Source organism: Myotis nattereri, assembly GCF_964212035.1.
Source record: "Myotis nattereri genome assembly, chromosome: 6".
Classification (NCBI taxonomy): domain Eukaryota; kingdom Metazoa; phylum Chordata; class Mammalia; order Chiroptera; family Vespertilionidae; genus Myotis; species Myotis nattereri.
This window is the reverse complement of record NC_138081.1, coordinates 62,080,543-62,335,705: the sequence shown is the minus strand read 5'-3', so window position 1 is coordinate 62,335,705 and position 255,163 is coordinate 62,080,543. Positions and strand designations below refer to the sequence as shown.

The following is a 255,163-nucleotide window of genomic DNA, read 5'->3' as shown; positions in this document are numbered from 1 at the left end:
GAGTGGGTCCTAGCCATCTAGGTACCATGAGAGAGAGACACAGGAAGGAGGCAGAGGGTGGGAATCAATGGTTGGCCAGGAAAGGCGGGTCAGGGAGCGTTCCCCTGGGAGGAAACAGCCCACCCAGGAGCTCACAAGGGGTGTCTGTGTGGCAGTGCAGACAGTCACCTCTTAGGGGAGGGTCACCTCTTAGGTCCTGGAGTTTCTGCAGCTTAAAGAGCAGACGGGGCTGTTTTGATCATTCCGGCCACACTCCTCAGCCAGACCCACACTGTTTTTCTTTTTGTTGCTTGTGATTTGGGTGTTATATCTAAGAATCCATTGCCAAATCCAAGGTCATGAAGATTTTCTCCTGTTTTTTCCTAAGAGTTTCATCGTTTTAGTTCTCACATTTACAGCGTTGCCATTGGTGGGCTCTGAGAGCCAAAAACTACTTTTGTTACTTTTTGCTTGTCCTCCCCCAAGAGTTACAATTAATTTCCCTTTTCAAAACCCGATTTAAAAAAGAACATTCTGTTTTCCAGGACCCTGGCTTCCTGTGAGAAATTCCATACCAGCATTTAAAATTAGGCCACAGTCGCCAACATGTAAATTTCTTTTCATGGCTAATTTATTTTTTTTTAAGTAACAGTTTGTGTTTTTAGCAGAGAAATAAGAGAAAAAAGAAGTAATTTATCAGCAAACAGCAGTTTTATTTTGGGGAAGAGATGTTACAGAGAACCGATGTATTTCTGTAATATTAATCTATTTTAAAATTTTTTAAATGTCAAAAATACAGTTTACATCCACTGCCACAAATTTGGTGAACATTTTTCATTATACACTAAGCAGAAAATTTGGAATTAAGTGTTCAGCAATGTGCAGACAAATGAAGAAATCCCCTCCCCCAGGCCATCCTTTGACATAACTAGGACAATCCAATATAATAACCCTCTAAAAGGATTAATTCTGCCTAAAACCAGCTCCTGAAAAAAACCACATGGCACTTTCTGAAGCATTCTTGATAACGTGCACATCTTTTTTACATTTGCAATCCATGAGCCTGGTGCTGACTCTGCTTGGGACCTCCTATGGCCGAGAAGGCTGAACGACAGAGTTCACAATCAGAATTGTAGAAAAACCTCAGTAATTATGAACAAAATAAAAGAGCAATAAGGTCCCATGCTGCTCCTATTAAATTAAAAAAATATTTAAAACACACTCTTTGTTGGTGATGGTGCAGTGAAACTGGTGTCCACACATACATTGCTGATGACAATGTAAAACCGCTATCAGGCAAATCCATTCAAAATATATATATAAATGATTCAGTGATTTGAATTACCCCAAAGAAAGACAATGTTTTTATGACCGTTTAATACGAAATTAACATAAGAACATTGATAAGCTGAAAGCCTCCTAAATAGCTGGTAGGGGTGATTGGTGGTTAGGTAAAATACATTGCACCGACTGAATGGATATAAGGGCACAGTGGACACATTGAGATGCGCAAATAAGAGAATGTTAAGAGGTACCAGTAGCTCTGTCAGGCCAGGGGGAGGGCAGAGTTGTAAGCACAATTGTTCCTTCTGTTATGGAAGTGTCATTAATGTTGCCATAATTTTTTTTGTTGTGTGATAAAAAAGTTAAATAAATTGCAGGGAAGGTACATTATCTTTGTAAGGGGATTAAAAAAATCAAGTATATATGGCATCTCAATTTTTTTAACTTTTTATTTATGCTTGGCTTGGCTAGATTAGTCTGTGATTCCTTCCACATGGTATTTAGTTGCACTTACCCATTAGGCCAGGAGGGAAAAGTCTCAGGGTATGAAGCCGTTCGGTGGAAACACCGAAGGAGAGAGACAGTAAGAGCAGATTTCCATCCCAAGCAAGGTAGCGGAGAAAGGAAGCCAAGTTTGGCAGCAGGGCACAACATCTGGGGCACTGTCCACATTTTATTCTCTGTAAGTGAGGTGTACCCCACAGAATACAGCCCCTTGGCGTTTTGCAACACCAAATACCTACTGTAGTAGACACAGTCTTGCCTACCCAGGGACCATTCTTCAATTCTTCCTTGTAGAGTTCCCGGTAATGAGCAATACAACCCACTCAAGCTAGTTCGTTGAAGCCAGAAAGGAATTTATTGGGGAGCTCACAGAATCCCCAGGAGGGATCGAATATCAGGCTTGAAGGCTATATAACCTAGAACAACACCCAAATTATACCACCAAACTGCTTCCGTGGAGACCTGTGGCCACTGTCCCACATCCACACGGATGCTATCTATGCAGGATGTTACCACTCAGCCGTTTCTGAAAACTAGACTGTCTTTCTTCAATGACCGACCCCCCCACCTTCCCTGGAAAATGGGTTCTGCCTGGCACCTCATTCCTCGATTCTGTATTCAAGTCTCATCAGGTGTGTCTGATTGGGGCGTCCAGATAACATACCTGCTGACTGGGAGGGAGTTCTGCTCCTATTTTGTTTTTGTTTAATATATTTTTATTGATTCCAGAGAGGAAGGGCGAGGGAGAGAGAGATAGAAACATCCATGATGAAAGAGAATCATTGATCAGCTGCCTCGCCCCCTACTGGGGATCAAGCCTGAAACCTAGGCATGTGCCCTGACCTGGAATGGAACCATGACCTTCTAATTCCTAGGTTAATGCTCACCCACGGAGCCACACCAGTCAGGCTGCTCCTATTTTGGATAGGCAGGGTTCATAATGAGGACTGTTTCTCAAACATAAGGAGCCACAAATATGACTAATGTCCATAAAGCTTCACCCAATGTTGTCCTGCTGCCCATGTTACTCTTTGTGACCACGAGCTTTGGGGAAGGTTGGCCCCATTCCCTGCTGTGGTGGTTAAGCCAGTTGGGGAAATTCCATTTTCCTCGATGGTAACTTGCCAAAAAACACATGTGACCCAGTTCTGTCCAATGAGGCATGAAGAGACAGCTGTTGAGGGACTTCTGAGGAAGGTTTCTTAGCTCTTAAAAACAGGCACTAGGATACAATAATCCTTTTGTTCTGCCTCTGGAGAGTGGTGCGTGGGGATTTGAAGCTTGGAGCTGAGGCAGCCATCCATGACTGACATTTAAAACGGCAGAGCCATATGATGAAATTAATCAGGTTCTTGATAATATTCCTAGCCACTGACTTAACCAACCATCCCAGGATTAGTTGTTACGTAATATAATAATTTTCCGTCATGTTTCAGCCAGTTGAGTAGCAGTTTTCCTTGCAGCCCAGAGCATCCTAAGCTACCAGCTCTGCACCCAGTGTTACAAGGATGGTTGAGATAAACACGAACATAAGAGACACTGTCATCTCCCTGGGCTGGAGGAGCCTGAGAGTGTCTCAGTGAAAATAAAATGGATGGGTGAACTGTGGCCACGTTAGGGAAGTCCCTTCTGAACAGCGTTCCCCATCAGAAGTGGACCCAGCCTCCATTCCCTCTCTGCAACAGCACCCTGCTCTTTAGTGGGACTGTATTTCCTCCATCACATTCAGGGACTGGAGACACCCCGCCTCACACTGAGAAGGCTGAAGGAGTTCCTGGAGGTTCTTTCTGGCAGAAGCAGTCTCTCTCTCTCTCTCTCTCTCTCTCTCTCTCTCTCTCTCTCTCTCTCTCCCTCTCCCTCTCTCTCTCTCTCTCTCTCTCTCTCTCTCTCTCTCTCTCTCTCTCTCTCTCTCACACACACACACACACACACACACACACACACACACACACACACACATATCCGGGGCAGGCTCAGGACCTTAACTCAATCAAACTCTTTCTCTCAAGACTTTACATCTCCGACCAAGTGACTCATGAACAGAGCATAGCAGCGGCTGTTCATTCTTTCCAGAAACCCCCGCCCCCCTCTACCTGGCTGGGCTGCTGAGCGCTTCCTGCTGCCTGGCTGCCCAAAGCTGCCCTGGAGGAATATCTGTTCTGTTCTCAAACCACCATGTTCCCAGGAAACAGATTTCAAAACCTCCCCCAGTACCCAGCCAGAGACATTCCAGTGTGAAAGTTTACATACTTGAAGAAACTCTAAATTAGAACCTTATGGAAAGTCAGTTCTGCAGTTCCACCTCCTCTAAGGATCGCTTCAGTGCATTTATACGGAAATGTTCTTTATACAAGAAGTCCATCCCATTTCTTCTTCTGGCCTCCCACCCGAAGTTGGCAAGCCAATTATGAAATAAAAAGGCTAATGTAAAACAAGCTGCTGAAATTAAACACATCCAGAAGTTTACAGCTCAGTCAACTGTTCATGAAACATTTATATTTATATATTTTAACGAATATTGGTATCCCAGATCTTTACTTGTTGGGTACTTGAGGACAATTATTTGAAATATTTTAAAAAGCATTTTATTTCCTGGAACTGTAATAGTGACTATTATGTGACATCCAAGGGCAAGAGAAATAATTATGAAGCATGGGGAGGAAAAACAAAACCATTTAAATCTCTTCATTTAGAATTTTTTTTACTTAGATAAAAATTTTAAAATTGTGCTGAAATATACATATACCATAAAAGTTAACATCCTAACTATTTTTAAGTGTATAGTTCAGAGGAATATTTTTAAAAGAGACCATTTAATGTCTTGGGTTTGTCAAATATATTCTCATACAACTTTCTAATAAAATCAGAACTCTTTAGCATGCTCTCTGAGGAAGAGTTAGTGACAAAGCTCATTACTGAGACGGCATTACAGTGATGACCTCTCTTCTATTTTTAAACATTGAAACACTTGAAAATGATCCAAGAAAAAAAGAAAAACACATTTATGATACAAGCCACTTAATTTTCCATTTTTAACCTCTAGCTAATTAAAAATACTAGGTTACATTCAATGGGTCTTCCTATATTCAAAAGGAATTATCTGTCAACTATTATATTTTAAAAACCTTTATTATGGAACATTTCCAACGCATACAAAGTGAACAGGAGAGAAGAATGAACCCCCATGTACCCAACCCCCAAGTTTCACAATTATGAATATTCTACCATTCTTGTTTCTTCTGTATCTCTCCCCAACACACACAATTATTACAATTTTTACTGTTAGTTCTTTTGGGTAATTTATACACATTAAAATATACAAATGTCAACTGTACAAATTAGACAAATAAGTCCTCCTAAGTAACCTAACTCCTATATAGAACATTTCCATCTCCCCAGAAAGTTTCCTCATAATTCTTCCTAGTTATCCCTCATTCAGAGACACCCACTGTTTTGATTTTTGATTATTTGTGCCTGTTCTATAAATTTACATAAATGGAACCATACTCTGGAATCCCTGCCTTCTTTCACTCCACATAATGTTTATGATGTTTATCCGTGCTGTTGAGTAACTCCTTCTTTATTACTGCTGAGTAGTATCCCATTGTGGTACTACTGGTTCTTACAATGGAAGAGCCATGGTTAAACGGGTCTTACTGTCTGATTGATAGACATTGAGTTTCTTTCCAGATTTTGGCTGCTGTGAAAAAAAAAAAGCTGCTGTGAATATTCTTGTATAAGCATTTTTTAAATGGATATATGCTTTCATTTTTCTTGGGTAAATACCTAGGAATGGGACTAGTAAGTCAAAGTGTAGCTCTATGTTAACTGTATGACACTGTCAAGCCATTTTCCAAAGTGCTCGTACCATTTGTAGTCCAACATACGCCTAATATTATACAATAACATTTGAGAATTCTAGTTACCCCACATCCTTACTAACATTTAGATTTAGCAACCTTTTAAATTTTAGTCATTCTGATGGCTATGTTGTGATATCTCATTGTGGTTTTAATTTTCATTGCCCTGAGGATGAAGGAGGTTGAGTTCTTTTTCATATGCTATTTTTTAGGTGTGTGTTTTCATTTGTGAAATGTATGCTTAAGTATTTTGCATTTTAAAATAAATTTGGTTGTTCATTTTTTATTATGAAGTTGTAGGAGTTCTTTTACATATTCTGACACAAGATCTTTGTCAGATACATGTTTGGTGAATATTTTCTAGTCTGTGCTTTGTCTACTCATTTACTAATAATGTCTTTTGACAAACAGAATGTTTGATGAAGACTAATTTAATAATTATTCATATGGTTATTACTTTCTGTGACTGTCTGAGCATTTTTTGCCAAATCCAAGGATGTAAAGATACTATCCTGTGTTTTCTTGTACATGCTCTGTGGTTTTAGCTCTTATGTTGATCTTTATAGTCAAGGTTCATTTTTCAAATGTGCACCTCCAGTTGTGCCAGCCCCATTTTGAAAAGTCTTGCCCTTTCCCATTGAATTACTGTGGGGTCTTGTGAAAAACCAATAGGCTGTACCTGTAGGGCTCTATTTCTGGGTTCCATTGTGTTTCATTGACTGTATGACTAGCTTTATGCCAATACCACGCTGTTTTTATTACTGTGGCTTTATAGGGTACGTCTTTTACAGTGGCTGCGTTAGGTTCCCAAAGCTGCTGTAGCAAATTACTGCAAACTGAATGGCTTAAAAGCAACAAATCTCTTCTCTTAGAGTCGTGGAGGTCAGAAGTCTGAGGTGAGCCCTAAGGGCTGGTTCCTCTTTCAGCTTCTAGAGGCTGTGGGCACTCATTGCTAGGTCATTGAAATCTCTGCTTCTGATATCATATCTACTCTCATCCTACAGCCCCTCTTATACGGACTCTCATATTCACCCTACCACAGGAGTATTTTGTTAAGAATTTTTGTGTCTTGCCCTGGCCAGTGTTTCTCAAAGGTTAGAGCGTTGGCCCGCGCATCGAAAGGTCTTGGGCTTGATTCCTGGTCAAGGGCACGTACGTCGGTTGCAGGCTCCATCCCCATCCCCGTCCCCATTGGTTGCGGGAGGCAAACAATTGATGTTTTTTTCTTACTCTCCCTCCACTCTCTCTCTCAAAAAAAAAAAAAATCAATGGAAAAAATATCCTCAGGTGAGGATTAAGAACAACAAAATATTTTTCATGTCTTATATTCATGACATATATTGATCTTTTCTTTTCTGTTAATGCCTTCATCAGATTTTGGTATCAGGGTTAATGCTGGCCTCATAAAAGAAGATTTGAAATATTTCTTTATCCTCTGTTTTATAGAGGATTTTGTATAGAGTTGGTCCTAATATCCAGAACCTATGTATCGGTTAACTTATTTGGCCAAAGAGACTTCGCAGATGAATTAAGGATCTTGAGATGGAAGAATATCCTGGGTTACTCTAGCAGAATTTCTGCTGCCCCTAAGCTGCACACAGATTGGGAAGTTATCTAAAGCAAAACGCTGCTGTAAATAGCGAATCTCACCAGGGTAGATTCTTATCTAGTTCCTCTCCACCTTTGGTTATTCTTCAGCGCTTTCTAACAGCCATTTTTTCTCCAGATTTAATTTTTATTTGTTAACCAAAATACTCTGTCACTGTTGGCTTTTACTTCAAAATATTTAAAAAGCTGTGATACGTTTACACAACAGAATACTACTCAGCTGTTAAAAAGAAGGAGGTCTGACCTTTTGCAACAGCATGGATGGACTTGGAGAGCATTATGCTAAGTGAAATAAGCCAGTCAGAAAAAGACAAGTACCATATGACTTCACTCATATGTGGAATCTAATGAACAAAACAAACTTGAGGCAGACTCGTGGATTCATAGAACAGACTAACAGCTGTCAGAGGGGAGGGGTTTGGGAGCTGGGTGAGAAGGGCAAAGGGATTAAGCAAAGAGTAAAAAGAAAGACTCATGGACACAAACAGTTTGGTGATTGCCAGAGAGAAGGGGGTGCAGAAGGAGGTAGGAGAAGGTAAAGGGGGGGGGTCAATGGTGACGGAAGGAGACTTGGCTTGGGGTGATAAACACACAATACAATGATACAGATGCTGTATTGTAGAATTGTATACCCAAACCCGGCATAATTTAATTAACCAATGTCACTCCAATCCATTCAATAAAAAATAAAATATGTTCAAAATATTGGAAATGATATATTAAGAAGCTCAAAATTACCCAGATGCTCATATCTGGAGCCTAGCTGTGCACAGGACAAAGTAAAGCATAATTTGGGCCTCAGTACCAGAAAGTGCACAGACTCTGTGCCTCTTCACCGGCTGCCGTCCCTGACGTAGCTGCGGACAGTTCTGTCCACTGGCGAGCCGTGCAGGACGGAGCAGCCTGCGGCAGGTGGCTCGGGCTTATAACCCGGAGGGTGAGCGGCGAGTGGCCCACATCTAACCCCGGGCACAGCCACCTGCCGCCAGGCTTGCGGCCTTCACTACCAGACACACGGACAGGAAGGATTTATGTGGCGGCTGGACAGTAGGATGATCCACGGGCGGACGCTGTATACTGTCCAGAAACAGAGCCACGGTGGGCAGGGCGGGGAGAAAAGTGCTTTTAAGGACATACAATTTCAAGCATGAGCCCAGTGGTAAGCAAGTTTACATTTGACAAAAGAGGGAGGGTGAGTGACAGGAGAAGAGGGGAGAGAAAGTCTATTACCCTCAGGTCCAAATTTCCTAAAATAACGTCTGTCGTGATTCCCCTTTATAAGTGAAGATTGAGACTTAGAGAGGTGACTGGCTTCAGTGACTCCAGCAGGTTTCACATACCGCCTGGGCGATGTTGTGCTTGTTAGAAGTGAGAGGCCAAGTTGCTAAACCCGCTGCCTCTGATGGACGACAATGTGGTCACTAAAGATGTGCAAGTGGCCGGAACTGGTTTGGCTCAGTGGATAGAGCGTCGGCCTGCGGACTGAAAGGTCTCGGGTTCAATTCCGGTCAAGGTCATGTACCTGGGCTGCGGGCACATCCCCAGTGGGAGATGTGCAGGAGGCAGCTGATCGATGTTTCTCTCTCATCGATGTTTCTAGCTCTCTATCTCTCTCCCTTCCTCTCTGTAAAAAATCAATAAAATATATTTAAAAAAAAAAAAAAGATGTGCAAGAGACACAGAGAAGGCGCCATTGTTTTAAAATCTCTAACTGCTCTCCCCACACTCAGAACCTATCTATCAATCAATCCTGCAGTCAGTTACCTAGAGGGGTGGTCGGCAAACCGCGGCTCGCGAGCCACATGCGGCTCTTTGGCCCATTCAGTATGGCTCTTCCACAAAATACTGACTTCTGCGCATGGACCACAAAGTTTCAATCGCACTGTATGTGCGCGCCCGCACGTGGTATTTTGTGGAAGAGCCACACTGAAGGGGCCAAAGAGCCGCATATGGCTCGTGAGCCGTGGTTTGCCGACCACGGACCTAAAGTTATAAGTGGGTCAAAAAGCCACTCTTAAAAAAATAAAACCTATTCCTGGGAGGCTTATATATCCGTCATGCACATCATCGTATTCATTATTTCACTTACATGCTTCCCTCCTCACGGCTATCTGAGGGAAATGTGTCCTATTTTTTTTCCCCTTTGAAAGGAAGGAGAGGCAGCTGTGGGCCAGAGGCACTGGGCCGAGACCCTGGGGAAGCACAGCGGGTTTTAGGCACCAGAGAATATCATGGTTTCTGACGGCAGGAAGAGGGAAGAGGCCCTTGTCGGGAATATATTAAAGACTCGTTTGCGCCTCTGGACTTCGCTAGGGTCTCTGTGCCGGCAAACCTGACCACTCTGGCCCCATGAAAATGCTGCCTGTGATGCTGCCGCCCCGGAGATGAGCTCGTCTCCCTTGGACCTGCCTTCTCACAGAGCTGGCCTCGCTGGGTTGACTCATGAAAAGAATTCATTTTGCAATATATACAGATATCGCATCGTTACATGGTACACCTGAAACTCACATGGCAGGTACATCCCATTTAAAAATTAACTACACAAAAAGCATGGGCATTGTGCTTCCTGGCAGCCGAACCACAGGCCCAGCCAGGCTTTTCCTGTGGGTTCAAACCCACGCGGCCCCTCCCAGCAGGAGCCAGACCCATCGTTCAGTGGGCAGAACCACTGAGAGGCGGGGGCCGTACCTGGCGTGCAGACAGTAAGGAACTGGGTTTTGTTTTAAATACACTATGAAATGTGTAGCCGATCGTGTTGTCTTCTTTGCTTTGGTCCCCGGGACACTCAGATCCAAACGCCCAAGTTCAAGACTTTCTGACGTACATTTCTACACACTAACTTTATCCTTGACCTCATCTTAAGAGTCCACCTTTTATTTTTGCCCTTTTGCTTTTCGTTTGTTTTGTTTGATATGCTGTGTAGATTTGTATAAAGCCAACACAAATCCTTTTGGGAATAGGGGAGAAGTAATAAGCAAGGCCTCTTTGGATTCTCTTTTTTTTTTCCTGGGGAAATTCAGGTTTTTATTTATTATTTTCAAATCTTTATTGTTGAAAGTATTACATATATCCCATCCCCCCCCCCCACTACCCCTTCTAGCCACCCTCCCCCCCGCCCCCCATGCCCCTCATCCCAGGCCCTTCATCACCCTATTGTCTGTGTCCATGGGTAATGCATATATGCATACAAGTTCTTTGGTTGCTCTCTTCCCACCCACCTACCTTCCCCCACCTTCCCTCTGAGATTCTGAAGTCTGTTCCATGATTCTACGTCTCTGGGTCTATGTTGTTCATCAGTTTATTTTATTTATTAGATTCTACATGCGAGTGAGATCATGTGATACTTGCCCTTCTCTGTCTGGCTTATTTCGCTTAGCATACTCTCTCCAGGTCCCTTTATGCTGTCTCAAAGGGTAAGAGACCCTTCTTTTTTTACTGCTGCATAGTATTCCTTGGTGTAGATGTACCACAGTTTTTAATCCACTCATCTGCTGATGGGCACTTAGGCTGTTTCCAGATCTTAGCTATGGTGAATTGTGCTGCTATGAACAGAGTGGTGCATATGTCATTTCTGATTGGTGTTTCTGGTCTCTTGGGATATATTCCTAGAAGTGGGATTACTGGGTCAAATGGGAGTTCCATTTTTAATTTTTTTATTATTATTGTTTTTTACTTTTAATTTCTTTATTGATTAAGGTATTACATATGTGTCCTTATTCCCCCCTTATCCCCCCCCCCCCCCCGCACACTCATGCCCTCACTCCCCTGGTGTCTGTGTCCATTGGTTAGGCTTATATGCATGCATACAAGTCCTTTGGTTGATCTCTCTCCCTTATCCACACCCTCCCCTACCTTCCCTCTGAGGTTTGATGTTCTGATCGATGATTCTCTGTCTCTGGATCTGTGTTTTGTTTATCAGTCTATGTTGTTCACTGTATTCCATAAATGAGTGAGATCATGTGGTATTTATCTTTCTCTGTCTGGCTTATTTCGCTTAGCATAATGCTCTCCAGGTCCCTTTACACTGTCTTAAAGGGTAAGAGACCCTTATTTTTTACTGCTGCATAGTATTCCTTGGTGTAGATATACCAGTTTTTTAATCCTCTCATCTGCTGATGGGCACTTAGGCTGTTTCCAAATCTTAGCTATGGTGAATTGTGCTGCTATGAACATAGTGGTGCATATGTCATTTCTGATTGGTGTTTCTGGTTTCTTGGGATATATAATGGAGTACCATTTTTAATTTTTTGAGGAAACTCCATACTGTTTTCCATAATGGCTGCACCAGTCTGCATTCCCACCAGCAGTGTACTAGGGTTCCCTTTTCTCCACATCCTCACCAGCACTTGTCATTTGTTGATTTGTTGATGGTAGCTATTCTGGCAGGTGTGAGGTGATAACTCATTGTCATTTTAATTTGCATCTCTCGGATCATCAGTGACTTTGAGCATATTTTCATATGTCACTTGGCCATCTGCATGTCCACTTTGGAGAAGTGTCTATTTAGGTCCTTTGCCCATTTTTAAATTGGATTGTTTGTTCTCCTATTGTTAAGTTGTTTGAGTTCCTTATATATTTTGGATATTAAACCTTTACCAGATATATCATTGTCAAATATATTCTCCAATACAGTGGGCTCCCTTTTCATTTTGTTGATGGTTTATTTTGCTGTGCAGAAGCTTTTTATTTTAATGTTATCTTTTATTTATTTTTATTTTTTTGTTTTCATTTATTTTATTTTATTTTATTTTTTTACTGAACTGATTTTTTTATTTTTTTCAATTAAATCTTTATTGTTCAGATTATTACATTTGTTCCTCTTTTTTCCCCCCATAACTCCCCTCCTCCCAGTTCCCGCCCCACCCTCCGCCCTCACTCCCCACCCACTGTCCTCATCCATAGGTGCATGATTTTTGTCCAGTCTCTTCCCACATCTCCCACACCCCTTTCCCTCCCAAGAATAGTCAGTACATTCCCTTTCTATGCCCCTGATTCTATTATAATCACCAGATTATTTGTTCACTTGATTCTTTTTTTTTTTTTTTTTTTGAGTCTTTTTTTTTTTTTTTAATTATTAGTTAAGGTATTACAAATGTGTCCTCATCCCCCCCATTAACCCCCTTCCTTCCCCCCCACACACACAAACTCATGCTCCCATCCACCCGTTGTCCATGTCCATTGGTTTGGCTTATATACATGTATACAAGTCCTTCGGTTGATCTCTTCCCCTTACCCCTGCCCTCCCCTACTTTCCTTCTGGGGATTGATAGCCTGATCGCTGTTTCTCAGTCTTTGGGTCTGTCCCTTTTCATCAGTCTATGTTGTTCTCTATAATCCACAAATGAGTGAGATCATGTGGTATTTATCTTTCTCTGACTGGCTTATTTCACTTAGCATAATGCTCTCCAGTTCCATCCATGCTGTTGCAAAAGGCAAGAGTTCCTTTTTTTTTACCGCAGCATAGTATTCCATTGTGTATATGTACCACAGTTTTCTAATCCACTCATCTGCTGATGGGCACTTAGGCTGTTTCCAAATCTTAGCTATGGTGAATTGTGCTGCTATGAACATAGGGGTGCATATATCCTTTCTAATTGGCGTTTCTGGTTTCTTGGGATATATTCCTAGGAGTGGGATCACAGGGTCAAATGGGAGTTCCATTTTTAGTCTTCTGAGGTAGCTCCATACTGTTCTCCACAGTGGCTGCACCAGTCTGCATTCCCACCAGCAGTGCAGAAGGGTTCCTTTTTCTCCACATCCTCTCCAACACTTGTTGTTTGTTGATTTGTTGATGATAGCCATTCTGACAGGTGTGAGATGATAACGCATTGTCGTTTTGATTTGCATCTCTCGTATAATTAGTGACTTTGAGCAGGTTTTCATATGTCTTTCTGCCTTCTGTATGTCCTCTTTCGAAAAGTGTCTATCTAGGTCCGTTGCCCATTTTTTTATTGGATTGTTTATCTTCCTTTTGTTAAGTTTCATGAGATCCCTGTAAATGTTGGAAATTAAACCCTTATCGGTGGTATCATTGGCAAATATGTTCTCCCATGTAGTGGGTCTTCTTGTTGTTTTGTTGATGGTTTCCTTTGCTGTGCAAAAGCTTTTTATTTTGATGTAGTCCCATTTGTTTATTTTCTCTTTAGTTTCCATTGCCCTAGGAGCATTATCAGAGAAGAAATTTCTTCGGCATATGTTTGCAATTTCGCTGCCTGTGGATTCCTCTAGTATTTTTATGGTTTCCCGTCTTACGTTTAAGTCTTTTATCCATTTTGAGTTTATTTTTGTGTATGGTGTGAGTTGGTGATCTAGTTTCATCCTTTTGCATGTATCTGTCCAATTTTCCCAACACCATTTATTGAAAAGACTGTCTTGACTCCATTGTATGCTCTTGCCTCCTTTGTCGAATATTAATTGGCCATAGTGGTTTGGGTCGATTTCTGGGGTCTCTATTCTGTTCCATTGATCTATATGTCTGTTCTTGTGCCAGTACCAAGCTGTTTTAAGAACAGTGGCTTTGTAATACAGTTTGATATCTGGTATTGAGATCCCACCTACTTTGTTCTTTCTCAGGATTGCTGCAGCTATTCGGGGACTTTTTTTATTCCAGATGAATTTTTGGAACGTTCGTTCTAGATTTGTGAAATATGCTGTTGGTAATTTAATGGGGATTGCATTGAATCTATAAATTGCTTTGGGTAGTATGGACATTTTGATGATGTTGATTCTACCAATCCATGAACACGGTATATTCTTCCATCTGTTTATGTCTTCCTCTATCTCTTTTTTCAGTGTCCTATAGTTTTCAGAATATAAGTCTTTTACCTCCTTAGTTAAGTTTATTCCTAGGTATTTTAATTTTTTTGGTGCAATGGTAAATGGGATTGCTTCTGTAGTTTCACTTTCTGTAAGTTCACTATTGGTGTAAAGAAATGCCATGGATTTCTTAGCATTAATTTTGTATCCTGCTACATTGCCAAATTCATTTATTAAGTCTAATAATTTTTTGATGGAGTCTTTAGGGTTCTGTATGTACAGTATCATGTCATCTGCAAATAAGGACAGTTTTACTTCTTCTTTTCCAATCTGGATGCCTTTTATTTCTTCTTCGTGTCTGATCGCAATGGCTAGTACTTCCAGTACTATGTTGAACAGGAGTGGTGAGAGGGGGCATCCCTGTCTTGTTCCTGTTTTTAGGGGGAATGGTTTTAGTTTTTGCCCATTGATTATGATGTTAGCTGTGGGTTTGTCATATATGGCTTTTATTATGTTGAGGTATGATCCCTCAATTCCTATCTTGCTGAGGGTTTTTATCAAGAAAGGGTGTTGGATTTTGTCAAATGCTTTTTCCGCATCAATTGATATGACTATGTGGTTTTTTTCTCTCAATTTGTTTATGTGATGTATCACGTTTATTGATTTGCGGATATTGTACCATCCTTGCATCCCTGGGATAAATCCTACCTGGTCATGGTGTATGATCTTTTTGATGTACTGCTGGATCCGATTTGCTAGGATTTTGTTGAGGATTTTGGCATCTATGTTCATGAGGGATATTGGCCTATAATTCTCTTTCATTGTATTGTCTTTATCTGGTTTTGGGATTAGGGTGATGTTGGCTTCATAGAATGAGCTGGGAAGTGTTCCTTCCTCTTGGATCTTTCGACATAGTCTGAGGAGGATAGGTTTTAGGTCTTCCTTGAATGTTTGGTAAAACTCCCCTGTGAAGCCATCTGGCCCCGGGCTTTTGTTTGCTGGAAGCTTTTTGATTACTGCTTCGATTTCCTCCATAGTTATTGGCCTATTGAGATTTTTAGATTCTTCCTGGTTAAGGTTTGGAAGGTTGTATTTATCTAGGAATATGTCCATTTCCTCCAGGTTGTCTAGTGTGTTGGAGTAGAGTTGTTCATAGTATTTTCTAACAATCCTTTGTATTTCTATGGGGTCTGTTGTTATATCTCCTCTTTCATTTCTGATTTTGTTTATTTGGGTCCTCTCTCTTTGTTTCTTGGTGAGCCTGGTAGAGGTGTATCAATCTGGTTTATCCTTTCAAAGAACCAGCTCTTGGTTTTGTTGATCTTTTGTATTGTTTTTTTGTTCTCTATGTCGTTTATCTCCGCTCTGATCTTTGTTATTTCCTTCCTTCTGCTTACAGTGGGCTTTTTTTGTTGCTCTCTTTCTAATTCTTCGAGTTGTAGAGTTAGGTCATTTATTCTCATTGTTTCTTGTTTCTTGCAGTAGGCTTGTAGAGCTATGAGCTTCCCTCTCAAGACTGCTTTTGCTGTGTCCCATAGGTTTTGGATTGTTGTGTTTTCATTGTCATTTGTTGCCATGATGTTTTTTATTTCTTCTTTGATCTCACTGGTGACCCAGTCGTTGTTTAATAGCATGCTATTTAGTCTCCATGTGTTTGATTTTTTTGGATTGTTTTTGTTGTAGTTGATTTCCAGTTTTATGCCTTTGTGGTCTGAGAAGATACTTGATATGATTTCAATTTTCTTGAATTTGAAGAGACTTTGTCTGTGACCCAATATATGGTCTATCTTTGAAGATGACAAATGTGCACCTGAGGAGAATGTATATTCTGTGGCTTTGGGGTGAAATGTTCTGAAGATGTCAATTAATTCCATCTGATCTAGTGAGTCATTTAGGATTGATGTTTCTTTGCTGAGTTTCTGTTTAGAGGATTTGTCCAGTGGCGATAAAGGGGTGTTTAGGTCCCCTACTATGATTGTATTGCTGTCAATCTCTCCCTTGATCTTCTCCAGAAGATTTCTTACGTATTTGGGTGCTCCTATATTGGGTGCATATATATTTACCAGAGTTATTTCTTCTTGTTGGACTGCTCCCTTTAGTATTATGAAGTGGCCTTCTTGATCTCTTTTTATGTCCTTCACTTTGAGATCTAATTTGTCAGATATAAGTATTGCTACCCCGGCTTTTTTTTCACTTCCATTGGCCTGAAAAACCTTTTTCCATCCCTTCACCATCAGTCTGTGTGCGTCTTTTTTTCTGAGGTGGGTTTCCTGTAGACAGCAAATATATGGGTCATGTTTTCTTATCCACTCATTTACCCTATGCCTTTTGACTGGGGAATTTAATCCATTTACATTTAAAGTTATTATTGATAGAAACTTGTTAGTCGCCATTTTTGTTCTTTACCGCTGCGTTCCTTCTTTGTTTCCTGTTTTTTTCTATTTACAGCAGACCCTTTAGCATTTCTTGCATTGCTGGTTTGGTTGTAATAAACTCCCGTAGACCGTTTTTGTCTGTGAAGCTCCTGATTTGACCCTCAATTTTGATTGATAGCCTCGCTGGGTATAGTATTCTTGGATTCAGACCCTTCCTTTGCATGACTTTGTATATTTCATTCCATTCCCTTCTTGCCTGATGTGTTTCTGTTGAGAAATCGGTCGCTAGTCTGATGGGGGATCCTTTGTAGGTAACTTTCTGTCTCTCTCTGGCTGCTTTTAAGATTCTTGCTTTGTCGTTGGTGTTTGCCAATTTAATTATTATGTGCCTTGGTGTTGGTCTTTTCGGGTTCATTTTGTTTGGGACTCTGTGAGCTTCTTGGATTTGTGTGAGTTTTTTCCTCCCTATATCAGGGAAATTTTCTGTTACTATTTTTTCAAACAGGTTTTCTATTCCTTGCTCAGTTTCCTCTCCTTCTGGCACCCCTATTATTCGGATGTTGTTTCGTTTATCATTGTCCCAGAGTTCTCTTAGGCTCTCCTCCTGCTTTTTAATTTTTTTTTCTAGAAGCTGTTCTGTTTGGGTATTTTTTTCTACCTTGTCTTCTAGCTCGCTGATGCGGTCCTCTGCTTCTTCTAGTCTACTGTTGATGCTTTCTATTGAGTTCTTTATGGCAGTGATGTCGTTTTTCAATTCTTCATGGTTTCTCTTCATTTCCTCTTGGTTCCTCTTCATTTCCTCTTGGTTCTTCTTCATTTCCTCTTGGTTCCTACACATATTGTTGAATTGGTCTTCCATTCTTTTCATCCACCTTATGGCCATTACTCTGAATTCTTTCTCTGACAGGTTGCTTGCCTCCATTGCCTCCATTTCGTTTACTTCCTTTTCTGATGATGCCTCTTTTTCTTTCATATTTGGGTTGGTTCTTTGTTTCACCATGATTTCTCTTCTCAAGGTGTTTGGTTATGTAGTTCTCTCTCTGCTGCGCTGATTCAAAGGCACAAAATACAACACAACAAGGCACAACGTACAAGGCAACAAACTAAATGCATTCACGATATTAATAACCCCAAATAAAGGTGACCCCCTGAGCGAAGAGAATTAGGGGATAAAGAAGAATAAAGAGAAAAAGATTAAAGAGAAAAATAAAAAGCAAAAAGGAGTGCTGAAATGAGATTGGGAAAAGGGAGAGAAGAAAAAAACAAAAAGGCAAAAAAAAAAAAGTAAGAGAATGAAATAGAGGTGGGGAAGAGGCTATTTGTATGGGGAGAGCAAGGGATTGGAAATTAGATATATAAGTAGGGTGAAATTTAGACAGTGGGTAGAAAGAAGGAATTGGTAAAATCCAAAGCAAGAATAGGGTAAGAGAAACAGGACAACAAAAGGGGAAAAGTGAGGAAGAGAGTTTTGGCTTAAGGGTAAATGTGAGATAGAGAGAAATGATGCTAAAGGAACGATGAAAATAGAGTGTAGAACACTAATCCCAAAATAAAATAAAGAAAAATTTTAAAAAATAGTAAAAAATAAAATGACACTTGAAAAAATGGTAAAAGGATAGCAATAATACTGGTTAAAAAAATGTAGTAATTAAAAAGGTAAAATCAGGTGATGAAAAAAATAAAAAATAAAAAAAAATAATAAAATATGTTCTTAATGAAATGGTGAAAAAAGAATTAAAAAATATATATATATAAAAATATTCGGAAGTGAAGGTGCTTCAAATCTTCCACTCTTCTTTTTGGCACGCCTCAGTCCTGCCAGGCATTCAGGGGAGTGTTGACCTTCCCTGCGATATACTGTCCCTCCGTGCAGTAAACCACAGACCTGACTTTAAGGCAGGTTGTATTTTTTTTACCAGACTGCCTTTATTTGTGATCGCAAAAGAGACAGTTCGTGGCTCTGCCTCTGGGTGGCAGTGTGTCTGGATTTACCTCCGAGGCTCTAAGTCCTCTCTATCAGTAGGGTTTTGTCCTCTATGGTATTTGGAACTGATTCGGGAAAGACCACTGCCCAGAGCTGGTTCCTTGCCACTGTCCGCTGTTTCCCAGGCTCCCCAAAAAGAACTTTCCCCTACAGGCTCTGCGAATGACCCCAACTGGGGAATCCCATGCACTGGGTTTAATAATCAAATGCACGGATCTAAGGGGAACTGTAACAAGAGCCTGATAGTTGTGCGAATTCGCAAGCCTCCACCTTCCTGGTCTGCGCACAGTCTCCGCGCGCAGTCTCCGCGCGCCCACTCGCCCCTGGCACCAAGCAGCCAGCAGATTGGCAAAGTCCAAGGCTGCTCCTTTACATCCAGTCCAGCTATGGGCTCATTTTTCGCGTTCCCTTCTGCCAGCAGCCCTGTGGGGCCCCTTCCCCACTCGCGGGTCACGCTGGTCCCAACGGCTGCGGACTCTGTGGGGCGCAGATTCTGCCCCGCGCGCGCGCGAGCTCGGTCCTCCCTCCAACCCGAACTGCAAACCGCACCTTTAGGGGATGTCCAACCTTTCCGTGAGAAGAAGCAGTGCTCGTCTGAGTTCACGCAGTCACGCTGCTTGAGATCCCTTGTTTCCAGGTTAGTAGCTTGTCTCTGGATGCCGGCAACAACCACGCAAGATGGCGCAGTCTCCGCTGCTTAGCTGGCGCACCAGGAGAGGCTTCAGCCGCAGTCTCCAACCGTCCTTTTTTTTTTTTCCTGGGGGGTTCTCGGTCTTTCCTAGCTGCAGACAGTCTCTCAGCTGAAAATCCTCTGCCTATTCGGGCTGAATGTTACCCGTTTCAGCTGCTCACCCTTATCTGCTCCAGGACAAGGCACAGGACACGTCCGCTTATACCTCCGCCATTTTCCGATTCCTCCTGTTCACTTGATTCTTAGATTCACTTGTTGATAGATGCATGTTTGTTGTTCATAATTTGTATCTTTACCTTTTTCTTCTTCTTCCTCTTCTTAAAGGATACCTTTCAGCATTTCATATAATACTGGTTTGGTGGTGATGAACTCCTTTAGCTTTTCCTTATCTGTGAAGCTCTTTATCTGACCTTCAGTTCTGAATGATAGCTTTGCTGGATAAAGTAATCTTGGTTGTAGGTTCTTGGTATTCATCACTTTGAATATTTCTTGCCATTCCCTTCTGGCCTGCAAAGTTTCTGTTGAGAAATCAGCTGACAGTCGTATGGGTATTCCCTTGTAGGTAACTGAGTTTCTTTCTCTTGCTGCTTTTAGGATTTTCTCTTTGTCTTTTGCTCTTGGCATTTTAATTATGATGTGTCTTCGTGTGGTCCTCTTTGGATTCCTTTTGTTTGGGGTTCTCTGTGCTTCCTGGACCTGTAAGTCCATTTCTTTCACCAGGTGGGGGAAGTTTTCTGTCATTATTTCTTCAAATAGGCTTTCAATATCTTGGTCTCTCTCATCTTCTGGCACCCCTATAATTCTGATGTTGGTACGCTTGAAGCTGTACCAGAGGCTCCTTACACTATCTTCGTATTTTCGAATTCTTTTTTCATTTTGCTTTTCTGGTTGGGTGTTTTTTGCTTCTTCGCATTTCAAATCTTTGACTTGATTCTTGCGCTCCTCTGGTATGCTGTTGGGAGTCTGTATAGTATTCTTTATTTCAGTCCGTGTATGCTTAATTTCTAGTTGGTTCTTTATCATAACATCGAGGGTCTCATTAGATTTCTTGAAGATCTCATTAAGTTTATTGGCAGCTTCTAGACAGTTCTTGAGAGACCTTAAAAGTGTGGTTCTGAACTCTATATCTTCCATTGACAATTTTGTCCTGTTTCTTTGTCTCCGCATTTTTTTTATGCTTTCTTGGTGCACCCCCTAGTGGTCTTTGTGCGCAGTCTTGTTGTAGTTAAGCCTTGATTGTTGTAGTTAATACTGGGGGGATTTGACCTCCAGGCCAATTGGCTGTGAGAGTCAGCTGTGTCTGCAGTGGGAAAACTTCTGTCCTCTGGGGAGGTTCTAATCTAGCCTTTGCCTGAGGCTATCTGGCAAATGGCTCTGTGCAGGGCTTGGGCGGGGCGGGTCGCAGGGGATCAAACAGGGCGGGCTGAGCGAGCAGTTATGGCTGCTCTCAGTTCCATCCCTAGGGGCTCTGCCTCACAGAGTCCCAGCAACTGCTGCAAACCTCAGAGAGAAAGCTGCCTTCGAGTTCCAACCGAAGCCAGACAGTCCTGCTTCTCCCATTTGAGTCTGGGTCCCTAGAGACTCACCTGGATCTCAGAGTCTGAAACTCCCTCCCGATTGCAAACAACAACCGCGCCCTCAGCCACCAGCCGCTCCGCGCGCGCACTCCGCACCTGAGTATTTCACTTCAGCACTGCGCCTCCTCTGAGTCTGGGTATGATTTTCTCTTTCCTCCTAGTTGTAGAATTTCCACTCAGCCAGCCTTCCTGTGGTTCTGGACGATGTCCGTTCCGTCTTTTAGGTGTACCCTTGAATTGGTTGTTCGAGGCAGCAATCTCGGGCGTTAACCTATGCCGCCATCTTGGTTCTCTGATGTTATCTTTTAATAGCCTGAGTGTGCCCTATTATTTGGCCAGAAGACCTGGAGCTGTTTGGTATCTTTTGTCAAATGAGCTAGAGTTGCCAGGAGCGTGACTTTTAAGTAGGAAAAGAATTTTTTAATGTGCCCAGTGGTCTCCTGCCCATCTCAATGATGAGTCTCCTTTGTTTTGCTTGTATTTTTTCATTTCTTCCTGCCCAAATTGCTCTAATAGCCTTTTCATAAATTCTGATTTAAATCTCTCTCCAAGTTTATAAATAGTGTCAACTAGCTTCTCTCTAACTGTATAAAAGTTGAAATTGGAGAAAATAAGGAAAATTGATGAAACATATTCTAGTTTGACAAATCATTAAAGCTCCTGTTTTTGGTGATTAAATTAAAAGGCAGGCTTCTTTGTTAGGTTGAGGAATGCCTATCCCCATGGGTTAAACAAGTACACAGACAACTTCCATGAATGGTTTAGGGACAACTCTCTTAATAATGTCCTCATTAAACATTTCTGACCCACCACCAATCAACATATATTTATCAAGTGTTCACGCTATCAGTCTCTACACCCAAGGGATTGCAAAGTAAGCCGCCCCAGTTCTTGCCCTCCAAGGGCCCACTGTGTGGGGTTGGGGGGTGGTGTGTGTGGCGAGGCGGACAGAAAGATGAGGAAACACATATACTGCCAGACAGAATGAGTGAGGTGCCCCGAAGAGGGATGCACATTTGCGAGGGTAGAAGAGGGTCTGGTTTGGGGGCAAGATGGGCACTGGCTTCGTGGAGGAAGGTAGTTTCGATGTGGGGAACAGTGAGAAAGCACCGGCGAGGCCCCTGGAGAGCCTCGAGTTCAGGGAGGAGGTGCTTATTCTCAATTCTGCAGGAAGGGGAGGGGCCCTGGGAATCTGGGACCGGAGACGGGTGTGTTTAATCCGACGCAGACAAACTTTAATTTTATTCAGATGCGGGGTGAGGTTTTAGGGTGGCCTGTGACAAAACTAGCAAACCACTTTCCAAAAAGGAAGTGGGATGAGAAGTGTTAAGTCCCAAGGGATACTCCTGCAAGCTGATAATGAACCCATTTCTTCTTGCACTACCGTGGCCTTGTTTTGATTTTACAAGATACATAAATAGCTTGAATCGGGGAGGGGGGTAACCAGAAGTTAAACAGCATGTTTGGGAGGGCAGTTGCTCTTAGCCAAGCAACATGACATTTTAACCTCCCGTCTTTCATTTGGATTGCCTGGATCCGCCTCCAAGAAGGGTGCTGACATTTTAATAGTATCATTACACAACAAGCTTCCTTTGATTTTACTGACTTTTCCCTCTGACTTGCAGCTTTCCTGACATGACCGAATTCCCCGTCAGGAATAGCCCTCAAATTAAATCGCCGCCTTCACTTCTCCAGCGCCTAAAGTTGAGGAAGCAAAATGTTTCTAAGATCTCCTTTTGCTTTTTATCCTCGGGTCAAATCTTCTGCTCTTGTTATATTATTGATGCAGCATTTTATGTTCCCAGACCACCTGCATGGCTTTCCTAGGAAATAATGCCCCTATTAGCACAAAGGCTCCTTCCAGTGACATTTCCTCAGCAGACGTTTTATTAGGAGAGGGAAAAATAACAGGCGGATGGGGGAGACAAGGTATAGGAACTAAGGCCAGGAAGTTTGGTACAAAGAAATCATTAAATAGGATCTAAAATGTTGTCACTTGTATAATAATGTATGTATCTAGGAGTCTCGGGGTCGAAGTCAGGCAAGGCAGAGACAGATGTGAGGAGACAAAGGATGTGGTCGGTCTGTAGGTAGGTAAGTGAACACTTGAGACTGAAAAAGAGACACGAGTTGTTTCTCTCTTTTCTTTGGTTCTTTTGGGCCAGGCCCCATCCTGCTGGGCCTCCCTGGTTGGAGGCGCAGAAGACTCTCAGGCTGTGGCTCCCTACCCCAGGGCTTCCTAAGGGTCAGCCATCACCACAGTCTGGAACAATTCCAGGAGTATTACTGACTCGGGCTGTTTCCCTCAAAGTGGAAATACTTCTGCATGGAGGGAATATGGGTCATTGCTATTGTTTAAAATATATTTTTATTGATTTCAAAGAGGAAGGGAGAGGGAGAGAGAGACAGAAACATTAATAATGAGAGAGAATCATCGATCGGCTGCCTCCTGCATGCCCCCTACTGGGGATCAAATCCACAACCCGGACATATACCCTGACCAGAAATCTAACTGTAACCGCCTAGTCCATAGGTTGACGCTCAACCACTGAGCCACACCGGCTGTGCAGTTATTGCTATTTTATTCTTTATTTGTGTGCATTTAAAATTTTTCAACCCAAAGTTTTCTCTTAAAAATAGATCCTAGCCGAAACCAGTTTGGCTCAGTGGATAGAGCGTCGGCCTGTGGACTGAAAGGTCCCAGGTTTGATTCCGGTCAAGGGCATGTACCTGGATTGCGGGCACATCCCCAGTGGGAGATGTGCAGGAGGCAGCTGATCGATGTTTCTCTCTCATCGATGTTTCTAACTCTCTCTATCTCTCTCCCTTCCTCTCTGTAAAAAATCAATAAAATAAAATTTTAAAAAAATAGATCCTAACCCTGTGTTTTTTAAAAAAGCAGTATCTTATATAGGAAGATGGTAATCCTTCTATAGCAGCAATTCTTCACATTTTATATTCAGCCTCTTGTAAGAAGCATTGGGAATTCTCATTTTCACTTACAGTCATGTGTCCCATAACAATGTTTTGGTCAATAATGGACCACATATACAATGGTGGTCCCATAAGATTATAATGAAGCTGAAAAATTCCTATCGCCTAGTGACACTGAAGCCATCATCACATCATAGTGCAGTGGGTTAACTCATGTGTTTGTGGTGATGCTGGTCTAAACAAACCTACTGCACTGCCAGTCCTATACGAGTATAGCATGTACAATTATGTACAGTATATGATACTTGACAATGAGCAACTATGTTCCTGGTTTATATATTTCCTATATTATACTTTTCATAGGTACCTTAGAGTGTGCTCTTTCTACTTATAGAAAAATGTTTACTGTAAAACAGTAGCTGTGTTCCACCAGCAGCAGCCTCATCCACCTCATGTTTACCATGTCTCTTGTGCTTAATTTAAGCCCCTGTTGTTTTGTGTGGCAACAGGCTGTATAGGCTTGTAGCCAAGGAGCAGCTATACCATGCAGCCTCAGTGTGTAGCAGGCTGTCCCATCTAGGTTTGTGTAAGCACACTCTGTGATATTCACAAAACAATGAAATTACCTATGCATTTCTCAGAACCTAATCCCATGTTAAGAGGCACAAGACTATATTTAACTTCATTAAACAATGACTCATATTTGCTCATGTGTCATCCTTTGATAAGTTCATTTCAGCTCAACAAATGTTTATTGAATGAGTATTACGGGCCTGCAATGGGCTGGGTACTAGGGTGAATGAGACCTGCCATAGCTCTATTCATGTGGGAAATTATCCTCTCTCTAAGAGTTCTCTGCAGCAAGAAAACTTTACATTGACTCAAAGCTTTTAAAAAAATACTCTCTATCATCAGCAATGCATGTAGCCAGGAGCTCATGTCCTCCTCCTGAAGTCTTCCTACAGGACGATGACTGCTAGGGCCTTCCTGGAAGGAAGAGGGCTGGGCAGGATGACCTTCAAAGGCCATGCGTTTTTCTCTTCTGTTGGTCTAGCCCTGTTCAACAGCATAATGCCAAGCCTGAGTGATGGCATCGTAACGAAAGACAACAATTAATCCAGGAAATTGACAATCAGATTTCTTCACAAACTAATCACAGTGTCTTCTACTTACTTCCGCATTTTAACCTCCTTGACCCATTATGAGTCCAAGGTCAGTGTAGTGACGGTCAGTAACTCATTTTAACTGTATAGAGAATGGGACTAACCAATAAAAGGAACTTGATAAGCACTGGCTGAGGGAGAGGATGAAGAAGAGGTGGGCACGGGTGAGAGAGGAAGGTGATGAGAGCCATTGGAAGTGCCAGGAAAGTGCTTGGAGGTAGGGAAGGGGCCTGGGGGCCTCCTAGGGGGATCCTGTCTCCACAGAAAGAGCTTCTGTTTTGCAGTGTCCACATGGAGGCTGTCTGGAAGCCCTGCTGGGACCTGTCCCTTTGTCTTCACAGAGCCAGGCCAACTCTGGAACACTCAGACTTACTTCGGGACAGTTGGAGAAGTAGGAATGTGGAAGTAAAAGGCAGAAAAATAACTCTGAGTCACTTGGGTTCTTTTGTTTGTTAGTTTGTTTGTTTTTTACCTGCACCATAGAGACTTTTGACCCTGATCTTTAACACACCCTTTTAGTACACTCTTGACCCTGACTTTTAACACACTCAACCCTGGGACAATCCCTCCTCCATCCATTAGTTTCCAGATTGAAAACGGGAGACCATCTATTGTTGGAGTGAGTCATTTAACTGCCATTTGCCTCCACATCAGATCCACACTTTGTAATCTGGCTGGGCTGTTCAGAAGTCACCTACTTAACCTATGAACTCCCTCTCCTCATGGCAAACATTTTTTCCCCCTACTTCCTCCATTCTCTCCATTTTAACCCCTTCTCTCTCAAGGGGTGACCTCATCTCCTTTTCTGTTCTTTTCTTTCTCCTTCCCTTCCCTTCCCTTCCCTTCCCTTCCCTTTCCTTACTTGTTAATCCTCACCTGAGGGTATTTCTTCCATTGCTTTTCAGAGAGAGGGGAAGGGAGAGAGAAACACCAATGTGAGAGAGACACATTGATTGGTTGCCTCCCACATGTGACCAAACTGGGGGTGAGGAGCAAACCCACAACCCAGGTACATGCCCTTGACCAGGAATCAAACCTGAGACCCTTCGGTTTGCAGTCCGATGCTCTAACCACTGAACAACAGCGGCCAGGGCTATCTCCTTTTTTACTAGGAGAGGAACCATCTTCTGTGTGTTAGTTCCCTCAGTTTCCCTTCTTTGTATTCAAAATTGGTCATTTCTTTTTTGTTACAGACAGACTCGAGGATGACTCCCAATAATTCCTGCCTCCTGGTATTCAGAGCCTTGTGGACTTCCTTTCCTTGAGTGTGGGAGGGACCTGTGACTTGTTTTGAACCAGAATATGGCAAAAGTGATGTCACTCCTGTGATCGCATGATGTAAAATTATAACTTTCATCTTGCTAGCAGTCTTCCTCTACTGACTCTCTCCCTTTCTGGCTTTGATGAAATAACCTACCATATGGAGAGTCCCACTTGGCAATAAACTTGGGGAAGCCTCCAGCTGACAGCCACCATGGAAATGAGACCCTTAGTCTGATAACATGCAAGGAACTGAATCCCGCCCACAACCACAGAGTGTGAAAGTGGATTCTTCCCCATTCAAGCCTCGGATGAGACCCCAGCCCTGGCCAATACTTTGATTGCAGCCTCGTAAGAGACCCTGAGACAGAGGACCCACTAAGCCATGCCTCGGTTCCCGGCCTACCATTCGCCCAGTCATCCAGATGAGAAAGTGGGGTCAATTACATTAGTGTCAGCATGTGTTGAGTGCCAGTCCTGTGCCATCCAGTAGGCCAGATGCCCATATCGCAGGGCAATATGAGTCAGTTTGGTGCAATAAGCACTGTGATAGAGAAATGTACCGGGTCTATTGTTCATTTTTCCAAAATGGAAATACCTAGTTTTTACGATTCTTAAACTATTACACATTCATTATAAAAATTTGATTAAGTAAATGAATTGGGTAGAAAATAAAAGTTACCCATAACCTCACATTCAAGAGAGAACTGTTTTTTAAACAAAAATAAAACAGACTCATAGAAACAGAGACTAAAGGGATGGTGGCCAGAGGGGAGGGGTAGGGTGATGGGTGAAAAAGGTGAAGGGGAATATAGCCAATAATATTGTGATAAGTTTACATGGTGACAGGTGTTTACTAGAATTAGTGGGGTGATCACATTATAAGGTATAAAAATGTCAAATTATAATATTATAAACCTGAAACTAATATAGCTAATAATACTGTGTACCAACTATAAATTTTTTTTTAAAGAAATAGCTATTTTTAACAGATTGGTGTACATTCCTCCAGAGCTTTCTATGCAGCTTTAAAGATAGCTAACATTTACTGAATTCTTTTTATGGACTAGACATCCTGCAGTGTTCTTTAAAGTGAACGAATTTTAACCTCACAGTGATCCTCTGAGGTAGGCACCACTAATATCCCCATTTTATTGTCAAGGAAACTGAGGGTTAAAGGGGTCAAATAAAACCCCATTGGTTGTAAGATATCTATCAGCCAACTTAGGCTGAGTTATGCTATAGTGTCAACGCTCAGTGGCTGACAATAATGAAGGTTTGTTTCTTGCTTATGCCAATGAACCGTGTCAACCATGTGCGTATCTGCTCCAGGTTGCCTTCTTTCCAGAACCCACGCTGAAGCCTAAGGAGCCTCTCTATCGAGGAGGCAGCCGGTCACCAGAATCTCAGGAACAGAGCCCATGGCAGGAGTCAATGATGGCTCTTAAAGCATCTGCTCAGAAGGGGCGTACCTCACTGCTGCTCGCAAGCAGGTCACATGGCCAGCCTGGCACCGCTGAACAGGAGAGAAAAACCTTCCCCAGGAAGAGACAGTAAATACCTCCAACAATAACACAATGCACTGAAAGGGCTGAGCTTAGAGTTGGATCCAGTCTGCCTTTAGGGCTCAACAGCTCAACGACGTGCATATATATTTTTTATTCTTAAAGGTGGGAACTCCCCACACACTGTTGAATCACCTCCTTGCCAATGTAATCTGTATTGGACTTCATGCTCTATCTGTTCACACAGACGTAGAGATTTCTTTTTTTAAGGTTGCAGAGTTTCCTCTGAGATCTCCACCATCCCACCTGCTGCAATCCTCCTCCTCCCTCAGGTCCCACTTGGAGGCCTCACCCCGCGGCTGACCTCATCTCTTCAGCGCTCCGGGGCGTTCGGTGCACATGGCCCTTCTGTCACGAACGTGCCTTGTCTCAGAGGCGCTGGTATACATGTCTGTCTCCTCCACTAGGTTTTGAGCAACTCGAAGCAGGAATCGCGTCTACCTAGAGATAAGGACTTTTATCTTCCTGGGCCTGGACATGCTCGACAGAGATGAGATACTGCCGGTTGACTTTGCAATGCTGTGGAATTCTCTGTGCTCTCTCTGTCACGTCGTGGCCTATGCTGGGTTCTTCTGCATTTTTTACATTTAGTGACCCCTTCAGGACTCCTGCAGAATTTGTTGTTCAAAGGAGTCCTCAAATAGTTCCGCCTTCCCACACGTTAAAATGACAGCAGCAATAACAACATTGGGAAGACAAAGCGGCAAGGAGTTATCCATACCTCCCTTCTTCCCCCTTCAAGGAAGAATACTGCAGGAGAAACACAGATATGATAATTATTCTAAATTCATACCATCATCAAGTTTTCCCCTCCGCTCTTCACAGCAGAAGTCACTCAGTGAGTGGCAACCTGTCAGAGCTGCGGGAACGAAGCCCAGTGCAGGAGCACTTGCTACCTGTCCAAGAGCGGGTCTTGCCCTGTGGACTCAAACACGCACAACACTCCCGGGTGGAAAAGCTCCCTGTCGGGGGCCCAGGATGTTGATTTTTTACGAGCGGCAGTAAAACCAGATTCCTAATCTGCACCGCAAGCGGGGGGTGAAGGGGGGGCACCCGACGTTGAGGGAGAGCCCTTCCCTGACACAAAGGCCACGGCCATCTGGAAGGACAGCCCCGCTGAGCCGATCTGCCGGGGGTCCTCCCACTGCAGTGGACTTGCCTGCAGACGGGCATCTTGCCGTCATTAACTTACTCCGGCCCAACAGGAACCGGCGTGGCCTCTTCATCTAATTCTTACTGAGCACCTGTGTACGCGGCACTGCGCAGCCCTCCGTGAGAGGCCCCAGGGACAAACACTGCATCCCGCCGGTCCCCCGGCCAGCTTTGCACTACAGGAGGGGCTTTGGGAAAGGTGTGAGCAGAGCCCAGAACACCCCGAACTAACACAACTTCGAAGAAGGCGATCTGTGTGCAGTGGACTGTCAGGTCCTTGATGGTGAGACGGTGCCCTCAGGGCCCCCACCCACCTTCCTCACCGCCTGTCCCCTGCCCAGGCCCTCGAGGGCATGACAGATGTCGGCTCTCAGTCTGCCCTCTGTGAGACCACCGGCTGGGTGCTCAGAGCGCTCCCACCGCAGGCACTGCGCTCCCTGCCCACCCCGCCCCCGTTATCACCACTCGCCACGCCGCTTCCTGTCACATATCCTGTGCCAACGCCGCGTCAAGCCCATCTCACATTTTTCAAAATGTCTTTAGCATCATTTCCTGAGTCTGAACTTCTGCTGGTGCTGCAAAACGGCATCGAAGCTGAGAACGCTCTCTCCAAGCTTCCCGCGGGGTGACTGGACCCCCAGCCCCCCCGGAGGCAGGAGCAAACGCTCTCCTCTTATCAGTGCGAGAGCTGGCCCAGCTTTCCTGTGAAACCCCGGCAGTTTGCAAACCAGAGCGGGGCTGGCTGTTTTTATCTAAGTAAAGACCTGCCCTTCCAGTAAGAGAGAGAGAGAGAGAGAGAGAGAGAGAGAGAGAGAGAGAGAGAGAGAGAGAGAGAATGTAAGAATGACACTCTCCCTGTGCAATTTAGCATCAGATTATTCTGCACAGCCATTCCCCCTCGTTGGAGGCGAGGAGGAGGCCCATGAGAGCCCCAGGAGTCTGGCTCAGGGCACAGGCGATGTGCAGCCCAGCTCCCCGTAAATGATGCTGCCTGACAAGATTTCTTCTCCCTTTAGCCTCTTTCCTAACCCTTTCAGCCCTACCGGCTGACATCACCCTGGCCGGATTTAAATAGCTAACTGTGCCATGTTCTCCTGGATACAAAGCCCCCATTGGCCACCTCCCCACCTGGCCTCTACCTACTGAAAGGCAGGAGGTAGAGCGTCCCGGCCAATGGCTGTCGGAGCCCAGCGGCTGCTGGAGTCCAGTGGGTTTTCTGTCACCAAGGGAGGGAAATTCAGAGGCCCGAGAGGTCTGAACGGTGCATGGCAGTACTCGCCTGCCCAGGCAATGGATCGCGCTGTGCTCGCGTCACTGTGTGCTGGGCATAAAGGGGAAAGACAGTACACATCCTTTGTCCCCGCCCGCACTGCAAGCAGATTATAAAATCTGACTCGATGGCTAACGGGCAGAATAATTTTAGCTCAAAGGAAAAAAAGAGAAATAAAAGATGGAGAGGAGATCTCGGCAGCCATCCCTTTTCATTGTAAGCGTCCGTTCGCTGCGTCCTTGGGGCAGTGATGTATAAATATCAAGCTGAGTTTAACTCCATTGTGCTCAGCAGTGAATACTTTCCATTATTTCAGCGGGTTCTTTAAAGTAATAAATTACGAGTTTAGCAGTCTGCGAGGCTGCTTCAATATGAATTCTGGTAAGAAAAAAAGTCTAAGAGAAAACGGAGGAAGGTAAGAGTGAGACTAATGTAACCCGCTGGAATCATATCCTAGGATTTTAATTAAGTAAATTCTAAAGCACTGGAGAGGCATCTGCACACATGGCAGGCTGAAACTTACTAGGCTGTGTTTAATGCCGAAACCAGCATTCAGAGGAAACCTGGAAAACCCTCACCGTACGTGTGCAACCAGCAGAGGAAGTGAGCCCACGGGGAGCAGGGATGGGACCTCCTATTCAGAAAAGCATTATTAAAACCCTTGCAGAAGGTATGAGGTCTGTGATAAAGTATAATGGGAATTACACATACAGCGCACACATGACTTTTATAAAGAGATTAAGCCACAATCAATTTGGAAGCTAAGAATACAACTGAAAGCTCATTCCATTTTATAAGAAATAAAACTAATCCCTGTGAAGTCACTTACTCATACAGCTGGATACTTGGGGAGGACTCGACATGGTCCAGGCAGTCCCGTGTTAGCTAGTTCAGGTCGCTTTCCAGCCCCACACCTTGTCAGGCCAGGCCTGGGCACTGTCATTGATTAGGGTCAAGCACTTCAAACAGTTATACACTCAGGAATAAACAGGTGATGGGTTAGAAAAACAGCCCACTTTGGACATCGCTGAGGCCTCTAGCTAGAACACATTCACAATCCCAGCACCATTTAAATGCAGGCTCCTAGATCTCAACGTGAAATCAGATAACCTCCTCATTCCAAATCACGAATGCGTAAGCCACGGAGTAGGTACTTTACACTTCGGTGCTTCCTAAATGAAATGTGATTTTCCTTGTGGAGGTGTAAGAATGCTGGGTAGAGTGTTAGTTACACTATTCTTTATTCTTCATTCTATATTTAAACTATTTCACAGCTTTTAAAGCGTGCATACCATCTGACCCAATGATTCTCCTTATATGGGAATTTATTCTATAGCTACGCTTACATATAAGCATTGTTTGAAACAACAAAAGATTGCAAGCAGCCTAAAAGATCTTTAAAAAGAACTGGCCTGGATACTATGCTGTATCCATACGGGGAAACTACGCTGCCCACCCAAAGACAGAGGCGGTACTCACTGCAGTGGCAGAGTGGTCGCCGCCATCCATTAAGAGACAGAAAGAAGCGAGGAGCAGAGCTGAATGCACAAAATCCTGCCATCTCTATTTAAATAAAACAACTTGATAAGTGCGTGCAGGCAGTTACCTCTAAAAGGCTATGTCCCACTCACTCTCCCATTTCCCTCCTCCCACTCCCCGCCCGCCCCCCCTCCCCCCCCAAAAAAGACAGCAGTGGCCTCCAGAGAGGGATAGAGTGGCTGGGAACAGCAATTGCTTTTACTAACCAGTATTTTTTTTCCAGATTATGTCAGCTTTAAAGAGATACCACTTGATGAGGTTTGATAAATGGATGTTATGCTCTTTTGAACTCTGATTTTTGTGCATGTATTACAAAAAATGATTTTAATGAAAATATCTTTTTGAGCTAGATTCTTCAGAAGTTTTATGGAGCCAAGTATTCACATAAGCTACCTCCTTTGATCTGTGAGCTAGTAGTAGAAGGTGGCCACTCTGGGAAGATGAGTTATTCTGATCTTTCATAAAAGTAAATGTCCCACTTGGTAGAGAATCAGCTGGGAAGGTGTGAGGTCCAGTTTGGTGGTGGGGGAGGGAGGGGACCAGGAGAAGAGAGAGCCAGGAAGACAATCTTACTTGTAGGAGTTAAAAGCATCTTACCTCTGTTATGGCCTGAGTGGATGTGCCCCCCAAAATTCATATGTTGAAACCTAAGTTTGAACGTGATGGTATCGGGCGGTAGGGCCTTTGGGAGGTGACTAAGTTTAGATGAGGTCCTGAAGGGAGGGCCCCCATGATGGGATCAGTGGTCTTATAAAAAGAGGAGACATCAGCGCTTCCTCTCTCCTACATGAGAGGGTACAGCAAGGTGACCTTCTACAAACCAGGAGAAGGGCCCTCCCCAGAGGCACCCTGATCTCGAATTTCCCAGCCACCGGAACCGTGAGAAATTAATTTTTGTCGTTTAAGCCACCCAGTCTATGGGATTCTGTTATGACAGCCCGGACTGACGAAGGCAGCCGAGGACAGAAGATGAGACAGAAAGCTCCCTCTTTTATAATCACCGTATCAACGTCCTGAAATGCCCGTTGATGGGCAGTGTCTTCAGACCCCTCTTAAAGAGAGATAAGCGTCACTCTGTGTGCTAAAGCCAATGTGATGCCCTGACTGCACCTCCGCCAGCCCAGGAGCTGGACTTCCATCACCTCGAGGGGTCTGAAGTTTATGATGTCCACTTGGTCAGAGTGCCTTGGCCCTGCTCACCAAGAAGACCCGACGAGGAACAGGCAGCAAAGGCGGGAGGACCGCGGCAGAGCCAAGGCAATGAGCTGGGGAGGCCGCAGCGTGGGTGGGACGCGTGGGTAACTCCACCAGAGAGCCGGGCGGGAGCCTAACTGGGAAGGAGGAAGAGGCTGAGCACATTGAAATGGCCCCGCCCGTGCTAACCAAGGGGTCAGCCGTGGCCGGCACTGCTGTCTCATCCTGTTTCACGTGTGTGCAGTCTGTTTCCTGGCCTAGAATGCAAACTCCCGAGGGAAGAGAATCTTTTCTCATCCTCCTCTTCATTCTCTCTTTTTAAAAATGTATCTTTATTATTGAAAGTATTACAGATGTCCCCTCCCCACCCCTACTGACCCCCTCCTTCCTGCTCCCGCCCCCTCCCCCAGCCTTCACCTCACTACTGTCTGTGTCCACAGGTTATGTATATTATGCATATAAGTTATTTGGTTAATCTTTGCCCCCTCCCCTCTTGAGATTCTTCAGTCTGTTGCTTCCATGTCTCTGGATCGATTTTGTTTGTCAGTCTATTTTATTTATTAGATTCTATCCCTAAGCACTCAGCCAACATGAAGGAAGGAAGGAAGGAAGGGGGGAGGGAGGGAGGAAGGAAGGAAGGAAGGAAGGAAGGAAGGAAGGAAGGAAGGGGGGAGGGAGGAAGGGCAGAACTATTGCCTCAGTGTCAGTGGAATTGTTAAGGTAAATATAAGGTAAGGTAAGCATAAAATTGAAATTAAGTGGAGCTAAAAATTTTTTTTTTTTGATAGCTTTGAAAAAATTTTTTTTAAATATATTTATTGATTTTTCACAGAGAGGAAGGGAGAGAGATAGAGAGAGTTAGAAACATCGATGAGAGAGAAACATCGATCAGCTGCCTCTTGCACATCCCCCACCGGGGATGTGCCCGCAACCCAGGTACATGCCCTTGACCGGAATCAAACCCGGGACCTCCTAGTCCGCAGGCCGACGCTCTATCCACTGAGCCAAACCGGTTTCGGCGGAGCTAAAAAATTTTTAATTTTAAGCTTTTTGACAGTAAATCTAGAGGCGTTACGTGCTCGGCAGGTGGGGAGAAGCAAGGCTCCCGCCCCTCAGCTGAGTCCAGGAATCACTGAGCACGAAGGACAGCCCTCGCACCTCCGGCCTCCTCACATGCATGTGGTGACGGTAAGATGACTTTCCTGCTGAACCCAGTTTCCCGCTGCCAGCTGTGCGCCCTTGAGCACTGAACTCCTTGTGCTTCATTTCCTCATCTATAAAATGGGTCTAATAATACTACCTTCCTCACAGAGTTACGGTGGAAACTGAATTTAATATTTATTATGTACATATAAATATATGTTGATATATGTTAATAATATGTATTAACATCAGGCACACAGAGACCATATAATAATATATATTAATATCAGGCACACAGAGACCACATAATAAATAGTAACTAGTATAGTTATTAACATCACTAAATCATTTAAGCTTCCCCTTTATTAAATGGTTTAGTGATATTGACAATGGGATCACCATTTTGTCAATGGCTCAAGCAGTCTCTGTGCTCTGGGCAATGAAGACCTGCCATGGTGGGTTGCAGATAATAGGCTAATTCTGTTGTTTAATAACGGTGTTTAGTTAATTCTACATTCCTGTGGCTGTTTAGTCAAGAAGCTTATCCATGAAAATATTTGAATACACTACATATATAGGGATATTGGTCAATAAAATGTGTGTACAGGAAAAAATCCCATTTCCTGGCATAATTATCACTAGAGAATGAATTTGTGAGAACAGCCTGGTGAAGGCAATACCTGAGCATGAGGCATGTTCACCTCTTGAAGACACGGAGTGCCCCCACCAAAGGCAGAGTCATTCCTGCATCAATATATTATATCCTCCCAATGAACTCATCTATCTAATGTGAATTCAATTTAGAGATGCTGCCAGACAGAATTAAATATGTTTGCCTGAGAAATTACAGAGAGGGTGTGTTTATAACAGTTCCATTTTGATTGAATCCATTTTCTAAGCATTTATCTTTTAAGAATCCTAGAGGTCTTGCTTACAGGAGGTGCCTCCCAGACAGACTTTGCATTATAGCATCCACTGCAAGAAAGGACCCCAGGATGTTTTATTTGGGGCTTTGATCGCTGTCAATAGGGACTGGTGCAAAGGAAAAGTTCATGAAAAATAACTGACCACAAACATTCCCACAAGCAACTGTTCCATCCCTTACCTGGATTAATCATTGATCTGTATATTATAGAGATAGCAAAGTTACAGCAAAGGAGACATGATTAATGAAAATATTTCAGATACTATATGGGGATAACTGACATGATGACACCAGTACTGATTAGGATTCTTATGCAGGAAATAATGATAATCTTTTATGAAACACCTGCCAATGGCCAGACTCTGCACAAGGCACTTTATATACACCATATTATTGGTTCCTCCTGTCAATGCTGATGGGTTTTTAATAGATGATGAAATTAATATTCAGAAAGATTCAGTAAGGTTAAAGTAAGTTGCCAAAGTCACATAACTGGTTAATAGTAAAGCTGGTATTTGAATTCAGGTCTGGTTGACCTCAAAATATATGCTTTTGCATCCTACTGACCAGCCAGTTTCAACAAGTAAAAGCAAGATATATGTGGTCTTTCCCCCCCATCACCACTTTCAGAGATATTTCCTTAGCATAAATTCAATCATTTAAAAAATACTTATTTTAAAAAATCATAGCCACCTTAGAGAATATTCTATATTTTTAAAGGATATGATTGGAGAAGGCACAGTGTCTTTTTTATGGAAAATGTTTCCCCTAGATGAAATTTTTATCCTCCTTTTGAGATTTAATATTCTTTGAGAGGAAAGTCAGCTCCCTTACTTTTGAATTAAATAAAAAAATCACAACAATGAACTAGAAAATAGATCTGAAAAGTAGTCAAAATACAGTTCATAATGAGATTTTTTAATGACAAAATTAAAAGAATGGAAGAATAAAATGTGAAAGTATAATATTTATAGACATGCAAGAAAAAGACTAGAGCAATGCAGTATTCAACTAATGAGGTAATAGCTGAGAATATTCTAGAATGAACAAAAAAATTCAGGCCTCTGATTGAAGAAGCACAACAAATATTGACTAGAATAAATCAAATATATCTCAGATATATATGGTGAAACTGTGGAACTTCAAAAAATAAACTTTAGAACAACTTAAAAACAACCAGGAGGGAAAAGGCACATTGTCTATAAAGGAACAATTATGTAGACTGAGAGTTAACATCTCATCTGCAAAAGTTGAGGCAAAAATAAAATAGAAAACTATCTTAAGAACTACTGACCTATAATTCTATACCCAGCTAAATTATCATTCATGAATAAGAGTGAAATAAAGACATTTTCAGACAGAAACTAAGAGAATTTTCCACTCACAGATTCTTTATGAAAGAACTACAAAAGGATGTCCTTCAGGGAATAGGAAAAATGAACCCATGAGAAAGAATTTAAGAAGCAATAAATTAGCAATGAACAATCTGAAAATAAAAGAAAACAATTACATTTATACTAGCGTAAAAGATAAACTATTTAAAAAATAAACTATAAACTATCAATAAATTTAGCAAAATTACAAAACTTCTACTCTAAAAATTACAGGACAGTATTAAAGTAAATTAAAGAATTCTTAAATAAATGAAATGACATCCCATGCTAATGGATTGAAAGACTCAATATTGTTAAGAGGGCAATACTGCCATAGTCATCTATAGATTCAATGCAATGTTTATCAAAACCCAAGCTGGCTTTTTGTTCAAAAATTGAGAAGATGATACTAAAATTCACATGTAAGTACAAGAGACCCAGAATAGCAATCTTAAACAAGAAGAAAAAAAGTTGGATGACTCACACTTCCAGATTTCAAAACTTATTACAAAGTTATAATAATGAAGACAGTGTAACACTGAATTAAAAATAGACAGATAGCCCTAGCCATCAGTGGATAGAGTGTTGGCCTGTAGACTGAAGGGTCCCGGGTTCGATTTTGGTCAAGGGCATGTGCCTGGGTTGCCAGCTCAATCCCCAGTAGGGGGAATACAGGAGGCAGCCGATCAGTGATTCTCATCATTGATGTTTCTATCTCTCTTCCCCTCTCCCTCCCTCTCTGAAATCAATAAAAATATATTTAAAAAAAGAATAGATCTATAAATCAATGGAATAGAGCCCAAAATTAAACCATATATTTATGTTCAATTAATTCCCAACAAAGGGCAACACAACAGTGTAAAAACAATCTTTCAACAAGTGTTATTGGGGTAACTGATGGCTATATGTAAAAGAATAAAGTTGAACCTCTTCTCCCCTGTATACACAAAAATTGTCTCAAAATCAATCACAGACCTAAATGTAAGAGCTAAAACTATAAAATGCTTAGAAGAAACAGGAATAAATCTTCATGACCTTGGTTAGGCAAAACCTGCTTAGATATGACACCAAAAACACAAGCAACAGAAGAAAAAATACACAAATTAGATTTTATTAAAATTAAAAACCTTTGTGCTTTGAAGAACACGATCAAGAAAGTGAAACTATAACCCACAAAATGGAAAAAAATATTTGTAAATCATATAGTAGTTGTTATTTGTATCTATAATAAAGAACTCTTACATAAAAAGACAGATAACCTAATTTAAAAGGGGAGATTTGTATCTTCAAAGAAAATATAGAAATGACTAATAAAAGTACAAAAAATGATGCTTAACATCATTATTCTCTAGGGAAATGCAAATGAAAACCATAATGAGGTACCACTTCACACACATTATTTGGAAGGCTATAAAAAATGATATAATAAAAAGTGTTGGCAAGGATATCGAGAAATTAGAACTCTCATACATTGTTGTGGGAATGTAAAATGATATCTAGCCTCTTTGGAAAACAGTCTGGAAATTCATCCTAAGGCTAACCTGAGAATTAGTGTTTGACCCAGTCATTCCACTTCTAGATATACACCCAAGATAAATGAAACTATATGTCCACATAGAAACTTGCACACAAATGTTCGTAACAGCATTATTCATAGTAGCTAAAAGGTAGAAACAACCCAAATGTCCATTAAGTGGTCAATGGTTAAATAAAAGGTGATGTTTCCACACAATGAAATATTATTCAGCCATAAAAGGAATGACGTACAATACAGACTACGACATGGATGAACCTTGAAAACATTATGTTAAATGAAAGAAAACAGTCACAAAAGAGCATATTATTATACAATCCCATTTCTATGAATGTCCAGAATATGCAAATCTATGGATTTAAAAGCAGGTTAGTGATGGCTTAAGGCCGGGAGAATTGGAGGAAAACAGGGAATGACTGTTAATGGATATGAGGTTTCTTTGGGGAATCATGAAAATGTTCTAAAGTTGACTTTGTTGATTATACAACTCTGTAAATACACTGACAATCATTGAGTTGTAAACTTTAAGTGGGTGAATTGTATAGTATGTGAATGATTTCTTAATGTTTTGAAAAGAAGCAGTGGAGAGTATAGTCAAATCAAAAACAGACATTGAATGTTTGAAGTAATAGCAGCAAAAGCACTAACAAAAGTTATGAATAAAGATGGAACTAAAATACTAGAAATAATAATATGTGAGAAGAGACAGAGAATGACAGACAAAGTACCTGAGATCCTTATTTTGTCTAAAAGGAAAGCAAGGGGTGTTGATTAATCTACAAATTGTTGAATGGTATGCTTGCTAAATTAAAAAGTAAATATGAAAAAACAGAAATATAATCACCTGACGGAAGGAAATTTATCAGTTCTATAAAAGGCAGAAAGGAGAAAAAAGAACAACATGTTGAATGGAAAGCATAAAATAAGATTAAAGAATAAATTCATCACAGAATGTAATTATAATAATGTAAATAGACTAAATTCACCAGTTAAAAGGCTGAAACTCAGATTTAATTTAAACAAATTTAGCTGTATGTGGTGTTTTTTGAATTACATTTCTAACTGTTCCTGGTATTTAGGATGAAACTGCATTTGAATATTTTTCCTTGTCTTGTCTCTGACTTTAAATGGGATGTTTTTAGGCATTTTGCCTTTAAGAATAAAATATAGGGCTTTGATAGATACACTTTTTCAGGTTAAGATATGTTCCTTCTTTTCCTAGTTTACTAAGAGAAAATATATTCAGAATGTTGAGGGAAAATCACTGCCAACTTGGACTTCTATACACAGTTAAACTATCATTCAAGAGTGAGAATGAAATAAAAAGATATGCCATTTGCAGCACTACAAAAAACTATATGGTACAGAGAAATAAATCTAACAAAAGAATAGAAAAAACTTTTATGGAGAAAACTTTAAAGCTTTATTGAAAGACATAAAAGATAACCTGAAAAAATGGAGCGACATAACATGTTCACATATGGGATAACAGTAGCTTAACAATAGTAGTTTTCCTAAATTTACACTACAAATTTAATATATTTTGTTAATCCCTGGAGGAATTTTCACTGACTTGCTAAGCAGATCATAAAATCCATTCAGAAGAGTAAGGGGCCAAGAACAGAGAAAGAATTCACCCTAACAGATATCAAGACTTTTCACAAAGTTATAGTAACTCAAATGCTCCGCAATCAGCATTTGGATAAATAGATCAATGAGACAGATTTTCTGAAAAAGCACAAACACTAACACATAAATAGAAACCTGGACAGGCGATATTACAAGTCGGGAGGGAAAGTGCCTAATAAATGGCACTGAGACTATTTGCTAATATTTTCAAAGGGAAAAATTAGATGCGTACCTCAGGGCATGCGCAAAAGTAAATTTCAAAGTGTTACTGGAAAGCTGTAAACATTTAGACAGACTACAGGAAAACATGTATGACATCCTAGAGGGCACAAACCAAAAATTACCACGGGAAAGTGATAAACTGAACTACAGAATTTTAAAAAAACTTTCCAATGACAAATGATATCAATAACAAAGTAGACAGGCACAAACTTGGAGAAAATACCTGCAACCTACATTCCCAACCAAAGAAAGTATTAAAAAATGTACAATAAATTCCTAAAAATAAGCAAGAAAAAGAGAAACAACCAAACACGAAAATGGCAAAGGATGTGAAAAAGCTATTAGCAGAAGAGGACATTTAATGGCCAACAGACACGTGAAAATGTGGTTGACATCATTAGTCAAGGAGATGCCTATTAGAAGCAAAGATATTATTTCACACTTAGAGTAAGACAAAAATATTAACTCTGACAGTATCAACACTTGGTGAGAATGCAGAAATGAAAACTTTTGTCTGCTGTTGGGGCAGTGTAAAATGATTTAACCACTAGAGAGAGCGATTTGGCAGTGCCTGGTGAAGTTAATATATAACCAAAGAGCAACAATCTCACCTTTATGTGTCTAGGAGTTCCTGAGAGATACATGTGGACCCAAAGAGATACAAAAGAATGTTCTTTTCCACACTCCCTGTAATAGCTAAAAAGTGGAAGCAAGCTGGCTGACCTTCAGGAGTCAAATGGGCAAATAAAATGTGGATTACTGACGCAATGCAACGTGGCACAGCAGTTAACAAGAGTGAACTAGATCTATATCATCTACACAGATATAAATCTAAAATACATACTGGTAAGCTAAAAAGATGCAAAGAAAATATTTATGTACTAGAGGCCCGATGCACAAAATTTGAGCAAGAGTAGGCCTTCGCAGCCCTGGCTGCCTCGGCCCTCACAGCCCCCGGCTTCATCTGGAAGGTCATCTAGACTGTCATTCTGCTGTTCAGCCATTTGGTCAATTTTCATATTACACTTTTATTATTATAGATATATATGCTATAATATATATATGCTATAATAATAGATATATATATTATAGATATATATATATGCTGAAGCGACCATTTGACCAGTAGCTACGACATGCACTGACCACCAGGGGGCAGATGCTCAATTCACAGGAATGGAAACAGGGAACAGATGGATGAATCTCAGCGTGAAGAGGGGAGGGGAGAGGGCGGGAAGAGATTAACTAAAGATTTTATATGCATACTAGAGGCCTGATGCACAGATTCGTGCACCGGTGGGGATCTCTTGGCCTGGCCTCTGCCCTCTTGCAATCTGGGACCCTTCGGGGGATGTCAGACTGCCAGTTTCAGTCCGATCCCCACAGGCCAGGCCGAGGGACCCCACCCATGCACGAATCCGTGCACCGGCCCTCTAGTATCTCTATAAACATTTTTAAAAATGAAACAACAGTACACAGTATTTACTAATCCATTAAAGATACCAAAATCTTCCTGGTTATGACTCACCTCCCATGTGTCCTAATACCACAACATCTAGAGAGTTCCTTGAACTTACATGTCATAAAACATAAGAATTTTTCGAGAATGATTAAGCCACTGAGAATTCAGAACCATTTATGTGCTTATGTGCAAAGAACCGTGGGCATGTTGGCAGGTTCTGGTATCAGTGGCAAGCTCCTTTTCAGTAAGGAATGATGATGGTGACCCTCAGCCGGGGGCCTAAGAGAATAGTCCGGCCCAGGTTGTTCTCCCTCATCCAGCCTGCTTTGTGCTGAGAAATCCCTTTCCTGCTTTAGCTGTGTACTTTCCTGTGCTTCCTTGAGTTCTTGCCAGAAGTACAGGCCGGCATGCTACGTGTTACTTGCTGACCTCTGTAGAAAATTCTGCAGCCCAGCCTGCCTCTCTGATCCATGCCCAGGGCCTGTACTTGTGTCTGTTCAGGGGGCGCTGCTTCCCTAGATGGGCTTAGCTTTCCTTCAGGTGCTGCATTTCCGGCTTAAGAGTTCTAGAACCACAATCCTTCCACACACGTACACACATGTATGCACGTGCACGCACACACACGCACATTCATATGCACATAAACACATGCAAAAACACATTTACATTCAGACATATGTGCACAAACTCACAGACACAAAGAAACACACACCTACACCACTCCCCTCCTCTGCTTAGTCACTCAAAATCCAATATTGTGTAGAGATGGTGTGGCAGATCTGATTTTATAATGGAAGACAATGGGAATAATAGAATTTGCTATTCACAAACATGTAGATCTCAAATATCAAAGGAGAACTGTAGGACGCCATTGAAACCACTGTAACATGATGGACTCACCCCTCTCACCCAAGCTCAAAGCCTGTGAATTTTCTTTTTCACTTTGGGAGCAGAGTTGATTCAAGTACCCTCTTTGGTTCTCAACCCGTTACCATTACCATAGGCAAGGCCCCTCTCTAGTTTTATTTTATTTTATTGTATTTCCCCCTTTGTGCCTGATTCCACTCTCAGTTCCCATCCCTCCCAACCTCACAGGCATCTGCTGCAATCTGTTTGACATGTGCCCCATCACTATTTATCCTATTGCTTTTCTATGAGGATGGCACAGCAAGCTGGTGTTTGTCTCTAATTGTGCCGATTCACTTTTATTAAGCAGCCATGATGATTTAGGTGGTGTGCGGGATTAGCCAAATGATGTGAACATCTGTTTAATTTGATGGTGGGTCCAGAGATGTCTGTTATATAATTATTTTTCTTTTGTACACAGAACTTGGCTTCCAAGATTGTACTCTTATGAAGAGAAAAATTTTCTTTAAATTGGGAAAAGTGCTCATTCGTCATGAATGAGTTGAGGGTGTTTTTTGGTGACTAACTCTTCCACGAAGACTCCTTCAATGTTGAGATTGCATCTGGCTGGCTGAGCCCCACGTGTGGGCTCCCTGGAACCTGGCCCATAGGTGGCAGTCTCCCTTCATCATTCCTGGGCCGCAGGACAGTCTGCCATATCCGTTTCTTTTGCTCTTTCCTTTGGGTTCCCTAATATCTTATGTTCCCTCCATTCAGCTTCCCGTCCCTCCCCACGGAGGGCACAGAGACTGGCTCACAGGGGTGGAGCAAAGGACGAAAACTTCATCTGGAATCAAAGTCAGAAGACCCAGGTGGTGCCCACTCCAGGCTCTGTAAATAGGAAGAAGGAATGTCTTTCGCTCTAAATCAGCGGTTCTCAACCTGTGGGTCGCGACCCTTTTGGGGGTCAAACGACCCTTTCACAGGGGTCGCCTAAGACCATCAGAAAACACATATATAATTACATATTGTTTTTGTGATTAATCACTATGCTTTATGTTCAATTTTTAACAATGAAAATACATCCTGCATATCAGATATTTACATTATGATTCATAACAGTAGCAAAATTACAGTTATGAAGTCGCAACGAAAATAATTTTATGGTTGGGGGTCACCACAACATGAGGAACTGTATTAAAGGGTCGCGGCATTAGGAAGGTTGAGAACCACTGCTCTAAACAGAAACGAAAGCCTTTGCAAATTGTCCTGTTTTTCTAAAGCAATCATGCTGGTGCAAATGTTTATCCTCCTGTTTTGTTTTGCCTCATACCTTCTGCCAACACCCACCCACAGATTTGGGGCTAATCTTTGGGAGTGGGCTATCATTGGACATTCTCCCCCAAATGAGCCCAGCTCTCATCCAGCCCCTCACAGAGTCTATTTGACAAGACAGAGATCAGTCACAGGCAGAGATGAGGAGTGGGAGAGAGAGAGAGACAGACTTGTAGATGGGGAGTCAGAAGGAAACGCAGAGATCAGGAAAAGGGGCACCACTTCTCACCTGCCTTCTGCCCCACCTGGCCCACACTCAAGGACAGAAGGCAGGTGGAACCCTAACCCAGCCTGGGCCCTTTTCAGAAAGCCTACCCAATGGGCTTCTAACCTGCCAGCACTGCAAGTCTGGCCCCCACTGTTTATCGAGCCAAGGGGAGTTTCTCGATGTCAAATTGCCTGAGGATTGTGCTTGTCTATGAGGCCAAATAGAGGGGCTCATTGGCATTTGTAAAAAACACCTCAACAAAAAATGTCCAATCCAGCGCTGGGTGGGTTTAAATTAGCGAGTAGAATAGCTTTTAATCTTTTAACTCCTGGGTTCTGAAAGGACGCCCCCTGAGGGACGGGCTTCCTGGTCTGTGCTGGAAGGGGGCTGTCCCTGCCTCTAAATGCTTCTCCTCCCCAGAGTAGAGACCAAGTTAGATGCCCTGTCCCTCCTATTTCCCCAGAGGTGGGGAGGACCCAAAGCTTGTTGCTCAAGCTTCGGGATAACAAAGATCCAGGAAGTCCTTAGTGTTGCAGCAAGCCTTCCTGGATCAGACCTAGCCAGAGGTCAGCCTGTTCTGAAGGGGGACACGTTCATATTCCCCCAAAGGACTAGAGCCTAAAGTAGATGGTGTGTGTGTGTGTGTGTGTGTGTGTGTGTGTGTGTGTGTCTTTGGGGTGGTGGGTAGTGGAGAGAGTGAAAAGGAAAGGATGGAGTGAAGGGGGTGGGTGTGAGGAGGGGGAATGGAGGAGCTGGGAGAGGTGAAGATGATGAGAGGAGGAGGAGGGGCAGGGGAGACCTGGCAGAAACCTGCTTCGAGTTGTAACCTGACACCTGACGGAGCAGTAGCCATGACAGGCAAGCCTCTGGCACCACAGAGAATCTTCTGTGAGACTGTCTAGGGCAGCGGTTCTCAACCTGTGGGTCGCGACCCCTTTGGTGGTTGAACGACCCTTTCAAAGGGGTCACCTAAGACCATCCTACATATCAGATATTTACATTATGATTCATAACAGTAGAAACATTACAGTTATGAAGTAGCAACGAAAATAATTTTATGGTTGGGTCACAACATGAGGAACTGTATTTAAAGAACCAGAAGGTTGAGAACCACTGGGCTAGGGTGTCTGGCCACTCTATGACTCGCACCTAGAGTCACCGGGTGTGTTTCTGAGGAACCAAAGCTGATCTCTTCTTGCAGGGCTGACTGCAGGGGAGGCAGTCCCCCAGTCCAGCTGGGTGGTACTCAGATGCTGAGAGAGAGCTGTGAGGGGGCAGCCAGTCGGGAGCACATACCCAGCAGGGAGCCGAGGTCACCTCACTTTCAACCCGAGCTAATGCTGAGATGGGAAGATGTGGTCCTTTATGAGATGGACTCTATCAGGAAGGTCCCTTGTCTCGGTGGCCATGTAAATTTATGACCCAGGAAATCATTGGCTGAAACCAATATTGTAAAGAACCAGGATTTCAGGTTAATTTCTATCTGAGTGAGGCCTTGGTTGATTACACTTCCAGGATGCTTTTTCATTCTGCATCTTCCACTGTCTACCAACATGGGGAATGGATGCAAAGATCTGATAACATAGCAGTCTTTCCTCTCTGTAGACCCTTTCCCTTAAAAAGCTCTATAAATTCTGATTTTATTTTCTCATATGAAAAAAAAAACAAACTCGCTAGAAATACCAACAAGTCCTCAAATCTATAAAATAAAGCCTTAGCAGGATATTTAAATTCTGCGGGAACATGAGCCCCGCAGCCTCTCCCCCTTCATCTTCCACCATTGACATTCATTAGACTCACCCCAGTTCTACTTGAAATACCAGGGTGTTTCCACACCTGCATCGTCTCTGCCCGTCCTTCAGCCTCAGCCTGGGCGTCCTCTCTCCCACTCCACTTGTCAAGATCCACTCATTCCTCCAGGCCTGTCTCAAATCCCAGTTCCTGAAGTCTGACCCACCTGAAGTCAGCCACCCCCTCTGTGTGCTCTCCTGGCCCTGTGACCCTCCACGACGTCATGTGCACACGCAGCCCGTGGGCCAGCCGGCTGTGCCTGTGCCTGCCTTTCTCCTCCATCACCTACAGCTTCCTGTGAGCGTCAGCCACGTCTCAGTGTATCTCCTCTAACTCCCAGCCCAACGTTGCCCAATTAGTAAATCTCAACAACAGTCGATGGAATTTACAGTCAACCACGTTAGCTGATGAAAATACACACAAATGTCAGGCCTAATCCTGTCCCATTTAATGTAAGAGGCACCACAGATTCACTGTTAGGAAAAAAATTAGTAATTTAAACCTAGAAATGAATTAGCTAACTAAGAGAAAGACGAAGGGTATTCAGCCCTTCTGGAATTCAAAGAGTTGCTTGTGAAAATAACGAGACGCCAAATTTGGCAAATCAATTGAACAACTTTAGAAGAAATCACAGTGGTCGTTGTTGCCAGAGTCACGGCGAGATGCGTGTTCTCAGGGTGCAGGCAATGCAGTCAGTGCGGCTGTCCTTAAAGCAATTTTACAGAATGTCCCAAAAACCTTAAAATCTTCTTTCACTTGATGCAGTAAGTCCAACAAGAATGACCGCAAGGTAACAAGCTGTGATGCAAATGAAGAGTTGTGTTTATTATTATGTTCATTGCAGCCAGCATGATTTATGATACTGAAAAGCTGATAATAACCTAAATATCTAATAATATGGAAATGGTTCAATAAATAATGGTGGAACTGTACAATAGTTACCACGTACTAAGATGCTTTTTAAAAATATTTATTATCACGGGAAAATGCATATGACACAATGTTCACTGAAAAAATAAGATATAAAACTGAATATGCATTAAGGTCTCAAATGTGATGTTACATACATAGGTGTATACACATACATATGTACCTATACACGTGTTATGTATAACCTGAGCTAGCTAATATGATAGCCACTAACCGCATGTGGCTATTGAGCACTTGAACTGTGTCACTAGTCCAAACTGAGTTATGCTGTGCCAAATACATAGCGGATTTTAAAGGCTTAGTATGAAAAATTAATTTTTATATTGATTACAGATGGAATAATATTTTAGACATATTGGGTTAAATTATATTATTAAAATTAATCTCACCTGTTTCTTTTTAGTAGTTTTTTTAATGTTGCTGCCAGAAATTTTAAAAGGACATATGTGACTCACATTCTATTTCTATAGAGCAGTGCTGTATTAGACAACTGCACTTAGAAAGAAGATGAAGATGCCCTGGCCGGTACGGCTTAGTGGTTAGAGCATCATCGGCCTGCACACCATAGGGTTTCGGGTTCAATTCCCTGTCAAGGGCACACACCTGGGTTTTGGGTTCTCTCCCCACCCCTGGTTGGGGCACATATGGAGGCAACCAGTCCATGTGTCTCTCTCACATTGATGTTTCTCTCTCTCTTCCCTTCTCTCTCTCCCTCCCTCCCTCCCTTTCACTCTCTCTGGAAAGCAATGGAAAAAATATCCTCTGATGAGATTAACATAACAAAAAAGACAAAGAAATTGCTCCTTGAGGTGATCCCTGGGCTTTAGAGTTAGAGGTGGTTTCCGTTTTGCTCTTCAAACTCCTCTGTGCCCTCTCTGCTGTCCCTATGAGCACCTATTCCTGGTATTTCACTGCTTTGGGGGAGCCTTCTCCAACCCCCCAGCGTGGTGGTAGACGCCTGCATGGCTTCCTGCACCGCAGCACTCAGAGTGTGAAACCACATGCTGTCTGGTCACTGGACTCATGTCAGCTGCTCAGCCGAGCCTGAGGTCCACGCGCCTCGGACCCGTGTCTGTTTTGCTCACCTCAGTGTCCCCAGCACTTCGCTCAATGCATGGTACGTAACTAAGTACTTAATTAAGACTGGCTGGATGAATGAGCGAAGTTTAAAGGAAAAAGTGTTCAAACACAGGAAAGTCCAAGTCGCTACAACTGTAAAATCAAAGTCAGTCATCACGGAAGAGAAGTATTTGCAAACTCTGGTAAATGGATGGTCAGAAGACAGTCTGGAGCTGCTGCGGCCGCAGGAGCTGGGGTCGGGAGTCCAGCTGATTGAGAGCCGCAGCGCTGGGCTGCTTTCGGCCAAGGACTAAGCTCTGCAGGGAGAGTAAGGCACACCCATTCCTGCTGGAGGTGGACTCCTGATTGGCCGTTTCAGCACAAGGACCCCTATTGGCCACCTCAGAGCTTCCTTCCCTCTCTTCTCAGAGGTCAGAGTTTCATCACTCTCTGAGGGCTCTCCCTGCTCCCTGCTGGGGCGCCCTCCCCAAAAGTTGTTCTCACCTCTTTTTCCTCTAGGGACCTAATTGCCTCCTAAATTCCCATTTCTCTCCCAGAAGGCAATCTCTGTTCCACTTTTTGATATTAGATATATTATTTTCTTACATTGTTTTTGCTGCTTAAGAATATATCTTGACTAGAATTCCATGACTGTATACATTATGCCTCATTCTTGTCATGGGCCCATAGTAGTCCATTGTATTTGACTGTTTCCACATTAATGAGCATTTAAGTATTTCGAATTCTTTGCCATGATTATTGTATCATTGTAAATTGTCTTTTCATTTATGTACAAGTATATCTGTACATAAATCCCTAGAAGTGGACTTACTGAATCAAAGGATTAAGATATGTTAAATTTGCCCTGCTGGAGTGGCTCAGTGGTTGAGGCCAACCTATGAACCAGGAGGTCAAAGTTAATTCCCAGTCAGGGCACATGCCCTGGTCTGGGCTTGATCCCCAGTGTGAGGCATGCAGGAGGCAGCCAATCAATAATTCTCTTTCACTTTGATATTTCTATCTCTCTCTCCCCCTCCCTTCTCTGTAAAATCAATTAAAAAATACATATTTTTTAAAAAGATATGTTAAATTTTATTGCTGAAATAATCTCTGCAGAGGTTAGATCAATTTATAACCCCACCAGCATGACCTCACACCCTTAGCAAAACAATGTCTTATCAATCTTTTCATCTTTGCCCATCTGACAAATTAAAAATGCATTTCTCTTATTATAAGCAAAGTCAAGAATCTTTTCATACTTTTTAGATGAGATCAGGCGCGTTCAGGGTGGTATGGCCGTAGACTTTTCATACTTTTTAGAACCATCTTATTCCTCTTCTGTAAACTATCTGTTCACATCTTTTGCTCATTATTCTATTGGGTGGGTTTGCTCTTTTAAAATTGTAAGAGTTTTATATACTTGCATGACTACATATAACTAATACAGGCTCCTACTCTACTTTCTTCAGATGGCTATCAATTTGTTCCAATATCACTTATAGTATAATTAATCTTTTATTTTTACCAGTAATTTGAAAATCACCTTTCTTATGTTCTATATATCTAAATGCTGTCGGATTTATTCCTGGACTTTCAACCCAGATCCATATGTTGACCTATTATTTATTGATCAATGAATATCGACCTATTTATTCACCAGTATCACACTGTTTACTGTTACAACTTTCTCATCCCCTGAGATAGGCAGGTTTCTGAATTGAACCACAAGATTCCTGCTCCCTAGTACACATATCCTTTATAATCCCTGGGACTTGGGGTTGATGGGATTAAGTTGTGTTATTTGGTACAGCTGACTTGAAGCAGGGGAGATTGCCCTGGGTGGACCTGACCTAGTCAGGTGAGGCCTTAAAAAGGACTGGGCTCTTCCTGGAAACATGCAAAATGTGAAAGGGAATTAATACGAGGGAGATTCCCCCACTGGCTTTGAAGACAGAGGAAGCAGTATGACCAGGAATATGGGAAGCTTCTAGGAGCTAAGAAACTCCTGGCTGACAGCCAGCAAGGAAATGGGGTCTTCAATCCTACAACCACAAGGGCCTAAATTCAGCCAATGATCTGAAATTGGAAGCAGACTCTTCCCAGTACATCCTCCACCAGGGAGTGCCGCCTCTCCAGACCCTGAGCTAACAGCCCTGTCAGGCGGTGCCTGGACCTGCCACCGAGAGAACTATGACCTAATAAACAGCTGTTGTTTTAAGCCACTAAATTTGTGGTCATTTGCTATGTAGCAACAGGAAATCAATACACCCTCTTAATCTTCCTCTTCTTTTTTTCCAGATTTTTTTTCTGGTTAATAATTATTTTTCAGATAAACTGTAGAATCAGATTATCTAATTCTAAAAGAATATTATAATAGTGTTTTTATGGTCACTGTTTTACATTCATAAATTAATCTAGGGAGAATTGATGTGTTTTGTTATTTAAAATAGATTTAAGTTGAATCTCTTGAATTTTTTCAGGAAAACAATATTATCTTCAAAGAATAATAACTTTACCCCCTTCAAAGTTTTCATGAACCTCTCATTTTTTTCTCTTGCTTAATTATGTTTATTAGTGTTTCCAATACATAATGGAATAATAATGTTAACAATACATTATGTTGCCCTGACTGGTTTGGCTCAGTGGATAGAGCATCGGCCTGCGGACTGAAGGGTCCCAGGTTAGATTCCGGTCAAGGGCATGTACCTTGGTTGCGGGCACATCCTCAGTAGGAGGTGTGCAGGAGGCAGCTGATTGATGTTTCTCTCTCATCGATGTTTCTAACTCTCTATCTCTCTCCCTTCCTCTCTGTAAAAAATCAATAAAATATATTTTAAAAAAATACATTATGTTGCCTATTTCCCAACTTTAATAAAATTGTTTCTTTTACTCTAGATTTTATAGCAATATTCAGAAGCAATGTTGGGTTATGATTTTGCTTATTTTTGGTGCCATTTTTATTGGGTTTTAATATCAATGTTACACTGGTTTTGTAAAAAGAATTTGTGCCTTTGATTCTTTTTCTTCATTTTAAGGCACTTTAAATAGCATTGAAGTTACAAATTCCTTAAAACTTTTGCAGAATCAGAGAAACTATATATGCCTGTTGCTGTTTGGGGGTTAGCACATTAATAATACTTTCTAATTGCTTTATGTTAATTGGCCTATTTAGATTTTCATTCTGTCTGATCAATTTTGGCAATTTATATTTCCTAGGAAAACATGTATTTAGCCATTTATTTGCATAGAGTTAAGAAAAGCAGCCATTTATGATTCAATTTCATTTTTCTCCAAATGTGTGGCCTCGTGGTGTCAAGATGGCTCCTGACATCACATCTTTGTTTTAAGGAGGGGGAAAAAAAAGAGGGGAAAGCATAAAATTATACTCTTAACTCCACAGTAGACTTCTGTTTTTATCTCCCTGGGAAAGGCTATGTCACATGGCCACCCCAACTGCAAGGGACACGGAGAAAGTGAATATTTAGAATTTTTTAGCCTCTGTAGTAGACTTCAGAGTAACAGGAAGAAGAGAACACAGGCGTAAGGACGTGGTAGGGTTGGAAGCGCTGCCTGTGTGCCCTGGAGAGGATGGGGTAAAGCATGTGACAGTGAGAGGGGAGTGGAGTCCCAGTCCCAGGAGCAGGATCACTGAAATAGTCTTGGAAGACCAGAACAAGAAGACTATGATCTTCCAAGTTCCTTGGGTGATGAAGAGTCAAGATCGGATTTAGCCATGGAAGTAGACATTTGTTCTTTTTGTTGTCCAGCATCTGTTCTCTTTTCTCCTGGTAACCACACCCTAACTCCCTGTTTGGAAACAAGCACTAAACTCATTCTCAATCTATGGATTTCTGGAGGAGCTGAATCTACCCCAGCCTGGGGATCAGGAACCTGGCCTGGGCCTGTGCTAATCACTCCATCGCTCCCTAGGCAAAGTGATTGATTTAGGAATGGGCAGCAACCCATTCGAGCGATTATAAAGGATGCATTTCCCCAGGTATCCCAGGACAGAGACAACTCATTTCTGCTGGCTGTGAACCTGGAAGGTATATGGTCCTGGGAGTTGCTGACAGCCATCTTATAGTCATGAGCCTATTTAAGGATGGCTTCAACATCCAACAACTTAAATTGCCCTTCGCAAAAGAAGTAACAAAAGTCATAGTGGTTACTTTTTGCGGATGGTATTGATTGGGGTAGGGGGTGTAAAAAAGCTTGATGTGATGAAAATGTTCTGCATCTTATTCTAGGTGGTAGCTACATGGGTATATACCATATGTAAAAGTTCACTGAACTGTACACTTAAGTTTTGTGTGCTTTACTGTATATATACTATTTTTAAAAATAAAAGAAAACCAATATCTATGTTGAAGAAGGCTTGCATATAGGGTACTCAGAAATGTTCCGTGAGGGCTAATTGACATATGTGCAAGCTGGGAACAAACATGCAATGAAGCTGGATACCCTGTAAGGTAATCTGGCCCTTCTGTTAAAAAGGTATTGTTCAGTTCTGTACGGAACAGTATTTTACTGAGCATCTGCAATGTGTTGTGATGCCGTGCCAGGTGCTGGGGATACTAGAATGACAAAGTTGCAGTTTATGCCTCAAAACAGGGACAGTCTATTGGAGAGACAAGTTACCGATGAATAGTTACTAGTATATGGTATGATGAGGGCGATGGTAAGGATCCCACAGGAGCACAGTGTGGGTGTCTAACCCACTGTGGTGTGTGTTAGGCTGTGACCGATCACACCAGTCACGTGTTCTCTTCTTCCTGCTGCTCTGAAGTCTTAGCAAGGGTGGGGGTAAGAGTAGCAGAATGAGATGGATTTTATTCTCTCATCATCACCATTTTCCTTTTCTCTCATTAACTCCTCAACAGGACAAGCATTTTTTTCTAGAACTCAGATGCTCAGACTTAGCTTCTTAACCCCACCATTTACTGCTATGATTCTGAAAAAGTCATTTCATCACACCAAGTCTCAATTCCTGCAAATGGGGCTTACCATGTTCACTTTACCTCCCTCCAGGCAATATCTCTAAAAAAAAGAGAGAGAGAGAAAGAGAGGTAAGAGGGTGACAGGTCTAGAGGCTGTGTCTTTTTGAATGGCTGTTGAGGTTCCTAGTGATGCTTCTACTAGAGAAATCTTAAAATGAGGGGTTTTTTCCCCCAAGCATTTCAATGATTGTGAAGGTTACATAAAATATTTTGAAAATGTTTATAGACTCTGAAGCTCTCAAGAGATGCTGAATTGTATTTTGAGACCCAGACAGATCATTGTAGAACTCTTGTTTGACACCAGTGGTTGTTTGTATAGAACACTTTTCAAGGGCTCCCACCCTAGGGAACAAAAGCACTGAAGTTTCACTGAAGTCCTCTGGTCTAATCCTCTTAAAAGTCATTGACGCCTCTTTGAATTGATCCAGAGGTAGTCAAGTACCTTCTTAAAACAGGAAGCTCTTTCAAATGTTCTTACTATTCCGGGTTCTGACAAACCCACTCAAGTGTTCCTGCTACCCGTCATCACGACCCATACAGAAGCTGGAGCCAGAGGTTTTGCCCAAGGTCACAGGGCCAGAAGTGGCCGGACAAGCATTGTTTTCTAGAACTCACCCTAACTCTTCATGGCCAGAAGTCACTAAGACTGCACAATTGTAACCGGACAATCAATGGGTCCGTGCTTCCTGTCACTACCTGAGCCAATTCAGCAGAGACAGGTTGAATCATATGAGCATTCATTCCAATACTGCCGGCAGTCAGTATGGGAGAGCAGCAGGTCATCCACAAAAATCTGCTCTGCCCCTCCCCTAAGCCAGCTGCTCATGTTGGGTAGAAGGACAAGAATTGCATGGGGAAGTAGGCAAAAGGGTCAAAGGCCTGTGGGTACACAAAGGCTGGGGGGGGTGGGGGGCGGTTGTCAAAGGACTGGCAATACGCAAAGGGCTGGGGGTCTTCAAAGGGCTGGCGACTCTGGTCTCTGTAACAAGGTTGTTAATCTTTCCAGATAATAGGCAGCTGCCTGATGGGGAGGATGGGCTGCATTTCCAGGTGAGCTCCCAGCCAGGTTAGAATGTGCCTTCTTTAATCAGAATAAAACAATCAAGGGTAACAGAGCATGATTAATATTTCTTACAATTCTAGCTGGTTCCCAATATTCTATTTCTGCCCCTATCACAATGACACTGGGGACAGGCTGTAAAGCATATGAAAAATACAGATTTTGACTATATCTCGCTGAAAGAACATGACAGTGTCTGAGTAAGGACTGGACACATAAGGAGTGGCAGGTTTGGAAGACAAATCAGGAAGATCAGCAGTTTGCTCCTAATAATCCACAGTTGGGTGTTATTGGGATTCCCTCCCCAGCCCCAGCCCCAGTCCAGCCTCCCATGCTCCAAGAATTGCTACTGCCCTGGCCAAACCCATAGGAGTGCACTCGTGAACCAAAAATGAATGCACGTAAAAATAAATAAACAAACAAATGAAGTTGAACCATTAGAAAATTAAAAACATAAAATTCACCCCTTCTCAAGGCCTTCAGAGAGGTTGAGAGAAGAACCCACCTACAAATTGTGCTAGACCAATCATAGACTGTTTCCTGGAGAATGGCATTAGGCGTGGCCAGTCAGGTGATCAGTGGCTGGCTGGAGCCAGAGCTTGAGGGTAGAGTAAGAGTTGAAGGATCCATTTTCTGACATGAGCTTTCAATCAAACAAGAACTTCCCACTCAGTTATAAGAATCTAAGATGGAGCCTGATGTGGAATGGGTGCCTAGTACCTCTTCCTTCCCCACAACAACTATGATTTTCTTAGGATGTGATTAAGAGTTAGTTTGTTTTCACAGAATTCCACCACAAGAACCCAGATGTTCTTTGAATTTATTATCCTTTGGAACTAAAAGTGCATGTAGGTGGTTTTGAGTTCACACTGATAGTCATGCTATTCTCTAACCCTTTTAGACAAGGGGTTCGAGCAGGCCAGGAGTGCATTGGAAGTGACTGATGTCACAGGCTCCCACAGGCTTCCTTCCAGGTTTTTAAATGATAGACATGCTTATTGGGTTGACACTTATTATTTTGAATCAGTGACTAATGTCTTATTCTTGTTATTTCTTTTGAAAAACTCAAACTCATTCTAAAATTGAAAGCAGTTCATAGTTTTTAAGACAATGGTGTATCAACAAGGAATTGCATTTGGCTGTGAATAACAGAAACCTGAAAAAATACGTAAGTAAATATTAAAAGCTTTATTTCTCATATTGAACAGAAATCTTGGGACGGCATCCAGGGCTTAGTGTGGTGGCTTTACAATGCTATGAGCAGCCCAGGTCTCTTCCATCTGCCATCCTTAGCATGTGGTTTTCGTCCTCGTGGTCATCAGATGGCTGTTGGAACTCTAGCCATCAGGTCCACATTGCAAGTGGAAAAGTAGAAGGGCCAAGAGCAAAATGTGCATGCCAGTTAGCTGGGTCCCATCCAACAACTTCCACGTATGTCTCATTGGCTAGATTTAGTTCCATGGTGAGCTGGCACAGGAAGCTGAAATATGGAAATATTGAGCCTGGCTCATTGCTGCCTCGGACAAAATTAGTGTTCCGTTTGTAAGGAGGAAGTGGAGACAGGTCTATGCTCTATGTCTAAAGGACTATTTCTGTAAGAAATATTCTACTGGCTTACATTATATAGGGGAAACCTATTAGAATTTCATATACATTTTCCATTAAGAAATCACATAAAATCTCTGATAGGGTATCTACAGCTGACCTACCATGGCTTCCAACTAAAGCCATACATTGAACTCTTTATTCCAGCCATTGCTACATTGCAATGAAAGTTGGTTGTGCGTATACAGCCAAGGTGAGCTGATGTGATCAAGTCTGCTTTATGTAGGGTTTGTTCAAGAACACACGATAGACCAATGCTCTGTGGAGCTGGAGCTGGAACTTCTGTCTCCTGAGGCCCAGGGTAGAGATTTTCCCACAATGCCATGGGGATGCTTGCCTCCCTCATGCCCTGCTACACCTGAATGGATGTTCATTGTCTACGCAGCAGGTAGGGTCTCCACAGAGTTTTCAGGGCAAAACTATGTATTGCCTTGTGTTGGCCAATACAGAGGGCTGTGGTTGCTTTCTACTCACTTTCATTTCTAGACTTCCAGGGTCTCTGACCCAGCCCAGCTAAATCCTTCTCCTCCACGGACCTCCCGCTACCTGCCCAGCTCACCACAATGGGATGGGCATGGTCTGACCTAGGCATTGAGAGACTTGGGGCCTCCTGCACCTCCCACCATGTTTAATTCTTTCACTTTGTTAGACAAGCCATTCAATTTCCGTGAGCCTTAGCTTTCTCACCTAAAATAGGGGCCCATACCGCCCCACCTTACAGGACTGATCTCAGTATCCAAGGAGAGAATGGGTATAAATTTTTTTAAAACTCCCCTATGTTTAGTGAAGCACATTATTATTATCAAATGGGTACAGAGAATTCCAAAATGCGTCAGAACCTAGAACTCATTTTTCAAGCAGCTCATTGTACCTAACCTATTTATTCATTTCTTTGATTTTTCCTCATAAAGTCCCAACAAAAACTGCACATTAAGAATGCTTGCAGGGAGAGCACTGAATACAAATTAACTATGCAATGTTCTTTAGTCACTTTGGCAGGGAAGTGATACACCTATTAAAATACCCCAGTCAGAGCTGGCACGTACTCTGCTGATAACCCCAGCAGGCAACGACCTTGGCACCATTACAAGGGCAATATTTTCAAATGGATGAACTATTCCTGAACAAAGTGTCCAGTGTGCTAGGAATAAACAGGCTTTTCATCAACCAAGCCTGTGTTTTTTGCTTCCAACAACCTTTTCCAAAGACAATGTCAGAGAGGGGGGAGGACCAGGAAACAGCACCTCCTAGCAACCTGTCCAGTCTTGCTCATCCCTCCTTAAGAATCCTGTGAATGGTCCTAGCCAATGTTCTCAGTGGTTAGAGCATCCGTCTTCAGATCGAAGGGTCACACCAGGAGATTGATGTCTCTCTCACATCAATGTTTTGCTCTTTCTGTCTCTCCCTCTCCTTTCCACTCTCTCTAAAAAATCAATGGAAAAAAATATCCCCAGATGAGGATCAAGAAGAAGAAGGAGGAGGAGGGGAGGAGGGGGAGGAGGAGGGGAAAGAGGAGGAGAGGAGGAAGAGGAAGAAGGAGAAGACGAAGAGGAAGAAGGAAGAATCCTGTGACTGAACAGACCTCCAAACCTCCATTCTCTCTTCTAAAAGTCTCATGATTTCTTGTCTGCACTTTTTCAAAAGCAGAACCCAATGCTGCCCATTGCTCTCCCAGTCAGGCCTCAGGGTGTTCCCGGTAAGAGAGCTGGTGGGGGGGAGGGGCAGGGGGTCATCTTTTCCCACAGTGCAAAACAGAGCCTGGAGCCTAATGAGCAAGAATCTGTGCTGAAAACTCATGTACAACATCATCAAGTGTCTGCAAGGCCAACGCTGTAAGAAGGTGGACAGGTCTCCCAGCACAGTCCAAAACAGGGTACACCAGAGACTTTGAAGAGAGATCCTTGAGACAAAATTCTTTGGGAGAGCAATAAGGGACGAGGTTTACCAGAAATGAAGCGCACATGCAAAAGTCAGCTGATGAGACTTGCTTCCCAACTAGGGGCAGTGCAGCTCAGCTGGCCCATTTAGGTAGCCATCCTTTCATTCATTCCACATATGGTTATTGAGCACTGACTGTGTGCCTAAAATTCTGTGGACACAGGACAAACATGACAAAGTCCCTGCCTTCCTTACATTCTGGTGGGATTAGGCAAATAATAAGCAAATAAATATGTAAATATATATTGTGCCAGGTGGTGATAAGAGCGAAGAGGCGGAGGGAGTATAGGTGCAGGCAAGCATGAGTTTATACCAGGGGAGGCCACAGTGTTGAGATAAACTTGACCAGAGGTCTGAAGGAAGTGAGAGAGTGAGCTACAACTATCTGGGCGAGTGTGTCCCAGGCAAGAGCATGTTTGACACAGCAAAGAAGATAGTGCTGCAGGAATGGAGCAAGCCAAGGAGAGAGTCGGGAAAGACAAAGTCAGAGAAGTAATGGGGAGCCAGCTCATGTAGGGATGAGAGCCATTTTAAGGCCTTTGGTTTCAATTCTGAGTGATCTAGGAAAATACTGTATGTCAGCAGGAGTTGGGAGCTGGGGGAATGAAGAGGGCATTGGAAAAGAAAAGCAAGATAATCTGATTTATGTGTGTAAAGATCTGGCTGTCCACTGAGAACAGAAAGTAGGCGGGAAGAATGTGAGCAGGAAGAACACTAGGAGGATAATGCAACAATCTAAGCAAGAGCGCGGTGACTTGGACCATGACTGTAGCCATAAAAGGGTAAGATGAGGATCTGGGTATTTTTAAGGTAAGACCTATAGGAATTGATAATAATGGAATGTGGGAAATAAAAGACAGAATCTATATTAGTCCATGGTTTGGGGCTTAAGAAATTGGAAGGATGGAGTTAACATCTGTCTGAGATGGGAAATATTACAGGTGAAATAGAATTAAAGGCATCAGGAGTATGGCTTGGCTATGTTAAGTCTGAGGTGTCAGTTAGACACTGAGTGGACATGTCTAGTGGGCAAGTCTTGGGTCCCGGATAGAGATGTAATCTTGGGAATTATCTACAGAAGGTATTTATTTACTTATTAAATATACTTTTATTGATTTCAGAGAGGAGAGGGAGAGAGAGTAGAAACATCAATGATGACAGAGAATCATTGATTGGCTGCCTCCTGCATGCCCCACACTGGGATTGAGCCTGCAACGTGGGCATGTGTCCTGCCCGAGAATTGAACCACGACCTCCTGATTCATAGGTCAACACTCAACCACTGAACCATGCCAGCTGGGCTGTACAGAAAGTATTTAAAGCCACGATCAAGGGTGATGTTAATAGAGAAGTGAGTGCTAATAAGAAGAGATGCAAGGACTGAGCCCTGGGGGAAGCTAACACAAAGAATTAGCAACGTATATTAAACTGAGTTTAAGAATTAAAAATAAATAAAAGAGGCCTAAAGAATATGTGAAGAAAATTTCTCAAGAAGGAACCATCAACCAACTTCACCAAACGCTGCTATTTGTTTATATGTGCTGATAACTGAGAATTCACTATCGGACTTAGCAATGTAGAGGTCACTGACAATTTACTTAAGGTAGGTTTACTTCTGTAACAAATAGTCCCCAAATCAGTGACTTAACGCAATAAAAAGCATATTTCTCATTCATGTCACAGTCCAATCAAGTGTTTGGCAGAGAGCCTTCCATGTGGTAATTTAGGTGCTCAGCCTCTTTCCGTCTTCAGTGCGTGGAAGGGACCCACACTGCACACCTGAGCCGGAAGGTGGCACATTATTCCCCTTCACATTCCTATGGCAAGAACTAGTCGCATAGCCTCATTGAGATGCAAAGAAATTTGGAAACATCATTTAGCTGTGTGCCCAGAAGAGGAAACAATTTGGTGACCATCTGGCTGATTTCTGCTATAATGACCTCAGCAAGATCAGTTTGGGGTGATGGTGGGAGCAAAAGACTGGTTGAGGGGAGTTTAAGAGAAAAAGGTGGTAGCTGAAGTGGGATTTGGAACCAAGAGATGCTTTTTTTGTTTTGTTTTGTTTTGTCTCCAGCTTGTTTGTATGATAATGGAAAATTATCCAGTAGAGAGGGGAGAAGTGTGATGTTACAAAAGAGAGGGGCAACCCTGGAGAGATATCCTAGGGTAGAGGAGAGAGAAGAGGATCTAATTTGGAGCTTCCTGTGTTTCCTAAACTTCATGGTGCATAAGACTCACTTAGAAAACCAGTTGAAACAGACGCCCAGGCCTCACCTCAGAAACTCTGATTCAGTGGGGCTGGAGTGGGGCTGCAAAATGTGCATTTTTTTAATCATCTTCCAGTTGATACTGATGCTGCCGGTCAGGATTGAGGACACACTTTATCGCTCACAGAAGCTTGGGAATTCATCCCGGACTGCAGGAAGGCAGAATGGATAGGCACGGGTGAGGGTGGGCAGTGGGTATGGTGGTGGAAACACGGAACTTGTCAGCTGATTGGTCTGTTATCTCAGTGAATTAGGAAGCAGGGTCCTCGGCTGAGCGTGAGGATGGAGGAAGAAGGCTGAGGGTTTGAGGAGGGAGGAGAAAATGAGAAGTCACTGTTTTGGAGCGTGTGAGAATAAGCGGTGTAGGAAAATGATAGGAGTTCCAGGCGACACTGCGGGCCCACCTGCCGCTGTGATAATGAACTTAAAGTAAAACCAGGCCGCCACACCCAGCTGTGCAGGTGCAGACGGAGTGCACAGGGTAGGTTCAGCCAGGGTCGAGGTTTTGCCAGGAAGGTACAATGAAGGGAGAGAGGGATCAAAGGGAGCCGTGTATTAATTGGCAGCAGGATAATGAGGGAACCCCAGAACCTAAGTGGATAAGGAGGGCAGTGAGGACTTGAGGGTGGTGCTGGTGGGGGGTGAGGAACAGTGAAAACGTGGTAGATCAATTCACCGTAGATCTCAAGGAGGTTGAAGAATCATTGGCGAGAACAGAACACTGAGCTGGAAGGAGGAATAGTGACAGGAGAGTGGGGTGTTTGGAATTGAGATTATGGAGAGAGCACGCGATTGTTGGTGATGGCAAAAAAGTCAAAGGCATGGCCATGGGTATAGGTGGCCAAGATGCAATAAAGAACAAGATCACCGGAACAGAGGAAGTCGAGGCCCTGGGTGGCTGCGAATGGAAAGGATCGTGTTTGAGGATGTTGAAATTACCAAGGGTTATTATCAAGAGCCTTGTTGGCAGCATACTAAGAGCTATTGTTTTCAAACGCTCCTTACAGAATCTGCGCTCGAAGGAGAGGAAGACATTCTGAAATATAAATTCGGGCCCCCAAGCAAAAATTTCCCCAGGAGTCTCCTTCTAGCACTAATTGCAAAATAAACAGGGAAAGCAAAGGGCTGCCTGGGAGAGGCTGAGCCGGCAGAGAGGAGCAGAGCCTAGCTGACTGGTGTTGGTCTCCTAAGAGCTCAACTTTCCTCACTCTTTCTCCGCTTAACCCTTTGAGTGCCAACCAATATCCTAGGAACTATGCTAAAATTGCCCAGGCATTTTTGCTGATTTCATAGCAGTTTAGGAAAAAGATTATGAATCGCAAGTAAATGAAGTTACATATTCAAAAACTTAAGGAAACCTTTACTACATTGACATATTTAGCAATATCATCATCACTAATAAAAGCAGACTTAGAACTGGACGCCATTTCGAAGCTTTGATAGCGCTCCTGGCACTTTTGGCGAAAGACAGGAGGAGCTCGACCGTGCTCCCTGGAACTCTAGGGGTTAATCTGAGGAATTAAGAGTGATGGTGAGGTGCTGAGAACCCCAAGGTGACTCATCACAGCCCATGAATGCTCAGGTCTCTCCACACATTTTATAGGGAATAGTAGGCTGCTAGTTTACAACGCCTTAGATTTCATATTTATCTACCGGAAGTGTTCCATTGCAGAAAGACTAACTACAGACTTCAAATTGGGAAATCTCAGGTGAGTAACAAAGCAACATCCCTGGGGAGCTATGAATTGGCGTGGGAGTCACTCGGCCAAGGGGTGGTATCTTCTTTGCCTGGGGACCCCACTCCGTGACCAGGGGGTGTCAAGAGAGAAAGCAGCCGCTTCAATACATTATTGAGGACAAGTACCCTCCCTCCTCTCAGCGCGCCCTCCCTCACCGCGTGGGAGCCACACTGAGTTCTACCAGACTGTGAGGAGGTTCCTCTCTCCCGAGTAGACTCGCCCCTGAGGCAGGAAGGGGACCAGACTCGGTGCCGTCTGCTCCATTTACCCTCCAGGCCGGAGGGCCCAAACACGAAACATGCCCTTCCCCTGTGTAAACCATTGCCACCAATCAGTGCAGGGACGGATGCAAGGATGGGGGTACTGGTCAGTACTCCGGCCACACACCTGACCTTCCACGTGGATACAGACTGCGTGTGAAGCGAGAGCCAGGGAGAAAGGAAGGGAGATTTACACCCGAAGCAGACTAGTTATCTCTGGCGAATCGGATTATGGGTGACTTTTCCATTTTCTATTCTCAGATGTAGTTTCTCCAAGCAGTATATGTTGTTAACGTATGTACTAATATATGTGGGAAAACTCCCGATAAACGTGTTTTGTTGTTAATAAAACACTGAGCTGGATGGGTTCGCCTTGACGAGGGGCACACAGCCATACAAGACCAACCCAGACAAACAGCTAGAGACTCGCCTCGCCCACAATTAGAGCTTAAGTGCGCGACAATGCCGAGTGTGAGGGTTTAGCGATTCACTGTCAGCACCTTCTGGCAGGCCTGCCCTCTCACGTACTCAGTTACAGGTCCTCAGAGCCCTGAAACCCGGGAGGATGGAGAAGACAAAGAAGTGTGGACAGTGGTGCTCTGTTCTCAGAGGCCGAGGACACTACTGCCCCTCAGTCTGTGACTCTCCCTCCGTCCGGCCCAGACTGTGTGGACTGGAGCGTCCTCCTGCGATTGGCCCGCCTGTGAGCAAAGGGCACCGTCCCCTGCCGCTGGCCACTGTAACAAAGGGGGATCCCGGGCCGCCCTGCCTGCAGCAGATTTCATTTTTCCCACCTGGTCTGGGTTGTCAAATTCCAGGGCAGTCTCCTAAATGCCACATTAGCTTTGACCAAAGGTTAGAGGTCAGGTTCAAAGGCCTGTGGTCTAGAATAAGCATGCAATGACCTCCGTTCAAGGGCAGGCCCTGGATGAAATTGTTACATGAATAAAATGCATCTTTGGACATTTTCCTAAAAGGAAAAGTGGTTCCTTCTTACCAGGGCACCTCACTTTCTAGGGTCCTGCAGGTACCTACTGCAGTGCTTGCCCCTCCCTGGGCAAGTCAGAATTCTTGTTGACAGAGGCATATTTAAGTATAAATAAGGTGCTACTATTTTAGGGGGACTCCTGACCTCCACCCTAGCCCCCAAATTCTCCTCTGCTAGAATCCTATAGGCCAGGGGTGGGGAACACCCAGCACGCGGGCTGTATAAGGCCCGCAACATCTCTTGGTCTGTCCTGCCACGGCAACTGCAGGCAGGACTCGAAATTCAATAGATCTAGGAACTTTTTTCATGGCGACAAATTCATATGAAGTGAATTATATTAAGCTCAGTATCCTAAATGCTGAGCTTTCAATAGGTCATGAAATTTTTAGTCACTAAAATGATTTTTTTTCTAATGGTTAGAATTTTAAAAATATTTCTTCTCTCTAGTGGCATCTTTTCATCATGCAAAGATAAGTGCACGATTCTATTATATATTATATATCCCTCCCTAGTCTGAGCGGCTCACGCATATGCTGAACCCAATGAGTCCACCCTCTCACTGTTGACTTCCTGGAAGAGTAAGCTACCTTAAATCCTTTATGGAACAACAAAGAGTTTTTAGAAAGAAAGGAAGAAAGGAAGGAAGAGAAGGTAAAAAAGGAAATGAGCCCAGCTGGTGTTGCTCAGTGGTTGAGTAGCGACCTATGAGCCAGGAGGTCATGGCTCGATTCCCAGTCAGGGCACATGCCCCCGTTGTGGGCTCGATCCCCAGTAAGGGGTGTGCAGTAGGCCCCTCGTCATTGATTCTCTCTCATCATTGATGTTTCTATCTCCTTCTTCCTCTTCCTTCATCTCTGAAATCAATAAAAAACATTTTTTTAAGTAAAGGAAAAAGAGGAATTCGAATGAGGGACTGATTCTTAGAACACATATCCGTATTCTTTCATGTGCTTTTTCTCTTTTGTCCTTTACAAGGAGCAAGATGATATTTAGTGCCATGATATTTTAAAAATAAGACTTGAAGCATATTATTTTCTAGGACAGCAGTTCCAGGGAAACCCTAGGGAGCCTTTGAGCCCATTTTAGGTGATCCTTGATGCCAAAACTATTTTCATAATAATATGATACAAGTTGCCTTTTTCACCCAATTGAGTTTTTCAGAGGCCAGATGATGTGTGATGACCTCACTGCATCAAAAAAGATTCTGTGGTCTGAAAAATTTAGCAAATGCTTTCTAGAATCTTAGAGAATTCACAATGTCTACTAGCATATTAAAGGCTTGAGTAGTAAAAAAATATAAGGAACCTGTTTAACTTGGTTTAATACAACATTGCAAATTTCGTTGAGCATGGGATTTTGTTTTGTTTTGATTGGTTTCTTTAACACCTATTGCTATCATGTTTGGGGAAATGGTCCTCTAGGGCAGGGGTTCTCAACCTGTGGGTCGCGACCCCTTTGGCGGTCGAACGACCCTTTCACAGGGGTCGCCTAAGACCATCCTGCATATCAGATATTTACATTACAATTCATAACAGTAGCAACATTACAGTTATGAAGTAGCAAAAAAAATAATCTTATGGTTGGGTCACAACACGAGGAACTATATTTAAAGGGCCAGAAGGTTGAGAACCACTGCTCTAGGGGTAGGATATTAAGCCAGTAATCCTCTGGCCAAGGAGTTTATTAGAGAGCTCTCATCTGGACCTGAAGTTAAGAGTCAAAGACTGGGCATTAGCATGCCAGTATTGTGTAGCAGTCAAGAACAGAGCCAGATGGTCTGAGTTCAAATCCTGACTCTGCAAATTAGTAGCTGTGACTTTAGACAAGTTACGTAACCTCTCTGTGCCTTAAGATCCTCATGCATAAAATGGGAACGATTATGCACACACGCACACACGTGTGCATTCGCGCACACCATACAATGGTGCCTTACACACAGTAAACACTATAAAAGAATTAGTTATCACATATTACTGTGCCAAGAATGCCAGCCTAGGGTCCGACCTAAAGTTACGCCACTAACCAGTAACACAACCTGAGTCAGGCCATCTCGCTCCCACAGACTTCAGTTTACCCACGTGTTGAAATAGAAAGTGAGACAAGGCGATCTCTGAAGCCCCTTCCAGCGCTGATATTCTCTGAGTCCACGTATCCCTTGCGGAAGGTGGCATAACCTGGAGCATGGAAGGAGAGAGACTATAGGAAGGCGAATGGTGGTGGGTCTAAGAAGGGTTGAGAGCAAATGAAGCTTTCTGCTTAATGGGCAGCTTTTCCTGCCGTCTTCTAAGGACCCTCCCCACCATCCCAGCCCCAGAGAAGCCTTTGGGCACCTGCCCCTGATAAGACACAGTGGTGGTCACCTCTATAAAAATCCCTCCCATGTGACTTCCCACAGTTGGGAATGAAGAGAATGCACAGTCTTAAAAAACTGAAAATGTCTGTATAAGAGAGAGCTTTGAATTGCTGGCAGCTGTGGGCCAAGGTAGCCGCACCCAGCATAATGCTTATGAGGCTAAATTGGGAACATTTGAATGCTTGGTTTTACTTGTGCTTAAAAAAGCAAGCAGCAGCTCAACTGCCAGATGTTGGAGAACGTCAACATGTAGCTCATGGGAATGGTATCAGGACGCTTCTGCAGGGGACCACAGGTCAAAGGGAGATGACGACTTGCTTCCCTAAAACTGCTTCTCCGGGGGGAGCCCCATGGCTTTCATGGTCCCCTTTCACGGAAGAAGTTAAATTTGGGGACACCAAAAGGAGCTCTCCTGATTCAGAAAAGAATGACACGAGGGCTTGTCGGCAAAAAAAGAAATTCTGAGAACTAGGTCTTCATAAGAGCTCAGTTCCCTGTAACAAAGGCCTTTGAGTAATCACTGAACTACCTTCTTTCAAACTTGGTGTATCAATTAGGAATTGCTTTTGGTTACTAGTAGCAGAGAACTGGCTACAGTGGCTTAAACACCAAGGTTTTGCCTGTGTGTTTGTCATGAGAAATGCACACATGGGTAATTACTGGCATTGCTTTAGTGGCTTAAGAATCAATTCGAATCAACAGAATCAGGGCTGAGTCTTTGTGATTCCTTTAGTCTTTTCTTCATGGCCTCAACATGGCTGCTGCAGCCCCAGCCATCACACACATCTTCATCCCAAACTACAGGCGGCGGGTAGGATGGAATGGCAAAGAAAGCTTTCCCAGAAGTCTCATCCGACAATTTACTGCTTTTATCTCCTACGAGGAAGGCATGAAAACTTAGTCTTTTCACTGGATCATGCCACCTAGAATGACACAGGGAGACAGTGGATATTGCACAGGAAACTAGCCCTTTCCGTGTGGGACATTCTAGATAGAGGATGTGTTTAGACAAGAAGGTGTTGCCTGGACTGGTCCTTCTGGGAGAGCTTGTTATATGAAAGGGCAGACATCTGGGGGAGCCTCTGTTGACCCATGAAGCTGACTCCCAAACCTCTCTCCAAGAGGGGCAAAGCTGGCTTCACCCTGGCAGTGCCCCTAGCTCCTAGCACAACTTGGTTAGGAAAGAAGGGACTTCAGAAAACAGGGAAATCTCTGAAAAGCAGCAGATTCACTTTTTGGTCAAAGGCAGTGTGCTCGGCACTGCACACACACATAAACATCTATGCTCACACAGGAGGGTCTCGTCCACCACTTGTGTTTTTTTTCTCTAATATATATTTTATTGATTTCAGAGAGGAAGGGAGAGGGAGACAGAAACATCAATGACAGAGAATCATTGATTGAAGGCCTCCTGCACACCCCCTACTGGGGATCAAGCCCACAACCAGGGCACGTGCCCCGACCGGGAATCGAACCGTGAACTCCTGGTTCATAGGTTGACGCTCAACCACTGAGCCACTGTGGCTGGGCTGGGCCACTACTTGGTGATGGAGTGAGGCAGCAAATGAAGAAAACATGGTTCTGAACCTCCAGAACATTACAGTTTAGAAGAGAGAGACGAAACATATAAACCAGACCGTCAGAGAGGCTGCTATAGGCTGAATATTTGTGATGCCCCCCAAATTCTTATGTTGAAACCTATCCCCACTGCAAAGGTGGGGTCACTGGCAGGTGATCAGGTCATGAGGGTGAAGCCCTTATGAATGGAATTAGTGACCTTGTAAAAAAAACCCAGAACAACAACAAAAACCCTCAGAGAGCGCCCTCTACCCCTCCCCCATGTGAGGACACAGGATACGAGCCAGAGAGCAGGCTCTCACTAGACACAGATGCTGCTGGCACCCTGGTCTGGGACTTGTCCGCCTCTGACACTGGGAGAATAAACTTCTGTTGTTTCTAAGCCACCCAGTCTCTGGCACATCTGTTACAGCAGCCTGGACGAACTAAGACAAAGGCTAATGGATTCCGCATCAGCACGGAGAAGGGAGTGGCCATCACCACCGGGATGGTGCCTAAGGTGTCGGAGAGGAGGGGACATTCAGGGCTGTGTCTGGGAGAGGAACTGGTCGCTGCCTAGCCACACAGTAGGGCTCCCCCAACTGGCAAGAGAAGCAACCCTTGGCCTGAACTCCCAAGGGCCACTGCGGATCCCAGAAAACAGGGGCCTCCGCCTGTGCCCGCTCTCCATCCAGCCACACAAAGGAAGTGGACTTGACAAGCCCCCAACCAGGGAAGGGCACCGCGGAGAGAAAGACCACAGCTGAGAACCAGAACACCGACTTCTGTTATAGGGGGGACTTCTTACACGGATGTGGGGGGGGGGGGGCAAAACACCGACTTCTGTTATAGGGGGGACTTCTTACACCGATGTGTGTGTGTGTGGGGGGGGCAAAACACCGACTTCTGTTATAGGGGGGACTTCTTACACGGATGTGGGGGGGGGGGGCAAAACACCGACTTCTGTTATAGGGGGGACTTCTTACACCGATGTGTGTGTGTGTGGGGGGGGCAAAACACCGACTTCTGTTATAGGGGGGACTTCTTACACGGATGTGTGTGTGTGTGGGGGGGCAAAACACCGACTTCTGTTATAGGGGGGACTTCTTACACGGGTGTGTGTGTGGGGGGGGGCAAAACACCGACTTCTGTTATAGGGGGGACTTCTTACACCGATGTGTGTGTGTGTGTGGGGGGGCAAAACACCGACTTCTGTTATAGGGGGGACTTCTTACACAGGTGTGTGTGTGGGGGGGGGCAAAACACCGACTTCTGTTATAGGGGGGACTTCTTACACGGGTGTGTGTGGGGGGGGGGGCAAAACACCGACTTCTGTTATAGGGGGGACTTCTTACACCGGTGTGTGTGTGTGTGTGTGGGCGGGGGGCAAAACACCGACTTCTGTTATAGGGGGGAAACTTCTTACACGGGTGTGTGTGTGGGGGGGGGGGCAAAACACCGACTTCTGTTATAGGGGGGAAACTTCTTACACCGATGTGTGTGTGTGTGTGGGGGGGGGGCAAAACACTGACTTCTGTTATAGGGGGAAACTTCTTACACGGGTGTGTGTGTGGGGGGGGGGGGCAAAACACCGACTTCTGTTATAGGGGGAAACTTCTTACACCGATGTGTGTGTGTGTGTGTGGGGGGGGGGCAAAACACCGACTTCTGTTATAGGGGGGACTTCTTACACGGATGTGTGTGTGTGTGGGGGGGGGGCAAAACACCGACTTCTGTTATAGGGGGGACTTCTTACACCGATGTGTGTGTGTGGGGGGGGGGGCAAAACACCGACTTCTGTTATAGGGGGGAAACTTCTTACACGGGTGTGTGGGGGGGGGGCGGGGGGAGAAGGGGGTAAGTTGAAGAAAAGGGGATATTTTGTCCTTTCTCCCTGGGCTTTTGTAGATCTGAGAGTGAAAAGGCCAGCAGAACCGCTGCATTCTGTGGGTTCTGGGAGGTTGTGGGAGGGGAGGAGCCAGGGGGAGAAGAATCAGAGTGGCTGGCTTTGTCCCGAGATCCGCATGTGTCCAGGTGCATCCCCTGCTTCCAGCAGTTTCCATGTGTTCACAGATTGTAAAATCACAGAAGTCAGGGTGAGTTCTGTGGCACGGGGCCCCGCTCTGTTCAGTTTCCAGCACTCCCCATCAGGCCACATTGCTGAAATAATGCCCCGCCCTCCCTCCCCCTGCACATCAAGGCCATGGCTCCTCTACGCTAACGGCAGTGAGAACAGCCAGTTTTATTCTTACGGGAAGTGAGAAGAATGGCAAACTGACCACTGAGCTTTCAATAGGTCATGAAACTTTTAGTCACTAAAACTATTTTTTTCTAATGGTTAGAATTTTAAAAATATTTCTTCTCTCTAGTGGCATCTTTTCATCATGCAAATTATCACAGGCATACAAGACTGATTCCATCGGTCCTCAGAGGAGACTGACAGCGTGGGAAGGAATTCACGTGGTGACCCTGGAGGCAGCTATCTGGGTTCAAGTCCTGCCTCTGCCACTTATTCACTGTGGGAAATGGGGCACATTATTTAACCAGTCTGTGCCTCGATTTTCTCATTTGTGAAATGGAGCTGATAACACGGAGGTGTTATTATGAGGTGCCTACCACAGTGCTATAACACTGGGAGGACTAAATGTATTGTCAAATATAAACTGGGTCGTGCCAGGAACTGATGCCAATTATTATTATTAAATAACTAGCTGGGACTATAATCGTGCACTTATTCACCCACGTGGCTTTTCCAGCGTTAACCCTTAAGAGTTCAGTCCTGCAGGGCCGGGAAGAGGCCTGGCATTCCGCCTGCTTCACGTTGCCTTCCACTTGGCCTTCCCAGCGTCAGCATCTCCTGCGGCGCACGGAACAGGTCTACAGGCCAGAGTGCAGTCCCTGGCTCCCTGGCGCTCTACAGCGGAGGAGGACGGAAGAGAGACTGGAGGGCAGCACAGACCTGAAGGGGACAATAGAAGGCCCCTCAGCTCAGAGTTACTCTTTTTACTTTGGGGGCAAGCCTGGCTGAGTTATTACCTTCTATACCACTGCAGTCTATCCAAGGCATCCAATTATTGGTGCGTCTGTTGAAAGCAGCCTGTTCTCGTGGGCAGAGATGAGCAGGCCTGGCCCAGTGCCTCATGACACCAAACAAGCCAGCGCTGCTCTTGGGAGCCCTGCCCAGCGGTCTGGCCTTGGAGGAGCTGCCAGCTACCCAGAGAGAGTTGGACCTTTTCCATGTAATGAGATTGACTAAAAAAGAACAAAGTTGCTCTCAACACCTGCTCACCCTCTCACAGCTATGAAGGCCAAGAGGGGAATGGGGACCTGCAGGCCACAGGCAGCGAAAGAAAAAGGAAGATACAATCAGCAGCCCTGCGTGCAGCATCTTCCCCACCAGCCCTCCGCAGGAGGCGGTCCGCGCAGCCCTCACCTGCCTCTGGGCGGAGAGCAGGGAGACAGTGCAACAGCTCAAAGGGCAGCAGGCGGAAAGGACAGAGGGATCTGGAAAAGCAGCCCCAGAATAATTCCCTTTTTGTTTAAACTAGCTTAAAATGGGCTTCTTTGACTTGTGCTCACTCTCATTTCTAATACATTTTGTGAGAAATGCAGTATGGATCCCTCGGCACAAGCAGAAGAGCCTGGGAGCCTGGTCACGTTTCAGAGGAGCTGCAAGGTGGCTTCAGGGCCCCCCACAGCACCCCACCGGCCCAGCCCACTTACTGAGGGGCCCTCCAGCCTCACCTTTTCACTTTGTTCGGCTTTAATGCCCAGCCAGCGCCAGCCTTTACAGGGCTTACGTGATAGAAATCACAGAAGGCAAAAAAGATGGGGTTATTATGAAAGGGGGATCTTACGATCAAATCTTACTCTCCCACTGACTGCTGTAATCACGCCACTAGAGGTTGTCATGATGTTTGTAAAAGGCACTTCTCCTGGTACCTGCTCAGCTCAGTCCCACAGGGATGACAAAAGATGGCAAGTTCATCCCCTGTGCCCCTGCCCAGACTCAGGGCTCACCAGACACGGAGTGACCCCCCAATGCAAGCTGACCCAATCCGAATTAGGGCCCAGTGGAAAAGTCTGGGCTCCTGGCATGAATGGGGTTATGTGATCACAGGTGTAATCACAGGTGCCATGGGCCGACTGTTTGGCCCCGCAAGCCAGAACAACAGAAGCCAGACTGCAGACAGAGAGAAATCAAAACAGGTGAATACTCAGGAGCCCACAGGAGGGAGCTGCCTGGGGGCCAGCTCTCCAGACCCCAGTTCTGGACCCAGCCTTCTTTCCTGCTCATGGTTTCTGAGAAGTTTCAACGCAGTGCCTTCCCTTCTGCTTACTTATCGGGGTCCTATTCCGGGCATCCAAAAGAGCTTCCACAGAGGCAGTGAATCACAGTTTGCTGAACGCCTTCACATGCTATTTTGTTTGGATTCTGCTTCTCATGCTACTCCAGGAAGAGGGCAGGGAGGTATCATCACGTAATTTTATGGCCGAAGAAGCCCAGACAATGACCGCTGACTGGTCAAGGTCTCCCAGGCAGTGAGGCAGCCTGACCTAGACCCAGCTTTGCCTCCACCATGCCCCTTTGATATGGGAGGTGTGCCCCCAGGAAAAGGGACTCTGCCCAAGGTATAATCAAAAGCAACGTGCTGCATTCCTCAGCACAACCAGAGAGTTCAGGAGGAAAACAGGAGCTTCAGCTTGATCAGTACTTGCCACGCCTTCATGAGCCTCTGTAGGCAGAGCTGGCCATGCCTCTGACTTTGAAAACAAACTACATACAGAAAGCAGAACCAGACATGGTCTTTCTGGTGGAGAATCCTCTCTCTTATAAAAATACTAGTGGCCTGGTGCACAGATTTGTGCACATTGAAAGGAAAATAATTAGAAGAAATATTTTAATATTGCTATTTGCCCCTTCTCTGTAATGGAAGTGTTAGAGTCGCTGCTGGTTGCCACCTGTGGGGTGATCGGTGGGGCAATCGGGCCCCGCTCCCACACGGCTTGGCCTGGCACCACACACTAACCTGCTCCACCATCCCACTAGGCTCTCGTCAGGGCCCATCGGGGCCAGCAGTGCCTCCACTGCTGCCTGCTGCCAGCACCACGTTGCCAACGCCTGCCATGTTTCGTGCCGCCCCCTGGTGGTCAGCGCACATCATAGCAAGCAGTTGAAGGGGACAATTTGCATATTAGGCTTTTATTATATAGGACTAGAGGCCCAGTGCACAAAAATTTGCGCACTGGGGGGGTGTCCCTCAGCCCTACTTGTGTGCTCTCACAGTCTGGGACTCCTTGGGAGATAACAACGTGCTGGCTTAGGCCCGCTCCCGGGTGGCAGAGGGCAGGCCCAATCCCTAGGTGCAGCCCCTGATCAGGCTCAGAGCAGGGCCGATTGGGGAGTTGGGGCGCCGACCCCTTTCATGCACAGAGCAGGGCGGATCCAGAGGTTGCGATGCCACCCCCAGTCACGCTCAGGGCAGGGCCGATTGGGGGGTTGGGGCGCTGCCCCCTGTCACACTCAAGGTCAATGGGGAGGTTGCAGCACCACCCCCTGTCGCACACAGAGCAGGGCCGATCAGGGGGTTGGGGAGCTCCCCCCTGTCACGCACAGAGTAGGGCCAATAGGGGAGTTGGGGCACCACCCCCTGTCACACACAGAGCAGGGTGGATCAGGGGGTTGGGGCACTCCCCCCTGTCACTCTCAGGGCAGGGCCGATAGGGAGGTTGCGGCTCCACCCCATCACACACAGAGCAGGGCCCATGGGGGGGTTGGGGTACCGCACCCTGTCACACACAGAGCAGGGCCGATCAGGGGGTTGGGGAACTCCCCCTTATCAGGCACAGAGCAGGGCCGATCAGGGGGTTGGGGCTCCTTCCCCTGTCACGAACAGAGCAGGGTGGATAGGGAGGTTGTGGCCCCGCCCCCCTGTCACACACAGAGCCGCAGGGTGATCAGGGGGTTTGGGCGCTGCCCCCTGTCACGCTGCTCCAGGGGCCAGGAGGCCTCGTGGCTCCGCTGACGCCAGTCCTGGGAGGCCTCGCGGTTCCACTTGACACCGGGGCAGTGAGGCCTCACTGCTCAGCTGATCCCAGTGCTAGGAGGCCTTGTGGCTCCACTGATCCCAGTGCTGGGAGGCATATTACCCTTTTACTATATCGGATAGAGGCCTGGTGTACGGGTGGGGGCCGGCTGGTTTGCCCTGAAGGGTGTCCCGGATCAGGGTGGGGGTCTCGCTTGGGTGCCTGGCCAGCCTGGATGAGGGGTTGATGGCTGTTTGCAGCTGGTCACACCCCCTTCAGGGTGGGGGTCCCCACTGGGGTGCCTGGCCAGTCTGGGTGAGGGGCTGAGGGCCGTTTTCAGGCTGGCGGGTGACTGAAGCTCCCAACCTCTCCTTTTGTTCTTTTTTTTATTATTCTTGGATTTATTTACCTTCTATGGCTGTCACTGGAGCTGAGAGTCCGCTTTAGCTCTAAGGCTCGGCTCCAGCTCTGAGACCTCAGCTGCTGAAAGCAGGTTTCTGGGCTTTGTTTACCTTCTGTATTTGAAACTTTGTTGCGACTCCAGCTCTGAGATCCCAGCTGACTAAAAGCAGGTTTCTGGGTTTTGTTTAGCTTCTATATTTGCAACATTGTTTCTTAGAGAGTAAGCTCAGAGCTAGGCTGCGGCAGGCAGGGAACGTTGGCTTCCTTCATCACTGGAGCAAGCAAGCCTTATGTTCACTTCAGTTGCCTGGCTGCCGGCCGCCATCTTGGCTGGCATATCTCACTGATTAGCCAATGGGAAGTGTAGCGAAGTTATGGTTAATTACCATGTTTCTCTATTATTAGATAGGATGTGAAGCCTGGCCCTGGCTGGGTAGCTCAGTTGGTTAGAACATCGTCCTGATACACAAAGATTTTGGGTTTAATCCCCGGTCAAGGCACATACAAGAATCAACCAACGAATGCATGAATAAGTGGAAAAACAATTTGATGCCCATCCTCAATCTCTCTAAACCCACACACACACACACACACACACACACACACACGAAACCTGTACTATTACATTATTTTAGCATTTATTGTACCCACTTCTTTCTCCCTCCTTCTGCAAACAATGGACAGACACATTAAATTTCTCCTCCCTGTCCTTGTCTAGTCCTCACTCTGACGTTTTTCTACCCAGACAGTCTTTTCTCACGGCGTGAATGTGTGCACTCAAACACACACCCACTGTTCATGGGTACCATTTTTAAAAAACAGCTTTATTGAGCTATAAATTCAGACACCATACAATTTGCCTATTTAAAAATGTACAATTTAACAGCATGGTACCAGCATTAAAACAGACATATATATCAATGGAAAAGAATGGAGAGCTGAGAAATAAATCCATGCCCATATGGTCAATTAATAGTTGACAAAGGAGGTAAAAACATATAATGGGGTAAAGATGGCCTATTCAATAACTGATGTTAGGAAATGTGGATAAATATATGCAAAAAATGAAACTAGACCATCTTCTTACACCATATACAAGAATAAACTTAAAATGGATTAAAACCAAAATGTAAAACTCAATATCATAAAAATACTAGAGGAAAACAGTAAAATCTTGAACATTTTTAAAAAATATATTTTTATTGATTTCAGAGAGGAAGGGAGAGGGAGAGAGAGAGAGAAACATCAGTGATGAGAGAGAATCATTGATTGGCTGCCTCCTACATGCCTCACACTGGGGATCGAGCCTGCAAGCCCAGGCTGGGAATTGAACTGTGACCTCCTGGTTCATAGGTTGATGCTCAACCACTGAGCCACGCCAGCCAGACTTGAACATTTCTTGTAGCAATACTTTTTTCTGATATATCTCCTCGAGCAAGGGAAACAAAAGAAAAACATTTTAAATGGGACTACATCAAACTAAAAAGTTTTTGCACAGCAAAGGAAACCATCAGCAAAATGAAAAGACACACCGCATGGGAGAATGTATTTGCCAATGATACATACATCCGATAAGGGGTTAATATCTAAAATTTGTAAAGAACTTACACAACACCAAAAAAAAAAAAACCCCAAAAAAAAAACCCCCAAACAATCCAGTTTAAAAATGGGCATAGGAACTAAATAGACATTTCTCCAAAGAGGACATACAGATGGCCATAGACATGTGAAAAGATGCTCAACATCACTAATTGTCAGAGAAAAGCAAATTAAAACCACAATGAGATATCACCTCATACCTATCAAAACGGCTATCATCAATAAATCAGCAAGCAAGTGTTGCTAGGATGTGGAGAAAAGGGAACCCCAGGCACTGTTGATGGGAATGCAGATTGGTGCAGCCACTGTGGAAAACAGTATGGGGTTTCGTCAAAACATTTAAAATGGAACTGCAATTCCATTTCTGGGAATTTATCTGAAGAAACCCAAAACACAAATTCGAAAGAAGATCTGCTCCTCTATGTTCATTGCTTCATTACTTACAATTGCCAAACTATGGAAGTCACCCAAGTGCCCATCAATAGACAAGCAGATAAAGAAGATGTGGTACATGTATACACCGGAATATTACTCGGCCCCAAAAAATGAAATCTTACCATTTGCAACAGCATGGATGGGTCTATTCTAGAAGGTATTATGCTAAGGGAAATCAGTCAGCCAGACAAAGACAAATACCATATGATTTTACTTACACGTGGAATCTAAAGAACAATAAAAACAAACAAACAAAACAGAAACAGACTCATAAATCCAGAGAACAGATTAATGGTTGCCAGAGAGGAGGAGGGTTGGGGGCCTGGGTGAAAAAGGTGAAGGAGTTAAGAAGAAATTGGTAGTTTACAAAATAGGCATGGGGATGCCAAGTATAGCAAGGGGAATATAGTCAATAATGTTGTAATAACTATGCATGGGGGCAGCTGGGTACTGGAAATTACCAGGGGGAACACCTTGTCAAGTCTATGCTTGTCTAACACTATGCTGTCCACCTGAAACTAATACAAAATAATATTGAATGTAAACTGTCATTGAAAAAAAATGTTTAAAGAATAAAAAAACAAAATGTACAATTTAGTAGTTACGGTTATATTACGCTATTTTTTTAAACTGTGGTAAAATATATATAATATAAAATTTGCCATTTTAATCATTAAGTGTACAATTCAGTGCCATTGGTTCCATTCACAGTGTTGCCCAGTCATCACCACTATTTCTCATGGATACCATTTTTTGCACACACGCACTCCCTCTCTCCTTCCCCTCTTTCCTTTTTGTTTTAATGAGAGGAAAGTCATCTCCCCGCTGGCTTTGCAGTCCTGGCTTTCCTCATGCACGCAAATCCCACTGCACTGCTTCGCTTCACATTCCTCCATTTAAACAGCCTCGGCCAACACCTGAGGGCAAGATGTTGGCTCGATCATATGTGAATTTCTGCCTGCTCTCAAGTCTCCGTCCTCTCCTGGGCAGGTTCCTGGGTGCTGAGCTCCCCTGCTCCCAGGGGACTTGCTGGAGGGCAGGGCTGGGCTGTGTATCCTCAGACCCCGAACTGGCCACAGGGGCTCACTGCGAGTCTGCAGGTGACCTTGAGGCCTGGAAGCTCTCTCCAACACTGGCGGGGACACCAGCGCCTGTTCCTCAGGGCGTCTCTCCCAGCTGAATGTTGAAGTTCAGATATGCTCTTCTCTTCATCACTTTGGCTTGCCTCCTGTTACTTCTTTCTTGTCCTAACTGGTATGAGAAAAGAACCTTCTGGAAATTGAGTCTAATTGGGTGTTCATGTGGACTCGGCATTTTGACACGGTCCCTCATAGCTGGTGGGGGAAGGCGGGTCCTGAATGGGTGTGAAGAGCTGGATCCTTATTGCTGGGTCTGGCAGCCGGCACCCCTCCTGGGGAGCCACACAGAGAGGAAGGGAAGGAGGGTGCGTGGTGGCTCTCCAGAAGGGAAAGCACAGTTCCCCAGTGGTGCTGGGGTCTCTCTCCTCAGGACTGACTCGTGAACCTGTCTGGAAGCTCCCAGTAAACCCATCTCCTCCTCCACCCTCCACCGAAAGCCATCCTCTGGGGATGTCATTCCTGTTGCTCCTCATGCGGATGGACAAGCAACAGCTGAGTCTCCTTGTGAGGATCTTTTGTGTAATTAAATATACCAGCCTGACAGCCCCCACAGAGGGGGTAATCTCCCCTGGGTGTAGTGGCTCTTCTCTAATCCTGAGTGATGGCATGCTGTTGCTGGGTGCCTATTTTTTGCCTTTCAAATACAAAGTGACTAATGGGGAATATTTCGTAACACATCTGCAAGTATGTAGTTATTCTTATACTCCCATGGCCTTTAAAATATTATCTGCCAACACTTGGACTATGTGCTAATATGCAAATTAGGCATAATAAAGGTAGAAGGGAGACATTCTTTGATCTTGAAAAACCGTATTTATAAGGTTAACAAGATTGGTATATTACAGCAGGGAATGAGGGTCAGAATGAAGACTTTTAAATGTAATAGTTGGCAACAATAATGATTCTCTGGTATTGCTCCCTGCACAAGATCAAAACTTTTCATCTGGGCTGAGGTTAATGAGATAAAAAAAAAAAATTCCCACAAAATCAAAATACACAGAATCCAACTTCAGAAACAAGGCAAACATTCTAAGTCAAATGTTTTTGATTGGCAGTGACAAAAACAGGAGCAGTGGTTTACACTTTAAAAAACAAGTTAAATTAAATACTTCAGTGAGTTATCCATACAAGCCAAGAAAGTGGGCACGTTTATTTTGGGGATAAAAGGGAGAAGACCAGGAAAACTCAATCTAATAAAGGAAAATACACACCAAAAAAATGGAAAAAAATTTACATATACACACACGTTCATCTGCACCCTTTACAGACATATGAACAACTCTATAGACAAATGGGAAAATGTTTGACCCCAGCCTGGTCAATAATTGGGATGTTATGATTTAACAACTATTCTGATGGTAGGGAACCACGTCTGTCCTAGAGTATGTGTCTATTTAGTATTAAAATAGAAGCATAATTAAGTTTGTACTGGCTAAAGAATCAAATATCAACCAAATACATTCAATACTAAAGCAAATCTGATGACTAAGTTATCAGTAATGACTCCAAGGGCACTTTAGGGTCTTGTAGCACTTGGGACATTATTACAAGCATGAAGTTATACTGTCTTTGTGGTCATGGGGCAGCGCTGAACAGCAGAGTTCCTGTTGGTGGACATGGGATTAAGCGCATTTAGATGTTCTGGAAAGGTTTCTGGAGGCCAGGCTTGGTGGACCCGCCCACCCTCCTGTCCCCCACAGCACACTCAGAAGAGGGCTGAGTACAGGCCAGTTTTGCTTCATATTAGATACACCTTGACACAGTCCTGGGCACAGGGTCCGTGCTGGATAAGTGCTGAATAAATAATGTGGTAAATGAATGAGTGAATAACAACATTAAGTTGACATTTTTCTGTTGAGAATTTCTGTTGATGCCCTAAGCTGAGATGAGTAACAAGTAATCCCATATTGCAAAGAGCGTTGCAGCTTCCAACCACACAAGAACTGATCAGAATAAGAGCTACAAATGACACAGATTTGGATGGACTGTGAGAGATTTCTAGTAAGAGGTTCTGTGCACTTATTTTCCTCTCCCTCTCCATGGGGGAGTGCTTCCCACATCCTTCAGCCACGCAGGAATGGCTCCGAGAGCACCGCTCTGAGATGGGAGTGGCCAGAGCTGCTGAGCTGCAGGGTCTTGCAGGCCTGTCTGGCTGCCACCATCGTAGGAAACAAAGAGCTCTCGGGCAAGGCCTGCATTTCCAGAGCTTGCTGGGACAACGGGTGAAAAGTTCTGTTGGCCCCATGGCCTCTATGGACGCTAGCTGGGCTTGAGTCCTCTTGACAAGACCAGCCAAGGGCCCCGGCTGCCAGGGAGAGGGGAGCCTACCTCAGCTGCCCTGCGGGGTATCCCACGGACACTGGAGCTAACGGGGAGCCAGAAGAGTCAGCCAGAGAGGCCATCATTCTAAGTCCAGGCGCTGATGCCTAAGGCGCCGGCCCTGGGCTGGGCGGGGCAGGTTCAAGGAGCCCACTCGTGTGCCTGACAAGGGAAGGAACCTGTACTTGAGCCCCTGTGTTCAGAGCACCACAAGCGCTCAGTCCCAGCGGCCTGGCCAAGGAAAGAGACATGTCTGCTCCTTCCTCCTTCCGCCCTTCCTCGGGGAGTCAGGGGCAGGTGGTGAAAGGCATGCAACAATAACAAAAGACAGCAGTGCAACCTTCCTGTGTTCGGGTCAGGCCTGAGCTGCAGGGAGTGGGAAAGCTTTGCTGCAAACAAAGACATCTGATGGAAATGATTTTAAATGTATATGGGGATGAGCTTTTAAAATACTCTAACACAAGGACTGCTTATTGATCCCTGAAAGGGACTGAATAGTTATGGGATCTGCCTGAGATGGTGACCAGTGAAGGAAGATCTGGTAGAGCAGCTTAGAAGGGCAGTGAGGATAGAAGGGGGTGCGGGGGGGATGGGGGGTGGGGGGTAGGGGGGAGGAACTAAGCTATTTCCTGGATATATCCCACCAAATCCAGCCCATTCGAGGCACTAATTATAAGCAAATCAAAGAATGCATGCATGAATGAATGAGTGAAAGAAATCATTTCTGTATAATTGGTTGGCACTATGGCCACCTCTCCAGTGTCCCCCACCCACCCCACCTATGACAAGAGTCTGGAGGATGTCCTTCCCTCAGCTGCAGGCGGAGGAGACCTCTCCACCAGCTGTGGAGTGTGGTTGGGAAAAGTCACCAGGTCAGTGAGTCAGGGAAGGCTGACCTCCTGCCACTCCTGACTTCTCCCAGGTGTGCTGCGGGTTGGTCATTCACCAGGACCTTATCAAACACTGCAACTGCTAAGTGCTACTTTGGCCCCAATAAGTAATGACTCTCAGCGGGCAAGTGAGCCAAATGCCCAGATGTGACATCACCCTCTGTCTGGTGTACTTTGGGCTGCTCAGGACACTCCCTGGACAGCTGGCTGAGAAGACAGTAAGCAGCGCAGAAACACCTCCTTCTGGGCTCTGTGTTACGGAGACCAGCCCTGGGGGAGAAGGGTGAATGGTTCCTGCTTTCACCATACCTCCCTAGACGAGCACAGCTCCCGTTCTCGTGTAGCGGTGTCGGTGAAATTCGTTGGCAAGATCCCTCAACATTCTGCTCTTTAAGTGCAGGGCTCATGGTGGCTTTCATGACCTCATCCCCATTTTTCTTCTGTATCCGAATTGCATTGCCCTGGTACTACTGACCGACCACTGGTCTGTCTCTTCTCGGGGAAGGAGTTTTCTTTTACTCACGATTCTTCCCTATGTGCTGGGCAAATGGACTATCACCAAATGCTGGCTCAGGGAATGACTGGCTCTGATGGGTGGGACCAGGTAGCAGACCCCTTTCCAGAGGGAGCCGCTAAGGGACAGATGGGTAGGGTGGTTCAGCCAAGGTGCCAGGTGAAGCAGGACAGGTATGAGGAGAGAAGGAGGATGGCCTCTTGCAACAGCTGTGAAGCCACATGACTCGGGAGACACAAGCCACCAGCTAGCTGCCTGGAGGCCAGGGCACCCTCTCAGAGCACAGCGCCCCCGATGGTTATCGCGCCACCTCCGTGTGGAGGCACTGACAGATCACCGGCTGGATTCCTAGCCTCCACGCTCTTACTCTTCACAGCAAGCCGGAGGGAAGTGGAGCAGACATTATTTTCCACATTTCACAGGTCCAGAGAGGTTGAATGATGCTGCCAAGGATGCCTAGTGACAAAAGGGGGGAGTATGATGGCCTCAGGTCATGTGACCCCCAAGTCGGTGGACTTCCCACCAAACCTGGTCAGACCCTACCAATAACTGCACACGGAGCTCTCAGGACCGCTGGGCCCCCTTTAGTTACAGCACAGTCCTTCGGAGGTTCCTTCAATTCTGCTCATCGGGCTCACGGTTGGGGGTGGAGGGGGGGAGGTGTTGGGGGGTGGGGGGGTGCGCTCTTATTCCCGGAGAGAGCCATGACACAGGAGGAGGACGCCCCATGGTAGCCCGGGAGCCTGTGTGCAGGACCGAGTGCTGAGATTTGGAAGCGGCTCTGAGCCCACACACTAGCCGCGTGGGAGAGGCCGCTGCGCCAGCACGGTCGTTTCCTCTGGGAGGGCCAGGTGAGAAGGGAGGCCAGGGTCCCTCCCTGAGCCTCAGATGTGCAGCCTGTGCTCCCACTGGCAGCATCCAATCCATTGTGTTCTCTTTGGAGGAGCATCTTGGCACAAAGAGAAAAGACTTCCAAAAATTTGGTGTTTTCCAGGGGGTCTAATTCACGACCAAATTCCCACTGGGGTCAGAGGTTAGAACAGCTTTCGAGGCTTTGTTCAGAGTGTTAAGAGAGATGCCCAAAGATGTCTTGTTAACGTTCGGTTGGCTTCGCCTTTTAATGTCAACACCAGCTAAAGGCGGAAGGTAACAAATGACACACTATCATACCTTGCCCAGTGAATTTCTAAAAGGAAATGTACGGGGAGGGCCTGAAAGGACTTTTTTTGTTTTCTAATGACAAGGCATATTTAGACAGACTAAATTTAGACAGGCACACACTCACAAAAATAAGTAAATATAAGTTCAGAGACTTCGATTTACCGAAACTCATTTTCAAAGTAAGAAACATGAAAGGCAAACCATCTACTCAAATTCAAATCGTTTCCAAGGAAAATTCCTGTAACCTTGAAGAATAATAAAGGCCCATGGGTATATTTGGAATTTCTGAATGGTAGGACTGTTTCCCGAGAGCATTTTAAACATCCCAAGTGAAAAATGAGAACAAGGCCCAAATTGTTTGGTAAAGAGCAAAGAAGTCTTTGGTCTAAGAAAAAGAGAGGGAGGCTATGGGACGCAGAAGCCCTGTCAGGGGCTGGAGTTTACATGAAATGCGGACGACGGTAGCTTTTTGCCAGACAACGTTTTCCTCAGTGCCCATGCAGAGAATGCATATCATCACCACCTACTTTAAAGCCCGTTTCATGCCATCTTGCAACTTATGAGTTTCCCCTTTGCTTTTTAGCCCTGCGCGGGGTGTCGGGGTCTGGGGCTTGCTGGGTGGGGCCTCCCAGGCATGCAGAGCCCAGCCCCGTCTCGAGTCTTTGCAGGACTCCAGGCATCGGGAGTTAACAGCCCAACTTCTGCCCAGTGGACAAACGTCGTGTGACATACGTGGACGGTGCAATAATAGCCAGCAGCATCCAACAAATCTAACAAAGTCCAAGCACTTTGTACGTGCTAAGAAGAGAATGATTACTCCCATCTGCGGGGGCTGGGGGGGACCTCATTCACATGGAGGCAAGGGGACCGGGAGGGGTGAAATGGGGTTGGAGAGGCTGGCAGAGCACAGGGGGACACAGGCCCGGAGCCTGGGTGTGCCCAGGACCTTCCCTGCCCCCCACATCCTTTGTGCCCCAAACCAAACGTGCAGTGAGAGATGGGGCAGAGAAGGGGGGCTGCGGCCGCACAAAGGGAGGTTTGAACGCCGTGATAAGGACTGAGTTGATTCTGGAGCTGAAGGGGGGCCAAACCCTGGGGAGCAGAGGAATTAGGGGCCCGTGGATGGGCTCAGAGCATCCAGCAAGCCTCCGAAATGGGGTACATTCTGTGCTCATGCACCATATGTGTGGGTGAGCATGTCCACAGCCTTTCCAGTTTCTCAAGAAGCCTCGCAGTCCTGAGGCCGCGTTCCGGGGCCACCTTCTCCCAGCCCCGCACCTGCACCCCAGACCCAGGACACAGGCCGCGCCTGGCTGCTCCCTCTCCTGGACACACATCAGCCACTAAAATAGAGACCTGGGGGTTCCAGGCGCCCATGGCCCCCTTGGGCCTCCTGGGGGACCTCCCGTGTTCTCGCATTTCCAAACTCCCCAAGGCTGTTTATTTACACCACATTTTAATGTCACATGAACCGAGAACCTCCGAAAAACTCCTGCCACAAGGTGCAGACTTCGAAATGTCCCCTTTGGGCAACATCATCTCAATTGTTTAAAGCAAAGCAGAAAACTCTACTCACGGTTTCCGACGGGCTCTTCCAGGGGCTCCCAGCCGGACCCCAGCCCCTCCTCCATCTGACTCACCACCGGGGAGCAATCAGGAGGCCGCCAGGCCTTTCCAATCAGGACTTAGTGAGAGTCGGCGTGGCCTCCCCTCCCCACCCCTCCCTCCTCACCCTCTCCTCCGTGGGCCCAGCTGCAGAGCCCTGTGCGCTATGGACGACAGCAGCCATGGAGTTTTCCAGAACAAAGCCCAGGCTCCACCTGAGATTAATTTCACCTGCTTCACTGCAACCAGTCACCACGTGGCCAAGCCCCTCAGCTGTGGGAGCCAGGGCCTCCCGGGCCTGGGCCTTCGGGGCTGGGAAAGAGGCGCCACCGAACCTGGGGGAGGCAAGGGGCGCATTTGTTGGAACCTATTCAACCCACCCCCTCCCCCACCCCTACCCCACGGAAAACTGGAGCGAGAAGGGCCACAGCTTCCGGAGTGGTTTGACTAAGTTGCAAAGTAGGGAGGCTAGAAACCCGAAACACCACTCAGAAATGAGTCTTCTTTGGATTCACAACATGCAAACGAGACCCACAAGCATTTCTATGTGCCGAGTGCTGGGTGGGAGTCAGAGACCCGAGAACGTGTGTTACTTGTGCCTCTGCGCCTCTCGCCCCTCCTGGCACCACAGTAGAGGCCTTGCTTCTCCCCCCTGCCCCTCCCATGACTGTGACCTGCAAGGTGTGGGTGTCCGCATCCCCTGTGCATGCCCCTTCTCCCACACTCGCACTCACTGTGTGGGCACGGGTCTTGCATACAGTTCATGTCATTGCCGCGTGCTGAAGAGACGTTCTCGCTCCAAAGTTTGTTGAACACTCATGGACCAGACATTGTACCAAGCCCTGAAGACAGACTTAGGTAAATGAAGCCAGCCCTAACCGGTTTGGCTCAGTGGATGGAGCGTCGACCTGCGGACTGAAGGGTCCCGGGTTCGATTCCGGTCAAGGGCATGTACCTTGGTTGCGGCACACCCCCAGTAGGGGGGGGGGGGTGCAGGAAGTAACAAATCAATAAAATACATTTTTTAAAAAAATGAAGCTCAGGCCCTGCACTCCAGAGGGCTTTATCATTATGGCAGAAATGAAAGGAGGAGCCAGCATTTGGGGAAAATAACCTAAAACTAAACAAGGGGGGACGTAGACAAACCAATAGGCTTAGAACGGGTCTGGCAAAACTGCTTTGATTGGTGGGGCAGAACTACTCATGTTACCGGGATGAGGGCAAGGACCTATTCCACTTACTTCCTCCCCTTCTGGTAGCACGAAAGGGAAAAGAAACCAACATCCTACCCCCAGCCCGCGAAGGAGAATGGACCTGGAACTGGCCCCCGACTTTCTTCCATCCCATCGCAGCCCATCACTGTGACTCCGGCAGGGGGGCCCTCACCACCGGGGTTCTGCTCAGAAATGCCGGAAGTCAGGACACCCCAGCACTCAGAACAATCAAACAGGAGGAGGGTGATGTGCAGGGAAAGTTCAGAGGTAGAACTTTCCAGACTTTTCCCCAAGTGGTATGCACACAGTTTATCTACCTATCTCTCCATCTATCCATTTATCCATTCACCCACCTACCTATTACCGTTTAGAAGTAAAAATAAAGAAAACACAGGAATGGGGATATGTGGTGGGATGACTTGGGGATGGGCTCGGGGTGGGGCGTCCTGTTTTAACATAAACTGTAACCCAAGCACCGCCGCTCTCCTCACACCCTCCCTGGGAGCGCATCCCACTTTGTTCTTAAAAATGCCCCTGGGTTTCGTGAGGAAAACAAAACAAAACACGTATTACAAAATCTGTACAATCCCATCTAATTTGAGTTTCTGAGTAACTACCATCCGCCCTACACTCACCACCCCCACCCCGACCCATGCTTTCTAATTTTAGAGCTCGGAGCAGGAACTTGACACTGGACATGTCTCCATTCACCATGAAAGGAGTGTTTCTCCACAAACAGCTGGAGGGCAAGCTTGGAAAACAGGTTTACAGATCAGCCTTGTAGAACTTTGGCACCGCAGCTCTCTGGAATTGTCCACCATCCCAGCAAGAGGCAGGAAGCATCGAGGGCGAATATGTGTTCTGGCTTCTTTCAACTAAAATGATTGAATTTTAAGAGTTTCAATTCATAAAATAGCCCCAGCTAATTTTCCAAGGAAAAGGAGCATGTTTTGTTTTTCTTCATTCTTCAAAGACTATTTAGGCCATGAAAATAATTTATACTGAGTTTCCTTAGAAGACTTAATTGGGCAATGTCTCCAGGAATAGAGAGTGGTGAAGACCAAGTTTAATAGGGATATAAAATTAGAGATCAGGTTAGCCCCTGTTAGAATCACAAAAAAATAAAATAAAATAAACTAGAAAAAAACTCTTCAGCAGGCTAACGTCCATGACTATAGTTTTATAAATTTGGGAGCTACTTCAACAGAAGAAAAAGCAAAATCTTCAGTTCTGAAGCTGACATTTTAATATCTCCATGGATGTCTCTTTGCCCAAACTGCAGGCTAGTTCCTTTTATTGCCACATACGTAATCAAATTATCAATATTTCCCTTCCGTCATTATCTTATAAGAGGAAAACATCAGCAAACGTTCTCAGTGTAGTTTAAAAAAATCACAGAGGACGCCTACCTGTTCAGTCTCCCTGTCACCTGGCTCTCACCTGCCCACCCCTCCATCACCTACCCTCCCAGGCGGGCAGCACATCTGGCCCCAGGCGTTGGTTTGACCTGCTTTTCCTTCTATTCCAGTGCTGCCACTTCCAACAAAGAGCACTTTTCTTCCCCCGACCAGCTCCTGGGCAAGGCCCAGTCTCTCCAACTCCTCCCCTCCACCTCATTCCTCAAAACAAGCAAGTTGGTGATCAGTTCCCCTTTCATTTAAAAAATTTACTGCTAATCCCTCTGCAGAAATTGATGGTGGGCGCCCAAAGTAACAAGCAAGAGGAAGCCATAAAAGCTTAGGGCATCTCCTCAGCTCTCCCAGGCAGGCCCCTGACTGGCCTGACTTTTTCCTTCTTACGTGGCCGCAAGGAGAGCCTTTCAGCTGGTGTTGGATGTTGGGCAAAGCTGTAGAGATTGGAGGCCAAGTTAAATTTGATTTGGCTTCTCTGCTGGAAAAATTGATCAGCAGAATTCTTGGCTATTGTCTAAAGAACACCTCGCCAGGATGCCAGACACAACAGCTCCTGCAGCCTGTGCCCGCAGCAGACCCGGCTAAACGATCACAGATCTGGTTCCTAGTGAGCTTGGATGCTGCCCCAGAATCCTTCTTCACAGAGTGCTTTCAGTGGCCCCCAGCAGCTCTTTGAATTTGGCATGTGAGTTGAACTTCTTTGTCATTCCTGTCCCACCCTATCCCATATCCTGGGGCAGTGGTCGGCAAACTGCGGCTCACGAGCCACATGCGGCTCTTGGGCCCCATTGAGTGTGGCTCTTCCACAAAATACCGACTTCTGCGCATGGGCCACGAAGTTTCAATCGCACTGTACGTGCGCGCCCGCACGTGGTATTCTGTGGAAGAGCCACACTCAAGGGGCCAAAGAGCCGCATGTGGCTTGCGAGCCGCAGTTTGCCGACCACGGTCCTGGGGGCTCTGAATGAGACATTCATCAGCCAGTTACAAAGGCTTTATCCACCTTGCAGTAAAGCGTGGCTTCTTTGCTGCTTGTCTTAAGGAAGGGTCATCGAGCCCTGACTGAGTAGTTCAGTTAACTGGTGCATCATCCCCATATACCAAGGTTTCAGGTTCAATCCCCGGTCAGGACACAGACAAGTGCAAACCAATGAGGGCATAAATGGGTGAAACAGCAAATCAAAGTGTCTCTCTGTCTCTCCGTGTCTCTGTCTCTCTTTCCCTCTCCCCCCTCTCTCAAATCAATCAATTAAAAAATAATAATAAATTACTTTTTTTAAAAAAAAAGGAAGGTTCATCCAACAGATAAGCATTTTGACCTTTTTGCCCCAACTCCTGAGGTTTTTAGCAAATCTTATCATTTACCCAACTACAGGCAAACCTCAGAGATTTTGCAGGTTCAGTTCCAGACCACCACAGTAAAGCAAGTATCGCAATAAGCGAGTCGTAATCTTTTTGTGTTTTGCCTTCAATTTGTAAAAAAAAAAAAAAAGGCAATATTTGTGAAATGCAGTAAAGCTAAACACAATAAAATGAGGTATGCTTGCAATTAGTACATACAAATTAGTCAGGGGCTACCTACCCGCCTGTAGGAAACTTGAGACATTTGGTCTAAATATGGAAAAGGGAGTTCACCTGGTGCCGATGGAACCGTTTATTCAAGTTAATAGGGAAGACAGGTGTGCCCACTTTCTGCTGGATCCTCATCAGAGACTCAGGAACCTGGGGAGTCAGGCTCCTGGCAGGTACGAGGGGGTGGAGGGCGTGACTGGGGTGGTGAGTTTCCTTCATGCTCATGTCCTCCACTGAGTCCGTTTACAGGGCACTTGGAAGCAGTTAAAGCAGAGTGTGCACATTCAGTTAATTTCAATGCAAGCAGTGGCTGGGTTGTAGAAACCTGGAGAGATTTACTAAGCGGCTTCCTCACATCCAGGTCTTATTAGCATCGCGGTGCTCTGACGTGGCTCCTGCAGTTTATTGTACCTTCGTACAAGGACATGTCATCTGAATGCACCGGATTGAGGCTGCCGGGGGAAGGAGGGCATTTCTCACGAGAACATGGAAGTGCAGTATAGAACACGAGCACATGTACATGGGCGTGTGGCTTGAAAAGGAAACAGAAACCGCCTTTCTCTCCCATTCCTGAACTGCCCTGGGTGCCGCCAAGTCGCAGCACTGAGCCACGGCAGGGCTCTTCGGAAGAAATGAGGTCACAACTTAAGAAAAGAGTCATAGATCAAACAATGTGAATCACGCCCGATTCCCTGGCTGCCTCTGGAGTGTAAGCCGGGGGTGTGGCTGAGTTATCAAGCATCTGGCCCCTGAGGGTGACTCAGTTTCATTGCATGGGCCCCCTAGTTGACATGATATTTCCAGAACTTTAAAGATTCTTCACGGAACAGTGCTTAAGTTGTCTGTGACGAGGCAACGCCGTGTCTCGCTTACATCATAAATCAGCTGGAATGAAGTCAAAAAGTCACCACTTTGCTAGTGGCAACCTGCATCCAGAACTGAGAGATGACTCTGATTTAAAACATTCCATAGTTCTTGAGGCTAGCTCCGACTCCTAAATACCAATAATCTCCTGACTCCACCACATCTGACTCAAGACCAATTCTAGGCCTCTGACCTGAACAAAGTGCTTTGGACTGTTGTATGTTTTTGTTCTGATAAATATCTCCATGTTCAAATGGCTAAAAGCACTTACCATGAATAAGCTTTATGCAGCAAACATGCAGCACATATGGGTTTCAGGGGAACGGTTGGCAAATGAAAAAATTAAACTCACTCTTCTCTTAAGTTAATGCCTGGCCTAACTTCTCTGAATTCTACATAGTCTATGCATTCAAAAAAAAATTTAACTCACTTTTCTTTCAATTTCCAGACAAATAATTTCTATTTAAATTCAATAGGTCCTCAGACTTAGGTTCCTAATTCCAGTGTGAAAGGAAGATCCTTTTAGGTTCACTGCCATTTGCCAGCCTGACATGGTTGACACATCCTGTGACTAAGAAGGGCCCAATCTTTCCTGTCCAGAATATTAGGCCCCTCCCCGTCGGCCCCTCTGGTTTTCGGGCATGATTCACTCCCCTTCTCTGTACAGGCCCTTCTGCTCACAGGCCCCTCCCCTGCAGCAGGTGATCTTTGAAATTACTTTTTTTTCTCTTTTTCTTGCAATTACCATTTTAATGAGTAAAAATAGAAGAAAAAAATGAACTTCCCTCCCAAGAGAAGGAGTCTTTTCAGCGTATCCTTAACAGAAACACCTCAACCTTCATTCTAAAGCATCTGAGGCACTAGGTGAGCCCAGCCGGACCCTCCATCCTCCCAGGCTGGGCTCTCTGACTTGGCTGTGCACGTCACTCTCTGTCAAATGGGCCTTGAGCCTCCAGAAAATGTGGCGCCTTTTTTAAACCCCTGTGTATAACAGGAAGAATAAGGAAAGGAGAGGATTTGTTGAAAAATGATCCAGACAGTACATTCCTGGTTCTGGCAGTAACTCCCTCTGTGGCATTAAGAAGGTCAAGTCCTGTGTCTCTGGTTTCACTTCCTCAACTCTCACGGGAGGGGTGGGCCCAGAACACCTCCACGGCCCACCCAGGTCTAGCAGGAGGAGTCTACCCTCCCTCCTTGGGCCCTGGAAAGTGGCCTCCGGGGAACTGACCCGCGTGGCTGTGGTGATGGAGTGGCCGGTCCCGCTCTGTAAATGCGTCAGGAGGGGCAGTGAGAAGGAAGAACGGAATTTCAGAAGTTGGTGGGGCAGCCAGCTAGCACTCTTCATAAAAGGGCAGATACAACAAGGAGGGAGAAAGACAAACAAAGTGTGATCTCACTTACGTGCAGGAATGTGGAAAAAGACAAACTAGAAACAGAAGATAGATTGGCGGTTGCCAGGCAAAGGGGGGGAACGGGTAGAGGAAATGGATGAAGGTGGTCAAAAGGTACAATTCCAGTTTAATAATTCCCAGGGATGCAATATACAGCATGGTGACTGTAGTTAACAGCACTGCGTTGTACCTTTGAAAGTTGCCAAGAGAGTATATTTTTAAAGTTCTCATCGGCGAACGAGAGGGTGTGAGGTGACGGATGTGCTAACTAACCTTACTATGGTCATCACTTTGCAATATTACGTATAAAAATCACTACCTTGGAACCGTTAACTTACACAATGTTATATGTCAGCTATATCTCCGTAAAGCTGGGGAAACAATAAGGATAAACATTTGTATGGCACTTCGCCATTTAGACAGGCTTTTACTTACCTTATCTCCATATTAAAAGTGGAGAAGCCCTTAGAGTACAACAGCCATTTCAGACAATAACACAGGCGCAGAAGCTACGGGAGTTGTCTACGGTCACACGGCTAGAAACAGCAGAGCAGAGCCTGCCAGCTGCCCTGAGAGCCATGCCCTCCCCACGGTGCCAGGGCCATTTCCTCAGGACTCCTTGACTGTCCAGCTATAACACCCCGGGCCTAGCCACTGGGAGGCAAGGGTGTGGCCAGGGCCCAGGAGCCCTTTGCCCTAGCAGGCCATCGGCTGGCTTGTGGGAACAGTTCTTCTTCTTTTTCTTGGATACCTTGTTACTCTGATTTACTATTATTTAATCCTACTCACCAAACTTCTCCTCCTGTTCTTGTGACTCAGTTTTGCCTCCATAAGAAAAGCTGTGGCTCTCGGGAGTGAGGGAGGCGTCCCACACAATGATATTTGCCTTCTCCACCCCTGGGCATCCTGGTGTGAGATATTTATTTATTAGGACTTAAAGGGGGCAATGAAAATAGAGCAACATTTTCTGAATTTAAGAAGTATGTCCCTCTGTTTATAAAAGCAAACCACAATAATCCTCAAGCTCCCCGGTGTCAACTTAAATTACTAGTATCTTCTCTGTTTCTTGACTATGTCCAAACGAACTATAAGCTCTGTGTGAGATTTATTAAGAACTCCTTAAACTTTATGGCCCATAGGTAAGTGTCTGGTTTTGCTAAAACTAAATTTCCAGGGCTGGATGAAATGCCGACGGAGTGTGGGTCTCCGTTTGTCTCTGCGCTTGACCTTCAGCGTGCTCTTCGCAGAGGATGCCTGCGCACCAGGTACACCGTGGGAACTGGCCTTAATAACCGCAGGGCTTTCAGGTCGTCAGACTCACACCCTGAGGGCCAGCTCCGGCGGAGGCCATCTGAGCCTCAGCCTCTTCCTCTTGAAGACAAGCTTCATGTCTTGCTGGCCAATTCTCCCGCAAGATGTTAGATTAAAAATGAGGTGGAGACACAGATGTGTGTGATAGGCACGTGATGTGGACCTTTGAGTCAGGCAGGCCTCTCCTGCCACATGTTCGGGGCAGGCCCAAGGCTCCCACCTGACCAGGGCCAGTGCCTTCCCGGACACAAGGCAGACACCGCCCTGAAGAGCACGTGCACTCGGGTCGTGGTGGCCACCACGATGGTTCAGAAGAGGCTCCTGTGTTTTGGAGGAGAGCATATCACAGACATCTCAGTGCTGCACAGACCGGTCAGGAAGTGGTGCTCTGGCGGACAAGATGTCACATCTTGGACTCAAGTCCTACTCTTGCGTTTTGATAACAAGTCGCATCAATTTCTTCAGCTAAACAATGGAGACAGTGGTGACACCTGCTCTTCTCATCCTGCGGGACTGGGACAAGGCAATGGCTCTCAGAGGGTGGTGCCCAGAACAGCAGCAGCAGCAGCACCAGGGAAATTGTTTAAAATGCGAATTCTCAGGCCCCGCCCAGACCTACAGAAATGGAAGCTCTGGGTGGTGGCCAGAACTCTGTGTTTGAATAAACCCCCAGGTGAGTCCCAAGCTCCCTGAAGACGGAGAAGCACTGCTATAGAGCAGAGAGTGTGCATGCCAACCTGGTCGCTATTTTAACACCCCCGCCCCCATTAAAACACAGACACCTTCTGCTTTCACAGGTGTCAGGATTCCCAACAAGCACCGCAGGTAGCTGGCTAGGAGAAAACCTTCCAGAGTAAGAAGTTAGGGCTGAGGACGCCCTTGCCCCACTGTGTGGTGGACAAGGAACCAGCTGGGGAAAGAGGAGGGGGGCTTGGAGTCACACAGACGGGCCATATTCCAGCTCTGCCACTTACTAGCTCCATGACCTTAGGCCAGCTACTTGAAGGACATCATAGTAATGATAATGACCTCATAGGGTTATAGGAAGGATTAAATGACACAACACATGCAAAGCAGTCAGTGCAATGCATGGTTATAGATAGTCAATAACTGATTACCCATCACTAGTAGCAGGCCGTCCAGGTTATTAAGGCTACCACCCAGGGCTGGTCCTCTCTACCACCTTGCTCACTGCTCCCCCATCCCATCCCCTCCCAGCTATTATTGTTGTTATTATTATTATTATTATTATTATTATTATTATTATCAACAGCAACCTCCTCGCCTAGTCTGCCCCAGTGCTTCCTGACCTTAAGCTTAAGACTGCCACCCTCAGATGCCCTGGAAAGGTTAACCATGAAGGAAGGAAAAGGGGGGGGGGGCGGATTTCCCAGAATGGCACAGTGGCCCCCAGAGGTGGCACTGGTGTGTGCCTCATTTAGAAGCCTAAAAGATGGCAAGGCAACTAGAGGAACAAGTCCTTCCTCTATGTCCATCGCCTTCTCTGGCTCAGAGGTGTGGCAGGTACAGCTGGAGTTGTGCAGAGTAGACAGGAGCCAACCCACAGCCTTTGTCCATTGTTAACCACTGGTGGATCTGGCCCACCCAGATTTTATCTCTCAGGTGGCTCCAGGCACCTGTCTGCCCAGGCACAGGTCTCTGCGGTGGGTCAGGAAGGCGTGGCTTGTCTCCCGGGGATGACTCAGGGCCTGCTGGCCAAGAGTCACCCTCAGCTCCCTCCCAATAATGACAGGAGGTCAGATTCTTTCTGATTTAGTAAGGGCACTCCTTGAGGCTGCCTTTTGTCACCCGTCCACAGTGAAGTCTCCTTTAATGAGCAGGGTGCCACACCCTCCGCCCCAGAGTGGGGGTGGGGTCCCTCTCCAGGTGGCATGTGAGCAGGACTGGTTTCACAATGGCCAGCCCACAGATGAGGGACCAAGGTCGGTCTGGGCAGGACGTGGCCTCCTGCACCTGCTTGGTCATCCCTCCCCAGCCCTCCCACCCAGGCTGCAACTCCTCCACACCCCACCTGCCCAAACAGCTGGAGGGAGATGCTTCGGGTGTGGGAGGCAGAGAATAGTGGGAGGGCTGGGGTACGAGCACCCGGTGATACCTGACCGGAAACCAAACAAAGCTGCAGATGGGCAAGGCGTAGCTGGCCCACCCTGCTCTGTCCGTCGCTCTGCTGGGCCTGGAGAAGTCTTGCTTCCATGAACTGCCCACAGGTTACACGCACACTCATGCACCGTCGCCCCACCAGCGTGAACCTTACCTGCAGCTCAGGACAGTTGAGGGACGTGGCTGGTTACATGTGGGTAAGGGAAGGAATTTGGACTCAATTCCATGAGGGCCTGACTCTAAAACCTACCCATTTTCGACTACACCACTGGTTTTTAAATTTCCTTTATTTTTTTTTCAAAAATAATTTGAACAACTAAAAAATATGAAATCCTATGTGCCTCTCTAAACTATATTTGCAACTTCCTGTGGATCTATAATTATTTCAAAATAAAAAGTTTAAGAAAACCTATGTGGGGCCCCAATAGATAACATGTATCAGTGAGATACCGAGGGAAGTCGGGAGGGGGGCTCCCCTTTCGGGGGCGCTACTGAAAAGGAGCGTGGGGCTCCTGGGGCTGGAAGTTCTACTTCTGATTCCTCAGGTGTGTGCAACTTGTAAGACTCATTGAGCCGCACATTTCTGACCAGTGCATTTTTCTAAATACATTGAACAGGAAGAGCAGTTGGGATTTGTTCAGCTTCTCCCACCACTCCCCCCCGCCCCTCCACTTTAACCCCCAGAGGACCCAGGGGACATAGTCCGGAATCTGGGTCCTAACTCTTCCTATCACAGGAGAGGCTCGGTCGGAGGCCCTCAGCTCCCCGGGCCCTATCTGCTCACTCTGCGGCCATTTCCCATTGTCGAGTTACAAACCCTAGCCTTCGGCTAAAAACCATCGTTCCAATGTGTGTGTGGAGGGGCTTAAACCTGAACATGGACGATACCACAAAGGGACACTGTGAAAAAGGAAACGGCAGCTCCAGGTCTCCCACAAAACAGCTGTATGAATGCCGTCCCCACCCCCCTTCTGCAGAAAGCATAAACCTAGAGTGAAGGGTTCCCAAAGAAAACTGGGTTAAAAAAAAAAAAAAGTTTACAACCTGAAAGGAATTGGTTCAGACCTGTGCTCACAGGGAGCTAGAATAATAGCCGTTCAACATGTTCTGCAAGCAGAAGGCAACTGACACCGTGAAACAGACAAGCAAACGCACTCACTCAGGCTCTGGGTTGGCCGAGCACTTCATCTCCCCTTGATTTGGCTTTTCTGGAGGTTTCAGGGGCGAGGGGGCTGCACACCTCTGACCAGCATGCCTTAGCCAGGTTGCTTTTCCCCTCATGCTTGGGGGACGTGGTCAACCTTTTTTCCTTTAATGCACCAAGTTAGTTTCCGCTGTTACCTGCCCACGACTGTACTTGGAATCAGCAGTAGCTGCCAACACACAGCCAAGGGCAGAAGTTAGCCCAGTGTGAGGTTAATTGGGCCAAATTGAAGCTGTTGCAGGTTAATAGATCCTCTCAGAGGTCTATGGAGAAATGCTTAAGTGGGCTCCCTCGAAAAGTTTGGAAGTGAACTTGCTCTTGTTATTCAGAGTAGCGAGAGGTCCCCTATTTTATTTTTTCAAACAGCCGCTCTACAGGCTGCTAGACAAAGAGCTCCTGTCTCTTGAAGAGGCGAGTCCCTGCGGATTTTAGGAAATGATAAAAAAGTGAGTCAGATTAATGACCCCGTCGAGGAGTTAGTTGAGAGGAGGGGGGCCTAAGATGTGCAGGGGCCAGCATCTTCTACTTGGCGACAGGGTTTTTCTGTGATGTTCCTTCCAGTTCAATAACACTCCACTTAACCTCAAGGGACGCAGAGTTTGTTTAACTGAACTTTCAGACGAAGAGGAAAATTCGTTTTTGATACACCATTTGTCCCTGGAGAGCCCCGTTCCCTATGGTTCCAGGACTCTCTCTCCCTTGGGACCCCTCCTCTGAGGAATAAGAACAGGGAGGTTCCACTGGGCCAGAGTGGAAGGAGCCAATGGCAGCACATCGCTCTCGTTGTAGAAGCCAACCCCACTTAGCACTCATCAAAGGGCTCCTCTAGCCAAGGAAGGTAACAGCATGGCCCCCTGTGCTCCCAGGACATTGTTTGTTGGGTACAGTCATGGGAGGCTTATCAGCACACTAGACTCCTTCCAGAAAAGAGACCAGCTTGGTCAACTGTCTGGGAGCTGTGTGCACTGAGGAGAATGGGCAGGTGTAGCCAGGAGAGAGAAGACTTGCCTGGGAATGGGTGGTCCCTGGGGAAGCTCTCTGCCCCCTGGGGACTGTTCAATACCACACTCCCGTATAGGCTTTCCCCAGTACCAGTCCCGGATCTAAACACTCTGCATACTATGAACTCCTTTAATGCTCACACCAAACAGCCTTGTGGGGTACTAGCTCTTATTATCACCCTCGTTCTACATCTGTGAAAACGGGCACAGAGAATAAGTTGCCCAAAGCCACACAGATATCAGTCACAGAGCTGAAATTTGAACCCAGCTTTCCCACTAGCCCGGGGTTTCTCCACCTCAGCACTATTGACATTTTGGGAACAGTGACTGCACTGAACCTTGCATCTGCCCAGAGACACCCTTGCCTTAGATGTCGTTTGATTTTTAACATTTCTAATAGTTCCTAACTTTATTGTCATTGGCCTCTGTGTCCCCAAATCAAAGGCCATACAGCAATTCTGGCTCATTGGGGCAAAGGCTGAGGAAAGGCCTACATTTTACTTAGCACTTTACATATATGTCCCTTTTAATCCTCACAATAACCCTACTGAGGTAGATACTTTTATCCCCATTGCACAGATGAGAAACCGGAGGCTCAGGAAGTTTAGTGCCTTCAGTCACAGCTAAGAAGTGGTATAGTCAAGATTTGTAACGCCAAGATCTGTCAACACCCAAATCCACATGCTTTTTGGAGGGGAACAGATCGGGCGCTTCGAGATAAGCTCAGACACACAGTGCTCACAGTGACGCAGAGGGACATGGGTAGCCTACGCTGGAGGGGTGGGGACAGGAACAAAATGTAGCCCCCCCCCCCCCAGCCCCCCATCCTGGGAGGTAGGTTAGTGTCAACAGGCTACTGTGACAGGGCTGAGGCCAGTGTCCAGGAGCTGTGTGCGTGTGCCCCACCCCTTGTCCCCCTCAGGCCCTGTCCTCTCTCTCCTGGGCTACCAGCCTCTTCTACCTGCACTATTTCCCCTCCAGTGACCAGAGCAGTCTATTCAACCCACCAATCTGACTGTCACTGCCCGCGCTAAATCAGCCATTGCTGCCCCTTTCTCAGAGTCAAAGCCCAAATCGTCCAGGGTGGACTCATGTAGCCCTCTTGGCTCCTGACCCCATGTCCTCCACCCCCCACACTCATTCCTCAGAACTGCCCCTAAAATTCCATGCTCTTTCTCATATGCTGAGCTCTTGGGATTCGTGAGTATGTCTCACCACCTCCCTTTATTGTTTGAGCTTCAGGTGGCCCAGCCATCTCCTCCATGACTTAGCCCTTTGCAGGGCCAGCTCTGTGCCTACTACATTGTAGGACTCAATCAGTATTTGCTGAATGTGTTTTTAACAAGCATGTAATTTATGTTCTCATCTCAATCACTAATGAAAACGCCAAACAGAAGTGGGCCAAGGTGGGGGCCGGTGGCTGCCAGCAGACATCGACCTCTGACATCGATGATGTCAGGCCTTCCGTCCGCACCATCTGGGTCATTCAACCTCCGACCCCATCCACCTGCATCTTCATGCAGCCCGTGCACCTCCGCACGGCCAAGTCTCCTTCCCCAGGCGCCATGAGAGCACCTCAAGCACCTGCCCGCCAGAGTCCTCCAACCCGTGCCCCACACTCCTTTCCTCTCCAAGCCACGGCCCTTTAGAAAAAGAAAACGAGCCTAACCTGGATGGCCCTTCCTACCTTTTAGTGGTCCCTCTTCCTTAAATTCTCGTCTCTCAGGCAGTTTGCTACTCAGTGATCTGGCCCTGGGGAACCTGGGAACATGCTCTGAGCAAACGGGTCCAGGACAGGTATAATTTTCTCAGCTTCACAAAAGTGTAACTGGCATTCAATAAACCACAAAAATTAAACTTGCACAAGTCAACGATTTTAGCAAAAGTTTACACTCATAAACCCATCACCACCATCAAGAGAATGAACATTTCCTAACCCCCAAGGGTGTCCTGCACCCCTGTGCAATCTAGCCCTTCCTGCACCCCCATCCCGAGGCAGCCACTGGTCTGCTCTCTGTCGTGATAGATCAGTGCACATGTTTAAAACCTTAAATAAATGGAAACACACTGCATGCGTTGGGGGGGGGGGGGTGTCTTACAATGGTTTCAAAATCCACTCGTGTTGTTGCAGGTAGTGATCGTTTCTTTTGTTGCTGAGTAGCATCCATTACGTGGGCAGATCACAACTTCTTTATCCGTTCACCTGTCGATGGACATTGGGTTATTTCCCATTTGGTGATTTTTCAAACAAGGCTCCTATGAACATTTGTGGACAAGCCCTTCTAAGGACACGAGTTTTCATTGCTCTTTGGTAAATGAAATAGAATAAAGGAATAGAATGGCTGGGTCATTTGGTAGATAGATATTTAACTTTTAAAGAGATTATCAAAACTATTTTTCAAAATGGTTGCACCATTTGACATTTCTACCACAATGTATAATTCCATCTGACCCACAGCCTCACCAATACTTAGAATGGTCAGTCTTTCCAATTCTGTCCATTCTGATAGGGGAATAGTGATATCTCCTTGTGAATTAAATTTGCATTTCTCTATGACTAATGATATTGAACATCTTTTCATGTGCTTATTGTGTATTTCTCCTGGTTCAAGGTTGCAAAGATTTTCTCCTGTGTACTGTTCTAGTTTTAGGTTTTACATCTAGGTCTACAGTCCATTTCAAGTTAATTTTTTAATGTGGTGTGAAGTAAGGTTGATGATCTTTTTTTTTAAGTATGCAGTATTCAGTTGGTTTGCACCATTTGTTGAAAACTGCCCCCCCTCTCCCTCCCCAGCCTGACCCCCCTACCGCCCCGTTGAATTGGTTTGGCACCTTTATTGCAAATCTTCTATTGCTATATTTCCATTCTCTATTTTGCTCCATTGGTCTATATACCAATGTTTTTGCTAATGCTAAGCTATTTTGACTACTGATGCTTTATAAGTCTTGAAATCAGGTAGAGTAAGTCCTCCAACTCTGTTCTTTTTAAAGTTAGCTTTGGTTATCCTTTACATTTCATATATATTTTAGAATAAGTTCATCAATCTTAATGAAAGATCTTCCTGGTATGTGTGTGTGTGTTGTTAATCCTCACCTGAGGATATTTTTCCATTGATTTTTAGTTGTGGGGGAGCACACGAGACTTGGTTGGAAAGTTTGTAAGAAGGAAATTCTGACCTACGGGAGTTGGCTGAAGGCGGCCACCCCTAATTGTTCCTTGACCTTTTCAAACAAGTCTGTGTTTTTGTGGAACCTCAGGTGTTTACTGGAATCTTTATGCTTAATCTTTAGATGTCCTTGCTTAAAGGACACTGCAGATACATGTACCCTCCCAAGATTACTTACTCTACTGATTGTATCTAAAAGGTAAACTTTATCCCAAACTGCTGTTACAATAAAAGCCTGAAGAGGCAGGCGAATGAGGCTGTTTGGTTCCTCTAGCCAGGCGGTCTCTTAGCCCTCTCTCTCACAGCAATCGTGTGTCAGAGTAATCATTCATCCATCACTCAGGGTCTGCTGGTGAGCCCTGGCATTTAGGGAGAGTAGAAGAGAGAGGGAAAGACAGAGAGAAACATCGATGTGAGAAAAACACAATGATTGGTTGCCTCCTGCATGAGCCCCAACCAGGGCTCAGGCCAGGGAGGAGCCTGCAAATGAGGTACTTGCCCTTGAACGGAATCGAACCCAGGACCCTTTGATGCTCTATCAACTGAGCCAAACCAGCTACGGCCTTCCTGAGATTTTGATTGAGAGCATATTGAATCTGTAGATCAATTTGGAAAGAATAATGAATCTTCCCATCAACCATCACAGTATGGCCTCCCATTTAATTATAGCTTCTTTAATTTCTCTCAGCAATGATTTGTAGTTCTCCTCATGAAAGACTTGGACTCCTTTTTTAGATTTATTTCTAGCTATTTTACAGTGCTATTATAAATGGAATTGCTTTTTAAAAATTTCATTTTCAAAGAGTTTGCTGCTAGTATATAAGAATAGTTTATTTTCTTATAATCATTTTATAGCCTGCAATCTTACTAAATTCACTTATTCTATTTGTTACTTTATAGATTCATTGGGCTTTTTTTATATATAAACAGTTATAAGATCTGCAAATAAGAACATTTTTCTTCTTCTCCTCCTCCTCCTCCTCCTCCTCCTCCTTCTTCTTCTTCTTCTTCTTCTTCGTTAATCCTCACCCGAGGATATTTTTTCCCCATTAATTTTTTAGAGAAAGTAGAAGGGATGCGGGGGGGGGGGGGGTGAAGAGAGAGAGAGAGAGAAACATCAATGTGAGAGATATAAGAGATATATATCAATTGGTTGCCACCTGCACATGCCCCAACGGGGGCCAAGGATCAAACCTGCAACCAAGATACATGCCCTTGACTGAGGAATCAAACCTGAGACCCCTAAGTGTGCAGGCTGACACTCTAACCACTGAGCAATGACAGTCAGGGCTATTTGATCCTTCTTAATCTTTATGACTTTTATTTCTTTTTCTTGCTTGATTACAGTGGCTAGGACTTCCAGTACAAAATGGAATAGAAGTGAAAGCAGGCGTCCTCACCTTGTTTCTAACCTTAGGGATCTTTCACCATTAAGTATGATGTTGGCTGTTAGTTTTTTGTAGATGCCTTTTATCAATTTGAAGAAGTGTCCAGTTGTTTCTAGTTTTTATCATGAATGGGTACTGAATTTTAGCAAATGCCTTTTCTGCATTGACTGAAAAGGTCAGATGGTTTTCCTCCTTTACCAAGTGTCTTAGTCCAGTCAGGCTGCGATAACAAAATTCCAGAGGTTGGGTGGCTTATAAACAACAGAACTCATTTATCACAGTTCTGGAGGCCGGAAGTCCAAGATCGAGGCTCCAGCAGGTTTGATGTCTGGTGAGGACTTACTGCTTCATTCACAGATGGCTGTCTTTCCCTGCGTCCTCACAGGCAGAAGGGATGTGGGAGCTTCAAGGGTCTCTTTTTAAGGGCACTCACCCCATCCTTAGGGCTCCACCTTTATGACCTAATCACTTCCCAGAGCCCCGCCTCCTAACACCAGCACACTGGCGATCAGGGTGCGCATCTCCAAGAGGAATCCAGAGGCTGCTGAGTTCCCCAAACACATTGACCTCAGAGCTCTCGCACAGTTCGCTGTCTTCTTGGTCCCCAAAGGACAAACTGTAGGAAAGCTGATGGAGTGTTACTTATGTCTCAGGGGCATATTTCAGAGCTGTCACCCTCCAAATAAATTTTATTTTAAAATACTCAGCCGTGTTCACTCCTCAGTCTTCTACGGAGCCCACCGTTGGCTATTAATGAGTAGTATTATATTACTGTTAGGTGTCATCATTCCCATTTTACAAATGAGAAGAAACCTAGCATAGAATGTTAACCACTCTATGTATCTCATCTAAGTTATCTCTGTAATATAGGCATCATTAGCTCCATTTGACGTCAGTGGAAGGAAATGAAGTGACTTGTCCAAGGTCACACCGCAAGTGGCAGAGTAAGAAAGGCACTAGAGTAGAAGGTCACCCTGGTTGCCGCCACCCACCCAAGGTGAGATGGTCATTGGGACGAAAATGGACAGAGGCGCAGGTGCAAGTTCCTCTAGGACAGCGGTTCTCAACCTGTGGGTGGCGACCCCTTTGGGGGTCTAACGACCCTTTCACAGGGGTCGTCTAATACCATCGGAAAACACATATATAATTACATATTGTTTTTGTGATTAATCACTATGCTTTAATTATGTTCAATTTGTAACAATGAAAATACATCCTGCATATCAGATATTTACATTACGATTCATAACAGTAGCAAAATTACAGTTACGAAGTAGCAACGAAAATAATTTTATGGTTGGGGGTCACCACAACATGAGGAACTGTATTAAAGGGCCAGAAGGTTGAGAACCACTGCTCTAGGAGGACAGCACCCTGCAGGTGCCACTGACTCACCCCCTCCTAACCTCCCTTCCAGGTGGGGCTTGAGGGAAGAGGGAATGAATGTGTAGGTGCTGAGAACTTTGAACTTCCTAAACAAGAGGGCTTTGTTTTCTGGAGAAGCCAGATAGTGTCAGGACCTACTGTCACCCAGAACTGCAATTCTGGGCTCACAAAAAGGTCGGCTTTCAGAGTCCAAAGGCTTCTTGCCCAGCCCCTGCTGACCTTGCTACTTAGGTCTGACTAGTACATTTAGGAAGGAAGTGGGCAGAAGTCCTCCACTCAGAGGTTCCCGTGAATAATAATCTTCACTGCCCAGTTTTAAGCTGAATGAGAGTGGAGAGGAGGGAAAGCCCACACCTTGAACATTCAGGAAATTGTGGGTGGAGGAGAGTGAGGGAAATGTTAACCCGACACTCAAAATTAAAAGTTGTTCATAAGGTGGTTACGCGATTGTATTAATTGGCAAGTAATTGCCAGGGTGTGGGGAGGAAAAGACCTCATCGGAGGAAACGAAGTATAATTTAGTAATAACCCCACCGAGACACAAAATAGGCCCTGTCCTTGAATGTTTGGAAATATGACTTTAAATGTAATTTATTGTTGCAGGGGGACCTCAGGTTTGCCTTTATTTTGAAGACACTGATCATCACCACACTATTCCAGGTTTAGTTTTGAACATTTTAATGTTGGGCGGGAGGGGTTGTTGAGGGGGGGAGAGAAGAGACAAGCAAAAGGTGTTAGCTTCCCAAACAAATAATCCCGTTTCTTCCTTAGCTACAAAAACAGTTTAATACGTCATTTTGGGTCTAGTGGTCCTTACACAAGGCCCAGTAGGTAAGGGGATAAAAGCAGAGATGAAAAAGAAAAATTCGTCAGAGATTGCAGCAATGGACATGTAACATAAATGGTACCAAAGATCCAGTTCAGCAGTTTTATTCCCTGTAGGGTCCTGGATCCACTTGGGAACCTGATGAACAGACACAAACGCACGCAACTGTGCGTAAACCTGTGGTGCTCACTGTCCCGCTGTGGCCCCACCACGGACCTTCTGGGCACGCAGAACCTAGATTCAGAAGCCCTAGTCTTGGCAGAAGCCAGCTTTAAACTGGCAAGTGGCATTAGGAGTCTACTCTTCAGTTTGCAATAATTAGCTGAGACAACTTTTAGAGCCATCTTTGGGACCGCTCCAAGAAATCATTCCACTTAATCATCTGTGCTCGCCTGTTAAATATCGGCTGTTCTGAAAAGCTGGCCTGCAACCTGCCAATACTGGTGACTTATTGCCATTGACAAAAGACAATCATATGCAGGATGGGTTCTTTAACCCTTCCCTGGCTGCAGAGCAAATATTGAACACAGTGGCCTGGTTTAATGAGGTAGGGCAGCGGTTCTCAACCTGTGGGTCGCGACCCCTTTGGCGGTCGAACGACCCTTTCACAGGGGTCGCCTAAGACCATCCTGCATAGCAGATATTTACATGACGATTCATAACAGTAGCAACATTACAGTTATGAAGTAGCAACGAAACTAATGTTATGGTTGGGTCACAACAGGAGGAACTGCATTTAAAGGGCCAGAAGGTTGAGAACCACTGAGGTAGGGGCTGGGATGGGATCTTCAAATGCCACCAACTATCGATTCCCAGGGAATTGTTTTTGTCCTTGGCAAAGCACACAGCAAGACAGGCTATATCTTTGTTGTGCTTATTTGACAAAAAGAGTCTTGGGGGTGGGAGAGGGTGAGCCTCAGGCTCCAGGGGACATGTTCAGGGATTTCCCACCATGAACTGGAGCTGATGTTTCCCCCCTCCACTCCCAGGCCATGGACCTCACACAGACTCTCCCTCTGGCCAACCTCAGACTGCGAAACTGATGAGCTTAACAATTTACTCGCGGGTCTTAGCTGCCTTTGGGTTAGCTCAAGGAGTGATGGGCAGGAAGGAGAAGACACTGACCAGTGACGGTCTCTCTCGCCATACCTGCAGGAGGGAGCACTTCCTAAGTCAGTGATGGCGAACCTATGACACGCGTGTCAGAAGTGACACGCGTGTCAGAGGTGACACGCAAACTCATTTTTTGGGTTGATTTTTCTTTGTTAAGTGGCATTTAAATATATAAAATAAATATCAAAAATATAAATCTTTGTTTTACTATGGTTGCAAATATCAAAAAATTTCTATATGTGACACGGCACCAGAGTTAAGTTAGGGTTTTGCAAAACGCTGGCACGCCGAGCTCAAAGGTTCGCCATCTCTGTCCTAAGTCCTTTCAGTGCTGCCAGGTCACTGGAGAACAACACCCTCTGAGATGTATGTAGGTCACCCTACCTGGAACAGGTTCCTCTGCCTGAGACCACGACGTGTTCTGAACCAAGAAGCGGGTTGGGAGGACTCCTGGTCCGAGTGCAGTCGCGCTTGTGGCTGGTCAGGTGAGTTGGGGCTGGGCTGGTCGGGGACGCTGAGGGTCACCATGACCGTCCCTCATAATGGCTCCCCTCCGGGAACAGAATCTGAACGGCTGCTGGGTGTCTTGGCATCCTGCGGAAGGCAGTGGCTTGTGAACTTGTCTTTAGGGCACAGTGACCGAAGTTCTGCCACTCTTTGGCACGCCTTCAATTATTCATAAATAAACTCTGTAAGTCACTGTAAGTCAGACAGCACCTCACTTTAGAGTCTAGATTCCGATCCACATAAGCATTTCAGGTGATTTTTAAGAAAAATTAGGCAACAAAAATTCTTAAAATTGAAAAAAATTATGTCATGAACCTAATTTCCCACCCTTTCCTTCCCTACTGGCTCTTCCCCCGTGGATTGGGAAAAGACCTGAGTTCTTTGCCTTAGGAATAAATCACCTGATCTAGCTTGAGATACAAAAGTGTCAGCTAGGAGCCACTGGCTTAAGCTTTTAAAAGAGAAGTGACGTAGAGAGGTGGTGAGGGGCAGGGAACAGAATGAAGAATTATTTGCATTGGTATTAACAGGATTAAATATGATTATTGTCTCATTATAGCAGGCATTTCCTTTCAGCCTGGCTTCTTGTTTCTCAAGAAATTATAGTGTCTCACCTAGCTTTCCACTAAGCCTAGCGATTTAAATCTATTCCCAGTAGTCTGAATGGCAGTCTAGTGTGGGCTCAGTGAGATTTCTTTCTATTGAGATTTTCTTAAAAAGTATTTAAAACGAGAATTTAAAAAATTATATTTATTTACGGTTCCCTAGCATTGAGGCGGTAGCTGCTGTAGTGATTTTAGGAGGCTAGGAGCCATCCTCACCCAGAACTCTCCTCCACAGCTTCCTACGCTGCCTCAAGTGCTTCCCAACGTGTTGTCCAAGACTTTCCAGAAGGCAGTAAGGCCTGGAAAGAGAATGGGCCTGGGAGTGAAACAGGCTCAAGTCCTAGTTGTTCTACCATGAAAACCTTAGAGAATTGTGTAGCCTCATAGAAGCACATTTCCCTCTCTAGAGAAATGAGTGCGTGTGCATTAGATGGGGTCTGCGTGCTAACACTGATGAGACATGAAATCAAATGATACAATACTCTCAATGCACATTGGTTTCAGTGTTAGGAAAACAGCAACTTCTGAGGATATAAAACAGGAGGAATTTAACGCAAGGAATTGATTACATGGGTGATGGGAAAGGTTAGGAAGTCAACCAAGAGACAGCGAGGCAACGCAGAGATCAGCTACAGCAGGAAGCCACCGCCACCTGAAGCCAAAGGGACACAGGAGGAGGAGGGCTCCCCAAGGCCAGGCTCCAAAGCCACGGGAAGAAAACTGGGTCACAGCACAGGGAGCTGGGGTCACGAGACAAACACAGCTGCTAGCAGAGATGGCACCCAAGGCAGAGGAGGGGCAGAAATTCCGTGCTTCCTCCCACCCCCACCCACTCTCCAACCTCTTGCCACAGGCTCTCCTAGGTGACACCTGGCCAGCAGCCCGATGACCCAGCACCCTAGAAAGTACAGCCTGCAGGGCCCACTCCCTGCCATGCAGGGCAGAGGGGAGACTGGGGAACAGGCCTGAGGGCCAGAGGCCCAGGCCAGCACTGGAGACCAGATGTCCTGAAGCCCTGCTCTCCCAACACGAAGCTTCCTCTGGGCTCAGGGCAGTGTCCTCCTGGCCCCAGGCCTTAAGCATTGCCCCTGCTCTCCTCTCTCCTTAAAGCCTGACCACACTCTGTCTCTCTCTTTAATAAACTGACCCTGAGGTTAGCAGATCACCCTTCCTTCTTTCTAAGCAACGCTAGGTTCCCTGGTGGCAAGCACATGGCCCCCACACTAACCCCATCGTGTTGGGCAGGGTGAGCTGGGCAGCAGCTGGAGTGAGCACAGACAGGCTTCCAGGGCTCACAGACACAGCGTTGCCCTCGGACCTGGGCTGGGCTTGCTGCTCTGGGTCTCAGCTTGGAAAGGCCAGGATTCCAAGTGACCAGGGGAACTGGCTACCCCTGTTGCTCCCCGCATCACACCCAACCTCTGGGTGTTCAGGACATCGGAATTCCATGCCCAAGCAGCCCGGAACATGTTTGCAGAGCCAACTGGTCTTTTTCCCAGTCTGTCCTCCAAGGGTGGGCAATGCCTTAGGAATAAATCACCAGCATCTTTAGACCTCAGGGCGACTATTTGCAGGGGAGTGGGAAGAGAAGGGAGGTTGTGGTTGTAAACACAGCTCACACACCACACAACTGGTGTGTCCACACTGCTGCATGCGACAGCCTCTCGTGATGAGGGATGTATCTGGGTGTGAAAAGAAGGGGACAGGCTGCACCCCAGGTGCTGGGGGTCAGGGCCAGCTCTCCACATGCCACAGCATTCGACACAGCACTTCAAGGCCGTCTGAAACTGAACCTGGCTTTCCATTGTTAGGAAGGTGTAGCTGTTGAGTTATGAGGATGGAACGTATTTTAGTTAATGGCTGTCAGCTTGATCTGTGACCTTCATGCACTGGAGGCTGCCACAGCCCTGCACTCTCAGAGGTGGGCCTGGGCCAGAGCTGGCTGGTTCTGTAGCCAGAGGCTGGGCTCTGAGAGTATGGAGCTCAGGCAAAGGGGAAGCAGAGGAGGCTCTACCCCCCGATGCTCACGGGCCAGGGCTCTGTATCCACACAGGGAAGCTGAATCTGGTGGTTGCACCCTCCAGAGCAGAGATTTTCAACCTTTTTCATCTCATGGCACACATAAACTAATTATTAAAATTCTGGGGCACTCTGACAAAAATTTTTTTCCACTCTGACAAAAAAAGAAAAAGGGGGTATAATTTTGATTTCACTCACACTGGACAGCTATTGTTATGCTGGCTATTGTTGTTTTTTTATTTGACAATCTAAGGGAAAAGAGGTCAGTGTCCCTGACTAAATAGTCAGGTAGCGCATGATTTTAAAATTCTTGCTGTTGAAAATCTCAGCCCTAGAGAGAACTCCTTTAGGCTCTGCGGAACAGCACGCCCTCTGATATTTGTAAATGAACGTTTACAGAATATGGCGATCTCTGTCCTAAACACGCTTCATGTATTGTCACATCTAATCCCCCGATGAGGTGGGTGACGTTATTACCCCCATTTCCCAGATAAGCAAGCAGACAAGGAGGTTAAGTAACCTTGTGCCACTGATTAGTAAACTGAAGCCCCAAACTTTCCATTTATTCCAATTAAGTTTCATTCTATTAAATCATGCCAATTCTTTCAGTCTGTGTGGTCCTTAATTCTGTAACCAAACTATCATCCCTCCTAATGCGGCATCATCTGCCTTTTATGTTATTGATAAAAATGTCCAAAATAACAGCTCAGGACAGAGCCCTGTTGCCCACCACTGCAGGCCTCTTCCCCCGGGTGGCATCCGCCAGTGTTCCCCAGGTTAGGTTTCAGCCAGCTCCGAGCTCTAAACAAAAGCACGTCTAGCTCACCATTTTCCAATGTTGTCTACAAGAAAGTCACGAGAGACATTGTCAGCTGTCTGGCTGAGATCTGGATGTGCCACATCATCATCTACCTAATCTACCAGCCCAGCAACCCCATTAGGGGAGGAAATGAGGGGACACTGGCATCACTCGTTTTGAGTGGACCCCTGTAGCTCTTTAGTGATGTGTGCTTCTATTTCTAAGGGGCGCAAATTGTTTGCCTAATCGCATGCACTCCGGTTTTGGCTCCCCTCACACGGGTAGGTATGTAGTCTGCAGAATCCAAAGTGTTCTCCCTTTTGGAAACCCAGCCATTCTTTGGGGCCCTCTCACTTTGGCAATGGTCTGTGAAAGATGAACAATCACAGCACAAGCTGAGCTCCCGCCCTCCCCCTGGTCTCCGTCAGGGAGGGGACCTGGGCTCCCTCCCAAACCCAGCATGCTCCTTGGCCATCTTCTCCCTGACCTTGGGCTCCCATTCCAACTCAGCCGGGTTACTTTTCCCCTCCCAGTCTGAAGATCGTTCTTGAAAGAGAAGGGCAACAGGAGTTTGGCATGGTGTCACACTCTCCTTAGCACTCTGTACTGCAGGCTACAGAGTTTGAACTTGATCTGGTAAGTAGAGAAGTCATTGAAGATTTTTTGAAAAAGGAGTGACGTGATCCTATTTTAGGCAAAGAGTTTTTGGGTTTTGACTGTTTCACATCATTCGCATCACCATCTCACACGAGCAATTGCCGATACGCAGGACAGGCGGTGCAGGTGCACTAGCTAAGGTTGGTCATGTTATCTTTAGTGTGAAGCAGGAAGGGGAAGTGGCTATGAGTAAGGTTTGGAGTCCAACCGACCTGGCTTTAAATACCAACTCCATCATTTAAAGACAGGAGGCCTTAAACAAGCACTTTGCCACCTCCAAGCCTCTGTTTCCTCATCTGTAGAATGGGAGTAATAATTGTACCCACTGCACAGGGTGGAAGTGAGGATGGAGATAATGCCTGTAAAGTTCCGGGCTCCATAGACAGAAAGGGTGCGACACATGGTCCTTCATCTGAAGCCTTCATTTTTAGATGTTATGGTTACACTTGCAGGCTTCCCAAGTTCCCCAAGACCAGGGTGATGTACCTGAGGACAGGGGCACCCTCGTCAGATGTGGGCTCCTAGGAGCGGCTGCCGCCCAGACAGGGACGTGGTGCCTGCTTATTGCATGACTCTGAGCTGGTGGCTGCCAAGGCCCCAACCCCTGAGTGACCTGCAGGGGAGGCTGGCACTGAATTCCTAGAGTCCTGATCTCCCTCCCGCCCTAATTAGCCCCACCTGGCTGTGTGTTTTGTCAGGAGTTGCAGGGTTAATAGCTGGAAAAGCCGGTTTTAAAATGCACCCTCGGGAGTTAGTCTGGGTGATTCTTCAGGGAGACTGGAGCCTGGATGGGAGGCTCCGGGCCCCCAAATTGGCATGTGTCCCGAGGTCCACCCCCCTCCTCCCCCCCCCCCCCGAGTTTCTCGCAGCTTCCTGCACGTGTGGCCTATCACCTCCCACACACCTGGCTGCCTCCCCCACCCCCACCCCCGCCCCCACCCCCGCCCCAGCTGTGGGTGTGGGAGGAGAATGAATTATGCCTCGGGAGGCATGCTTGGGGAAGCACCGGCCACTCTTCCAGCCTACTGTGATTCCAGCCTGCTATCAGGTGGCCTCGCAAGCCTGAGCAGAACGGCGTTGGATGCACGCACCACTCTGCCTTCTGACCTGAGAAGGCTCAGCTCAGGCTACCAGCTTATGCTGGCCCTAAGTAACTGAAAGGGTTAAAGAGAAGAAAACGGGGCAGAGAAAACTTATTGTGCTGAGCAGCTCTCTTGCAGAGAGCTTGTCACCTTGAGCACGAATAGCCCAGAGAGCCACTGGACACCTGGCGCCAGGAGCAGCCAAGGACGGACCGGACTTACATCAGCAGAAGGGCTTGCAGGCAGCAAGGAGTAATAAAAGTCTGCCTCCCCCTTTAGACTCACTGACTCCTTTTTGTCGGACTCAGCCCACCTGCCCCCAGGTGCCAGAAATAAAAGCTTCTTTTGACACATTATGGCTTCATGCCATAGGTGTGCTACCCCGGCCCACTCCGAACCTCTCAGTAACCACATTTTCTTTTCACTCAGCACCTTTCCACCCAGATGCCCAGTCATTCCGTCACAACATAAATTCTCCCCTACATGCTTCATCCCTGTCAAGAATCCCCAAGCTTCTTAAACACTGACATAGCATATTGGGCCAATGCTAAGGGCTCCCACTGAATGAATCATTTAGTCCTCACTCTGTGTCCTCGCTATTTGACCCCATTTTACAGATGAGGAAAGTGAGGCACTAGTGAGCTCAGGTTCTTGCCTGCGGCCACACAGCTAAGTGACAAAGATGGAAGTTGAACTCTTGAGAGCTTGCTCTGCACTATATTCCATATCTGCACTTGTAATAGAAAGTTGGGGACTTAGACACCTGGTAGGGGACAAACCACCAGCCACGGGCCCCAATTTATTTCCTCTGTGGGCCTCATCTAAGTAAAAATAACCCCAGACTCTCCAGTGACTGGGTTAATTTTGACTTTTAGGACCTCCCCTGTTCCCCTTGCCCTTCCCCCTCCCCCCCCCCACCCACACACATTACACACGTGTACCTCCTCATGTCCAGGCAGCAGACATAGCCCTTGGCCACTGAAGCCTTAACTCTCCCTTTAAAATAAAAAAAAGAAAGTGGTTTAAAAAAAAGTAGTATGAAATTTACCCCTTTAGCCATTTTAAGTGTATAGTTCAGTAGAACATTAGCATTATTGTGAACCAGCTCCCCAGGACTTTTCACCTTGCAAGTCTATAATGACACCCATTAAACAGCACCTCCCCTTTTCTCCCCGCCCCCCGCCCTAGAAATGACCTAGAAACAACCTTTCTTCCTTCTGTCTTTATGAGTTTGCCTTTTTCTTTTTTAAAATATATTTTATTGATTTTTTTTTTTACAGAGAGGAAGGGAGAGAGATAGAGAGTTAGAAATATCAATGAGAGAGAAACATCGATCAGCTGCCTCCTGCACACCCTCTACTGGAGATGTGCCCGCAACCCAGGTACATGCCTTTGACCGGAATCGAACCTGGGACCTTTCAGCCCACAGGCCGACGCTTATCCACCGAGTCAAACCAGTCAGGGCAGAGTTTGCCTTTTTCGATACCTCATGTAAGTGCAATCATACAGTATTTGTCTTTTTCTCACTTCGCGTCATCATTCCTCAAGCTGCATCCATGTGGTAGCATGTGACAGGACTTCCTCCCCTTTTAAGGCTAATATTCCGTCGTTTGTTTATCCCTTCATCCCTCCATGGACACTTGGGTGACTTCCACCTCTGGGCTGTTATGAATAATGCTGCTGTGGAGATGGGTGTGCCAATATCTCTTTGAGACCCTGCTTTAAATTCTTTGGATATATACCCAGAAGTGGGGAATGCTGGCTCATCAGTCAGTCCTATTTTTAAATGTTGAGGAACCTTCACAGCGTTTTCCATAGAAGCTGCACCATTCTACATTCCGACCAACGGTGCGTAAGGCCTCCAGTGTCTCCACCTCCCTGCCAACAAGTGTTATTTTCTGGGTTTTGATAGTGGCCCTCCTGCCGCGTGTGAAGAGCAGCGCCTCGCCCCTGAGCAGGAAGTCCCCGCCAGCACCGAGGCTCGCACATGGCAACGAGAGTTCCGGTCGCATGTGCCCTGTGGCCCAAGAGGCCAAGCGTTCCTTTCTGACTGGCCCGCAGCCCTGAGGCATGTTCCAGATGAGTCTCGGAAAATCCCTGCGGCGCTGCCGGGCTCAGTTGAGCTTTCCTGTGTGCGCCGTGATTTCCGCGGGTGTTGGGTAGACGTCAGTGATCACAGAATGCAAGCGCCATGCAGGCAGGGGCATCTTGGTCATCTCTGCATCCCCGGCATTTCTCACACAGAAGTGCTCAATAAATATGTGCTGAATGTACAGAAGGAAACGGGTGGCTTTCTCAGCCTGTGAAAAGCAGTCCCTCTGAGCCAGTGGTCGGCAAACTCATTAGTCAACAGAGCCAAATATCAACAGTACAACGACTGAAATTTCTTTTGAGAGCCAAATTTTTTAAATGTAAACTATATAGGTAGGTACATTGTTATTAACTTCATTAGGGTACTCCTAAGCTGGCCTTTGCTAAAAACGTCCTCAATCTGATTGAGGTACGTTCGCTGAGGTCGACCCCTTCCAACTCTCCCATCCACACTTGTCTTGTATACTTGTTTCAGATGGGAGAGTGGGAAGGGGTCGACCTCAGCGAACGTACCTCAAAACAATGCACCTCCCCCGCACTGCGTATCCTGCAGCCCGCCTGCGCCGTGTCTCCGTCGCCCAACGGACCGACACCCCCCACTTCTTCTAACGCCACTTCTTCAAAATAGACTCGCCCAGGCCGAAAACCGACTTCTGCGCATGGGCCACGAGGTTTCAATCGCACTGTACGTGCGCGCCAGCACATGGTATTTTGTGGAAGAGCCACACTCAAGGGGCCAAAGAGCCGCATGTGGCTCGTGAGCCGCGGTTTGCCAACCACTGCTCTGAGCTAATGTGGCCCATAATGGCAGCCCTTTGCTGACTACCGGTTCCTAGGTTCCTACGTCTGGTGGCTGGCTGACTCTCCCCTCTCCCTGGAGAGCCCCACTGTCCCTCCCTCCTTAGACGCCTGGCTTCCAGCCACTGGCCCATTCCTGTCACTCCTCTCTCTTGAGAATAACTCTGGTCTTTGTCATTCTGACTGTGCCGGCAGAGAGTTTAAAAAGTTTGAGAAGTGATGCCTTAGAGCAGTGGTTCTCAACCTTCCTAATGCCGCAACCCTTTAATACAGTTCCTCATGTTGTGGTGACCCCCCAATTTCATTGTTACAAATTGAACATAATTAAAGCATAGTGATTAATCACAAAAAACAATATGTAATTATATATGTGTTTTCCGATGGTCTTAGGCGACCCCTGTGAAAGGATCGTTCGACCCCAAAGGGGTCGCGACCCACAGGTTGAGAACCGCTGCCTTAGAGGGAGGTTTTGGCAGAATGTAATAAATTGCTAGCTTTACTTCAGGAAAGAAAAATGTATCTCTCCTCTCTCCTCACAGGGGAGAGTTTAAGGATCTCAGCAAGTCTGGGGTGGGGAGGAGGCAAAGAGTAAGATCTTGCATTCTACCAGCCCCACCCCCAGGCACAAAAGCACTTGGGTGGGGAATGAGAATGAGGGGGTTTCAAAATGATGCAGACACAGCAAAATGTGTTTCCTCTGGTGCGGTATGGAGAGAGGGCAGAAATGGGAGGAGAGTTTGTGCCAGCCCCAAGGCCACACTCTCTTCATGGTCTGTGAGAAATTCAGTGAGAAAACACCTACTCTGTGCTTGGCTCTGTTCTGAGTACTTTACACATGCTAACTCATTTAATCTTCCCATCAATCTTGAGAGATGTATGGTAATGTCATACCCATTGTACAGATGGGAAAAACAAGCTACTAAGACCTAAAGTCCCCTGCCCAAGGTCACGCAGCTGGCTGGGATTTAGATCCAGGCCTGTGGTTTCAGAGTCTGGGATCTTAACTATAAACTATGCAGGCTCTCTTCAGTCATTTGCTAATTCAACAACCACTTATAGGAAGCCTACTGAACAAAACACAGGCCTACCCGCCAAGGCTTTCCGTCTAGCAAGGATGTTCATACCATATGTTTGGTCTGTGAGAGCGGACCAGGGTGAGTAGGAATCCAGACCCACCCATCACCAAGCCAAATTCAAACACAAAACCAAATTAGTGGTCAATCGTCCTGACAAATTATTTCTCAGGAGCCAAAATTTAATCTTCCTTAAAGAAAACAGCTCTAAGTGCTTTAAAGGTGGCTTTGGCCTGGGGAAAAGGTTTGGGACCATCCAAATGGACAGGGGGAGCTGCTAACAGGGCTGCAGCACTCTGCACGCAGGGCTCACTGCCGACCCAAGAACCCAGTATCGCGAGATTTCCTCACGAAAATGCCAAATGAAAGCATTAGCAATATCAAATGAAATGAACATCGGCCACATTCCTGCTTTGGAGCTGGATCAAAGAGGCTTCTGGGATTGCCCTCAGCTTCTCTGGGGAGCCCAGCCAAGTAGCACTTTCTCATCAACTCACATAAACCCTGGGTTCTGGGTGTGCACACTGAAAACCCAGAATGGCCAATACCCCATCCCACAGACACCCTGGGGAGGGGGGAGCATGTCTGTGTGTCTGCGTGTGGGGCAGTGGGGCAGTTCAGAGCACAGGCCTGGGTCTAGTCCCCGCCCCAGGGTCCACACAGGTGACTCACCTGCCACCCTTCAGTCCCACATCTATACACTAGGCCTAAGAACTAAGAATCACACCTTCTGCGTGAGGTGGATGTAAGGATGAAAGGAGAGGACCTTGGCGTAGTGCATGGCCCAAATAAAAATCACACGTTAGCTACTGTTATTAAATTATCTTATTGCGCATTATTTGCAAATCAATTCATCATTTTTAAAATTCACTGCATTTAAATAAATGTGCGATGAGCACTTTATAAGAATGCCTTTCCTATATTGCTCGAAGCTAAAGCATTTTTCCTCTCAGACACCTGGCGAGGCCGAGACCCATTTTCTCCGTGTTTGGTGAGGCCATAGTAGCAGCTCCCACAACTGGCAGTGCAAGGTTCTCTGCAGTGGCTCAAACTTCCTCCCTTCAACCCCGGCTTCAGCCTCCCTCCATATGTGCAGAACTGGAATGCTTTGCCCGCCCCCTTATCGTGACTTCCATTTCTGTGTGAGGTTGGCTCCCTGAGAAAGCTGACTTTGGGAGCAAGTAATTTATCAAGGAAGTGCTCCCAGAGGTAACTGGTAAGGGGGTGGGAGGAGGAGAACAGGGAAGAAGAGAAGCCCGAGTAAGGGTGAGGTCTCAGCAAAGTCTCACAGGGGGCGGCTTTAGACTGACCCAGCAGGGGCCCCTGCATGAGCACCTGAGTCATCCCTTGAAATTCAGACAAGGGAAGGGCAGGCCACCAGGTGGGAGTGTCCATTACTCCCAGTGACCTACCCGGGGGAAGACGTGTTTCCGTTGCCATCACTTTAGGTTCTGTGGGTCTGGAGGGCCCCATTCCCGGTGGGAGACACACCTCTATCAGGGAACAGGAAGCACCCACTAAACCAGTGACGGCATGTCAGCATTTTGAAAAACCCTACCTTAACTCTGGTGCCGTGTCACATATAGAAATTTTTTGATATTTGCAACCATAGTAAAACAAAGACTTATATTTTTGATATTTTATATATTTAAATGCCATTTAACAAAGAAAAATCAACCAAAAAAAATGAGTTTGCGTGTCACCTCTGACACGTGTGTCATAGGTTCGCCATCACTGACCTAAACCTAAAACCAGGACAACCACTCGGTCACTCGGGGGCTCCCATCAGGCAAAGAAAGGAGCTGCGATCCTAGCTGACAGACCCTGATCACTAGCAGGAGGCGCTGTCCCACTGCCATGAGTCCCCAGGGCGGACGTGTGGAACTCGGGCAGATCTAGGTTACTCACATGCCCAGTGGTAACTGTGACCCGCAATCACAGCAACCACGCATGGTGACCAGGGGCCCCTCAAGGATGAAGGGCTGGGTCACTTTGACAGGGAACAACTAGCAGAAGTGCCAGCCAGGTGAGGGTGAGGGGAGAGGAGGGTTATGTGGATAACAATTTTGCCCCCAGACTAGTTGTCACAGGTAAGGGCTGTACCTCCCACGAATCCTCCTCTTGTAGGTTCTCCCCGTATCGTGGCCCGTCTCCAGCATGAAGACTCGTGCTAGGACGGAGTGAACTTCACTGGGATGCGGGGGACAGTGTCTGTGCTCTGTTAGGATCTGTGCTCTCAGATCTGTTTTTCTGGTTTTGTTCACTGGTGGCTTCGTGCAGCCACTGTTTTAGATCAGGTCCCCCAGAGCTGAACCCAACGAGGATTTGTGTGCACGGAGGGTAAGGACACGGATGGGGAGTGCTGGTGGCGGGCCAGGGCCTGGGAGGAGTGCGGGCCCAGGACACAGCAGGTGCCTCAGCCTGCCCCTTTGTGCTCCAGCCGGAGGTCTGCCAGCATGAGGCTCTCCCTCCATGGAGCCATCCAGCTCCAGAGCCCCGAGGGCCTTCGGCAAAAGAGCACCACAGGTCTGATGTGGGAACTGAAAGCGCTCCAGGGCCTGCGGTGCACAGCAATGGCAGACAGGACTTGCGGGGGGATGGGGAGGGAGGCCCTGGCATTTCCTGCTACCAGCTCTACTACATAAACGCTTTTGGAGTTGCTTTACTCCTCATAAGAATGAATTAAAGTGAAAAAACAAAAAACAGGGAACCAAGAGGGGACAGCAAGTCTGTTCCAATAAAGCAGATTCTTTTTCTTTGACCGGAAGACTACGCGTGCCCAGCCGTGCCCCTGAGGGCCGGGGAGCAGGGAAAGGCAGTGCACAGGTCTGCCCTCTGGAACGGCCCCTAGAGCTGTGCAGAGGAGAAGCCACCTGTGGACTTTTCAAACCACAGCCCAGCAAACCCCCAGGCGGCCTATTATTACAGGAGAGAAGGGAAGTACCTGCCCCTGGAGATTAGAGACCTGTGAGGTCACTGTGAACCCAAGAAGTGAAAAAACAAATCAAAATAGACAGAGAATTGGCATGGACACGTTCAAGGCTCGATGCATTTCTTCAAATTACACTTCCTTGATTTTTGCTTGGGCTTGGAGTTGTTTGCAAGCCAGGCAGGTTTCCAAGGTCAAAAGCGGCCACATCCGTTGGTTCATTCACTGTCTTTTGCACACATCCACGGGATGCCCACTCACAAACGGGCATTGGGCTGGACACGGGGTTGATGACAAAACAGACACAAGCTCTGCCCCTATGAACTTTACGGTTAATAGGGAGATGTTCATTAAATGAATAAATATGCACGTAAATATGGAAGTATGCATCGTGATGGGTGTCTTGAAGGAGAAGTGTAGAATGCTACGAGGGAAGAGCAGGGTGAACTGAATTAAACTGACCTGTCAGGAGAGCTTTCCCTGAAGAAGTGGCATGTAAATTGAGGCCTGTAGGATGAGCAGGAGTTAAACCAGGGAGGTAAGGAGGTGGGGCGTTGGGTGGGGTGGCCTTCATGCGCAGAGAGAGCAGCCTATGGGAAGGCCTGGGCTTGGGAAAGACAGGGGACTGACCTGAGAATCAATCGAACCTGAGCATGCAGGCAAATGGAGGCAGCCTGGTCTCCCCGAAGGATCTGAGCAAAAGCTGGAGCCTGTTTCTTTTGCACATGAGCAGTGGGTTGGATTTCAGGAGGGAGGGAACCTGGGGTGGTGATAAGTATAAGCCCCCGTACATGCTGTGCATAGGATACTGACACCAGACCAAAATAACGGACCTTTTGGTTAAAGACAAGGTAGAGTAGGCTCAGCTCCTAGCACTGTACAGCTCCAGGGGCCACCACGCCCACTGCACCCTCACCACGCCCCTACACCCTCACCACGCCCCTGCACCCTCACCACGCCCCTGCACCCTCACCACGCCCCTGCACCCTCACCACGCCCCTGCACCCTCTGCGAAGAGCCCGCCTGCGCTGCCGTGGGCCGCATGCAACCAGTGCAGCAGCCGGATGTGAGTTTGGAAAGAGAGCTAGTAGGAAAGAGGCTCTTCGGAGAAGTCACTGGGGAGAAAAGAGGAGGTTAGCTTAACAGTTGAGTTTTTATTTTCTGAAGCTGGAGGCCAGTAAGGAGAGACAGCAGAAATAGAGGTGTGAGATGTGTCGAAAAGAGATCTTTCTTTCTAGTACAAAAAATAATTGTGAATCTTTCTGCTGGGTAATACGGAGTAAAACAGCGAGGTCCTACCCTCATAAAGCTTACAGTCTAGGAGGTGAGGCAAGACATTGATTTAAATAATATAAAAACAAACGTGTAATTGCAAGCTGAGAAGAGGCATGCAGGAGAGGACCGTGCTGGTGGGTGTTGCTGGGTGTGTGTGTCGGGGTCCCAATTAAGTCTAGGGCGTGTGTCAGGATGGCTTCCCGAAGGAAGTGGTATTTAGGTTGAGATCTAAAGAATGAGCAAAGGTTAATTAGACAACGGGGGTAGAGTGGGGTCAGGGTGAGAACATTCTGGCATTGGGAAGGGCATAAGCAAAGGCCCCGTGGTGGGGATACCTGCAGAAAGAGAAGAAATCTGGTGACCGGGGCACAGAGAGCACAGAGCAGGAGGAATCACTGGAAGGTCTGAGGCAGGAATCACACTTGGATTCTGAAACTTATCCCACTCCTTCATGGCAGGTGACCTGAGCGGGCAGGAGAACAAGCAGAAAGCCCGGTGAGGAAGTTCTTAGAAGGGGACAGAAAAGAGCTCACGGTGGCCTGGACCGGATGGTGCGATGGGGATGCGGAGCATGGGATGGTTTGAGATATATTTAAGGTATAAATTTGGCAGAAAAGTGTGATAGACTGAATGTGGGGGTGGACCCCGAGAAGAAAGAAAGATTCATTTGATGTGAACCCTGAGAATAAACTTATCTGATAAGATGGACTCCTGATGGTCATCTGAGGGCCTGAATTTTATAAATAATAACAGTCGAGTGGCCATTTGCGGACGGGGCTGCTCCTGTATGTAGGTAAGAACCTTGGACTGAACTCTCAGCTTCCCGCTTCATGTCCTGCTTGTTTATGCCGTGTCAACTCTTAAGGGGGGATGGGGTGTTCCTGTTTAGTCTTTCTACCAATAGAGTGAAACCTGTCCCATTCAATCAGCACTGGTCTATAATGACCAGCCAGGACATATAATGATGGCCAATCAGGACTGTGCAATTCAGACCAATCAGAAGCGCATGAATTTGGATACCTTATTTACATAAGATGGACTGAATTGGGAACCTGGGCAGGAACTTTCCCTATAGGCGGAGCCTCCCCTTTGTCTCTTCGGAATACAATTTAAGTTGCTACCTGTGTCTCCCAGACTGTAGCTCCTTTTGCTCCAAAAATGCTTTTTATTCTTTATGACACTCTAAAATTAATTTCGATTTATTGGGGTGTGAGGGATGAGGGGGAAACAGGTATCAAAGTTTTTGCCTTGTGGAACTGGTTGGATGCTGGAGCCATTCATCAAGTTTGGGGGCCCTGGAGAAGATCTCGTATGGAATGAAAGGTACTGATTTTGATTTTAGACATTCTGGACAGATTGAGTTGACGTGCTCTTGAGACATCCAAATGGAAGCCATTGGATGGCTAGATCTGGACCGCAGGTCTGCACTAGAAATACCAGTTTGGGAGTCATTGGTATATGAGGATTATTGAGGTCTTGGGCATGATAAGGCCACACAGGGAGAGTATGAAAGTATGAATGTGCATAAAGATGTGACTTCATTTGTCAAATTACTTTGGAAAACACTGTGTTGAATGTACTTAAACTGGGTTCTTTGCCTCAGGACTTCTCAAGGCCTTTAAAAGACCAGTGAGCGTTCTTATTTCTAGAGGACAAAAAGGGCTGATGAGCACTGGGAAGCGCCAGAGGCTGGGACACCTTAATTCAGAGATTCTTATTTTTTTTTACTACATCGTACTGCACTAGACAAATCATTTGGCAATTAAATATGGTAACCAAGCACTATTTTTTTCCCTTTGAAGATAAAACCAGTAGCAATACTTCGTATTTGCACAGTGCACCGCACTTTACCGGTGTTTTCATGTCACTTCTTACTCACCTCCCAAAACAACTCTGTTGAGATGGTCTTAGCATCCGCACTCAGAGGCCAGGTGCAGAGACCTTGTGGGGCAGGCCCAGGTCCAGTGTCTCCCAGCTGATGAGGGGCAGGCCTGGAACTGCTGCAGGGACAACCAGGTCACCAACTCCAAAATGGCCTGAGCTGCTCCCCCACACAAACACGGTCTTTAACAGTATTATTACTTTTTTTATAGTGTGAGGCCAATGCTTGGATCCTCGGAGCTTTCATCTCACAGCTGAAGAGCCTCTGGTCTGACTTTCTTCCTCTTGCCAACCTAAGAATGGCTGCACTGAACCAGAACAGGGCCCCACCCACGGAGGAAGCGCCCGGCTACGCTCATGGAGGTCAACTTGAAAGACAGGAGCCATACCCCAAGCCCAGCAGCTTCTCTGTAATAGCCAGTTATGGATCGAACACCCACAAATTTACCTAAAACTTTTAAAAACATACTTATGATTTTTATATTGCATCACCACTTGGGATAATTTCTCCAGGTTAATTATTGCTGCTGTAGAACCTTTTACAATCTTTCATCTGTTGATTGAAAGAAATACATTTCTCCAAGAAGGAGGATTATCCTTGTAGGTGAGACAAGCCACGACTACCTTCCAACAGTAGCACAGGACTCCTCTTTTTGTAGAATTAGCTACATGTTCCTATTAGTGGTATCATTAAATAATATCTGGGAATTTATTTTCTGCTCAATTACACAGGTAGACACTGAATACCTCTTCTTGGGAAAGATTTGTGCTGCCTGTAGTAGGAAAACATACACTCCCCATAAGGAATTTTTGCTTTTTTCAATATGTAAATTTTTACAATAAAAGGCTAATATGCAAATTGTCCCCTCAACCAGGAGTTCAACTGGGAGTTCAACTAGGGGACGGGGCCAGCCCACCAACTGCCCACAGCCCCTCCCCCTGGCCGGCCTGGCCCAATTGGCCCAATCGGGGTGGGCTGGCTGGACCCTACCTGTGCATGAATTCGTGCACCAGACCTCTAGTAATATACATTCAGAAAGGTACACAAATCATAAATTTTCATTTCCACCCAGATCAAGAAATAGGGTATATAAGCTACCTGTGCTACACCTTCTCTCCTTCCTAACGTAACCAGTGTTCTGACCATGTATTCGTTTCCTATTGCTGCTGTAACAAATTACCACAAACTTAGTGGCTTAAAGCAACACATATTTATTCTCTTATCGCTCCGGAGGTCAGAAATTCAAAATCAGTCTCAGTCAAGGTGTCAGTAGGGCAGATTCCTTCCAGAGACTCTGAGGGGGGATCTCTTTCCTTCCCTTTCCCAGTTTTCAGAGGCCACCTGATTTCTTAGCTTCTGGCCTCCTTTCTATATCTTCAAAGCCAGTATCATCGCATCTTCTCTCTCTCCAATTCTGACCTTCCTGCCCCCCTCTTACTAGGCCCCTGGCATCTGGATAATCCAGGTACTTTCCCCATCTTAAAATCCTTAATTTAATCACCTCTGCAATCTCTCTTTTATCACATAAGGTTTATTCGAAGGTTCAAGGGGTTAGGACGTGGACATCTTTCAGAGGCTACGATTTACTACGATTTAGATTACCACAGACTGTGTAACACCATAGATTCGCTTTGCCTGGTTTTGAACTTTATGTAAATGGAACCATGCACTCCTTTAATGACATCTTTTGATTTTTAAAAGTTTTACATTTCAAAGCAGTCTAATTTATCAAATTTTTTGCTTTAACGTTAGTATATTTGTGTCTTTTCAAAGAAATATTTGTCTACCCCCAACAGTGAAGATATTTTACTTCTTCCAGTTGCTATATTGTTTTATCTATCTTATTTAAACCTAGAGCACATCTGGAATTAGCTTTTGTGGGTGGTGTGATGTAGTCATTAAGGTTCCCTTTTTTCCTGATATGGATTCTCAAATGATCCAGCATGATTTTGAAAACATGGCCTTTCCTTCACTTTTCTGCATTGTCACTATTGGAATACTCAAATCTCTGTTTTAGCACCATACTGTGTCATCTTAGCTCCTGTAGCTTTAAAATAAATCCAAATAACCACTAGCACAAGTTCTCCAATTCAGTCCTTCGGGATTATCTTGACATTCTTGGATTATTGTACTGTCACACAGGTTTCAGAATCAGTTTGCCAATTTCTTGGGGTTTGATTGGGACTGTCCTGAATCTGTCGATAATTTGGGAGAGCATCTTTAGAATATCGAGTCCTCTGAGACCTGAACAATTTACTTGGGATTGCTTAATAACATGTTATTATTTTTGCACAAAAAAAAGTTGCATATCACCCATTGGACTTATTCCTAGGTAATTAATGTTTTTATACTATTCTAATGCTATAAAACTATCATTTCAAAATTTCATTTTCTGATTATTTTTGGCTTACAAAAATGCAATTGATTTTTTATACTAATCTTACCTCCAGCTACCTTGCTAAATTCATTTACTAATTTATATAGTTTGAAGGGCCTTTTGAATTTTCACTCTATAGCTTTATCTACATAAACAATATGTATGTACACACATATCTATATACATTTTTACATGTTATCCACGATGCTGATGAATAATGGCAGTTTTCTTCCTCTTTTTTTTTTTTTGCCCTGATGCCTGTTTATTTATTTATTTATTTATTTATTTTGCTTTATTGCACAAGCTATGAACCTCTAGTGCAGCAGTTCTCAACCTGTGGGTCGCAACCCCTTTGGGGGTCAAACGACCCTTTCACAGGGGTCACCTAAGACCATCAGAAAACACATATAATTACATATTGTCTTTGTGATTAATCACTATGCTTTAATTATGTTCAATTTGTAACCATGAAATTGGGGGTCACCACAACATGAGGAACTGTATTAAAGGGTCGCGGCATTAGGAAGGTTGAGAACCACTACTCTAGTGCAATGTTGAATAAACGTCATGATAACAGACATTCTTGTCTCATTTCCAAATTAAGGTGATTATGATATTTACGATGAGGTTATTTATGGGATCCCTTTATAGGATTAAGGAAGTTCCTTATATTTCTAGTTTGCTAAGAATTTTTTTAATTGTGAATATTACACTTTATTAAATGTGTTCTTCTGTATCTATTGAAATGATCATAAGATCCCTTTTATTATGTTCATGTGGTAACTTAATTAAATTGAATTATCTTAGCGTTTTGTTTTGAAATAATTTTAGACTTAACAGAAGAGTTGTGAAAACAGTACAGATTTTCACAACTTATATCCTACACCCAGCTGCCTCTAGTGCTCATTTTACGTAACTATAGGGCAATCATAAAAACTTAAATAATCAGCACTGGCACAATGCTTTTAACTATACTACATACTTTATTCAGATTTTACTAGTTTTTCCACTAGTGTTCCTTTTCTATTTCAGAATCCCATATGGCATCCAGTTGGCATGTCTCCTTCGTCCGTTCTGATCTGACAGCTCAGTCCTTCCTCGTCTTTCATAACCATGGCACTTTGGAGAGACGTGGTCAGGTGCTTTTTAGAAAATCCTTTGATTTGGGGGTGTCTGATGACTGTGCATGATTAGACTGAAGTTTTCCATTTTGGGGAAATATCCAGAGAGGATGTGCGCTTCCCAGTGCATCGTGTCAGGGGGACATGTCCTGTCTTATCTGGTGATGGTAACCCTGATCACACGGTTAAACTGGTATTTGCCCACATCAATCGAGTTTTGAATGTTAACCTTTCCTTATATTCTTGGAATAAACTCAAACTTGTTCTATTATATTTTTCATATATTTTAAGCAAATTTTTGAATAGGGTGATTGCATCTCTGATAGTAAGAGTTTGGTTTGCAATTCCTTTTCCTCCAATAACTTTGTCAAGATTTGGTATCGAGGTTAAACGGGCTCCAAAAATAAGGTAGTAACTGTTTCCTGTTTATTCTCTGAGTTTATGTTTATGTAAGATTGTTGCTGTTTCTTCCCTAAATATTTGAAGAATTCATTGAAGTCGTCTGGGTCTGGAGTTTTTCTTGAGGGAAGGCTTTTAATTACAGATTCAATAGATATTGGACTATTTAGATTTCTATTTGTCCTTGCCTCCGCTTTAGTACAGTGTCTTTTTCAAGGAATTTACCATTTCATATTTTCAAATTTACTGGCAGAAAGTTATTTATAATATCCTCATATGGACTCCCCCCTCCCCTCATATTTTATTCTTTTAAATATCTGTATGATCTGTGGTGAGGTGCTCTTTTTCATTCTTGATGGTGATACTTTGTTTTCTCGCTTTTTTCTTGAATTTATATGCAAGAGGTTTATCAGTATTATCAATCCTTTTGTAGAACCAACTTCTGGATTTGTTGATTTTCTCATCATACATTTGTTTACTATTTTATTAATTTCCTGCTCTTATCTTTATTATGTTCTACTTTCTTATGCTGGTTTGCCCCCCACCCCTAATTTCTTGAAATAGATTCTTACATAATGAGTTTTCAGGCTTTCTTCTCTTTTAACATGTTCATTTGGAGCTATACATTGCTGCCTGTCACCAAGCACAGCTTTTACTGAATTCTACATGTTTTGATATGTTGTATTTTTATGATCATTTAAAATATTTTATTTTTTCTTTAATCCAAAAATTATTTAAAAGTACATCACAAATTTTTTTAAAAGGTGAGGATTTTTAAAAGTATCCTTTGTTATTGATTTCTAGCTTAATTTTACTGAATTCTCCCAGATAATAGAAAAGGAAAGAACATTTACCACTTATTTTCTGAAGGCAGTTTAGCCTAAATACCAAAACCTGACAAAGATATTATGTGTGGGGAGGGGAGGAAGAGAAGGAAAAAATGATTATATACATTTTTAATTTATTTTTGTCATCACCATTCATCTCTTCTATGCTCTCGTCTACTTCCCCCTCACTCAATCACCACACTGTTGTCTATGTCCCTGAGTGCTCTCTCTTCTGGAAAAAAATATTTGAATCCTCTGAAATTTGTTCAGATTTGTTTCACGGACCATCATAAGGTCAGCTTGCGTAAATGTACCATGTGTATTCAAAATTTTAAAGGTGTATTCTTCAATTGTGTGCTACATTCTATAAATGATAATTAGGTCATGGTTGTAGCTGTTAATTGTGTTGTTCAAATCTTTTATATGCCTGTGCTCTTTTCCCCTGCCTTTTATTTTTATTTCTGGTCTGCCAATTTTTACTTTATCAAATTTGAGGATGTATTATTAGGTGCAATTTAGAGTTATTATATCTTTCAAATGGATTGACATTTTTAACCTTATGAAATGTACTTCTTTATCTCTTACAAAGCTACTTGCCTTAAACATTACTCTCTCTAATATTAGTGTAGACAAACCAATTTTCTTCTAAGTAGTTAGAAATATATCATTTCTTTTTACTCTCATTCTTTCTGTATATTTGGATGCAGTGGTGTGATAATTTTTGTCTTTTAATTAAAGCACTTAATCTGTTCATTTAATATGCTGTCATATTTGTGATTAAATCTACCATTTTGTTTTCTAGTTATTACAATTGTTCTGTTTTCTTTCTTCTTTCTTACCTTGTTTTGGATTAATCAAGCATTTTTTTTTTTTAAATCCTCACCCGAGGATATTTTTCCACTGATTTTTAGAGAGTGGAAGAGAGAGGGAAAGTCAGAGAGAAATATCAACGTGAGAGAAACACATCGATTGGTTGCCTCCTGCACAAGCCTGGACCAGGGCCCAGGCTGGGGAGGAGCTTGCAAATGAGGTACCTGCCCTTGACCGGAATCGAACCCAGGACCCTTTGGTCCACAGGCCATCACTGAGCCAAACTGGCTAGGGCAGTGGTCAGCAAACTGCGGCTCAGCAAACCGTGGCTCGCAAGCCACATGGGGCTCTTTGGCCCCTTGAGTGTGGCTCTTCCACAAAATACCGACTTTTGTGCATGGGCCACGAAGTTTCAATCACACTGTACGTGTGCGCCCGCACGTGGTGTTTTGTGGAAGAGTCACACTCAAGGAGCCAAAGAGCCATATGTGGCTCGCGAGCCGCTGTTTGCTGACCACGGGGCTAGGGCAAGCATTTTTTAATTATTATTATTTTATTTCCCTCTTCTATTAACTAGTTATTTATTATTTTATTATCCTTTTATTGGTTACCCTAGACCAGTGATGGTGAACCTTTTGAGCTCTGCGTGCCAGCATTTTGAAAAACCCTAACTTAACTCTGGTGCCTGTCACATATAGAAATTTTTTGACATTTGCAAACATAGTAAAACAAAGACATATTTTTGATATTTATTTTATATTATATATTTAAATGCCATTTAACAAAGAAAAATCAACCAAAAAAATGAGTTTGCGTGTCACCTCTGACATGCGTGTCATAGGTTCGCCATCACTGCCCTAGACCTAAATATTACAACATGCACCCTTGACTTATTAAAGTCCAATATAAATTAGCAAGCTATCTTTTTTAAAAATATGTTTTTATTGTGTAATTTTATTGTTTTGTTTTTTAGAGAGAGAGGAAGGGAAAGGAATAGATATAAACATACATGAAAGAAAAAGCATAATCAATTGGCTGCCTCCTGCATGCCCCCTACAGGGTATCAAGCCCACAACTCAGGCATGTGCCCTGACCAGGAATCAAACCAGTGGCCTCTTTGCTCCTGGGTCAATATTCAACTGCTGCGTTACACTGGTCAGGCTAAATCGGTACTATTTTCAGTTCCCAAGTAATGTTAGGGACATTGGGATACTTTCATTCCTTTTTCCTACTTATATTTTCTGTATTGTTGCATGTTTTAATTCTACATAGATTCTAACTCTCTAAGATATTATATTGTTTTATGTAGTCAATATTAATTTAGATTTTTCCACATGTTTATGCTTTCAATGTTCTTCATTCCTTTCTGCATCTTCTTGCTTCTATCTGGAATTCTTTACCTTCTACCTGAAAATTTGTTTAGTTTTTCCTCCAGTATATTGGCTAGCTATAAATCATCTCAGTTTTTTTTTTTTAAATATATATATTTTATTGATTTTTTACAGAGAGAAAGGGAGAGAGATAGAGAGTTAGAAACATCGATGAGAGAGAAACATTGATCAGCTGCCTCCTGCACACTCCCCACTGGGAATGCGCCCGCAACCAAGGTACATGCCCTTGACCGGAATCGAACCTGGGACCCTTGAGTCTGCAGGCCGATGCTCTATCCACTGAGCCAAACCAGTCAGGGCCATCTCAGTTTTATTTGGCTAGAAATATCTTTATTTCACTTTTATTTTTGAATGATACTTTTTCTGGGTATAGAATTTTAGGTTAGCAGTTGTTTTCTTTTAGCTTTCTAAAGATATCATTTTATTTTTTGGCTTCCATTGTTTTTGTTGAAAAATTGGCTATCTTATTATTGTGTCTCTGAGCGACATGTTTTTTATTGTTTGGGGTTTGTATTTTTTTACCTTTTTTTTAATTTGGCAGTTTTCAGCTATTTTATTATGTTGTGCTTGGTTGTGGCTTTCTTTGTATTCACTTGCGTGGGTTTTGTTTCACAGTTTGAATCTATGGCTTTATGTAATTTGTTGGTTTATAAATATCTAGATTGTTTTCTCTTCAAATATTGTTTATGCTACACTCAAATATTTACATTACGTCTCGTTTCTCTCTCAGGCTCTTTTCTGTATTTTCTAAACTTTTTATCTTGCTGTAGTGTAGTCTGGGTATTTTCTTCTGGACTATGAGTCATCTCTTCAGTTGTGTCTAACCTGCTTTTAAACCCTTCCATCAAGGTCTTAATTTTAGTCCTAGAATTTTCATTTGATATTTTTAAAAAATAGAGTCAACATACTTGTTTAAATTGTCACATTTTCCCCCTTGGTTTTCAGTGATTTGGTCTTATCTCCTGTATTTTATTTTCATGCCAGATACTGTGGTGTATTTTTTTCTGCCAGAAAAATCGTAGTGATAATTTGAGATTCTGGATATTGTTATCTTCCTCCAAAGAATATGTACTTTATTTCTGGCAGACAGTTAGCTGGAAAAATATCTCCTTAATCTAACCTGAGAGTAAACGGACTCAGATATGAATTTCAGTCTCTGTGAGTGCTGGTCTATTTTCAGGCTAGCTTTTCTACCAGTGTGTAGTCCTCCGACGTCCCCGGCGAAGGACTGGAATGTTTATGAGGACTCCTCCTTTCGGAAAGCACTGAATTCCAATTTTGTCTCCTCGGGCCTGTGAAACTGCCAACAGTCCTGCTCAGCGTCTCGGCACGTACTCAGAACCAGCAAGTGCATGATGGGGAAATAGCTGCATACCATAAGCCACTCACCTTCCTGTGTGTCCTTTTAACCCAGGGCCTGAGACCCCCCATCTTACTAGCTCGCCGGTGCTTTCAAATAAACGTTTCTCACTTTTTTTAAAAAAAAACCTAGGTTTTTCTAGTTGTTCTCATATGGAGGGTTGGTCTAATACAAGCCAGTCCATCATGACTAAAGGCAGAAGTCCCCTCTGAAGGAGTTTATAACGAAGCACTGCTCTATTTTATCACTCTTGGGTCCTGCCTTCGAGAAACATTCTGCTTTAAAACTCAGTCCCAGCTGCTATGATGAAAACTCTCAGTATAACAAAAATAATTGATGCCTTGGATATTGAGTATTATTTTCCAAGCTACATCTTACAATATCAATAATAATAACTCACAATTATTGTTTACTCTGAGCTAAACAATGTTCTAGTACCTTACATGTATTAATTCATTTAATGGGATGCAATCATGGCTAATGCTGTCCATATTCCTTAATCACAACATTTGACCAAGGGTGAGTCATGGGTGAAAATGACATATAGGTCAACAAACATAGCCAGAGCCCAACTAAGGAAAAAGGTTAGACATTATCTAGGCTATCGGATTACAGGGAATGTGCAAGCAAGAAGGTAATTTACAAGCCTCAAACTACTTCCCCACTCCTCTTTTTTCAGTGGGAACTCCTAAAATAAGTTAGCTGACAGCAAAAGACTAACAATGAGCAAGTTTTCCTTCTACTTGTGTGCTTCCTAATGGAGATGATGAAATGTCTAAAGTAAGGAGCAGAGAAGAAGTAACAGGAGGAGGATTGAGAACAACCAAGAATTATGTCCACTGTCCCTGAGTATCAAGAACTAGTTTCAGACTGGGCCAGTGTGCTCAGTGGTTAGAGCATTAGCCTGCACACCGAAAGGTCTTAGGTTCAATACCTGGCACATACCTAGGTTGCAGATTTGATCCCCGGCCCCAACATGTGCAGGAGGCAACCAATTGATGTGTCTCTCTCACATTGATGTTTTTCTCTCTCTCTTCCTCTCCTTCCCTTCCTCCCACTCTCTGTAAAAATCACTGAAAACAATAGAACATCGCAGTCCCAATCTAACTTCAGCCCTCAGCCAGATATTCCCCAAGCCTGACTATTCCCCCTTCTATATCCTTGAGTCTAGGCAATACATGGAGTGAGCTGAATTCTTGCTGTTGAATGAAATTCTATTTAGCTCCCTCTGTACTCCAGTCGATTTTGTTTCCACCAGTGGAAGAGTCTGGGTGCTGAAGTGTAGGCTGTAGAGTCAGCCTGCCTTGGTTCAAGTCTTGGCCCTGACTGCTACCTGGGTGACCTTGGGCAAATTATTTAACCTCTCTGAGCCTCGATATCCTGATGATAATAATAGTTATCAAGATGCCATGAAAGAATGCTAGTGAAGTACTTGGCAAAGAAATGGAAGCAAAATAAATGTTGGCTGCGGCTCTCGCTTAATGTAGGGTCCTGCTGTGTGCAGGAAGGTGTTACACTGCTCCTGCCTGTCGCATTCCTCATTTGAGAGGCAGCCTCGGGAATGCTGTGGGAGGGGAAGGAAGAGATGGAAAACACAGGGGCTTCCCTGGTTTCAAGGATGAGCATACATTTAACCCAACAGTAACGGTGCTCCAGGACTGGTATCTAGGTCTTTCTGGAGAAAACTTGCAGAAATGTATCAATGTGGGCGGTCATTAGCCAGGTTTCTGTTCTCACTCTTCTTGGGAGGAAATTGGTTCGATAGCAGAGACAACGGAGGTCTCAACGCCCCCCTCCTCTCCCTTCAGAGGTCCCCGGGCTGGGATGGCCTTAGGTACCGTGAGCAGGCCATGCCTCCCACCCCGACCAGAAGCGCTCCTCCGTGCGGCTCAGGGGCTCCGCGCCCAGAGCCCCTTCTCCATAAAGTATTAAACACCAGCTGTTTAGCTCTTCGTGTGAACTGAGTGAAGAGCTTGCAATGTCTGCCCTACCTTCACTCTGGAATGTAGGCTTGTGTCCCCACAAAAGCCAAGAACTAGCAGGAAGGGGTGATGCAGCAGACAGCCATCTTCAGAGTCAGGAGACCCCAGCCCACTTCCCGTTCTCATGTGTGTCTTCAGATAATTCATTTTTCCTGTTGTTCTCAACATCCTCAGAGCCTCGAAGGTCCCTCCCAGCTCTGAAAACTGCATCTCTGCAGGCGGCTTTAGTTGGGGGGCCCGAAGCAGGCCCCGGAGTCGCCCACAGGCACTTACAGTCTCCCATACCTGCTGAAGCTCTGACTCGACCCAAGCTTCCCTCTCACCCGCCCCTGCCCCAGCCCAGGGGAGTCTCCCAGCCTCAGGACAGTCCCTCCTGGGCCAGGCTCTGAGGGTGGAGGAAACCCAGCCCCCGCTGCAGCCTCACTGTGCAGCCCCCTCCCCTCCAAATCCCCATTTCCTGTCTGGCAGATTTATGATGCAGTTCAAAGAAGGAAGGATGATCTAACGGCTTTTCTGCGCCCTCCCTTTCCCAACTGACTTAGTTTAACTGGCCGGGGGCCAAGCAGTTTTGTTCTCCAGAGCCTCCCAAATGCAAAAATACGCCACCGGGCCCCAGCCCTCCCGCCTGTGACATGGCGTCAGCTCCCAAACCCTGGTCAGGCTTTGCTCGTGGGCGGGAAGGAGGCAGCCCTGGCAGCACTGGAGTCTAATTAAGTCCCGAGGAAGTAAACCCTGGGCTTCAATTTTAGCTTTAAAAATAGCTCAGGCCCAGGATTCCTCTCTGGTTTGAACTGTGAGTTCACGGTGTCCCATCACTGTGTCCCCTGCATCTGGGCTTTGGGGTTTGCAGGGGAAACTCAGCTGGGAGGAGAGGACAGGGGTCTGAGGAGCAGGGGGAGCCCATGGAGGCTTAGGGGTGCAGGAGCTGGTGGGAGAAGCGGACTTCAGAGAGGGAGGCCCAAGCCCAGGGGTGGCTATTCTGTACCCTCCATTCCTACTTGGCATCCTAGTCCCTGACTCTTCCTTGCTGGCTCCCAGCCCGCAGGGCATCCAGGACTTCTGGGTCCTTCTGAATATATCCCCAGAGCCCCATGTGGTCAAGGAGGCTCAGCTCTGGCCAACGTTGAGGTCATGCCCCCAGAAGGTGACAGAATACGCATCCCAGCTTGGTGCATAAGCAATCCTTTTGGGCAACGAGAAAGGAGAAAGCACCAATAAATGGATACGTGGAAATAAAAGCTGCGCGTCAACCGAATGTCTAACAGGCTCACACTGACTCCTGAGCATCTTCTTGTCTACCTGCCTCTCCACCTGGCAGGAGAGAGGTCTCCTGCTGAGAGAGGCGGGCAAGGAACCAACCAGACGGACCCAGGTGAAGAGGAGGGCAGTCCCTGTCAACCATAGGAGGTCTACAGAGGTCATCAGATTTGCCACCTGGATTAACTGCTCAGTCACTCACCCCATCCTCCCTCTCACACTGTGTCGTCACTGGCTGCCATTAGACCATGGACAGGCCCCTGGATTCTCTCCTCCCTTCCCCATTACCCAACGCACAGCAGGTGCTTGGCTTAAATGCTTTTGTTCCTTTTCAGCCACCTCTTTGTAACTACGATGTTGTCATGAGCACGCTTACCTCTGCATCACAGGGATACGATCAAGAACAAGCTAACTGAGTTCTGTGAACCAGCTGACCCACCTGCCTCTGCACACCTGGGCCGACCCAGAGCGGGCGGCAGAACTAGGGTCAGCCCTCTGGCAACACCGCTGGCTATGAGACCCACGTCGCACATGCCTGACACTGAGCCAGTGCTCGCTGCTGCTGGGGAGCAGTCAGAGCAACAAGGAAGGGGAAGTTCCACAGAAATCCAACTCCAAGGGCAGCAGTAAGGACTGCTTACCTGCCAGTCCACGGGGAGTTTTTCCATCAGGGCAAATTGCCAGGCAGGGGGCTCCCCGTCAGCTCGTTCCTGGAGCTACCTTCAGAGTCATTCAATCGCTCCATCCGCGTGGTTGGAGAAGCTACCGCAGCTGCACGTGGTCGGTGTCGTGGGGGCACAGCCAGCCACACCAGTGATTGCAGTTGTGCTACATCAGGGAGGGGACAGAGGGCTGAGGATGGATGGGGCAGAGGGCACCTGTGGCTGCCTGGGGGCCCTGGAGGCTTCCAGGAGGGGGCGGGGGCAGAGGGGGGGACTCAGGCCTTCTCGGGCACTGGCAGCTCTGCCCTGCACAGGGGCCTGAGCTCCGGGAGCCAGGCCGGCAGAGAACACGGCTCATTCTCTGGTCTGGCCCCTGGTCTGCTTTACTGCTTGCAGGCGCCTCCTCAGGGCCCAGCTGTTCCTGACACAGCCCTTCTCTAGGGGGAGTCTGAGGCCGGGACACTGCAACCCCAGAGCAATAATAATAACGCTGGGGGCAGCGCCGGGCGGAGGAGAGGCACTGCTTCGCCCTCAAGCCGCACCCTGTGGGTAGCTGTCTCCCCCCAACTGTGCTTGTGGAGGCACAGCTCAGCGCGGCCAAACCACAGTCCCCACTTGGAAGATCCCGTTTCCTAACCACCTTGGCCCGGCATCAATGGCAATATTGCCCCACAAGGGGTGGCGAGCCATTGACTGCAGAACCACCAGCGCCACTGCTCAAAACCCACGTTCAGACGCGGAGAACTCCCCTCTGGAGTGTAACGCTGAGTTCAGAAACAAGAAAAACAAAGTTGCGGCCCAAGTTTCCTCCATGGAGACACCCTCAGTGCCCCTCCTCACAGCTGCCTCGGCCTCCTTCCCGGGCTGACCCCTCATTAGGAAGTAATGGTCCCCAGCTGTGCCAGCTTCCCGGCCTCCGCCTTCACCCCTGGCTCCCTCTGTTGCTGCCAGAAAAACATTAGGCCTCAGAAACGCCAGGCAGCAGCGCTCAGAGCAGAGGGCACCCTACGGTTCCCCCTAATAAACCACATTAGTAACAGTTGCCGCCGGGATGCCTTACCCACTTGCCTTATTAGCTCTTCTGTTCCCTCTCAGCTTTGCAACACCACCAGGAGGTGGGAATTGTGTCGCCCAATTTATGAATGAGGACACGGTGGCCGCGCAGCTAGCAAAGGGAGACGGGATTTAAACCTGGCTCTGTCCTCTTTTGCCCATCGACGACTTACTCTGAGCAAGACTTTATTCTCAAATGTGCTTGGCCCATCTGTAGATGTTGTAAAACTTTAAAACCAGGAAACACTAGGTTGAGAATCAGAGGAACCAGGTTTTCTCCCCAACCAAGGAGGCTTGTTGACCTTGGACAAGTGTCAGCTTCCTTGAGCTCCTCCAACCTTATCTTCAAAACAGCGCAGTAAAAATATCTGCCTTTCTTCCTTCGTGGGCTTGTGGGAAGGTCAAGTAGACCCAACTGGGCAAAAGCTTCGTAAACTGTAGGGACTCCATGACCCCCTGTGGGAGCAGAGAGCCTCACCCCGAGGCTCTCAGACCGAGTTCTGGGGCCTAACATCCCAAGAGCCTTTTATTTCATTTGTGAGAATCATCACCTGGGGAAGGTGGGCAGGGTCTGGGGCCCCACCCCCAGGCGGTCTGAGTCCCCCCATAACCAAGCTTCCTAGGTTATCTTGGTTCAGGTGGTTAACAGCCCACATGCTGAGGCCCATGTTTAGGCCTTTTTCTTCATTATATGGGAATTAAATTCTTTTTTGAGCAGCCCCCTTTTATGCCTTATTGTTCACACCAGTAAAATGGGAACAATTTGCCCGTCTCCTGCTTCGTCAGGATCTAGGTGGGAGGACACCCAGGTGCATGCGGGGGGTGCTCCTTGGTGCCACCTGCATTCCAGGAGGCGTGGCAGCACCGAGGACCTGCTCCCCTGGGGCCTGCAGCCTGGACATCTTTCCCCAGAGCCTGGCCCCTGGGGCTTTAACCAGCCTCTTGGGGAGCGGTGGCTTCACCTTCAGGGGATATTGTTAAGATGGAATTGTGTCTTTTTGAAATATTTGCGTTTTCTCACAGGAAGAAACCCCAAGGCCAGAGGCTCGGCCTCCTGGGACGACCCTAATCAGGAGCCCTGGAACCATTCAGAGAGAAGACAGGATGTGAACCTGGTCTGGCCCCTGGTCTGCTTTTCTGCTTCTCATCTCAGTTCCACCCCTGACCATTTGTGTGATTTGTGGCAAGTAATTTCATTTCTTAGAATTTCAAGTTCTTACATTCAGATGCTTCAGGTGTGGGATCTTCGGGGGTTTGAAAGATGCGTGCTGAGGTATTTCAAGGGGAAGTGTTATGATGGCTGAACTTCAAAAATTTGGCAAAAACAAAACATCCATACATATGTACATAAATATAGAAAGTTAATATGGCAAAATTTAAGCATTGTTGAACCCAGGTGATGTGTATATGGGTAATCATTCTATCAACTTTTTTTATGTTTGAAAATTTTCATAAACTCAGGAAAAGGTGATAATGTACGTGAGACCACCAGTACAGTGCCTGTCACTCAGGAGGTCTCCATGGGCATAAGAGCAGGGGAGGGAGTGGGAGGGGAGAGAAGGGGAAAGGCTACAGGCTGGTCCAGTGCAGGAGGCGCCCAGGGAGAGTGAGAAGCTGAACCTGGAGACGCAGGAGCCCTGGCAATTCCCACCCTCAGAGGGTGTGGGTGTGAGAACTGCCCTTCAGGATCCACTCCAATCAGGAGGCTCCTGGCGTGTTTCTTTCTCTTCTCTCAGGGCTCTGAGAAGAACCAACTGGACCATTTTCAGGAGCTCAGGCCCTTGGTTAGGGTGGGAAGCATGACAGGGATCCTTTGGCCTCCGGATCGTTGGCAATTTGTAGATACTCTGAGGCCCCGGACGTGCAAGAGCCTTGCTCAACAGCTGCCTGGAGCACCAGAGTGAGGATAACTGAACGAGGAAGAAGCCACGAGGACTGCCCTTGAGGGGCAGCTGGCCCCGCTGCCGCCGGGCCGGCCCTCAGGGTTCCTCCAGATCCAGCCGCACGAATCCAGTCGCGTTGAAGAGGACATCGTTGTTTCCTGTTGCTGCTGGAGCAAATCACCACAACTTAGTGCTCACAACAGCACACATTTCTCTAGAGGTCACAAGTCCAGAACAGTCTCCCCGGCTAGCATCAAGCAGGACCGGGTTCCTTCTGGAGGCCCTCAGCGAGATTTCATGTTCTGTCTAGAGCAGTGGTTCTCAGCCTTAGCTGCACATTAGAATCACCTGGGAATCTTTTTAAAATCCTGATTTCTGGGCCCCATCCCCAGGAAATTCTGTTTCTCTGTTATGGGGGGGGGGGGTGCGGGGGGGGGGCGCACAACATTAGTAACAAAGAAACAATCTCCAGAGGATGAGGCCCAGAAATCAGGATTTTAAAGAGATTCCCAGGTGATTCTAATGTGCAGCCAAGGTTGAGAACCACTGGTCTAGAGGCTGCCCTCCACCTTCCGCTGCTCCTCCATGTAAGGACCCTTGGGCTTACCCTGGGCAGAGAATCTCATTGTAAAGCTGAGAAGCAAACCTGCGTTTCCCAGGCCCTACAACCTGGCACAGCCACAGGTTTCAGGGATTGGGACGTGGACACCTGGGGGCTGTTACTCTGCCCACTACAGAGGGTGCCCCTGAATGGATGAACATTTTTTACCTTTTACTCCCAGGGGTTTTCAAACTGGGGTGCCCTTTAGAATCATGGGAAACGACGTTTGCAAAGGCAGAATGTTAGGGCGTCGGATTCAGCACTTCTGGATGGGCCCCAGGAATCGGAGTTTGTAGCAAGCTCCCTCCTGCTTTCCTGATACATAGGACCCAAGCCCATTTCTTAAAAATCAGCTCTCCTTGGCCCTTGGATAGGGTATAGGAGCTACACTTTAGAAACCTAATTGCAAAGCCTATGACCTATGATTGATTGAGCAACTTCAATGTACTAATAAATGTAACTAAGTTTAGCAAGCACTTACTATGTGCAAGATACTATGTTCTAAGTGGTGTTCATGCCTCATCTCATTTAATCCTCATGATAACATGATGAGGTGGGGGTACCTCACCTCTACTTTGCAGATGAGAAAATGGAGACACCGGGGCTCAGTCATTTACCTAAGGTCGCACAGGCACAGCTAAGATACCTATCCATCTACTTTCCTTTCTTTTTCTAAGCCAAGCTCTTAACCACTAACTCCAGCACAGCACCAGTACATAGAAGGCCCTCAATAAATATATGTCAAATTACAGGGTGAATAAATAGGTGGGCATTTTGTTTGCTTTCACCCAATCCTGCTAAGAATCCTAAAGGGAAGTATTATGATGATCCCCAGGAAACAGGCAAGGACGGAAAGCTTGGAGAGGATAAGGCCCCATCCCTGTGTCCCACTCTGAAGTCCGCACGCTTCTAACTAGCCCCGGGCGTCTCCAAGCAGCAGTCCACGTGTTGGTACAAAGGACTGTTTCCCTTGTCATGCACTTATTACTGTACAGAAAGTTCACTGCTGTGAAGTTAAATTGGCTTTGAGTTCTGTAGTTAACAAGTGGCTTCTATCAACAAGAATTTAATTGTGCAAAATCAGGCCCAGGTGGCGGAGCTAGCGCTGGCAGAGCCAGGCTGAGGGAGGAGGCCGGGCCTGCACATTCGGGGATGTGCACGCAGCAGTTAGACGCTTCAAACCACCCAGGTAGATGCTGTTTTCTTCAGCTCTTCAGTTAGGAAATGCCATCCCGCCCATCCTGGAGACAGAAACATCAGAAGCGCGCTCTCTCTCTCTCTCTCACACACACACACACTGAGCACGTGCGCCAGGTAACAGTTTCATTACACGGGCAGCTTCCAGCTTGTCACCATTCCCTGAGCCCTTCGAACTAGCAGCAACCTGCCCTGCCTCCTGTCTGTGTCCAACAGGCCTTCCCCCGGGGCCACTCTTGGCCCCTGTGTCATTTCACTTCTTTTGCATGGGAATGGGTGTAGCAGCCGCCAGGGTACAGGGCTAACATCTGTGCAGGGCGCACCCCCTCCTCTGGAATGGATACCACAGAACAAGCCATCCCTCAGCGCCACCTCCTTCATCCCCAGGGCCCCTTTCTCCCTTCATCCTTCCTGTCTCCATCTCTCCTGTGTGTGGCTTTGGAAACCTGGGGCAGAGGAGAGGGTTGCAGCAAGAAACCATGACCCTATAAGCCAGCGGTTCTCAACCTGTGGGTTGCGACCCCTTTGGTGGTCGAACGACCCTTTCACAGGGGTCTCCTAAGACCATCCTGCATATCAGATATTTACATTACGATTCATAACAGCAGCAACATTACAGTTATGAAGTAGCAACGAAACTAATTTTATGGTTGGGTCACAACATGAGGAATTGTATTTAAAGGGCCAGAAGGTTGAGAACCACTGCTAAAAGCCTACTTTGGGCTCTGCCTTAGTTTCCCTCCCGGAAAATGAATATTATCAACGTCTGCCAACCTCCTGACTCACAGCAGCGCCTGTGGTTCTAATACTTGCTTGTGGTTCTATGTGTCCCATCTCAGGGTTGTCATGACAGCCTCATGAAGCACAGTGTTTCCGAAGCAGACTTTGCAGATGGGGAAACTGATGCCCAGAGAGGGGAAATGACTCATTCCAGGCCGCACAGCGCTTAGTGGCAGGGCCAGGACCAGAAACAGTCTCCCAGCCCTCCCTGGCCAGGACACGAGTTCTTCGTGACGACGATGGCATGGTACACAGAGGACATGGGCCCTGAGTGTGACTGCTGCCCACAGATCCTGAAGAACATCAAAGAAAACGAGAGCAGGAAAACCTTAACAAGTTGGTTACCTTTATGCTTAATTACTATGCATCTAATTACACTGCTGGGGCTCATTAATGTGTCAAACTTTGTTTTATGTTTTTATATGGTAAAAAGGCAGCACCCCACGGAGTGTGGGCCCATGGCTGTGTATAATGAGGAGAACTTCTGACGAAGGACTTGCTGGAAGTGTGTGCAGTACCTCCCGGGCACCCAGGTGACCCTCGCAACCTGCCCCACAGGCAGCCGTGTTCCCATCTCACAGATGAGAAAACAGACGCCCAGAGAAGTGAGCTGACTGGCCTGTGGCAAGGCTGGGCTCCAATCAAGGGCTGGCCCCTGCCAAAGCTGCGTTTTCCTCCCCGACTAAGTGCCACTGGCTCCTCACAAAGACACAAAGGGCTTATTGATGAGGTGACTCAGTTTCCTCTCCGTCAAAGCCAGCCTCTGGTTTCCGTGTTCCCTGATGAGAGAGGCCCTCTACCCAGGGGCCAACCTGCACGGCACAGAGGAGGACCCGTAGAGAGTGTTAGAGCTTTTCCTTCGGAGGAGCAAGTCCCCCGACTCGGGAGGAAGAGCCGTCAGCCCCTGGAGGCCCCGTGTCCCCAGGGAACGGCTGCTCTGGAAGCCGGAGGGCGGTGGGGCAGGGCCTGCTCCGGAGCAGCACAGCGCTGCCCTTGCCGCCGCCTCTCCTCCAGCTGGTTGTGCAATCTGGCTATGAATAGGTCTAGGTGTGTGGTGTGGTGCCAGAGAGGCCAGACTTGTTTCCTTTGGGTGACAACTCCCCTCTGGAATTCTGGGAGGTGAGGGAGTGCAGCTGTCAGGTCAGGCTGCTGACCCCGAGGCTGGGCGGTCCAAGCTGGTGGCGTGAGGGGAGGAGCCCGTGGCCAGACTGGATGGGCAGGTTGGCAGCATGACTCTTCAGCGTGCTGGCACCATGCTGGGTGTTCAGCTTGGAGTGCCCAGAGCTCCTTCTCCCTCCCTGGCAGTCACCAGCCACCCTGAGTTCACCTCCTGAACCCCTCTCCCATCCCCCACCACTCACTCTCACCAGGCCTTCGTTACCTTAAAACAAAGGAGCTGGGGGGTGAGGGGGAACAATTGGCAATTTCATTTTTAAAACACTAAAAATATGAGGCTGGGGAAATCAGGGATTCTCATATTTTGTGGGTGTTGTGAGTTGGTACTTTGAAGGGCAATTTGCTCAATCTCTTATCAGCACTGGAACTGTATATATAGTCCCTGACCCAGCTATTCCACATTTGGCCATTAGTCCTACAAAGATTCTGGCACATGTATGTAATATATGTACAAGGTTATTCACTGCAGTGTTGCTGATAATGACAATTGTTTAGAAACAATTCAATACCCAGTGTCTATCCACAGGACACGACTGGTTAAATGAGTTATAATACATGAGTACAGTGGTGTACTATGCAACTATAAAAATATCTCCTCTACTGTGAGGAAATCATTGGCAAAACAAGATGCCCAACAGGGTGCATAGTGCATTGTTTTATGTCATAAGAGGGGGAAAATTAGAATCTGTGTTTCGATTGATTGTAGGTGCATAGGAAATTCTGGAAGGATACACAAGAAACTAGAGTGGGAGGAAGTAGGGAGAGAACTAGACAGGGATGGGAAGAAAACATTCCCTGTGTGTACATATATGCTTTCTGGCTTTTGAATCATGTGAAGTCATTACCTTTCAAAATACTTAAAAATACAGCGCAACAAAATGAAGAGAAGTCTGACCAAAACATCCCACAACCCAACTGCCAGAATACAATGGACACCTCCCACAGGAGAACCCCCTCCTACTTAGGGAAGTTACCCAATGGTTTGGAAGACAGGCCCTCCCCCCTCCTGGAACAGGCCATGGTTGCTGACGCCGCCTGCCAGCTGGGGCTTGGGCATCGGTGGCTGGGGTGCTCTCTGCCTTTGAATGTGGAGGGAATGACTGAGGAGCAGTTACAGACCGTTCCCGGTGGACACGTTGAGGTCCCGAGTCCACTGTTAAAGGCAAAAGTGTCCAGCACAATTAGCATCTCAATGTTTGCCTTTTACCACTTAGTACCTCCATCCAGCCATAGTTTACACAATCTAATTTCTTCAGGTCTTAAGCATTGCTAATAGTTTTCTCCTTGCGTTCGAGTGAGGAAAAACCAGGGGGAAGGACCCCTCTTCCTCCAGCTCTGATGTCTCCAGTTCTCTGAGCCCAGCACCGCTGCTTCTCTTTGATGGAGATGGGAGCTGCCCTCTTCACCTCACTTTAGATTCCCTGCTGGTTCCCACCACAGGCTGAGCTGAGGGGCAGCCGGGCACCACAGGCCTCCCCTCACAGCTACCCCGTAGCCATCTCCAGACCTTCCTATGTCCCAAGTGAGGGAAGAGTCTGGCAGACTGTGGCTATGAATTCTACCTTCCTCCACCTTGGACTGCTGTACTCCAGCGTGGTGTGGGTGACTTGGCTGATACATGTCACATTTGCTGGCTTGAAGGTTTGCCTTCATTACTTGAACATCTGCAAAAACAAATCCCTAAAGTATTTTAGAGATTAGCCTAAATTCTTCCTCTTTTAAACACGAAGCTGACGCAGAGTCAGCAAGAATTAGTTCTTTATTCACCAAGGTGCAGCAGATAGAATATACCTGAGAGTACAAACTCACAGAAGGCAGGGCCCGGGTCCTAGTTCTCTTGGTGCCCGTCACAGGGTCTGGCCGCTGTGACCCTTGGGATTGACTTAGTAATTGTTGTGAACTTTATTAATTAGTTGAATTTTTACTTGACTTGGGAGCACTCTACTGAGAATCTTGTGATAGCTCGTGTTGGATTTCCATCTTTAACCTCTTGGGAGACAGAATCAAAATTGGGAAGCAGTCTCAAATGAAGTATGTTTTCCCCGTTGGCTTGGGTATTAGAAGACGGTGAGGTTGTACCCTTACAGGTAATTAAAACAATAGTAAGAACCAACTTATGAAGGCAAACTTCAAAGTCATTTTTACCTACTTGACCTGAAATAAAAGTCCATCATGTGGTTTGAGCTTTTGAACCTAATCCTAGGGGGTTTCGGAAAGCTGAATCATTTTTATAACGTGTATTAAAATGAAAAAACATAACCCAGGCTACTAGGAATCGTTTTACAATAGGGTGGAGTTCCTCCTAATTTGACTGAGAGGCCCTACAACATACAAACATTGGAAATAGTTATGCTGTTCCCACAAGAAGCTTGAAGTATTGTTTGCCTTTCGACATGCAGGAGGGGCACGCAGGGCCCATGACCAATGTCCGTCTGCCAGACTCACATGAGGACTCTCAATAGGGCCCAAACTCTGACAGGTCAAAACCTCCGATACTTAGTGAAGGCAGAGAATCTAAAACCCGCCTCCCTGCTTAACAGCTCCTCCAGGCAACATCGCTCAGCGCACATCCACAATGGCCACCGTCACCATGAACAGCGCCACAGATCTGCTTTTATTGAATTGTCTGGTGGTCGGTGGAGGTCAAAAGTGGGCCAGAGAAAAAGTCTGCTGGACTCACTGAGTTGGAGATCTCATGACAGAGGCATGTGGCTTTGTGCCTCTCCCAGCCTGTGAAGTCCCGCACAGGAGGACTGTGAGATGAAAACGCAGCTATTTCACTTCTGGAGTTAAAGAAAGGGGGAGGGAGAACAAAGACTTCTTGGAGTAAGATAAAGTGTCATTGATGCTTTATTTACATGCGTCACCATCTCTTTTACAAACTAGATTACGGTTTTAAGTGGAATACACAAGGCAATATGTACAAATACCAAGGAAAGTAAGGACTGTATCTCTATTTTATTTGGAAAGGGGCAGATTCCCAAATCAAACTGGCTTTGATTCTTGAAAAGTAAGATGGCAGAGTTAATTCATGGCAACATGTGGCTAGACAAAATCCTTAGTAAGATGCAATGATAGTGTTTGCTTTGGAAGAAAGGATGAGGTGCTTCAAACCAAAGTATTGACTGTGTGACTCAAGGTTTTGAATGTGGCCACATGCCATATTTAAGTCTAGTTGTATGGGGTATGAGCAAGAAATTGAAACAGATAAGACAGTTATACAGATACTGTATACAGATTTTTTTTCCCATTCATGCAACTTTTTTTTTCTTAAAAAATGTTCAATATGTGAAGCCAAAAACACACAATACATTTTTAAAAATATTAACTAAATTCCTGGTCCTCCTTCACACCTGTTTACATTTCTTGTGTACATAATGTGCTAGGACAAGTATACCAGAGAAGGCTGATTGCCAGGCAATGAGATAATTTTAGAGAAATGACCAGACACACAATTTTTAAAAGCAGCCGCACATACACGGTATCTCTGGAGTGTGGCAGAGGCCTTGTCACCTATCATCCACCAAAGAAAAATACATACAAGTAAAATTAGACAAAAGTACTTCAGTCATTACAACTGCATAAAATGTTACCCACAAAAGATTTAGATCAAAAATTATTAATAGACTCTTCAACTCCCTGGGCATCTGCTCTCAGACCTCACTGGACAGACTGACCACACAAGGCCTTCACTTTGCCCTGCTGCCCTGACCGCCACAAGAGGCTGGCTTTTTCGTACCTCTTAGCCAGTGATTGCATTTCTATTAAAAAAATTTGCTTTTCTTAATAATAAGAATAATAATGAAAAAAACCCTACTGCCTAATCACACCATGTTCCTCAAATACAGCAGGAAATGGGAAACCAGAGGTCAGAGCTGCCAGAGCTCTGTTACTGCGTTCAGAGAGAAAGGGCAACCTTTTTATTTCCCCTCCCCAGCCCGTGGCGTCCGTGCTGGAAACAGAACTGGCTATGTGACCGCTTTTCTCTTGACAATCCTAAGAGATTCCAATGTCCCTTCTTTAAGTGGGGAGGGGGGTTCATTAGGGAGTGGTGAAGTCTGTGCCTACCATAGGGGTCAGGTTTGGAAGCCCCCCGAAATGATACCCTGAGACTGGGCCTATCTGTCCTGGGCAGTGAGCTCAGGGAGGGGAAGTGACACACATGTAATGTCAAAACTCAACACCAAACACACAAAGTTCTCCTTGTACCACAGGTGCCTGCACCACTCTCCCGCGGACAGGAAATGGGTTTTAGCAATCATCGCAGAGGATGCGCTAAAGGAAACATTCACCGTCGGCGGGGCACCCGGACCGGCAGTCAGACCCCACTCCAGGACAGTAAAAGCTTGTGAGAAAGCTCTTCTCCGACTTTGGTAAAAGGCTCTGGAGTCCTAGGAGAACAACAGAGCCACAGGACACATGTCAGGCTTGCAATATCAGTTATCTTCTCCTTTCCCATCGAAAGGGGAAGGCCTCCTGGAGCAGCTGATCTGGAGGCCTCGGAGCATTCTCATCGGGAGGCAACCATGACAGCAGCCGGCCCTGGAGGCTACTCAGCGTTCCTCTGAGATGCTCCGATGTGAGGGACCCACGGCACTCAGGATCCCAGATGGTGGCCAACAGGTGGTCCTTCCTGAAAGCAGGTCTTGATATAAGAGGCAGGGGCTTGTGTGGGACCTCTGCCCAGTCTGACCACGTCAGCACCCGCTGGGCTAGGGGAAGCTGGCCTCTGGGCGGGTGGCCAGCTGCGTGTGGGCTGCTGTGCTCCTGGACGGGCCTAATTATTCCGTCCTGACCTTCTCCTAGGACCGATGCTGGCACTTGACTTTGCCCTGACAGCTCTCCACAACTCTCTACATGTAGATGCTGTTACTAAGAAAGAAAAAAAAAATTCCAAGTACCCTTTCCCCTCCATTTCCCTGCTCTGCTCTCATACTGCTCTGTCCCTCCCTCGTCTGTTCTAAATTATAATCTCATTCTAGGACACTCTGTAAGACATTCTGCCTGAAATCTAACAAAACTGGGGGAAGAGAGAATAAAGGAGATGTCCCACGTCTGTAAGGAATGCAACATTTAAAGTCAAAACACATTTGAGGGTTGCCTTTCTTTCTCCCAAAGTAGCTCCCAGGGTTTATAAAACTGCAAAGGCAAAGAGCTGTTTTGTTAGTTTGCTTGTTTCTTTGAACTCAGGAGAGATTCTCAGGGCTCTCCTGTTGGAAGCACTTTGGATTCTCCCTTGTATCCTACACCCCTCCATCCCTTTCCCCATCAGCAACTGCCGCTGTCTCTGAACTACACTCCACCCCAGGCAGCATTGCTGAGGGACCCAGAGAGGCAGCCCTCTCGCTGACACAGGACAGTTCTTGTGCACAGCAGACGACCAAAGAATCGAGGAAGCGGCTGGCATTATATAAAGGAATATAGTAAGCAAAAGTCTCTCTCTCTGACAAGCAGACCACGTGAATAGAATACATATTTAAAAAATTACACATACTTTTAAAATGAAGATTATAAACTTGTAGCAGTTCAGAAAAAGCGATACGGCTACAGGTCTACTATAACCACAATTGCACAACAATTTACAGATTCAGTAAAAGGCAGGGTGAAATCAACAGGGCCATCGTTCAAACATGACAACCCAAGCGAGGCGGGAAAGACGCGTGACAATACCAAATGGAACTTCCATTGTGCTAGGAGCTGTGATCACCACCACCATCACCCCCACAGGAATTCTAAAGCGAAGGCGCACAAGGGGGCCCCTGGCAGCCGGTGGTGAGTGCAGGGGGTCGGGCAGCACGTCTGTGTTGGTGGAAGGGAGTCAGTGCCCACTGCACGGTGTAAGAGGCAGCGAGAACTCATGCAGGGAGGTCTGTGCTGAAGTACTAGCCTGTATTCCTAACGTCCATGCAGAAGGTTCCATTTTTGTACTGTACATGATAAAATATATTTATACATTTATATGCCTAGTGCATTTTATGCAAAGAAAAGATCTTCATATATCACTTTGGAGAAGTATGCATGTGCTGTGCTAATCAGAGCGTCGTTACACCAGCTTCTTACGTACCAAAGGTGTTCCCCACTATTCTATCAAAGAAGGGCAAGTAGTATGATCACACGTTCCAGGTTAAACAGAAAGCACCTATACAGCACCGTAACTTTTAGGAAAAAAAAACCCAAAACAAAATGAAATCCATAGAAGCAGGAAAGTGGAAAAAACAATAGTCAAAACTGCCCTACCTTGTACTTCCATCGTGTCACTGGTACAATTACAATCTATGATTATATATGAAAAAAATCAGTTTGTACGCTATTGCCTCTCACTCATACACATCTAGTAGATCGGCTTATACACAACAAGGCTGGAGACTATGGAGGGTGTGTATGTAGGTCTGCACTGACTTGGGTTTATACTTTTCACACATTTCTCTCTGTAGGCTTCATGCTCCCCTGCAAGTTCATTTCTTCTGCAAAGCAAAACAGAACTCCTTTTTTTTTAAATTTTTCTTTTCTCCTTAAAACTAAATCCTTTAGTGGCATTTGGCAATTAGTGGACAGCTGAGCTGATTTCTTTCTTGAAAAAAAACAAACCCCTATTTTCTAACCAACATAGCATCACTGTTCACTGCATTCGCTCAGGATACTGACAGGGGACCACCAACCCCAATCTGGCACCTGCAGCCCAGGTGCTGGGGTTTCGTCCCCCGACTACCCTGACTCAGAACCGAAACCCACTGGGCCGGTGGCTGTGGTCCGTCCGTTTTGCCTATGCAGGGTTCAGTCCTGGATGGGTGCGCACAGCGAACAGTTGTGCCATTGTTCAGTTTTTAGAAAAGGATCCTTTTCTGCCAAACAAAAGAAGAAAGAATATCCCCCTCGAGTTTATGTAATTTGTTAGTTTATGGAGTTCCAGGGGCTCAACCACTCGTGGTGCCCAAAGCCAAAATGGTAACTGGTACATTTTCCTTCTGTTTTTAAATCTGCCGAGGGAAGAATGGTTAACATTTTAACAGAAAAATACCGCAAGGTAATGCATGTGAAAAACTCAGAAAGTCAAAGGAAAACAAACACACAACACTTAAAACATCCCATAAACCATCATGATATGAAACCACAGAATCGCCAACGGGGGCTCCCGGTGTGCTCTGACCGAGGTGGGCGGTGCTGGCGGGTGCTGTCCTGCGCGGGCGTGGGCGGGGGCGCGTCACCTCGTACAAGGAAGGTTTGCATACTTTATATAGAGAGTTCTGTTCCAGGGTAAGGGGCCGTTAACAGTCTCCGCTGGGTCAGGAAGATGGCGTGGGGCTCACAAAGGGGTTAAGCTGTAAACGGTGTCACTGTCCACTTGCTGAGCAGATTTGGCAAAGGGTTTTCTTTGTAGGTCTTGTGTCAGTTTGAGGGTCTAGAGGAGGAAGAAAGAAAACCAGAGACGATTAAAGGCGTCCCAATGGCAAGAGTGGGCAGGCACCTCGCGGCCACACGTCATCAGCCTCCCAGGTCCTCACCCACCTCCGAGCCCAGGGCACGCTCAGTCAAGCTGTTTTGGCTACACCAGCTTGAAGCATGGGGATGCCGACTTACCTGATTTCTCTGCTGGCCTACAAAACGTTCTCAAGTGGACAAAGCTCAAAGGAGATGGTGTCATTCACTTGGGAGGTTAACAAAGACGAGCAACTTAGGAGTGTTTTGGCGGCCCTTTGAAGATAGGGACGTCCAGGGTGCAGGTGGGATGTTGCTTGAGTTTGGACCAGGGATTTCCTGGGAGACGGGACTTTCATGCTAAGCCCAGGGCGGGGTCACCCTCAGCAGGCCAGCTATGCTTTTCTGGGTCTCTCCCACTGGCTCTGTGGACTTTGCTTCCCACCTTTCCATTAATACCCCCAAACCAGAGATGAAATGGTCATTTTCCACAAAGGCTTAAATAAATCTACACTGCTGGGTGGGGGTGATCTTGACTCCCCCACTAAAAAAGGAGTAAGTAATCTCTAGGTGGGCTGTCTCAGGAATTTGATTTTTATATTAAAAATCTACTGAGGCTGCCGAGCCAGTGTTGCTCAGTGGTTGAGCGTCGACCCATGAACTGAGTGAGAGGTCACCGGTTCGGTTCCCAGTCAGGGCACATGCTGGGTCGCGGGCTCGATCCCTGGTGGAGGGATGTGCAAGGAGGCAGCCAATCGGTGATGTTTCTCTCATAGATGTTTCTGTCTCTCTATCCTTCTCTCCCTTCCTCTCTCCCTCTAAAAAAAACACCCCTCAATTAAAAAAACTACAGAGGGGAAAAAATTACATATCACACATATGACAAAAAACGACCTCTCATAAAACATCCCTTTAACAATTAACATTATTATTTTGTCTCTGAAAGTATTCAGTGGTAAGGCACAAAAGAGGTCCTCTCAGAGCATCTAATTTACACATGTCTTATCAGATTTCATGCAACCACTGAGCCTGGAAAAGTTAGAGGATATTTTTATAAAGTACAGTTGATCCCTGAACAATGTGGGATTTAGGGGTGCCAAGCTCCTAGTGCAGTCAAAAATCCGGTTAGGCCCCAGCTGGTTTTGCTCAGTGGACAGAGCGTCAGCTTGCGGACTGAAGAGTCCCAGGTTCGATTCTGGTCAAGGGCACATGCCCGGGTTGCGGGCTCGATTTCCAGTGGGAGGTGTGCAGGAGGCAGGCAATCGTTGATTCTCTCTCATCATTGATGTTTCTCTCTCTCTCTCCCGCTCTCCCTTCCTCTCTGAAATCAAAAACATATGTATCTTTGGGAGACCTTTGACTCCCCAAAATTACTAATAGCCAATAACATAAATAGTTGATTAACACATAACTTGTAAGTTATATGTATCATATGCTGCATTCTTACAATAAAGTCAGCTAGAGAAAAAAAGTTAAGAAAATCATAAGGAAAATATGTATATATATATATGTATTTTATGCATTCATGACATAACTTTAAAAAATTTATTTTTACATTTCTAAGCTACGTGGTTCATCTGCAAGTATTTTCAAATTGTAGCAAATCTCCATTTTCCCCAATATATTTACTGAAAAAAAATCCACGTATAACTGGATCGGTGCAGTTAAACCCATGTTGTTCAAGGGTCAACTGTATACTCATAGAGATGTAGCCACAGGAACTGACATGACAGGTCTCAAGACATAAAACTGTTTATGGAGACAGTTGGCTGTCATGGTAGGAAAAAAATGGCTCCAGGCCAAAAAATGGAGAGAAAAGTGGTAGCAAAGCAACATGAACTCAAGATCTGCTCACCGGATAAGGTGAACAAGTAATGAAAAATGCATCAATAAGCCTTCTCACACACACGGACATCTCCCCTCCTCTTCAGAGATACCATCATGAGCTCCTGTGGAATTTTCACAAGTGCACTTGTGACTTCTCTTCTGTGACTGCACCGGTTGGCAGCCTTACCTTCCGCTACCGATGTGCAGAACGACCCCAGGGCTTGGTGTGTGTAACGTTACACACCCATGGCCGCAGTTCCCCTGGTCACAGCCCCAAAGACAAGAACTGAGGTTGTTTCACCGGCAGCAGAGACAAAAGCAGGAAAAGAAGGCCTGTCTTCTCCCACCCCCAGCACTTAGTTGCCCTGGCCGATGGCTTTTCTGGAGCTGTTCCTTGCTTTGCTAGGGTATGAGACAATTTATCCCGGACTATAAAATAATGGCTTGTTGATTTCAGAGGGGAAAGGCTAAACTAGACACCAGATCTCAGTGTCTGTGAGGAATTGGGCCTCCAAGAGCTAGTGCTATTTCAGCACCTCTACCATGGACCCCTGAGGCATGAACAAACGAGGGTGTGAATAGGGTTCTTTAGAAGGGGATTTGGTTTTTTCCTTCACAATAACACTTAATAAACCACAACCTAACATCACTATGCAATTAGTCATCAGGGGACTTTGGTCCCCAACTCTCTACCCTGAGCTACTGAAAGTGCCAAGGGAGAAGCTATGAAGTATTACCTAATTCCGACCCCATCCCCCGGTTCCCTTGGTGTTAATTATCCAGCCGTGGACCTGGGATGGTGACATATTTCTTCCACACGTACACAGGCCAAGCATACAGCTTGCTCTGATGCTGGGGCTGGCTCAGCATAGGAAGGAAGGAGGCGGAGGGTACGATAGCCCCCAATAGGGCATCATTCTAGGCAGAACAGGCATCAGCCCTGAAACCTGGGCAGGAGGCCCACATGGGCACAACCAACAACAATCCTGAGGCCAAATGCCCATTCCTTCATCAAAAGACTCTTCAGGAAGCATCATTAAAAAGGAGATGCGTGGCCCTAACCGGTTTGGCTCAGTGGATAGAGCATCGGCCTGCAGACTGAAAGGCCCCAGGTTCGATTCCGGCCAAGGGCATGTACCTTGGTTGTGGGCACATCCCCAGTGGGAGGTGTGCAGGAGGCAGCTGATCGATGTTCCTCTCTCATCGATGTTTCTAACTCTCTATCCCTCTCCCTTCCTCTCTGTGAAAAGTCAATAAAATATATTAAAAAAAAAAAAAAAAAAAAAAAGGAGACGCGTGGGTCTCTTTCCCTTCCTTCACAATGGCCTGGGGGCCACCTGGGGCGCTAGGTACTGGAACTCCCCCAGTCTCACAGGTGCGCCTCCCACCTGTGCTGAAACTACCTGTGCCTGGAGATTAAGCCAGAGAGGCCCAGGCCCAGGCCCAGGTGTAGAGGCAGCTCTCAAACAAATTTTATACAAAAACTCCCACTCCACAGAACAGAGAGGTGACTTGTTTTCTCCGTGATAGAAGGCAAACAGATCGTAAAATAATGTGAAAACATAAAGGAACCAGATAAGTACTGAACAGAAATACAAGATCCTTCCAAGAGGAGAACCGGAGTCACCCTTCATTAGGAAGGCCCGATGACTGAAAGCAGTCACAAGGCAGGCCGCCTCACCTGGCTGAGATTTATGGCCATTCTTCGGTGAGGCAATGTTTGCACATTTACCCGACTCCACCAAGGACTGAAGGAATGAGGGAGCACATTTAGGAGTGAGCTCAGCTAGTGAGCTGGGACTTTAATGATTCTCAGGTTGGGTACAAGTCTCATGGATTTCAGTGAAGACCCCACCATTCTTACATCGTCTAAAGCAGCCGTGGGCAAACTACGGCCCGTTTAAAATGGATTAAACTAAAAAAAAAAAAAAGACCGTACCCTTTGATGTAATGATGTTTACTATGAATTTATATTAGTTCGCACAAACACTCCATCCATGCTTTTGTTCCGGCCCTCCGGTCCAGTTTAAGAACCCATTGTGGCCCTCGAGTCAAAAAGTTTGCCCACCCCTGATCTAAAGAGAGATGTTGTAGTTAACTGTGAGGCTCATGTGCATATGCTAATGCTCTGCTAAGTTTAAAAACACATCAGATTAAGCAAAACTTGGAAGGAAAAGAAAGCATACAGCTGAAGGGAATTACAGCTATCACTTTACAGTTACTAGGCAACAGGCCAACTAACAAGAAATATGAAAATGTGCTATCCCATCAGTGACTTGCATTAATAGGAGAAGATCCCCCTCTCCCCCTCCTTGCCCAATAAATAAATTTGAAATTGGGCTGTTGATGCAAGGAAAATAAAATGGGGAGGCCGCAGGATGAGGCCCATGCTAAAATGACCTATGGACGCTGTCATCTGGTCTCTGGTGAGAGTAAGTCCCTCTATAATCTTGGCATCTGTAGGGAAGACAAGTTTCTGCCTAATTAGCACCATGAAATCACGTGATGTTCCAAGAAAGGGCAACGCCTCCAAAAAAAACTCGACACAAAACATAACAACCCCATCAGCTTTAATCTGGGAATAAAAAGATAAACGTTCCTACTGCTGTCTTCCCACAAAGTAACTCCCAGGCGGCAGATCTGGGGTTTTCAGTCGTGTTTTCATCTTCTTGGCAGAGAAGAATGGAACAGGACCCCAATACCAAATACGTCACCGGAGGAAAAAGAGACATCCACAAACCCAGGAAGGTCATCAACTGCTCTCCTAGCTAAAACTAAAACATGTTGGAGGAAAGTCTGCCTGAGAAATAAAATCAAACATACGGATCATTTAAGCCAAACCTGCAACCCCTGGGGCAAGCAGGGGACTATAACTATGAACATTCAGGATAGAAAAGAAAACGAATGGATGTTCACACAATCTGACAGCGAAGCCTCACACAGACTTCGGAGAACAGGGCTGTATTTCAGAGTGTGGCTGTTTCTGCCCCTGAGAGCAAAGAGACGCCTGCCTGCCACCCCCTCTGCTCTGCCCCAGAGGGGAGCCAAGGGACACCCAGTTAGTTCATAATGAGCCACTGCCATCTGCCAGCATCCACCAAGGGTTTTGTAGCTGGTGTTACCCTAGAAAAAGATGGCATTGTTTTTTTTTGGGGGGGGGGGGTAGGGGGGTAGGGGTCCTTGGGTCAGGCAGCCACATGTTTTTGGAACACGCAAATGGAAGCAGTTCCCTTGGAGGTCACCTTCACAGGCAAAACATGCAGCAGCTCCAGACAGTGCGCATGGACACAACACTGGCTTACTTTGGTGATTTTCCAGTGTCTTCCAGGCTGGAGTGGGTGATAAAGAGGATTCCAGGAGGTGCATGGAAACCAGCCTGGGGCCACTGACAGGGCCTGGGGGCTTACAATCCAGCCTTGGCCTGAGCTGAGCAGCGCCGTCCTCCGTGACTGCCAGCGAAGGGGCGTGGGAGGTGCCGCTCCAGGGAAATACATGTTGGCAAGTGCTGTCAACTTGCCGGCTTAGACAAGGAAAAGTCGGCGAGGGAAGCAGAACCGGTAGGTATGGAAGCTCTGGCCAGGCTGGAGGCCAATCTGCATTCAGTTGAGGAGCCTCCCAAAAAGGAAACTCAAGTTTCCAGGAAACACAGCCCACAGGCTCTGGAGTTTTCTGATGGGCAAGGAAATGCTTATGAAGAAGGTGAGGATGTGACAGGGATGCTGAAAATAAGCTTCTTGTGGCAAAGGTGCCACTTAGGGAGATACTGGGAAGACACTCACCTATATGCACTATTAAAAAAAAAAAAAGCAGCTGAGTTTGTGTACAGAAAAGCGTGTCTTGTGTAGGTAGGTACGCTCTCTGCCATCTCCCAGTAACTTCTGGGCGTTTGCGAGGTGGCAGGGGGAGCCTGCCTGTGAAGGCTGGTAACAAGCCTCTATAGAGCCTTTGCCTCCAGGACGCGTCCAAACTTCGAGCCAGTGTGGATGCCCTTCCTGCCGGCCTCAGCGCTGTGCTAACAGGGCACAGGGAGCTCAGGAGAGAAGCAACCGTCCTCACACTTCACAGCGAGAGCCGGGGTGGCCTGCAACGAGGCTTAAACTGCAGGGAATGTCCTACCTGACTTTATATTGGGGCAGGGATTACATCAACCCATGTTCTTTGTGTACCCAGACTACAATATGGTGACGGACATGGCACAAATGTACGGATTAATCTGCTGTCAATAACGAAGTTGCAGAGGTCTCCTATTCCCTAAAGATTCTTAGATTTTCAAACCACACAGAACAGCATGTAAAGTTTCTTATTATGTCCTTTTAAAGAACCATTTTTAAGGCAAATGCCTTGAAGGGGCATGTGGACCTTCTCTGGACTCATGGTCAATTAGCCCTATTATAGCATCCAAACACCTTCGCTGGTCGAGGCCTCTGGGGTCAGGCTCCGGGGTCCTCATCCGGGTTTTGCCAACAGACCTCCTCGTCCGTAAGTCAGGTGCAGTCACACTGTGTCTGGTTTGCTCTCCCGCCCATGTGAACCACACCCATCCAGCCAGCCCTCCTTCTCTAGGCTGTCCTCTACTAAACTCCTCAACCGCTCACCGGGCACCTAATCACATGGTACCCAGAGGGGTTACTTTTTCATAGACGTTGAGCTCCTGAAATGTTGAATTCCTTGAAAACAGAGCAAAAGCCTCAAGTCAAATCACCGACGAAGCACCAACTACTTTAAGAGCCCTGTCGGACACATGGTATTTACTCTCAAGCCCATATTCTCGCCGGGGAAACAAAGTTCTCTTGACGTCCCAAGAAGCCTGCAAAGCTGACACACAGATGAGCTGTGCAACACACGGTGGCTGAATAAAGGGCCGAACCGTCCTTCTGGAATAGCCGTCTCTTCTCTGCCAATTCAAATGCCACCCTTTCAGAGCTCGGCTTCCAGAAGCATTTTAGAACTACTCACGTTTGCTAAGACTTGGTCTTATTTGAATCTGGGCAGAAACCCTACTGCTTGTGGGGCAAGACCTGGAATTTTAATGCCTTTTTCGGGGGGAGGGTATTGATCCCCTTTTTCGTGGTTCCGATCAAGTTTCTAAAACTCATGAAACCCCCTAAGGATCAATAGGAGGCACAATTTTAACATCCAACTAATTTAATTTTAGAAAATTAATAAAAACATTTTAAGTAGTAAGTACTTAATCAAAAATTTACCTTTTCACATCCCACCATACACATCCTTTATTACCAGCCCCCAAATTAAGAGTCTTGCTATTCTAACTCTCAAACTGCTGTCATCACTGAAGTGACTCACTGTTTACAAACAAAAGGGAACTCCAGTCCAGGAGCAAATGTTTAGCTAAAACCAGGGCCTGAATATCACCATGTTTCGTTTGCCGGCTGCGACCCCATCCTGTGTGACCCTCCACTGCATTCACTGGCTGGAGGGGGTGGGGGATGGCGGAGAGGGTGCAGCCACCCTCCAGGCTGGGATGCCCTGGGGCCCTGGGGCATGACGCACCACCCACCTACACATCCCACTGCCAAGCACGGGAGAGAAGGGTCTCTAAAGTCTTCTCCTCCTGCGTTAGATAATACACTTGTGATTTCAATCTAATTTTCTCCAAGGTGACTCTGAAATCGAAAACACAAAATCAGCTACTTTAGTCCCACTCATCCTCCTGTAAGGTATGACCAGGGCATGCAGGTGACACAGGTGGTGGCCAAGAAGCAACCATCACACCAGTATAACAGGCGAAGGGAACCGAGGAGGAGCTGACAGGAGCAACTCCAGGGGGGGAGTCACGATCAGCAGAGACAAAGGGCCATCCTGGCGCCAGGGGTCCAGCCCGAGCACTGGTTCCTGCAGTGAGTAAGCCTGCACTTTACGTGGCACGCGTGACCCTCACCTCCCGCTCAGCCTGACAGCACTGCGGGGTCAGTGCCTGGACCTCCCTTCCCTGGCCCCGGCCCCCAGCCAGCAGGGCAACCTGGTCTGAGTGGGGCTGGGCAGGGAGTGCTCTGGCCTGAGGCACTCAAGAGGCAGACAAAGGGACACTGTCCAACAGGTCTACCAGCCAATATTTCCTGATTACTTACAGATATGCTGGGCTGTACTGCTTTCTGATCAACTGAACGCACAAATGGCCAACGGAAGTTCCAGTTAATTACAGCGGCATGCCCAGAAATGGAGGCCCAGTGGGTTTCAACCTTAGAACCTCTGGCCTTCTCTTCTTGGCCATTAATGTCCCCAAGGAGTCAAATCAAACACTCCGCACAGACATGACTGCTTAAAAAAAATTATGGTCCAAACTTCTTCACAAGAGAGAAGAGAGACAGAGGAGACAGAAGTGGGAGGGGAAGGAAGGGGGAGGGAGAAGACATACTGATATGCAAACCTTCAATCAAGCCAAGACTGCCAATTAAAGTTTTATCCTTCAGAACACTGGAATTAACTCGGAGGCCTTCATGACTAAGTAATTCTCATCCTTTAATACATGAGTGTTATAGATTTCAGCACACAAAGAAGAGGTTCTTAAAAACAAACCAGAGTATCTAGAATTACAGGGGAAGGTCCACGTCTGTTAGTGGGAAGAGAAAGAAACAAAACACCAGCCACCAAGGGCACAGGCGCTCGCCACAGAGTGGTGTGCTTCAGGAACAGGCTTGTCTTGCCTCTCTGATGTCTTGAACCAAATCCTTTTTCTTCAAACCACAGGACCTGTGTTCTAAGGAAGCCCCTGAAGAAATCCTGCCCTAGCGTAATGCTGAAAAAGGTCAACAACCCCCTTGATTACTATGGACTCTTGGCCCTTTTGCCCTTGATTCTTACTAAGTGTTTTGTATGCCCTTATCATATTAATCAAGCTCTTCTCAGCCATGGAGTGGGTTCTGAGGCTGGATGAGCTGCCTGGCAAAACGGTAGGCCCCACATTAGTACACGTGCTCAAGAGAAGCCTGAATTCATTAAACAAAATACATTTATTGAGCACCTGCAGTGCATTGGGCACAGGGCATAGAGGTAAATAAAACAGGGGTTCTCCCTACCCCCAAGAAATGCATGGCCTGGTTGGGGAGGTGGAGCAGTGGTGGTAGTGAGGAAAAGACTGCCTTACATGCAAGGTTGAAGCAAAGGACCCAAGGGTGTGTGGCCATCTTACATGCTTGGTTTTCTGGGACAACCTTGCTTTCAAATGTCCTATTGACCTATTCCATTCTCACGCAGTCTGTTTTTGTTTGGGGGATAAAAACATAGGCCCTCGTACTTCAGGAGCTCCATAATACTAAGAGGCCAGAGTCAGACTAAACCCAGATACAGGCTTCTGTGAAAAGCCCTCAGGATGCTTGCTTTAGTTTACGTTTGACTTCTAGAGCAGGCTCATCACAGTTGGACGTGAGCCAGCCACCCACTTCAGCTCACTATCCCTGGGGCTCTGCTCTGAAACGTTATTTATTAGATGTTGAATATTGAGCATTATGAACCTTCTAAAAAGAAGCATTTAATGGGAGCTTGAAGTTTACAAGAATTTCCAGTGGTAATTCTGGCGATTTTCACCCTTTATTTATGCTCCACATAAGCTCTGTGGCCAAGAGAGACCTTCCAGAAAGCCACTTAGAAATGCAACTGCTCGAAGTGAGAGCCACACAGGCTCTGTCGCCACGTCCAGCAGGCCGGCCAGAGGTGACCACAGGTGCACTGGAAAACTAACAGGCCCAGGAAGCGCGGCCTGGGCGTGATGTCCCTGCTTTCCAGGGAAACGAATGCATGGAAGGCGTGTACCAGCCTCTGCACAGAGAGCCCCTTTTCACAGCTCTGTCACTTTTCCTTCACTGCCACCAACAAGATCCACTGTCAACAAGATCCAGGCAGCCACTCTCTCCATGAATGGCACTTCAGGCTTGGGGCTTAGCAACAGGTAAGAATGAAGAGCTTGGCAGATGCAGAGTTCTTGAGGCTGGTGCATTGTAGCCAAAGACTAGACTACAGCAACAGTGCAAAAAAAAACAACCAAAGGATATTCTCCACGCAATATGTACAGATTCATATTTACCATGCGCTACGTTCCCTGACACAGAAAGACCTACACCAAGGAAAAAATGTGGCAGGAATAGCCCGTATTGCCTGTATTTGGTTAGAATTAGTCCTATCTCCCAACATGAATAAAGACATAATAGAAATTAACTCTGGCAAGTATCAAAGATATGCTCCTTTTGGGAAATGGCCTAAATGTAAATTCACCACGGCCTCCACCGCTGAAGCCTGCCGTTTCCACACTGGTTTACCACTGTTTCTTTATATTTCCATGCCATCATGTACCTCAAATTAGGACCATTTCGCAGACAGGTGTTAGGTTTCAGGTTTAAAATTATACATACGCTGTACCTTTAAAACTCTATGAGCCTGTCCTCTTTTCATAGACGAGAAACCTTCAATTCTAAGAGACTCATCAGTGACGTGACCAGTGGCAGAAACAGAAAGAAAACTACCCTTCTCCTCTCCATCTGGGCTATTTCCTGGTTGATGTTTTCCAATCCTTACCATAAAGTAGTTTAAAACGAAATCCTGGGCTGCTCCCTAATGGGGCGTCTTCAAATGCCAAAAGATGAAGATGAATGAAAGAGCTTGTGAAATTAGGCATCTTTTGACATCAAAACTACAGTGAGATTGATGCTGCTTTCCCTCCGAGAGCAGACACGTGTCAAACTCAGGAGGGCTTATGCGAAACTCAGCTTTGCAACCACTACAGTCGCTCACAGACATCTCTGCTGCCAACTTGTATGTTTCTTCACCAAGTTTTATGGGTGCCTGAGAGAGGACAAAGCCCTTTACACCCCAGCAGCTGGCCCTCATGAAAGGGTATGGTTACTCTTTTCTTTTCCAGATAGACCCACAGGCTGAGGGATCTTACATGTGGTCTAAGTGAGTGACATGTGGGGAACACTCAACCCTCCAGAGAACATCTCGCCACAGTTCTCCAGCGAGACTGGCTGGACCGACTGCTCTGTAACTAGATGGCTCCAATTCAGGCTCACATGACCTTCAGTTAGCAAGTCAGGAAGAGAGTCTGGAGAATACAAGACTTCTGGTTTAAAGAAGTCAGTACAATGACTCTGGGGAACCTTGGGTGCTTAATCTGGGTGAGGTGAGGCCTGACATTGTGCCCTCAGGCCTGTTTTGTCGATTTAGGAACCTTCAATATAGTGATAGCCACACGTTTAAAAGTAAAGAACACACACCAGGCCACACGTGGTCCTGGCTGTCTAGAGGAGCAATTCATTTCAAAACAAAACGGAAACCCTAAACCCAGAAGCCAGACTCCCTCAAAGTACTCCCCACCCCCCGCCTCCATGACGTTTCTTCATTCGTGTTTTAAAAACTTAAGGGCTAAATCTCCCTTAAAATATTTTTGTACAATCTTAGAATTATACATACACTAGAAAGGTCTGCTATTCAACTCAATGGAAATCTACACTGACAAAAATCAGACAAAAATTGACAGTACATTTTCTTCTGCACTTACTCTTTTTAATGAGCTAGAAAGTGGCCTCCTTACAACTCCACCAAAATTAAAACATCTTGTGTCTTTTGAAGCCACAATTGCATTCCTCTTCTTAAAGGAAGACAAACTCTTTATTCTTCTAAAAGCCAAGTATCCAAATTTCTCAAGGCCAGTCTCCACCACCCGAGTTTGGGTATGACCTGAACTGGCTGGCACGAAAGTGTCCCCTCTTTAGCTTCCATTACAGTCTCTTTACTACCTCAGTGGCTATTGAATGACTGAAAACAGATGTCTGAGTTCCATGTGGGGCCCGCGTATGCCTGGGAAAGTGAGAAGTCTTCAGCTTCACAACACTCTTGACATTCCACTTTCTACAAGTACTCATGAGCGGGAGTGCGCTCACTCGAGGAGACCCTTGTAACTCCTTCACCAGGGCAGAGGGTTAAACAAGGCTCAGCTTTTTATGCTTCGAATCCCATTTTCCTCTTATACCATTTAAAGAAGGGTGTAAAATGCTTTCTGAGATTAAAAAATAAATAAGTCAAAAGGAGCTGAAGCACAGAGCAGAGTCCTTGAACATGGGAAGGTCTGGGGTGCAAACCTATTAGCAGAAGACCTCAGGGCTCATCTCACTGCTTGAGGAGGAGAGTTTCAGGACAAGCTTGTCTATTATCTGCTACTCTAGCTCTAGTCCAAAGCACTTCCCATTTTTTACTATCTAGATCAGGGGTCCTCAAACTACGGCCTGCGGGCCACATGCAAATACAAATACTGTATTTGTTCTCGTTTTGTTTTTTTACTTCAAAATAAGATATGTGCAGTGTGCATAGGAATTTGTTCATAGTGTTTTTTTAAACTATAGTCCGGCCCTCCAACGGTCTGAGGGACAGTGACCTGGCCCCCTGTTTAAAAAGTTTGAGGACCCCTGATCTAGATAAAATTCGAAAGAACTATTATGGTTCCAGCCATTCAAGAAATATGGATTCTGGGCCCAGCTGTGCGACCCTGGACAAACTACTTACCCTCCCTGCGCTCCCTGCTTACTACTCATCTGTTAGGCAGTATGCTTACCTAATTCATACCGTACCCATTTCAGCCCACTGCAGTTTTCCAAAGCACTTTCACATACCTCAGTGCATTTGATTCTTGCAACAACCCTGTAAAGTAACAGTGGCTATCAGCCTTCTTTTATAAAATGGGAATTGAGGCTCAGGGGCTGACACACTCTCAAGAGCAGCCAGAAAGCAGAAGCGTACTGAACACTCAACTTCTGATGCCAATCAAATACTTTTCTTACCACATCATGCTGCGTGATCTTTCCAGTTCCAACAGTATTGAAATGCCACAATTTTAAAAATCTGCCACTATTCACAGCCCATGTCACTCTGTTTAGAACCTGACATCATTTATACAGTGGGGATCAAGATGCCCTTGAGTAAGTGCTCTAACATAAACACTTCTGTTTTCAACTTAATTCTTTTGCTCTTTTTAAGGCTCAGATGCTGAATGCTCCCTAATAAAGATGCATACTATGGTGAAGAATCTAACAGATTTTGCTTCTGATGGAAATATCAGTATGCATGTATGAAGGAGTCCAGAATACATATTCTGCAGTTAAATTCGAAGTACCTGCAAATCATTACTTTAATGGAAAGGAAGATGAAATGATAACATCGAAGATCAACAATAAGGGTGCTGGACCGGGGAATCTAAGGAAGTCCTTTGGCTGAGTCCTTAACCTTGAAGTTTGTGTGACTCAGGTCCTACCTTCCTCCCCTTCCCTTCTGTTTTCATCCATCCATCAAATAGTGGGACCAGAGTCATAGGTCAGCAAGGGTGACTGAATACAAAGAAGAATGACATTTATGAATGTGTGTGTGTGTGTGTGTGTGTGTGTGTTCTTTTTACGGGCAATACAATTCCTGAGCTGTCAGCTTGTGGGGAGGGGCACCTGACAGCCCTATTTGTTTTGCAGGTAGAACTCGGAGATGAACTGGTTGGGAGCTATGTTGCTGTGTAAACTGTATACCACAGCTTCATAGCTCTAAGTTTCTCAACGTGGAGTCAAGTTCACACTAAATAAAAGGCAACCCCCCCCCGCCCCCAGACACCCCCACGTGGTTATTATGATGCCATAGCACTGGGCACTAACCTGCTTTGCCCACTTCCCCTTTCCTCCGTGAGCCTTCAGCCTGGCACCCAGCTCTGAGATGAGGCCTGCTTAGCACCAGTGAAGTTCCCCACGTTCAAACCAACAACGTTCTGTGTGGAGATGAGGGAATCAAAGTTAAAATCCAACCCATCGGCATCCATGAGGTCACTGCGAATAATGGACTCCATGTCACATTCCAAGCTCCCATTGAACATGTCCAGGTCCAGGTCGCTGGGGAACTTCTCGTGGCCCATGACGGAAAGGTTTGCACTGGTTGAGTACAAAGAGGAGCCTGAGAGAGAGTCCGAGAGGGTTTGCATAGACTGGCTGACGAGAGACTGCTGCTGGTGTTTGGCTGACCCGAGGCTGCTAGAATCGCTCAAGCCCATGTTGCTGACAGAATTAGACAAGGCACGGCTGCCACTGAGAGCGCCCTGGGTCTGGTGCTGGTGGTGGAGCAAGTTCTGATTGACCAAACTCCCCTGGTTAGGCTGGGCCGCAAAGGACATCATTGGGTCATTGCGAAGCATCACATTGCGGCGGGAGTTCTGGGCAGACACAGCGGTGCTGGCCTGAGACATCAAGGGGTCCGACTGGGTCATCATGACATCGCTGTGGCTGAGTGAGTCTGAAGTGAGCAGGTCCTGGAGTGTCTGGGTGCCATAGTGCGGCATGGAAGAGAAGGTGGCTGGCTTGTTCTCTTGGATGGTCTGCATGGGAGACTGGCGCAGGGAATTCAGAGATGAGGGTCCAAACACTGTGCTGTTGAAGGAGCTGGTTGGAGAGCCCAGGCCGGAGCCCTTGGTGGTGTATGGGAAGCTAGAGCTCCTCTGCATGAGCCCCGCAGTGGGGGACGGCTGGGACGGTGGGAGCGGGATGTTATCCAGCAGGTCATCCATGAGGTTGTCAGCCAGACCATCATTCAGATTCATGGTGCCGGCCATGTCGGTCAGCCGGGGCAGCTCCACAGTGCACGGCTTGCTTACGGAGGGTGAGAGGCTGGCTGAGCTGCTATAAAGCATGGGGGAGAGTGGCGCGTCGTCATCCTGGACATCATCCAGCTCTGTGCCCGCCAGGATGGGTGATAGGCGGCCGCTGACCGTGCTGGCATTGGAGTTGGTGCGCGAGCGAAAATCCGTCCATGCATCCAGCTCATCGCTGCTGCGAGATGTGGGGCTGCCAGGCCATTTGGAGAGCTGGGAGGGACTGTCGTCTGCTGACTCAGGAGCTGTTTGCAGGGCTGCCTTCTTCTTGGCTGCACGGCTACGGCTCTTGGTATACTTGTTGCTGTTGTCCATGGAGACAGCCCGCCGGCGGGGTGCCTTCCCGCTCTTCCCTCCGTCGGGGTTGATGATCCACCAAGAGCTCTTGCCAGTGCCCTCATTCTGGACCCGCATGAACCGGCTGTGTAGCGAGAGGTTGTGTCGGATAGAATTCTGTAGAGAGAGGAGGGGGAAATGTGGAATATGAGCCAGAATGGTCTGAAAACTGAGCACCAAGAAGAAATAGTTGATCATGCTAATTTTTAAATGCCTGCATGACCCTCCGTAGCTTGGAACTAAATGACATTGCAAATGGCAAGTTTCCTATTTTGGAGGTGGGAGATGGTTTCATATTCAGGAGATGATGGGACTGTATAAGCTCACTGACAGTTTTTCACAAATTCCGAAGTTCTGTTGTCCTTTCTGTAACTGTATTTCCTATACTGAAGTTCACACTTTGCAACAAACCTCCCTGGCTCTCTGATGGTAATTAATCACCCAGGTGCTATTTTATTCTCCCCTAGCGTATAGGCAGCATCTACATTTTCTTAACAACATCTAATGAACTCAGAACCGCTGTGAAATTTTACCTATGACCATCTCCTCCAATCACAATTTCACACCTGACAGATGTCAGAAAAAAGCCTGTAGAGTAGGATTTGCTGAGTTGGCATAAGTAAGCAAGTCTCCCATTCAAGTATCTCATTTATATAGATACTCCCCCATTCAAAGTAATGTGGTCTGAGCATAGTCACTTCCTTCCAAAGAGTACAGTAAGGGAAGGGTGGGGGGAGTAACTACATAGTGGAGGACCTGACAAATGTGATCTTAGCCAGATGATCAAGGGCAACATCTCCAGGGATAAGTCATGTTGATACTATCTCCTCTCAATATGATGTGATGAAAATGCACCTCCTTTGCCGTCTTCCTTCCAAAACCCATCACCCCGTCTAACCATGAGAGAAAACATCCGACAGATCCCAAATAAGGGACATGTAACAGAGGCCTGTCCAGTGCCATAAGGAACCTAAGGAGGCATGATGACTACATGTGATGTGGTGTCCTAGGTGGGATGCTGGAACAGAAAAAGGACAGGAGGTAAAAACGAAGGCAATCTGTATCGATACTGGTCATTCATTGTGGCAAATGTACCAAACTAATACAACATGTTAACAGTAGGGAAAGCGACACTGGGCATATGAGAACTCTCTATACCAGTTTTGCAACTTTTTGCAAATCTAAAACGATTCTAAATTTAAAAGTTTATTTTTTTAAAAGAGAAATAGGGCCAAACATCCCCTAAACACTAATGACTATACCCATCTTGCAAGAATCCTGCTGGCTTGGTAGATAAGCCCAGTTGACAGGGATGACCCAGATCCAGTTTTATCTCTGCCACTGACCAGCCACGTGACGCTGAGCAAATCAGGTAATCTGTCTGCTGTAGGTTCAGTAACCCATCTTCATGATAGCCATAAAAATATCCAAACCATCCCTCCCTGACAGGGATGATGTAAGGATGATATATGATAATATACTTCAGGAGCCTGTCACGCTACCAAGGCAGGGCGTTCTTGCTGCTACCGTCAAGTACAGAGTCCATGAGGAGAGCGTACTGCCTGGTGCGGGCTCATTCTAACCTCTAAAATGTCTTAGGGGCAGTAAAAGAGAGGAGTTGGTGGTATTCTCCACATTTAGAACAGCACCTGAAGGCCAGATGAGTTTGTATTTCCAAGTTAAAGACCAAAGGTATGGATGCTGTATATTAAATATGAGCAATCCTAAATGTTACCCTAGTTTTTTAAAAATTGGCAATCACCATGTGTATTTATGTAGAAGATGATACAAATACATGTGTTCTACCAAATGTTTTTAAAACACAAAGTCAGCAGGCTGTTACCATAAGTAAATAACTCAAAATACTCACAGTCTTTCCCACGTATATGTTCCCTTGCAAGGAGGGCTTACAGCTTAGGCTGGGCAATGGCATTAGCAGCCCTGGGTCATAAGTCGGTATTTCTACCACAGCCATAAAGACACATTTGAGAGAAGAAATAAGGCAACATGCTGAGTATCTGATGAGATGAACTTTGCCCAAGAGACTATCTATCCTGCTTCCCTTTTACTCTTATGGTTTTTAAAAGAATAATGACGTCTCTGCTAATGGTTCAGAAATTACATTTCTTTAAAAAGGAAAACACTTTCTCAATACAGTAGATATAAAGCATGCTCTTAAAACTCATTCTGCAGGGTTCAAAAAACAGGCGAGTGCAAGGTGGTTCTACTACTGAGTACTCAGATGATTAGATATGTTAAATAAAAACTTAAACTCAAGCTTCCTGGTGAGAAAACAAGGAAGTCCTAAGGCTATGCGGGGCCAATGTGGACACTGGCCTAATTGCTCCTACCCTGGCCAGGCTCCTTTGCTCTAGATGTTGAAAAGAGTTCATACCAACACCCAAATTAACAATGAGCAATCATAAGTTTCCAATGATCCCTCCTTTTAAAGAAAGCATTTAGGGACACACTATTTTTTAAAACGTATTTTTAGTTTCGCCAATTCTAAGTCAACTGAGAAAAATAACACACCTTACAGATCTCCAAAATGCCCTATATGGATTTTCTAATGGCCATCTATTACTGCAACTCTAAACCCCAACAATGTATGTGCGCAATTTTATAAAATTACAAGCTACAATTGGTTAACATTTGGAAACAGAAACCAAGCTTCTGTTTGCCCAATAAGGGCATGTGGTAAAGGGGTTGGGATAGCCACATCCAGGACCAGAACCACAGGGTGTCAGGGCCCTAATTGCAAGGGTGAAGAAGAAATGAGAGCCTGCCTAATTATAGCCCTGTTAGCTACTGGGCCACAGGTGTTAGGTTCATTGTCTTTAATCCTCACGGTAAACCTGCAAAGGTGGTATCAGTGCCCTCACCGTAGACATGAAGGCTCAGGCGGAGAGACTTTAAATGACTTACACAAGGTCACACAGCTAGTGCCTATAAGCACCTAAACGGAAATGTGTTTTCCCAACTTCAATCCAATGCTTTTACCACAACCTTTCACACGCCTGTCACCAAAGTATTCAGATGTCATCACTTAACCTATCTGCTAACATTTACAGAAAGAAATGTCTGAGAAGGATACAAAAGCACAATCTTACTACTGTAATTTTGTTTATGAAACAGTGATAATAATTTAGTAGGTATTTCCCTTAAAAAAAAAAAAAAGTCTCTCAAAAGAGCAAACCTGAAAGCGAAGACTCACTCCCGAGCCCACGTCTGCGTTTGCTAGTTGGCCATAACATTTATTCTAAGGGGAAGACAGCAGCTACCACACAAACCAGTGTTAACTGCCCTTGGATTCTGAAACAAAACCCAATTTAAGTGGGTGATTAGCTTTGGGGTCCAATCTTTGCTCAACTCTTCGTTTTAGAGGTTATTAGCAGCAGAATACATTTCCTGAGGCGTACTGCCTACACAACACTCCGACAGGCTTTTCTAGTTACTTTACCGAGACAACACAAATAAATACTGTGCCACCACCATCCTCACAGCCCCCTAAGCATACAGGCTGGCCAGCCTTCCCTTTATAAAATCCACAATCTGAAGGTGGGGGACCTAAGGCCAATAAATATGGCCCGTCGGTCCATTTCCAGTTCAAATGTCTGCTTCACCCCGTCCAGGTCAGAGGCCAGCAATGTGTTCTGGTTTTCTTCAAAGGTCATGATTCAAATCACTAGCTTCTCTACCTAAATTTTGGTAAAGCACGAAATAGGTAAATAACAAAATGCCAGATAAAATGTCAGAACTGCAATATTTTCCCACCTTCCCTGACAACAAAAGTTAATGGTGATATGATTTCTGTAAGATTTCAAACTGCCCCTCCCTCACTTCAATCCTGGGAGTGAAGGAATGGGATTTATAAACACAGACAAGCCAAGTGTAAAATCCTCTTACGATGTATACTTTAAGTTCTCTAAAGAACTCTCCATTAGGGTCTGTAAATTAGCTCCCAATTTAGTGTGTGATTTTTTTCCTACTAATTCGTATATTGTGCCAAATGGTCCACATTTCTAAAATTTAGTTTGGGAGTTGGGAGCTGAAGGTACAGGAGAAATGCTTTGGCAGGACTAGCGTGATTTTTCTAATCCCATCGAAATACACTCTTTGAGGCAGGCCAATGGTGACGGGCCAAAGTACTAGCTTTCCTTAAGGCTCAGGTGATAAAGTAAATACTACCAACCAACACAAGACTCCTACAGTCAGAGCCCAGGCTGCTCTGTCATCACATCTGCTCACTGAAGGAGCCAAGAAGCTATGATAACCCCAACCCAAAACCATGTGAACAGTTCTGGGAGTTTAAATCCACCCCTGAAAACTCCAGATACTGATGAATTACAGGAGAGCAAATCAGGGACAAATATGCCAGTTTTTCTCTATCTTGGGCCCAAAGGTTTAGTGAACCCTTAAAAGCCCATCTATCACAATGTGCCTGAGGAGAGAAAAGAAGAGATAAGAATACCCTTCGTCTCATCTTTATGTCAATCTTGCCTTTTACAAAAACGAATTACACGGAAGCAAGCGTTAGTGGTTAATGAGTAACAACACTGGCAAACCTGTGGGGTTGCAGCCGCAATCAGTGGCCCACTCCTTTCAGGAGGCATGTGCAGTCGGCGTGTGGAGGCGGCAGCACGAGGGAACCCACATTTCACACTCGGGCTGACTGTGGTGGTGTGGGCCACAGCCGAGCGGTCCCTTTGCGTGGCCCCCCCTCAAAGAAATTAGTATGAAGATGACTGTACTCATCAGAACTGGCAAGTTATCTGTCTTGCTATCCAGACCCTGAGGACAGTTTTCTCCTACAAGATACCTTTATTGCTAATGCTAAAGTGCCTGCGGTCACTACCAATACACCAACTGGTTGCGAAGACACATGGACCCAACGCAGATCAGCTCGGGTGTCGGGGAGAAGCCGCCTGAAATGAAAACGCATTCTACCAATACTTCCCAAGGTGGGTAACTCACAGATGCAGTTCGAAGTGTGACGCGGAAGGAAAGTCACCAGCCTTGATGTCAGCCAGCTCCCTCCCAGCTGAATCATGGCCCTGTCATTTGTCTTGTGACCTTGGGCAACTGACTTAACTTTGGTTGCCCCTTTCATGAAATAGGGTTAAAAACACCCTCTCTGTTAAACGCTAGGATCTTTGGGAACAGAGTAAATGAAACTACGCATGCAAAGTCCTCAACTGTCTGATCCCACATACGGAAGCAGTGACATCACAAACGTTCACTTACTGTTTTCCGAGCATCATCTACTTTAAGCCAAAAGGTGAGAGGGTGGCGCCTTCCAGGAAAAGATTTCAAACTCTTAAAAGTATTTCAAAGGGGCCGTGCCAGGCAGGAGTCACTGGTAATTTCTTAACTGTTGCTACCCTATGTCGTCGGCTCCAAGCCCTTTAACCATGTTTACCTTATGCAGACTGTCCACTAACCCAGACACCAGCTGCGTGTGCTTCCCCGGGAACAGAGAGGGTTTTGTCTGGAAGCAACATGTGGTATCAATTTATCTTTCTCAGCAACGGCAACAAGGAACCCACTGACTTTAAAAATAAAAAGGGAGTTGGGTAATTTAACTCTTAAAGGCCTGTGCCTTTTTTTTCTTTGAAAAGACAGCCTCTTCCTACTCCCCCTCCCCCGCCCCCCGCGCCCACCCCACCCTCCAAAAAAGCAGCCAAGTGAGAGTTACAGGATGGTCAGCTCCCAATCCAGACCCACTGCTTCCCCCAGGCAGACTGCAGGCGTCTCCCTGGTCCCTACGAGGGAGTCTGCTGGGGACCATCTGCCAAGGGCTGCCTTTGAACACAGTCCTCCTCCACCTTGAACATTTCAAGCAGGTCCCCCTGCTCTGACTTTGGGCACTGGCAATTCAGAATGGGCCTGCCACAGCCCTAGACTCAACTACACGCATCTGCGGAACTGCAGGAGACAAAGGCCACGTGAAAAGTCCAACGGGACGACAAGTCACTGAGCACCGCAGCAGAGCCCCCGCCGCCGCCGCCAGGAAAGGGTCTGGGAAGCTGTCCCTGATTTATAACGACAGGCTCTTTCAAAGGCATTGCTCTCGAGGAGGCCCTGATTCTCTTAAGTGTTAGTTCTTCACCTGTGCCCAGTTGAAAATCACCTCGGGGGACATTAGACACGTGCGCCCCACACGCCTAGAGATCGATTCAGCGGTCGCGGGGAGGGCCTGGGCAGAGGTGCGTTTTTAAAGCTCCTCAGGTGAGTCCCATGTGCAATCAGAGCTGAGGACGACTGGAGCTTCCCTCTCACGTTTCCGCTGACTGAGAATCCGATTCCAGTCCGATTCCTAGTCTTCCCCGGCCTGGTGACCCAGCACAGTTGATGTTCTTTAAGTCAAAGTTTCCACCACTTAGAAGATAAAGTCATAGATTACAGGTGCAGAGTAACATGGAGAGTTAGAGCAATTTTTCAGATCACTGGGGTCCAAATATATTTTTTCTTATTAAAAAAAAAAAAAGAGGACAGAAAAGAAAAGGAAAAGTGAGGGGGCGGGGGAAGGGTCCTGGGCTTGGCACTGTCTTGCAGACAGTCATCCACTCTGCCTGGGCCACTCCTCCACCCACCATGGACAGGCACGGACAAAAAAGAGGACAAGTGGACTTTCACGAAAGTAGGCCTGATGTAGGCTGAAGAAGGGATGGGCTACGGCAGTGGTCAGCAAACTACGGCTCACGAGCCACATGTGGCTCTTGGGCCCCATTGAGTGTGGCTCTTCCACAAAATACCGACTTCTGCGCATGGGCCACGAAGTTTCAATCGCACTGTACGTGCGCGCCCGCACGTGGTATTTTGTGGAAGAGCCACACTGAAGGGGCCAAAGAGCCGCATGTGGCTCGCGAGCCACAGTTTGCCAACCGCTGGGCTAGGGCAATCACTGATCCCTGTAATTTTCAGAAGCCTCCCTGAATTAGCACACAATCTCACACAATCCCTTTCCTAGACTGCCCTCCCAGCAAAACGCCAAAAGACTGGGTAAAACTAACCACCCAAAAAGCCATCCCCTACCCTGAGGTACTTATTAGCTTCCATTGTTAAGAATCGAGCAAAGCATTACTTCAGGAACTTTCCCAAGAATGAAAGTACATACACAGATAGCCTCAGGAACGTTAATAACAACCACACACTGTTTCTCGTTGCTTGACTGACAAATACACCACGTCATTACACTCAATGCAAAGCCCCTGGGGTGGGCCCTGCAAAGGGCCAAGCAGCGGCGCCATCTGAAGGAGCAGTGTGAGGGCTGGGCCTTCTGATTTAGTCATTAGCTTTGAGCTGGCTTGCCCTCTCACACTAGATTTTATCTACATGGGGCTGGCTAAAACCTGTGATTTTTTTTAAAAGCAAGTAGAGAAAATATGATGGCGTAAAACAGACTTGAAACCAGAAGAGTTGTTATTTCTAACTATATAGAATACCAGCTATAATAGCCAAAAAAGCCTTTCAGACTCAGAAGAACACTTAAAATAAACACTCACATAAAAGATTGCACAATCAACTCTGATGTGCAAGACAAGTTCCAGGCTGGCTCAGGCTTATCCTTGCCTAAAATACTAAAAGTTTAAACCATTAAGGGACTTATTTAAAAGAGATGATGTTCTAAAATAAATACTGTCGGGAACTTGGCTGAGGGATTAAATTTCCAGCTACAAACAAGATTTCCATTAAATGTGCTGACAATAATCTTCTACTAACAGGGATCTCCTTTGAAAACTAGTATTTGTTTCAAGTTTTCATGCAGTAAGCGACAGGTTCTGGTCCCTTGTTAGGAGGAATAAAGTCATCATCATCTTGGGATCAGCATAATGAACCCATTTGCTGTCCAGGCAAAATGAGGCACACGAGACTTTCTTAGGGGAGGAAAGGCTGGTGGTGGACAATGTGTCCTGCCCTCAACAGAAAAAAGAAATCCTAGATGGGAAGAAAGTTCTGTTAAAGAGCTACCGCTCTATTACAGACATTTTTGTTGCGTTTTCTAGAGTGGTTTTTACTTTCATATTAATTTTTTTTTTTCCTCATGTAGCAATCTTCTTTTCAAGCTCTTCCACAGCTGTTTCTGCTCTTGGAGGGCAAGAGGGAACATTCCATTCCCCACAGCCAAACCTGCACTTCCGGCACACAGAGAACCCTGGCAGCCTTGCAACCTCTGCCCACACCCCTCCCTGCAACACCCTTCCCTCCCCCACCCCGCCTGCTTCCAACCTCACATCCTTCTCCCCAAGGGCTGAGGACAGGCGGCCATGGAAGGAAATCAGTCTCCCCAAAGCAGGTCAAAGCTGCAGTATTTGCCTCCCCTCCCCCTTCTCCAGCTTCTTCCCTGATTTTATTGAATCTGTTGCTCCTTCTCAGAAGGGATCAGCAAACACATGCGAGCTACTTAAATTCTCTTTGAAGACTGTGCATGGGTAGCCACACAAAATGGGCCCTTAAATCTGCAAGTTTTTCCAGTTTGAAAACTTATTTTGAGTGGAAATGGAGAGAATAAAAGGGGATTGTAAATATACATCCAGAATTCAGGACCACATCAGAGAGTTTAATCACTTACATGACATTATGTAAGTGACCAGGCCAGGAAATTCAGTAAAAAGTAAGGGGAAAAGTGGGGAGGGCTATGAAACCCATCTAGTAATAATCAGCCTCAACTTCACAGGGAAAGAAATTGAAGACCAAAGAAATACAGGGACATACCTGAATTCAATCAGCTAGTTAGTGGCAGCTGAGCTGAGACAAACTCAGGTCTCCTGACCTTGTGGTGAAACAGTAATGCAGCCCAGAACATTAATGCCAACGTCTAGATTACTGTACCCACTGAAAGAATAAGCTGCAGGGAGCACAATGAATGAATAGCTCCCTCCCTCCCTCCTTCCCTTCCTTCCTTCCTTCCTCCCTTCCTTCCTTCTTTCCTTCCTTCCTTCCTTCCTTCCATTCATCCATCCATCCATCCATCCATCTATCCATCCATCTTCAGTCTGTCTTGCTTTATAACTTGAGAAATATACTCTGTCTCCTCTAATAAATATTAAACTCTTTAAAACCAGATACCATATCTTATAGCTTTAGCTCCTAGCACGGGGCCTGGTACATAGCAGGTGCTCAAAAAAAGGTATTTGTTCACTCAAGGAATTAGTAGGAAGGGGGCAGCAGCTGAATTGTACTTTTAAACGAAATATTCTACATGAGCCAGTGACTAATCCTCACATGAGTGAAGATCGAAGAAAGCTTCCATTGTAAAGTATAAAGTTATTTTAAAGTTGCCAAGTTTTATCCTTGGGTACTATTAACTTCAACTATACAACCCAATTTCCAAAAACCAGACAATATGGTCTAACAAGCAGGCTTCAGGTTCTCTATAGCAGGAGAGGGTGAGAAGGGCAAAATGACGGTGTGTGGGCTGGCTACTTGGTGGAAGCAAGGGCTTGCCAGAACGGTCAAGGATCCATCCAGGGCAGAGAGCTGACTCCCTGCCCACCTTGGTAATAAGGTTGGCCGACAGCCCTCCTAGGCCTACTCAAATCCACAGATAGCACATCTTAGTTCCACACTTCCTCCAAGCAAGCACACAGGTAACAAGAGAAATACCAAATAGAGTCTATTTCACCTGCAATCTGAAGGAACTTAATGTGTTTGGTGCCTACCAGGCCCAATGCTCTGTGCTTGACATCTCTAATCTTGTCTTATTTTTATGACAAGCCTGGTGGGAGGAAACCAAGGGGCAGAAAAGTTACTTGTCTACTAGGTGCTGCTAGAAATCAAGCCAGAGGCTAACTCCAAAAGCAAAACTGTCACCACTGCACGGCCTTTCCCTCTGAAGTCACCAAACTGCCTAAGGAGAGAGGCACCATTCACAGCTTTAAGGACTACAAAAACCTGTTAGCTGAATTAAATGCTTCGATCTCTGAGTTTTTGCACATAGTCCCGAAGATAATCAGAGTGGAGAAAGGGTAGAAAAATGATGAGCCATAAAGCAAGCCTTGTTGGACCAGATCATTTTTAGAAATAATACCTTTTTTATTTTTCTCAGACACACCCCAAAAGGGACACTCCTGGCATGTCCTAACTTGACCAGGGATCACCAATTTTACGGGAAGACCAAACAAGATTATTGTCTCAAACTGTTAGGTATCCAGGCCTTTCTCAGTGGCACGTCTGGTGCCTTCTGTGCTCAGGGAGCATTAGCCCAGGACTGAGTCAGGCCATATTACCTGGCAGGCAGATCCAGGCCCTCAAACAGTTGGCATCATGCTATGGGTCCTCAAGCCAGAGACATCAGGCAAATGTCTGCTTTGCCCTGGACCTTGCTATTACGAGGCTTAATCTGAAACAGGGACTCAGCTCTATACTATCTAATATGTAATTAGTTTATTATTGAGCCAGAAGAGATGAGCTTGCTTTAAAACTATGTGCATTTTAAAATATGATGCCTTTGCCTGCCAACTGGCGGGAAGACCAAGATGCTTCTGTTTAACCTCAATCAAAAACTGGGGTAGAAAGCTGCTTTTAGGTTGCATATGCATGCTATTTTATTATTTGTCTTCTGGCATCGAAACATGCACAAACAGAAAGCACTGACAACGCAAGCACATTAAAGGGATGGATGTGGAGGTGCTGAGTGGGTGAAACAGTGTGAGGGTCTGACATCTGAAATCCAGGGGAACTGCTTTTCTGCTCTTGGTCTGTAATCCCTTCTCTCTCATGAAACTCACTGGCTTCCACACACACATATAAACACCAGTTTCCAGCTCCTCAGATGTTATGGCTCAGAAAAACCGGTCTTTTTTGTGTTGTTATTTCAAGAGCAACCCATTTCTTTTTGGAAGCTCTGAAATATATGCCAACGTGTGGGCACAGTCACACACAGGCCCACACCCTGGAAAGATTGGGAGGGGTGGAGGCACATTTTTCAGCTAAGGAAGGAAAAAGTTTGGGCTCGTATTTACAAACTAGACCAGTGTGTATGCATTTGGAAGCAGGCGATCTTCCAGGTGTCCATGTTAATTATTCTAACAGTCACCAAAGTCAAGGTGTTACTGGTGAAAGAAGCAAAGAAAGTAAATGCCACATAATGGAGTTTCTCCTGTTGGCTACTGCAAACAAAACAACCGATGGACTTTTTCCTTATGGGAATAAAAAGTACAGAAGTCAATTCTTCAAAATGACCCGGGCCTACAGAACCCTCACTCCCCTCCAGACCCCCAGGAAATTCAGCGAATGAGGAGCCTGGGAGGAACCCATTCCCCCTATCACCTCACCTGACTGTGCAGCAGCATCTCACTGCACGGGTTTTGCAAGATTTCTTCTTGTTTAAAACCACAGGACGCAAAAGTAGCTGGTGACCAATATAATGATATTGCTAAATGCCGAGTGAACTAACCATTTAATCCAGGATACCCCTGAGTGCCAATTACACAGGTGAGCACCAGACAGCTTAGAAGTCCACATAAAATGATCAAATAAGGAACAGAGAGGACATTTCCACTGACTAAAGAACCAGACACTCACTCCATTTTTCTGGGGGGGAGAGAGGGAAGAAACAAAACACAAACAAACGAACAAACATACCCCGCACTCACTGAGTCATTCAGATACCAGTACATTTAAATTTAAAATCCGATGATCCCAAACTAAAATGAATGGAGCAGGTAGAAGCTGCAGGAGTTAAATCGGTCTCTATAGGACAGGACAGGAATGCAGCAGTTTAGTGCTCCTCCGTACTAGGCTCTACGTCCTGTCTGCCGCTAGGTGAGCTTCCAGGCACTTAGGAGATGGGACGCACTTGGGCCTAGTGTAATATCTCTTACCCAAAGGGCAGTAACAGTCACATGTGAGACTACAGGAGCTGAATATCTAGTAGAAACAAAGAATTCCTGTAACTGAGTGTTTCGAGGGCTAAAGGAATTTAGGAGAATGTTCTTTCAGGCCCTGTTTGTGGCTCCCAGCAGGAGGCTTTTAGAAGATAGAAGGGCTTAAGAGGAAGAGATCATAGTATGGTGGAGAGTGGGGGGGAGAGGCCACTCCTCAACCTGCAGGTGTCACAATGCTCCAGGAATTACTGCTCGCCACCTACTACCTGCCAGTGATCCCAGGGCCATTCCTGAGGATGCAGGGCCCCTGGCCTTATAACTGCCTCTGAAGTTGAGTCTGACTTGGTAGGTTTAGCCCAGTGATGGCGAACCTGTGATACGCGAACTCATTTTTTCGGTTGATTTTTCTTTGTTAAATGGCATTTAAATATATAAAATAAATATCAAAAAATTTCTATGTGACACGGCACCAGAGTTAAGTTAGGGTTTTTCAAAATGCTGACACGCCGAGCTCAAAAGGTTCGCCATCACTAGTTTAGCCCTTAGATTTTCTCCCTCAACTTCCTCCAACTCTCTCCCCTTAGGTTAGTCATTTGCCAGTAGGGTATGTGTGAGCACTCACAGCGTGACCAGGTACTAGGTCCTTCCCTAAGATTGAACCAATCACTGTACATAGAGGAACCACTAAGATCCAACCCTTCACATCAAGACAAGGAGGAAAAACACACAGGAACATTAGTTGCTGAGCCATTTTCAAGTTGAAAGTAACACACTCCCAACTCTCTGAGGCATTCTGTGGAACAGTAGTACCCTGTATTAGCACTTACCCCCAAAATAAGCTCATCAATTTCTTTCTAAACAGCCCTGACCTCAGCAGTGTCCCCAACTAGGAAAGACAGCTGAGTCCTGATGTTAATTTGTGGTTAGAAAAGGAAGTCACACAAGCTTCTTATAAGGTTAACAAATACAAGTCGGGAGACGGTTCTCCCTGGGTCTCTGGTGTTTCTGCACGTTTTGCAAGCAAAGCACTAAAAGCCTCTGTCCTGGACTATCTTTCAAGGATGTTTGCGTTTGCACAGTGAACAGCCCTGAAAGATAGGGCCTCCCTGCAGAACAAAGGGCAGCGAATTGCCCATGTCAACAGACTTAGGATCCCTAAACTCAGGTTTCCTCTCCCAGAACAGAGAGGGACCTGGGCATCCACCTGAGACCATCCGTGTCACTCCCACGGGACCTGGGGCCAGGGAAGAACAAATGCAAAATATGCTGCTGTCAGTGCTGCCTGCTGTGCCGCGGCCGAGTGGTAACTTCCTTTGCCTCTGACCCCAAGGCCTTGTGGCGGGAAGGGTCAAATCTCAGACCCTCACAGTTCCTGACAGTACACTGCTTTAGCTCATGAACTGCTGGACTTCCAACTGCAAAAAATGAGACTGGGCAGGTCACCACTTGCTAACTTTCTCCTCTACCCCTACATAAAGGAGAAGGAACACAAGATAAGGAGGAAAATGAGGTCACAAATAAGAGGCGGATGCATGGCTCCAGCATTTAATGTTCTGGCCTTGCTCTGGGAAGACCCATCCGTCCTTATGAAAACAAACCATCAACTGAAAGGGGTGGTGGCGGGGTGGGGGGAAGAGCTCCCGATACAGTCACTTTGCAGCATTTCATCCGCGTCAGTCACATTCTTTTTCAGCTGTTGCTCAACGTTGCGGTTTGCTTGTGAAGAGCAGAGCTGAGTGAGCAGCAGGTTCGGGTTTGTCTCTTCTCGCCTTCCTCTTCTACAGCGTCGTGTCCACCCTCCCTATCGCCCTGACAACGGACTGCCCAGCGTCCGGCAGTCCTCTCCATGACACCTGTTGACGTTCTGTGAGGGCCAGATCTCCAGTATGGAGCCCCGCACTCTCAGAGGAAGAACTTCTCCTCAGTCCCTTTGACCTGTCTATGGGCTGACCCAAATTCAACCCTGATGGAAATGCTTTCAAGGTCTCTTTCTCTTGCCACACAGTCAATAAAGACAGCACTTGGTGACTTTGTTGCTTTAATGTGTAAAAAGCCAGGACTCCCTCCAGTTAGCTCTCCTGCACACATTATCTTCATCCCGCAGGCAGGACCTAGCAGCTTTAGACCTGCAAAAATGAAGACGGACTAGGCAGTTCCCATGAACCAAGAGCAAACACGTGCACGTACACGCTGATACACTCTCCAAGTTCCCGAAAGAAGAGAGTTGATTTTCTAGCCTGCAGATATGAACCAGGAGACTCAGCTATGAAATAGAAAAACATTACAAGATTTCAGCATCTACGGTTTCTAACTACCGATTTAAGCCAGACATGTTCTGGTACATAGGAAATTGGTGTTTTCTTTTCCTCTCCCCTTTCCTCTTGGATAACCTACTTCCATTCTTGGCAGAAGGAGGCGTATATTTACTATAGAGTTCACATGCACCTACACGTCCAATGCCTCTGGAATGATATTGGATTGTTGCCACATGGCCAAATAATGTGCTCTTTGAGAAATAATTATCAATTAGAGTGCTATAAAATGGGCCAGCAGTTCTGCTCTGCTCACACTGTGTGGTATTTTGGCCACCAAACACTGCAAGCTTTCTTCGGTGCTCTTCACAACAATCAGAAAGTTACGTTAATTTGCTGACGCTCTTTGTGGACATACGTGGAAAAGAATGCAGGCACCCAGGAGCAAATTAGGGTCAACTCCCTCGGCTTGGACAGCAGGTCCCCGCACAGGAACTCCAGATACTAACATCGGACAGTGACCCCAGCCTGGGGCTGGGTGGCAAGGGCTGCACAAATAAGGAAGTATTAGCAATAATCTGCAAGGAATCAATTTTTAGTGCTTTCAGTCTAGAGTAGCTGCCAAAAGAACTTGGCAAAAGCCATCATTTTAAAAAGACCAATTCAAGCTATAGTGAAATATTCTTACTATAGTAAATAGGTTTTACTTTGTCTCTCTAAACCTATATATGAGGTCTAAAAATAGAAAAAAGTAAAAGTTTAACATTTAGATACCACTTGGACATTCAAAATGGCCTATGGCTTTTCTGTCTTTCCTGACAGCTCTCTTTTATGCAGTACTCTGTTTAGTGATGATTACTGAGCTATTTCTTGGGCTGGGGGGGGGGGGGAGTGCATAAAAATATGGAAAACCATGTAAGTTCATATAAGAAGGCAACAGGAAAGCATGACAAAGCAAAAGAAAGCACAACTATACCTCTCTTTCTATGTTGAAGATGCCTGACACATGGAACACTCCATACATTTTCTTCAAAGGATAAATGACTCTCCCCTTTATTTTCTATTTTGAACGAACCCATGCTGAATAAGTCAGCATCTGCAATACACTCCAGGAAGCCTAGAATAAAGAGGTAGAACACTCCTCCTTTCCCGGGTTCTCCATCTCCAAGGAAATCTCCTTTAGCACTGAAAGTCACAGGAAAGAGAGCAGCAGGTGTAAATAAAGTTGTCTGCCTTAGACTTCAAAAGCACTTAGAAGTTCAAAATGCAGATAGCATTAGTTTTATTAGAAATCGTGCCTGTGCTTCAGGTGGACTACACAATCCAAACATAGGAGAGAACATTTTATCTTAATTAAGACTCAGAATTTTTTTTTTGAACTGTGAGAAAATAAACATTTGGATTAACTGACAAAAGTTATGTGAGTGAGAACTTCTACAAATAATAATATTATAAAGATAATATTAAAACTGTATCCAACCTCTGACTTAGTGGAACAGTCTACTCCATTCTCCCTTTTTTCCTTATCAGCAGAATGTTGACTTTTAGCTTGGCACATGGCTGCCCCGGAAAAAAAGAGACTGAACTCCCAACCTTCCTTGAAGTGAGATGTGGCTGAGACTTAGCTTTGGCCAAGGACTTGTAAGTGGAAGAACTCCTCGAACTCTCGGGAAGACCGTGTAAAGGCACCTGACTCCGATGAGAGTCCCTTTGTTCTCCTTTTCTTCCTCTTGTTGGCCTACCTCTAGAGCAGTGGTTCTCAACCTTGGCTGCACATTAGAATCACCTGGGAATCTTTTTAAAATCCTGATTTCTGGGCCTCATCCTCAGGAAATTCTGTTTCTTTGTTACTAATGTTGTGGCCCCACCCCATAACACAGGGGCAAACTTACGCTCTTCCGACTTTGAAGCAATGTGAACAGAGCAGAAAGTAAGACAGGCATCATGACCTACCAGTCTCCATTCAAGCCCAGAGCACCAAATCCAAAAAATAAAAATGCTACCCAATGAGAAAACCAACAGTGTGTTAGCTGGACATTGTGGGATAGCATCCAGTAAGAATATTTTCAAAAACCTCCATACTCCCACTGAATCAAAATGCAGTCAGTGTCCTTCCCTAAAATGAATTTTCAACCATCAGTAATGAGTAAGCACAGAAATCTGTCATAAAGCTATTCCAATGGTCTACATAATGAATGCTATACAAGAATAAAAGTTTTGTTTTAAGACACTATATGACTGTCTCAATTTTTCATGTCTAATAACTAGATGTTAAAAACTCTGCCTATGAAGGCCTAGTGAACAGGGCAGTACTAAATGTTTAACTATGTTGCCTAACCCGTCCATAGGTAAGAGAGAACATGCTGGGGGAAAGCACTGAATATTCCTAACGAGGTGTGTACTTGCAGGGTTGTGGTCACTGAGTTAGTGGAAACAGGGCCATCCCCAGGGAAGAAGAAAAGGTGGGCAACTGATTCAGTGGAAAGGAGGTTGCTTAGTAACTAATAGCTTATATACATTTTACTGATAAATACTACAGTTACTCCCCTAAAACTTGCATGAGATTTCTTTTTAAAAAAGGTTTATTTCAGAGTTTAAACCAGGGGTGGGCATACTTTTTGACTCGAGGGCCACAATGGGTTCTTAAACTGGACTCAGAAGAAGGAGCTGCGGCCGAGTTTCCCGACGTTGCCATGTTAACACTGCTGCTGGTGAAGGAGCGGAGGGGAGAGCAAGAGAACCCCCCGCTCTTTCGGCTCCGCGGGCCGGATAGAACAGCCGAACGGGCGGCATCCAGACCGCGGGCCGTAGTTTGCCCAAAACTGTCCCTTTCAACACCTTTTAACCCTTTCTTGATAGGCTATGGAGGCTACTCCTAATACTTCATAAATAAACCTGCACAGTCTTGGATCTGTGGCACCAACACCTCTGCTGGAGGAAGTGACCACTGGCAGGGATGACCATTTTTTTGGAATCTCCCACAAAGCTCCGAGCATAGGGCTGGGCACTCCACAGACACTTTCTCATTAAACTACAACCACGCTAAAGGAAACTTGAAAAAGGAAAAACCCTCCCAATCACAATAAATGTTTTAACAGACTAACAGCTGTTTTGGAAACTGATTTTAGTTTATCAGTTTAGATATTAACATTTTGTTCTTAGGTATAAATTTTCTACATCAAGTCACAATTTCCTTTTGCTTAGGGATTTCAGCAAACCACCCAGGATGCTATTAATGATGAAATATGTTTAAATAACTCAAAAGCATCATAAGAAAACTAAAATTAGCTAAAACAATTCGATCACACTGAAATATTGAGTTTTGTTTCTAATCAGTAACAACATAATAGGGCCAAAATAGCTATTAGCTGAATAAACTTATAAAAGAAGGGAATACGTTAACTTTGTGGGGAAATCCAACATGAAGAAGTAAAGTCATTCAAAGCAACAGAAACGAAGTTGGAAGGCATTAATGAACTGTATAATTAACAACCCAAATATCAAATCTACTAATTGCACATAGGAAATTCTAATTGATTAAAAACAAACAAAACCAAATTGATTAAATGTCCATAACATCCTTCCTATATAATAAAGAGGTAATATGCAAATTAACCATCATGCCCTTGCACAAGATGCCCCCCCCATGTTGTCACAAGATGGCCACCACAAGATGGCCAGCAGGGGAGGGGAGTTGGGGGGAACAGGCCTGCAAGGGAGGGCAGTTAGGGTCAACCATGGTGGCAAGGGAGGGCAGTTGGGGGCAACCAGACAGGTAGGGGAGGGCAATTGGGGGCAATCAGGCCAGCAGGGGAGGGCAGTTGGGGGCAATCGGGAGCAATTAGGACAGGGGAGCAATTAGGTGTCGATCAGGCTGGCAGGGGAGTGGTTAGGGGTGATCAGGCTGGCAGGCAGAAGCGGTTAGGGGCAATCAGGCAGGCAGGCAGGCGAGCAGTTGGGAGCCAGCAGTCCTGGGTTGTGAGAAGGATGTCCGACTGCCAGTTTAGGCCCAAACCCACAGGGATCGGGCCTAAACCGTCATATGGACATCCCCCAAGGGGTCCCAGATTGGAGAGGGTGCAGGCTGGGCTGAGGGACACCCTCCCCCCCCCCCCCCCGCCTGCCCCAGTGCATGAATTTCATGCACTGGGCCTCTAGTACTATATAACAGATGCTAAAAAGTTCACATAATTGAAAATGAACAATTTTTTTTAAACATCAGGATAAATGGAATTATATCCACATGAAATACTGACATTTTTGTTACTGACAAAGCTTATCTCTGTGAATTTATTTAGTATGTGCCTAGTGCTCATAAAAATACAGTATGCTGCTGTTAACACAGAGGCCTGCCAACATGGGGCAAGCACATGGCCAACTAGGTGGTGGGAGAGGAAAGGTATCTCCATTTCAACTCAGCCTGTATGTATTGCTGCCCAAATTATGACACCTGAAAAATTCTCCTGCCTAAGACTATCCTATGCCTACAGTGCTGCAGCTAACCTCATCAGCACACTAGCACGTGTTTTCAAAGCCTGAGCCCTTCGAATAGACACAACATCATCCCTACCTTTCTTCTCCAATGAAACAATCTGCTTGCTTCCTTCCATGAGTCCCTGGGAGCACAATCTCTCCCGCTCCTCCTCCAGCAATGCATTACTTCTTTCAAATTCCAACTAGAAACTCACTACGTGCAGAGAAACTGGCTCCTTGCCCCCCCTCCCCCCCCCCCGCCCCCACGGCGCCATCACTGCTATGCTCCTCTGCAGCCAAAGGCAGGTACCCCAAGTTGAAAAACAGAGCTGTCTTATGCTCGGTGCTTTGCAGTTTTGAACTGATCTCATCGTTGTATGCTTTTCTGTGTGATGTTGCCATTCCAAGCAGACTGTAAACTCCGAGACCAGGGAGTAAGTTTTTTACTCTTTCTGCAACTCAGAGTGAATGGTGATTTGATGCATGCAGTGTGGTGTTCCATAAATATTTTTGCTAAGGACTGAGACCACAATATATTGATCATCCAAGTTCTGTCCTCTTAAAATCGATATGTACTTTTCAGGGAGAGTTAGTCCATTCTTCATTTATTCAAGTTAAATATAAAAGGAAGGTACGGCGCAGCTGGTATGGCTCAGTGGTTGAGCATCGACCTATGAACCAGGAGACCACGGTTTGATTCCCAGTCAGGGCACATGCCCGGATTGCAGGCTCGATCCTCTGTTGGAGGGGGGAGGGAGGTGGGGGGTGCAGGAGGCGGCTGATCAGTGATTCTCTCTCATTATTGATGTTTCTATCTATCTCTCCCTTCCACTCTGAAATTAATACATACATACACACACACACACACATATGTGCATATATATGGAATTACAGTAGTTTCAGTAGCTGGATTTTTTGTGTGGGGGCAAGGATCGAAGGGCAGGAGGGAGGGAGGGTTAAGCTCAAGCTGAGAGCAAACCCAAAGGTGCCTGAAGGAGGCCCAGCTCCATTTGCCCTCTCTGAAGGGCTCCGACACTGCTGTCACCTGGGGTCGCGGCGCCCACACTTACGCCGGGTTTTCTGTCCCAGGGAAAGCTTTCTGAGAGCAGTGTACAACAAGAAATAAGATGATCTCATCTGCCTTTCTCTTATTTAAGTCCAATGCACTTGTGATGTACAAGCTAAGCTTTTCATTTACACCATATACTTTATGTAATTTGAAATAAAATGTTTTTGAAAAAGTAAAAAAGCTAATGCTTGAATGGTGTCGCAAGAGTTCTTATTTCCTTCCCCAGAGGGGTCCTGGTGAAGAGACTAAGCTTTAAATAAATTAAATAAATAAATAAATAAATAAATAAATAAATAAATAAATAAGGCTGCAAAACTGCCGTTCTCTGGAGCATTTGAAATCTCGCTCCCTGGCATATGTTGTTAATTTGGCTCAAATAAACTCTTATAAAGATAAAAAAAAAAAAAAAAAAAAAAAAAAGCTCTGCATATGAAAGAAGCAGGATCTGCTGAGCCTCATCTGCCAGGAGAGGTGTGTCTGAAAGAGGACACTTTATCTTCGGGTCAGAGGCCCAAACTGGAGCCAGCCAGGGCTCCAGGCGTCTCCAGCGAGAAAGAACAGATCTGAGGTTACCTTTCCTCTCGGTCCATGAACATAAAAGGTCTCCTGTCACAGACCTGGATGCCAACACAGCCTCCTCCGCACACCATCTGAGGCCATCTAGACAGCGCTGACACAGCAGTGGGGAAGGGTTAGGGCAGCCAACGCCCTGGACCTGTTAGCCGGGACAAGGGGCCACTTTGTTGGCCCTTTTCCTACTGTCAAGAAAATTAGGATGCGAGAAATTATCACCCACTTTTTCTAAAGAACCTGGACCTTTCATCGAAAGTAGCGACAGTCATCTGTAAAAGCAGCAATGTATATCACTGAGTGGCTCCTATTAGAATACACGCTGAAAAACCCAAACCCCACACCATGGGGGTGCGAAGCGGTTTGCCATCCTGCAGGTCAGGGCGGCGGGACAGGCTGGAAATCACAGCCTCTTTACCTGGAGTTACTTATTTTCTGACACCCACCTGAACAGAATTCTAAAATGTCAGAGCTATAAGGAGCCTTCAAACATCACCTCGCCCTAGCGCAGTGGTCGGCAAACTCATTAGTCAACAGAGCCAAATATCAACAGTACAACCATTGAAATTTCTTTTGAGAGCCAAATTTTTTAAGCTTAAACTATATAGGTAGGTACATTGTTATTAACTTAATTAGGGTTCTCCTAAGGCTTAGGAAGAGCCACACTCAAGGGGCCAAAGAGCCGCAGTTTGCCGACCACAGCCCTAGTGCATCATTTCAGAGGCAGAACACCAGTGTTCAGAGTACTGAAGAGCTGCACACAGTCACACTCCTCGTTAAGTGCTGGGCAGGCCCATGTCAGAGGTCCTGGCTCTGACACTGAGGTCTACTCCTTTTTCTGCACCACGGGTTTTCAAATCTTATCTTCAGTAGTACAAGCCTTTTCCCAAATGAAATCTACAACCTCAACCCTCCCTCGGGGACTTGCAGCCCCTCTGAGGATCTCTGGGTCTCTCTGGACCAGGCGTTCTCAAACTACGGCCCGCGGGCCACATGCGGCCCGCCGAAAACATTTGTCCAGCCCGCCAGGTGTTTTTGCCGCCACTGCCTGTCCTGCTTAGCAGCCGACTCGTCCCGGGCCCACAGTGCACATGTGTGGAATGTCTGAGGGACAGTGAACTGGCCCCCTGTTTAAAAAGTTTGAGGACCTCTGCTCTGGACTGTCTGTGGAAACTACCACTGTCCACCACAGCCCTCCCACACACCTAAAAATGCCATATGGATATGTGTGTGGGGGTGGGACGAGGGCGGGGAGTAAATATAAGCATGCATAAAATGACATTACTGAAATGTGAAAAACAGGGTAAAAAGTTACTCATTCCAACCACCCTAACTTAGCCATTGTTGATAGTTGGATATATTTTGTTTTCATTTTCCCCCTCCTATTTGTTTTACAAATTTGAAAACAATTTACTGTCCTGTTTTACTGACTTGACATTGGATGTATATTTGCTTAACAAATTAAATTTTTATTAACACGCAGGAGGATTTCAGGATGTTCTTTTTGATAAATGACTACCTTTAGAAATACATCAGGAAACTCAGACGTCATAATCATTCAACCTGAGTGCCTGAGTGGGGGGGGAGGGGGATGTTAATACAGACACCAAGAATCTACTGACAGGAGACAGAAAAAACAGGGCCAGAGGAAAGGACATACTCCGACTCCCACGTGCAGAGAAGATTTCAGGGGAAAGCAATGCTAAGCAAATTCTTGGTGAAAATACAGTCTTAGAGAACCACAACTCCAGAAAAATGAACTATTTCTTTACTCAGTCTTGATATGCACAGTAAACCCCACATGGACTTAACCCAGCTAATATTACTTTTATACACCCATGCAAACACTCAGAGGCTAATTACACCGTTCTGCTCTTGACCAGCTTTGCTCCCACTATTCTGGAGAACCCAGGGCTGGGTGTGGACATTTTAAAATCTGTCACAAGGTACAAGAGAAGCAGGACTGCAGGACAAAGCCTCATTGCTAGGCCGGTTTCTGGCGTTCTAACTTGGCGTTCTCCTGTGTCACTGGACCCAGCAGCACCATGAGAAGCTACTGATGGACACACTCACGGGGAACTCATCCTATTTAAGTGAAATTTTTCAAGTGGTGCTAAACTAGCCAAACAATTAGGAGAGACAAAAATAGGTGACAGAAAAATAACTTCTCAGTTATATGTGTTCTTTTAATACCTCAATTTATTTTATTTTTTGCCAGCTTTGGGGGGAAAAAAACTTTTATTAAAGGAAGACATAACGCTGTAAACTAGAAGGGCAACGCACTGTAGCAGGACCTCGCCCAGCACCCAGAGGTCTGAACCTCCCACTTCATTCCTGCGTGCCTGAGATCTCCCATCCATCCCAGGGCTGCTCAGTCAGAACAGCTGCAATAGGGCAGTTCAGTGGGACTGCCTGGGAGGAAGCTGCAGAGCTGCCACGGCCCTGGTCCTGTAGCCTCTCCAAGCCTCCCAGGGAGTCACTGAAGCCTGGAACAGGCGTCAGTCCTCCCCTAGAACAGTGCTCAGCTGGGGGCTGCCTGTTTGGGCGGTCTCAGCTTCCTGTGATTTCTCACCTGGCACAAGCCAAGGGGAGGTCTCTTTGAGTAGTGAGTTCACTCCAAACCTCTTCCTCACAAACTTCTGAATACACACACTCTACAGGCCTCCAACTCCATGAAAGGAGGAGGCCCTTTCCTGGGAAGCATGGTGTAGAAGGGCTGGGCTTCCAGGCTCCTCCTTCCTCAAACTTGAGGACACCAGCACACAAGTGCTAAAAGCAGGGTCTGCCATGCTTGGTCTCTAACCCCATGCATTCCCTACCCCCAGCTCCATGTGGGCTCAACACAGGGTTTCCTCTGTATTGAGCCTGTAAGGCACGTTGGGTTTATCCTTTCCCTCTGTTAAATGAGTTCTCTTGAGCCTAGGAAACAGTGATCTGATGAGAGGTTCAGTGAATAAAATTTTCAAAGAAGTGAACATCTTACGTCTGTATTCCCCAAGAGGTCAAGTTAACATTCACATGCTCACACTGAACATGCTCACTACCTCTACTATCTGTAAACACACTAAGTCACACACAGAACAGAACCTGGGGCACTGGATCACTGCCCTCTCAGAGTCTTCCTCCCCAGACACAGGAGGGGAGGCAGGGAGGTGCTCGTCACATTTTGGAAGCAGGCCATGAACCCAGGCCTCAGAACAATGGGTCTTCTCACTCCCCAAACTGAGGGCTTGCCTCCCTAGGCTGACAAGATGACCATAGACAACCAATCAGGAGGTGCAATAGCTTTCTTTTTTTCTGAGAAGTCTTACCAAGGGAACCAGTTATTAAATTATACACAAAAGCGATGCTTTTTCAAAATCTCTCTTTTCCTTGTTGCCTGCAAACACTCAAGTCATTGTAACTGATTCATCCCCCAGGACTTAGCCCAAACTTTCTAATGAGGCAATAGGTCAGCATGTTCCAGAGAACAGTGCCATAGCCAACTGCCTTAATCTGACCTCCTTACTTCCATCTCTCCTGACCACCAGGGCTTCCCTCCCATCATGCAGCTGTGCGAGTGGCCAGCCACTGGTTTCCACCCCCCCACACACCCCCACCGCCATGTGAATGACAGGACGCACATCTCTAACAGGAAGGGAAGGCCCCCTCTCGCCTTCTGCAGCTCGGCTCCTGGCATGTGTAAGAACACTTCTTGCTCTATTGTGATATATTTTAAGCAAACAAAAACTAAATTATACACAATATAACACCCACTGCTTGATTTTAACAAATCTCAATATCCTGCCATATCTGCTTCAAATAACTTTTTTTTTTGAAAGAAATAAAATGCTACAGATACAGGTGAAATACCCTGTGTATCCCCTGCTCATTCCATTTCTCTCTAACCCTCCTCATGGTAACCACTACCTTAAAGTTAGTATTTATTACTTCTATAAAATTTTTACTACATAAGGATATATATCCATACACGCACACACACACACAATATGTAATAATCTTTGAATGTTTTAAAACTATATAAATGGCACCAAACTGTCTACAGTGAAGCAAATTGCGTTTTTTGCTCATTTAAAAAAACAAAACAAAAAACTTCCGTGTGGAGTTTCCAACATATGCAAAAGTCGAGTGTTATTATAAATCCCCATATACTCATCATCCGGCCTCAGGACCAATCTTCTAATATCTACATATTGAACACCAGTGGACTAGCTCCAGGGCCCACATACAACAACCCACACTGTCTCCTTAGCAAAAGGACCCGTTCCAGGGGGAATGCAAAGAAGTCATATACTTGATGAATGTTTGGAGACAATCAAAACTCTACTAGCAAGTATGTGATAAAGTCCGAGCAATGGAGCCAGACTGAAGGCTGTATGTGAACTGCTCTGGGCTGCTGGTTCTTAGCTCTATGACATTCAGCTTTTCCTTTTAAGAGGTCACATTCAAATTGTGTAAGAAAAGTAACAAATAGTACATAGGTAGACAAAAGCCATTCATTTATTACTCCAGCTTCTCCCCCCTCAACTTGACCCTCAATAGCCACTTCTAACAGGGAACCAGAAAAGAGTAGATCATGCTCTTAATGCCACACACACGTGACCTCCCTTTATCTTGAGAGGGTGGTGTCATAGTATCAAAGAGCTCATTGTATTGTACGCACAAATGGGGGCACAGAATTGTAATGACCTAAGCATTTGACCTTCATGCAGTAAACGCATCAAAGCTTGGTCCAAAACAACTTTCGGTCGTTTATAATAGAACTTGGCTTTGAAGGAAGAAATGCCATTTTTCTGTTAAGAACAAAATCCAGAATTACTCAGTAGCTTTTTAAATTTTATATAAAATTATATATATACATATATATATAAAATTAGCAATAATCGCACCTCCGATAAACCTCATTGGCCATGATACTGCCATTGTGCAAAGCTTGGACTGTATATCTTAAATGCTATGGACTTTATAAACATACAACTTGAAAACCATCAACAGATAAGATAAATCCTTCTCTTCTATGTGCCACCCCCCACTCCCCAGCCTCACCCCCTAGTGCCTGATCCTCATCCAAGGTGGATTTCTCACTTATGACCATATTGTTTACTTGCAATTCCTTAATGAGAGTGAATACGACTGCCCCAACATCTCGTTTTATTTATTCAAAACTGAGCAGAGTAACCAGCACTGTACTAGATGCTGAAAGACAGCAGTGAACAATATATTCCTCAGAGAGCCTTTTCTTTTGAATATACAGAGGAATTTACACTTTTGCTTACGTTCTTGAATTATGAAGCCTCAAGGTAAGAGGACATCTCTAGCTGAAGTTTTATTTTCTTGTGGGAAAATAAAATTTGCAAGGGGTGGAGATAGGGTACAGAAGAGACATTTATGTTAAAAAAAAATCACTGTAATATGGTAACATTATTTCATAGGTTTTTGAAATAGTTTTATAAAGGCCACACACACCATTTTAAAGTTTCAACTTTATTCTTGATAAAGTGTAAACCTCTCCAATAACATGCCTCCAAAAGGAGGAAAAGAAATACTCGGGTGTACACCAGACAGCTGAAGTCTTTACACTGCACTGTGTCCGTGCCCTAACCTTACACGGGTCGGGCAGGAGAGGATAGAGAAACACAGCCACTGGCACCAGTGAATCACCACTTCAGACATGGTGCGTGTTCTCTTTGACCATGAACCTCTCTTGCCTTTTGTGTGCCTCAGTGACTAGATATGGGAAGTTACAGGAATGTCTGCAGGTCCTATCCTGACCCAGGTGGAATGAAAAAGGCACAGAAAGCAATAGTACCCTACCTCGGATAATACAATGCACTGGGGTCAGTGGAGAGAGAGGAGGTGCTCAGGAAAGAATGCTATGCACTCCTTGAGGAAAAGCATAGTTGCTGCTGCATAGGAGAAAGCATGATATTTCTTACTAACTTTTTTAGAGTGTTAACATTTCAAAGGCTTCCTGGGTGATGTCCCTTGATACCAGGTATTTACTGACTGGCTAACCCTTGACTTCCTGGTCCCTGGCTTTACGTTCCTTATCCTCCGTCTCACTGCTGGCCACAGTCTGCCGACCAAAAGAAACGGAAGGCAGCTGGGACCACGCTAGGTTCGCCTCTGTAGTCCCCAGAGTGCCTAGTATTGTGTCTTATCCAAACTCAGTGCTCGCTAATAAAAAGTTTAATTAAATAAAGGAGGCTTCCCCTGGTGTGAAGCAATGTGAAGTACTCGGCACTGCGAAACTAAAAAGGCTGAACCTAAATCTAATCACACCTCTTGAGCTGATTCCCAGTTTGGGAAATTTAGGCGATAAAGGAACAAGATAATGGCACCACAAGAAAACAGATATATCCAGAATGTGGGACGATCTGCGGAAACGGATCCCAGTTTCTGCAACAAGTCAACAGCATGAAAAAAGAATGGAGGAGGGGAGCTAGGGACTGCTCTTGATTAAAAGATGTAACATCCAAAATCCATGTGTGGGCCACATGTTCAGATTCTGATTTAACAAAACAACTGTTTTAAAAGAACATACTTTTTTTTTTTTACACAATTAGAAAATTTTTTTATTATTTTTTTTTACTATAAACTGGACGTTAGATGATACCAACACACTGTGGTGATACAGCTGTCATAATGGGGCGGTGGCTATGTAAGAATGTCTACAGCTTTGCAGGGGGCACTCGGAAGCGTGTAGAGGTGAAACAACATGCCTAGGAATTGCTACAACTCTAAAGAAAAAAAAATCAAAAGTATAGATAAAGTAAATGAGGCAAAATCTTGATAACTGTTAAAATATATACTCTATTCTTCTGTTAGCCTTTTTTTCTTAAGTTTTAAGGGGCTCAAACAGTAATTTTATGCGTAAGCTAAGCAAACATTTTCAACCCTCTCTGACCACATTCTCATTCTTATCAATGAGGTAGTTTGAGTTACAAAATGTTCATAGATTCTCACACTTAAGATACTGATGAAAGAGAAGATGGGAGGACACAGTGTGCAAAAGCCAGCCCTTTGACAATGGTGGGAGGGGCCCAGCAGTCAGTACCTGGGGAGCGTCTGCTCCAGAGAACACCTCCAAATGAGACATGTGCTTTGTTTGGCAAACAAAATCAGCTTTCTTTTCTGATCACCTCTACCAAATATTTTTTATAAGGACAAAACTTTTATTAAAATATATTTTTATTGATTTCAGAGAAGAGAGAAGAGAGAGAGAGAGAAACCATTTACTGGCTGCCTCCCGCACACAATCAGGGCATGTTCTCTGACCGGAATTGAACCGAGAGCTCCTACTTCATAGGCTGACACTCAATCACTGAGCCACATCAGCTTAAGGACAAAACTTTTTACATACTATCAGATGAGTAATAAACAGTAATGCTGTAAGCAGCATCCATCCTTAGACACCGTCTCTTCAGCAGCCCATTGACATGTTTCCTGTACCAGGAAGGACAGCAATAACTAGAAATAAATAGTAATTCCATAAGCAGTGTCCTAACTTTTAGGCACGTTTCCTGTGCTAGAAAGGACTGGGCCCCTGGAAGCAACTCTGAAAGAGAAATGCTGACAAGAACCACGTGGACGAAACTCGGGCAGGGTGAGGGGTGTCAGGAGGTACTTCACTGTAGGCATAGCACCACACTTTCCACGCGTTTATTATCTAAAGATGCTTGAAGACAAGTGCTACTTTATTCATTAAAAAAGCCCGAGAAAACCACAAGAAAATATATTTAATGTCTTCTCCAAGAAAAAAAAAAGTGTATTTTTTAAAGATGACAAAATAATCATTTAGAGAGTAGAAAAATCCTAGACCAACACACTATCCTATTTTCAGTTAAATCACTGTGTGCCCTTCTCTTGACCCTCTTTCTCCCCGCCCCCCCACCCCAAAAATCAAACCCAAAACTGCATATGGATGGAGGAACGTGGTGTCTGCAGAGCAGAGGTGTAACTGGCCGAACGGATGTGTGAGTGAGGTCTGCATCACCATTCAGGTCTGCATCACCAGTGCAGGGAGGAGTCGGTCTTGCTCACCACTACACTCAGGCGCCCTACACGTAATACAGGGTGGGGCAAAAGCAGGTTTTCAGCCGTGTGTACATAAAACAGAGTTTACTCTTGCATGATTATTTATTAATTACTGTATTATTTTCCATACTAACAACTGTAAACTTACTTTTGCCCAGCCCTGTATATCTCTCCACAGTCCTAACTACCTCAGTCTTCTGTCTTCTCAAAACCAGAAGAGGACAAAAAAATATTGATATCCATGATGATAAACTAAGTCTCACAGATTTAGCATAATAAAGCAGTACACTTTAATGTAGTTTAGAAAGACTGCTATTAAAATGTCTAAAATAAATGGGCTTGGGCACTTCTATATGCTTTAAAAACCCAACAAACCTCTACCCAAGAAAAGGAATAAAGGATGATTCTGAAGTTCACGATTATATTATGCATTCTAAGCAATTAACTAACAAACACAGCCTTTTTACAAGGGATCCTTGAGCAGGAAGACAATGATCCTTGGTGGCAACAGGGGAGAAAAAGGAAGAAAGGAGCGCAGAATCTGACAAAGTCTAACAGAGCATTTCCTTCTTCTTAAAGTGAAACGAGTCACTGGGTTAGTTACAGAGAGGCACTCTTCGAGAAAGGAGGCGGAAACGTAGAACCAGGTGAGCCAACAAAGAGAGCCCTTAGTCACTAGACAATGAAAAATTAACATGCAAGGACAGGCGAAGCTGCCTTCTACTGCTCCCTCCTCACTCCAAAGCGCAGAAGTTCGGGTGATCCCATTAGACACACAAATGCCCAAGTGCTACCCAGCTCAACCAGGTTCCAGATGTCACCCTGGACACCCAAAATGTTCTAATTCCCTTGAAAGTCTCACAGCCCCAGAGGCATCCCTCAGGCACTTGTCTCCCCCAGATCGAATGCACTCTCCCCACACTCCCCATTCATCCACTTACACCTTTTTGTCTCAGCCTAATCTCTGGCCGTTCCTGCCTAACACTCTATCTTCTCTAGGTTGTTCCTTATTCCCTATTTTCACCCTTCTGCCCTTTCTCCCTTTGTCTTCAAACCTGCTCTCCCCTCTATTCCCTCCTCTTCATTCCTTTCTCACTCTTTGTATGACAATGATTCCCACTGCTACTTGTATCCCACCTCCCACCCCACCCCAATTTCCATACCCTCCCCTTCCTCCCCTCTCCTCTCTACCTAGGTTTCCCTGTAGCCATCCGTCATCTACGACCAAACCAGAGGAAGCAATCTTCTGTCATCAAGAGCCAAAAGTTTAAACCAATATAATATTTAAAAATTGGTCATGTTAAAAAAATTTTTTTAAGTCTTCAAGAATGACTTAGAAGTAGTATGGAGACCCCCAAAGCTTAAGGTGAGCTCTTCCTATTTCAGGGCCAGAAGTACAGAATTTATATAACCAGGAAAATGTCTCTAAATCAACCTGGTGGTCTGGGTATCTAACCCTTCTATCATGGGCTCACTGTCAAGGCCACAGGGACTTAGGGGTGAGAATGATCTCTTTTCACGGTTTGTTATCTAAATTCCTATCAAAGGTGCTTAAAGACAAGTGCTGCTTTATTCATAAAAAAGCCTGAGAAAAGCACATAAAGAGCAGATGCTTCACTTATTTAATGTCTCCTGTCAGGAGGGGGGAAAAAAAGCAATCTCTGTTAAGATTATAGAACAATACTGCTGAAAGAGAGGTTTCACCACGAAGCAAAAATATTACCCAGCTGAAGCTGTTACTGCTTCCTAATCCCTTCTGAAAAGCTCGAGTATGTGCTTATAACATTACCGTCCTTTGACTTCACAGCGCCATCCTATCCAAGCACGAAGTGCGCTGTTAACGGTGGGAGGAGAGCAATAAACAAAAACCTCCCTCTGAACAGATCCCACCTACAAAACCTCTCCCTCCTGGCAGCTCTTCCCTCCCCCGCCCGATTCCACTGGGTCTCAGGTCTAAAGAGACCCCCACAGGAAGGCACCGAAGATCACACAACCCTCACTCCAACCTTACTGCCTTCCCTCCAGGACTGAACTGGAGAAGGTCTTACTGCCAAGCGTCCTTCACAATCTAGAGGGCAATGTTATCTCTGCCCCTGGAGAAGCCGCCTGCTTCCCCTTCTATCTTCTTGGCACCTGATTACTGCTGGTGACTACTGCTGTTACCACCCCCAATAGTGATGGGTAAGTTTTCATATACTTTTTGCCACGAACTATGCTAAGCACTTAATATGCATAAACCCAGTGTCATCAGTTGGTATTTTACCTATGAGAAACAGCGCTTGCTCAAGGTTCTCAGCCAGCAAGTTAAGGAGTTCCCGAACGAAACCCAGGTCTGTCCCTAAGGCCCAAACTCAAAACCATGACACAACCTTAGACAAAAAGGATCCTCCATGCCTCCAAACCAGCTCCAGAAGTTCAAAGGCCCCCTAGAGATCAGAAGACCACCAGCACTCGCTGTGCAAAAACCTTTTACCCACCCATAGTTCCTCCCCTTTGCCTTTGCCTGCCACTGCCTAGTGGGGGAGGAAAGAGGTGTCCTCCCCACCCTGTCCCAGGTGCTGTCCCACTTCTTCCTAATTATGACTGGCTGATAGTGTGGGTTTAAACTCTTTCAACACCAAGGAACCTGCTGAAAACCTGATGGAGCCTCCGTCCTCTTACCTGTCCCCACTCATGTCCTGGATGAAGCAGATGAGCCTGGAGAAGTCATGCACCGAGCAGCACAACTCCACAACACAACTCCATGGTGAAACACACACACACACACACACACACACACACACTTCCCTCGACCCCTGGGGTGACATTCCTCTCAAAGGACACCACAAGGTCCTGGCCCTGCTAGTTCTTCTCATGTGGGGGGAAAAGACCGAGAAAGCAAGTGGGTTACTGTGGATTCGCCATCAGGAAGCCCCTGCTGAGCTCATGCATTACCTTAGTTATGCACAAGCCAGAGACTTCAAGCTCTTGCTGGGGAGGAGGGAGAAGAGTTCACAGAGGGAATCACACCAAGGGGCAGGACCAAGTGATAAGAATGACAATGGTTATTATCCTGAGCACCTGCCAGGCTCTGTGCTAGATGCTCTGCAGGCATGTCTCGCCACCTTCTTAATCCTGCGAAGTTCTCATTATGAAGAGGAAACTGAGGCTTAGGGACTCTACCTCCCAAGTAATTATAGCACTTACTGGTGCCAAACTCCGCTCTCAGCACTGTAGGTGTGCATATACTGACTCATTTAATCCTCACAACAGCTCTATGACGTAGATAGGTGATACTATCACCAGATGACCAAACCGAGAGAGGTTGTCATTAAGCACTAGCCCAGGTCATGCAGCTGGTAAGTAAACGAGCAAGTATTTTTAAAAATTTTATCTTTTTTGTTGAAAGTAATACAGATGTACCCTCTCCCCCCACCCCCATTGACTCCTTCTAGCCTGTCCCCCCCGCCCCAACCCCCAAGCCTTCACCACTCTATGGTCTGCGTCCATGGGTTATGCATGTATGCATATAAGTTCTTTGGTTAATCTCTTCCCACCCACCCACCTACCCCCTCCTTTAAACCTAGGCACTCAGGCTCCAACACCTGTGCTCTCAGTCCTGGAGCGATACTGCAAATATACTCCTAGGGTTTTAGTCTGTTTTGTTTGTTTGTTTGTTTTGGCTGTTATTTTTCAACAAGGCTGCAAGCTCTAGGAAGAAAGGGAGCACTTTCCGTACCCCACTCAGCAATCAGTATCGAGATCCAGCCACGACAGAGTTGTCAGTGAATAGCTGAGTCTGGTGCAACCCATGGAGGGACCTGACTGCTGGAGCATCTCGCAGCTCCACTGCCCTGACACGCATTCCAGGTCCTCCCACCCCTCAACCCCAAAGACCCCTGGCCAGCCTGTGTGTGTCCATTTTGGGGATCTGTGAAGGCAGGCTGGTACATGCTGAAAATGGTCGAACACAAAGACCAATTCCAATACACCAGAGAGCAACTCAAAGCAACTGGGCTGCCACATCCTGCTCCATTCCCCTGCCTTATGTCCACAAGAGCTCAGAGCCCTCCTTCTGGCTAGACCCAGGAGTGCCACCATCAATCAGCATGTCAGCATGCACAGGGGCATCTACCAACCACCCCTGTCCTGCTGTGCATAGAACACACCTCTGGCCTGACATTCAAGGCCTCTTACAGGCTGTAGAACAGTCTATAGAACACACCTTTTGGCAGACCTGTTCCCCTCTCTACCTGGCCTTCCTGCTGCTCAGTCATTTACTCTTTGGACAACTCTTATTTTGGAGAACCCACCATACACCAGGCTCTCTGATAGGGTCCAGAATTACAGGGTGAACTAGAGATGCACAGTCTTTGCCCTCATGCCACCTCCTCTGTGAAACCTTCAGAGATACCCCTCATTTTAAGTATATCTGGCTGACAGTGAGTTCTGTCAGAGTATACAGACTTTAAAAATCACCTAAAATCCTAATCAAAATACTAGAATGTCCAGTTGGGGGACAAAAAATTCCAGATTAAAGAAAGCAAGATTATCCTCACAGGACATTCACTTTGAAATATGCAGAAAGGTGAAGGTAGTTGTTTGTTTTTTGTTTTTAAATCCATGAAATCAATGATTCCTAAGAACAACAAAATCTGAGAAAGCAGATAACCCTGAACCACTCTAACTTATAAACTGATTGTGTCATTCCCTCCCTGGCTATACAGTTGTTCTTTATCTCAAAAATCAATGGCCTGCCTGCCTATCTCTGATATATGTGCTCAAGTCATTAAATAACCTAGGAACACGGATTAAAATATGAGATGTGCCTGAACGTAGTGACAGATATTCCAGAAAATTGCCAGAAGGAGGTGCCGCTAAGTACCTGGGCTGACACCTCAGGAAAGAAAGCTAGCATCCTCAGAGATTACACTGTTAACACCGATTTAAATTCTACCCAGGCCAACTGATATACCTTACCTGTCCTGTACCACAGAAAAATAAGGGGGTTACGCATAAGTGAAATTTTTCAAATAACTAACGCTTACTTTTCAATGCCAAAACATTGAAATGTTAGCCATTTTAAAAGAGTGCACTGGGTGTAATGGACACTGGATGCCCAGGGTCATACTGAAGTGTGCTCTGACACTGAATAGACTCAGGCTACTTCCTCTCCTCCAAGCCTGCTCCGAGCAGCTTCCTCCCTGCAACCCTAGCCCCATCCGCTTTTAACCGGCTGTCTACCAAGGAAGAACTGAAAGGAAAAGCAGATAACCAAGGTTATGCAACACACCAGCTGAACTTAGACACAATTCTAAGTCAATTCGCTCTGGCCTCCCTTCCCAGGAGGTAAGAGGCAGGGAAAGCAACCCTAACATACTGAGCACATGTGACAGGAGAGGCCCCACCACCTCAGCGTCCCATCATCTCATTTAAGCAACCCAGCACACAGCAATACTATTTCTATCTTAAAGATAAGGTAAATGGGTGCTGACAAAGATGCTCGCTCATCCAAGACCTCACGGCTGGCAGGTGGCAAGGTGGAGCGGGGTCCCAGCCTTCTTACCCCAGTTGCATTACCCTCCAGGACACCGGAGTTGTGAAGGTCTTGCCAGAGAACATGACGCAGGCAGTACAGCGTAGAATCCTTCTCACCACAGCTTCCCAGAGAAGGATTTCTTTACTTTTAGAGAAATAAATCTTTTCAGCATTTTATATATCCTGTATTTTACCATCCTATATTTAGAACTTAAAATATGCCCTGGCCAGGTTGCTCAGTTGGTTAGAGCGTCCTCCCAATACACCATGATTGCGGGTTTGATCCTCGGTCAGGGCACATACAGGAATCAACCAATGAATGCATAAGTAAGTAGAACAACATATCAATGTTTCTCTCTCTCCCTTCTTCTCTCTTTAAAATCAATCAATTAAAAAAAGAACTTAAAACTTATTGGTTAGTGCAAATGATTAATACAATAAAGACAAGTATCTCATACCAACCATACAAATGCCCTTTTAACTGTGGTCCTATTAGCAACCTAGGATCTTCACTAGTTCACATCAATAGACCTAGAGAATGAAATTAATTGTTAGGACTCTACAAAAGGGGAGATCTCTCACATAATAATCTAACAAAATTATTGCTTCAATCATATTTTAAGATTAAACAATTGAGCAAACTCACTAAGAAGAAGCATGGAAATGTTAAGAAACTCAAGTTTTCCCAGGAAATTAAATAACAATTATTAAGCAAGCCATAACTGCACATATAAGCTAGTTCACTGCATATAGTTTTATCCATACTCCTGCTTAAACTATAGCAATTACCAGATAAACTGTTTAATCCCGTGCACACAGCATGTGTTCAGTGAATAAACTTTTCACTGAGTCTGTAAAACGTCAAGTAACTACAAGCATAATTAGATACAAGGGAAACTCCAGTACCCATTTCCCCTCTGTGGAGAATGCACTTGTGATTTCTTTGACCTCCACTTCCATGCATAGGAGAAAAAAGCTCATTTTGAGAAATATAAAACACATCTAAAGTTTCACCGAATGCAATACCAACTTTAACTTTTTACATTTTGATCATTCCCTTCAAAAATGAAGCAACACCCTAGCTGGTTTGCTCAGTGGTTAGAGCGCCAGCCCGCGGGCTGAAGAGTGGCATGTTTGATTCCGGTCAAGGGCACATACTTCGGCTGCAGGCTCGATCCTTGGCCCCCATCAGGGCAACCAATCAAAGTGCCTCTCACATAGACATTTCTCTGTCTCCCCTCCTCCCTTTCATTCTCTCTAAAAATCAATGGGAAAAATATCCTTGGGTGAGGATTAATAACAACAAAAAACACAAAGTGACAATTTTAGTTATTTCCAAGCCCACATACGAGGTGTGCCCTATAACTACAAATAATCTTTTCTAAAGAGTGCCCTCATCCTGGACCCATGGCTTTATTCCTGCTGCCATTTATTAACCATGCAACTTACTTGTCTGATAAATTTGATAATTGCTCCCTTCTCATTTTGAAATATAACTATAAAACCTAATCCTCACTGTACTTCCTTGGATTTGTGCACAAAGAGCTGTATCTTTCTAGAATAAACAAATAGATTTTTAAAAATTTTATTCTCTTACTATGAGTCTATCCTAAGAAATGCCTCATCAGAGTAAGGAAAGAAGATACACCCTAAACTTCATCATCCATGGGCTTCTAGGCCTGGGGCTCATTCACAAGAGAAGCCCTTAGTCCTTAGGAAACCCAGGGTACACACAGTTCTCTAAGACTGAAAGGACTCCTCCTTCAGAACATCCCCAAAATATCCAACAGGTTCATGGGGAGAATAAAATCTCCTTGTCCCTGTTGCCCCAACACTACCTTACCATGCTCTGTCACAGTGTACATACAATCCAGATTTCAGGATCTTGGTGGCACATGACTCCTACCTGCCATATTTTCACTGAGGAATACAAATTTCTCCATTACTTCTAATTCCATTGGACAAACCAACACAACTTGTAGATGGTTCTCTATTTTTTTACCTGAAAGGAGTTGTATCAACTGTTCTTAAAGAAGAAAACACTAAGAAAGCTCGCACCATGAACGGAGGAAGACGTTTCTTAAGTCCAGTTTATGAACCCACAGCCTGAGACCTGAATTTCCTTCCTTCCCACTTCATTTTCCTAGTTGAAATTATTTACTCCTTAATGACCAGCACAAACAGGTATAACTTTGTTACAACTGTATTCTCTACAAAGTCGGGTGGCTTGGACGGATAGATTCCTTTGTCTTTCCGGAAAGAGGCCATGTGATTTCATACAGTAACGACATAAAAAAAAAAAGGCAATAAATACCCAGGAACAGAAGTCTGACAAGGCCTGCCCGGGGAAAAAAACAAGCTTTTCCACAGCTGAGGCCCAGGCCCAGGGATGCACAATGGGGCTGAGCCGGTGTTTGGCCCAAACTTGAGACAGCCCTTAGCTGTCTCCAGGGAGGAACCTGGAGGTGGCAAGTTCTCCACCCAAACTGAGGAGGTGAGACATTAAGGAGAGATTTACATGTGCAGGTGGGTTCACAAAAGCCTACCTGCCACAAGTATCTTCCCCTCGCCCACAAAACAGCCTACAATCCCACCCACACTCACCAGTGACCCAGAAATCCTGGAAGGAAGCCCTCATCTAAGCTCAGCGGTGAGGCGCGGGGTGTCTGCCCTGAGCCTTCCTGAGGGCTGCCTGGGAGCACCACCGCCTTCTCCCCAAACCAGACGCTGGAAACCATCAGCAGATTCTGGTAGGCTCTGAGGCATGCTTCCGTCTTATGACATGTCCAGGATGAGAAAAGGCACCGAGCCACAAAGCAGAGGCACCCAGCACCTGCCCAGGCTCAGGCCTCCTTTTCGGCCTCTCCCGTGTCCTGGAAGTGCCTGCTGCCTCCACTGTAGCTCAGGAAGGGAATACGGCCTTTTCTTTTTTAAGTCACTTTGACACGTGATTCTAGAACTCAAGAGAAGCAAGTTTCTGTCAGAATGCCTGAACGGGGGACACAGCACACAGGGCTGGGCCGACAGACATCATGCAAAACGAGTCACTTCATCTATGCCTGCTGCTGGTGCTGCTACCAGCCCTGCTCAATAAGCGAGTAAGGCAACCGAGTCCACGTGAGATCTGCGGGAACTGGACGTGTAGGATTATCACAGCAACAGGGACAAGCAGTCCAGCAAGAATGCTGCTGTTGCCACGCGTACCGGCTCCTTCCCTAGAGGAGCAGAAGTCCCTCAATGTCTCTGCTTGCGGGGAGAAGGAAGGCCAGGGAAAAAATTGGGAAGGTAAAGGAAGGGGAACAGAGGTGCTGAAAAACAGTCCTGGCTGTGTGGCTCAGTTGGTTGTAGCATTGTCTCATGCACTAAAAGGCTGCATGTTCAATTCCCAGTCGGGCACATACCTAGGTTGCAAGTTTGATCCCCAAACTCAGGATCAAACTCGGGGTGTGTTTGGGTCTTCCCCCGCCCCCCTTCTCTCTATAAAATCAATGAAGCTATCTCCTTGGGTGAGGATTTGTTTTTAAGAAGATGCTGAAAAACAAAAACACCCCCAAAAATGAGTGGGGGAAGAACATCTAAACTCAACCAGATCCTCAGTAATTCTCCACAGGCAAGAGCTCTTTGCTCTGATTTGATCTCAAGTGCAAATTATATGGACAAGACCCAGTTTCCTTCTCCGAGCTGATTCAAGTGAACTCTCATGTACAAAAGCAAATCTCAAGACAGAAAGCTCCTGCTCTCCCTGGCTCTCTACAACCATTTCTCAGTTCCAAATGCCTCTGCCTCTTTCTTCCCAACTCTCCACACAGCTTACTCCTCAGTGGCATCAGGACCACAGCCATCCCCACGACCACAGAAGTATGACTGCATGAGACCTGAGGCTGAATTCAGGGGAACTGCAACCAGCACACCTGCCCAGAGGCAATGCCTCCCTGGCAAGCACACAAGGGGCCGGACTTAGGGGAGATAAAGACCTCAATTTTCTCTCCCACAAGTTACAAGATGGCTTGCATCCCTCTCAGGCTTAAGGTAAGGTTTACCAGCCATGGCACTACTGACATTTGAGCTGGGTAGTTCTCTGTGGTGACTGTCCTGTGCAGTAGAGTAGACTTAGAAGCACCCTGGCCTCCACCCACTAGACTGCAGTCGCCGCTCCCCGGGAGTGACCTGTGCGCACTCAGCCCCATCCATGTTGAGAACCACTGGCTTAAGGTATCACCTCTGCATACTCTCTTTATAAATTTCAATATTTTTAGAGGGAGAAGACAGACATGGACTGCCACAAGCTACTCAACTCTTTGGTGTGAATTAATCTTTGCTCCGAGAGGTATACAGCCAGATAAGGATATGATTACCCTGCAAGAGCTCAGGCTTGGTGGCAGGGCTGAGGGCTGAGGTGGGGATGGGGATGGGAGGGGGATGGAGAATGCTGCCAGTAGGAAACACACTTCAAGAAGAAACAGCTGACGCACCATTCACAGCACAGGACTTGAAGATGCCTTTCCCCCTATTTACAAGGGAACAGAACCAACTTCAAGTCTGTATTATCCAACAAATACAGACTTGATCCTGTAAAAAACCTACAGAATCTTAGAAAGACTGAACCTCACCAAACACCCATGACTGAAAGGTCAAACTGGGCTTGGCCAATGAACTGAGCCTAAAATTCCAGCATTTTTGACTAAAGTCTGTCTCTAGAAGCACTTGACAAGCACCTCGGTGCCCCTCATAGAAAAACTGCAGCAGGTGAGACACAAACCTATGTATGGTGTGGAGTGATTCTGTTGGTGGCCCCACAGACACTTGGACCCACACTGAGAAAAGCAACCAATAATATCATTCTAGGAGGTCTAGATGATACACAAAAGAATAAAACATGATTCCTGCCCTCAGGCTGCTGACAATCAATCACGCTGGGAAAAGAAAAGGTTAATTGCACATTCATCAACACCCTCACCATCTAATAGCAGCAGCTAAGATTTACTGGAAGCTTATAATGTGCCAAGCTCTATGCAAAGCACTTTATAACTATTACCTCTTTAATCCTTTCAACAACCCTATAATATAAGTATTACCATCCCCATTCTACAGCTGAAAAAAAAACCCCAAAAAAACACAACAAAACTGAGGTTCAAAGAGACTAGGTGACTTGCCCAAAGTCATACAGCTGATAATGGGACTTGGATTCAAATCCAAACTCATTTTTAACCACTGTGCAATGCTGTGCTGAAGACAACACTGCAGGAGTGTGAAAGGGCTGGAGTTCAGGGAGTTGGGGGACTGCCGAGATCAGGGGTCCTCAAACTTTTTAAACAGGGGGCCAGTTCACTGTCCCTCAGACCGTTGGAGGGCCGGACTATAGTTTAAAAAAAAACTATGGCCCTAACAGGTTTGGCTCAATGGATAGAGCGTCGGCCTGCAGACTCAAGGGTCCCAGGTTCGATTCCGGTCAAGGGCATGTACCTTGGTTGAGGGCACATACCCAATAGGGAGTGTGCAGGAGGCAACTGATCGATGTTTCTCTCTCATCGATGTTTCTAACTCTCTATCCCTCTCCCTTCCTCTCCGTAAAAAATCAATAAAATATATATAAAAAAATAAATAAATAAAAATAAATAAATAAAAATTAAAAAAAAACTATGAACAAATTCCTATGCACACAGCAGCGGCAAAAACACCTGGCGGGCCAGATAAATGTTTTCGGCGGGCCACATGTGGCCCGCGGGCCATACTTTGAGGACTCCTGGCCAAGATTCTCAACAGAAAGCTAAAGACTGGGGCTGGCGAAGGGGAAGAAAAAGTGTCTCCAAGGCAAAAAGTTCTTTAAAAATTAGCTCCATGTTACCCAGCAGCCTAACCAGCTATTCGAAATACTACTGCCCACAAGGGAAATCAAAGTCTTCCCTTTAAAGGATTTGAGGTTGCAGTGAGGGGGTGCTTCAGACAGGCACAAATGAAGGCCAATAGATACTCCTTTTTCTTCCAAGGGTAAGTATCACCCTTCCTATTGGGTTTAAAACTTCAGTTTGCTTTCTACCACCATACCCATCCCTAGGTTAGTGAATCTTCTTCATCTTGTGGAGACATGACTCCTCTGAAAGTCCACTGATGCTATCTATGCACCCACTTCCCAGAAAATGGCCCCACACACCTCCCCCTGCATAACATTTTAAGAACACATAAAAGGCTTTTACACATTACAAGGTCAGGAGGATATGAACACCGAATTTGGGCCTACATTTGGATTTCACTTTTTCAAAATGTTTCAACGTGTTTATTCCAATGACCCATTTACTCCTTCCAAAGTGGGTTTGTACTGAAGAGAAATTGGCCAAGGTAGTGAGAGATTTATTCCAACAATTATTCACTACAATAGCTGAGGTATATCATGCACCACACATATACTTAATTCTTTCTTCTGGATGTTACCTTATCAATTGTATTTTCAACATGACTCCTTAAAATGACCAAAGAAAGCCCTGGTTTGGCTCAATGGCACTGGATGCCTTTGTGACTCATACAAGTAGTCAGCAGGCAGCCGGCTCACTCACATGAGGGGGGGGGGGGGGGGCTCCTGGTGTCACCCCGATGACTTGCCATCAGGGGCGACTCCCAGCTTTTCAGGCAGAGCAAGGACATGCAAGTCTGGTTTCCAAAGTGCCTAATGGCGATTACACTGGTTTGGTGATTCACAAAGCAGTACAGGATGTGCCCAATTACACATTCTATTTTTTTCCGATCTTATTTCATAAACTCCAATTTCATAAGAACACAGGTTCTCCATCCAACAAAATCATCCAACTTGAACAATTGAAATAATAACTGTCCACAAAACTCTTTTTAGAAATGAGAGTATACACAAGACATGATCTTAATAAGACATGGTATAATAATTTTAAAATGTTTTGGTCATGTCCTTCATTCAAACATTTTAAAAGTGCCTACATTTTGGATATTCTGAGAGGCCAAGGGCACAAAGAGAGAATCATTTTCCAAGTGTCAGTAATAAAACACCAAGCAACAAAGATACCAGACAGGCCCCCTATCAAATAAAACAACTTTTATCAAGTAAAACATTAACAATATTAATTTTTTCTTCTCTACTCCCACCCCAGATCTAAGACTACAACTTGAAATCTTTAGGAAGAAGGTGCCAACAAAAGCAGCTGTTGGAAAATAAAATTCTTACTATAAACAAATGATTAGTTCTTTCCAAAATAAGTAACAACCTGGTGTTCTCATCCTCAGACTCGGAAACATGACTTCTTAATTCAAATGGTCCCAATTCCACCAGGAAAGCATGATGCCTTCAAACATGCACAGCCCCTTCCATCTGCAAAGGACTATGGGAAAAACAGAGTGGCCTGTCTGCAAAGAGCTAGTAACTTCCATTTTCAGGGGAAATGTCTACATCCCACATGGAATAAACTGAGGCCACTTACCACCACATATTTTCCTCCTAAAGAAACTGCCTCCCTCCTGTGTGAGGAAAACCACAGACAAAAAATTATGTACTGTTCAATGTGTTAAGGAAAAAGGTTTCACACATAAAAACAACCCAAAAGGCAGCACGAAACCATGTGAGGCCTCTAAGTCAGGAATCAGTCGATGATACTGTGTATTCCTGGGCTCCTGGATGCAAACATGGTCTGATTTTCTAACCCCCCCAAATATAATGAAAGGATTTAACTAATGTCAAAGTCTTACAGGAGACACTGTTAGAACTGGTTTAGGAAATGAACTAGGCTCTAAGGCAAGGAATGCTACTGAACTATTCTGCTCTAAGAATGACCTGTGGAAATTCCCAATGACTCCTAGCAAACTTGCTCCTGTAATTTAACCTGTAAGGAACCCAGGCAGGTTTAGGAAATGAGGCCCCACGAAGGTGGCGACATGTCTTAGCTTGGCATGCACGAAAGACTCATTTGTCAGGCTTTGCAACCAAGCTTAAGTGAGATTTAGGAGTAAGACACGCCACATTAAAATTCTTAAGGACCATTAATCATAGCCTCATGACTTCATATACAGTAATACAACATATGCTTATGTAGGTCTGGTCTTTATTCCTAATCAGAGGTATTAGCCACAGCCTATGGGAGGAATTCTTTCAAAAGTGGGACAAGCATGGTCCAGCCCATTCATTATTTTAAATAATTAAATAATACAGATATGGCTATGAAATTTTTGTTATTCTTGGACACAAACAGATGGCCAGGAAGGGAATGAGATCAACTTTGCAGCTGAGAATATACTATATTCCACTTCCAGTTTCTGAATGTCAAAGCTTAGGAGACACATCCCAAGAATCCAACTGGTAACCAGAACATGAAAATTATTTATTTCACTGGGTTGGCATACTCCAACTGCTAAGAAGTAGGAATAAGGAGAAGTAATGCACAGCAGAGCACCAAGTACTCAGTGGGTATTTAATAAATATTATTTGAATGACTAAGAGGAGCAATTACTCAAACAATGGCTAGCATACTGACAATTCAGGGCCTCTCTTCTTCAAATCACAAGCATCCTTGGCTGGAAAGAAAAGGCACCATATGGTGTCTGTGCTTTATAGGCAGGCTTTCTGCCTTGGCCCCACCCACAGTTACACAAATCCCCCCCACCCCCATCCCCACCCCCCACCAACAGGTTCTGCTTTAAACAGTTAATATAGTCAGAGATTTTGACACTGACATCACATTTATCATGGATTCCAGGTCTAATCGAAAACTGGACAGAATATATAAAGCAACTACTGCTTTTCAAATATTGGACAATAAGGCAGCACAGGACGTAATTCCTGAGAAGAGTGAAACAAATGAGGCAATCCCTGTAAGTCCCTGAACTCACTGCCAGGAGTCAGTTTCCAACCCACAGCATGGAGAAGGGCGAACTCAGTGGTCACAATGACTTGAAGAGACAGAGATCAGTATTCGGGGGGGCCAAGTATTGGCAGGGCAGCACACCTGGGAGGAGGGGGACCCCAGAGGTCCCCGAGACCCTTGGCTTGAGTTCTGATCTGTGTGAGAGGAGACTACCTAAAGTCAGGGAGAGAAGCACCAGAAAACGGTTTGTCTAAGAAGTCCCAGAGTTCACACAGGGCTGGTAATAGTTCATGCTTCCAGAGGCAAAAGTGGAAATAATTCGTAATACACATGGCATCAGATTAAAATCCTCAGAAAGCTATCACCTTAGTATTAAAGCCCAGTCATCCCTAAACTAAAGGCTGCTTTGGACCCACCCTAACAAAGCCTAAAAGCTAGCTTCAAAATGGCACAACTAAGTCCCAGTACCTTAACTGCACGCCGGAACGAAGTCCAGCACTATTTAAAGAAATACAACAAAACCTAGCACCGAACAATGTGTGTCTGGCACCCAAGCAAAAATTATCGGGAATGCAAAGTAAAAAAAATAACCCATAACCAGGAGGAAAAAAATCAATCCATAGAAACAGATGCACAAATGACAAACAAATAGCAAACAAGAGCATTAAACAAGTTAGTAAACTGGTGTAGCTTCTTTGGAAAAGTTTGGCAGTTCCTCAAATGGTTAAACTCAAAGTTACAATATGACCCAGCAATTCCTCCTAGCTATAGTAAGTCCTCTCTTAATGCCGTCAAAAGGGTCTGTGGCTTTAAGCTAAACGACATATAATGAGACCAATTTTACCACAGGCTAATTGATATAAACAAGAGTTAAGTTCTTACCACCTCTCATCAACATGATAATGAAGTGACATTATTCAGGGACTTAGGTTAGAAAGTATAAGGTACTATGTCTTTGATATATAGGCAGAATCCCCAAAAGAAATGAAAATATATGTCCACACAAAAACCTGTACACAAATATTCCTACCAGTTGCACTCATAATAGCCAAAAAGTAAAAGCAATCCAAATGTCCATCAACTTATGAATGATTAACATGTGGTATATCCATGTAATGGAATATTATTCAGCAATAAAAAGGAATGAAGCACTGATACATGCTACAACCTGGATGAACCTTGGAAACGTTATGCTAAGCGAAAGAAAATAGTCACAAAAGACCCCATACTATATTATTTCATTTACATGAAGTGTCCTAAATATTGCCAAATCTTTAGAGACAGAGAGATTAGTGGTTGCCTGGCTGGCGATGAGACACAATGGGGAGTGACTGCTAATGGGTACAAAGTTTCTTTGTGTGGTGATGAAAATGTCCTAAAATTATACTGATACTGTATTATATGATTGCATTATATGAAGTGTCCTAAATAGCCAAATCTTTAGAGACAGAGAGATTAGTGGTTGCCTGGGCTGCAGATAAGTGAGACAGAATGGGGAGTGACTGCTAATGGGTACAAAGTTTCCCTGTGGGGTGATGAAAATGTTCCAAAATTATACTGTGGCGATAGCGGCACAATTCTATTAATGTACTAAAAACCACTGACTTATACACTTTAGATGGGTAAATAGATACCAATGTGAATTATGTCTCAATAAAGCTGTTAAAAATTTATTATAAATATACTTCACGTAGTAAGAAGGTAGAACAAAAGGAAGCAGAGAAATAGATACAAAGCAAATCCAGTAACATTTATATCTGAAATAAAAAGTACACTGGATGAGGTTAATAGCAGATTAGACATTATAGACAATCAGTCAACTTTAAGATACAATAAAAATTATCAAAAATAAAGCACAGAGACTGAAAAACAAATTAACAGATTACAGAGGCAATATTAGGTTGTCTAACGTGTAACTAGAATCAAAAAGAGAGAGGGAGAGCACAGAAAAAATAATTGAAAAATTATGGCTAATTTTTTTTTTAATTTTGAGGAAAACAACGATCCCACAGACCCAAGAAAACTTAACAAACCCTAAATAGAATAAATATAAAGAAAACCACAGAAAGGCACACCACATCAAAACCAGTGAGTGATAAAGAAAAAAAAATGAAAGCAGTCAGATAAAGACATTAGTTAAAAGGAATAGAGAGAATGAGAATAAACTGCTTTTCAGAAACTATGCAGGACAGAAGACAATGGAGAAACATCCTTAATACGGGAAGATATTATCCCGGAATTCTATACCTAGTACGAATGTCTTTCAAAAGTGAAAATAGAGACTTTACCAACAAAAGCTAAAAGAATTTACTACCATCAGAGTTGCAAGTGTAAGAAATGTTAAAAGAAAGTTCATCAAACAGAAAGAGAATGATACTAGATGGACATTTGAACTTAAACAAAGGAATGAAGAGCTGGAAATGATCCATATAGAGATAAATATTAAAGATTTTTATTCTTATTTTTAATCTTTTTAAAAGATAATGAGTATTTAAAACAAAATAACAATAACTTATTATTGGGTTTATAGCATGTAGAAGTAAAACAGAAATGAGAATTAGAAGAAAGAAATGGCAGTACATTGTTTCAAGGACCTTACACTCTATGTAAGTGGTATATTACTTGAAGTTTGGCTACAAACAGTTAAATGTGTATAAATCTAGAGCAGCCATTGTAAAATAACCAATAGATGTAGCTAGTAAGCCTGGAGTGGAGATAACAGGGATTCATTAAAATGACAACAACAACCTAACTTAAAATAAGACAGAAAAAAAGGGGAAAGGACACAAAGAACTTATAGAACTAAGAGAAACCTAAAATAAGATCATAGAATTAAACCTAAACAAATCATAACTACATAAAATATTCTTTTTTTAAAAAACCTCCAAATTAAAGGTGGAGATTGTCAGACTGAATCAAACAACAAAAACAAAACCCAACTATCTGCTGTCTACATGCACACAGACACAGACAGGCTAAATATAAAGACACAGGTGAAAAGTATAAGGGGATAAAAAGATATACTATACTAACATAATCAGAAGAAAGCTGAAGTCACCATATTCATACCTGCTTTATTAACATAGATTTCAAACAAAGAATATTGCCAGGATGAAGAGGAATCTTATATAATAAAAAGCTAATATGCAAATAGAACAACGAAAAAACCGAACAACCGGTCACTATGATGTGCGCTGACCACGAGGGGGCGTACGCAGATCATGGTGGGCATCAGCACAGCAGGATGGTGGAGCAGGTGAGCAGGGGCGCCAGACCAAGGCGGGGCACCGTCACTGGGGCGAGCCTCTGGTGGTTACTGAAAATTCTTTGCTCCCGCTCAGTGTTTGCACATGCTGCTGACGCCAGTCCTGCTCGCACCCGGTGCCCAATCGCCCCTCAGGGCTTCTCCACCTCCCCCTCCTCCTCCTCCTAAGGGGAGATTGGGCTCAGCAGCTGCCTCTCACACCCACTGACAGCACTGGCCCTGCTCGCACCCGTTGCTGGCGCTGGCCCCAATCACTCCATGCCGTCAGTGAGTGCAAGTGGGGCCAGCAGCGTCAGCACGTGGGAGCGGCGGTGGCAGGAGCGGGGCTGCCAGCAGACAGGGGACTGGGCGCCATGGCGGGAGGGGCCAGGCGGGGGCCAAAACCTCAAGGTACATGAATTCGAATTCGTGCACTGGGCCCCTAGTTTTCCATAATAACAAAGGAGTCAATGTATTAAGATATAACAATCTTAAATGTTTATCCACCAGTAACAGAATTTCAAAACACATGAAGCTAGAACAGATAAAACTGAAAACAGAAGTGGACAAATCCACAATTACAGCTGGACAGACAAATCCACAATTATAACTGGATACCTCAAAACAGTCTCACGGTAATTGACAGAATACAAAATGAAGGTGACTTTCTTGATCAAATTGGTATTTATAGAGCACATCACCTAAAAGAGCAATTACACCTTCTTTTCCAGTACACATTCACGATGACAGGCCATAGGCCATAAAACATGTTTCCATAAATTTAAAAAAAACTGAAATCATACAAAGCAGGTTCTCTGACCACAAAAGGATTAAGTTAGAAAACAATAATAAAAAGGTTTTCTGGGAAAACCTCCATGTACTTGGAAATTAAATACTCACTTCTAAATAAACTATAGTTCAAAGATGAAATCACAAAGTAAATTACAAAGTATTTTTAACTGAATGTGAAAACAAACATTGTTGGATGTAACTAAAGCAGTTGTTAACAGGCAATTTATAGCCTTAAATGCTTATATTAGGAAAGAAGAAAGGTTTCAAATAAATGATCGAAGCTTTCATCTTAAGTTACCAGAAAAAAGAGCAAATTAGACCCAGAATGAGCAGAAGGAAAGAATAAACAAAAATTAAGGGAACTAAAAACATAAAAGTAATAGAGAAAAACCAATGATACCAAATGTTGATTTTCTAAAAAGATCAATACTATCATAAGGTTGTAGGCATACTGATAAAGAACAAAGACGGGAGACAAATGATCAACATCAGGAATGAAAACATCACTACAGATCATATACACATTAAAAGAAAATTAAGGGAATATTATAAGTTTGGCAACTTAGATGAAATTGACAAGTTTCTTGAAAGATACAGACATTAAAACCCACTACAGAAAAAATAGAAAGCCAGAAATAGCACTATATCTATTAAGTAAAGTGAATTCGTTAAAAACCTCCCCAAGAAAATTCCAGGCTTTAAAAGATTCACTATTGAATTCTTCCAACATTTTAAGGAAGAGATAAAATAAATTCTACCAGAAAGCAGAAGAGGGAAGAATTTCCACTTCATTTTATGATGCCATCATTACCCTGATACCAAAACCAGATAAAGATATTACAAGAAAGGTACAGGATCAATATCCCTTATGAAGATAAACACAAAAATCGTTAATCAAATGTTAGCAACTTGAATCTAGCAACACAAAAAATTACTCCAAATACAAAAATATATCCCCGAAGACTTCAACGTGAATATTCATAGCAGATTTTTTCACAATAAAAAAATGGAAACAATCCAAATGTCTATCAATGGATAAAATATTGTGCTATATTTACATATTGGAATATTCATATAATGGAACACTTCTTGGTAATTCAAATGCATTGAACCAGCGATAAAAGTAAGACGCAGATGAATTTCAAATGCACTATGCTAAGTGAAAGGAGCTAACACAAAGACTACGTACAGTCTGACTATTTATATAAAATTCTAGAAAAGGCAAGGAGCAGCTCAGACTCTGCTGGGGGCTTGAAGTAGGGAGCAGAGACTTGACTGGCAAAAGGGGCACCAGGAGATTTTTTTTATAGTGATAAAATATGTTATATCATGATTGTGGTGTCAGTTACATAACTGTACACATTTGTCAAAACTCAAAATTTTCACTTAAATTGGTTCAGTTTTATTGTATTCAAATTATACAACTCAATAAACTGATTAAATATTTCTACAGGTGAATTTCAAACAAAAATTACCATAGTTTTGTGTGTTATTTTTTTGAGAGAAAATTTTATTTCACTGTAAAATTATCCAAATGCTTCAAACATCAGGATTGTAGGAAAGCAGTCTTCATATTCTTATTCTTTGGGTTACAAATTGGCAGTGGCAGCAACAACAGTGTAAGAAATATGTGGAGATTCTCGGAGTTGTTTAAACTGCACTGATCTGCGTCAGATTCTGCCCAGCCCTTCCCCGCATCATGTATTTGTAAAGACCACAGAATGGGAACCTGTTCTCTCCCCGCCCCCAGTACTGTCCAATTCTTTTTTCCTCTTTGACTCAGAGAGCGCCAAGGTGAAGAGGCTCAACCTATTAGGCCGAGAGGTCCAGTCTCATGACTCTCATTTACACCGATTTATGAACACTGAATCCTCCTTTTAGTTCTGTTGCCTTTCTTGTGGGGCAAATTTCCCTACAGCTAACTGACTATGAGTTTCTGGTCACGAGTCCACAGTTAGAGCCTAAGCGATTCTTATGACTCCTAATTCAGTCCTTTTAAAAATTATAAGAGTGCCCTAGCCTGTTTGGCTCAATGGGTAGAGCATCGGCTTGCAGACCGAAGGATCCCGGGTTCGATTCCGGTCAAGGGCACATGCCCGGGTTGCAGGCTTGATCTCCAGTAGGGGGTGTGCAGGAGGCACCTGACTGGTGATTCTCTGTCATCATGGATGTTTCTATTGCTCTCTCCTTCTCCCTTCCTCTCTGAAATCAATAAAGATATACTAAAAAAAACCACGCAAATGTATATAAAAAAATTATAAAAGCAATCACTATAACATCAAACAATATTAAAAATGTTTTAAAAAGAGCTCTCCAAGAGGTTAATAGTTAAATTATAAATCCATCCAATACTTGTCCTATTAAAGTAATAATTTAAAATAATCACTATAAAATGTATATACAGATAAAAACAAAACACATCAAACAAAGAGCAGAGAAATCTCTTAATGGGCTAAGTAAATAGATCGTGTGCATATGACCAGATTTGCAAGGAACTCACATAAATTAAGAGGGGTTGCAATAGGTTTCCCCCAACTTTTTTCTTTTCAAAAGTGTGTGAGTGTGTGTATGTGTGTGTGTTTTCTACTAATTCACACGTGCATCTCCTGAGTTTAACAAGAGAACCCTAGCCTAGGCAACAAGTAGCCCTGTGGTTAACAGCTGAGTTCACTAGGCTTTGTTACCAACATGTAAGCATATTGTTGTCGGGCCCTAAGCTACAACTGAAGGACCTGCAATGAGATGCACCTCTACTAAAGAAGTGTGGCATGAAGAAAGAGGCAGGTGAGAACACAGCTACCTTCCAACTTAAAAGGTCACTTTGTTGGCCCATGTGGCCGACCCAGAAATACAAAATGATGCAGTAAGAAACAAATTCACTTGCCTGTCTGGTATTTAACCACCTCCCTTCTTTTTTTTTTTTAATGTATTTTACTGATATTTTACAGAGAGGAAGGGAGAGGGATAGAGTTGGAAACATTGATGAGAGAGAAACACTGATCAGCTGCCTCCCGCACACCCCCTACTGGGGATATGCCCGCAACCAAGGTACGAACCTGGGACCCTTCAGTCCAAGGCCAATGCTCTATCTACTGAGCCAAACCCGTTAGGGCAAACCACCTCCCTTCTTAACCATCTCCAATCTCAATACTGTATTTTCACCACCACCTTGAAAAAAGTAAATGTCCAGGACAGAGTATTTTGTTTGCTAATTTTAAAACTAAACAGATCAAGACTCAGAGCTTTACAACTATGCCAAGACACCCCGGTACTAAGTAGCTAAACCTGGACTAGAACCCCAGGCCTGTCTGTACCTGGGTAGGTAACACCCTGGCACCTCTCCATGAATGCGGGTATCATTCTCTCAGCACAACCATTCCTACCCACAGCCTTTGCTCCTAGGAAAAACTCGGGGGACCTGTCTTGGTCTGTAAGCACTCACCAAAACAAACCTTTTGGAAGTGACGTGACGATTCACCATTAATTTAGGAAGAAAGGCTAAAGATGGCAAGGCTTAGAGATAATCCATTTACTCAGCTTACCAGTTATAAACCATTGCTTTCCTCAATGTGAACTACAGTAGGCTGATCTTAAAGACATTTAAGAACTAACCTCCAATAACCTCTTCTGCATCATGTCCTCTGGTAACTGTCCATTTGGATTAAGGCAAAACCTTGAGGTCTGGCTGACAAGCCCCTGCAGCTGGTGGAAGCACACTGGCCACCTCAGGTTAACAAAGAAAAGGTGCTCTATAATGTAGAGCATTAACTGCTTACACAGCTATCCTGCGGTCAAAACAGATCTGTCCAGGGAATGTAGGGCCAGTTTTCTAACCCGGAGAGGGTAGGTGTAAAGAAAAATTAAAAATTAAGCTTTTTTTCCCCCCTCTCTGAAAATTGCATAGTTCTCTTCAAACTTTTAAAAGAACTGACTATTAGAAATGCTAAACCCTATAAAAGTGCCAAAGCCAAAAAACAGTTTTTATATTGTCCACCACTTATAAACACACTGGAGTGGTTTTCAAATAAACCCAGAGACAGCTAAAAGGGATCCTAAAGGGTACACTCTGTCGGAGCCCATGGAGCTGGCTAGCAGGCAGGAGATATGGTTCCTGATTTCTGCCGCGCGGTTTTTGTTTCTGGATTTTGTTTTTGATAGGGAAACTACAGTAGCATCAGAAGAGGGCTGGGTTTTGGGTGTTGTTTTTTACCCAACAAATTCTGAAAGGTTCTTTAAGAATCCTCACACTTAGTTTAGACTGTTTCTCTAGTCTAGTCCATGTTCCATTCCCCTCTGGGGGTAAAGCAGAATCCCTCATTGGAATAAGCCTCTTTGGCAGAACGACTTGTAATACCAGGAAACAGGTCTGTGATAGCCAATTCCCAACCATCTTTAAGAAGGAGTGCCAATTTATCCACGTATCAGTTTCCCACGGGGCTGAGCTAGAGATTTCACCCAACTCAAGCATTATAAAGGTGATTCTGAGTATAAAACAGACATTTCGGTCTAAAAAAGAGAAACTTCAGGTGATCTCGAGGACTGGGGGAATGCAAATGAAGCTCTACATCATTCCTGATGAATAGAATGAAGGAACTGGACTAGAATGTCTACGTATTTTTCAACTCTGACATCCTATGATCCCAAGGTCCTTGGAAAATGGCAGCAAACAGGACAGGACTGAAGGTCAGACCTGGCATCAACTCAAAATGCTGCTGTGCTGAAATGAGCAATGACCTCGATTCATCTTCCAGGATCACCCACTGTTAAAGAATGTTTACTTCAGTGCCTGGCACATAGTAGGTGTCAGTAAACATTTACTGAGCTCAATCAACAGATTTGTTCCTTAGCATTTGAGGTACAACATCCAAAGAATTTAATCTGTGAGCCCCTAATGGATGCATATATCATACTGTGAGTCAGGATAGCAGAAAAATAAGAATAGGGGGACTCCCCTGGGCCTTGGAGACTGCACAGAATTTATCCACAATCGCCTGAGCATCTGAATAGAGCAGCTGTGGGCAAACTACAGCCTGCGGGCCAGATCCGGCCCGTTTGAAATGAATAAAACTAAAAAAAAAAAAAAAAAGACCGTACCCTTTTATGTAATGATGTTTACTTTGAATTTATATTAGTTCACACAAACACTCCATCCATGCTTTTGTTCCGGCCCTCTGGTCCAGTTTAAGAACCCATTGTGGCCCTCGAGTCAAAAAGTTTGCCCACCCCTGGAATAGAGCAAGACGAACAGGGTTAGAAATAAATGCATTTTCCAATCCCAATTTTAAGAACATGCAACCTTACTGGAACTAGAAAACATAGCATTAGTAAAGCAAGTTTCTAAAGAAGAGAGTGTAGAAAATATTATTGTTCTATAATATTTCAATTAGTGATAAAAAAAACAACAACCAACCTTTTATCTCCTAAGTATGCCCCTTTGGGTATGAAGGACAAAACATACAAGTTAATAAGTAAAAAGTCCAGCTCTGAATTCCGTGAGTCTGAGAACCCATGACAACACCTTGCTCCTAAATATTCTACTATCCCAGGGGTCCTTTTGATTTTTACAAATAACAAAACAAACAAACAAAAAGCGAACTTGGGCACTTGGCTGGTTGAACTAGCACTGCCTTCTTCAATGTACTCTTGTTGAGCTACCTTTATGGGACATTACCCCTACGCCTGGTGTCACCGCGGACAACAAAAATGTAATCACACACAACAGTGGCCAAATAGCCAGCCCTTAAAACAGCTGTGAAACTAGCATGTGCTCAAGGTGATCAAAATACACATTTTAACCATTCAAAACACGCAGACTGGTCCCAGAGCCCTCGGTGAAAGTAGGACAGGCTGGGAAAAGCGCTAGGAAAGGTTTGTTGGCTCCCAGTCTGTGCACGAGGTTGCTTCCGGAGGAGAAGAAAGCTGTTAGTGACAGAACTGTACAGACACGTCACATCTGCGAAGACTTCTTTTCCTTTTCTCCTTCTGATTTCTGTGCTACCAGTGGCACTGCCACTGTGTGTCATGAACTCAAAGAGTTTAGGGGGAGGGGGAGGAATGTCACAAGTGCGGAGGCCCGATTGCCATGCAGAAAACACGTCCTACCGGACAGACATGCCAGTGAACCGCCCTTGGGAAGAGGAGCCAGGGTACAGTCTGCAGTGGGGAGCAAAGGGGTGATGTCCTATGGAATTAGTTTCAGAAAGAATTCCTCATCTCCAGGAGTGTCGGGATTTCTAGGCAAGAGCAGGAATTAGTCATGAACATTGTTGGCAACGAAGGAAGAGGCTCTGATCAGCCTCCTATCAAACTACACAGAACTCGCCTCCAAACCCTTAAAACCACAGGGGGTTGTTTTCTGGCCCCACCCCTTTTAAATTTATAGTTGTTCTGTTTCAGAACAAAGCTGCTTTGTGACACAAACCATCTTAATTTACTTGTAATTCCTACATTAAAATATCCAAAACATTTCACCAATGACAATTTGCAAAGTAATTAGCTATCAAGGATCACATACTCACATTACAAGATAAGACTTTTTTCTGGTCTTCAGAGTGATGTGAAAGAAAGTACCACAATTTTACCAAATGTTTGCAACTATGACTTTTCCCTTCAACCTGATTTTCTTTTCATTTGCTGTCCTACCTCACCCTCCTTCTGTATTTCCATCCTGGCCCCCTCCCATGTCCTGGCCTGGTCCCTCATTTTATCTAAGCAGATTATCAAAACAGGAAACCCCTTCCCCGAATATTCACTGTGCTACAGCAAGCACATCTTCTCTAAGGTAATTCCAATCATCCCTGAATCATTTGTGATATTAAGGTAATCTGATCTGAAATCCCACCCTTGTATTTACTACATGTGCCCCTTTGGGTAAGGTTTTAATTGGTCTAAGCCTGTTTCCTTTTCTAAGAAATAAGAAACATTATATGTAAGGGACCTAGCACAATGTCTGATGCACAATGGGTGCTCAAAATTAGCAGTTGTTAAATAGGAGGACCCCCATACTAAAAGAGTGTGGCTATGCACTTCACACAGCTCAATTTAAAAAAGTTTAGTTTTGGCCTACGTGACATTTTAAACTTAAAAATAAAAATTATAAAGCCAAGAGGCCATGTCCCTGTGGCACAGTGTGGGGAAAAAAACCTTCGAAAGAGGCGCCTTGGCTTTAAATGCCCCTTTCTCTCTTCTCATTGAGCCATTATAAATCCACAGGTGAGCCATGTCACAACAAATGGGAGAAGTCTCAAATTCACCGCCCACTGGTGGCATTCAGATGTGGCACAGGAGGGCATCTCCACAGGAATGAACCAGAGCTGAGGCCATTCTCCAGACACCAAGTAAGGGTCCCAACCAGACAAGCAAAAAGCAACAACAAAAACACCTTCAAACACTTAACCGGACCTGAAGCATCCTGGGGGTTGGGGGATGGGTGTGTGTGTGTGTGTGTGTGTGTGTGTGTGTGTGTGAGTATGCACGCAGGTATTTATTTTTTTGGCTGAATTCACAGGCTGTTCAATTCTAGCAGAGACCATAAACTGTAACAATAATTTGTTGTTCGAACACAATAATGAGCAGTGAGTGTGAACTGAATATTTCTTGTTCACAAATAGGTTGATGTCAAACATGATATTATGTACTAATAAATCATATGCAGCCTCCGCATTGCAATACAGTTTTAGAATAGAACTACTCACTCACTTCAGGCAAAGGCATGCCTCTGTGAAATGTTATCCAAACCCAAAAGGCACAAAAACTGCCTCAGAAAGCTCTTCCACAGAAAAACGAAGCATAATGCATCATAATCCATGAAAATTTAATCTGCCCCTGAAGAGGACAAAGGAATTTTTAAATTTTCACCTCATTTAATTTTACCAAGAAATATACAGTTGTCTTTCAGTTTCTCTTGATTATTTATCACATTCACCATCATTCTAGATTTTCTGGAAATATCTATGCAATCAATCTTGTTTGTTGAAAATGTCAGTTTTTCTCTCCTGCAGTACCTTCTGACCTGCTCAAACAGCTAATTTTGCAGGATGCTGACTTGTCTCCTAGAACTACTCCGATTAGGATCAGACATCACCATTTCAGTCGCTGTAGTCTGGGTCTGATACTGCTGCACGTTTTGTCACCCTCAACACTATACCAGGGGTCCTCAAACTTTTTAAACAGGGGGCCAGTTCACTGTTCCTCAGACTGTTGGAGGTCCGGACTATAGTTTAAAAAAAAAACTATGAACAAATTCCTATGCACACTGCGGCGGCAAAAACACCCGGCGGGCCGGATAAATGTTTTCGGCGGGCCACATGTGGCCCGCGGGCCGTAGTTTGAGGACCCCTGCCATATGTTTCAAGTCGCATAGGTCACCCTCCCTAGTCAGTGTCACAAAGATTTTCTGGGACGTCTTTCTTTTCCAGATGACACTAATTTAACACCAAACAAGTTAGTGAGCACAGTCTCTTCTGAGATCATCCAACCTCTCCACGGGAGATCTGCCATTCTAAGAGTAAAAAAACTTTTACTTAAGTCAGCCTGATTCATCTTAAATATCATAGCACTAGGAAAGGAGAAAACCACCACAGAACTTGAAACACAAAAGGAGAGAAAAAAATGTCTTACATTTGGAGGAATGTGTTTGCTACCTTCTACCAAAAAGTAGAATTCTACCAAGGATTTCATTTATCTCAGAAAACACAAATAAATACATTTTCCAAGTTTTGGTAGGTATATATTCTTAACCCTCTCTTATTGCTTCAAAAATTGAACCTAATCTTATTGCTTCAAAATCACTGCCTGGTCACATAGAGAGAAACACTAAAACACTGTAATGTAAAAAGGAGGGGAAAAGCATCTCACCAACTCTGCCCACTCTTAACAGTTCATTAAAAGACCAGACTTACCTCTTGCCTCTCAAATGAGCGACTATACTGTATAAGACACACACGCACACTCTCACCTATGCTGTGTATTTTAATCAGGCTTTATAAAAAGTGACTCACATCGCGGAGGTTTGTTTTTCTTTCTTTAAGGCTACCAGTTATGACAGCCCACACTTTTCTGCTTCTTCTAGATACAATAGGAGACATCACACAAGAACAGGAGTGAGGACTTGGAGTGATTTCTTGTAATTCTTTATATTCACCATATACCAAATCCTCTGAGGCTCTACAAAACCACCTCAGCAGAGCCCCAAACTTCATGCAAACACAAGATCTTGGGGTATCTGCTATTCTGAAAGGTTTTCTTGGGTGAAGTGGGACTAGTAAACCCACAGTCCAGTGCTGAGTGTGTGCTGCCACAGGGCATGGCACGGCTGTACAAAGATCTCTTAGAGTAACTATGCTCTGAGCTGGCAAGGGTAGGAGAGAAATGAGCACTTCCATACATTGCTGGCAGGAGTTGAAAAGGTTTTTTGGGGGGGTTGTTTTTTTTCCTGAAAGAAACGAAGCAAAGAAGCAAAGCTTTAAAATTCTGCCTACTCTGAAGCATCAATTTCATTTCTAAAAAAAAAAAAAGCACATGAACAGGGGTTAGGTGGAAGTGGGCAAAGGGGAGAACAACAGGGGCATCTGTAATAGTGTCGACAACAAAAATAAAGTTTAAAAATTGCAAAAAAAAAAGATGTACATTAACACCTATAAAATTGTCATCAGTGATATTTATAACTGCAGAAAAACTAGGGGTGGGGTGAGCAGGGGGTGTAACAATCCATATAGAAATAACAAGCTAAATAAATGACATTTATTTCAAACAATAAAATTATGCCATCATTCAAATGATATCACTGGGCATTTATCCCAGAGAAATGAAACTGTGTTCACACAAAAGTGCATTGCCGCTTTCTTCAAAATAGCTAAAAAGTGGAAACAACCCAAATATTTATCAACTGATAAATGGATAAAGTGTGATATATCCATACAATGGAATAGTATCCAGCAATGAATAGGAACAAACTATTCATATGGGTAACAACCGAGGTAAATCTCCAGGGAATTAGGCTGAATGAAAACCCCCCAATCCCAAGAGGCCACATACTGTATGATTCCACTTGTATAACATTCTTGCAATAAGTAAGTTATAAAACTGGAGAGCAGATTAGTGGTTGCCAGGGTTCAGGGTGGAAGTGAGGGAAAGGCAATAGGAGGAACCCTTGTGGTGATGGGAATGTTCTGTATCTTGACTCTCAATGTCAGGAACTTGCTTGTATTCACTATAGTTCTGCAAGATGTCATCACCGGGGGAAACTAGGCAATGGGGCATGGGATCTCTCTGTATTATATCTTTCAGCTGCATGTGAATCTGTAATTATTTCCAAATAAGACGTTTATTCTTTTTAATGAAGTCATCATTGATTATTTAATGATGTGGAAAAGTATCCCCTCCCCCCCTTTATGAAAATTAGCTAAGACATAGGATCACAAAGTCCCTGAGGTTTAAGGGAAAAAAACGGGTTTAGGAATAATACATAATTATTCCCAAAGCCATATGAATAATACTTAATTCTTATCAAATGAACAACTAGGAAATAAGCACAATGAAATGTTAACAATAAACTGAAGAATTACAGGTGATTTTTATTTTCGTTGTTGCAATCTGTAGCTTTCAAATTTTCTTCAATGAACACATACTTTTTTTTTTTAGAAGGGCATGTGTTTTATTTTTTTTCCCCTTTATTGATTAAGATATTACAAATGTGTCCTTATCCCCCCAATGTCCCCTCATCCCCCCAATCCTGCCCTCACTCTCACCCCCTGTAGTCCACATCCATCACTTATGCTTATATGCATGCATACAAGTATACTTTAATAATAAAAGGAAATGAACTTTTAAAGGCTTATGTTTCTGGAACACCAACTTACGTTCAGTTAGTCCTCCCAGGTAACACAACTAGGTTTTGTCAGTAGTCTTTTAAAGTGAATGGCTTAAAAATTTTTTTAACTATTTGTGGTGATGGATGTTAACAAAATTTATGGTGGCAATCATTGTGCAATATATACATATATCAAATCATCATGTATACCTGAAACGAATATAATGTTATGTCAATTATATCTCAATAAAAAAATAAATATTATGGAAGGAAGGAAGGAGGGGGCAGGGAACAGCTTTCCCCTCAGAAGTCTTGAAAGAGAGGAATATCTAGGGGTAAGTGGTGCTGGGCACAGCAACTCAATCCTGCTAAGAGGGCTGATACAGATTCTGATGGGTCCTTAAGGAAAAGACCAGCCACCTAATGCTTTGGTGCTGAAACATGGCTACACTTTAAACTTGAGATGGGACAATCCATTGTCCACAGTTAAGCACAACAGGGACAGAAAGAGGAGGCTGGAACTTCTATGAAATGGGATGGCCCTTAACGGAAACCATATGTGGCGAGTGTGCAGTGGGCTTGCTTCCCAGATTCTTATTTTAAAGCATTTCTAAATTTGTGAGTCAGATTTTAATGAACTAAGTCTTTTTTGTTGTTGCTGTGTTGTTGTTTTTAAGGAGGGTAGGAAAAAGGTTTTAGAAAACGAAATCCAGTGAACTGAAGTCAAAAGCTGGCACACTGAACTTGGGAAAGCTCTCTGTAGCTGATTACCAAGGAAAAGACCAGAGTGACTTGTAGAAACAGCACAATCCTGTTGAGGTCCAGAGCAAGATGCATAAAAATTGTAATATTTTACATACTGTGTGTAAGGTCACTGTGCAGAGCACTATAAACAGCCTATAACCTTTAACTATTTATGCTGCCTTCTAACTGAACACCCTGGACACCATTCAAGTAAAAAGAAATAACTGTATTCAAAACATAAGTCCGCAAACTATAGTGGTGATATATACACACACACATGCACCTATTTTAGGCATAGGCTGAGACCATACAGGTGTATAGAAATTAATATGTACTAGTACTTTGGTCCTAGAATAAGCAGCAAAGTTAGTACCTAGGAGAATTATATATTCCTCTTTTATATAAAATGCCCTGTCTTAAAAGAAAATCTCCATTAAAAAAGGTTATGTCTTTCAAGAACATTCCAGAACCTGTTTCCATTTCAGAAGGGTCATTTACTTATTAACTGGAATAACAACAGGATAAAAGGAAGGTGGAGTACAAGGAATAAAAAGTAACTTGCACTTGCAGTTAGTCTAGGAATAAGCAAACAGATCCTGCGTACCATTTTCTAAAAACTCGGTTTACATGTCAAGTTTCTTATATAATAACTGTCAGTAATCTTACTAATTACATCTAAAAATAAGGGGGAGAGAGAAAGAACATGCACAGATGAGAAAGAGAAATTCTTTCTTTCCCGGCCATTGTAAGAAGCCAAGAGTGACGGAGATGAGCGATCATGCAGAGGTGGTCCCTGCTCCAGGTTGGGAGTCTCCAAACATCATCAGGACGCAGTAACAGGGAAAGAGACTATCAACCATCCGCATCTTGCTGTATCAATCTGGCTAGCACTCCTGGAAGCCATTTGTCTGCTAAATTTATGAATGGGAGCCTTCCCAGAACCTATTTAGAATTCTTTTCCTAAATTTCTGTTCCCATGATGGTGAATTTCCAGTAAGTAAATCACCACAAAAATGTCTAACACTTCTCTCTCGCCCCACTACCACCCCCAAATCTGGACAACCCCAAACCTTTGGAATTGTGCTTTTGACTCATGTTGTACTTAACTGTTCAAGAGGGAACTCTAGATTTCCCATTTCCCAGCAGGCCCTCACATAGGCAGCCGGTCCAGAGCATGGGGCAACGTCCCAGCAGCTTTTCTGTATCCTGCTTATGGTTGTCTCCGTTCAGTTTATCACTCAGCAACTGCTTGGTAATCCCCTGTCATCCCCACCCCACGGGGATGTCCCTATCAGCAGAGCTGGGTAGCAACAAGTCAGCAGAATTCAGCCAATCCATTCCTCTTCTGGGGCTGAAGTAACTCAAGTGAAGATGAAGAAACTATTAAAAAACACAATTCCAGGGCAAAAAGACTGCTCCAGACTGAGAAGCAAGGAGGTTTTTCCCTCCCCAAACTGGGTAACAGAGAAGGGAGGGTCAAGAGGAAGAAGGTAAAAATTGAAGCAGAGAAAAACTACAATCTACACTAATAAAAGAGAAAGATGCAAATTGACCATACCTCCGAGATGCCCACCAGCCAATCAGGAGAATGCAAATTAACCCAACAAAGATGGCGGGTTAATTTGCATATGCAGGCACCAAGCGGCTGCTCCAGGCCTCTGGGCAGCTCCGGGCCAGAACAAAGGCAGAAAGGTGGCTCCGGGCCGGAGCGAAGGCGGTGCTGGCAACCAGGGGAAGGAAGGCCTATTCTTGCACAAATCCTCGTGCATCGGGCCTCTAGTATTATACACTGAGTGGCCAGATTATTATGACCACCTGACCTTTGTAGGCAAATTAGCCGTACACTGCATCGTATGGGATATGGAAGCCGACGGCCTGTTCGAACACCTTTGCTGTCTGCAGTTACCAAGATAAAACATCTCCAATTTGCACAGGAACACAAGGACTGGGCAGTCGAGCATTGGGAAAAAGTCATGTGGTCCAATGAATCACGTTTCCAGTTGCATCATGCAGATGGCAGAGTGAGAATTTGGCAGGAACAGCATGAAAGCATGCACCCCACATGCATGAGTACAACCCTTCAAGCTGGTGGGGGCAGTGTTATGGTTTGGGGCATGTTTTCCTGGCATGATTTGGGCCCTTTAATTCGTGTGGAACAACGTCTGAATAGCACAACATACCTAAGTATCGTTGCTGATCAAGTTCATCCTATCATGTTGATGGCGTATCCCAATGGAGATGGCTTCTTCCAACAAGATAATGCGCCATGCCACGGTGCTCGTATTGTGCAGGAGTGCTTTCAAGAACATGAGGGAGACTTTACCTTGCTTAGGTAACCCCCACAATCACCAGATCTCAATCCAATTGAGCATTTGTAGGATGAAGTTAAAAGAGCCATCAGGCAGCTGGTTCCACAACCATCAGATCTCACAGAACTGGACAGTGCTATTCATCAGGCATGGTATCAAAATTCCTCGCATCACCTTTCAACATCTCGTGGAGTCAATGCCAAGAAGAATCGCTGCAGTATTGAAGGCAAAAGGTGGCCCAACGAAGTACTGATGGGGTGGTCATAATAATCTGGCCACTCAGAGAGAGAGAGTGTGTGTGTGTGTGTGTGTGTGTGTGTGTGTATCCCACGTTCAAAGGCTGTTAAATCGCGTTATTTACCCACATCTTCGGAAAAAAATCACTTCTACTGTCGTGGTAAACAACCTGCTTCCCTATTTATAATGGTCTGGCCCTCTAGCAACTTCAGCGCGAAATTATAGCTAATTTGACTACAAACGTCAGGTGGTCATAATAATCTGGCCACTCAGTGTATATTATGAACTGCAAGGGAACTGGTCCTTAAGGAAAACACATACCCCACTAAATAACTGGGATCCTCAAAACTCCAAGAGAGAAATTATATTTATATTTTTTATTATTTTTTTTTCTTGCTTGCTTTAGCTTAAAGGTTCTCAAATCCTAGCCTAGAATTTATGGGTTTAGAAGAGGTTATTTAACAAACATGGATGACTATAAGTTTCAGCAAAGGAAGAAGAATCACTAATTTTTAAAAAGCAAAGCATGAAGTCTAATTTTAGTACCTCTTTAGTACTGTAGTAGGTGGCATGTGATGGACTCTGTGATATATCTCAAGAGTCAGGCAGAACTAAGTGCTTATTAAAAATTAGAGGAAACATGAGGTTTGTTCCTGAAATAGCTCTCTGGCTACTGCACAAGCTGTGTGGGACGCAGGGCTACAGTGTGAGCCAGCAAAGCCTACTGAAATTGCAGAAAAAATTGTATTTTTAAAAATCCTTTAAATATTAAAACACGGGGTATCTAACTAACCAAGAGAATGCCGGGCTCAGAGGACTGATAATACATAATGGAATCATAGTATCCCTTTGCCCCTCACTGTGAGCTTAAATTTAGCTCACGGAATCCCTAATTTCACACAGTCATTATCTGGTATGGGTAGGAATACCACAAGGCAGCACAAAGATGTCCTGATCCAATTAAGGACAGCAAATTTCATTTAGTAAGAAAGCAATTTCTCTTAAATGAGTGTCCTCACAGCTGAAAAGAAAAAAATGCCTTCCACATTCAGAATCACAAGCAATTGTATTTCTTTTTTTGTTTGTTTGTTCTCACCTGAGGACATTTTTCATTGATTTCTAAAGGGAGCGGAGGGGAAGAAGGGAGGGAGGGAAACATCGATGTGAGATTGGTTGCCTCCCACATGCTGCCGCAACCAGGGCCAGGGGATCGAACCTGAAACCTAGGCCTGTGCCCTGACCGGGAATGGAACCCATGACCTTTCTGAGTACGGGATGTCACTCCTACCAACTCAGCCACACCATCCAGGGCAGAATCACAAACAATCTTTTGGTGCCTAAGCCTATTACCTCATCTCAACCTGGTGGGCTTCAGGATTTCATGGGAACAGAAGTTGAAAAAGTAAATCTCAGGTGGAAACTGTTTTTAATGGCTCATCTGGACACTCTCAGGTCTGGCTCTCTCTCTCATCTAGCCAAGAACTTACAGCCTGTGAGATGTGAAGTTTCTCAGCAGAGTCCAACAACACCCACCTTCTAGCACTTCCCCTTTGGGACAACTAAAGACACAGCGGCATGGCCTTGTGTAGAGTCTGGCAGAATGATAAGGAACGGGGTGGCCACCATTAAAATATTTATTTTACTGGAATGTTGAATTATCCTACTCTTGGCCCATTAATGCGAAATCAATTTCCAGAACTGTGAAGCTCATCACTAACAAGATGAAATGGCAGGTTAACACCAGCACATGGTCTTACAGAGGTCACTAGGACTTCATGTGCACGCACACAAAAGCTCCCTTAGACAGAAATTACTGTAAACAGAAAAGCAGGATTTATCCCAAAGACCTAGAAATGGGGGACCCAAGAAGGCAGGTTCTACAAGATTTCTGCTTTCATTACTCCTTTCTTTTCTACAGTAAGAAACCAAATCTTTGTGATTTTAACAAACTTATCTTCCTCCAGAAAAAGGTACTTTTAACACAGAGAAATGAAATAATGAGTTACTGAAACTAACTCATTAGTGTCAGTAACTCATATTTAAATGATTTCAATGAAAGGACAAAGGGGTCTCCAGTACCCAATAGCTTGTGTGGTGTTTTGTGTGTGTTTTTTTAAAACAAAAATTTATGTAGTATTTCATACAAAACAATGACCATGCTTGGAAAAAGAATTCAATATCAGCACCAAAGTTTTTGAGTATCATTAGTTAAATTCAGCTTAAGATTTGGAGAGGTGACATTTATAATGAAAAGTATTTTCACTCTACTTCCTGCTGCAGAAATACTTCCAGTATTCTTGAAAACTCAATTTGCATCCCACAACCTTACCTAAAAACACTATATATGCTCACACTTCTCATAAACACGACGAAAGTTAGCAGAAGGCTTTTGGCCTCAACAATTCTTGGCTCCACAAGGGTTTGCATAACCTAGCTGCTTGGGGGAGGGAAGGGTGGGAGGGGTGGAAGTCATGCCTCTAAAAAAAAAAAAAAGATCTCCCCTTGAGTACAACATTAAAATACCAGGAGGATAAAGTGAACTCTTAGTTCTTACTGGTGCTGTTTGGGAAAACACCATGAAAAAAATACCCTGGGATCATGAACACACCAAAATCACATTTTCCCTGACATGTACAGACCACTGTTATACATGTTCTGAAATGGTTTCTATCAGCCCATGGAGGAAGGGAGAGCTCCCCCCACCCCGCCCTCCGCCCCCCCCCCCCCCCCCACACACACACACACACACACACAAAACTGCTCAGGTGAAGCCCATTCTTATCTCAAACTGACCCAGCAGGAGTCAGTTTGGAAATTGCTGGAGCTCTGCCAGATTCAACAAAGCCAGATTTGGGGATGAGCAGGCCCATCTGTCCTGACCCAACCTGACAAGGTCCCTGCAACTCACCAGGCCTAGAGTCCCCAGGGGCTCCCGGGGGAATGAAACACCATGGCCACCACCAGGGAGACCAGAGCTCGGATTTGCCCTCTATGTTCTTAGAGTTCAGAAAACTTAAAAAAAAAAAATGGCCTGAGCCAAAAGAAGGGAATGTTAGAGGGAGGCCAGAGCAAAGAGGGCGATGTGGCTGAGGTGGGGAGAGGAAAGAAAGTGCTGAAGGCCTCTGACCGTCCAGAAACCCCTCGGGAATGTGGACGATGCTACTGTGGTCCATGAGGCTGTTTCATACCTTTATTCTATGAATAAAAAAACAAAGAAAGCTTTGTTTTCTTTATTTGGCTTCTAAACCTTAGGAGCAGAAAGCAAGCCTCAGACATTCTACAGCTCTCCTGAGAAGGGGACGGAGAACAGGAACTCCCTTTTTTCTTCTCTAAAGTTTCGCAAACCTCACCTGCTTTCATCTTTTTACAAACTTGTAGCTTACATCAATCTAAAAATCTCAAGTTGCCCCGCCCCACTTCAAATTAATCTGCCCACAACTTTTGGGGGAGGGCAAAAAGAGAGAGAAGGGAGAATATATCGGCATACAACTCTGTGCTGGTCTCTCCTCTCTTGGCTTTAGTGATTTTTTTTTTAAAGAAAAGTCAGTTAACAAAACACTATACAAACACAGAAACAAAAAATGTCCCAAAGAAATACATGGCAAAGAAAAAAAAATTTCCTTTTTTCTTCCCCTCCCCCCTCAATTTCTAGTTTGCCTAAGGCACAGTGAACCTTCAGACACAATCTTTCCTCACTCCTTCAAGTTCATCTATTTAAAAACAGTAATATCTAAAATATCTGCACACCCTATTTCACAATCAACATCGTCTGATAAACCAGGAAATAAAAGAACATCTTGTTACTATACTGTGTAATCCTCCCTTCTAAGAAAAAACACTTGTACCAAATCCAGATAACACGATCCATTTAAGGACAAGCTAGTTTTTTTCTTAGAGGGCAACTCTGACTACACATGGAGGACTTGAACTTTAAAAACAAACACTCAACCATATTCCCAATACCTACATGTTCAAATTACCCACTGAATTATATATTCCTGTGGACACACTAGAAAAATGCCCTGACTCCTAATGGTGCTGAGATTGAGATTAGACTGCAGAGCAGTCTAATGAAAGGACTAGCATCCTTCTCCCCTCACCCACTTGAATAACCACTGCAGGGACCATTCTCAGCACCCTCTCAACAGATGGCTTCTCTAAGACTCTGAAACCACGATAAATGTGTAACCCGAGGCCCCCGCTGTGGCAGACAAGGCAGAAGCAAAACTCACGGCCCTCTCTTTTAGCGTTCACACAGAGCTTAGACAGGTGCCAGGAACTACTGCACCATTACGTGAGGAACACGCCCCTCTCCCCCACACCTACACTCATGCTTCCATTCCAGAAAACCATCAGGGCTAATCCAGCCTCCTACTTGAAAAATAATTTCAGGTGAATGTAAAATGCATTCTTGCATCCTACTGACAAGAACTCTTAACTTCCTGAAAGGAAAGAATTTCTATTGCTCAAATCTCGAAACACAGAGGAAGGCAGAAGAGAGAGATCATCGTAAGTAATGGTGAAGACAGGAAACGTGAAAGCAAAGGGCCTACCTTACGGTGCTTAAAAACTGGCCTTTGTACTGTTTGTTCTTCAAGTGACACAAAGAAATTCCACCTATAGCCTTTTCTAAACTCCCTTTTCTTTTTAAAGGTATAATTTACATACCCCAAAAAGGCACCTATTTTAAGCATACAGTTAGATGAATTTTTGTACATACCAGGGCAATCACTACTACAGAGATACGGAACATTTTCACCTCCCCAGCCAGTTTTCGCAGTCAGTCTCCTCCTACCTCCATGGCCCCTGGCGATCGCTGATCTGCTTTCTGTCACCATGCGTTAGTCTTGCCTCCTCAGAACTTCACATTCATGGAGTCAGATAGTATCTACTCTTCTTCTGCATAAGTCTGAGATTCACCCATGTTTTGTATCAGTGTTTTGCTCCTTTTTATTGCAGAGTAGTACTCCCTTTGGATCAATATACCACAATTTTCAAAAAAAAATTTTTTTTAATAAAACGGTGGCAAGGGTTAACTTTAAAACACATAAACTTTTAAGAATACTTTTTATTTCTTTCTTTCAAGGTAACTGGAACCTGTAAGTGACTCTATAAAGAGCAGACCCCCAAACCTCTGGCTTCAGGAGCACCAAGTTTAATCTTGTTTCACCTCCCTATATAATAAACTTGTTCAATCAGATGGAAAGAAAAACGGATAACCTGAGATTTTTGTTTACTGCCAGCTCAAGATGTTATTTCAAGCTGCTGAAGAACTATGAGGAAACTGTATCCAAGCAAATTTTCATGTGCTGCTTCCTGAATGCCTGACCGAAAAGTGAACTTTGGGGCTACAGTTTCATATGATTCTGACCCTTCTGCTTTTGCCTGGTTAGTCAGAATTTTGGAGTTCACGCTGACTCCCACCACCAGAAGGACGTGATGGCGTTCCCCTGAGGTGGGACTACCTGGAGAAGTCCTGTTTAGACAAGAAAATAAATATACCATTTAAATCTTGTTTAACCTGACTTCCCAAATCATGAAGCCTACTACTGTTCCCAAGGAATACACTTTGAGAAGCATCGTTCTAACAGACATAAAGTACATCCCTCAAGTGGTACTCAACATTAGGATGGTTGCCTCTCCGTAACAGGCCTGGTTATTCTGAATGCAAACAAACCACCCACTAGGGAAGACCTCCCAGTGAGTCCCAGCTACACCTGGGTTGTGAAATGAGAAACTCATACCCCAGAAGCAGCAAAAAGAAATCTCTGTATCCTCAGCCCCCACTGTCCTCCTCGGCCCCACGCGGGTCTTTATCGCAGTCACAGAGGCAGGCAGCCAGCGCGTCTTCTAAAGGAAAGGGCCTGGAGAGAACAGACTATTCCTGGCCACTCCGCCTAACTACCTAGCTTGGTGCTCTGGGCCCTCACCAAGTGCTGGCCTCAGGTTCTTCTCTCAAATGAGGAGGCTGACCTAGAATGAGCTGCAATACTCCCTCCAGTCTGAAAGCTGCAACATGAGTCTCCTAAAAGAGCAATAAGTCCAGGACTAAACTGAGAAAAGTTTTTTGAACCATATTAGAATTGGTGAGCTTGGCATTCAAAATTCTGACAGAAATATCAGCCTCAATGCTCCATTTGTAATTCTTGCCCATTACAGTCTTTAAACAAGTGCTCTTGTTCTATTACCTCTTCCCTTTCCTCTAACTTGAGTATTATCGTTGTTAAAAAAAGGATTGAAGTTAAAGCCTGTTAATGAGTCGCAATCTTCACATTTAACTCTATACATCTATGTGCCTGTTTTGCCTGAATACAAATGTTTAAAAGAGTTTTTATTGTGACTTACTATATAGTACACGATATCCTTTGATTAAGAATAAATATCTAGAGGGTAAAACGTTTCCTTGGAAAAAGCATACCACTGGTTTTTGCAACAGTTTCATCCCGGGCAACAGGCTTTTGTTTTGATTATTCATGAAACTGCAAAGGATCGCTTAAGCTTGACTAACATTCAGTATAAAACAGGTGGGTTTTTTTGCACACTTGGAATTAGAAGGTTGTGTCTTAGAATCCACATTAGACAACATTGTGCGATCCAAGAGCCCCTTAAGTTTCCCGTAAGCCCCGAAAGAAAGCACCGCTTTCCCAAGTATTAGTCACTGGATCTGGTGCTGTGCAGCCAGCCGCGGTGCCCCAGCAAGATCCACCGCCTCCCTGACTCCTCCTCCGGCTCTTAAAGTTAATAGCAGCAAAAACTGAGGTTGCACCACTGGGCTAAAAGGCAGGGGAGTGGGCCTGCAAGTCTGCACTGGAACCTGGGGAATAACGCCTGCACTCGAAGAACAAAAGCCTGCCTCACGGATGAAGCACTTTCCAAGACAGTCCGGAATGGCAGGGCTGAGAGTGAGCGCTGGCAGGAGTGCTGTGCTTGTACAGGCACAGTCCATAGTACTGAATGTCCCCAGCACTTGGAGAGGAAGTAAACAAGGACCCGGCTGTACATGCGTCTGTGTGGCCCAGGGCAGCCAAGGCCCGGCCCGGCCCGGCCAGGACTCCCGACCCAGGCAGGGGGGCTCACGTCACGGAGCTCCAAAGCGTGGGCTGCGTGTGACCAGGAGAAACTACACAGGCCAGTTTAAATACAGCCTATATTCCTCCCTACCACTTAGATTTTCACTTTATTTTCAAAAACAATAATTTTCTGAAGAAGTTAAGCAAAGCTGAAACACAGGAAACAGCTCCGTGTAGAACAGGACCCAGGCACCATGATACTATCCATTGTTCTCCGCAAAACCCACTGGGATCCAACCACCCCAACCCCACTGGACCAAAACCAGGTTTGGCTACTTTGTCTTCGGAAATATCCTCAGGAATGTCAATCTTCAAATGTTCTATTGCAGAACCCACAACACCATGTTTACTTAATAAATGTTAAGGAACTAAGATATTATCATTGCTTTCCATAAAAAAAAAAAAAAATTATAAGTAGTCCTTCAAACTTTTCCACATTTGTTACACCACAACAAACTGTGTTTTTGTTTTGTTTGTTGGCCTCGTTGCAAAAAATCATCCCAGCAGAGCAGAAAGCATCCTGCAAGCATGCTGCTGATGCTGTACGTGAGAGGGCAAGGCCCCGGTCGGGCTGTATGTTCTATTTCTCCTGCCTACTACACTCCGGGAGGCTCAGCCAGCAGGACCCTGTAACTTGACTCACCATAAAGACACTCTCAGTGTGTCTTGATATTCTAAGCTTCTACTCAGCCTCCGCCTTTTGCACGGAGGAAAGGGGAGACTAGGAGATATAAAGTAGAAGCGGTGCTGACCACAGGGTAGAGGGAGAAAGCTTTGTGTCTAGGCATACATGCCTCATTTGATATGGCAAGGGCATGCTTGTGAAGTTGACCATAACTGAATTTCTGAAATCTGATTTTCTAAAATGTAACAGCTCATTAATGAAAGAAATCTATTGTGTAACAACCTTCAGATTATATCTTTTTGTAAATCTTAATTTTTCATATAGTTTAGCTTTAAAAATAATAATATTATATCAAGTCAAAAATGGTCCATGCCAATGAATCAGCACACTGGCAAATGAATTAGTCCCAGGGCAGAGGAAAATAGGAACTGAATTTTTTAAATAAAGAGTATATATAAAAATTTACTCAAAAAACAACTCATGCCTATCATCCCTACCTTTGTTGAATTTATCAATTTAAAAATGATGAAATAAAACACATTCTTAAATGAGGTCACAAGCAATGCAACTGGTTAACCGATTGTCACCAGAACTTAAGAGCTTTTTAACTCTGCTAAAGCTGCCTTAAACATTATCTTCATTTTTAGAAGGAACCTTACACTAAGCAGACAGGTCCCCTCTGCCTCACTGCAAAAGGGTGGACAGCTAGACTGGGGACAAGCTAGAGAAGGAGGAAGGAGAGGGGGAAGCCCTTCTCCAGCATGTGTCCCACTTAATGTTACTAGTTTGAAAACACCAAGTCATCTCAAAATGCAGGAATCCTTACGTTTTTCTATAAAAATATTGTGCCCTGTGACTGACTTTGTGCAACACAAGTGCAAAAGATAAGTTCCAGGTTCCAGAACTAAATGTACCATCAGACCAGTGGACTAAGAACAGATAACCTCAGAGAGAAATTAAACATTTCATCAAGGGTTTCTGATGACAATGCAGAAGCAGGAGAGTACATTGTACTTTAAACAATGCCTTGTCTGTTTGCTGAACATGACGGGCCTGAAATGGAAGGGAGGAAAACAAGGGCAGTACTGAGCCACAGCTTTCACTTTGAAGGCAAAGTGTGGAATCTGTGTGTGCATGCCCGCGTGCCTGTGTGTGTGTGTGTGTGTGCGTGTGCACACATGTGCATGCGCACACACACATACATACATATATATTACTGTAGAACTGGCAAAATATATGTTTCACAAATGGGCACACAAACCTCCCAGTGCTCCCTGAGAACCCATTCCCATCAATGCCCACACTGATGCCCTTCAATGGAACCACTTCACCCCCTTGAGCAGCTTGAAGACCAATTCTGCCCAGAGAGAAGCAGTGTCAGGACCCCTCATCTGCCCCCTGGAGGTTTGCTCCAGCCCCCGGCACTTGTTCTAAGGGACAGAACCCCCTCTGATAGAGCAGTGGGAACCAGGAGCAGGCAGAGGCAGGCTGGGTCTGTATTTGCTCTGCCTCTCAGAAGCGGGGGGAGCTTTGGTCCACTGGATGCACCAAACACCTACTGGGAACCAATCACAGACCAGACCCAGCTCTGAGCCTGTTTCTTCAACAATTAAAAAGGAAAACCTTTACCTTCAGGTTTATTGTGAGGATGGTACTCAATACATGCTCAATCAATTTCCTTTCTGGCTCCCTAGCCCCTTCCCTGAAGCCAACTTCCTAAGAACCAGTCCTGTCTCATACGCAGAGTCCTGCTGGAGGCTAGACCACACCTGCTGCACACCAACTCCAGCCCCTTCTGCTGAGTTCCTGCTACTACTTCTTGGTACAGGCCAGTGGTCAGCAAACTCATTGGTCAACAGAGCCAAATATCAACAGTACAACGATTGAAATTTCTTTTGAGAGCCAAATTTTTTAAACGTAAACTATATAGGTAGGTACATTGTTTTTAGCTTAATTAGGGTACTCCTAAGGCTTAGGAAGAGCCACACTCAAGGGGCCAAAGAGCCGCATGTGGCTCGCGAGCCGCAGTTTGCCAACCACTGGACAGGCGATTCCTTATACCAAGACTTTTGCCTTCGGTCTATCTTGTCTCATTCCTCAGTTTCCCCAACCTGTCTCAGTTTTCTCCCATGGGCTGCTCCAAGAACTTTCCCAAAGAACCTAATCCAATTGCTTCACCTGTAAGTCCAGTCACTTCCTAAACCTGGAGCCAAGCACACCCAACCAAACTCCTGGCACTGCAGAAAAGGATTTACAAGGCCAGACAAACAGACAAATACATCACTGAGAAAAGAACACTCAGACAAGCAGACTGGCTCATGACCTTACAGAACTCCATTTCAAATACGAGAATGTCATCTATTAGATCAGTGCTCCCTTTATGACGTCCTAAGAAAAAAAGTTTCTAGGTAACAGAAAAAGCCAAGCTTCTCCTGTGAAACCGATCTGTTTTTATTTAAAGCCAGTTACACAGGTGGAAGCTGATCTATGTCCCTTTCTGCTTCAGCTGCTATGAAACTCCAGAGCCAAGTGGGTGGCCTAACTCTAGCACCTGTCAAGTACTATACTGTCCTTTCCGTTAGGCTTCATCCTTTTATACTGCACATAATTTTATAAGTTGCCACTATGGTACAACTGGAGCACAAACATAAATCTGAAATTTACATCTTAAGGTAAGGTGGTCTTTGCTTTTTCCTAGGCTTGCTCCATCCAGAAATGGCAGATCTGTGTTGTTTTTAGAGACAATAATGTAGCAAGGAACCTACTGAGAATGCAAGATGGAAATGAGGTGGGCCTGGGCAGAACATGAGTCTGTGCCCCACACCCCTCTCCATGTAACCTTTCAGGATGCATAAGGGCAGAGCCAGAATGAAAGGTCCAGATGCCTGGGGAAGCACACTCCATACTCTGTGGAGGCCAATTTTGGGTGATAATGAGTCCAATGTGTAAGGTGGTTTAGATTTTTGACTGGCTAAAAACCTAAGAGTCTACAGACTAATCTATATATATAAAAGCCTAATATGCAAAGTGTCCCCTTGGCAGTTCGACCCACCAGGAGTTCGATCGCTTGCTATGGCATGCGCTGACCACCAGGCGGTGGCATGGAATGAAGGAAGGCCCCAGCCGGCAGCCGGGGAAGGGAGGCTCCAGCTGGCAGCCGGCAGCCACTAGGAACCCTACCTGGGCACAAATTTCATGCACTGCGCCTCTAGTAGAATAATAACGATAGCTGCTCCTAAAGTGCCCTGAATAACCTTAGAAGCACTAATGGGAGGTAAAAGGCATCTCTAAATTGGAGGAAAAGTATGGGGCACACATTGCAGAGGCTTTCTGCTCTCTTGGGAGAGCCCAGCCGCACTCTGCTGAAGGGCTGAGGAAGGGCAGAGGCCCCTCCTGGAGAGGGAAGGAGCCGTGGATGCACTGTCAACTGGGATCCCCACTCAGCAGTCAGTAGCTGGTCCCCAGGCCAAAGGGCCTGTGAGCCCGGACCAGCTTTGGGACCCATCTGGCTTAGACTGAGGCACCTCTAGCAGAATTTAAAGTCCAGGTGGGAAACTTCTGCTCCCAGGAGCTGGGAAAATAAGATGACAAAGACTCTTCATGACCTAAAGACTTTGGAAATAGCAATGTTAGGTGGCTGATGGTTCAGAACAGGTTTTCCCAAGCCATGCTACTTTGCCATGTGGATTATTTTGAGCTGAAAGCAATGGAGGCCCTGTAGGCTCACAGAAACTTCTGCCCCTCCCTTAACTACCTACAAGAATCTAAATCGGGGGCCTTTCCCAAAATGAGAGTTATCATCAGAGATAAATTTTATGACCTACCTATAGGGCAGGGCAAACTTCTAGTTACTGAACATCTATCATCCCACAAATGACCTTCCTCCCCTCTGAAGCCTGAGGTGCTGGTGCCATGTCTGCCTCATTTTAACTTTCTGTCTCTGAACCTTTCGTGTATGTGGGGTTCCAGTACAAATGCTTGTAATTAGGTTTCGTTATTTTCTCTTATGAATCGGTCTCATGTAGATTTAATTATTAGATCAGCCAAAAGAATCTACAAGGGTAGAGTGAAATGTCTTCCTCCTCTACATGTCAAAGCCCTGGACTGTGAATTCAACTCTATGATCCTGTGCGAGCTACCATGTTTGAATTTCATCACTATGAAATGAAATAAGATTCCTGCGCCTTTTACCTCTCATTAGAGTGCTTCTGAGGCTATTCAGGGACAGCTGTCATCTTTATTACTTTATTAGTCTACAACCTCCCAGGTTTTAGCCAAATAAAAATCTAAACCACTTTAAATACGCATTGGAAACGGTATCATACAAAATTGGCTCCGCATCCCCATAAATGCGAGTTCCCAGATGGCAAGATTCTTGGTGAAATCGTCCAAAAGACCAAGTAAGTGCCACATAGTATTAGTACGTGTGTTCCCCTCATTAATTCACCCAACACTCTGCACGTTAGGGATGAGCCAAGTTATCTCCTTTACAAAAAGCAGACTCCGTATTCTTCCAGTTACACAAACAAATAACAAAGCCCAACGAAAGGAACGGCAACTCCCTCCTCCCTAGCAAGCGGGGTTCTTTGTTTTATCACTTTTCCTGGAGGGTTGCAAAACTTCTACAAGGAATTCTTTCAAGTATTACTGTAATGCTTTTATCAACAGCAGAAAATTAACTCCAACAACACACTAGAGACCGTCAGAAATTTCATTACCAAAGGTGAAAATGAGGAAGGATGGGCAGAAATACTTGTCAGGATGCACAGCACATCAAGACTTCCTTTCTTCACAGGCAAGAGAGGCTCTGGGCCCTCCCAAGCAATGCTGCAACTTTCTGTGTGCACACCCCCATCACTGACTACCCTGTAAAGTCAGCAAGGGCATCGACCCCTTCTACACCCATCTGGTCTTCCAAGCATCACCGTGCCAGGGGACTGAAACAGGTGAAGGAATGAACAGGGGTGTGGCCCAGGCAGACCGTTCCTGTGCTCTGTCTCCAAATGATCACGTCATGTGAGTCCTGGGGTCAGGCCTGGCCCCTGGCCCCTGGCCCAGGCTATTGAAACTAGCACCACAGCCGTCGGCTGTCAACCTGCTGCCGAGAGACCAGAACTGCCACCATTTGTGTCTACTAAGAAAACTTTGCTCACAGGGGTTTTAGTCAGGTAATTTTCTGTATTTTTTAGTTCGCCTTTAAAGCGCATATAGATAAATTCACAACAGCATTAGAAACCCATTTTACAAACCTTTCGGTAATCCGTGTTGAGACTGAAATCTCCAGGTAACATTAAAAGTGACCAGAAGTGGGGCTTTCGCTCTCAATGCCAAAGCCAAAGAAACTGCTTGTTACAAGGACTACCACACTTCTCCAATACCTGCAGAAGAGCTTAGCACTGTCGCTCGGACTTTAACAGTTACAGAAAACTGCTTAGGGAATTTAATTCCCAATAAAAGAGATCCAAGTCTACCAAACAGTACTTAATGTATGGACTGCCCAGCATTACGACTGGTAAAACTGTGAATTTCCCTTGCCGCTAACTGCTGCCAAATAAAGCCACTGATTCAGCTAACGGTGCCCACTCCTCTGGCACAAGGCACCTAGTTGTCGGAACATTACATGGTGTGCAATGCTTTCCCCAAAGTCACAACCATCCAAGTTACAACCGCTTAGAAAACTCAGGTCCCGTCACTTTGGATACAGTGATGGGGCTTGCTCCTCTGCCACCAGGTAATCCCTCTCCCAGGTCCGGAGGTTTATAAGGCAGCATTTTGGCTGCCTGAGGATGTCTCTCTCTCACAGGTACTTTTCCACAGTATGCCTCCACACTGGCCACCGCCAATTACAAAGCCTTGCTCCTCCCTGGAGGACGATGTAGTGGTGTCTGAAGTGAGGAGCGTGTCCAGACAAGTGTAGGCATGTTCAGGCCTTCATGGCAGCAGTGCGGGCTCTTCCTCCAAAAGTGGTGACTGTGGTGACCACCAAGTCAGTTCGTCACTGTGCCCTCCCAGGTGAGCTCCTGTGTGTCTCTCATCCTTAATCTCCTCACCCAGAAATAATGGGTTAAATCAGACGACATCCAAGGCGTTCAGTTCCACAACTCAAGAGGTTCTATTATCAATTTAGCATTAATTTGCTTCTCAGATGAGTCCTTCCCCTAGAAAATCCCTGAGGATACAGGGCCCAGGTGAGATGGATACTGGGCTGGCAGATGTGGGGCCAGTTACACCTAACACAGGTGGTGAATAATAGATCGAGGGGTGGACTGACCTACTGCACTATTTTTTCTGGGTCAGACTTGGCTTTCTTATCTTTATATATAGGAAGCAAGAGAAATCAAAATATCAAAAATCTGCCCTGACAAATTACCTCCTCAAAAATAAATAAGTAAATAAACCCACCCTTTAATATCTTCTAGGAGTCACTTATCTACATGACAAAAACCCAACTGACAGGTATTACGGTTTATAGGGTAAATGAATTATCTTACAAACAGCTCACTTATTTTCCCCTAGCTCTTTTAAGACAGCTCTGTTTACAGGCAGAATGCGAAATTTTCATTTAAAAAAGTCTAACCTCTTTGAAAAATGTTATTTGCCAACGACTGAGAAAAGAGATGTTTCCGAGTTCTCACAACTAGTTACAGAGACTTCCATGTGACTTCTCGGAGGAACACTGCCTCCTGCTAGAACACAGGGCTGGGAATCTTGGGCTTCTGAGCACATGCTTCACCTTCACCTCCACTCACCACGAGTCTTAGGACAAGTCACAAGTCTGCTGGGCCTGCTTCCCACATCTGGAGAACAAGATGTTTAGGATGATCCCTCTACTTAATCTAAAAGCAACCGGCAGGCACTGAAGTGGCTAGTAAATAAATGACCCATGCCAGGCCAACCAAGAGAGAAGGTTGATTTCCCCTTCTTTCTGTGGGGGTAAAAGAGTGCAAGGAAAATATTTTGTCCCTATATGACAATTAAAACTCTTTATATAATATTCAAAAAATAGCCTTGGTTGTTTTAAGGGCTTTTCTTGGAGAGTATGCAGCCTATATTTTAAAGTATTGAGAAAGCTTTATCTTTATCATTAATCTCAGAGGAAATGGAGATGCTTTTTATTTTTCATGCAGATGAGAAATACCAGACAACCAAGTTCTTGTAACAAAGCTTTGGCAGCAAGCTGCAGGTCATTTTTCATGAAAGGGTGATAATGGAGAAAAGATGGAACATACAGTTTCCTATTTCTTTCTTCTCATTCCTTTGCCCCTCAAGCACAGGGGACTCTGGGATTTAGTTCACAGACAGAATGCTTCTCCCACTTCGACAAAGAAGAAATTATTCATAATTCTAAACTCCTTGGAAAACACTATCAAAGCACAAGACATTATTTTTATTATTCCAGAGCCACAAAATAACTCTGCTTTTTCCTTTTTCATTCCAGAGTGTGAACTGCTATGGTTCACTTTCCTCCCCAAGTGTCTCAATGGTTCCATTTTTAATTATAAAATGTGCTCATTAATGAGACCATTTAACTGAGAGTACGCATGTGTTGTTAGATAATGCTCTCTGAAGAAATTACATAATGGTCTAACTGTCCTAAACCCAGCCATTGACCCTGATATGTCATCACAATCACACAACTATAACCCTCCAGCTCCTGCCAAGGTAGTTTTACTGGGCCATCACCCAACACTAGACGATCCCTCTTTGCCAATCAATTAACCACCCGCATCGTCCAAAACTTGGCCTCCTTGTCCTGATGCTTCCATCATTCAACACCTGTTCACGTCAGTTCACCTTCTTCAACCATCACACACAATGTCCTGGGCCTCAAAGTGTGAAGCAGATCCAAAGAAGAGAATAAAAGCTAGACCTGAATGACCAATTTGCTTCCGAAACCAGGCCAAGCACGACACGGTTGTTCACCCGGTGGTAGAACACACTTAGGCCGCTTCTGCTTCCACAGGGGAAAGGAAGAGAGGAAAAGCAGGGACTTCAGGGAAATTCAGATGTGGTGCAGAGTGAAAGCGTCTCTGTCTCATTTCTGAATCTGCAAAATACAACCTGGGTCACCTTCCTTGGAAGACACATCTGTTTGGCAGCCTGGGGAAACAGGCAATTTGGAAAGTCCCATCCTTAAGAATAACTGCATTTCACAGGAGTGCAAGTCTTAAAGGTCTTTGAGTTCACTGCGAATGCCTGTCCACAGCCTAACACTCCACTCTGTTCTTTATGTGTTCTGAAAGAGTGACAAGCCAGGTAGAACACATGTTGTCTTAATTTTTACAGAAGATCATGCAAGCTTCCCTCCTTTCTCTCTTTTTTTTTTTAAACCAAAATGAGAGAAGTGAGAGGAACAGCCCAGTGAAGTCTCAGGCAGTATTATAAAATCAAAATTCCTAAAGCTTGAATAAATTAGCAATTTTAGAGTTTATTTTGTCAAAGTAGAGACATGCCGATGCAGATATCCCACCTCTTTCACCTACCAAGTGTCCAGCCTTGGCTAAGTCACTTAACCAGCCTGTATGTCAATGTTCTCATCTGTAAAGAGGAAGACCTAATACCTATAAAGCTCTCAGCAGTGTCTGCCACATAATAAATGTTCGGTCAACAGCAGCCGTTAGTTATAACCATGAAAATGATAAGTAAACCTAAGGCTGTGACTACACACCTCACACCTATCTGTACCAATGCAGACTAAAGATCTGATGGGTTTTGCCCTTTTGGTGGGGCGAGGATAAAAGCTTTCCAATTTCAACTACAACTCTCCCCAACTCAGCCTTATGCACAAGTCAGAGGCACAGGGACCTTCTTCTCAAAACCAAAGCCCTCCTCGATGGCCTCCCAGCAGGAATTTCCAAAGAGTGTTGAGCAGAGAGATGTCCCTAGTACCATCTTCACATCTGGGCCACAGGAGCCAAGCGCTCAGATCCCTCTGATCCTCGGGCTGGAAGCCACGCCTTCGAGACTGCTGACAGACAGGCTTCTTCGTAGGAGCCTGACTGTTCCTGAAGGCACTTCACTCCTCTGAAAATGCATCCTAGAAACCAGATATTTTCAAGATACCCTCCCATCCCTGTCCCCCAAATATGCGAGCACCCTTTTGGAAAATCAAAATGGAAGTGAACTGACACGTGTTTACACGCTTCATCTGTGAGCAGTGGCAGCTGTGGGAAGCATCCCACTGTCCTAAGCACTTCAAGTTCCCATCAGCTGCATCTGACTGATGTCTGATCTCAAAGTCCCTAGTACTCTCCTTGGAGCCCAATTTTGAATGCTGTTTACAGTGGGGTTTTGTTTGTTTTTACTTATTCATGAGGGGGGGGGGGGAGGGAGAGAGAGAGAGAAAAATATCAATTTGTTGTCCCACTTACTCATACATTCATTGACTGATTCTTGTATATGCCCTGACCAGGGATCAAACCTGCGTATTGGGACAGTGCTCTAACCAACTGAGCAACCCGGCCAAGGCTGTTTACAGTGTTAATGGCACGATATTCAGGACCCTCCTCCAAACGCTGGCCACAGACATAAGTCCCCGGATGCAGCTTATCCCACCACTGCAACAACCTTCTGATGTCTCCGCACCTGGGCCTGCCCTCTTGATCCTTCTCAAGAATCCTGGGGAATCTGAGGGGAGTGATGTGCCTGCCCTCCCATTCCCAAGGAGAAACCCCTCTGAAGCACAGCACCCAAGCCACACCATCTCGGGCAGTACTTCTTGTAGGAAAAGATATGCTGCTTACAGAAGAATATGCGACATCCTGTAATGCAAACAAATCCTGTGTTTTTGTTTGTTTTTTAATGTGTCAGATATAAGAGTATTTATGAATCTCAGACAACATTCCTAAGCAGCTGCTAAGAGATCCTGAAATGAACCTCCAAGTCCTAGCCAACCCAATGTTCTTTACACTATTTATATTCCTAAAGCCATCCGCTATGCCTGATACGGCCGATCATGAGGCCCTGCTTAATGGACTACAGAATCCAATGATACCCACACACAGCCATCACTGGTTCTGATCTTTGCGTGGCTTCCCCTTGTGGTGGGAGAGGCCGTGTGCCTTTCTGGTGTCGGAGCCAAGATGGATGCCATCTCCTCACCATGGCCTCGCCTCGGGCCTCGTCACGAGAGCTGCATCACTTTCCCTTCACTCACCCGCTCACACTGATTACACCCAGCACATTTTAATCTTATCTTTCTCCCACATGTCCCACGTCTGTCTGTGGATGAGTCAGTGCGACTACTCCCCTGTCTGATGCTGGTCTGAAAACGAGGAACATTTCCCAAAGACCAAAACAAACAAGGGGAAAGATCAGAAAACAGAAAGAAGCCAAGCTAAACACAAGCCCTCTGCACACAATGTGTGACTAGGACGCACACTCGGCTCCCCCAATGCACCTGAGCAGGCCCTTCCTTACCCTGCAGGGCGGTGGGTGCCCTTGCTCTGTGCAGAAAGCTACACAGCAACGAGGCTCCGTCCGAGTCTAGAATACTCACGGGGGCTAGGTCTCTGCTACATTTCAACAGACACAACCACAGCCTGGCTGTTCATCTTTCCCCACTCTTGTCTGGATTCTGAAGCCAAGATGGCATGAGAATTTTGATGTTTGACCCCTAGGAATTCAGAGGAATTCCAGACTTAGCAAAGGACTTACAAGCAGTGGTTCTCAAACTTCAACTTGCAGAAGTACCTGGAGGCCTTGTTACAATACAGATGGTTAGGCCCAGAGTTCCTGATTCAGTGTGCCTGGGGTGGGCCCAAGAATCTGCAGTCCTAACAGATTCCTGGATGTTCCTCGGTGATGCTGATCTGGAGATCACTCTCACAGGACCACTGACGGAGGCACCAGGCTACAGCAGACCCTCTGGGAAACCAGAGCAGGTTGCACAGAGAAGGACACTAACTTTGTGTGTCTCAGTTTTCAAGTCTTACGCAATGACTTGAAATAGCACCATCTCTTCTAACAAATTCCTGAAAACTTCAAAATAAGTTAACTGGGGTCCACTAGAGACTAGAAAAACAAGTGGGAGTTTAAAAAAGCCACATTCATTTATAGGAAAGGAAGTACAGGAGGAGATGCTAGATAAGCACAGCTTGTTAAGCAATGATGCCCTTGTCCTGGAGGCCAACTGTTCTTCTAGATCCCAAATTGACGGTGCTCCTTTTAATACGGAGCTTCCAGGGAGCAAACTCCACCTTGTAATCTTCCCATGGACGAGAAGGTGAAAATAGATCTAAAAGTCAATATAAAAATAGTGGGTAACTTCCACAGCCAAGATCTCTCATTTTTCTAAGAAAATGGTTCTCAATCCTAACTATCCATTGAAATCAGATGGGAGCTTTAAAAATATAGATGCCCATGCCCTATACCTGGAGATTCTGACCTGACTGGCCTAGGATGGGACCCAGACACAAGGGGTTTATTAAAGCTCCTTGGGTAATTCTCAAATGCAGTAAGGTTGAAAACCATGATGCAGGAAAAAGTCACAGAGAGAAAATAGGTAGATGGGAAAGAGAGAAGCCTCCTTTAGAAAATGTCCAGGAAACATAAAAGGAGAGAGAAAAGAATAAGCCAGCAACTGGGAACAACTAGGACAAGTAAAACTGAAACGTTTAGTCTGAGATGGATCTAAGGATCAACCCAACATCTGCTGTCTTGGGTTCAAAGACCTGAAATGGCTAGGTGGTCAAGGCAGCCCTCATTTGCCAAAGACCTGGTACCAGTCCAAAGACCTATCAGGAAACCCTTTTAACAAGATGTGCTATTTTGTGTTTTTGTCAGAAGAGTTAATAACTAGGAACACAAGGCAAAGACCTGTAACTTCTCACAAACAAATCACCAACTTTGAAATCATGTACCAGAAAAAAACGGTAAAATTTATCCCTGAGCAAAATTAAATGTTTTTCTTTAAAGGGAAAAGACTGAAAAAGTAACTCTCAGAGCACGTGGTAAACTATCCTCCCAGTAACCACACTGACAAATGAGTTTTCAAAGTTGTAAAGATCATGTGATGCAGATGATAAAATCAAGAGAGAGTTATTTTCTCCTCTTCCTTCTTGAGTAGCACAGATGCATGAAGTAACAAGCTGGGAAAAATGTTTGAAAGCTTTATGATCCTGTTTAGGTCAGAATGATGAACACAAAACAGACCACAGAATCTCAGGGCAGGTAACACAGACAGACAGGTGAAATTATTTCTGCTCACATAAAGAAGATCAACACTGGGAGGCCAGAGAGAAAAATCCAGATGTATTTCCACTTTGTTAATAGCGAAAACTGATTCATCAATTCAAAGTTTTTTATTTGACTAGAAAACTATACTGTAGATAAATCTGCATCCTAAAAATGAGAATTTTTAATACAAGCATTCATTTGTTAAATAATCACTTTAAAATCGATTTAGAAAAGTTTTCACTAGCACAAGTTAGCTTTCCTAACTTAACACATGGTACTGCACTTACTCAGTACTAAACTGCCCACAAATTGACTCAAAGCATTCCCTGATTTTATAAGACCAGAGGAATAAACCTCTCCCCTTCTCCCAAAGAACACACCTACTAAATGATGCCCATGATCAAGTGCCAAAATTCTCCTTAGCAACTGATGTGAAGGGGGAAAGTGGTAACGCCTAAATATGGCCCAAGTGACCTAGACCTTCAGCCTGAAATAAGGATCTTTATGGAAAGGGAGGACATAAAATAGGACTGATTTGGATAATTCAGTTCAGCAGAGGACATGCATTTATTCAAGCAGAAGGCTGTAAGCTTATCTTTACTGGACAGGGTTGGAGACAGAAGGCCTGATCTAGGCCACTCATTTCAAGAAAAGTATACCAGCTCACCTAGGAAGTTATCTCTCAGGAGCCTAAGAGCCCACATGTGCCAAAGCAAGCACACTCATACTGGTATCAGCTCAAAGACAACTTTAAAATAATCAGGCCTACAACATTCTCATAGCCCATTCCAGGCCTCTCGGGGTTACACAAATGATACACCTGACCCACCCGGTCATTATTCTGTTACAAAAATCAGAAGAATGCTTAGGCTCAGAGTTTCAATTTTTACCTAAAGGAAATTACCTTGCTTAAAATTGAGTCCATGCCCTAACCGGTTTGGCTCAGTGGATAGAGTGTTGACCTGCGGACTCAAGGGTCCCGGGTTCGATTCCGGCCAGGGGCATGTACCTTGGCTGCGGGCACATCCTCAGTGGGGAGTGTGCAGGAGGCAGCTGATCGGTGTTTCTCTCTCATCGATGTTTCTCACTCTCTGTCCCTCGCCCTTCCTTTCTGTAAAAAAATCAATAAAATATATTTTAAAAAAAATTGAGTCCATGGACCACTATTTATTTGAATGCGAGGGTACATTCATACATGGCAAATTAATTTGTTAAGGGAACTGTACTACAAAATAACCAGTTAATAAAAGTATGCCTTTTCATTCTACCAACTGGGGGGAGGGTGGGTACCCAATACAGACTGAGATACAAAAGTACGAGGGTTAGATTAACAAGTCCTTCGCTGGGAAAGGAACGCCGGTAGGCAGCCCCATGACAGCTCTGGTGTGAGGTAAAAACCCTGGAAGAGCTGCAGCAACACTGAGTTTTAAATTGGGTGCATTTTTTTAGGAATTTACCAACATGAAAAGTTCTGATGAAGAGATCTATGGAAAGCATTTTACTTTATAAAACTATTGCAGTTATCATAGTGATTATTTTTTTCAAATATTAAGTAAAATAAAAAAATTTAAAAAGATTAGAGGAATGTGAGCAAGAGGTTTTGAACATCACTCAGCCAAAGATTATGTATCTAATATGGGGAACCTAGGCAGTTCTCTAGATCGTTTATGATGAAAGAAATGTCATTTTCAAAATCAATTATTAGGACAATTCGGGGGGGAATCAGTTTTGAGACTTGAATTATGTAAGTTAATGACTTAACTATCCACTTGATCTTTCTAATGTACTACCAATTTTCAAGAAGACATCTCACAAGCAATTATATTGGATATAATTTTATGCTCTCCTTAAACTTCAGTTTTACAGCCAGATTTGTACCTTTAAAAGTCTACCGTGGCCATGGCCACCCTCTGCAACTGCCTCCAGCCCCTCCCCTCCCCCACACCATGGCTGTATTCAGTTATCAGGAAGAACCGTTCTGCCTGCTCTGCATTTATCATAGGGTTTCAGTCTATCTTCTGGACACAATCCAGACACTACTCACCTATCTTTACTATGAAACTGAGAGTTCTGAATTTTTTTCCAACACACACATGAGATTAGTACTCTGCTAGCCACATTTTATCTTCGGGCACATGGGTTCTGCAATTCCTGCAGCCAATTAAAACCAGCATTTTAGGTCCTACTCATAAATATTTTTACCTTGAAGACAAAAGCAGTAAGCTCTTCAACAGAAATAAACACTTTAACCTGGCCAGCAACTTACATTATGCAACATTTTCTGTTTCTGTCTTGGCAGCCTGCCTTAAACCCTAGTAACTGCATTGCAAAGAGTCAACCACTCACAAAATATTTTTAATACCTTTAATTATGAGATCTGATTCCGCAGCCAAACTTCTGCCAGGAACTTCTTGTAAATATCCTCCCCCACCCCCCACCCCCAGAAATCTGCTTTTCTGGTGGTGGTGTCTCCATTCACCTACCTACCTAAAGCCTATGGAAGCAGAGACCCTCTGTTTCCCAAGGGAGAATCTCTCAGAGATAATCGCCCAACCCAAAGGATCTCTTCACACCATGTCTCACTCTGACAGTTCTGAATACAGTGGGGCCTTGACTTGCGAGTTTAATTCGTTCCGTGACGGAGCTCGTAACTCAAATTACTCGTATGTCAAATCATAAAGTAAACGAGTGAGACACGTGATGCTGGGCTGATGTTGTGGCGTTCACTGTGACGTTCGCTGCGCCAACTAGCGGTGGGGTATCTGAAGCTGGCTCGTAACCCGAATTTTAGCTCGCAACTCAAAGCAAAAAATCAGCCGAGAGACGGCTCGTATCTCAAAACACTCGTTAGTCGGGACACTCGTAAGTCAAGGCCCCACTGTAGTACACTTTGTGTCTGACCCATAGTAAACCACAGTCACACAGGTCAGTGACCAAACAGAAATGAATCCCCAAACCAACAGGTGTCTGAAAGAACTCTAAAGCCATGCCTCCAGTTCCCCACTAAAAGCCCACCACTGACTCCATGAAGTTACTAGTTCATGCAAAAATCAAGGGAAGGAGCCTGAGTCACGGGTCCAAGTCCACTCTCCCATCAACTCGCAAAGAGGGGTGTTAGTTACCTGAGTCAGCCACACTTGGAAAACAAGCATGCAAGACAGTGCTCCCAAGGATTAACTCGAGGGTTAGTGGTCATATATGTAAAGAACGTGGCACATAGTAGCAACTTTTAAAATAGCAGCTATTGCCCTGACCGGTTTGGCTCAGTGGATAGAGCGTCGGCCTGCGGACTGAAGGGTCCCAGGTTTGATTCTGGCCAAGGGCATGTACCTGGGTTGCGGGCACATCCCCAGTGGGAGTTGTGCAAGAGGCAGCTGATCAATGTTTCTCTCCCATCGATGTTTCTAGCTCTCTATCCCTCTCCCTTCCTCTCTGTAAAAAATCAATAAAATATACTTTTAAAAAAAATAGCTGCTATTTTCAAAAGGTATAACCTTCCAGTTATAAAATAAGCAAGGCATGGGGATAAAATATACACCAGGTGACTGCAGTTAATAATACACATTACATATTATAGTTAATACTACACATCTGAATGTATTACGAGAGTAAATCTTAAAAGTTCTCATCACACACACACAAAATGGGTAACTGTGCAGTGATGGGTGTTAATTAGGAGCTGAGGGGACTCAGAGAGATTCTGGATTAGCCTCACCACCATCGGAGATAATGAACCTGACAGGGCTCCGTCTTCTCAAGCCCTGACAGGAACAGGGAGCAGAGGATCCCGCTTCAACACCTCCTTCCGATGAGGGGCCTGGAAGGCCGGCTGTTCTAGACCAAAGCTGTCATCCAGGCCACATGGCCGTGCTGTAAATCTCACAGCCCACACTCCACCAGGACCGTGAGGCCTGGGGTGTGAAGCCTCACCACCAGCTTCCCAAACCGGGCCAAGAAGAAATTCAGTAAGTGGAGAGGGAGCCTAGGACAAGCCACGGCCGACATGAGAGGGAGGGAAACGTTCTGATAGTTCTAACTGGGAAATCAAGGAGAACTCATGCCTCCCTGCTTCCCCTCACAGCAGGAAAAAGAATGAAATTTAAGTTACCAGCAAGTTGCCTATGAATGATTAACATTTTAATTCTAATCTAATTAAAACGTTATTCTCTATCTGCAACCCTGCCTGTCCCTCTCTTCCATCCCTGTGCTTCTGTGTCCTAATGTTAGCACAACAGGTTACTGCAAATGTAGGGGCTTCAAAAAACAAAAATTCATTCTCTCAGTGCTGGAAGCTGTAAGTCCAAACCGAAGGTGCTGGCAGGGCCATGCCCCTCTGCAGGCTCCAGGATCCCGCCTTGCCTCCTCCCGGTGCTCCCGGGCTGGGAACTGCGTCACTCCAGTCTTCGCCTCAGCCTTCACTCCGCCTTCTCCACATCTATGTCCTCCCCTCTTCTCTCAAGGAAACCAGTCACTGAAGTTAGGGCCCACCCTAGTCCAGTATGACCTCATCTTAATTTAACCAATTACCTCTGGAAAGAGCCTATTTCCAAATGAGGTTTCATTCTAAGGTTCCAGGTAGACACGAATGTTGGAAGGGATACTTTTCAACCCACTATAACTCGCAAATTAAAGTAAATCACCAAAACCAACATTTGGGCAAAGTGGAGGAAAATGACAAAGTATGGCATCACAGAAATGTAAAAAAATTCAAAAGTTATGATCTCCAGTGGATCCAGGACTACGAAATCTGAGTTGGAAATGATGTAGTTTTTACCATTCTCTCAACCCATGGGAAACTGAAGTTTTGGAAAATATCAAAAGTCTCAACCAAAATAGCACTAAAACAGAATATTACACTGATCCAGACACATTCTCTGAGATTTGGTATTAGGTATAGATGGACATTCACATGTATCGTCAGAAGTGGAACAGCAACAAGATTAAAGGCAAGGGAGGAGATTTTTCAGTTAAAAGGGCTTTCATTTAACTACTGGGGATGGGACATGAACATGAGTTTTAGAAGACCAAAGTTTCCTTTAAAAAGTTACCTAAGGTTTTTAACTGCCCCTCTCCCTTCCAAGCTATCCTTTTATCACGATGACATATGCCTACACAGAAGCATGACATATTAGATCTTGATAGTTTTTAATCAAGGTACCACTTTAGCTATATGGGGAAAAATACTTGAGATCAGCTTACTATCTTGTGTACTCCCTCTGCTGGCTCGGAATTTAAAATAAATTATCAATGGCATCAGGAACCAAGTTATTAATTTCTCTAAACACAAGGAAAAATATGACATGAATTCTCCCCCACACACGTAAAGGTCTTAAAAGAAATAAATAAGAAATTACAAACATGTACTGAAAACTCCCAAAGGTATCTCTGTTGGATTTTCTATGAGTTCACTTTTCCAGGGGAAAGCTAATGCAGTTCATTTGCTTGGGGCAGGGGTCACTTCCTACACTGGCCTTGCCCTCCAACAAGGCTGCCAGGAGCTTTCCTTGCTCTGTGTTCACCCCTCCACTGCAGGATTGGGGTGCATCTGGACATGCAGACCTGGTGAGCACCCAGAAGTTAACCTGGCATCTTCACCATAAGGCAGGGGTGGGCAAACTCTTTGACTCGAGGGCCACAATGGGTTCTTAAACTGGACCGGAGGGCCGGAACAGAAGCATGGATGGAGTGTTTGTGTGAACTAATATAAATTCAAAGTAAACATCATTACATAAAAGGGTACGGTCTTTTATTTCAATAGTTTTATTCATTTCAAACGGGCCGGATCCGGCCCGCGGGCCGTAGTTTGCCCACGGCTGCCATAAGGGATTACCCGAGTAGCAAGTACTGGAAGGACCTCAGGCCATCGGAGTAGTCCATTTCATTTTGTAATGTTATCGCATATTAGTTAACTGCCACACTACAAAGAGAAAAAAATCTCAAGATAAAAGTCTCAAAAAAGAAATCCGACTGAAGAGTAGAAGACACACACTCTAGATAAGCCCAGAGTATTCCAATCATATGTTTACGTTTTACCATCCCCTCAACCCATGGGAAACTGATGGAGCAATACATCACAATAGTCTATGGAACAATTAAGAATTTAAATTAAAAAAAAAAATATCTGGATGCCTGCTACTTTACTTCTTTTCCCAATTAGGGAAATTGTGATGCTGAGAAACAAGAGTTGTTTGGTCAGAATAAAATGGTTAAGGTACTGAGTTTGTCTGTGGCAGTGATGTGATCAAAATCGAGATCTTTTATCACAATCACTAGCCTAACCACCTGTTCAGAAAACTCTACCTCGAAAGAACTGGCCCCCTGAAAAGGTCCCTCTTGAAAAGGTGGTTTCTCTTCTTCCTTCATATGTGGCATCTATTTTCTAATCCATGGACATAAAACCTCAACACATCCGAGACTGATGCCCCCAAATGCAGAACATTATGGACAGCTTAGCTCTACACAACAACTTGACTCCTATAAGTGGATACGTCAATGTGAGACAGAACAATTCCGTGGTGACTCTTTTTAGACAGTACGTACTGATGCTGCATAAAGTGTGATACACACACAGGTGACAAGCTGGATATCAACTTTCTCTTAATGAAAGGTCATCTCAAGATCAGGTTTCCCTCAGTTTCTGTGATGGGTTGTGACTGGCACTGATCAAGTTTTTTCAGGGACGTCTACAGTAGGAAACAAGACACTGTGAGAAATGCCTTAGATAGTAGAGCATCATTTCATAATTACACTACATCGTATCAGCATCAACACAGGAGGTCTAAGACTTGGGCCACCTTCCTAGCGACAAGTATCCAGACTCTAGCACGTGACATAACCTCACTCCTGAGTCACATCATCCCCTTTCAGTGTCAAACCCCAGAAAAGGCTGTCCTCGTGGGCTGAGGACATGGTGATCCTAAACGCAGCTCCAAGTATCAGAAACACTTATTTGTTTGGTAGACACACTGCGCGCGCTCTCAAGGCTCTTACACTGTAGTTGGGAATATACAGGAGTCACAGAAAAATGACGAAGGAAACAGGCAGGAGTCAGGCGGGGCCGGGTAGGGTCGGGTGGATAAAGTAGGCCTTTTCAGCAAGGTGAGCTGAAGATGAAAAAAAGGGAAACACAGACACTCTGTGTGAGCCGGCCTAGAGGAGGGGGAGGGGAGCACCTAGGAGCAAATGAAGACTTTGCAGAAATGGAGGCACTGACACCAACAGCTGTGAAACCACAAGGGTTAGCAGCAGACATTACTGAACAGTGGTGCTCTGGGCTCACGAGGACACTCTTAACTCCGTTTCCTCATCTGTAAAATAGTTAGATGCTCTCTAAGACCTCCTTTAGTTCTGAATTTGAGGCAAGAACAGCTGCAGATAAGTTTGTCTGTCTCAAGGCTCCACATCGGCTCTCCAGGGGGAGGTCCGTCCCACACCAGGCCCCATGAGACAGAAACTGGGGCTCCCGTGTCAGTCCAGAGCCCCAGATATGCTCTAATCTAGGTGAATTTGGGAAAGCCCCGCTTCTCCCAAACGGCAGCAGCCACATTACAGTGGCCTTGCATCTCCAAAGCAAGCTGAAAACAATCTGCAGAGAAGTGAAGGCCAGTGTCAAGCCAGAGCTGAAACACGAGGGAAAGCAGAAGTACACATGTGAAAAAAGGCAAGAGAATGGACAATAAGGACAAGTTCACAGAGCACATATTTGCATGTTTATTTTCTGTCTTCCCCCAATAGACTGTGAACTCCTGTGAATTGAAACCTTATTTGTCTTGTGCTACTACTAGATCCCTGGGGCCAGCAGAATGCCCTGCACACAGTATGCCTCTCATAAATATTTGCTGAATGAATGAAATGGCATGTGATGCAAATGTGTAAAAAGAGTTTTCTCTTCTCAATCTTTTACTCACTTACTGTACCTCAGCTGTAATATCTGCTGATGCTCACGCACCTGTATGTATGTCATCCCAAAGGACTTCTTTAGCAGCAAGAAGCCAAAGTGAATCTTCAGGACCCCTCAATTTGTGGTACAGGAAAAGGTGTGGAGAAAAATGAGGAGTCAAGCATAGGATCAAGGCTGTTCCCTACAGGTGAGATGAATGTGTATGAAAACAAAATAAATCCCATACTCTGTCCAGCTTCAGGAAAAAGCAATAGGTAAGTGGGATACCTCACCAGAACGCACAGGCCTAAAAGTCTTATCTTTGCATTTTTTAATCAAGATCTTTGGATGGATGGAGTCTGCTTAACTTTTCCAGAGCAAGTAAATGACTTTCTAGTGGGACAAGGCCTCTCCATTAATTTACCAAATAAAAATATCTTGCAGGTTTTAAGTAAGAATCACGAGTATTAAAAAGTTTAACGACAAGATGTTCTTGTATGGTGTCATTCTCTTAAAATAGAGCTCTCCTAAAAGCTCCTAAAAATAAGTCTGCATAGTTTCATTTCATTTTCTAAGGAGATAAACATATCAAAACCAACACTTCACTTCTTTTTTAAAGAGTCTCTCTGCTACACAGGGCTCACAGATCAAAGTCCAAAAGGGCCAGTTTCTTCACTTCACAGGTGGATGACACAGCTTTGAGAAAGAGGAAAACAGTCCCCCTCGTGTATTGCTGCTGTAGGAAGAGGAAGTGTATTAGTTGAGAATCACTGACGATGACAGTACTGCCAAAGGAAATTACAAAACAGCGTTCTGGCAACATGGGCCCAGCAGAAGACAGATTCCTCACACACCACCATAACCGGCCCTTTGGTGAGTTACTCCAAAGGTGACTGAGGTCAAAATTATGAGACAATATGGAATTATTATGACTTTGTCATTTTGAAACTTTAAATATGTATTTTTTAAACATAAAAGTGCGGTTAAAATAACATTTTCTTAATACAGTATGTTGAAAAGGAACTGAATGCATTAATCTAAAAAAAACTGCCACAGTGGGCACGTAAACAAGATTTATGTGGCAGGTCAGCCCTCATCTCTTCACCTTGGGAAGATGCTCTACGAGTGCACATTATCCTACGAAGGAAGACCCGGTCTCCTGAGGAGTCACCCTCTGCAGCAGCAGCAGCAGCCTACAATTGTGAAACTGTGGGAGCCACCACAGAAACTCATGGCTGCATAATATCTCAGTGCCCTGATCCATGGGCAATGCAGGTGTGTGCGTGAATGTAGGAGACAAGTGGTAAACAGGCCTTACAAAGGTAAACGCTGGAGTCCTAGAGGTCTGCCCAAGTCAGGAGGAACCATTCTCAACAGTTTAATTATGGGTGCAGTGCAAATACGTTTAATGGGAATTAAAAGAAATGTAACCTTTTCCCCTCTTAACCACATCTGATTATTCACTCCTACTTTAATGCCTGAGGTAAGGGAACCTGTGGGATAGCCATCACCTTTCTCCCTGGCACAGCAGGTAACTAACAAACCTAAGTTAGCCAAGAACATCCTCTTTTTGTTAAAATGCTATCCTTTTTTTTTTTTTTTTGCCACTTTTGTCACTTCATAGTTCCCAAATACGCATACTGATAGGCACTGGACAGCTCTACAACAGATGCACTCCTCAGCCTCCATCAACATTCATCTGTCTTTCTGATGCTGAAATAATAACTAAGACTAGATTGAGAGGCAAATATGTTTTTCAAGAAAGCAACCTGTACTTATGTTAAGGGTACACATTACTTAGTAAATGACCTTTTAAAAAGATCAATTTAAAGAGGAAAACAGCGTGATTAAGAACAAAGATCTCTAGAACTGTGGCTACTAATTACCTCTGTACTAACTAGCTGTGTGGGCTTAGAAAAGTCATTAACTTCAAGAATCAGGTTCTTCACCTATTAAAGAACTAGTCAGTGATGGCGAACCTATGACATGCGTGTCAGAGGTGACACGCGAACTCATTTTTTTGGTTGATTTTTCTTTGTTAAATGGCATTTAAATATATAAAATAAATATCAAAAATATGTCTTTGTTTTACTATGGTTGCAAATATCAAAAAATTTCTATATGTGACACGGCACCAGAGTTAAGTTAGGGTTTTTCAAAATGCTGACACGCCGAGCACAAAAGGTTCTCCATCACTGAACCAGATCAACAAACCTCATCCTGGCTGTATATTAGAATCACCGGAGAAATTTCAAACCTCCCTCCCCTCCCTAAACAATAAACACTAATCCACCCACCAGCACAATTAAATCAGGCTCTCTGGGTATCGATAGTTTTTAAAGGCTCTCAGGTGATTCTAACATGCAACCGGGGCTTCAAACCACTGATTGGATTCTGATCTCCAAGGCCTCTCATTCTATGACCTTAGGGTCATAATTCTGGTTATAGGCTCTCATAATGCAATGGCCTAAAAAGCCACAAAAGAAGTAAGGCCTGGACCCTGCACACTGTGCCTATGTACACACTTGTCTAGGAGACATTAACCTGAATTCTAGACATTTTTAGGGGTTAAAAACTCAAATACATAACTCAGAATGAAAGTAATGTGGTTTAAATGTACACAGATGTTTCCAAAATGACTAATCATGATAGGATTCAACTCCTGAAACTTGGACCCATGAATACGGGTCACAGTCAGCTCCTGACCTGTCCCTTTTCCCTCGTCTTCTGCCCCCACCAAACCACAAGCACAAACAGGGCTGGCTAGCAGTCATAATCAGAATAAGAAACCAGCCCCAGTCTCAAAGAGCCTTCACCATCATCAAAGATTTGGAAGTTCTTGCATGGCTGCATCTTTTGGTAAAGGTCATCTTACAAAAACTCTTTCAATGATATCCCTACAGTCTTCAAGAATTAGTTATCACCTAATACTCAGAAGTGGAACTGATGTAACCATTTACAGTGAAAGTAATCATAAAATGTGTGCCCTGTATTAAACATATTAAGGCTTGAGAGTTTCAATGTATAATATTTCATAAAATTTTGGTTAAAGAGAAATAAAGATAGCAGAGAAAGAAAAAAGGAACTATGAGACCAAAAATGGTTTAGGACATAAAACCACCAAGTTTATGACTAGGCCCAAAATCTCTACTGCAAATTGTGCACGTTATAATAAAAATATAATTAGCAATTCAGTTACTTTTGATAATACCACTTTCTCACATAAATATTTTTTTAAATCCAATGTTATCAAACTGTTAATTTTACCTATAAGCACAATAGCATGAAATTACTTCTTAATGGTAAAAATCATAGGAAAGCTGAAAACCCTCCCTATGTTAACTAAGTTAGTTGAAAGTTAGTTAACTTGCAATTAACAGTATCTATGCACCAAATTCAAAAAATGCAGGACTAAATTCCAAGTGTGAGAAATTTGAAAAATACTCCAAAACCCCAAATCTATCTTCTTAAATCCTGTAAACTCACCCCTTCCTGATACTGTACACTGAGATTAACCCTTGCTATCCACTTGGAAACTCAATTTTAAAAGGTATCAACATTAGCACGGCTGTGAAACAGAACTCTCGGCCTTTCTCTAAAGAGCCCTCACATCACACAACTGGCACTCCTTTGCAAAGCAATAAAATTAAATCATATGTAGCATTCATACTGTCAGCATTTGTTAAAGGAAATGAAACAGATTTGTGGAATAATATCAAAGCACACATTTTGCTTTTAAAGTTTGTTTAATCTAAAAAAGGTTTAAATCTAAACAAGGCCACTCCAATACTGGCCATAATTTTTTTAAGGAACTTTACAAGGATTTTATTTTTAAGCAAATTAAAACTCAATACACTAAATTATTTAGTTTTTCATATGCAGCCTCCTCTCCAACGCTTCAATTCTCCACTACATGTTATTTTATACACCTATTGAAACCCAGGAAGATACAGGGCTCCCCAAAGACAATAAATAAAGAAAGGGACAGGAGAAGAAAGCAACTACCTCTTTAATTAAAAAAAAAAAAAAAAAAAAAAAGCAGCAACTAATTGCAAATAGAAGCAACTGATAAGCAATTAGTATCTCCAAATGCGCAGGAGTCTCTTCTGCCTGGCACTGACACATTCATATCTTGGGGGAAGGGGCCAGGAGGAGCAAAGCAGCTGGGTATCAGCAAGGGCACAGGAGCTAATCTCTTTCGGTGCCCAACTGCAGGAAGTCATTACATCATAGGCCTTTCCACACCTCTCTCCCTACCACGTGTCCAGTGCCCCCAAGAGGCTGAAAAGGAACAGTAGAGAGCCTCTCTTCAGGTTCACTTATGGCAGAAGCCATTACAGCCCAGCCCTGCCACCAAACCTCCCTTCCAAAGGCTTAAGTGAGGCACCCGGCCTCCAGGCCTCCACACCTGGACCCCACCTCAAACAAGGCCAGAGTCCGGGCCTCAGCCGGAGCAGCAGGTGCGGCCACACCGCGTTGAGATGGCAGAGCTGCCCTCTTCCAGACCCCAGAATATCTCAGAGGCTACTGCGGGCAGGCTGACTGAAAAGACATCTCTGAGCAATACAGGTGTTAACAGAGAGCCCGCCAGGGAAATGTTTGCAACCACTGGTTTTTCTAGTGATATCCTCATGCCTGTGGAAGTTAACACCCACAAGCCCGAAACTTGGACCCTAGGGTTGTCACCTAGCTAGTGACAACGCACCAAGCTCCTGGAAAACTCAAATCCAACTCCTCCTCCTCCGGGCACCGAGTCCCAAACACAACCCCACGTCCCTGCACTCCAACCGCAGCGTCCTCGCCGCACCCCCACTATGGTGAATTCTACTCCAAAGTTGGCCTCGGACCTACCTGCTCCGCGCTGTCCGGGAATACAGCATAAGCACTCTTGTCCGTCTGTCCTTCTCTCTCCAAAGTCCCTTGCCCCTTCTCAGAACCTGGCCATGCCCGACACTTCCCAGGGAGCCTCCTTCCCCGCGCCCCCCCACCCCCCCAAGGCCGCCTCACGTACCCTTCCTTTGGGGTCACACAAAACTCCCCAAAGACCCACAGCCCAGGCTCTCGGCCAACCCCAGTCCCCAACGCCGGTAGGCGCGCTCCACGAAGCGACGGGACGCCTGGCGCTGCGCAGGAGGCCGGCGAGTCCCACCACCCGCCCGAGGTAGGTACGCACCTTCCAGCCCGCAGAGCTGTTGCTGTCGCCCTTATCATTGAAGTAGGGCACGCAGCGCACCATCCACTCGTAGATCTGGGACAGAGTGAGCCGTTGGTCCGGGGAGCTCTGGATGGCGCGAGTGATCAGGTCGGCGTAGGACAGGTTCCCCCAGGCGTTCCGCCGCGACGAGCATTTCCTCGGCTGCCCGGAGCCCCCAGCCGCCCCCGGCTGCGGTGGTGGCAGTGGCTGCTGAGGCTGCAGCGGCGTCTGCGTCCCTCCGCTCGGCGCGCCCGCCGCGGGGGCTGGCCCAGACCCCGGGTCCTGCCCTCCGGGAGCCAGCAGCCGAGCCGAGTCCTCCAGGAGCATCCCGGCTCCCAGCGTGCTGCTCCCGCCGCCGCCGATCGCCATGGCCGAGCCGGCCCGACCGCCGCCGTCCTCGTCGTCTTCATCGTCCTCCTCCTCGGGGATCATGGAATCAGCAGCCGCCTCCCCCGAGGGTTTGGCCGGGCTTCCCTGGAGCTCCGGCCTCTGCAGGGGCCACGTACAGGAGCGCGGTCGGCTCTGCGGCTCGAACTCCGGGTCCAGCTCCACTTCGAGCGGAGAGAGCGGGGCCGGGGAGGCCGGCGCCTCTGCCATCTTCGCCGCCCGCCCCGCGGCTCGGGCTCTCGCGCTCCCTGCTCTGCCCGGGCGGGGTGCGACGGGGGAGGGACGGGGACGCTGCGAAGGCTAGGACTCCCGGGCGCCGCCGCCGCTACTGCCGCCGCCTGGGGAAGTACGAGTGGAGAAAAAAGGGGAGTTGGTTATCCCGATCTGGAGCCCCGTCCTCGGCAAGTCTTCCGCCGCCGCGCCGCTTCCCGACCGCACCGCGCCCGCCTTCCAGGAGCAGGCAGACTTGGAGACGTGCGTCCCGAACCTGGCGCAGCAGACACCGCCCCCTGGTCAGGCCGCGGGGGAGACGCAGGCGAATCGACGGGCTCGCACGGGGGAGCACCCTCCCCCCGCCGCCGCCAGATCTGCAGGTCTCCGGGGCTAGGTGCTGGGCGGGGACGAAGGGGGAGGGGCGGGCCGGGGGAGGGGCGCGGGCCGCGCCTTTAAAGCGGGCAGCACGGGCGCCGGCGCAGCCCAGCCTCGCTCGAGCCCGAGCTCGGGCGGGCGTGCGTTTGTTTATGTTTCGCTCGGGCCCGTTCAAGTGCTCCCCGCGGCGCCGCGGCCAAAGTCTGGCGTCTTCGCAGGGCTCCTCTCCGCGCCCCCAGCCCTGCAAGCACCGCGCCCCCCTGACAACCCCCTCTTGGGGGCCGGGCCCAAGGCCGGGGACGGCGCGGGCAGCTCCCTTCTCCCCTCTTCGCCCGCGGGCCGCGAGGGCGAACGCGGGTCCGAGCGCAGACGGGCCCTTTTCACTTCCAGCGAAAAAGAAAATACGGGAAGAAGGGGGGCAAGCAGCTCGGCGGGTGTTCGCCAAGGGTCGAGCTTAGCAGAAAGGGTTACTTTGGGGGTTTGTGTGGTTTATTTTCTCACGGACGCTCTGCCCTCCACCCCTTTCCCAGGAAAGGACGGGGGGAGGGGGGGTGGCAAGTCAGAACATAAATCTTCCAACAGGTCGGGAAGCGCCAAGTCTCCCGGGTCGCAAGAAAACCCGGACCAGCACGTTCATCACCTCCTTGCTCCCGCTGCTGCCATCTTGACAGTTTTCCCCCCTTCGCTCAAGTCCTTTAAAAACACTAGCGGGAGAGAAGAGGGGCGCGCAAGACCGAGTCACGGGGAGGGAAAAGGGAAGCGCCTGGCCCAGCTCGGAAGCAGATCCGGAGTCACCGGGAAGGCGGCCGCCCCGCTGCACAGCTCCGGCGCCTACCTCGGTTCCTTCCCTTCAGGGACGGGGGGAGAGGACGCACAATCCCGCGCGGGCCCGGGGCACGGCGAAGGAGGGTCGCGCAACCTTGGCGAAGGAGAGGCGCTCCAGCCGCCACCGCAGCCCGCCCGAGGAACCGCCTGTCAGCCGGCGCGCCGCCGCCTTCCACATTCCTCCTCTTCCCTTCCACGAGCAGGGCGGCCGCGGCAGCAGCACAAAGTTATAGACACACGCAGGGTGCCTCAACCTAAGATGACGGCGGGCGGGTGGGTCTCCGCCCAGGGGGAGGGCTGGGCGGCGAGCCCGGGTGTGCTGGTGTCCGTGTGTGTCTGTGCGCTCGCGTGCGCGCCTGCGCGGCTCGGCCCCGCTCCGCCGGGCCGCAGGCGTGGGTGTCCCGGCGCGCGCCGCGGGCCAGGACTCGGCGGGCTCCCGCCGCCTTCCCCGCGGGGCTCCTCCTCCCGGCCCCCAAGCCTCAACGACAACAGAGCGCGGTGCGGGCCCAGGAGAGGAAGGTAGGGGGGGCGCAGAGCCCCAAACGCTTTCCCAGTGCCGCTGATTGGTATCCTTGACTCGGGGCAGTTCGCCTGGCGCCCAGGGTCCCCCCGTCCAGAGCGTCCTCCGCTGGGCTCTGGGCACGCCCTGGTGTCCTATTCCCATTGAGAACCCGACACCAAGTAACACCCGAGATAAGATGCCGATCGCAGATGGCAAGGGTTACCTCGGCGTGGAAATATTGACAAGTGAAGATGTTGGTCAAGCCTTCAGGACTTCGATAAGCTGATGCCCTCAGATTTGATCCGGCACCAAGAGGTTTGCCCTGAATCTCTTACCCAGGACGCCGGACCGCAATCGTGTTTCACTTTTCATGGATTTTATGGCAAACGAGGGAAGAAGTGTAACTAACTCAGAAAAACAAACAAAAAAAAGCAAATGATTG

General features: G+C 45.2%; 1 protein-coding gene across 1 annotated transcript; it reads right to left on the bottom strand.

Annotated features, from left to right (window-relative positions):
- Nucleotides 1–143,035: 143,035 nt before the first annotated feature.
- FOXO3 (forkhead box O3) lies at nucleotides 143,036–254,420 on the bottom strand. Its single transcript, XM_081093857.1, has 4 exons — nucleotides 254,230–254,420; nucleotides 252,399–253,144; nucleotides 157,455–158,890; nucleotides 143,036–143,968 (listed from the first exon to the last, which is right to left on the bottom strand). Exons 2-3 carry the CDS (start codon nucleotides 253,014–253,016, stop codon nucleotides 157,490–157,492), a joined length of 2,019 nt encoding a protein of 672 aa, XP_080949983.1. The 5' UTR covers nucleotides 253,017–253,144; nucleotides 254,230–254,420; the 3' UTR covers nucleotides 143,036–143,968; nucleotides 157,455–157,489.
- Nucleotides 254,421–255,163: the final 743 nt, after the last annotated feature.

Coding starts and splice junctions, on each gene's coding strand:
- FOXO3 (XM_081093857.1), bottom strand. CDS start 253,016: ATGGCAGAGGCGCCGGCCTCCCCGGCCCCGCTCTCTCCGCTCGAAGTG. Junction 158,891..252,398: donor ACAGCTCTGCGGGCTGGAAG/GTGCGTACCTAC, acceptor CTCTCTCTACAG/AATTCTATCCGACACAACCT.